We start from the raw sequence: 237309 nt of genomic DNA on the forward strand, positions 1-237309 counted from the left end.
ACATGCACGCAAGCACTTTAACGTGATGGCATGTTCACAAAATGGTTAAACGATCATGGGGAAAAACAGTAACAGACAGTAACACATGTGCACACATATTTATCACACTTCACTCTTCATCTGTCCCACACTTCATTTATCCCTTGTTTTCTTCTCTCTCGCTCTTCCTTCTCTCTCTTAATGGAACCATGAGCACGGCATAATCAAACCCCTGGGCCTCACTGCATTGACAGAAGGGTGCACACGACCCCATTTTCAGTAGTGGAAGCATTATTAGCATGAAGTGACAAGACACAGCCAGTCGCCAATCGCAAGACAAAAAACCTGCAGTCTCATCACCACTGGATCACTGGGATTTATTTCAGTGATGGCAGGGGTGTGCCAGCGCAACTTGACAATAAATCAACACATCATAAACTCTGAGTGACATGTCAAGATAATACACTCAAAAAAAAACCAAACAAGGAGGACAGTGAGGGGAAAACAGGAGGGGGTTATTGAGTGAAAGTGAAAAAATAATACAGTGGATAAAAATTGAAGAAGAACCAAAAAAAAAAAAAGGCAAGAAAAAACACAGATAGGACATCTCTGCTTCTTCATGACTTCTCCTCCTGCTTTCTTCGGGTCTCTCAGCCGTGATTCGTCAGTGAGCTCTGAAAAAAAAAAAAGGAGGCAGAAAGGAAATGGGGAGGGGAAAAAGAGAAGACAGAGCGTCAAATTACATTGCTCACAAGTAGCTAAGGGAAATTCACAAAGGCAGAATGCATCATGAGATATCGGTCATTCTCAGGGCATGATTACACTTAAGCACGCTTCATCCCTAAAGTCCAGTTTGTTTGACCAGTGGGTACACGACACTGACAGTATACATTATGGACAAATCCACAGTTTTATAGCTGTATCTGACTAAACATGACTCAATATAAGTCACAGAGTAGCTGTCATGTTCTCTGTGATGTTCTCTGATGTGCGTCTCTTTTACTGTTTTAATTCATTTACGGCTGTATCTGATTAAAAAAGACTCAAAATAAGCCTCAAAGTCAGTAAAGTAGCTGTCCTGTTCTCTTTGCTGTTCTCTGGTGTGCAGACGCAGACTTATGTAAATGTCACCCAGGGAGGCTGATCGAGCCCCCTACACCTCTGACACCTGTCATTGTGCATGTTGAAGGGGCACTGGTGGCGCAGTGGGTAGTGCGTGCACCACATGTATGGAAGCTGTGGTCCTCTTAGCAGGCGGCCTGAGCTTAAATCTGACCTGTGGCCCCTTTCCTGCACGTCATTCCAGGAGCTGGGGATCGAACCCCCTGAGAGGCTTCTTTGACTATGGGAGATGTTCTACACAAATAGAACTCATTTAATATTTTTTTTAATGGACCGAAGTATTGAGGAATGTTAGTGGAACGGCTGATAAATGAACTCCCTTGAGTGTATATTTTCCATCAGTCAGTGTAAAGGAATGAAACAGACTGAGGAACAGGCACAGACACATTTATTCAATCTGTAGCGCAGTGAATCATAGCACAGGAGCTGCAGGGAACGTCTGTATTGAAACACAATAAAAACAAAAATAAACCTTGGAGCAGGGCACTTCACTGCAGGAGCAGCAGCGAGTACTTCCAAAAACTACCAGATCCTTTTTTTCCCTTTTCGATTTCAGTTCTTCATTGAATGTTAAAATCCGACAGCTTGTCACTGAATTTTGCTTGCTTCTCTAAATTCTGCCCCTGTTGCCATAGCACCAACGTTTTGTGTGGTTTGAGTACCCGAAGAGGCAGACTGCTCATGAGGAAGACTTTGAAGTAAAGAGAAAGGAGGATAGCTTGTATAGGATGAAGGAAATGTGTAGAGAGAACCTCGTGTGTCTGTGTAATCCAATCCACTCAAAACAAACGTGGGTTAAAGCGTCCTGACAAAGCAAGAAAAAATGAAACACAAACAACTGAAACAGTTTATTTCCGATAATAATAATGATAATATCAATTATCGAGCATGTTAACTTACATTATAAGAAGAAAAAATAAAAACTATGATTAGTTTCTAATGTACATAGTGACTTTTCTTTGTAAGTTCCAAATGTTGGGGAGTCCAGACCTGTAGAACTGAAAGCAGCCTCAGCAGATTTCTTGTGGGACACTTTGGAAACTTTCAAAGAAAGGCAGTGTATGACATGAGAGTGCACATTAGGACATGAAATGAAAGCTAGTCAATAATATATGAAGGTGCTAAATTATGTAAGACCTTGAAGATAAGTAGATGGAGTTTTAAATGAATTTTAATAGAGACAGGTAGCCAGTGCAGTGATGAGAGAAGATAATGACTGTGATTTTCTTTCTTTGAACAGTATTCGCTCAAATCAAGGCTGCAGCAGTCTTTTTTTTTTTTTTTGAAAGGCTGGTAAAGGAGAGGGGCAATTATCTGAGTGGCTGGTAATAAAGGCATGTATCTGTATCTTTCAGCATCACTCTGGTAAATAAAGAACAACAATAAAGCAGATTTCATTGAGTAAACAAATAGATTATATATGTGCAGGTTTCATGTTGGTGTATCAAATCGCTTGTGAAGCATTTTGGCAAAGTATTGAAAAGATGACTTAGATTTGTCTTCATGAAGTTTACAAATCTTTCATAGCTGATTAATGGTTCAGAGAGCCAGATTACCAGGGTACAACCAGGATTCGTCTTAGCCGGTATGTACCTGCTTTTTGCAGGTATCAAATGCAGTTGTTTCAGGCAGATAAATAAATGACTGGGCAAAACGTCAAGCTGGGAAATATACAGCCAATAAAAAAAGGAATGATAGCATAATAAATATTGTGTTTCTCACACATGGACAACTCTTTTTGCTCTTTAAAATCTTTATAAGATCACGAAATGTGATGGATACAATAAGCTACTATCTCCTCTTGCTCTGCAGATGGACGTGGGGAAAATGTCTGCTTGTATGTCCCTCAATTGAGTTGCAAGGTCTCACACTGAAGATGACCCTTCTTGTGACATCGTGGTAATAGTTATGTCCATGTTTCTATGCACGCTTACTTTTTGGTCATTGCCTTACACTAAGCCATAAACCTTCACGCGGCTCACCTTTAAGGTGAACAGAAAATAAAATGGAACTTTTCAAACAGTGAGAGCGGGGTTAATTGGATGCCTGTATTAAATGTGCTGCTGATGAAAAGGCTACAGGTGTGTAGGTTGTGTGTATGTGTATGTGTGTTTGTGCGTATGTGTGTTGAAGAAGAGATAAAAAATAAGATCAGATTGATTTTAGACATTAATGTTATTGAGAATTAACTGACTGAAATTGGCTTAAAGCTGGGCACAGGTACAGCATCATTCATTATAATTGAACTGTATAAGAATACAGCCTTGTGTTTCTCCACTTTTAAAACAGGCATATCAGCTGCATGTCAGTCGGGCTATACTATTTTGTTCTTTGGCTGCAGTGTGCTATTTGCCTTGTGGCGGGCATTACCCTGACTTATTTATTTCGAGGTGGGAACAAAACAAAACACTTGGCTTCTTTTATAATGACAGAAAATTGAGCTGTTGCATGTTGTGATTACTTTCTCTCTGAAGCTTGCTGTGCGTCGCGCACTGAGCTGAAGTAAACTGTGATTTTGCGAGAGTGAGTCGCAGGTTGGCCAGAGTGGTGAACACTACCAAGAGATCTTTGAAGACATTCAACTCTTGCCTGATGAGGAATTAACAATAGTGTTAGTAGTTTTCTTGAGCATTGTATTGCTTTTAAATGCAGCAGAGACCCCTTTAAAAGACATCGGGCGAGTGCTCCTAAAGCTTCAGCTTGTGGCCGTCGAGCAGGCTACAGTAGTTGGTAACTACCACTCGGTGCTCGGCTGGCAGACAGACATGCCGGTGGGCAGGTTAGATGTTCACTTGCCAAGTGCATCCGAGGGCATCGCGGCCTGTGCCATTGAATTGTAGATGAGCTGCAAATGTGACAAGGGGATTTAGCTTTACTGATCCACTCACATCTAGTGTTATGAAGGGGGGCAGTGTGTGTCAGCATATGTGCAGGAAAAGGCAGAATTCTAGGTCGAAAAAGGTTTGTGTGTGCAGGAGTTTAAGCATGCATTAAGGTGTGCTGCGGTGTGAATGTGGGAGTTTGTGGCATTGCAACATTTAGATAGAGCAGTGTGATGGGACACTGTGCCTCATGCATAGTGTATGAAACAGTTCCTGAATTTCAAACTGACCCTTAGCACCTCCCACAGTACACACAGTTCAATTTGGTGCCCCAGGTCCAATTTTGGACGACCGCCATCCACACTTAGATGATTTAGAGAAAGGAAAAGCTTTTTATGCTTGTCACCTTGGGCGGAGAGGGCAGCCAAATATTCAAGCTCAGAGTCCGCACTGAATTTCATTAGTGAACAGTATTTTAGGTACAAGATCAAGCTTATTTTGTTTAAGCAAATCCATAAATATATATCACAGAATGATATTCTGTTTTCGTGGAGGTGATAATATTCTTTTTTTTTTTTTTTTTTCATTGGAAGTGTTGTAGAAGGGCAGTTTAAACTTTATCATCATTTCCGAGGTTTTACTTTGAGCTGTTGTTTTGGATTTTTTACTGAGAGGTTTTTCTAATATTGTGCTCAGCTCATTAATGTCAGGTGGATGCTTTACTATACAGCAAAGTCAGTATACAGTATATTAGGTAGACACATTTAGTGCTCATTCATCCAGTTCAAATGTTTTTTTTTTCAAAGTAGGTTACATGAATATTACATATGAAATGTAACTTATAACAAGTGAAAATAAAACTAAATCAAAGGTTAACATTGAAAAAATAATAATACAAGCATAAACCAATAATAAAATAAGTTTGACAAACTGCTAAAGGGACAAATGAACTACTGATGACCTGCTTGCATCCGCAGGACGCCATATTGAGGGTTGAGCTTGTCGGGGTTGGGTAACAAGACCAGTGGAGTCTGACACTTAACGCTCTGAATGAATTAAACATCGCAGTCAACTAAAAGTGTCTTGATTAGCTGCTCGACATGTTCCACTACTAACTTCCACAAACAGTTTTATTTTTAATGACTGATGGACTCAACTTTTCTACAACAGACACTTAGAGAAATGACACAGATTGGACAAACTCTGAAAACATGCAGACAGATGGAGCGACGGACGATCACACAGACGCAAAGACGTGGGGGGGATTTTGTTCTGGCTTGATAGACACATACATTCAAATGTTCTTATCTGGGAGTTGAAATAGAATATCACAGATTAAATGCACAGTATGTACATTCTGCCACCAGGGGGCTTTCAATCAAAACAATAACTCAAAGATTATTAGACTTTGTGGCTGGCGGGGAATCCTGGGAGTTCTTTCTGTGACCCCTCCCCCGTGAAAAGGAACTCAAACAAAACAGTCCAATCCCGGACCCTCAGGTGGAAGGACTGCACAAAATGAGAACATACAACGTTTGTAGTTGTGGGCTTTGTATTCAAAGACCAATAAGCGGACAACGCTCTCTCTCTCTCTCTCTCTCTCTCTCTGGTCCACTACAGAGTATAAAGTCAATTGCAGGTGATTTTTTTTCCAGAGACACCCCCCAACATGTTGCTTCTGAGGTTTTCAGGGGGGCTCAAGTGTCAATCAGGGGGTCTCAGACCCCTCGCACCCTGCTTATTAACCATAAAATTATGAATTTGATTCCTGCTGTAAATATTTAAGGTAATATAAGTACTAAAAACAGTTTAGTCTATTTTTCATTCATTTATCACTTTATCTTGTTTATCTAAAGTTCTAATCTTCTGATCTACAGTACATCACTGCTGAACGTTATCTGGCAGTAATATCATGGTGATACCAAAAATAACCATATGGATTTTTTTCTCGTCATTTCACACTTTCTTCGGCTGCCCTCGTGAATTGGAGCCTAATTTTACAAAAAGTTGAACCGAAACTGTCGTTCGTTATCACTGACTCTTGCTGATATTTAGATTGAAAGCACACAAGCAGTGATTCACGGGCAAGAAAGCACAACATACAGACACACAAAGTCCTCATTTTCTTCCACCAGTTTCCATCCAATTAGTGGGCAGAAGATTGATTGTTGGTTTTGATGGCCAGGAATCAACTTCGAATGGCTGCAGCGTGGAAGCAACAGAGTGCACACGCTGAGTATGTTAAACTTTTATAGTCAGACACTACGGACAAATAGACTTTCAATACATCTGTGTTAAATATAGGGGAACGCTCACATGTATACGTACTCCCATACACTAACACACTTGCCTCGCTCACTTGCCTTTTCTCTTTGAGAAACAAATATAATAGACAAGAAGAAAATCAATAACTGTCGTCTTAGCTCAGTCCTAACAGCATTCAGTTCTCCGCCTTTCTCTGGACGGACAGAGACAGTTGCTAGGCAGGATTGTCAATCAGACGCTCGCAGAGTGGCCGAGGCTATGGCTGCTTTATAAACACAGACTTTCACTGATTACACAGGCAGTAGGAAAGCTAGACAGTTAATCAGGCAGTCAGTTGAAGGAGCCTCTTAGGACGGCAGTCGGCTCGTTGGTTACACATAAAGGAATGTCTATTTGTTCAATAAGTCACCCTGCATGTTGGTTTAACCAGATGGATCGACACAAAATGAAAAGATTCTAAAGCTAATGCAGACGTTTTTTTAATAAAAATGTGCAGACTGAACTTAAATATAAAAAGCAAGACATCTTATAGCTCTGCTTTAGAAAAGACTAAAAAATCTTCTCCAAAAATATGTTCATTTCAAACTAGTGATAAAGATTTTAATACTAAGAAGACATTACAAATAAGTATACAACTCTTGTGTCAAGCCAAGTGAAATGCGCAATAACTAAAAGAATAAAGTTAGAAAACATATAAGCTATCAGGACAACAGGGGGGCAGGTATCAAACACAAAACTGGTTGATTTGGGGTACACACTAAACATGGCTGTAGTCTCAGTAAGCCATTGATCTCTGTAGAGTCGTTATGAAGTCTTATGATAGCTGCAAACAGGTGGCGTGGAGGCGGGGCTTCAGCCTACAAGCAACCAGCTACAAACACACCCACCTGTCAGTCAACTCAACCATGCCCTCGCTTTTGCAGATTCACAGAGGAGCACCTCAGTCTTTAAATAAGTGGGTGCCTTTGTCCCAATTTAAACCAACACCTTCTGTTTACCCAAATGAAGACACGCGATGGCTTAAAGCAGGACAAATCGATCACACGTTACAGAGATGGTGGTCAGTGGAGCGTAGCATCATGGATCAGAGGTTCAGCTGGATTCTGAGAGACTGTTTTATAGATTTAAGAGTGAGAGGGAGACAGAAAGGGAGGGTGGCTGTTGGGAGAAGATGGGAGGGAGGAACACGAGAGAGAACAGCTCATCTTTATGTGGCCTGTGTGTTCAAGGGGTGGTCGCCTTGGAGATGATGGATGTGAAGGAGGGGTATGGATGGAAGGAGAGAGGCATAAAAAGACAGGAAGATGTGAGCTTGCGCGCAGGAGTGTGTTTGCGTGGGCAATAAATACGGGTATACAGCGTTCATAACAAAGGCATATGTCAATATTTCTTTTCATAATGTGTCGCTAGAGCACTTTACTGGTAAGAACAGAAAATATCTGTGTCTGGAAATAAGTCATATGAATAGTAATAGTGATTAATGGAATGAAAATGGCAGAAAAAATAAACCTTTGGTTTTACACCCTACAAAGCTGCTGGAGCATCAATGTTGAGGGAACGTAAGTTCACTGTGAAGGAGATATAAATGATCGTGAACTGTCTTGTGTTTGCGTTTATGAGTTTCAGAGAAGGTTACTGCAGAACAGAAGAGGCTCTGTTATCAGATCAGTAAGAAGAAAGGCCAAGTCTGGGGCTTACCACTTGCAACTACTCATTGCAATACACATACATTAACAAACACCAAAACAGTCATTTCTTTTATGTTCACATTTTGTATTTATTTTAGATTTCAAAAGTCTAACTTTTCTTCTCTTGTTTACCCAGCAGGAAAGGTTGACAGACCGTCCTCCATCCTTTCAGACGGATTTCTTTTCTCTCCATTCCTCCCATCAACCACTCACCCACTGTAGCTCTCTCTTACAGTTTTCTATTAACCCTTCTTCCCTGACAGGCACTCTTAAGCCTCTTTCTCCCAGACTTTTCCTCTCTTTCATCAGTCTCCATCCATTTTCCCCATTGACAGACTCCTTCTGTTCCTGTTTCATCCCATCCCCTTGTTTTTTTTTTCTCTCTCTCTTTCGCTCAAAATGGCTGAATTTCTCCTTCTCAAATTCTTCACCCAGATAAACTGAACAGGTAAGTATGAAGACATCTTGGTGTATTGTGTCTGAGATTTGCTATGGGGCCAGACGACGGGGTAATAGCGGGGTGACATGATCTTTATGGTCATTACTGAAGCCATTCAGTCCCCCCCCCCCACACCAAGTGGAATTCAGGTCTAAACATTTCGGTAGGACTGAATGCTGTCTGAAGGGGCTTAAGATTGTACTGACACCATTTTGAAAAATACATTGGTTGTTTAGTTTGTGGTTAAAAGAGACTGGAGTGGGAAATGTCAACTGAAATGTTATTTTGAAGGAAGAAGGAGAAGTGCTAGACAGATACAGAAGATTCACAGAAACATAAACAGCTGAACACGGGAGCAGAAGGACAACACCAACAGCACAGATGATGGAGGTGACATTAAGAGAGAAAAACTCCACACTGCAGATCCATCTGTAAATCCATGCACTCCAAACTACTATTTTTTTTTTCTATAACAGACTGACAAACTAACAAAAAAAAGACACAGCCTTGAGTGGCAACATTTTGAAAGTAATTTTCTATAAAGACGTCAATTTTAAATCTTTTATACACAATTGTGGTAATGTTAGGATCACAAATCAAACTTTGGGGTATGGAACAATTTAAACGATTGCTGTGAAGTTCACTGAATGGTGCCGAGTCTTTTACTGTGAGAACAACAGATGTTGGTTTCAAAAAAAGGCAAAATCATTATTCAACTATAATTTGAGTTTCATGTTTAAACTCAAATACAAGCTCAGTTTGTTGGTTGCATACAACGCTTTTGATTGACGGTTAGGTATCTGCTTTGTTTGTCTCATTTTGTGGCAAAAAAAAAGTTACATAATGTTTTATCAATGTCATATTTGGGGGCATTTTTAAATAGCTGAAATGGGGCTTCTTATAATTGTAATGTATACAATGTATAATGTATATTGCAATACTAGGTAAATATTTCAGTTGCATTAATACACTTCTACATTTAAATGTATGTCAACTAGTCAGCAAAAACTGTTTTATCTGTGGAAAGAAGATTTCATAGATTGGGTCATAGGTCCTAAGCCATGTTGATTCTTAACTCTCTGCACTCACAAGTTTTCCTACATTAGATAGTTAAATCCAACTACAGATGCAATTTCTGTTGCCATCATAAACACAACTCTTATCTTCTTGTCTTTAAGACTACATAAATATCTCCATCTATATGTTGATAACTCTACAATCCAACAATCACACGCCGCTATTATCATCTACCATGTTTACACCTGGCCAGTTTGAAGGCTGTAAGTTGACAAAATAAAAATGCAGATGAGACTTAAAAAAAACAGCTAAATGTTCGGGGAGGAAATTTCACAGTTAACTAATCCTAAACATGTTATTTTATCTTTTTATTTTTCATTAAAGGGGTGTGTCTCTATTTTTTTTTAGCATCAGCCCCCCACCAGGCTCATCAACACCTTCCATGTATACGGTTTACCTGTTGAGAATGGACATCTGTATCAAATCTTTAATGCCCTATTTAAAGGCTACAATACTGAATCAACAGATTTCTGATTACATTTAAAAATAGCTTCAAATACTTTAATACAACATACCTTTTTGGTCTCAGCAGTGCCCCATAAGCACTGAGTAATCAAGGCAGGACCTGAGTGGTACTTAACCGAGCATCTCAGTCGGCCTGCACACACTCGTGCCTCAGGGTACACAAATACTCCGTTCAGGAGACCGACAGATTTAAGTGGGCGAAGTATGTGGGATACAGTAGAAAGTGTTGCTGAGATGCCATTGGACCCTTGCTAATGGTATTAAATGGCACAGAACTAGCATTATCATTCTGCAGATGGCTGAGGCCTTGGGAGTGTTGTGGAGGAAGGGTGGGGGTGACACTTACAGTAAGTGGTGGCTGGAGAAACATTTGTTCTTGAATGTGACTTTGAGGACATCTGTGTTTCGTTAGACTCAGAAGGTGGACGGGTAAACTCTCCGAATGCTCACTCAGAGTGTCACAAACTGCCAATGAGAGTGACAATATATGAGAAGCTGTCAAGGAGTAAAAGAGCAAACGCCTACAAAATCGTCATGGTAACACAGGCCTTTGTTGGGCTGACATTTACCCTGCATCTACACACACACACACACACACACACACACACACACTCTAAGGCCCAAGATGCATGACAACGGGCCGACCACAGACTATTACAGGAGAGAGAGACGGAAGTGATAGCAAAGAGGAGGTGCAATTCCACATCCTGAGGCTACTGTCCAAATGGATGTGTGGAAAAATGTGTGGGTGTGTGTGTGTGTGTGTGTGTGCATGAATCATAAAACATAAAAGAACTTTTGAGTGACATATAGGAAGGCTGTGCCACTGTAGATAGTGGGTCGGGTGCACTTCAAGTCTGGAGAAAGAAGAAGTGAGATAGATACGTTAGTGATGTTCAGATCAAGACTCTGGCAGGGAAAAAGACCGATAAGCAGGTCGCTGGTTTCATCGGCAGATTGATTGACAAGCAGGCGGGCTGACAGAATAGGAGATATATACAGCAAAGCCTTCATTAATACACTTATGGGAAGCCAGTCTACCGTAGCTTGGACGTCTTGCCATTGACCCGAGTCCAGGCAGTAAGGCAACTTCTGCTTTGTTTTTCATACCCAAACTGAATATTTGCTTTCACTTCTTAAAGTGACAGGCAAATTTTAAAAGTACATAAAGACTGTAACAAAACCAGTTTTAGGCTGGCAGATGGTATTTGACAAACGTCAAGCGAGACAAAAGAGAGAAAGATAACTATATTTATGAAAAGCATGAACCATAAGGTATCAGCTTCCGACAAAGATTCATTTCAGCTGGAAAATACAGCATTCTTCTTTAATCACAGAGAAGAATGATTTGCTTCAGAAAATCTTTACAAGCACATACTGATAACAAAAGAACAGGGCTTTTAAGCTGTCGGGGGGGGGGGGGGGGGGGGGAGTTTCACCATGTAGGCTCGAAGCTTTGCCGTCTATTGAGCAGTGATGTTATTGTGGCGTTTATGTCCTTTCTCCCCATGAACAGCCACTTTATTTTTCCTGCAACTTTCACAAATTAAATTTCAGAGTGCATTTTCAAAATAGTTTTGGAGGCTTATGCTGTCCTTCAGTTCTGCAGAGAAGAGGCTTCTTTTATTTAACCAACATATGTCAGCTCAACATAACGAAGTTTTGTTTCTAAATGAAATATATTGGGATTTTTTTTTTAAATAGATTTGAATGTATAAGGAATTAAATAATAAATAATGTACATGATAAAACCCACTTTGTTGTCCAGTTTTGCAAAAAGCAGATACGAATTCTCACAGAGAGGAAGTAAAACCTCCAATTACAAACAGTCTCAATGATAACTCACTATTTCCCTCAGGTGTCTAGTAGTATTATATTTCATAACGTCATATGATCCAGAGCTCTCTCTTGTGACTAAATGTGCGGTGCATATTGCTCCCCGTTGACCCTTAACCACCTGCAGCAACACTGAAACTTTTCCTTGTGAAACTTTGGTCCAAGCGCTCGGCTTTGCCAAGCTGCTGGCTCTGTCAGATCCATTTATAGACAAGAACACTGGACAGCTGCCTGCGTGTCCACAGGGGTCTTGGGACTGCCCACTCATTTCTTTTCATTAAGGCTGACTGATCGGAAGCCTCCGGTGGCAGCTCTTCTTGTCTGCGCTCTATTTGACCCAGTCTCAGTCACAGGGGGATCCATTCCAAGGTAGTGTTTGAGAAGCCTTTTTAGCACCCAGCAGAACTAAATATTCCCATGAAGCACGGGACAATAACTAAATCTACAAGGCTGATGGTTTTACGGACAAACAAAAATAATACAATCTGCTCTGTTGGATGACGTTTTACTTGGGTCACTCAACTTTTGAAGTGCAATATTTTCAAGGGGTAGATTCAGGTTTTACATTAAGACTTGTACATGGTCTGATCCTTACTGAGTTATACTGTTCACTACAACTAGAGTTGGGTTTCTTTTGCCTGTTTTTAATCACTTATTGGCAAATTGACAACACAAAAAAAATGCCAAACACAAACGCCAAGCACAAACGCAGACCAAAAATGTGCTTCAGGAGGCTTCAGGATGAACAACTGTTTTGTCGGTTTTTCTACCCTGATCAGATCTGAGATGAGATTCTCTGAAAGTCACACAGAAATGCGTATATCATGTTGGTTAAAGATTAGGGATGGGAATCAACACTCGAGTTACCTCATTACCTTATGACCCATTTTTTAACCATTAAAAAAAAAAAAACCTTAGCTGTCAAAGGTTGCCCTCTGTGTTTTCTGTGGCGTGCTGCTCATCAGTACTGCTAGTCTGGAGGACGGCTGTCTTCCAAATCCCTGTCTGAATGAGATGCCAAGTGTTACCGCATTCTACCGCGTTGTCCTCATGCACCTTTATCACCCCTCACAGCTGTTGATGAAGGTTGATCTGATGTATAAGTATGGCCCATTGTGGCACTGAGGGATTAAAACTTGCTTACAGTAATTCCTTAAATGAAATCTGAATTACAGTCACTGCTGCTGCTTCGTCTTTGCTGACCATGCAGATAAGGAAGGCGAAGTACAACAATTATCTCCCTATTGTTTTCTGAACGGTGGCTTGCATCTGTCCCTTTCACCTGACACAGTATCTTACCCTCACATCTCTCCCTCGGCGCCCCCCCTCCCCACTTTCAGCTCTCCCTCGCCTCTCAGTTTGAAAGAGTCTGGACCAGATCAGAACCTCCTCTGTCTCCATCTCGTACTCCTCTGTGGCTCCTTCATTCCCCTCTACTTTCACAAACCCCTATCTGCCCACTCTTGTTGCACAACGTGTGACCCTTTTTTTTTGCATGCCGCTGGTGTATAAGATGCTCTTTGTTATATTGTCAAACTTTAGAATAAAAATGTAAATTTTGTGTTGCAGCTACAGCGAGAGGTGAAAAAAAGTGAAAAGAGGTCTCAGTTCTAAAAGGACATCATACTTATAGAGTTTGCTTGAATTTAGTATCTAGATAAGACTGTGCTGCTTTGTTACCAGTATGACGGTTTGAAACGATTATCAGGGCCTCCTGCATCGTGTGTGTGTTCAACAAAGACAGCAGAGGGTCTGAGAGCAGGCTGTGTAAATGAACATGCAAGGGATGGCAAGCTGACATGTTCGTCAAACCAACCAAGAGCTAACAAAGCCTTATAGCTAGCAGTGCAGATCAGAGCTAATGTGCTGGGTAATGTGAAGCAAGTGTGCCATGAAGGGCAGAGGAAGAGGCTTGAAGACAAGGAAGAGAGGTGCACGGAGGATGGGAACTGGAGGAGAAGAGATGAATCAACAGTGACAGCGGCATGGAAGATCCAAGGATGAGCAAATGATTCACAAAATGGACAGGTAAGAGAGAGGGGGGATAGGAAATAGGATGGATTATTGGTTTAATAGGATATTTAAAAATGAGCACTTCAATCTTAAATCCCCGAACATTTAAGAGGGGTTTTGGCTTGTGATAGAGCACTCTTCAGAAGTCTTAAAGGTCAACCTCAAAACCCCAAACCACTTCAAAAGAGCAGCGCAGGTCGCTCATGAAAAGAGAGATTTCATCTCAGTGGGATTATCCCAATAAAGAAAGGTTAGGCTCAGGAGATGTTATTTGATAAAACGTTTCAGATCAAGATTGCTTCAGTAGGTATTCTCAAATATATCAAACTTAGGAAGAGATAGTCAAAGTCGCTCACATAGTTTGGTCTGCCGTGCAGCAAAAACATCTGCCAAATATACTTTTTTTTCTTTTTCCACCGGGGGAACAAGTGAAGAACTTTTACGTTCTCCTCAGAGGTGTGAGAGTCTACACCAGGGGTGTCCAAAGTGCGGCCCGGGGGCCATTTGTGGCCCTTGAGTGGATTTTTTGTGGCCCTTGACTTCAAATCGAAGAATCAGAAGATTTTGGCCCCAGGCCTCATCAGATGGCATCTTTCGTTCTTTTTTTCATTTTCATGTTAGCGAGGGAGACCAATAAAAGCCTGACTATTCTTTCCAAAAAATTAGAACACAACAGTTTCCCACTGCAATTAGTTATTGTGTATTTACATTATTTTTCGAAGAGGTCAAATTACAAAAAGTTCCTTCCAATATTTAAAAAAACAAAACAAAAAAACCCTGTGGCCCGTGAGCGATTCTAACGCAACAATTTTGGCCCACAAGAAAAAAAGTTTGGACACCGCTGGTCTACACAGTCACAGAGCCATGGGTTTGGCGGGAATTTGCCCTTTTACTCTCTGCCTGTCTCTTCTGTGTTTTCCCTTTCTTCTTCTTCTTCTTCTTAATCGTATTCACATTTACCTTTTCAATGATATGCCTGATTGAACCTGAATTAAACACTTGCTAGTTTGCTTTTTTCTCTGCAGTTTTCTCACAGTCTCAAATTACACAACACACGCTCACAAAACAACTAACAAACCAACTCACGTATAAATATATACACTGTTTTCTCCCCAAAGAGCCCCATCCAACTGGCAAATGGATCTTTTGAACCAGTTTAAAAAGACTGATTGCTTTTATTGTGAGCCTTTGCTTTGCTGTTATCGACCATTTAAACTGCCAAATTCGCCAATTGTTGATTTGCGCCTTTTATCTGCTTTGGAACCATATCAGTGCGTTCTGTCATGATAATAATGTGCAAATTGCCCCATTCATTATTGTTTTTTTGATGGAGAAATTGGGTAAAATAAGCACTTTGTAGATAAGCTGACGGTCTGAACACTATTTGCGAAAGCATCAGCAGAACGCAGAATGCATTTCAAAGAGACGAGGACCCTAAAACTGATTTTAATACACTAATAACGGTGTAATCTTCCTATCAGAGAGTTCCAAAACACATAGCACGCCTGGTGACTTATAAATTCACTCAATATGCGTGTCTCATTGATTAAGCTATGTATTTGAAGCGTCAAAGTAACCAACATGCAGATTACAATGCTCAGAAGTGGATTGATTTTGTGCAAGGATTGAAAGGGTGTTTGTCTCTTCCCCCTTTTTTATTTCCACTGTCGCTGTTGCTGTGGAGTTTCCTGCAGGTCTCACTAATTAACTGCTATCCTGCTGTCCTCTTCAAAAACTGGAAGCAAAGTGAAAGGCGAGGGAACTTCTTCATGTGCTCTGGCAAAGAACATTATGAGCAAAGAGTCAAGAAAAGTGAACAAAATAATGGGAGTGAGATATCGATTGAGAGTAGAGAAGTGTGGAGTTACCTGTGACATACACATTCTTACACGTATTACAACTGACTAACACGCCCACACAATCAAATTTTTACTCAAAAATCCCTTCCAAAAAAAAAAGAAAGAGAAATAGCCACTTCTAGTTTGCGGCTCTCGCCTACCTTCTTGGCTTGCTGGACGCAGACCATGTACTCTTTGGCCAGGCTGGAGCAGAACAGGGTCTGCTGTGGGTTTTCTCTGTAGCACTGCAGCACCTTGACCTGCAGCTCAGTGCACACGGACGCAGTCTGCCGAGGTCTGTGCAGGAAGAGAGGGTAGAGAAGAGGGTCAGCGTGATTAAAAACATGCAGCACTGCCAACCGAGAATTTCCTGCAGTTACTCTATGTGCTGAATTCTTCTGGTAGCAATCATCAGAGTATCAAAGCCCAAAATAGATTTTTGTTTTTCTCCTTGTACAAGCCATAGTTACTGACACGCCTACTGCAGTTATTGTTCAGTAACAAGATAATTAACTAAAATAACTTATTGATAAGTATAGCTGCAGTCAGAACTTATACACCCCCCCAGACTTCATGTCTATCTTCAAACGAGCAATAAAACTTTCGACTCCCACACTGCCGACAACTTCCATCAAATTTGACCATGAGACCAAAATGGTTTATAACCATTAGTGCACATTATTTACCAGGGGGCCAGTGTATGTCAAGTCGGCCGATATCTGATAGCAAGGGTCAACTAAGGAATCCCTACGGATTAGCATCGTCGACTGCTGTCTCATTGGTTTTGTTAGATTTATTCACATTTTTGCATTAGTTTCCAGAATATACTTAAATGAGAAACGTAGGGCTGGAATTAAATATGTCTTATTGTTTTATCATTAACATTGACATATCAACTAAAAATAAAATGGTGCTGCAGGATAACTTAGAAGTTTATTTAAACAATATTTTTACTGATGTAAAACATGGGGGAATGGCCTGACATACAGTACAATTCTACGGCTCAAGGTCGTATGTGCAAATACAACAGGAATAAACAGCTATACAAAGGACTTCATCTCACTTGGTCATGAATTCACACTTACTTGAAACCACAGATATACTGTAGCACTGAACTTCTGTACCGTGTCACCACATTTCTTTGGGAGACTTTATTCTTCTTTTAAAAAATAAATAAATAAATAAATAAGATTGCTTATAAATTGTTTTAGTTTCAAATGTAAAAGGAACAAGAGTTTCAAAGGCTTTAAGATGCAGCCTGTGCAGAGAGATGAATTATGCATTGACAAAGCAGCTTAAGAGTCAAACTTTCGCTTTTCTTTTTTTATCTTACCCACACATACAGTACATGTGTGTACACAAAGGCACACAATCATATCCACAAATGCGTACACACACACACACACACACACACACACACACACACACACACACACACACACACACACACACACACACACACACACACACACACACACACACACACACACACACACACACACACACACACACACACACACACACACACACACATCTACACACAAGCACACGACTTATTATTCTGAGCAGTGCTTCATGTACGAGCTCTCGTGTGAAAACTCAGGTCAATAGAAGCACGATGGATCAAAAGGGAACAGAAAAGAGGCAGTCCCTCCATTTCAGGTGGACATGAAGAACTGGGAAGAACTTTTTTTCCTTCTCATTCCTGTAAGAACGTTGCCATGAATATCTCGAAACTCTTAAGTCGCTCTGTGAACTACACTTCGAGACTTGCAAAAAAATACGTCTCAGGCTCTAACATGACCCTCACTTCTTCATGTTTATCATCGTCTACACAAAAAAAAGTCATTCATTTCTTAAAGTTTGACTCTGCAGGAACACTTTGTGCTCTTCAGATGACTTCAGGCCGTCTTCCTATTCAGGCATTATTACAGTTTGATTTTTAAACAGTTTAACTGAGAACTGCCACTTCCTTGACGTACGTGTTTTTCTTTTCATTGACAATCATCGCATGTGTACTTCATCACATTATTGGAAATAAAGAAATCTTACAATCTCTCGCCAAAGACTTTCTCTCATGTTTATTTCCTTCACATAAACACTTGATGGTCTGTCTCAAGGGGGGAGTTTGCCTGTATACATACAAAATAAACTAAATAGAATAGAATACAACGAACAAGTCACAAAAGAAGAGAATAAAAGGTTTCTTCTACTTGTATCTTCTTCTCCCTCTGTCCGCACTGCACTCCACTCAGACCCCATAGTTGACATCACTGCATGGGCTCAGCCACACTTACAAAAACCATAATCTGTGATCACAATATGTCTTACATCCACAATTTGGAGGATCAAACATTGTCCCCAACTTTTTCCAAATACAAATACATTGTTCCCAAGACATCCCATTTCTAAGTTCCAATAAGTGGTGTGTCATCTTTGTTCCTGTTTTTAATCAAATATCTAATCCAATCCAACTTTCCACGTTAAGCCCTTTGAAACAACCACAGATGACAAAAGTGCTGCGCTGGACTAAAATAAAGAAAGAGAAAGGAGCAGAAAGAAGTAGTGTTTGATTCGATGCAGAGTCGCCAGGCTTCATTTAACATGATGAGACGTGCATATTTATTTTTTGACAAACTGACCCTTCATGCCATCCCTCAAAGAAAATTCAGAATAATAAATCCTTCACATATGAATTAGCACACACGTGAATTTGCGTGTGCACAGTGATTTGAAAAAGGCAGGGCACATGGCTGTGTGTGTGTGTGTGAGTGAGTGAGTGAGTGAGTGAGAGAGAGAGAGAGTGTGTGTACACTTAGAAGTGCAATGGAGGGGAGAGCAGCAGGATTAAATAAATCACTGGGATGGAGAATATTCATGAACAGAGAAGTGAATGCGACCTGAGAAAGAGACAAAGACTGAGTGGAAGAGAAACAGAGAGACATTGAACAGACAGTGATGTTAACATTTCTCTACGTATAGTGTGAAGCAAAACAACAGCTCCATTTTAAGATGACAATTATTTATTGTTTTCAGAAGGGTTGTTCATCTTGTAATTTTTCACAATTACATTTTTACTCCAGAGGTCATGTTTCCACTCAAGATCGATTTTGGATTCAAACTGATTCCCGATATTTCCTGGTTGTTACAAAGGGTGCTTTCTTCAGGATCCACTCCAGTCTGCTGAGTACTTCATTATTTGACAGTATCAAACTATCATTAACATTTAAATCAAACTTTTATTTTTGTAACATTTTTAATCAGCTGATTGTAAACAATACACACGAGAATGACTAAAACATGAGTTACATTATTTAAGCCTACGTATATGCTAGGCGACGTTGTAGAGGTGAAGGTCTTCTCAAACAGATGATGGGATCTTGTTATTTCTATTGCCCGTTTAGAACTGGTTACAGATCGGTAAAGTGATGCCATGTGCAGTCTATCTGTAGTTGTTGGCCATTGTTCCACTTATGTCATCGCTGGTTGGTGGCGTATGAATTGAGCTCAGACATTTTGAATCGTTCCCCAGGTATTTCACTTTCATTTTGCAGTCCCTGCATACTGAATACGTTGAGTTTAGGTTTCTCTTACACTAGGGATTATAAAATCCACAGTGCGCTCCAATGCTTGCCTTTAATGAAACAGCTCAGACTGTATGCTGCTCCGTAGACAGTACAGTAGGTATTTTAGTATGTTGGACCTCGACATACATTACAGACACACACGCCCTGCTGTTTCAGTGTAATGAGGATGGTGGAGGGCGTTCAGAGAAGAAAATGGCAGTAACTGGTCTGTGCTCAACTTGGTTGCTACTGAAACTTTACTTAGAAAAGAAGAATGTACATTGAACCATTTCATCCTTTTTATACTTACAATATTTAATTAATGCATCTTAAAAACACGTGATGAATTAAAGCTATACAAACAATGGTTGATTGATTGAAATGTAATGGTTTCGTCTTTCATTGAATCAGAACTTAACTTTTTTAATATTTGTATCAAGTGAAGATAATACAAGATGAAAGTCTATGAAAGCTTAATGTTTTATTGTGCATCAGTAAAGGACAGGTGCGAGCTTATTTGCTAAAGTTAGCAAATTAATATTAGCCAGGGTCACCACCGGGACTGCTAGGCCCCTAAACAACTTTTAATATTGGGCCCCTACGTCAGGCAAAACCAACCACTGAGAATTTCTATATCCACACCTCCATCACACAAATGACTGATTGAAACTTTAAACTATATGCTTTCCTCTACACTCTGAAAATGGGAGATAAATTAACGCTATAATATTTCCACATCGTTAAATTTAAACTTTGTCATATATTCACCTTAAAGGCATTTGAACCATTTCTAGCAGCGCTGTTTAACTTGCTTATAATTTTGTTCTAAAGGCTTTTAATGTCTAAACGTGATCTTATTGCTGAGACTTCTGAAAAACTATACTGGCATTATTGATGTAAACATGGAATAAATCTTAATTAGAGTCTGCCTCACTTGTCATCATGATTTCAAAATGAGGCTGTATTAGTTCATCTCAGTTCTGAGTTCAATTTATTTTTCCAAAACTGCATTATTATTTGTCTCACCTGAAAATAGTTTATTAGGAAGAAGTAGCAGGCTGTTTTTACAAGATTCATATGAAACCGTAGCAATGAAGTGAAATACATTTATACATAAAACGCAAAGTGATGCAAACGATATTCCCGGCTGAATCACCTGGTTTTACTTCAGCCTGTAACATCCCTCAATCTCACTCTTGACTCCACTGACGGCTGACGGATCAATACAGTGGAGGTACGGGGCGGACTAAACCATTCTGCGCTTTAAGGGGAGAGAAGGGCCTTTGAGAGAGACTCCACAAAAAAGCTTGATAAAAATAGTTTTATTTCAGACCCATTCAGGGCCCCCCTCCCCACATGGGCCCTGGTTTGTCAGTCCCACTTTTCCCTCACACTACGACGCCCCTGATGTTAGCTAATGATAATATCAGGATCACTGTCAGCTGTCACTTAAAGTCAGATTCTCAGATAGGATGCTGTAGAGGCACTAAATAACCTCGTCGATTAACTGTTTTTCGTTTACAAAACAAAACATGGAACTGGTTAACGCATGTAGGTGGCAGATGGGCGGTTTTACAAGTGTGTGTCGTCGTGTGAACAGAATCAACTATCTTATGTGTAATGTTTTGCCATCAGTCTCTTAATTTGGGCATCAGACAGCCACTGCAATTTCTTAAGGTCGATATCATTTTCCATGTTTTCAAGCTTAGAACTGCTTGGCCCGTCCAATTCTTCAAGTTGGTGATGTAGGTTAGTTTAACATTTATAGGTAGACAGGTTGCCTGGCAGTTTAAAATAGTAATGAGGCTAGCAGGGGATAGCGACAACAGTAGCCCTCAGGTATAAATCCAGGCTCAAATTGAAAAAAATAAAATAAAATAAAATAAACAAACCCCCACTTTTTTCTCAATTCAACAAGAGAAAGTTTCTGATAGCAGGAGTGTTTTAATAATGGAATCTGAAGCAGAAAATTGCCTCTGCTAATCTGCACCAACTGCCTCGTCTGAATGAAATTAGAGGTGAGCTCCTATTAGAAAAACATTAGCTGCCCCAGCTAGTCTGATTGCTAACTTTTTGCAAGGAAAAGAAACAAAACAATACTCCAACGGTTTTCAGCATGCGACACTTTGCATAAATACGTGCAGAGTTGGCGGAGAGAGATTAGGCTCAAATCGTTAGACTTTCTCATTATTTTTTGTCTCACCTGGCAGTGAATGGTTTTTATGAAGAGAGCTCAAGTTGTGCGCTGCTGCAAACCATAACATTGGGGAATAAAGCAATAAGAAGAAAAAGGGAAAGATCATGAAGGCATAGCAATTTATTATTCCATCTGTGTCAGAGTCGATGTTTGTGTTGGTGTGAGTGTGTGGTGTGTGTGTGTGTGTGTGTGTGTGAGCAGTTATTAATGTGTGACAAGGATTTGGGCTTCTTTAAGGCAGCAGCCATGGTATTATACTTTTACTTTTAATATCACGCTGTGTGGCGGTGGAGAGAAGAGAGGATCAAAGATGTCATGGCCGGGGTGAGATCAAAAGGAATGACAGAGCATGCGTCTTGCATTGTTGGAGGCTTTGTAAAGCTTTTATGATGCTGCCATAAGGATAACTGTCACAACGTTACATTTCAACTGATACGAATATTACTTTCGAGTCACAGAAAAGCAGAGCTATGGCTTTAATTCAGGTCTGTCTGAGGAGTGCTGTGATCATTTAGGTAGTTAAATTAAGAGCAACAGTGTTTCCACCTTCACTAAATGCTGCAGAACAGCTAAATCCTTCGATCACACGGGACCTTATGAAATTATTCAGAAACTTTGTTCAGTTTAATCTCAACTCCAACAAAACCCTTACAAAGTCTCAAAATAAATACAAGTCGTGGACTGCTGACAGACAGAACCCGCTCGTATCTCCACACACTGACAGCTGAAGTGCTGAACAGAGATAGGAATGCAGGAGAACAATTCGCACTCTGTTAGCCCGGCTGATTGATCCCCACCAAACTCACTTTGTGGGAATATAAGAGACAGAGATGGGTGGGGATAAGGAGAGCGTTTCATTAAAACAGGTGACATGCGGGAACAAGATAAGGGGTGCATGTGTGCGCGTGTTTGCGTGTGACATCTCATCACTGATAACTTTTCAATCAGGAGTCCTCGCGCTTGGACGACTCACTCCAGTCGAGGGTGATGTGGGGTGAGACATGCTCTCTGGACCGTTTCACTGTTATCGCCTTACATCGCTTGTCTCGTTTTTTTTTTGTTTTTTTTTCTAGTCATCAACAATTTCAATTCCAGTTTTGTGTCATTGCATTTGTAAAGTCTGTTCTCTTTAAAGAAATGACTTTTCCTTGTGAAAAAACTGTAGAGCTTTAAAAATCCAATCGCCCCCCCCCCCCCCCAAATAACAATATTAGCAGATAATCCAATCTTTACCTTTTACTTTGGCTCTCTTGTCGAACCCTCTATAGTATATACTCTGCTCCATGTTACACATGTTTTGTATTCTATGCGATGTTGCTACTCTTGTGATGTCTCTTTACTGTGGTGCTGACGTCAACATAATAACTCACTAAATAAATCTGTTAGTTATGCATGTGTCTGTTACTTGTCTTGAAAGATGTGTACACTGTAGCAAAACCTCTAAGACTGCACAACATACAGTACATCTGTAGAAGCAAAAGAACAGTTCATGATGACAAATACAGTTAAAAATGTTTGAAATGTTAAAAGCATGGAAGAATTCATGTTTTTGAGTAATTTGGTTCATGTTGATAAAAAGGTGTACTTTCCTTTTAAAGGGATACTTCACCCATTTGCATGAAGCTTTGTATCATTAGAAATATGATGCTTTTTGCATCACATGAAGAAAACTTTTAAGCAAAGAAAAACATATTTTTCTCGTCTCAGGGCAAAATGAGGGCTGGATTCACGACCATTCAACACTACTACCATGTTTCTAATGATACAAAGCTTCATGCAAATGGGTGAAGTATCCCTTTAAGATTGTATTCGCACGAGATATCCTATTGATTTTGTTTTTGATTACGTAGTAGTGCTTGTGAGCTTTGAAAGCAAACGGTTTTCTTACCTGCTTTTTATTGATTATTATTAATTAGTTACAACAAGTGTATCAGTCAGTCTCGTTCATATCAGTGGAACTTTGAACCCGAGTAATAAAACAGACATTTTTCCTTTTTTACAATATTTCTGAAGTTAACTTTTAAGTGTATAGCCATAACTGGCGACGGACACTATCAGTGGGAAGTAACTTCTTGCGAACAACAGACATCAGAGTAAGCCATTGAAAGTTCTTAAGACTATTCAAACCTCTACACAACCTGCATTGTGAACCTATCACTATAACTGTCCAAATAAAGAGGAAACAAAACAAAACAAACAAAAAAAGTACACAACTATACATTAGAAGAACATCCCTACACCAAGAGAAGGAGAGAAGTACATGAAGGTAGAGGACGACAGTCAGGGAAATCAAAACGACTTCAGGACCATGGGACTTGATCATTCAATACAGGACATCTTTTCGCCTGCATAGCGACACTCTCATAGGCTGTTTTCACATTTTCACTGCATGAAAATTTCAGGCAGGTTGAACCTGCGATCTCCATGACTTGTTCAGGCACGCACCTCACAGTGGAAGATTACCCTCGTCTGACAGGAGGTGGTGTGTCTCAGGAAGCAGTGCATGAGGTCAAAATAATGACGTAGCAACAGAGTCAGACACTATCATGAGAGATGTTGTCATTATATCCAAGTATAGTGTATCAGTGCGAGTGAAGATCAACATTATGCACTGTATCAACAACAACGAGTGGAGGAGAACAGACTGGCAAAAAAAAAAACCCCCAGCATGACACGGTTTCATTATATGGGCTCGCATCCTGTCTATTGTTGTGCGCTGGTCGCTGGATATAGTCGTCATTGACCTCTACGTCTCATTTGCAGAGAAGTTTTCTGATTTCACAAGGAACTTTTACGAAGAGGCTGGCAGTGACACCTTCAGGTCCAAATGTCCCCCCCAGATGTTTTGTGTATATGTGAAAGCACCAATAATACAAAGACTGATGATCACTATATGGACTATAAAGACAATATAACAAACATCAATAAACGTGCAATATATTTATCTGTACAGTAATTCCACACATAGCTCGTTTTATATCTATATCTGCACCTTATTTTGTAAATGCAACATGCCTTATATAAATACTTGATGCTGCTCTTTGATCTTGCACTACAATGAGCTAAAGCAACAACATTTCGTTCTTATCTGTCCTGTAAAGTTCAAATTTGAATGACAATAAAAGAGATCTAAATCTACGTCAAATTAGTATAATCGGGTCAATTTGAGAAAGATAAGCACAGACCCAAGAAAATCCAGAGAACAAACCTGGCCTGATTATTATGATTATTATAATGACTTTGTTTTTGGATGAGTCCTTGGTTTAAAAAAACAAACAAAAAAACAAACAAAAAAACAAACAAAAAAACAAACAAAAAAACGTGGACCTTTGAAAAGCACTAGCACATTCAAAAAGAAAGCCTTAAATAAGGCTTGCGTTTTCACCTACCTACTTTAACTCCACAGATCAGTCCTTTATGGTTATCTTGTGCTGGAGTGTTTGTGTGCAGGTGTGCATCTTTAAACATCCTGTAGAGGCAGTCACGGAGAGGAACGCTAACAATCTCACCCAGGCAGTGTGGGAAAGTGAGCTGTCTGTCCTAATGTCGAGTCTTTGTTGGACCACAGCGCAGACAGGTGTTGTCTCCGGTAATGACTCCTGCAGGAGTCTTCTTCTTACCCGTCTCTTACACTAATTGGACACGCTACCCACACACAGAATAAAGAAGATCTAACAAACCCTTCAACCACAAACTGTCAGCAGATACTTCACGATGAAGCCTCACACAGGCATCCACCTGAGGCTCACTTGGGTTCTGTCTTTGCAAACAACTTGAGGGTAACAAGATTTTTTAAGAGGATTAATGGATTTTCCGATCTTAAAGTAAGCTCTGCAGCAATACTGTGGGTCTCTAAGGTGAGTTATTTTGAGCAAATATGGGTTTGATACCCTAAGGCAAGGCTAATGGATGAACTTAGTTGGGAAAAGCAAGCGGAAAATGGCACTAGATAACATTTTACCACTCATTTTTACCCCACCTGGGAATATATCAGTGTGTGACCTGTCCAGTGAAAGTAAACAGACTCAATTTCCCAGAAGTCTACTGCGTTTTTGCTTTAATATCAGCAAAGAACTGTCCTCAGGTGTGAGAGAGGCACTTTGAAGCTTAAACCTGTACACTGTTAAGGCTGCATGAATCTGGAATCACAGGAATCAGCTGTCAAAGTAAAGGGCGATAACTCACTAAAAGGGATCTCTTACTGTATGATTGTACCAAACAAGAAACAAGATCACAGCACGTATTATTGTTTTGTTTTTTTTTAAACTGAGAAGAAAATAGACATTTAGAAAAGAAGATGACATAATTGAAGATGTAATGTTTTAACCAGTGGCTTGGAAATAAATGAGCTAACAGACAAAAAGAATGTACCAATTAGACATTCACAGGCAGAAGTGGAGACAGAGTCAGGTACAAGGTTGGAAGAAAAACATGAAGCGTAGCTAAACAAAGAGTTGGACAGTATTACAGTCTATCCCCTGCTCCCCTTCCCTTCAACACTGGGTAAATAGAATAATTACTGGGTGGTCAGTGTAGTGTGAAATGACAGCGTGACCACAGGACAATGAAACACTGCCCAAATGTAGACAGAACACGACGAGCACATGGCTTCCTGAATACAAAGTGTGCCTGAATGTGTGTAAGCACAGATAGAAAAAGGGAAAATGTGTGTATTCAGTGTGTGTGTGTGTGTGTGTGTGTGTGTGTGTGTGTGTGTGTGTGTGTGTGTGCGTGCGTGCGTCTATGCATGCGCTAAAAGAACAATGAAGGACAGTGTTGTGGGACAAAATGCTGTTCTTTCTGCAAACTAGTGCTGAATTGATCTTCTAACCTCTTCCATGCAGCCTGGGACAAAAGCAAATCCATGCTAATGTAATCATTTGGACCAAATTTTGGACTTGAATTGTGTGCTGTTAGATTCAGTGGGCCAGGTGCATGAAGATAGCAGTGTTGTGGCTGAAAGTGACGGCCCATCAGACAATGCAAAGCCAGCAGAAAACCAAACAGCTTTCATGTCTTCTTGCCGTTGCACAAAAGTAGCGACTATAAACCACACATCAGACCTAAAAATACCATCTATATGTGTTTATGTCTACAACAGCAATGCTTTTCTGTTTTGTTTTTTTTCTTATTTAAATAAAAGTGATGGAACCAAATCTAAATGAATTCCTTGGACATAGTTGAAGGTTGTCCACTGAAGCGTAAGCACTTTACAAGAAGCAACATCAACTTTTTGTGTGAACCGTTCTGACACTGATTGAATTTCTGAAACAACCAAACATGTGTGTAAAAGACAGAAGTCAAATATAAGAGATAGTGTAGAGACGTCAATTACCCCACAGTAGGGCTAACACTTCAACATTTAATGACTAAGGCCACAAATATAAACTAACTTCATTGCCCAGTGGGCAGTCTTACACACTGTACCTACATGTGTTAAATGCTTATATGCTGTAATTCACACTGTAATTTGATCAGATCGATCAATCTGAATCTGTTGAATTGTGCGACCTATCCAGATGAATTTTACACTGCTGCCAGCAGAAGGAAACTAGGTGACTATCACTTGTTACTTTTACGAGGTGTTTCATTATAACTGACATTAAGGCTTTAAAGGTGAACAGTAACACATACGATCAGGGGAAGAAAAGTGAAGAATGTGTGTGTTAATGAAAAAACCAAAGGGTGATGAAGGTAAATGTGAGATTAATAGTTAAAATAGAAGATCAGAATTACATTTTCTGATCTGCATACCAGAAAAGGAAAACTGAATTGCTTTGTGCTTAATAGGATTCGTGAGCTTTTTGTCTTCCCCTCTTTTCCCCCCCAAAAAAAAGTAGGGGCAGTGTGTAGATGGGCCACAAATTGGCGAGGCCAACACACCGAGGCAGCGCCATTGTGGCAGCAGCTGTGCGTCGGATCAAAGTGACACATTTTAACAATAGGTGAGATCTCAACTCTAAAATCTGAACAGCACCTCTGCTCCTTGAGAAATCCTGCTGTTTGCTTATTTCCAGAATGAGGCTGATTTAAATACTGTCTTGCCATATTTACAAAGTTGTTTCGAGGTAAAGATAAATAATATTGAGGTGTACTTCATTCAAAAGAGAGAAGCTTGTTTAGAAATGATACACATTGAACACAGTGGAAAGAGCCCCATAACGCAATGAGAATGTACGTATTTCAATACACATTTGTTGATAAAATATAATAGTACCTATTCAACTGAGATGACAAACCAGGTTATGTTAACTTTTTGTTAGTGTTTGAAAAGTCAAAGTGACACGAAGAACAAAGATATTAGGTTGTTTCCTCTTCTTCTTTGCCACGCCAAAGTAGACAGAATACACAAAGAGAAGTCAGATGAACGTCATAGCACTAAGTAAGGAGTTAATGTTCGACGTGTGCGGTTTACTTTATTTAATAAACTTCATTAGAGTTACGATTTTTTTTAGAATTATTGCAAGTTAAAGGTAAATTACAAATACAATCCACTGTAGACATTAAATACACTATTTAATAACAGCAGTGGAACATAAAGATAGCACCAAAGTCTCACTAACAGTTTTAAAATTGTCCCAACAATGTTCTGGTTTACATTTGATGATATAATGACGTGACAGCTAAAAGTGAAACACCAAAGTATCTTAACTCTAATAGGACTGGATTGTTGGATTTTATTCATCTGAGGTTGAAGGTTTATATGAATCTGAGGATGTTGTGTTATAATAATATGATTACCACTGTAGGCTATTAGAAAACATGATTCAGATCTTGTGGACTTTTTTTTTTGATAAACACTGGACTGAAAGTGTTAATGTACTGCGCAAAATGCCTGATTTTCACTTCCTGTCGATGAGCAGGATTCAAAAGAAAGAAAGTAAAAACCTCATCCACAACTAATAGATTATTAACAAGCAAACTGCCTCGGCCTATGATAGGCTTGTGAAACATATCTCATGAAAAACACATCGTACTGAGTATACTGAATGGTTCATTCCACAGAAAATGGTGCCGCAACGCTCGTTCAGAGTACTTACCGGATGTGAGCCTCGGCTTTAGTAGCTGCCTGGTTGTACTGTTCGGCTGTCTGATTGTAGTTGTCAAAGTTCTGCAGACACAGAGAGCCCAATGAGAATCACATCAGGGATATTTTACCCCATTACAGAATTTCAATTCACCATGAAGTGGATGCTCAGACAAGAAACCTGCAGCTTTTAGAAAACATGTAACCCAGCTTTTAACTTTGTTCAATTCACATATTAAGTTAATAAAAAAGATAAAGTCTGAGAGCTTGCAATAATTCAAATGTATTCATTTAAGGCTCCAGTACAAATAAGCCAATAATGATGAGCAACATGCATGAAGCCCTATTGGAAAAAGCCACATTAGTTAAATTAGCAACCTTTAAATTTTGCAGAACTGCTTACAAATTTGAATGCTAATGGCCTCTTTGTGTTCACTCATGTTGGGTTTTTTTTTCATGTGCGAAAGAGTGGCATTTAAACAGAAATGATTATCCAGATGGAGCTTTGCAAAGTTGAACACCTTCCTACTGAAGTGATCAGTGATCACAGTGTTAACTGCTCTGCATCAGGGTCAGAGCGGCTCACGAGTGGATTCAGTGACAAGGAAGATATCGTTCCAGAGAAGCTACAACGCAAAGAAAACGTTTAAAAAGATCCCAATTTTTTAGACAAAAAAACCCGAAAAAAACCCCAACAACCTCCAAAGAGGCTTTTTATCAGAACACATTCAAATCAGTTTGACTAGAATGCCCAGACACAAAGCAGATCTCTTACCACCCTCCCTCACCCATTCACTGGGCAGTAATCGCCATTTTAAACCAATAACGGCAGTGCTCACGCTTCTAATTAATTATTCCCTATATTCCCAATAGACGAGGTGATAGGAGAGGAAGATAATTGCAGTGACTGAGCGAAGAAAGGGATGGGATCAAACAACACCCCCCCCATGCTCTAGCCCTCTACTCTTACAGTGCCCCCAAGTCATTTTCATATCTCATTATTTCAAACTGATCCTCAGACATGCTTCTCCTGATCTCAATGTCTGGTGTTGGAAGAGACTCGAGTAATGTTGAGAGCATTTTTTTCCCCCTTAATCCTGCTCGTATGCACTACAAATGTGTTTTTTTTCTTCCCTGTATTCCCTGTATTTCAGAGGGAAAAAAGCATTATTTAGTTGTCAGCATGGCAACAAGAGAGAAGGTTGCTCTAACTAGTTACTGATACCAGTTAGCAATATTTGTTTTGATCACTCTGATAGTCTCTACTACAGGCATCACATAAACTGTTGCCGTTCACTAAAGAAATGTACCCGCTTTGAGAGAAGTTGTGCGAGTGCACTAACAACTTATAATGAATTTATCTCAATCAGATTCTGCTTTAAAAGTTTTGATTGGTATTGTTGCTATTTAAACTGACACCAATGATCTGTTTAGGCTGAATCTCAAAATGGGAAAGGGTTAAACTTCCTGAGGTATACTACAGGTCTTATTCCTGCCAATTGTGCTACCTAGCATTGTTATACTGGATTTCCCAGGGACAGGATTCAGGATTAGACTCCTGTTGCTGTTAAGTCTCACCATTACTAATCCATGGACTAGTTTTAAATGCCACATCCTGACAGAGCGGTAACATCCGCAGCTGCAAAGTGAGTCTAGTAGATTTTATTCTGTTCTTTTTGCATACATAAAAAGTATGTTTGATCAGTTATTTTATCAAGCCTTCATTTGAAAGGGCTCGAAACCACACCCTGAATTCATAAACATTTGCATGATAGAAGTCCCACTTCCTGATGGAGGAGAGTTAGCGAATACTTTGGCAGCCTCCCTGGGAGTATACAGTTTGAGGTTAGCTGCATGTTAGTGGATGAGTGCTTAACTAGGGTCACTTTTTTTTTTACCTGTACTCTTGTTATTGTTTTTGTTTTTAGCTGTGTGCACTTTAAGGTGAAGCCAAGTAATCTCGTTGTACTATTTGTATAATCACAATAAAAGGCATTCTATTCTATGAGCCTTTAGCCTGAAGTCAAAGGCTTCGTGGGTCAATTCAACAGAGAAAGGCTGAGAGTTAAAACTTAAAAGTCTGGGATTGCCTGGTGTGATATCCAGTGTTTTAGCCAAGATATAGGGCTCCACTGAGGTTTAAACTCATGGACGCCTCAGATTTTGCAGGACAGAGAGAGCAGGAAACAAGCAAAGGAGGGAGCGAGCAGATGACTGCTAAAGAGAACTTGATTGTCATGATTGGCGTTTTGTGCGAAGGCTGGAATTTGAAGATGGAGAGGGGGTTAGACGTTGGTTGTTTCCGTGTTTTGTTTATTATTTTCCTGGTTGTATCCTACTGAGGCAAAGAGAGTAGCCTACAGGAACATGAGGCCTGTTTTCAATTGTAATCAATTTGCACAATGTCCTCTTTAACTCAAACGTCTCCTCCTCTAAGACAAACAACAGTAAGTCTTTATCCGTGGATATTAAACAACATTTGGAGATTTCTTTGTTATTGAAGGGATGTCATAATTTTCATTTTCCCTCGGGATCAATAAAGCGTCTGTCTCATACATTTCAGAAATAAGCACCTGGCTGCACGTTCTCAAGGAATTCTTACATTAAGGGTGCAGTCACACTGACAATCCGTACCATGCCCAAGCAGGCTTCAACTATCCAGTTCCTTTGACCAGCGTGACCACTCTGAGCACGGTACACTTCCTTGGCTTTGGCACACTTAGGAGAAGTTGGCTTTAGCACGAGCGCGCGCGCACACACACAGGTACACAATGCTGACAGCCTTCATTATGGATAAACCCAGAGTTTTATGGCTGTATCTGACTAAACATGAGCCACAGAGCAGCTGTCATGTTCTCTGTGTTGTTCTCTGATGTGCAGACTCGACTGCGCGCTCCTTTTTATTTTTTCCTCGAGTCTGCCCGTTTGTAAACTGCTGCATGACAACATAAAGCATGTGTGTGCTGTATTACGACGTTATATACAAGAGGCAATCATGCTGAGGCACAGTCAGTCCTGATGTAGTTTGACCGTGAGCCTTGCCCCCAGTGGGGGATTGGTGCAACGGTGGGACAATTGTCCTCGAGTAAGGCACAGTACGGTTGGCCAGTGTGACCACGCCCTAAAAGATCCATCAAGGCATAATGAAACATACAGTCATCTAAATGTCTACTGCCAGGTACCATGAAGTGATTCTGTGTTGGCATGTGCAACAATGCCTCATTGATTTTAGAGAGGAGGAGAGAAAAGACTGAGTTCAGATGTTTAGTGGTCTGTCAAAGTGGCAGGTTAGAAAACTCTCATGTCTGTGGTCTTGGAAATAGAGAAGTGGTTGTGACAAAAAAAAAAAAAAAAGTGAAAGTGCCCAAGTAGTGTTTGGATGAAATCGCGGGTAAAGCTTATCCAGCCGTGATGCTGGGGGACTCCAAGGCTGTGTTGATTTTTGTGTGTATCAACATGTTCTTTTTGTGTCGTTTGAAAGAGCAAACCCAGAGCAGCAGCCCCAGCGCCGCTCTCGTGACACCAGAGAAGCGACAGTACTATCACTGGCACACACTCCCTGAGCTTTTCCCAGTCATTTGCACCCATGGGGACAAAAGCCCAATGTGGAGAAACAGGAAAGGGGGGATGATAACCCTCAGCGGGGTGTGGGGGGTGGGGAATAGGTTTTGGAAAACACTCGTGGAGGGGATTAGTATGGATCTGTATGTGTGTGTGTGTGTGTGTGTGTGTGTGTGTGTGTGTTGGAGCTTGCATACATGCAGGTGTGACTAAACCTGTGTTTGTACGTGACTGCTTGTGTTGGATGATCCTTACATGCACACTCGTCTGAACACCATCCAGCAGCTGAGGATTGAGATGGGCTGATGTCAGGATTTTGAGGGCTGGCGTGGGTAGGGGGTGGTGTGGCGGGGAGGGGGGAGGGGAGGGTGGGGGGGGGGGGGGGGGGGGTTCATGCTCCACACTTGGATGAAGGTGGATTAATTTTTCAAGGGGGGGGGGGGGGGATTAAAGGAGGTGAATTTAAAACTGAGACTTGTTTACAGAGTCACAGGGTATGTTGCCACAGGGAGACAGATACAGTATACACCACCTGTACACTGGGAAGAGATTAAGGCGGCATCCACAAATAAACCAGAGCGAGAGAGAGAGAGAGAGAGAGAGAGAGAGAGAGAGAGAGAGAGAGAGAGAGAGAGCGAGAGAGCGAGAGAGAGTTTGGCGGGATCTTGTGTTTTTGTTTGAAGCTGAGGGATAATGCAAAGTTGTTTGCTTTGTTTGTTACAGAAGTCCCCTCCCCCTCAATACACACACACACACACACACACACACACACACACACGCAGGTTGTTTCCTAATTTGTGTCAGTAGTGGACTCAAACGGCATCGTCAGCCTTTGGACAAATACGATAGTCTGTTATCGTCATTCATCCTTTAGGCAAACTGGACACCAGTCAGCGTGTTTGCTTTCATACAGGTAATCAACCTAACACACACACACACACACTTTTAGTAGCCTATTATAAAGGGCTGCTACTAAGCCAGAGTAAAATGTTAATTCATCACAAACCAATTACCTGTGATTTCTCCTTCTAATGTGTCTGCTTTTTCCTTTGGCTTAAATCTCTGCCTCAGATCATGAACACATGCACACAGTGTACCGAGCAGCACTACAGTAGTGAGAAAACAGAACCCTCTATTGCAATTATCATGCAAGTATAACATTGTAGACTGGTATTCACAGCCTCCTCAAAAGGCATTCATCCGCTTTAAATCTGAGCGTCATTTAACTGGATTTAAAATGAGGGCGACGCTGAAGGATGTCTTACTGAGCAATGCACAGATGTCTTCAAGCCTGGATCATTATTTATGTGAAAAGTGAGACACATTACCACTTCAAGTCGGGTTTCGCATTTATACATATGACCTATGTCAGTCACAATTCAACTTTTTAAGTGGCAATTTATTCCACCCAACTGGTATTAGTCACAGGTAGAAGAGAGCGAAAGGAAGAAAAATGGGCAGGGTAAAGGAACTGCTTAATGCACAGTCCATATAGGCTCTTTATCTCTCGCTCTCAGTCCCCCCCCCCCCCTTCTCACTTCCTCATCCGCATGCAGGTCAGCCGCAAGCAAGTGAGGGGTGAATGGGAGCGATAGAAAAGGCAAATGCTGCGGCAGGCGGGGAACGATAGAGCATCCTCCACTCTTCTGCCAATCAGTCTCTTCCGTCAAGCACTGAGGTGTGTGCTGCTTGCCACACGGTGTGCAGGAGGCTCTCCTATTTAACTTGGCTATGTAAAAGGTTTTCTCAGAGGCCTAAAGGAGGCGAGCACCTTGAGCTAGATAAGGTCCCCGTGATGGGTGCTGCCAGGCGGAGGGGGAAGTCGAGTCCTAAATTGCGTCTATTGAATAGTGAAGGGAGAGTTCTGGGTGTGGTGGGGTAGAAACGGGAGGTATTTACTCTATCCAATTACATTACTTGAATATGTTTGTGTGTTTTGAGCCATGTCAGGTGGCCTTAAATAACATAAATATTCTTTCAATCATATTTTTTCTCTCTTTCGATCAAGGATTTTCTAGTCTTTCTTCTTTACCATTTACAACACTTCTTCTTTCTTTCGTCCATCCCAAAGAGCTGAACAGAGTCCTCTGCTGCCTGAACCCAGCTCTGGCAGCACATCACCCCCACCCCCATTCACCTCCACTGTCTCCCGATCAAATCCAGCATTGGTGACAGAGGCTTCAGAGCCTCAGCCACCCACCCCTCTGGATCTGTCTCCCTGCAGAAATCTGCACTGCTGCATCTGGACAACTTTAAAAAATCTCCTCAAACACCAACTGATTACCGAAGCATTCGGCCTCAGTCAACACTCCACCTCCAGCACCCACCTCTTCTTCCTTCACTGGTTTGTTTCCGTGCTCTTTTCTCTTCTTTAGTTGTGTTTTATTTCTCTCTTGTTGTCCCCTCGGTTTTTTTTCTTTTCCCCCACGTTTGTTAAGCGTCCTTGGGTTTCTTGAAAGGCGCTATAAAAATGCAAGCTATTAAAGAGCACAGATCCTTTTTCAGAGTCTATCACACTGAGGGTACCTGCCTTGCTTGTGGCAAAGTCTTTTAGCAAACATGCTCAGGTTTACTTCATAGAGAAGGAACAGATATGCCTGTGGCTTTTACCAACTACAAAATATCAATAGCCAACTAGTGCTGAAGTCAATGGAATACAGGATATCATTTATTAAAAGAGGTACAGGAGCTGTGAAAAGCACAGCACATTTGATTAATGAACTGAAGATTTCAGAGACAGTTCTGTGAAGGCTCTTAGAGTGCTACGAACAACACATTGTGACTCTTATCTGTCGGCTGAATGTACAATTGGCACAGGGATGTGGACCTGACATTTCCAAGATAGGAGAGTCTGGTGTCCCCGAGAGATTTCAGGTTTTTTTTCTTTTTTCTTAAGAAAACAAGACATTTTTATCTGTGACGTCTCCTTACCTCTATACTGTTCAAACAAAGATGATGAATTCATGAAAAAAAAAAAAAAACCTTTTCCATGAGACAATGCTAGCACTTCTGTAGCTGCACTAATATAGTGTTAAATGTGGTTGAACTCCAAGTGGTCATCTTAATGGTAAGCATGTTTTCATGAAACAGGAAATGGTCTTTACCTTTTTCTCCAGTGTTGCTAGTTGCTCTTTATAGAAGCTGGAAATGCTGGCCAGCTCCTTCTCCTTCCTCTCCAACTGTTTAGACTGACACGGGGATAGAAAGGGAAAACTAAATGAACAGAGGACAATGCAGAAGAAGGAAAATAAATAAAAATAAAAGACACATTGCATTGGTTTCAGAGAATGTAACCCCAGCTGTTGTTCTAGTTCTTTTTACAGACAGACGAGCATGGGCTTAAATTACTGTCCCAGGCCTGTTTAAAGCTCATGTGAGGAGTTTTTTTGGCTCTTGATGAAATGAATACTCGTGCATCTTTATGACCTATAAATGCAAACAAGAACAACAGCAACACAAGTGATCATTTTTTCTAATGGGCATCTTTAATCCCTGAAACCACTGCCATGGTGTCAAATGAGGAGATTAACAGCTCACTACAGAAACAAACATCTTTTACAAGACACTAGTTGTTAATGCTTGATCCATGTGGTCAGACAAAACCAAAAGAAATAAAAAAGGTACCACTTAAAGTAAACTGCCTTGTTAATAATGAGGAGAATGTCATGAATCCAGTTAAGAATAAAACATCTAATTTGAACCTTTTTTTTTACTGAAAAGTTTCACGGTTAGGTGCTGTGACAACACATTGACTTCCAATACTTGGGTGTAAAAAAGATGGGAGATGGTGCAGAGACACAGGAAGGACGAAGGGAGGAGAAACAAGGCAACATGTTGCTGTGAGTGCAGAACAGACCCACAGATACGACAGAACAGAAGTTTCAGGGAGACAAAACTGAAAACACATCGAAACTATGATATTACATAGAATTTAAATATCAACAAACACTCATATTTCAGTGGAAAAAAAAATCACAAAGTTTCAAGAAGCACTTCAGTGGAGATGAATTTGTATTTAGAGGTTATGAGTCACATTTCAGATGACTTGAAAATTATGAGCCAAATTAGTCATTTTTCCACTGCTGTCGAAACCTGATGGCAGCAAACAAATAAAAAACTTGTGTTAGCTACATTTCAGAACAGAAACATTTTGCGTATGCATATTGTATCCTCCTGTGCTGTGTGGTTAAAGTGTCAGCACTTCGTTCAATTAGTAACTCAATTTTAATTCATTACTTTAAATGTTCTACCTTTCGATGATTTGACTGATACATACTCGTCTCTATGAAAACTTCACGAGTCTGTGATTCTTTGTTTTCAGATTTGTTTTGGGGATTTTTTATTTAAGAGACAGGTAATGGATAGAGTCAGAAATCAGGGAAAGAGAGGGAGCGCGGAATGACATGCAGGAAAAGAGCCGCAGGTCGGATTTGAACCAGAGAAAGTCTGTTTAGAGGACTTTGGCCTCCGTACATGAACCACTCGGCTAGCTGCTCCCCCAAATCTTTGATTCTTGATGTATGGGGGATTAAAAAAAAAAAAAAAGGAAAACATAAAAGACTGGCATAAAAATGACTTACAAAACTAATCAGCTGGTATGTGCAGGCACAGCAGGCGCTGACATGGCGAAGGTTGGCGTTATGTTGGCGTTAAGATGAGGTGAAGCGCTTTAATATGCCTGCTGAGCCAAGCTTTGACAGGCAGATAGATGGTAGACTGGCTGTAGGAAGAGCCATAGTTTGGGCCATGGCCATAGCAGCATGCAAGCAGAGGAAGATAGGAGGCAGACGTCAAAAAGATTCTCTGTGAAAACAAGTCGCCAGGGGTAAAAAGAAACGTTTTCTCTAATGCAGTCACTGACAAACCGCTGGCTTCACAGTGCGTCAATAGTATTATCCACATACAGGTACTTACACACAAACACAACAGACAGAAGCAGAAAAGCATAATGAATCCCACAGACGTTCAATAAAAGAAGATGTTAATGATTTAAAAAAGGGACAAACGTGTGGTCGTCCAACAAGACACCCGCACTATGATCTCTCACCATGTCGCCAGCTTCATGTTTTTATAAAACACATCTCAGAGTACGGACAATCAAAGAGTCACATGTGTTGCAACAAAGCGTGGTGCAGTTTGCTGTGTTATTTCTTGACATGAAAACACAATATACTGGGGTGTAAATACCATGTCAAGTTGTCAAAACAATCAATACTTTTCTAGAACACGTTTTTGAAACAATCTATTTGAATGATCTGGAGTATGGAAAATTACTTGACAAATTGCAAATGCTTCAATTATATTTTAACCAAAGCTGCTCAGAGAACGGTCTAAAATGCACAAATGTGTTTTGGAGGGCTGCTAACAAATTCATGCAATTTAGACCATGTGCAGGAGGTGGCCTGCAATTTTTGGTAATTAAAAAAATACATTACAACAAATGTGGGTGTCTGTTAATTCGGTTTTGTAAATTTTATTTCAGTGCCATCCAACAAGGTTACACTAATACCACATACTGGATTCAAAAACACTGATCAGTACTAATTCTAGCTGAAATGCAGTACAAAAAAACAAACAAACAAACAAACAAAAAAAAGCTTTCAGCTCAGTTTAGATCTGAGTGTGTTTACAGTGCATCTGTCAGAAGGTCGGTCATGCTGTGGAGAGTATGCAGTGGATCAAAGAAGAAGCTCAGCAGCTGTACAAACCGAATCCCATATTTTGACTAAAATGCACAAAAGGATGGGCAGCATGCACACTGTGAACAGAGGGTGGTTCAGTTCTCTCTTGCATGCACACATTTGTTCAGAGGAAGTTTACATACAGTATGGTGTGCGCCTGCATTTTTAAAGGGAATACTGAACAAAGCTTAGGCACTCACAAACACAGTTTTTCTAGCCCATAAGGTTAATGAGTGAGGCAGAGCTACAAGTGGGGGGGGGGGGGATGATATGGTGCATGAACACAACAAAGCTGGTTTACAAGAAAAGGCAGCAATAAGGCATGGGTTTAAGTCGCACTGGAAGTGTGTATCGTGGACATACGCACATAGAGCGTAATGCCATGGTGTCATTTGGAGATGTGCATTAGTGAGGCTGATACAGATCAGATGGAGTACCAGCACCATCCCTGGATGATCTTCTTTGCTCTTAGCTGATGTGGTGAACACAGGTGTGCAGATACACACACACCCACACATACATACTTACACACAGACGTTGCATTACATCTATTGTAATCCAATTTAATCTTATCCTAACTTAACAGGCACATGCGCCCCAAAAGACCACATCTGCAAATCCCTAGACTGTTCTCACTGCACTTTTCCTTTCTGTAGCGTCTGTTTGATGCTTAAGGGCTGTGTGTGTGTGTGTGTGTGTGTGTGTGTGTGTGTGTGTGTGTGTGTGTGTAGGAGTGTAGCTTTGTGTGTAAAATCACCTCTGCTAGCAGCGCAGATGATGTGTAATTTTCTAGCTGAATACCTCCCAAAGTGTTGTTGTGTGGAATGTTGGCGGCGGCACACTCACAGCCTCGCTTTAACGCACAATGAAAACATGACATTTGAATAGAGGAGAGGGAGAGTAAAATAAAAAAAATAAATAAAAAGAGAAAGCACGAGGGAGAGAGGAAGAGCAGGGGAAAAAAACGAAAAGCATTAGAAGTGTTGCTTACCCAGGCATCCAAATCTGCTGGCTAGAAGAAGAGTCGAGGAACAGAGGGTTAGTGAGATGGCAGAGGGTGTTAGGTAGGTGCATGATGTGTAGCAACTATTGTGTTAGAGATAAAGAGGAGAAGGAAGTAACAAGGAATCAAGTGGATACTAAGAGAATATTCAAAAGGCCTGTGTATTCTACATCCTTATGAACATGGTTTAGTCTGAATAGTTAGTGTCTTTATTTTTGGTATACACTGAGTTGAATGTGTTGACATGTCATCTGTTTTGGAGTATTTATGGAGGATAAGAATTATGCATATTGTAGGTGCGTGACTGACGGGCTGTCACTGTTTGTCCAGCTCTTAGGTTGACCACAACTCTTTTTGAGCCAGCATTTACAACATCGCGGCTACCTTTGACGAGCTATAAAAGCCCTCTTCAGTAACCAATAGGTGACGTCACAGAGGCTTCGTCCATGTTCATTGACAGCCTATGGTCCCATCAAATTCACAGGTTGGTGAATACCATTGTTTCTAAGTCCCAACCTGCAGAGTGTTTGTCGTGAGCTTCACAGTACTGCACGATGATTGACACACAGAAATGTCCCAAACACAGGAAGCATGATGGGAAAAAACTGATAATACAGGCAGAGAGGGTCTTTGAAGATTCAGACACCACCACAAACTTCAAACTAGATTTTGAGTGAAACCTGAGGTGGAATATTTTAAAGTAGGTTGATACCAGAAAAACACTTCATCATGCCTTTAGTTTCTTTTGATAACTTGGTATGCATTCAGACACTGTGCCAGCATTGTGAGAGGGTTAGTAATAAAACTCTGGAAATTCTGAATTAAATAGTTTTGACTCAGTAACAATTCTTTTTCCACGTTAATGATTCAGGATCACAAAGTATCTGGGTATCCTATCATGAGGTCCTTGCTAATAGCCAATAATCATCAAATCAGCATAAGACATGGACTTCTAAGGAAACAAGGTGGGTGAAACTGACCAAAGAGAAATCAACACAGATAACATGTTAGTCAATGTGTCTGTTAGACATTGACTGTGTCTGGGGACTCTTACAGTATAAAACATCCAATGTGTTTCAACATGCTGTGACAAATGTACTTCACAAGGTAATAGCACATACACAATGAGATTTAATCACCTTCCAATCGTCGGTCGTTCTGTATGGTCACATATATCTACATGCTGTGTTCAGGAAACAGAATCTAATGATCGTAAGATTGTTTTGAACAACTAGTGCCCAAGATGGAAAAAAAAAACAAAAAAAAAGTCTCAACAAGAATTACCTGGTGTATTTTTTCATTATCAGCTTTTAAGGAGCTCTCTTGGCAGGGTTTTGATTTAACAGTCCATTCTTGATGTGTCAACACATCTCACTCAAGCTTTAATAAGTCCAAAAGAAACATCACTAACCTATATTCGTGTTTCAACCTTTAGCCTTCAGAGGCAGTGCTGACAGTCTCACTCATTCATTGATCACAAAGCTGAGAAGATTATTGTATAACTGCAACAGTTCCTGGCAGGACTGACGAAGTTTAAATATCTGCTTTTAGGATTAGTTTTGGTCACTGCCTGAGTCATTAACGAGTCAAATCCTATCGTGTGCAATACGGGTAATGTGCAATATACAGCATATGTCGTTTGTGGTTTTCATTGGTATTTGTTTTTTTTCTTTATAATACTGCTGTGGAAGCAGCTTAATGTGTGCAGCACATCAGAGACAATGTTCCTTATGGTGACAATAAAGTGGATCTTACCATACCATATAATGTGACGGCACATGCTAGACCACTGCACGTAACACTTGTAATCATTATATCAAACAACATTCATGTTTCTTCAGTATTTAAATTAAAGAAAGACCAGACACCATGTCTCCGTGTGCTCTCAGCCCGTTCCAGTATGAAAGACAGGGATAGATTAGAGCACTGGGTGGCTCTAATGTGAGTATGCCTCATAAAAACACCATTCAGTTAAATGAGGTGGACTCACAGAGCCAGTTGCTGCAGAATACGTGCTTGTGTGCTGGGTAATCTGTGTAACGGATACAACCCATACCATCTGTTTAACCTCTCTGCTCCTTGGCGGCAGGCCCTAAACTGAATGTGTGTCTGAGTGCGACTCTGTGTGTACCTCTGTGTGTGTGTGTGTGTGTGTGTGTGTGTGTGTGTGTGTGTGTGTGTGTGTGTGTGTGTGTGTGTGTGTGTGTGTGTGTGTGTGTGTGTGTGTGTGTGTGTGTGTGGACCCCTACAGAGTGCTCACAGGAGTGTGGCGGTCCCATTTCCATACACAACAGACTCTAGGTGAATTGTTTGGTTGGGACAGCGATGCAGACAAACACACACACCGAAGCGGTTTTTGAGCGGCCCATGGGCCATAGCAGACAATTAAAGGTACATCCATCCATTGTTTCTGCAGCTCAGACCTCCCCTGTGGCCAGCAGCCAGGAGCCTCAGCCTGAACATTCAGAGTCTGGACCCAACGGACTATCAAAAAAAAAAAAGTCACTCTTAGTCTAGGGAACACATTTTCTATTATATTTTACCTGGACAACTCCTACGTTTAGTAAATGATTTATCAAGTCAATATGATCCATAAGAAGACACAAAAAGCACAAACTAATTGGCTTGAGGTGTATCATGTTAAAAAAAAATCAAATATCAGGACATATCAATAAAATAAAAGTGATAAAAGTCAACAACTCTCTGTGGACAAATAAAAGTGGAGGTTACCATAGCAACAGCTACTTGTCTCATTCTACACAGCAAGGAAAATGACTGCTACGACTTACCTAACCTTTAATAATGGAGCCAGCATAGAAACCTCACCAAACAATGGCAAGATAAAAACACTGAACAACCACCTCTCAATCACCATAAACGATATGCCATTATTTCACTCCCTTTATACCAAGTCATACTGTACTTAAGAAAACGCGAGTTTCCTCTTCCTTCTATTGCAGACAGCAGGGGTTTATAGAAGTGCGTGTCGTATTGACAGTTACATTCGTCTTCTTTTCTTCTGTGTTTATGCTCAATCAGTCATCTAAACTTCCCCGAGAAGCTGTTTGTCCATCAAACATCATATCAGTATACTCTTGGTCTAAAATGCATGTAGGTGAACGATTTCAAGTTACAAATGCCATACAAAATGCCACATGGCAAAGATTGATTCAGCATCAATTTGCAAAAAGTAACAATAACTGCTATGACAGATGATTGACGAATAGAGTAAAATCAATCATGGCCCCTAAAAACCCCACTGAATTAATGCATCACAACGTACTCGGCCGTATCTTCTTAGCTGAACCATGTGTGCCATGGTTTAACCACGAGTGTCACCAGATGGACCAGTTAAGCAATGCTTCATGCTTGATTTAGACTTGAAATCTAACTGAAAGCAGTGTGCATGTGTGAGAGAGAGAGAGAGAGAGAGAGAGAGAGAGAGAGAGAGAGAGAGAGAGAGAGAGAGAGAGAGAGAGAGAGAGAGAGAGAGAGAGAGAGAGAGAGAGAGAGAGAGAGAGAGTTAGAGAGAGAGAGAGAGAGAGAGAGAGAATGTGAGTAAGTGTGTGCCGATACTTGTGGGAGAGAAAAAGTGAAAGTGACAGAGATGTGACAGGATGAGACCTTTTAGTTTGACATGGTGAAATATGCTTGCTTGAAAATCAATTATGCAAATGCTGAATTATGCAAATGTTACATTTTGAATAAATCTATGTGATTTGGGAGAAAAGATTTCGTTGTCGTTTTCAGGAAGAGAGACTGTGTGTGTGTGTGTGTGTGTGTGTGTGTGTGTGTGTGTGTGTGTGTGTGTGTGTGTGTGTGTTACAACAGAGATTAGTTTGGAGAATATCAGTGGCAGCCACAGTTTGTGCAGTCAAACTCCTGATTTGGCTTTTTAGGGAGAGTGTCTGAGGGAAGAAATCAAGCTCATTCAAGGACAGCTTTCTTCCTGTCAAATTGATTCAGAAATGCACACGTTCATCAGGGGGTCCAATAATAATATTTAAAGAACGGTTCTCTGGTTATCCTTACACACTGACACTGTTCTGATGCGCATTCAGCCCTGTGTTGTCTCATCATGATGCTGCAGGAAAGCATACCTTTTACTCATGTTCTGCCTTGAATCAACAAATCTGTGCCGACATACTTCAACAACTCCACCTGGCCAATACGACATGAGAATGTGTTGAAACAAGAAGCAAGGCACAAGATCGAATCTTTTAACAGGATATGCGTGTGCTGACGTCTAATAGTTCCCAGCCATCAAACTCATTAAGCTGCCCTGCCATTAATCAAGGATGATATTACAGGGCGATTTGACCATTTTAAACCAGAAAAAAAACGATCCAATACATTTAAAGTTCTGCCAGCTTAAATCTTTAGGTAAATAAACAAACGACAAGAGTCACTGATTTTCACTACGGATAATACCGACTTTAAATTGGATTCTGTATATTGATCTATATCCTGTAGTGTTAGAAACCCTACGTAGTTATTCCATCAAATCAAATTCAATTATAAATTTGAAGAGCAGTCATTTGCTCTATTACAAGTCTAACATGTCTTTGTATACTGCAACTGGATGCTTTGAATTTCCCTCAGGATCAATAAAGTATCTATCTATCTATCGATCGATCGATCTATCTATCTATCTATCTATGTCCACACTTAAAAATGCACACTAAAAGTGTTCTAAATGACTGAATAATATAGGAATATAAAAAGCATGCACTTGTTGCTATTGCAGATCCCTGAGTTCAGCACATCGGTTCAGTCATACTAAACAATCTGAATTTGGCCTTTTGTAGCTCCGGCATGCCAGAAGGGGAAAACATTGCAAGCAGTCAGCTTTATTAAAAGGTATCTGCATTAATAGTTCGGTTACTTTTTGAAGGTTGTGAAGCTTGATAACAGTCACACAGCCAACTTGTTAAGCCTTCCACCAGCAGGCAAACAGGTATTTGTCTGGCTTCATCCTTAGAGGCTCAATAACACAGGTACACGTCATCCACAGCCTCTGCCAGGAGGACTGGGTAGAAGTTGAAATTCACATGCTAGGATTCATCGCACTAACACCTGTGGCTTGTCACAGACCTGCACAGAAACACACAAAGTTACACACAAGCATTCACATGTTACAGTAGAAATCCAGAGGCATGAATTGGTTAGTCTAGCTGTTTGCTCATTAAGTGGGTGTCACGTCGCCGGGGGGAGGTTAAATGAATTAACACTCCATCAGCAGCCTGCTTTCTCACCACAGACTGTCACACATACAGAAACAGACAGCTGACGAGAAAACAGAGAGAGAACAAACCTTTGAAAAACTAACATATACTGTGACGCTTATAATACATGAAATAGGAGTTCACAAATGAAACAAGGAGAGAGGAAAGGATCATCCAAAAACAAACTGTAAGAGATGTACATCCAATACAAAATATAAGCCCAAATAACTTAAAATGACAAGAAACCTAAATATTAATTCTAATAAGATTCCCTATGTAAAAATTTGAAGAAAAAAAAACAACCTTTGACTTATTCTACTATTTTTCTCACATTCTACATTATGAGATCAAGCATCTGGCAAACATTACTTTTCCTCCGTATAATAAGTCTCTTCCAGCTGTCTCATTACATCACGACTTTTCTCTGATGGGAGACGTGTTCCACTCCTACACATTTGTCCTTTGAACCTACAGGATTGGACCCCCCCTCCCCCCATCGTTCTGCTCCGCACCGATCAAAATCTCCTCAGCCGGTAAGCGCTCCGCTCGTCAGCAATTACCGTCGCTCGAGACGGTGGAGGAGTGCTGTGCGTGTGTGCGGAGTGTGCAGAAGTGTGAGCGTGCACAAAAGGGCTTAGCTGCTTTAACATGCAGAAAAGATGTCAAGTCTGTGATTACACTCGCTGATAACAAGTGGTTTAGCTGTCTGCGTCTGAACTGCTATTGTATTTAACATCAGCAGTGTCTATTTGAAATACATTTTTTATACCCGTGTGTGAGCGAATATGTGAACCTGTAGACTCAAAAGCCATCGCTGCTGAAGGCTAAATGTTCAACCCATTTGTCTCAATATAAACCTTTCCCCCACTGCAATATCCAAAAGTTATTTTTTTTTCCTCGTTCAATCTTTCTCTTCTCCCTCTACTACGCATTCCCTCTCCCATCCTCCGTCTTTAGAAGAGTTAGCTACAGTCCGCTGGCAGTACGGCGTTTCATCTGAATCCATCTATCTATAAGCGGTCCCTGTCCGTGCTTCTCTGTCTCTGAGCTCTCTGGTCTTATGCTTCCGTGTCTTGCCGCTCACGTATTTCAGTGTAAGTGATTCTTCAATGCGCTCTCATAGGAGGGCGATGGGAAACTAAGAAGGCAAGCGGACAAAGCGTAAAGTAAATATGTTCAATGTGTGTGAAAACGCCAACCAGATACAAAAGCTGGTGCATAGAAAAATCTTTATTGTATGGAGTTATATGCAATTCTATGTTGAGAAACACAGGCTTCATGCTTTCTTATTTTAGATATATATGCCATCATGTTGGGTCAAGGAGGACAAATAGGAGGCCATGGGGAATGGCTGAACGCAGCTGAAACAACACTTCCATCTGGTGCTGAAAAAGCAAACACTCCGAGCAGCTGAAGAGATATGAATTGACAGATCGACGTAACGGCAGGCTGCCTCAGTGAAGACGGGTGAGATGGTGGACGGTTACTATATCTTACCCAAAAATCATTCATGTCTGGCCAAGTCCTAAAACATAGCACTGATAAATGAATACATGTTAATAATGTGGCATTATTAACAGTGTAATACAAATGGAGAAAAATGCAACCCTCAATTAATAACAGCGTGTTTAAAACCAATACAAGTGAGGGGAATTAGCTGAGGCAACAGTAAATAGATCTATTGCAGAGGATTATATTCTGTGACAAATGTCTTTAAGACTTAGACAGCAGGGGGTCCTGCTGGTTAGCGAGAACATCTTGTAACTGGAGGCTGCATATTCAGTGCAAAACACATTTTCAGCCTTGTCAAGTGTCATTTTCCAGAGCTTTGAAGAAGCAGCAGCAGCAGCAGCAAGGCAACACTGTTAGCATGTGAGGCTGCACCCACTGTGGTCCGAGTGTTTGTCATTTCAGGTCTGACTTTAATGAATGTTGGTCTTTTCACTCTGGTTTTCATCATCTTTCTTTTCGACGGTGTCGAATGCTTCTCTGCGAGTCATCATTCAAACGCACACACACACACACACACACACACTGAAGACTGGGGTTGAAAAGAGGAAGATAAAAAGATGAGAAGCAGAGGAAGAAGAAAAAAATGCTGGGTGAACATGTTGCCCAGAAGCACATGTCGCTGTGCAGAGTGTGCATCCATCCTGCCTCTTATCATCCCGGCAAAACATAACATGCTTCAACAATGCCACCTAGTGTCTATTTACGAAGCTACTACAGCTTTTTCCTCATCGTGCAGTCACAAATCTACCACATCCAAATATCAGACATTTTCATGAACATGCAGCCAGAGGTAATATTATGTGGTAAAGAAAGGTCATTAAAACTGCTCAACAATTAAAAGTGAAGTATACTCCACACTTCCTGCTAAACCCAGACTGAGCGAGGCATTAAGGAGTATATACATGATCACAGAAAACTACCTGCCTCCCCCTCCTCCTACCTGCAATCTGTCTGGGTTGTTGAAAATAAAACAATCAAAACAGGGACGTCCGGACCGACCAAATGGGAAAGTGCGTGTCCCCGACCCATCACGCATTTCAGTGGAGAAATGTATCACTGATCAAATGCTCATTAAAGATACCCCCTTTTTAATCAGGAAAAAACTGAGGATCTGTCAGCAGCTGCAGGTACAGGGCTTCTTCATCATCACGTCTTCGAGACACGTCCTTGCCTTTTTGCATGTTGAATGATTTATCACGGGGCAAAGAAGAAGCCACTTCAACTTTTCACCCTGTTCGGACACGTTTAACTTCAAAATGATCACTGTGAGCTACGAGTCAAACGCAAAGGGGTTTGAGAACAATAAGAACAAGGGGCGAGGTGGATTGATGCATAACAAGGGCTTACATATTGCCACACTGAAACAGATATTAAAACTGCCTGCAGACATAAGAAACTGAAGTATAATAGAAAAATACTGTATGAGTGGAATTTACACATGACTAAAAGCAATTCAGAGGAACTCAAAATCCTAATGCAAGTCAAATCACAACAATACTGCAGAGGTGCCAGTTCACTTCCGGAGCACTGCCGGGGTGCCCTCGAGCAAAGCATGCGCTCTTTTCCATGTGATAGTTTTACGTCCTAAGTACATACGTCATGAGACTTTTGCCAAAGTTTGTGTAGCACAGAAAAATGTGTGTATTGTGTGTGTGTGTGTGTGTGTGTGTGTGTGTGTGTGTGTGTTGCAGAGCTGAATGCCTGTGCATGCATACTAATTGCATTTTTTCTTTTTTTTTTTCTTTGCTGCAGCAATGACACCTCTGAGGCGAAGAGAATATTCGGGGGAAGAAAACAAACACAGAGGGTGCTAATGAAAGAAAGGAGAGAAGAAGAGACGAGGCGTTAATAACACAATCTGTCTCTACCGTTACTTCATCAAGGTGTTACTGTTGCAGTCAAAATGTGATCGAGGATGAACAAGGGAAGATAATTTAAAAAAAAAAAACATTTCCCCCCCACTTTTTCAGAAGCACCGCGGTTAGTGCTGTGATAAGCTGGATGTCAGTATATGAAGGCACACACTTAGCTCAAACAAGGTGCAAATAACAAGGCAGCAACATTGTTTGCCACACGTCCTTGTGTTTAATAATAGTTGCGAAAACCTTAAAAAAAGGTGAGTACCATATCTGCCCGAACATAACACAAGGTTTATGCCTTGAAAAAAAAGTGTTTATGTTCATTTATGTGCACTGTCCCTATTTCTAATTAATAATGAATGCACTGTAGCTGTAAAGCTGGAGACTTGAGGCTTCCCTCAGCTCTAACTCGTTTGCCTCTTACTAGATTGATTAAATGTGATGAGGAGCATTCCCAGTGTGATGACTACCATTGTTGGGCTAAAAAACGCTGTTTTGTAAACTAATTGACGATGTCATGTATAAATCAGGGAATCACTATATAATGTATATCACTAATAAAGACATATCATTAGACAAACACCTTCGTTTTGAAACGTTCACAGGAGGGAGAAACACTATCGGATGCTGCAAAAGGCCACAGAATTTGGTACCAAACAGAAGTGTATAAAATAAAAAATAAAAAATAAGACACATTACAAGGGTGTGATCTAGTGAACTGAGGATGAACCTTGCAAACAGATTTCCATATACGACACACACACACACTTTCTCTGATAAACAAACACAGAATTAGATACACAGGTATGCACAAGCGCACGCACATACAGCATATTTATACACACACACACACAAATAGTAGTTGTGCTGGAAGTTGGCGCTGAGCCAGGCGCAAATGGCTAATATGAGTATTTGTGACAGGCAGCCTGAGGCAGTGCGGGGAGAAGCTCCGTTCGATGACAGGTGTTGCCTCCACACTTCCCTCGCCTCCGTCTCACCCCACCGCTGACACACAGCTTACCTGCTGGGGAGCCAGGAGCGCTCATGGGGAAATAGGCCGGGGGCTGCTCACTATATAATATGTTAGACTACTGTGTAAGCATCACAGAACTGTGTGTGTGTGTGTGTGTGTGTGTGTGTGTGTGTGTGTGTGTGTGTGTGTGTGTGTGTGTGTGTGTGTGTGTGTGTGTGTGTGTGTGTGTGTGTGTGTGTGTGTGTGTGTGTGTGTGTGTGTGTGTGTGTGTCTCTCCTCTGGGACATAAGGCAGCTCCCTCCCACACTACTCAACGTAGAGTGTTTTAAGTTGGAATGGGGAAAGAGCGGGTGGCTGAGAGACTTTTCTCTGTAAGCCTCCAGCTGTGCTGTTGCTGGGAGATGTAAGGGTTGACAGAAAATGCCGAGAAGCCCACCTGCTAGGCTGAGAGATTTGATACTGGCAGGGCTCTTCAATCAGATTTCCAGCTACTTTCAATCTCTTCAATGCAACAGGCAGTATGTATACGGAGCACATGCTCGACTTCTCTTCATCTTAGAAGGGAAATATTGCATTGGCTTGTTAAGTATATGTCACATTTTAGACAGCAGAGAAATAAAGCACGGCACAATGAAAAGTCAAAGTGACATTCAAAGGTGAAATCCAACAAGAAGAAGGACAGGTGAGAAAGCGTGCGAGGTGGGAAGGGAGAGCTGGTGGGGAGATCACAATCAAAGTTATATAAACTGTGTAGGCTTCTCACACACTAAAAATATATCTAGGTCAATCCTATTCACACCTGACAGCAGTAAAATAAACTCTCCTTATTTCGACTTTAGACATTGTGCCAAACACAACCTCCAACTTCTCTTCATGAACGTACAATAACTATACTTCAAATGTTCCCAAAAAAACCCCCCTTAATCTGAAAACCACACCCATCCCAAAAGACATTAGTAGTCATTATGTACAAAGTATGACCAAAGACAAACAAATAATAATAAACAAGCTACACACACACACACACACTTACTGGCAGCATCAACTTGTCATGCCAATGCCATGTAACAAAGAAGCTGTGAGGAAGTACAGACAGGGGATGTAGCTGCACAGTGCGATGATTGAGCTTCTTCAGTGTAAGATAAGACAGTCTCATTCGATATTCATCACAGTCCGAGAGAGACTGAGCCATGTGTTTCATTCTAACTAAAGGAAATGGGATAGAAATAAATAACAAGGTGGGAAATGCTAATTAAGAACATGACCTCAATATACATGTAAGTAACATTTAAAAAAATTCCAAGGAAGCACTCCAACAAAGTGCATTTACACAAAGTGAATCTCTGCTAAATAAAATGTCAATAAACACATTTCTGAGGGAGGCAGAGTGGAGTTTTCTTTGCACAACTTCACCAACTAACAAGGTGCATGAAGCGTGAAAGGCTTGAAGAGGTCCAGCGACACTTGTAGTATGAGGTCAACTTTATCAACAAATTAGTCTGACGTGTTTCCGCTTGTGGCCTGATATTTCTTTTATAACAGATGACCTTGATGAAGGCCGCGAGCCAAAACAAGTCGCTCTAATTTGTTCATAACGTTGTGGATAAAAAGTCCATATTTCCCTGAGCAGATAAAGTGTAAATATATTTTCACCCTCTCACTTATGCTGCTCTTGAACCAATCTCTAAATCTCTTCAGTGCAGATATTCGGTTGTGAAGACAAGTACTAACAACTAGTTTGTAAATAAAAGGACCTTCACAGCTTTGAAAATGGCGCTTCTCAATATACTCAATTTTTTTTCAATTTTACTTTTGTGTACTAAAATCAACAATAATATAAAAATAACAGGGTGACGTAACTTTTCCTCAATGACTGAGTACATATTTGTCTTTCTAAGACTTAACAGTAGAGGGGGCTGTAGGCCAGTTTCTCCTGTATGCATCTAACAGCAGGTGGTGCACTGCTGCTGAAATATGACCACCGCCACTGAACTTTAAAAAAAAAAAAAAAAAATTGACTTGAAATTATTATTTGTTTTGGTAAATTGATGACTCCTCTCGTCTTTTAAAATTATCCAGGAGCTGGGTTATGGCAATAGGGTGGTTTTCGGTTGATTATGTTGTCCAATAAATGTTAATAATTACTTAAATGACCAAAATGTTAGGGTTAGGTTGTTCCGCTGCCACAGCTCCAACCTGGGGGAAACACTGGGGCTGTAGGCTCACAGTAAATGTTTAAGTTATAATGTTGCCAAATTCGCTGCAATATAGAACCATGAAATGTTTATTTAAATAAAGTATAAAACCAAATTCCTCAATGACAAAATATGTTTTAATTTATCTAAATGCAAGTAATGCATAAATGATTTAGAACTTATTTTTTGGTACTAAGTTAGAAACATGTGGCCAACTGTTTTAAGAAAGTATACATGAAGAAGTCAAACTGATAGCATTGGGGAGTAATTCAGCTGGGACACCACAGTAGAAATCGCATCATCACTCACCAGTATCTTGGCCTTTCCTTGCTCTTCATGGACTTTTCCTCTCTCCATGATGAGGGCAGGGGTCAGCTCGTCCAGGCCGGTGGTTCTCACAGTCTCTCTCTCCCTCTGGGCAAGTTGGGCCAAATGTTCCTCGACCAGGGCCTGCTGATGCTCAAAGCTGGAGGGGGGACACACGACTGTTTTAATCTTTAACTTTGATTTTTCCAATGCAAGATGGCTTATCATGAATGTTCTAGTTAACACACAAAACTTCATTTGTAAGCCAACAGGAAGTAAACAACCTCTTTGATAAATAACACAGTTTAGTTTGGAGCAGAGCGACACATTTCCAAAGAGACCATTTATCCCTCAGGAAGTAAAACATAGTTATACATTACAATTCAATGATATTGTCGTATGTGATGTCTGTATGTAAGGTCCTAAAATACTGTTTATATAGTGCGGAGATATGATGGACATGCTAGCATATAACATTTTAGAGGCTAAAGATAGTATACGAGCAAGCCGGCAGCATCGCAGCATGCCTGTTATGTAGCACAGGCAGTGTTGACAGGCCACTCAGTATGTATATGCTCAACATAAACATTACACATCACATGCATCAAGTGTCTGTCACCAGCACTGGCTATTTAATGTATGTGTCAACATAAAAGTCTCAAGTGGAGTGCATGTAGATATAAGGCTCAAATATTCTGCACAACATGTGACATTTTTGAAAATGGAAGATGCAGAAATGGAGTAGCATAACATAAAGGTGTCAAATTCGAAGCATGTAATACTAATGAAGTACCATAATAAAACACATACACATGCATAACCTCTTCTTCTCAAAACATGACTGAATAACAACCTAAAGGTACAATCACCATGGCTGTATGTGGACTTACTTTTTGCGTATTTCTTCCTGGACTTCTGTACTGGAGCGTCCTGACGGCTTTGAAGCTGAAAATAAGATGGGATTAACATCAACAGATTACAATATGGATCAATTTAAAAGAGCAGAGAAGCGACAACAACAATCTGTTACCAGATTATGAAGCGTTAAAGTCTCCGCTGATATGACCTCTATGTGACCTAATAATCAGATCTACGATAATGGACTTACTTGCTGCTGGTTTCTGACTATCTAGTGGAGGTGGCTTTCCGCTGTCAGAACCCTGAGAGTCTCTCATCCGCCGAAGCACTTCATCTGAAAGCTGGACAGCGATGTGAGAATTAAGAAAACAATAAAAAGAAAAAATAAACATATTTAAGCGCTCCTTGATGTGCATGCAGGGGTCAGGACAAGAAGTGTGCAAAAGAGATGAGCATGTCACAAGTAGCTACTTGTGCACCATTTCCAGTGATGAGTTGCTTCTCTTGTCTTCCTTGGTACTAAGACGAGCAGATACACTATAATTGCCAAAAGTATTCAGTCCTCCATCTAAATGAATGAAATCAGGTGTTCCAATCACTTCCATAGTGTATAAAGGCAGGCAGACTGTTTCTACAAACATTTGTTATAGAATGGGTCGCTCTCAGGGGCTCATTGAATTCCAGTGTGGTACTGTGATTTGTTGAAAGAGTGGATGGCCCCTTCCTGCCATGCAAAGCGAGGTCCACAAAGACATGGATGAGATAGCTCAGTGTGGATGAGTCCTGACCTCAACCCGATAGAACATCTTTGGGATGTATTAGAGCAGAGAAAGAGCCAGACCTTCTTGTCCAACATCAGTGTTTGACCTCACAGATGTTCTTCTGAAAGAACAGTCAAATATTCCCATAAACGCTCTCCTAAACCCTGTGGACAGCTTTCCCAGAAAAGTTGAAGCTGTTATATCTGCACCATGGTCATATTATATTAAAAAAAAAGCCTTTGGATTAACAATGGGAGGTCACACAAATGCAAATGCATGATTTGAGTCAAGGCAGGTGAGCGAATACTTTTTGGTAATATAGTGTACATCTGCCTTGTTTACATCAACACATACACAAGTGATTCGTGTCGTTTGCCTCTGAAAAGTGTGCAGATTCACTGGCTCAAACTTCTGTGCAGATAAAACACACAGACTGTATAATCTTTGGTTTGAAACTGAAAGTGTTTTCTGACGTAGGACGTCGCATTAATACATTTCAATTGACTTATATGACAGTTAATATTATCAAAAGTCATGATTGATATTAGCAAATATAGCAAATATTTACGTTATTTTGTAGAAAACTCAATGGCATTTTGACTGAAATTGCTAAGTGAATCCAGGTTTGATTGGCATCTGACCAACAACTAGAGGTCGTGAATTATGACTTTCGAAGGACTGGAGGCTAAGCTAGCGTGCTGGTCCCATAGACTGGGACCACTAACCTTAAAGACCGGGACACTGTGGGGGTCTGAGGGGGTGGGGTATGACAGGAGTCATTTGAGGACATCGGACCTGTCAGCCTTCACACACCAGCACACATACTCCTAGCTTCCCGTTATTAGCTTTGCTGGTTATACCCGAGAATAATATTCAAACTTTTGCTCTGCATTTATTCTTTGAAGAAATGTTTAATATCTACCTTTACTCCGTCAATGACTGTGACCTTCTCGTCCTCGTCCAGTCCGAACGACACTTTCCTTGTCGTGCTCCCATTGCCCCCCATAGTGAGCAGCCGTCGGTTCCCACCTGGATAAAAAGAAAAAGCCCCGGCCTGCTGCTGCTGGCTCAGGCTGTCACACAGCTGAGACAGCGGCTTAAAACACTTCAATAAAGGTCACTGTGGCGCTGCAGTGTCCTCACTGCTCATTCGTTGGATGAAATAATTCAGACCCAATGATTCGCAGTCATGTGCGATCTGAAATGAACGAAGGGTACATGGGAAATGTAGTCACGTTGCAGTTTGACTCACGTGAAGATTGACTTTAACTCTTTCGTTGATAAACAGGATACAATAAAAAGGACAAACAGTCGTGTCATCAAGATAAGAGACAAAAACATGTGAAGGAAAAGGCAATTTTCCTGAATGTAGTTACCAAGACTGTCCACAGAGTGGAGTCCACATACTACATTTGACTGCAGCTAAAACAGTGGTCACCAGGTGGCGTCTCATCACCTTAAATATGATAACATGAAAGAGTTCATGGTTTATTTTGTCGGTCATGGAATGATCAATACATTCACAAATACGCGCTGAACATTATACAATCAATGCACTTAAATAAAAAGGCCAATTTCAAATCTTGTGAAATTATTTCAAAAATCAAATCTCTTGTGTATCAAGAGAGGATGCACCTTGCAAAGTCATGGCATGAGAAGGCAAACTGATCTCCAAATCACTATTCTAACTATGTTCACCTGCTCACAAATGTACTGTAGGTTTATGAGGAAATCATTTCTTCATACAGGTTATCTCTGTCTATGAATACTGCTAGCTTAGATACAGTAATTCATCCACACCAGGCATACTGCGTTTTATAGAAACCTTTGCACACATCACATTTCCTCTGTAGACACAAGTAGATGAGATGTGAGGTGGTTTACAAAACAATTAAGTATAACACTGTAGAATTAAGACAAAAAGACTACACCAGCTGAATCAAGTATGAAACTGATTAGAGTTAAAAATGTGATCTTTAAAAGGTCTTTAAGGTTGGTCTTAATTCCTAAGATGAAGACCCATTTTTAACACCGCCCACTTTCCTTGCATGGGGAATTTCATAATGAAACTTTGTTACAACTATCATTTGATAGTCAAATTTAGCATTATTGTTCATGGTCTTATTTCACTATTTTACCAACATTTTGTGAAAACTGAACTCAGCCTTTTAACAGCAACACTGTATCAGCAACTCTGAGAAGATCAGAGTGCATGACATAATGGAATACATTTAAAAAAAGGTTTCTGCACATAATGTTTGAATCAAACGTCCTTATTGACTATGAATATAAGTTCAGTAGCAGGAATGATAGATCTGGTATTAGAACAATAAATTAAAGAGGAAAGAAATAACATATAGCGTTTTTGATCTTCTCTAAAATGCCTCTCTAAGGGAGTTACTGACCCATCAACCTAACCCCCCCTCCACCTGCTCACAGCAGGGACAGCACCTATTTCAGAGGAAAAAGTAAACCAACAAAAATTAATTAGCACTTGTCCTGTGTAGAGAGGAATAGTGATTCAGCAAAAACGAAAAAGCAGAGTCACATTTGTAATTCAAGGCAGCAGTCCATTAGGTCAGTTGAGATGCTGTTTCTCAAAGCTTTGGTAGGAATGTTGGATTTTATAGATGTGGTGTTCTTACACCATGGTTAAACTTCACCACTGAGGATTATGCAGTCGATGCATGATGCTGGAATGAAAGATAATGTGAGGGGAGAAAATGGAAAGCTCCAACAATTAAGAGCGACAGAATTAATATGGAGTCTGTCACAGCCACATTGCGAGGACAGCACTCACAGATTGGAGTTACAGCAGCATTTGCACTTTGCAAACAATGTTACAAAAGGTTTGCTATATTCATAATCCTCCATATAACTGCCAAGCAAAGGTCTCTCCACTTAAAAGTTACCTCTTCCTGGTTTCAAAGCAAAGCCAAGAGTAACCTTTTTTTCTGGTGTCCCAAAACTTGGTTCTGCATTTTTATGGCCGCCTCCTTTGGTAGGCCAACCTACACAACCATAGCAACATGTAAGTCCAGCTGTAAGTCCCTCCCTTTCTATTCTTTCTTCCTCTTTCTTCGATGATTCACACGTTGATCGGTCTCCAGCGGTCTGCTTCAATGCTGTTAATGCTGCTAGATCCATAGGGTCCGGAGGCAACATCGTCCAGGTAAGCTCCAACCACACGAGAGCTGCCTGGACCAGAGCCGTCAATCTGGGTGGAGGAGTAGTACAGGCCCTGGTCGAGCAGCTCCTTACGTCCGAGCGTTGCAGCCACGGTCGGGGGAAGGTGGACGTCACTTTCATCCGGCTCATCCATCTGTGACTTGTAAGAGAAGAGGATCTTCGGCTCTGAGCTGTGGAAAAGGAAACATGTAAAGAAAAAAGGAACAAACACGTTTTGTGTATGCTGTATGATTCTTTTTATACATACCCAAAGAAGCCCTTGAGGAATGTGACATAAATGAGCGGGGCAAAGGCGGAGAAGTAAAGAAAGGTGGTGACATCAACACAGCTGGTGAGGAAGAAACAGAGCACAACAACATTAACAGAGCTGTAAAACAGAGTTCTGCTCAACAGACAGTTTAATCCAAAAGTGAAACATCTGTTATATGTTGTCATCCTCTTGCCTAACTCAAAAGAAGTGAACACAGTGGGTCATGCCCCTTGTTGCTAATGAGTGAAATATTTAATAAGAAGGTTCATGAGCATCCACAAAGCTCCATTTACCAGGATATAAATACAAAATACAAATGATTTAAATTGCTCTGAAGCCAAAAAATAAGTTCAACCATTTTCCTCCGAGAACATTTATTCAGCATCATATTCAGTAGTGTTAGACTAACCAGAGTCCCTCTATGATTCCAGCACACAGCAGGGAGCTGCCAAGGCCCTGGACCAGGTTCAATGTAGACAGGATGGCAGCGTACACATAGAAACTCCTCTTGGCTAGATGAGGATTGCAAAACACATAACAACAGAGGACAAATGATTTGGTATGCAGTGGTAACAAGCACATTTCTCTTAAAAAAAAGTGCAGCAAAGAATTTTCCATAAATATAATAGAATTCCTACGAATAATATTTTACCCTCTAGAAATCTTATTTCTGAATTTTGCTGCAATCAAATCCATAACTTACATGGAAGAGATATCCTCTCCCTCACTGGAGTTTTAGGCAAGATGACAATCAAAGAATAAACCTACAGAAAATTAACATCAGTTTGTCATCAGTCAATTACACATCAGTCGTCAAGCATGTTAATCCACACATGATCCTGCACTGATGCATGTCACTGACCAGGAAGAAGAAGCAAGAGCTGGCCAACCAGAAGTGTCGTCCTCCGTGACCGTAGATGTTGAAGTCTTCAGCAGACAGGTGACTGTCTGGGTACAAGATCTCAAGTGTGCCCTGGAATTATTAACCATTTGAAACTCCCTAATTATCTTGCTTTGAGATGTTCAGTGAAGTATTTCACATTATTTGTTGTTACCTGTGTGATGGAGTAGCCCAGAGCCAGAACAGCAGTAATGGCCAACACACGCTTTATACTGGATTTGCTCTCCAGGTGGCCTGATGAATTCATTTAGAAAGAAGCTTAACACTAATGGACACCAGCATTATACAACTGTTCAGTTACATTCTTTGGATTCAGGCAAGAAGAGAAAATAAATGAAGGGAAGATTTGCAACAGATGTGTCAGTGGACAGAGAGACCTCCCACATGAAGTAAATGAAAACTGAAACAGGATGAAAAAAAACAAAAAACTAACCGAAAGCCAGACCCAAGATGATAACACTGAGCTCAATAGCCAGCAAGAAGAAGCGGGTAATTTCCCACAGCACCTAAAGAGACAAAAAAAACAGTATCATGAGAATCCACAGTGGCAGACTGGACGAGCTGTTTCATAACTGAAGATTGATCCAGAACATGTGCAGAGTCAGGTCACAAACTCAAAGCATTACATCATGTTTTGATGTTTTTCTTTACAGCAGTGCAGTGTGCTATGGGAGCAGTGGGTTCATCAGTGGTAACTCCACAGGGATCTGTCTGGTATGTGAGGAATGTCAGCCGTTCCTTTCCTTTTGGACAACTAAGTCATGCTGACGTTCATACGTGACTGCGACTGGATGTTGGTTGTTTCTGGATGTATTTATTTATGCTAGAAAGCTCTGACCCATCACACATCTACCTGTGGTTAACAATGCTAATTTACATGGTTACTCCAAGAAACAGCTACTGTTATGAACCACAAGTTTCTTCCAGTTAGGACATTATTCTTTGTAGTTAAAATTATTCAGTACGTTTAAGGTACAAGTACAGCTCACAATACATTTCAAGTTCAGAACAGTGAAGTTTCAATCATCCAAATAATTGTTCCGTTCATGAAAATAAGATCAAATACATTAATATGCAGTTCCATTATATATTATTCTTAATGCATGTTAATGTATTTTTATTTAATTGTCATGACAGTTTTAAGAGCAATGTTATGAAGTTTAAAAATACCAATTATTATGAATAATGACCAGTCTGTAAAACTAAATCTCAAATTGATATTAACAGGTTTTACTTTCATCTCAAAAAAAAAAAACATGCACTTTTGGGGTTGTTTGCTGAAGGTTCAACAAGTACCTTTAATGACTAGCTTAGTTCACATTTATGATGTATTTATCATTGTTTATGATCATATTTTTTACAAAGTATTTCTTTAAGACATTACACAACATCTTCATTATTTGATGTTGAGCAGCTGGTATGAACATCTATTTCGGTAGTTGTGGGACAGTTAGTGACATTTGCACTACACATGGGGACCGGAGGACCATGTGTAGGCAGACCCCTCACTTTGTCAACTCACCATGAGTGCAAAGCCAAAGGCCCTTTGAATTTCCTTACTTTGTCTATGATGGTGGCAGCACTGGAAGCACTGACGGTCATCGACACTACAGCCCGAGTGATTCCCACTGCTGCTACAACAAAAACCTAAGGAAAAAAATAGATCACAGCTTGTAAAATAAGTCTTCTCGACATAGTTGGATGAGGGGGAATTTATCACCAAAAGCAACGATCTCAGGCCAAACAATGTATAGACCTCCTGTGTAGCCCTCTCAGGTATTTCTGAGCCAACATATAAATATAAGTGGATGATATATTTTTTCAATAACATTTATTTGCAGTAGCAGAATATAAACAGCATAACTTCAGATACTGTATGTTGGTGGTTCTGTAGATTGCATCCTACCAGCAAGTAAAAGGTGACAAAGATGGGGCTGGAGGTGAGTCGTATCTTCGCCCTGGCTGAGGGCAGTTTCCACATCAAGAATACAAAGAAGGCCACATTTGGCACAAGAAGGAAAATGTCCCAGAAACGCACCCTAAGATAGAGAGACACGTGTGAAGAGGACAATTCAGAGTTTTCCAAAAGTTGTTTGCTATTGACTTTAAACAGTAAGTAATTAGTTTCATTATATATTTCACACATGTTTACAAACCAGTAGTTTTTTTTACAGTTATTTAAACTTTATCAAGCAGTCAATATTTGTATGGCACCAATGTCTAACAAATGTCCTCCGAAAACACTTAAAAAAAACAGCAGGTGTAGACAGAGGGAGAGAGACGGACAGAGACAAACAAACAGTGCAACAATGATAAAAACAAACATCACCCAATTTTTAACTACAATGTCTCTAATAATGATAAAGTATGTATGGCATGAGGAACAACAAAACAAAACAAAAACAAATATTTAACTGATCAGTCTGATAAACATTAACAACTGTAATGATGGTAATGGTTCAATGTGGAGGACCTATATTATTAATTATAACAGCTGAAGTCAAGACGCTCTTACCGAGACAAACTCAACTGAACTGCTGTGTGGAAACGGGGCTTTAGACTCACATAAACAATCATAACATTGATGATAGAGTTAAGCCTTTCTGATTGTTCGTGTGTTTCAAAACATTACCTGGAGTTCCCAGCGTCTTCGTACAAAACTTGAAGACATTTATGAGGTTTGCTGATGTTGCTTGTGTTATCGGGTTGCCAGGTTGGGAACGCTGATATGTTCTCCAGGGGTGTGGGTGTAACACTGCCATTGTATTGAGCAAACCTAACCACAGCAGTCACTGTGGCTAGCATGGTGTCAGAGCCTGTTGGGGAAGGGAAAAAAAGCAGATTATGTCAGAAATTAACTGTAATATTATTCACATAAACTGAGGCAAAACATCTTTTCTCATCAAACAGCTTCCTCTTGTTCAGTATGGGAATCTTCTTTATAGAGGTTTAAGACTTCAGGACTTCTGTATAAATCAGCCACACAGCTTCCTGTGTTAAATATTATGTAATGAGCTTAGCTAGTATATGAGCTTTGAGTGTTGGTTAAAGTGCTACAGCTTTAAACAGTGAAACTAAAATAATCCTGTAAGACACAACAAGCCACCTTTCTTTACAGGATACGAGTAATAGAGCTTCTCACTGAAGATATGTTGATCACGTAAAGCTAATATTCAAGTAGCAAAACCTGAAAGTCCTTCTTATGGTTTACTAAAATACTATTACCTCCAGGCAGTAAGTGTAAGGGGAACTACATACGCTAAGCTAACGATGCTAACGTCAGTGAACCGTAAATCTAGCAAGCTTTGTACAATTAAGAATAATATCCACTGAGTCCCCGTTATAGAGTAAATACAGACAGAAGTAAATCAATGATTGTCATTAGTCCTACAGGATTTAGATGAAGTATCATTGTTTAAAGCCGACTGGCTCACCTTAGCATCATAACAAACGTGATACTAGTACAAGTGTAATAATGCCAACCCAACGTGACATAACGAGAAAAACAACAACTTACCGATTCAGAAAGACAAGAATTCAAGAGAACAAAGGCTGTACAATGTTTTAGAAAAGATATGACTTCGGCTTTTTTGCTCTTAACGCAGTAAACGATCAATAAATTGATCTCTGAAACGGGACATAGCTGTACCCAATAGTTTCGTTAACAAGCTGTGTGGTCAGCTGACACTCTCGCCACCACACATCATCCACACATGCGAAGAAAGTCTCGCGAGAAGACAATGTGACGTGTGTTCTTCGCCAAGCTCAGTACGGCTGAATGCTCGAGACCCCGCTGACGAAAGGCGGTAAGGACGAGCATGGAGGCGGAAGAACGGAGGGTCCGGGTGGGTGTGTAGTTGTGAAGGAGATAGGCACGGAGGTGCGAGATCATGGAGAGTCTTGAAGGTGAGAAGGAGAATTTTAAAATCAAGCCAGTGGAGTACATAACTCTGACACCTAGTGTTTACAATGGGTACTGCAGTCCAAATGTTAAACATTTGGTTGATTTTAATGTGAATTTATGACATAAGTTCATATACCAACTTATCGTAACTACAGGTAAGACTTTTAGGTTTATTAAAAACCAAGCAGAAACAAACAAATACTGTCCAAATTCTTTATTAATTTATTTTTATAATTAACCTAATTTGCATTTTATTTGAGTTTGGGAGGAAACCGGATCACTCGGAGTAAATCCAGCTAACATGGAGAGAAAAGCGACCTCTGTGCCGGTGAATCTGGGAACAAGTCAAACTAATTACCTGCAGCGCAAAAATACCAACAAATGGTGGATGACTTACGCTGAAGTGAAGACAGCCACATATCTGCTCTTAAATATAGGTAACATTGAAGTCCACATCATATGTCCTGTCTATTGTTATATTTTCATAGCTGCAAATTGTTCCACACAATTTCAATTTAAATTAAGAAATGTTTCCAGTATGATTCACCTTCACAGACACCTTGACCCCTCTGGTCTTCATTCTGCCATCTTCCCATGGACTTTGAAGCTCTACAGACAGGAGTAATCAGGATTTCCCCAGTTGTTCTCCACCTGCAGCTTCACGTATTTGAAGATTCTACTTCCGTGACGAGGGATGTTGAAGGTCTGTAGCTGATCTCCATCTTCATCATAAAGAAACCTTCCCAGTTTGGTTCCTGGATCTTCATCGGTTTCCATACCATAGACAGTAAACTCCTTTGGGGCGCTGGGGATAGTACGAGTTGGGGAGAAGGTCTTTGAGATATGGCCCAGTGAAACATGACTAATGGCAGTGGGGTGGGACAGGGCGATCACTAGATGACCCATTGAACCTTTGAACGACCAGCAGTTTCCTGGAACTAGTTCTGAGGACCCCTGAATCCCTGGCTTTACCGAGTGTGCAATAAGTGGTATTCCAAAGACTCTTAAATAATTTTCTGGGTGATGATATGTTTCAGAAGTCAAGTCGTGTACGATACTGGCTCCTTGAGGCCCCAGAGCGAATTCTGGTACAGTGTTGCCTTTTGGACGTAGAATCTTCATGTCTGTCTTTAGACTATGCAGCTTGTCATGTAGATGGCTCCGCCATGACTTCATATGCTGCTCCTTAGTATTCGGGGTTGATGAGACAGGAAACTGTAAGTGTCGTGACTCAGTCAACCTAACGACAGGCTAAGAGCTGGAGCTGAGGTGTGTTTTGCTCCTCTCCGTCAGGTGAAGGATTCTTCTTCTTCTTCTCCTTTGGGGTTTTACAGCTGTTGGCATCGTTCTGTTGCATTACAGCCTCCTTCTGGATTTAAACAGTCATTTCTTCTCCTCCTCTTGAATTATTGGAGACTTTTGATGAGTCCAGTCTCTGTCAAAAATCTAAAGATCACGCTCCTTCCTTCATCTTCATTTCGACACAGTAACATGTCTTTAATATTGATTTCTATTGGCCATTTCCTTTTAAGTGCATTCATCATTGCTCTTCTTTCTATTTCATACTTCCTGCACTCAGCAGGTAAAGTCTTTAGATATCCCTCTTCTTGATGGCAGTGCTTGTTTACTTGTTTTTTTTGTACAAGTATTTCAATCAAGAACACTAAAATAACCATGATCATTCACTGACATATTTTAAATCATAAATTTTAAATCAATTAACAGAGACACTACTTGTGGCCTACTTGGCCTGAATAATAGTTTGTCCTTGAAATAACACAGAGTTAGCTAATGTACTGCATATATTTGTGAAAACTTATACTTATTTGCAATTGTTTCATCAGTTGCCAAACTTTTGACCCCTACCGGCTATTGTAATACAATGAGCCTCTGGAGTCAATAAATTCATTAGATCCCTTCCATTTCAGGTCAGTCTCCCCCTTTTAATAGAAACACAAATTATATATTCTGTTACACATCAGGATTTAGGAACAGGTATTGGTAAATGAACTGACTTTGGAACTAAAAGATTAATTAATTTAACACAATCTCTATAGTCCAGGAAAATGTTTTATAGAATTTAAACTTATATTTTAACAGGTTATAACTGATATAAGTCAACAACAAATAATTGAATACACTGTAGGCTAGTGGTAATTCAAAAAACATTCCACATATTGGAACAGCATGTTACGTTTTATTAAGCTTTTAGGAAACTTCATGAATCTGATCAGCTCAACTAAAAGCTCCTGTTCTTTTGCCAGAATGGAAAATGGCTGTTTTATTTGCAGTAGTGACTGAGATAAACGTTAATCCTCTGTTGGATGATTGCCTTTTTTTTTTTTTTTTTTTCCTTTGAGAAAAATCATGGAAAGATTGAGGAAGTGTTTGTAAAACCTTTGTGATTGTAGTAATGTGTTTTAAGTACTAATGTGGTGATTGTGAAAGTTTGATTTGTATATAATCCATTCTTATGTCTTTTTTTTAAAAAACGAGTCATGTGTACAACTTTGAACAGTTCAAAGAGAAACTCTGCATTGTGCGGTTGATAAGACATGAGATTTTATTAATTTATTGTGACTTTTTCCTGAGCACTCGTACTACACATTAAAGCACATAACCAGCAAAATAAAAAAGTTAAAAATTATTTTAAAATTTCCCTTAAACAACATTCAATTTTAATTTAACAACCACAACACAAATACATTCTTACATTTATTTTATTTTCATCACAGTTTTTTTTTTTGTGCCTGGCATTTATTTTTTTATATACATTTCTTCTCTTAATGTAAATATTATGAGTGAATAGTGACACGTGCTTTGGGATTCCCAGACATCATCCTGTAGGCCAGGAACACTGGTTCAGTCAGGTTGGCCTTAAATGTGTATATATGAGTTATCCCGCTGATGGGGCTGACATTATAGAAGCTCAGTCGGTGCGTCTTAAAACTCAGTCTGATCTCCAACCTGCACGACACTGTGGTCCTCTTCAGCGGCACATTGTGACCCTGCTCAAAGGCTGTGAGCAGATTATTGAACCACATCAGACACCAGGAACTCCGGCTGCTCTCAAGAGCCGAGGGCAGACCGGTACGCTCTAACTTTCTGCTGTAGCACAGGCCGATGATCCATGGAGAGCCTTCCAGCTCCACTTCCCAGCAGTGTTCCCCTTCATGGAAGCTCTGGGTGCTGAGGACCTGGAAAAAGTTGGTAAACCTCTGGGGAGAAGGTGGGTAGGGCTGCTTTGTAGCACTGAAAGTGACCGTCTTCAAGTCTTCTGAGAGGACTAGGTTTGGATGGGCTGTTTCTGCATCAAAGGTAACCTCTGAAGGGTTGAGGGTGTTTCGAATGGAGCGCTGAATCTCTCCGATTCTTTCCCTAAGTTCAGTGTTCATGCTTTCCAGTTTGGGACAGACTCGTGCCATATTGACTTTTGTGTCGACGTGGTCCACTTCTTCCGCCACAGGCTTAGCCATTAGCTCTGCAATGCACGGTTGTAGAGTCTGAAGATCGCCACTGAATGCAGCCTCATCCTCTTCAGTCAAGAGGGACTCTGCCGTGAGCACAGCTTGTCTGAGTTGTTTTGTTAGCTCTGAAGCCTGATCGACTCTGCCACCTGTAACTTCCTCACCTGGAGCCAGCTCTTTTTCTATCAGCTGCATCACCTCTGCGCTGTAACTCTGCGTCAAGTCTTTTATCTGTTCTAAAAGTTTGGATGCTTTCTCTCTCAGCTTATTATTAGCAGCTGACTCCACAGATTCCCGTGCCTTCTCTTTCCTCAGCAAACTCTCTGCCATTTCCAACTTCAGGCCCAAATCTGTGATTTGAGATGCAAGTCGGAATTTGGGTTCTTCCATTTCTATCTTGCCTTTGCCAGTGTCTTGTTCTTGGCCTGAAGTAAAGGGGAGCTCTGAGGATCCAGACCCGACTAGAAAGTCATCCTTTTTCTTTGATTCTGAGCTATTCTGCTGGCTACCTAGAGCAGACACTTTAGAGTGTGATTCTTCTGTACCGGATCTAGCATCGCTCTTCACCTCTTCAACATCAGAAGGGTCTGCATCTGGTTTGACTCCCCCAGCTGTGGCTTTGTAAGTTTCAACGAGGCAGCACATTTTGGAGCTTTTTGCAAGAGTGCTGGTTCCCTGGTACTGTAACTGGCAGTCAGGGCAGCTATGCTGATCAAGGCCTTCTTCCATGGTCTGAAGACAAGCTAAGCAATAGGTGTGACCACAGGGAAGTGAAACAGGATCAGAAAAGAGCTCCAAGCAGATTGGGCACGTGAGCTCCAGAGCCATATCTTCTGGACACTTCTTGGAAGGCTGTTCCTCAGTCTCACTCACAGACATGGTGAAGACACTGAAAAAATAGATTACAGGGTTACACATGTGTTTTTATTTTTATTTGTTTACATTAACTTAGTTCACTTTTTTCTTGCCCTGCTTTTGTATGGAAAATAACTTTAACATAGTCGTTAAGGTTATTAGTGTAGGCTATGGGATTTTGGCCACTAAATGAGCACCAGACATCACATAGTCTTATATTCACTTTAAAATTGCAATGGTTAATTTTTGGTAATCTTACTCACTTGTATGAACGTATAAATTAATGTTTATTTTATTTTTATTAAGTTAAGCAATAATTTTCACAAACAAATGGGCAATTGGCGTCATAACTAATGGGTACTTAGTGGGGGCTTGATATAGCCATGACATCGTAAAATAGCTCGTTGAGGTTACTGGCCACTAACCAACATGACTGAGCACAGGAACAAGGAAACTATGAAGTTAAACTCGCAGTATAATTAGTAAAAACGTTAAATAAGTTAGGTGTTTTGTGTCGTTATATCCAGTATAAATCTGAAGCTTTGTATGGCCGCCAAAGTGCAGAGCAAAGTCTAACAATTTTGCTTCCAACTGTTTTTCTCTCCGTCGTCATTGTGCTGTCTGTTTGGTGGACTTGCTTAAGTTTCGATTTCCTGTTAACAGAATCTCCACCCTATATTTTGATCTCCACGCGGCGAAAGACTGACAGGTTTGAGTCGTTCATCTTCAATTGACTATTATGTCGTTAGATTATTCAGATCCAGTGAATAGTTTAATTTATTAATATGGCCTCTATTCCTTTTTAAATTAATAAGGGATTTGTTACCAAAGCCATTTTACGCATCACTACGCATGGTGGAAGGCGAAGTATATTTTCATCGCAAATGTTGATGGGTCGTTCTTTTGTTAATAAAGAAGGAAACAAACTTACCAGTGACACCACAGCTGCCTTCTGTATAGTCTTCCTGTTCAGGTGAGAGTCAATAAAACGCACTGACGCAAAGCTCAGCGGAGCCACGCATTCTGTAAATAAAACGCCTCTACATGCCCCGCACGAGCTCCATGCTGAGCAGGTAGCAGCTGTAATAATGACAGACGTCCGCCTCACATTAACGTGGCGAATCTTCGAAAATGGGGGGACAATAAAACATGAACAAATTAATTCTTGCCAGAACAATTAATGTTTTCGAAATATAGCTGGAACACACAATAACAAGGACGTTGTATATTTTTTTAATTGATTTATATTTCTATACATTTGATTTAAAATCAAAGAGGCAAATTCTCAGCTCAAATCCATTACATCACAGTAGGATAATGAAAGATAGGCAAAAAATAATAAATATATAGGCCTAACAGTCATTATTGTACAAAGGCACAGTGGCATGGTGACCTGCTCAGTTTACAGTCTTTGGAGTGAAGTCAGAGTCACTCTGACCTGCATCTGTTTTTATGCAACAATTTTAAACTTGGTAGTGAGGTACCTGAGAAGAAAGGCATGTGAAATATGTATGTTTCAAATTTAGAGTTATGGTCAGATAAATTACATATGCCAGTCCCCTTTTAATCCCTTTACACTATCCACATGCAGTACCATATTCCTCCTGGCTAAAACAGAATCTTAAATTAAACATTTTACATCATATTTGCTTACTTGGTACAGTACATGAAGCTAATGTAATCCTAATTCAAGTCCATATACAATCCCTATCGTCTACGTTAAGAAATGAATTGTACTTCTCCAAACCAAATAAAATGATATCAGGTTTGTCTTGAAACTGTGATTGTGGTTGAGCTTTAAGCACTGAACCAAAGATATCAAGATAAAGATTTAAAAAACAGGCAGTTTTTGAAAACTTTTGCTCATGTGCAGGAATAAAATTTCTTTTCAAATATGGCAGTTTTTACATCTGAAACATGTGACAGGATTAAGAGTATATACCAGTACACAGTTTAAATTTATATTTGGAATGTCTAGGAAACTTGTGCTCACAATCAGAAGCTAGTACTAATGCATAGTTATCACATTTTTATCATGTTCATATTTGCACTTAAAAAAATGTTGCATAGTGTATTTGGTCTTAGTCAATGTAACAGTGCTCATTATGGTTACATGCGTATCATTCCCTAATTTGGCTTTGTCCTTGAAAGACGGGACAGCTGCCTTCTGTTTCAGTTTGCTCAGTTTCTCATAAACACATGACAGATGGCAGGCAACATTCAGACATACTCAAGAAAATCTTTTGGAAAATTAGCCTATTAAGAGTGTTTGTTTTTGGTAGAAATGTGTGTTTGTTCACATGATTATGTGTCTACAGTAGTGCATCCAGGTCCAGCTCTGGCAGAGGCTCCTTCCAATAAGAGAAGCTGCTGTATTCAGGCCAGTCGAGAGTAAAGGACTTGCTGCCCTCCACAAACAGCATGGGGAAGAAATGTTCCACAAGCTCACTTAACTGACTGTACCTGCAAAACAAACACACACACACATATTTGCATCAGAACTTAACACACATGTAAACAATTGTAGGTTTGTAAAAATGGGTTGTCAGTCAGTCTTATGCGACAGTCTAGTATGTTTTGTTTTTTGGGTTTTTTTTTTTCGTTTTAAACAGATTTGTACAGAAAACTGTATAAACTTCAGCACATGGGGTTTTGTTTGTTGCAAATCTACCAATCTCAGTGAAATTGAATTAAAGTTTTTTATTGTGGCAAGTCCATAATCCGGCCAAAGCACTTGTATCAGTCAAAGGCTCTTTTTTGATATGACGTCGACGAAGTCTTTCTATAAAAATATGTACACATCTGTTTTGTTCCATACTTACGAGGACTTGTTGCCTTTCGTTCTCTCCTGGATTAGCTCTCCTTTCGGGTTGACTGTAAATAGTCTGGTGTCAGGCACCCCGACCTGCTTATAGGCATAAGCATCCTAAAACAGTAAACAGAAAGTTAAAGAGAGAGTAGCTCATTGCCTCTTTGAAGTTTGTTTTATCTTTGTAAATTCAAAAGATTGTTTGTCTGTTACAGCAGTAATCCCTGATCAATCATTAGCCAGTGTTTACTTACAAACCCCAGACGTTACTGCAACATCTCCTACACTTATTTTAACTACTGGAGTATATTCATGGATGAATATTTATATATAATAGGAGAAGGTAAAACCCATTGGTGTGTTTTTGTTTCTTATCTTAACAGTCCTTAGTGATCATGTATAAACCCTGAGGCTAAAATTAATGCCACATCTGACAAATGTCACATATCACACTTGGACACATCTCTATTCAGAACCAGTTTTTCAGCATTGCATTGCTTACATTCGTCCTGTTGCCAAAGGCCGCGTAGAAGGGCCGTCTCTGTGGGCTGAACAGGTCCCTGATGTCACCGAGACAGGCGATCTTAAAGACCTCGGGTTTCTTCTCAATAACTTCTCTGCAAAGATTAGGACAGACGGTTCACAGTCAAAATGGAGAGTCAGTATAAATGCTTGGCCCCTGTGATACATTTACAGTTGTATTTACAAAGCAAATTAGATGATTTTTTTTTGTGTGTAAGAGAAGTTTCTATTAGAGGTCACAATAACATTACATTGATTTTCAAACTTCAAAGACATTTTCCCACAAACGTTTGGAAATGGTGTAACACTTTTTCTTTCACACGGTTTGCTGAATTCTATTTATTTAATTGATTAATTTGGATAGAAGTATACACAGTGAATTCATCTTAATCAGTAGTTCAATGGTAATGTTCCTTACCTGTGTAGAGCTGAGAAGAGGCTGCTGGGAGCTAACAGCACAGGGCCTTTGGGGAGAACAATGCCTTCATCATTAACCCACTGAAGGTAGTCTTTAGTGATGGCAGCCATGCCTATGGCCCTGGCTGAACAATACAGGAACTTATAACCGTTTCTGCAAGGAAAGGGGCAACAACATATGAGGTCAACATAGAAAGAAAAAAATATATAGATTTCCTCTGAAAAGACATTTGAGCCGAGACCTGTTTTTTTTTTTTTTTTTAGGATTTGTGACAAAAGATTAGCCCTTCAAATAAATGTAATCGTTTTATAATAAACAGCTGAACTCGTTATAAAAGCCCAACTCAAGATAAATTAGAAAAATAGGGGGAAACAGACAAACATCTGGCATAGCAGATTAGACAGACATCTGCAAAATTAGAATTACATCATCTGTGGGAGATAAATTGAGTCTGTTTTTTGCCTGTGAAATGTTAGCACATGTGAAAGATCAGTACAGGGGGGAAAAAAAGAAAAACTAACAAACTAAAAAAAAACAAACACATTTTATGATGACTGTTGTTTAAAGCTGATAATAGTATTCTACACATACTGGTGTATTTTGTGGTAGAGTTTGGCGATGCCCTTGTGAGTCCAGTCTTTTCCAAACTGAGGTAGAATATGACCCAGAGCGTCAGACCTGCAGGAGACAAGACCTCATGATACGGAACAAATCAACTGAACACATGGCTTTCAAAGATGCAGTAGGGAGCAATCAGGCACTCTGCTTTACATCAGATTGTCTAATGTACATTAAGTAGACCACGGCATGCAAGAAAACAGTCTCTCTTACTTTGTGATGGTGCCGTCTATGTCTGATATGATGATGCGATCGTTCCAGTTCCACAGGTAGATGGCAGCCTCACAGCGACAGGTGCCTTGGTATTGCGTGGTCACACTGAAAACCACTTTGTTGGCTCCTTCACGCAGGTTCAAGTGTTCCTGGTTGTGAGAAAATGACATGATTAGCTTAGCTCAGAGAAAACAAAGGCACAAGAGCATCAGCTACATACATTTCATAGCACTAGAAAAGTCTTAATATAGATTTAGGAATATGTGAGCATGTGTTGCTCTTACTATCTGTTCAGAGGTCAGACGCAGTGATTTGCGGTACAGCTGGCTGATGCACTGAGTGGTGCTGAGGGTTTCTGTTGATAGGCTGGCTGGAATGGTTGCTTTTCTGCCAAGTCCAGCTGCCTCATCGCTGTCCATGTCATCCAATGTGGCTCTGGAGGAAAAGTGCAAATTTAATAACCACACTATTATTCTTTTGGTACTGTGCGTCTATTTAAAAGATTAAATAATAACTTACAAACACTCACTGAAAATTAAGAAAACTGTCCATATGGCTCTATGTAACCTCATTTACTGTAATATGGACAAAGCTTTAGCACCCTCTGGTGGCACTTGGGTAAACTACATGCTGAGACTTTGAATTTATTCATAAGAATACCATGCTGCACTTACTGAAAAATGAAAGGAACGCTATTCAGTCTAAGATATTCAAAGACAGTTCAAACACATGGATATGTTTCTTGGACTGCATTGCGTGTTTCCATAATGTTTCACTCCAATATTGGAGATCTTAAGAATGTAAAGAAATTGTTAATTAAATTTAGGTGCTCCCAAAATACAATGGACATTTGGATAGAGCCAGTGGAAGTAGAGGAGATCTTACATACAATACAGACATATTGTATGCAAATACTGAATGACTTAATCTTTCCAGCGATGCTTCTAAATGTCCTTAAGAACACTCAAACATTAAATGCAGAAGAACAGCTGTCGAGCAGGAAGACCAGATGTCAGCTGAAACAAAGCATGTGAGCTTTTTTAAGGCTGAGTTTTTCTGCTTCGTGAGATGACTTACTTTACTGAGGAAGATGCACTTGCCAGTGGCTCGTCTTGCTCCTCTTTTGAGATCGTTTGCTGAAAAACAAGGTTATATTGTCAGGTATATTCTCACAAGCAAAAGCAGCAATGACTTTAAAAAAAAACAAAAAACTCATTCATAAGTCAAATTTGGATTTCACAAAACTGCACAGAAAATACAGAATTTACTTTTTTTCCTTTTTTTTTATTACAGGTGTAAACAGGAAGCTGCTCAATATAACTCATTTGACTGGTACAGACAAGCTCTCTGGAAGGTACCTGGTTATTGTCCATGTTTCTTCTCCTCCAGGACAACCACCAGCGTCCACTCTTTTTAGGCATCTTGTCTTTCATCAGCCGGTCAACTGTACTCTATAATAATAATAATAATAATAATAATCATAGACCCAAAACAAGTATGATATAAGTGTTTCAACATTCATAAATTTAAAATACTATTATTTAAATAAAGTAAAAAAAATAATGGAGATAAAATACTGTCTCTACTGTTTATTTATTGATTCACTAAACTATTATTTCTAAGGCCTAAGGTAAAAAAAAAAAAGAAAAAAACATGAAATACCTTGGGTAGATTTTTCTGGAAGGTTGTCATTGACAAGACCATTGGAGCGGCAGCTGCCCAGTTATAATAGCTGTGAAAGATGAACAACCACTGACATAAACACCACAGTACTGACCATTTTTAATTCAACTAGACATATGTGCAATCAAACACCAACATGTGTGAAATCATTTACAGTTGCAGTAGTAAATCTTACTTGGAGTTGATGCAGATCACGAGGCTCGGATCTTCAATGATTCCCGGGTTGTTGGCAAAGTCCTGGTATGTCACGATGTGCTCCATGAACTTTTCTGCATTAACAGGAAACTCACAGTTAGCGGTGTGACCTCACTGTGGCTCCTTCAAATGTTGCAACGTTAAAAAAAACCCTCTCCACAACAGCAGAGTGGAGTCTCCCCTCCCTTACCTTTAGTGATCTGGCTGGTGTCGCCCACTTGTCCACAGAGGGACATGCTGACATCCATGTTGTAGGAGGTGGAATCGGACAGATACTCCGTCCCACTGTCCATGGCCCCGCTGCCCACAGACTGAGGGGACTGGCTCCCTGAGTAGGAGCCCTGCTCGGCCCCAAGCTGAGAACCTCCCTCTGTTTCACTGCAGGGAAGACGGACACTCAAATTCCATCACTGTGGACATTACTCCCATCATTGCCTTTTAATGTTTGTTTTGAAAATAGCTTTTCCAGAAGGATTTTTTATTTAAAATCGATTAAAAGTGTGCCACTTATTCAGTATTTTATTCATATAATTTAACATACATTATTTTTCAATTTACCTCTTGGGGAAATAAATAGCAGCCTCCTCTGGGTCCAATGTCCTCAGATCATCCAGGTAAATATCTGTTGGTCCTAAATGATGATTTCGTTTACCTAAAAAAAAATATATATTAAAAAAAACACAGTGACATAAATGCATTACTTAGTTAACAGACTCTACTCTGAGAAATTACTGTAAGCACATCTGAAGTTTGAGGGAAAGAATATCAAAGAGAAGGCCTTCACCCTTTTTCTTTTCCTCTTGCTCCACTTTAGAGGACGCTGCAGAAGCGTTTGCTGAAGCCTCCACAGTAGTCCAGCTGGCCCCAGCGTCTCCTACATTCACTTTTGCTCCACAGTCCTCCTCCCCTCCCTCTGCCCAGGGATCTATCCCACTGTCCCCCTCACTCAAAGGGCCGCTGCTGGTGGATCCCTGTTCCCTTTGCTCTGATGAGGCACCCTGCAGCTGAAGACCTGGACCCGTCACAGAGGAGCAGTCCTCACTCTCGTTGTTTAAACTGGTCTCACTATGTTGTTCTTTTGTGCTTGTAACATCAGTCTCAGTGTTATTATGCTCAACGCTGGTTGCGCTTGCTTTGCATGCAGGAGTATCGATTTCATCTACTAAATTCGCTATAGAAGAACACTGCTCCTGTTTTTCTAATTCTAAGTCCACGTAAGTCTTAGCGGCTGGTGCACAAGACATGTTGAGCTCAGTGGGAGTGGAATGAGCAACGTGAGAGTTTTTCTCTTTGGGTAAAGGGGGGGCCTGCAAAGTGAGGCTACCTAGATCCAAAGATTGAGTCCGTGGTTGAGGCCTAACCACGGTTACGCTGCCCATTCTGCCACAGCTGATCACAGGCTGATAATCCATGTCGAAGGAGTCCTGTCTCTCAATGGTGCAGAAATGAGAGCGGTCAGAAGGGGAGATGCGCTGCAACTCCACTGGTGTCCTCTCTGATTGACACAGCTGCAAGGGGGAGGTCACATCGAGCGTCAGTGTGGCTAATCACATCTATAGCCGTTTACGTTGTTCGTGTACAGGACATTTACGTACCATAGGAAAGCCGCCCCAGTTCCACTCTATCTGAGGCCCAGAGGAGCCCTTGGGTTTGACCACGAGCTCAGAGTCGCTCTTGGGAGAGGAGGGCCGACTTAAGAACACACTGCTGTGACGGAGAAAAAAAAAAAAGATCAAATGTGAGACAGAGAGGAACAAAAATCAACTCGTGTGAGGACAGGACACTGAAAGGACTCAGTATGACTTTATCTCTAACTGCTCCTCAAACTGCCTCAGTGAGACCCACGCTCAACACAAACAAAACAATCAGTCAATCAATACAGAGTAAATGTTGACATTCCTCACCTTTCCGCGGGTGACTGCTCTACGTCTGAGTGTGCATGAGTGTCTTGGGTCAGCATGGCAGCGAGCTCGCTCGGCTCCTCGGACAGCGAGTAGTATATTGACTTACTGTTACACACGTAAGAAGACATTTGTAAACCAGTGAACACTCAAATCAAGCTGAAAGAACACAAAATGTGGCAATCTCACGACAACAGCACAGCATGCAGCTAAAGTAGGCCATGAAAAACAACATGTAACATCAATAAAAGCTTATTGCTTCCGGTTCCGGGTCGCTGTTCGTGTGGTCGACTGGTCGGAGCTACTTTTAGCGTTATTTAGCATTTATTACGTTTTTCTTTGTTGATAGGTTAAATGTTTTTGTATAGTTGCACTGTCGTTATTTGCTGCTCTGTGTGCCCTGAATTGAATTGAATTGAATTGAATTGAGTTTGCTGCTTCAATGCATCACAGCAGGACAATAGGGTCTCTTATTACTACAGACCATTTCAACCAAAATGAGTAGATCACAAGATGTGCAAAAGTTTTTATTATGAGACGGCGGTAAGACCAAATGATACTCGCGCTGGCCTCAGATCTTGTATCATTCATAGTTGAAGTCTGAATCACAGACCTGACGTGCAGCGGTGTGATGGGCCCCTCTTTAGCGGGACTCTCCTGTCCAGCCTGATCGCTCTCTCTCTCCAACTCCCTCTCTCGCTCCCTCTCGTCCGATGAGGAGCCGGCCTCGTCTCTCAGGTGAGGGTCCGAACGGAATCGCTTGCGGCGCCGTTTCTTCTTGCGAGCGCCAGACCCGGCCGTGACGGATCCCTCGCCCGTCTCCTCGACGTCCTCCGGGGTCTCGACGGTGATTGGGGAGGTACACAAATGGGCCGGGACCTGCGACTGAGGAAGGAGGAGAAAGTTTGCAAGGAAGATTTAATGAGTTAATGGAACACAAATTGATACATTCTGACCGAACATTGATGAAAACGGATAATATGAAGGAGGGCTTAATCCATCTCACCTCCATGTTTTCGTTCTCCTCCACAAAGAAAGCTTCTCCATTGTCCCCCAGCTTCATGTGAAGGTCAACCGATTCACCATTTATCTCGATGTCCACCTGCAATAGTGACGCATTCGTTTGTCACATGATGAAAGCAGGAGAAAAAAAACCTATCGTAGAACTTTAGTTAAAGTGATCATAAAGGGAAACACTGACGATTTTCTCCTTGGAGCGCAGCACGCCCAGCTTGCCGAAGCGAACGTGAAAGGGGGAACACTGGAACGATCCATCAGGCTGACGCACCACGATCACGTCGATGCCTCCGGTCAGAGTGGCTGGGTTAAGGCCGCGGTACAACTCCTTCACCGTCACAAACACAGTCTCCGCAAACTGGCCCACAATGTTCATGGTTTGGGACTGAAAAAAAAAACAAACAAACAAAGAAGTGAGAACATCAGGAGCAAAAAGTGTCTGTTTAGTTTTCTCTTTCCATGTCTTCCAACTGTGATACATAACATCTATGAAAGAATTCTCATGACTCGATCATTGAACTAATCAAGATACAATACGAGCTGCAACAAAGCACATGAAGCATGGACTTTGTATAGGAATGAATGCAGTAAGCCCTGAACAGAAGGTAGGGGTTTCTTTTGAATAATGCAACGTCAGTGTTTCCACTGTTTAGAGTCAACCGTAATGACCTTTGGATCACATCTTATTCATGACTAATGGGCTGAAGATCAACAACTGTGAAAGAAGGTGAGGTTGTGTTACAGCAGACATACTCAGAGGCTTGTCACTACAAAACCTGAAAGAGCTACAACAGCCATTACTGTGGCAGAACAGGAAGAATATATGAGTTCCTGACACACACACACACGTTAATTTTTTTTTTCTTTTTTCATATCATCTTTTTTTTCCCCTCTTCAGCAAGCCAGAACATGTGGAACCAGAAGCAGCGTTAGGAAGTCAAGCACTCTAAACTTTTCCAAGGCTCCCGAAAGCTCCACATGTGGGCCAGTCAGAAGAACCTGCATCATTCAACGTTAGAGACTGTGAGAGTCACTTCAGTTCAGTGTGATGTAGAAACCGGGTTGTCACCTCATTTGACCTTACGAGCCCCTGACATGATTGAACTGTATCTACCAATACAGAACTATTGTGGAATTTGATTTAAGAGAAAAATGTTTTTTGAAGTCTCAAACAAGAAGCCAGTGACGTTAGCATAGGAATAACCAATTTAATCCTTTAAAAAAAACCTGATTTAAAAACACATTCAGTCAAAAGAAATCACAAAACGTTCATTTGTTCCACTTTTATGAAGCTCAAAGAGTGCAACTGCTGCTGACACAGCTTGTTCACATTGCTCACAAGGCACAGTGTGTGTGTGTGTCAGCTCTGTAAGACTGAACTGAGATCCACATAATCAAAGATTGTCTTCACAACCCAGTCAAACAGATCATATGTTTGTTTGTCATTCACCTCTCTTACATTCTTTTGAAAAACATCAAAAACAGCCATGTTAAACTCGAGTTGGTTCTGAGACGTGAATGCATAAAACAGAGACTGGCACAGTAAACTTATCGGACGCGTCCCCTCTACATTTACAGTTCAAAGTCTTACCCACAGCGAGGGATGTAGACGTCCCGTCCCAAGCAGACTCTGTTCACTGGACCTCTCTTCTGCCATACGACCACACTATAAAAGGCTCTTCCCATCCCACTTTGGCCAAACATTGGCTTCATCTCCACCCGAGGAACTGGTCGTTCCCAGGATGCTCAGTTCACTCTAAAGGCTAGACGTAACCCCCCCACCCGAGTCTGTCAGTAGATGTTAGGCAACATTTTGTTACCTTTAACAACTGACACCTAGTGACAAATATCGTACAGTTGATAGTAACAACTGAATAGTAACACAGGAAATTCCTCCTGATCAATTATCGTTGAAATGATAGCGCTCTATTCCACTGTGTCGCTGTGGCTGGATGCAAAATATAGCAATCTAGGAGAGAGTCCTGGTAAATTCAGTCACACGCTGATGCTTCCTCTGTCGAACACACACACACACACACACACACACACACACACACACACACACACACACACACACACACACACACACACACACACACACACACACACACACACACACACACACACACACACACACACACACACACACACACACACACACACTTTCCCCCCCTTGCACTGCACATGACAGCCAGACCAGCAGTTTCTGAAAGGCTTCGGACAGACTATTCAAACACGCTCCACATGAAAACACACAACTGAGCAATCACACAGTTTCTGGGTTTGACCACCACTCTCTGGGCCATCAAAGATGAGGAGGGCTCTCCTGCAGTCATGCTCTGCCAATACTGGAAAACCCGACAGGGACTGCCTGCCGGGTCAACTCAGGAGGAACTCAAGCAAAGACAGTGCAGAGATGGACGGACATCACTCCATGGGTTGGTGTATTTTTAACGGTACTCAACAGTAAGGTAGGCATACGTTTTTTTTTTTTTGTTTGTTTTTTTTTAAAAGGCTCAGACAAAAAGTTGTCATTGAAGTGAATATTTCATGGAGGACCTCTTGACGCTTTTCACACATTTAGAGTGAAAGTGCCAGATCAGCTGTACATTAGCAAACAGGAAGAACAAAAGCCAGCGGTAAACAATGGTAATGAGATATAACCAAATGTGGATCTGTAGAGAGTTTACAGAGGGGGAAGATAAGGGGTTAATCACTGATTCGTTCATGTATATACTCTTAGAAGTCCAGCATGGGAGAATTTGATGATATTACACATTAATTTGTCATTTATGCTAGTTCTTGATTTATTGGTTGTCAAAAATAATGAGTAACATTTGAACTGAAACTGAAAATTCTTCATGATGTTCTGAGTGGAGAAATTAAAAAAGTGTCTGTCAAATAATATGTCTTAAATCAACCAACTCTGTAATTAGTTATCTGCTTATTTGACTTCTCTGACTGATTCAGCACTTGATAAAATAGTCACACACACTTGAGCAGTAAAGAATCTTAAAATTTAAGATTACTCAATCAAGTGTCTAGACTGTCCAGACTGAGGCGACCTCAATGCACGTGCCCCCTCTCTGACCAATCAGAATTGCGCATTAAATTCTTGTGTCGGTTAAATAATATTTTAATAACATATGAACACAGATGACCATGGCTGACTAAATCTGAATAATTCAGTCCCTCGGGGTGCAGAGAAACTCATTTCATAAAGGCTTGTCTAAAAACTGGTGGAGGACGGTCAGAGTTTTTTCATTTTACAAAACATTAAAAATTAAAAGCAGGTTGTTCAATACTATAATGACAGAGAGGCCTAGACTACACCACGACCTCTATTAACTTTCAACACAGTTTGATAATGTGTATAAGCCTGTGTTCGTAACTTTAACACTTGACATTAGAGAAATATTAAAGAGGAAGGTCTTTCAATACAAACGTTCAGAGATATACGCTACAAGTCCTTCATGTGAAACACATTTATATTTCCTCCTGACACATCTTCATGTGTTTTACACGGAGTCAAATGTGCAAACATCTCCCGGACTTGTCCCAACAACATGTAAAAACAACATCACAAAGGACACACCTCTGTTTGTCCTGACTGTTTTTTTTAACGACGGAAGAATAAGTTAATGGCGTTTGTTCTCTGCAGAAATAAATAGAAAATGTAGATAGCAGCTTACCTTCCGTTGTGTTTTTTCAGGATTAACCAAACAACGACAGACATTCAGGATGCTTCCTAGTACGTATACTAGTGGCAAGTTTTCTGCGCATGCGTAAAACACATCACACGAAGAGCCAATGACGAGACTTAAAATGAAAAATGTCCCGCCTCTAACGTTCAATTGTAAACAAAGAAATATATAGTGCGCGAATTCCTGTCATTGTAATAAGAAATCATTAAAACAAAACAGGGAAGTATGTTGTTAAATTGGACAATTCAAATATATTAAGATTTTAACTAAATGTGGCACTAAAAAAAGCAAAAAAGTGATTCCGGCTGCTGAAAAGTACTGTCTCTAATATAAGAACAGAGCCCTGTACCTCAACTATAATGAACCCATTTAAAACATTTTGAAACGGATGTGTACACTTTAACTCATAGTCGCTTATATAAAAAAAAATACTGACAAAAGACCATGACACAAATCAGGGTTTAAACAGAACAAACTGAAATACATTATTATTTACCTTATGTAAGTACATGTTGTTGTTATTATCCTACACTCAAGCAAATGCAACACAAATGTGTTCATTTTTGTACTGTAAAGTTCAAGTTTGAATGACAATAAAGAAAGTCTAAGTCTAATATCTTTAGGCATTTGAGTTATTGAGTTATCACCATTTGATGTTTTATTCTTTTTAATTTAACATATCTTGAGTTTGGCCTCTTGTATGTTTAGTAAAGATAACTCAATTTATTTAGCCTTCCTGATAGGTTACCTATCTGTCCACATGATTCTTAGTAGCTTCAGGAACCCTAACAGCATTGCCACCTTCAACAAGCAGGCCTAGGTTAGTTTCTATCCAGGTAGTGATACTATCCACCCTGCCCAATACCACATGGCCCCTATTGGCCTCCCAAATCTCAACTGTTTAGTCCAGTGAACAACAAAAGTCAGGATATCACTGGTGTATCACTCAAACAAGTTTAAGTGATACTGCTTCTGCCATATTGGCACTTTACAACAGTCTACAGATTGACTTGTAGATTCTAGACCTTTTCTGGACTGAAAAGATGTGCCTGAGATTATATATATATATATATATATATATATATATATATATATATATATATATATATATATATATTGTAATGTATTTTTGACTACTGCTTTGATTACTAAAGTCTATTTTGCCTTGAAAAGGCCTGGCTTTGTATTAGAAGATATGCCCAATTTTAGACAAGTTCTTTTGAAAATATTTTCCTGGGCCGAGACAGTATCTTCAAAAGAATTTTATTACGCTGTGCATCTAACAATTTCATGCACTTACAGCCAGGCAACACTTTTTCTCATTTTGTCCCAGCACTCAATCCTCATCATTATTCATTGAGGAGTTTTTGTCACCTCTTGAAAATGGTAACTCAGGTAGTAGAGACCAGTAGAGGGCATCACTGCACCTGTATAGAGCCTTTCCTTAACCAAATGCTTCCATTCATGCTGGGAACTATTAAAACGTACATATTCTAATGAAAAATATATATATATATGTATATATATATATATATATATATATATATATATATTCCTCTGTGTTTGAAAATTTAAATATGCTCTGTTCCTTAAACAAATTAAAAATATGACAATCTGCTTTCAGGTTATATCTATGTGTATATAGTATAAAGATAACATTTCACAGAAAGAATAACATGTTTGGAAGCATTAAGACATATTTTTAGTCAAATTTTGAATATGCAGAAATGTCCTCGTGTCCCAAGATGTCATTTGTTTATATTGATGGTCAGATACTTTTTAACACAACACATTATTTATTGCCCTGTTAAGGAGATGATTTTGTTACACATTTTGGCGAAGGCAGGGTTTATTGGCAAAACATGAAATATATTCACACAAAGTCACTGTCATGATGTCATACCAATAACATCATAAAACAGATGTTAGCATCAAGGTTTTTTGGATTAAAAAGAAGAAAAAAAACAGATGTTAGCACCATGACATAATTCAAGGTGTTCCCTGCCCATTCAGGCCTCAGTGATGGCCTTCTAGACTGCCTATTTAAGGACACCAATAGCCTTACAACAGAAACACTGGCTTTCAAAACTGCTCTGCAATTGCTCACAGCTCTCTTCCCCATGTTTCCAACCCTCCACCAGACAGAGCCTCCTCTAAATGTTTAGGCTCTTTTCTCTAAATAAGGCAGCCTTATCGTAGTTCCTGTCATTTCTGCCTCTTTCCCAAACAACCCGAGCGGCGTCTGTGGCAGTAGCAAGCTGGAGCCTGTGCATTCTTTTGCCTTGTATGGAGAAATGGCCCTGCCTGAGATGTCTTTGCACGGGTCAGGCTGGCCTATCCATTGGACGGGGTGGAAAGGGGAGGGACCCACCGGGAGTCTGATTCTTTAAACAAACTTTCCAGTAGGACTGACTGTTTCCCTTTCACACTGCTGTGTTGGAGCCAGACACCAGGAGTTTGAGGGACTTCCAAATATTTTCTACCTGAAATCAAGGTGAGAAAGAAAGCTGTTAGAGAATTTCAATGAAATCATGTTTTCATGTATTCTAAAGGGCTGGAAGTGTGAATTCTCTTGTGCGCAGAGGTACAATGTTCCACTGTCAGCGCTGCGGGAAAAGAGGAGGACACAGATACCACTTCTGAAGTGGACATTTAAATTAAAAAAAAACTTTGCAAAAAAAAAAAAAAGATCACAGTGATAGATGTAGAGGATGCTCAACTTTAACCTGTTTATCTTTGTTGAAAGAGTATAAATGTACTGCATGCATGTGTGTTTACCACTGTGTCATCACTACAGCACAATAGACAGAGGAATTTCTGAATGTAGCTGACCCATTTTGATCACACACAACACACACACACACCTTTAATGTTGCCCCTTTCTTGTGATGAGAGCTTAACTTCCACTTCACTCTGTGTTTGTTTTTGGAATTTCTGGCTGTTGGCGTCCCCTCCTAAGTAGTGGTGACCTCCATGACCTGGAGTTAGGGAGAGGGATGACAGCCTTACTGTTTGGTGATAAGCAATGTGTGTGTGTGTGTGTGTGTGTGCTGGGGGGGGGGGGGGGGTTGGACTGAGGGACAGAGGAGCTTTGTCATCTGAGAGGATAAAAGGGTCTATAGAGAAGCTGCAGAGGTGGACAGAGAACAAATACATTTGTCAGAGCAAGTCAGGCTGAGGCACGTCAGACGACAAATGTTAATATTGCCAAAGTCGTCTGATCCTTTGTGAATTATTTTTGTAATCATTGTTTAAGCTGTTTTATTCTGTTGACTTCAGGTTCAGAGGGGCTCGAGAGTAGACGTATGTGTCCTTCACCTTGAAAATGTAACATCACACTTTTCAAAGTGTCCCAATTATTGATCGTTTGGAAGAGAGATAGAGCTTGACACCAATCAGCCTGTCTCAGGAGAGAGTGCACAGCTGTATTATTGCAGCCGAAAAACCAGGCACAACTTAAACAATCACATTAACCTTCTGTTTACACTAGAGCAATTTAATTTTTGCCCCAACAAATTCTATAAGCGCCTCACAATAGCAGTGTAATGACACTGTGGATTGTTGTGGGACAACTGCAGCATCTATGCGAGAAAAAGAGCCGTTCTAATTTAAGAATTCCTCTGTTCATAGAGTCTTAAATTGGAGCTAGATGCTGTTTTGTTTACAGCTTCCTCGCTGACTGCTAAATGGAGAATGTTAGGACTTAGAGCCAACAACATACATGTTTCATGATTCTCCATGTATCTGACTACAGGGACTGATTCTGACTCCTTGTCAGAGAGTAGTTGAAGAAAAAGGAAGAGTGATCCAGCATGTGTCTGCAGCGAGAGAAAGGAAGAGGGAATGTGGCTGACAAAATTGTGTGAGTGTGTGTGTGTGTGTGTGTGGTGTGTGTGTGTGTGATCTTAACCTCCAGCTTTGTTTTACATCAACTACATGAAGTGACACCTTTGTACTGAGAAATTAAACATACAGAACCATTTTTGGACTGTTGATCTTTATGTAAATTCTGCAGGGGATAATAAAGCCTTTATAATTTGCATTGACCATAAAATTTATACATCAGCTCTCATATTTAAGCAGCACTCATTTGTATATAGATCAACAAGGGAAGACACTTCTGTACTTGAGATGAAAAGATATTTAAAGCTGCAGCCCACAAAGATACAAATATTTTAGGCTCACCCATTAATGAAGCTTACTAGACCTGATGACAGACAGTGTCACACAGACAGTGCAAGTGGAGACAGAGATTTGTTGAAAACAGGACAGCAAAGATCTATTTTTAAATAGATGTGTTAAGTGTTAGAGTACACCATGCATAGCTGTTACTGCTATGTGCTGTTCCTGTTACTTGTTGCTATAGCAATGAATTTATAATTAATTGTAGATTCCAGGTTGAAAATCTTTGAATGTACCCTGATGCAAATGTATATGTAAATCTTCATATTTGACTACCCAAGCAAATGGTGATCAAAACTCAATCTTAAAATTCATTTGTATTTAAAGGAAATTCTTTATTAGAATTATATTTCCAATAGATACATTTTTGTAATTGTAAACATTGGCAGGATTTAATTATCAATTGTCAAAATGTAAAAACTTTAATCTTAATTATTATTGTAATGCTGTAAACAACACAAAAGAAATCTAAGTCTGTTTACCTAGAAAGTCTACTGTGGTTTTTAAGTGTGATTTAAAGACATATATTTAAGTAAGAAGAACATAAGCAATGTCTTAAAGTTCACCAGATAAAATTCTCTTCGTGTGTTAGTTACATTTAGTCACATACAATATGCACATGACCTCAGTGTCTCTCAGGGCATGATGTCATGTCACCTCATCTATGACTCATCAAGCACATTCACCTGCTGCTTCCTGCCGCTCCTCTGTCTGCTATCACCCGCTGTGTATCACACAATCCCATGACACACACACACATACACACACAACCACATACACACACATACACACAACACACACACATAAACACACACAAACACACACACATACACACAAACACACACAAACACACACACATACACACAAACACACACACACACACATAAACACACACAAACACACACACATACACACAAACACACACACACAAACACACTCAACACACACACACACACACACACACACACACACACACACACACACACACACACACACACACATACGCATGACAAATCCTTGCAGGCCTGAATACGAGTGACAGGTCTAATTCTAGAAGGACCTGAAGCTAGCTGCAGAGTGCTCTGAACACTGTGTGAAATGATCACGGCCATCTTTTTTCACAACATCCAGGGGAAAGATATGATCCTCACTCAACAAGAAGTGAGGAGAAAATGTTCTATTTTATAGAGAAGAAACAAAGAGCTTTATGACTGCAGAATAATATATATAATAGAATCAGTTTATTATTTACAGTGATGCTGAAATGTATATTTATTGCTAAGTTATGTGAACAAACGATACACCCAAGCCAAGCTTTCAATAATGATATCACAATTTTTACATTCTAGTTGACAAATTATTTTTCAATGAATTTGCTCAGGCCCAGATCCAGCCGCCACCATGTCGAGCAAGCGCGCCAAGGGAAAGACCACCAAGAAGCGCCCCCAGAGGGCCACCTCCAACGTCTTTGCCATGTTTGACCAGTCTCAGATCCAGGAGTTCAAAGAGGCGTTCAACATGATCGACCAAAACAGAGATGGTTTCATCGACAAGGAGGATCTGCATGACATGCTGGCCTCTCTAGGTGCAAAGTAGTGCTCCTCTTGTCTTTACACATATATCTCAAGTTTAAATGCAGAAAAAAAGACACTGCTTTTAAAAGATTGCATACTTTATCTGGGAACTCAAGTGCCCTGTAAAGTCTGAAAAAACAAACAAACAAGGATCTCAAGCTTAAATCAGTTTGGAGTCAGAAACTACACATTCATAACAGATATCTTGTTTCGAGTGAGGAAGAGGTTATTTTGCAAGATATTTATAAACATTTATCTCTTGTGGTGGGTCAAAAGTATAAAGGCATGGTTTTATCTGAACCAAAAGTCGAAAATATCTTGGACTCTGCTGCTTCAGTTATGAAGATTTTTTTTTCCCATTTTCTTTCCGTTCCCTTTTCTTTTGCAATATATTGCTCTGAAATGCCTGCTTTTGAACACCCATGTTGTGAATGAAATATAATTAAAATAGTTTTCAGTGTCAAGGTTGTTCTACTGTCAATAGACTTAGAAATAAATGGGAGTATTGTGGAGTCTAAAGAAATAGCAGGTGTATGTAACTGTGCCTCTCGTCCTCAGGTAAGAACCCCTCTGATGAATACCTGGAGGGGATGATGAGTGAGGCACCAGGGCCCATTAACTTCACCATGTTCCTCACCATGTTTGGCGAGAGGCTCAACGGTACTGACCCCGAGGACGTGATCCGCAACGCCTTTGCCTGTTTCGATGAGGAAGGGTCAGGTGAGTCAGTGTAAATAAGTCGAAGCGTTCAATATAAACAGATCCCCCCCCCACTTACACAGGTTTAATCACTGACCTAATGGATTTTTCTGCATCGAAGGTGTGATCCATGAGGACCACCTGAGAGAGCTGCTGACTACCATGGGCGATCGTTTCACGGACGAGGAGGTGGACGAATTGTTCAGAGAGGCGCCAATTGACAAGAAGGGCAACTTCAACTACGCAGAGTTCACTCGCATCCTCAAACACGGTGCCAAAGACAAGGATGACGAATAAAGCAAAAAACAACTGCCTCACTCCGGCATTCAAATTGCAACACAAATAAGTCTCTAGTTCCAACCTTTGTGGGCCTCGTAGGCCTTAAAGAAATATTAAAGGAATATTTTTTACATCAAAATGTTTGATACAAACGACCCAAATGGATATTTGGTTTTGTTCACTTTCAGCTGAGCATGTTTCAGAAAGGTAGGAGCTTGTAATTTATTTGAGATCTGCATTTTGTTGAAATCCTGACAGATCATCACAGGGATCGTGGTTGGACATTCAGAAACACCAAACATGGTTTTTGGACTTACTTAGCGCTTCATCCAGTGCCAACAATGTTTACTTAGCCATCACACCTGCAAAAGAACTGCATATGTCTGTCTATCTGTGATATTTGTATCCTTGGTATGTCAGAAATGGATTAAAAAATATATATTTTTCAGATTGTTTTATTAAAAGTGAGGCATAGTTCCATTTGTTTTTAAAAAGCTCTCATCCTTCCCTCAGCTGTTGTTTGTAGCCTCTGTTGAAAGATCAGGTAAAGGCCTTTGTATGTGTAATTGAAGGAATTGTCTTGAAAACGCTTGCACGAATAAAGAAAGTTTTTTAATTCCATTGATGGCGAAAAAGTTTCTGTGCGTGCTTGGCTGATTATTTCTTAAGTCCCTGTATTCAGTCTTCACATGCTCATGTTGTGGAACTTTACTTTTAACAACTGTGAAGGAGAAAGTTTAGGACAGTGAAGATAGAGCAGTAAAAAGTTGAAGGGCAGTAACCTAAATAAACATTTATTTTAAACTAACATGTAAAAAGTTTAAACAATAGATTACTACTGAGAGGAGAGAATCAAACTAATTTGTCCATTCGAACATCTCAAAATGTTTGAAGTTAGATGAACACTGAACATTTTGTATAAGTGCAATAATATTGAAGACTATCTGATCATGGAGGTTATGTATAAGCTATTTTCATTAAGGCCATTTTTAGCTGCATCTATGTCAAGTTCCATTCAAATCCGTTTTTTTTTTTTTTTTTTTTTTTAAATATTTCACTTTATTGGATAGAACAGCTGAAGCAGGACAGGGAAATATTGCGAAGTGCAATGAGAACCGCAGCCTTTGTAAGTAGGTGATGTGACATAACCGCTGGGCTATCTACCATCTACTATTGGTCTGTTTTTGTGATATGAAATACTTTGTTGTCCATGATCTAAAAAATGCTATTCAAAGGCTGTTGTAGAAGAGTAATTGAGTTTTTGTTTACAAGGTAGGTAACATCTATTGACAGGTTCATAATTCACGAAAAAGGGCAAAGTTGAGCAATTTGCCACGAAATAATTACATTAACATTTTATGTTCGTACAGCAAACAAAGACGAAAGAAGAAGCACCTATGGAAAAACTGAACTTTTATTTCTTTGAAATTATTGTACAAAACACATTTAAAGTTTAAGGCATATATTGCACAGACTATTGAGAAGTTTTGATATAAAAAGAGACATTATCCCTTAGTCGTAGGTTTAAGGCACAGCAGCCAATCATACTGCTAACGGTCATGATTCACAACGTTGAACTTGAAAAACATTTTGAATGCATTTGGCTGTGGAAAAAAAAAAAAACTACACAGTTTGAAAGTTCATGCCTATAGAAACAAAAAACACGACTGAAAATATTTACACACGTCACATTGTCTGTTCTGATTGAAGCGGCACACTGCATCTAAAATCACATACAAACCTTACAATTTAAAAAAAAAAAAAAAGTCTCTTCTGAAGCCAGCCATTTCCAGTATTATAACCGATAAGGTGTTGTCACAGTGGCATGATGGAGAATGAACAATAAAAAATGACTTTAATACTTAGTATTCTATGTTACCCACACCTGACTGGACCTGTGGAAATTGAGGTATAAATGCACATCAGTTTAGTGTGAACCAGTAATGAGAAAAAACGGGGAAAATCCACTAACATCCACAGATCAATAATGGCAGTGATGAGCGACAAAAAAAAAAAAAAAATACAGTCTCAAGTGGAGTGTTTGGGTTTATAAATCTACCATGAAAATGTTTGTTTTTTCCTTCGACAGACTTTTCCGTCTCCTCAAACATACAAATAACCATTTAAACTCAGCACAGCTCAAAGACAGGTAAACTTACATTATTAAATCCTGCTAAAGTATTATTCACATGGGAATTAATCCACATGATGCTACTGTTAATAGAAGTCCAGATGGCATGCAGCCATATATTTCGGTTTATGCTAAGTCAGTTTCATGGAAACTACAGCTTTGTGAATGATTTTCAGATCAAAAGAAACCATTTCTAAACACAGATGGAAAGAACTGATGGGGAAACACAATGCGTTTAATGCTCTTGGACCCTCCTGGTTTAAATAAACAAAAACAAAAAAAACAAACCTGCTAATTTGCTCTATACCAGTTCATCTGCTACATTAGCTTCATCAAGACACTTTACTCAGATCTTTACACACCTAAGACATTCAGGTTTGAAAAACAATGCCCAAGTCCTAACATCCATATTAAATGGGGAAATCAAGATAATTCATATGTCATAAATATGAGGATTTAACATATAAAGTGTGCAGCACTAGTTGCCTCGACTCCAAGCAAGTGTAACGTTTCAGCTGAGGAGATGTAAGAGCTTGATGTCAGCGGGTCATCAAGCTGCCCACCTCCCCACTCAAATTGATTTCTGTAACAGATCCAATGTGACCTTCTCTCCCTCATCCTGTCTCCTCAACTAAAGTCCCTGAAATACATACACAACTGATCATGGTGGAATAAATAGGAAAGACACAACTGCATCATTTTCAGCAAAAAAACACTAAGTGTGACCAGTTTTATAGATTTAAAAAAAAAAGAAAAAGAAAAAGAAAATGACATCATTTGTTGAGAGACTTCCATGACGGCTAATTAATCTATTCCGCTTTTAACATAGAGGAAGATCAATGTGTGCGTGCGTGTGTGTGGGGGGAAGAGACATTCAGAGCCGAACAATCATTTTTCCTTCTATTGATCTCCAGGGGAAAAAAAGTGGAGATGTAGTTGTTGTGATAAAAAAAAACCAAAAAAAAAATCCCCTTTTCTCCTGGAGGGGAAAGAATAACAGGCAGCCTTGATAATAAGAATGTCTTTTGTACATTCATCAGAGTCTGGTTATGCTACTGAAGAGGCTAACTGCTGGTGATAGAAATTACCAAAACTGGAATGTGTTTTTTTTTTTTTTTTTTTTACAATTACCGGACATTTTTCTCTTCATTCATTTTTGTCATGTGGACAATAAAAATGTAAAAAAAAAAAAAAAAACATAACTTCACTCTTAACCGAGTACTGTTCATTGTAGAGTTCTTACGAGCAGGTGCCTCCTTGTAGAAAATATTTAAAACGGCAAGTTCATTGTCCGTTGAAAACATTTTTCCGAGTTCATTGGTCTACTTTCACTCCCCGTTCCTGCAGGCACACACTTGTTGACAAAAAGGGATGAAGATACATTCTCCTATATACATTGTTGTCCAGCCAAAGGGAATGACCGCCAACTCTTCTCCAATCATATACATGCATTTATTTTTAAAAAAGCGGGGGCGAAAAGGAACCTCCGGCTCCTAGTTAACCGTTTCACTCACTGTGTGCAGGCTGTGTTGTGGGCCCCAGACCGCGCTGATGGGGGTCTTCACCACTTGAAGAGAGCTTGGTTGTCTCGTTTCAGTGTGGACCATGCTCCAAACGCTGGGCACTATCGCTGAACTTCTCTGTGAGCTACTGCTAATGCTGCTCATGCTATTGATGCTGCTGCTGGAGGAACAGACCTGAAGAGGAACAGACGCGTGTTGAGAAGCCTGACCCACGAGGGGAGTTACCGTGGACGTCATCGGGGCTGAAGCGGGAAGAGAAGTTAGAGGTTGTGCAGCGGGGAGGACTGAGGTGTGAACTGGGGCTGTTGATAAAGCCGCAGTCGACACAGGTGAGGAACAAGTGGGGGATTTGTGGAATGGCAAGTAAAGTGGGACTCCACTGGGGGCCGCCTTGACAAGCGCTACGCCTTGGGTTGCGGACTGGCTTACAGCGGTGACAGAGGGGGAGCTTTGCTTGGAGGAGATGAGGACTGGTGTGGGCATAGAGGCTAGCCTCGTAGCTGGGACTGACGGACATGTCGTGAGCGGTGGGGCTGAGCTTGAGGTTGGAGTTGATGGTGAAGCCTGGGCGAGAACTGGAGCAGCAGCAAGTTTCTGGAAATTGGGTTGTACCAAGACTGAGGCAGACACTGGGAGAAGAAGAGGCTGACTCGGGCTGGAGGATCTGACAGAATCCTGGTCCAAGGGGCTCCAGATGATCTTATTTACCGGAAGAGGGGACTGCCTTGGTGAGGAAACTAAAACTGGAGTTGGGACTGGTATGGAGGCTGTTAGCGTCGGAGGCATCCAAGCCTTTACAGAAGTTACAGGTGAAGCTGGAGCAGCCATTGCCTTCTCCATCAGACTTTGCACCCTTGAAGGATCCATGACCTGCTGATTGTCCTCTGGAGGCGGCGTGGGTCCCATGTCACTGCTGTACGTCTCCACATGTTCCGTTTTTGAATCCTCTGCAGGTCTGTTCTGGCTCTCCTTGAGTCTCTTTAGGTTCTCTTGCTCCGCTGCCCGCTGCAGAGCCGCATCCACGAGGAGCCTTAAGTCACTGAAGTCCTGAGTGGGCAGCAGCTCGGGAGGAGTTGGGGGAGGTGTGTTGAAGAGTCCGCTGGTGGGGCTCGCTGCTGTTGTGCTGGTGAGAACAGCCCCCTGTTCCTCTGCCTCCCTCAGCAGACTCTGTGTATCGAGCCTCATCAGAGCCTGGACTGAGCCTTCCTTGCCAGGGTAGCCCGCGCCTGTCAGAATGGCGGTGGCCGTGTTCCCGAGAAGGCTCAGGTCCAATGTGGGAGCAGAGCGGATGACAGAGGGCCGATGTTGAAACAAGGGGGGAGAGGTGGAAGAGTTGCTGTGTGGAGAACTGGCTCCGTCTCCGTTAGACGAGGGGCCGTCGGTTTTGCCGCCAACCTTGCGGGAGATGGTGAATTTTGTGGGGTCTTTGCCATCCTTGCGAAGCAAGTCAGGGAGGAGGCGACGGCGTGCGTTGATGAACCAGTTACAGATCTGGGAAAAGAGCAGAAGTTTTCTTGGCATTAAAAAAAAGACCTGACAGGTTGCTTACATGGATGTTTTCTTATAAATAGATCAAAAGGAAGGGCTTTTTCCAAATTCATTTTATCCCCCTACAGCTTCAGACCCGATAAGTCAGAATCACAGCTCAAGCCTTGCATCACAATCAAGCTTCTGAAATGTCTTGGCTCCGTGATCTGAACAACCGCCCACGCACTTCCCTCATCTCAGCTGTACACGAGGCCTTTTCACCCCCTCTAGTGGTGTAGCCGCCCACACGGGGAAGAGAGAGAGAGAGAGAGGGAGGGTGAGGCAGACAGAGATGAGAGCCCTCAAAACAGCTGGCAATAATGAAGCTCGGAGCTGAAATATGCTGAGCCACAGAGAAACCAGCCAGAAGCATTCCAGTGAACTTACTGCAGAGACATGGACAAGAGGCTCCGCCTTATGATGATCTGTGATGTCTCCACTAACACTCCGCAGGTTTACACGCAGTTCAGTAGCTTGATGAAGCTAACTCAAGTTCACGTCATCGTCCTTTTGCACTACTATCTTATTTAGTCTTGTACATATTAGTCTTTAATTGCTCGTTTATGTTTTTAATTAATATGTAATGTTTACATTGTACAGAGGGAAGTTAAATTCCTTATGTTAAACATACCTGGCCAATAAAGCTGATTCTTCTATTTAACTGGACTACTCCCCTTGCCCAAGATACAAGCACCAGGTCAACAGTCTAGTTTGTCCAACTTTAAGAAATACAGCTAGGCACACTTTCCGTATGACTTACATGTTTACATGTATTTTAAAATCCAGTTAAATACTATACAATGTCTTTTTCTAACTGCGTGTAAACGCACAGCGATGTCAGCATCATTGATTGACAACAGAGAGGGCCGTAGCTCTGAGAAGTTAATGATACATTTCAATAATCTATTTGTCGGAGGGATGAGACTTGAGATACGGCCTCCATTCAAATCCAGTTTTTTTCTTCCACTTCTTGTCTTCGTTGACAAACAGAGGGATTATAGGCACATCGTGTAGACCTTCATTAAAAGGAAAAGATCTGTCCTGTGCTTTTATTTAAGCTCTGTTAAAACAAAACTTTGAGTCATCTTTAAGAATGACAAAGTAGTGATGAATTTGTAGAATATAAAAACTGAAATTGCCTTGGTAGATATTTTAGGCCTTCAAAGATCGACTTTGTTTGAACAACCACAAAAACATACACACACACAAGGACAGACATAAGATGGACGAACAGAAAGAAATACCCAAAAAAGTCGTTTCCTGAGAACAATTAATGTTTGAAAAAAAATTAAATAAATAAATCCTCTGCTCACCTGCAGCACAGAGAGGTTGGTCTGGCCCGACAGACTCAGTTTCTCTTGTTCTGACGGGTAGGCATTGAAGCGGTGCTCGTACAGCCAGCTCCGCAGAATCTGCACCGCCTCCTTAGGCAGGTTGCCGCGGCGACGGCGCTTCCCAAAGAGCCCTCTCCCTGACAGGTCGAGGGGAGAACCATCATCGCTGTCGGACACGGCAGAGGAGTGCTCCTGCTCCGGGCGATGATCGTCTTCCAGAGCTGAGGAAGAGGAGGCGAGAAGTCAGTCAGGCTGTTACGGACACCAACTTACGTCATGAAGGGAACGTGCTTTCATCAAATCTGTGTGTCGTCTGCTCTAAAAAGGCGTTGATCTGTGCAAATGGTCTTTTGTTGCATCTTTATTCAGTAATGCATGGTGTGAGAAAGAGAGAAGAGAGCCATTTGAAGTATTTCATTTCTTGTAAAAAAGGATTTTATTGACTTTATTTTACAAATTAAAAAGCGCAACTAAACCAGGGACAATGTGAGAACAAATCTGAACAGGTTACCAATGTATAAGTGCAAGACCTTGTCAGTCAATTTATTCTGCCTGTTTTTTTTAAAAATAAACATCTATCCTGATTTTTTTTAATCGTGAGATTTTAGTAACATTTCTTTTTAAAAAACAAACAAAACAAAGGCTCTGATTTTTAACTTTGTTGGATTTTCTTCTGTCACTCTGTGGCTGGCCACAGGAGAGAATTTCCACTCAAAATGGAGTATGCCTGCTCCCAGGGGTGGGTTGCAGAATGCAGTAAATGTCTTTCTCTGGGGCTTGGTGAAACCTGACCCCTGGGGGCAGCGCCTGTCTTCACAAAGAAGATTGTGTGCATATCAGCATCACAGTAGCCAGTGGCCCTGGAACCTATTGACCATGCAAAGGAGGTCGTTTTCATCTCATGCCACTTGGGCTCTAGACTGCTGCAGCAGTTGACAAATCTTTTGAATCCTGCATTCCTGGACAACAAGGGAAGTCCTAAACCCACTTAGAAATGAGGGGGAGTGTAACACATGAGGACAGTAGTTCATTTCCAAATATAGCATAAGATCTGATAATACCTCAAAAGTAACTTTAGGTCTGTAGTTTTATTGATAATTATCTGTATAATCTCCCACTAATTATCATTTGGGATTAAATGAGCAGATCATCAGGGTTAGAAATCAAATATGTTGTGTGTTTTTTTAAACTGGGAAACAGGAAGAAAACAACTGAGTTTGCATTAGTGGGATTGGATCAGGTTAAATCTTTTTGTGTCTGATAGTGTGGTCCTGAAAGTTGGACTCAGTCACTCGATGACAGACATCTCAGAGTCATAAAGAGGAATGGTGTAGCCCACAACAAAGCTCAATCCTCACAAGTCTGAGCACTGCATCATTGGATAGACGTTTAAAAGGTTTGCCATAAAATACATACAGCCATTAAATCCGCGACTGATTCAATTCAAGCCAAGACAAAGTTGAGACAGATGTTTTGCTATGTATAGTGTGGGAGTCAACTTTTTGGTGTTAAACTTTGTTGCTTTGCACACACAAGCAGGCCTTATAACCCTGTCCTGAAAAAAGAGAGAAGTTATTCTAATGCTTAAATGGGTTTAAAATGCTCGAATCAAACTGGTCCGACTGTTCAAAAGTTAACTTTTTCTTCTTCACAGCCTCGCAGTTTTAATGTGAACGTCAGTAGTTCAGTCAATCACACCAAACATCAAGTTTGGTGACTCGCTCTTTGTCAAAATGATTACGTCACACTTTAAATACAGATGACGGCCGCCGAAGAAAAGACCTACAAAAAGCTAAATGTAACATTACAAAGTGACTGAACGACGGGGTTTGTTTAAAACGAGCCATTTGGAGCGCACAAAGGAGGCAGGCAGAAAAAAACACACAGCCTCCCTCCCGCATGTCACTCCGCCAGATGGACACCATGCCTGCCTCCACAGATAACTAGCTGGCTAGCTGTCCCTCCAAATTTAAACACAAACACACGCTGCATTTGCTCGCAACAAAGAGCACCGCATACCAGGCTAAACCAACAGAGAAGACACACAGCTCCAGGCATGCACACACTGACTTATGGTAGAGAGATATCAAATAAAAAAAACTCACCTCGTTTGAATGCTTTCATTCTTTGTTGATGGCTTGAAAAACGCGCAGCTGTCCAAGTTGCTTGCTGTACAAAGCGTGCCCGGGAGCTTCAACGATGGTTGACACAGCGCCACTTTCTTCCAAGAAACAGGAGGTGTTGCTCTTTTTCACAGATTTACACGCGTCGCTTTTAGACTTCCGCAGCGAGATATCATTTCACCTGGCTGTCCGTTTCCATTTCTCCCCCTCGTTTTCTACCAGGAATACTGTTTTCTGTTTTGTGTCGCCTGAACCTTTTTTTTACCTGCCTGCAGCAGCGCCAGCTTTTTGCCAATCTTGACAGTCGCAGCTGAACATATCCCGCCCTCATCAACAGCTGTCAACCAATCACGCGCCTTTTGACGCCTCCGTTGCAGTCGTGAGCCAATCACAGCGCTTCGCGACACAGCAGACAGACCGTGTCTCTGTGATTGACGGGAGAACCATTTCATTCAAAGAACATCACAGTCATTCAAACATTGTTGTTTTCCCTACACGGATGAAAGTCTGCGCTGTAACACAGGTTAAAGCACGGTTAAATATGGAAACGTGGTAATCTTAGCTGCAACTGTGGCCGATTTAATTCCTAAATGCGGGACACCGCTACACAGTGTCTTGGACCTTATGTAACATTGTGCAAAATGTTCTGGTTACATAAATCATAAACGTCGAATACGTCGCTGGTGACCACATCTGTAGGCTACAGTTAGTTAAACTGTATTTATAAGTTATTTCGACTAACTGATTGATATTGTATATGCTAGACACGCTATGCAATCTACGTTTGTTTCATTCACGACTTGAAAAACAACGGAGAGTTGTTGCAGAGGTGTTGAGACGCTCCTCTCATCTCTGCGAGATTCCCTTCTCGGTGAAATGAGCGGGAGTCTACAAAGTAGGTCAAATAATGCTGCCTAATAAATACATTGAAAGGAATAATGTAGTCAACAAGCGGTATCCTCGTGTCCTTTAAAGTCTGCAAACATTAAGCATGATCACGTTTTTGAAAAAAAGTATCTTGTGCCTTGTATTTTATTATTACTTCTTTTCATTATACATTTAAACAACTTTGAACTCGTAGATCTACAGCGTTGTAAAAGATGAAGATGTTTCAGTATGTTTCTTTTATTTACAGAGGACGACTTTAAAGAAGCACATGTGGGGATAACCAAAAAAAAGCAAGAATTGGCTATTAGTTCCATCTTAATATCAAAGAATCCTTTGATGCAGTATTGCACTTTTTTTTTAATATTACCAGAGTGTAGTGACAAGAATAAAAGTAAAAATGAATTCAGGACAAAACACCCACTCATTCACAACTTCGTCTCAAACAATGCAAAACGTTTACAGCTACTAAACCCCACAAACCCTGATATAGGCCAATATAGCCTATAGAGTAAGTTATCCTATTATTTTAAATATGTACTATGTCCATAAAATATATACTTTGCTTTCTATATGAAATCAAATTTAAATAAGAGCTGCCCCTCACCACTTTTTTCAGTTATGCCCAATGCAGTAGACTAACACAGATATTGTAAGCTACAATAATGAGCTTGTTTCTGTGGGAACTGAAGTATGGAAGTGGATTCACTTTCATCCCAACTGAGAAAATATCGTACACTGAACTGCTTCTCCTTATTCATCTCCTTGGTTTGAACCTTAACTTTCAGCCCTGGAATTCAGAGAAAGTTGGAAAAAAAAAATTGAGGAAAAAAGTAAAATTTAAAAGATACATAGGCTCACAAACCATAAACATTTTTGACCATATAAGTAAAAAAGAAACATTTAAATTGCTGCTTGCTTAACAGTTACACTACAATATTTGCAAATTTCCATGATAAAACTTATTTCACCAATTTTTTTTCCGTAGGCTTTTAAAAAGTAGACGCAGTAAAGAGGGGAGCTGAATACAAGTGTTGAAAAACCAGTTCTGAAAGTGCTGTCTAAAAGAACAGAATGGTGCTGAATGTCTTGACTTTAAAAGGCCAATTCTATCAAACCATTATCACACTCAAATCAATGGCTTTACACCCAACCCCCCCACAGTGCAGCTGTTTCAAACATGGATAACCCATACTCAGGAAATAGACCTAGGTGTGTCCCAGTGATATCTGAGTGTGGATTGAATAAAAGACTTGTTTATATGTATGAGATGAGCTTTCTTTTCATTCTTTAAGTATGCTGACATCCCTTCAGACGATTTAAACACCCACTTTTTTTTTGAGCTGGAGAAGCACCTTTCAGTTTAAGTTGGGTTAGAAAGGGCTACTTTTCTGAAATTCGGACCCCCCTTTTACTTTCAAGACAGGTACACACCTACAGTTTGTTGTGTGGAAGGGTTTTTGAAAAGATGAGTGTTGAAAAAAAGATGTGATGAATTTGCTCTTCTTGCAGTGGGTACTTGGTAGATTTTTTTTGTTTTCACATTGTCACATATGTCTTCAAGTGAGAATGTTTTGATATTTCAGAATTTTCTTCCTAAGAAATTTTACTTAAGTCTAAATGTGCCAATCAATGATAAAATGTTAATTTTAATGTGTTAAAACTCCCATTTTGGACATCACACAGATTATTGCATTACAACTTTCAGACACACAACTTTCTCCCCCACAATCAGAAATCAAATCAAGCTAACGACAGTGTTGGACTCACACAAAAGCCCCTCAGGTGCTAACAATGCTCTCTACACCAGTCAAATGGAGCGGGGGCATTGACAGCCACCACGAAACAGTATACTGACACCCCTGAGCCATTTTCCTTGCAAAGAGTCTTCCCTAAACATGCAAACGCAACAGCAAAACAAAGGCCTGCCATCAAGAAAACCTCCTGCCAAGACAGAGTAAGAATGGTGGTCATCAGGCCTTTCCAATTCAAAGCCCCTGGGCTGCATTTTGGTGGTCACAGTGGGTGAGACAGAGACATTGCAAGAGATAAAGCAATGCAGTGACACTGCTTAACATAACTAATTAGGAAGTGGAGGTTAGGGTTTGTTTGCCTACCATTTGGAAGAGACCAAATGTGAGTGGAAGACAGGGAAAAGTCTTGTTATTTTGATATATGTAAGGCATGTCAGGGTGGAGTCTATGATTTGAAGTGTACTTTTGGTGTGGAACCCTACAAACTGAAGTGAGACAAAAAAGACTGTAAATGTGTCTACATGTGTTCACAAAACAGGGAAGAGCTCAGGGTTACCGCATAGAGTGAATCCATTTCCATTGTGTGCACACAGTTAACTACAATGTAGTTTATCTTGGGTCGGTAACTACACACTGTCGCCCCCCTCAGGTCAGAAAGAAAACTTAGCAACACAAGGAAGAAGTGGAGGAACTCTGAACTCTCAAAAAGACAATGAGTGTTGTTGTAATGAAGGGCAGTTCTGTTTAAGCTTCCTAGTGGCATGTGCATATCAAAATGCTAAACCTGCAATACAAACTGTGCTGTGGCTATACTCCATCTATTTTCACAGTAAGCTCTGTTACTGTTGAATTCCCTGGTTCTTACATAATGAGATGAATCTAAAAAAGTGAATTCATCTTTGGCTTATGAAGTCTTCCATGAAAAAAAAAAAAAAAAGTGCCCGCAGTGTTTAATAAATGATGAAAACACAAAGACTAATGTATGTAATGCTTTTAATTAGATTTGTTTTTCTTTTGAATAAAAAAGTGCATGTACTCTGAGTGATGTTCAATAAGGGCAAACAAGAATGGTAACAAAAAAAACGTTGATTTTTGTTGGATTTACCCAGACAGTATAAAAATGACACGTTTATGTGTATGGTACATTAACACACTACTATCCTGCATACGTAGCCTGAAGCATTGTCTTAATAAAAGCCGTAGGTTAATTTGAAATGTTCTGCATAAATTGAATCGTTTGTGAGGTTAATAAAAGCACTTAAAGAAGCATTGAAGTGACAGATGGAAACAATATCCTGATTGAAATAATCACTCTGTAGGATCTGTAGGTACAGCACAAACATAGAAAACAAAATAATGGGACAGAGAGAGCAAAGGAGACTTAATAGGAGTGAAAGGAGTCTCCCCTACAAAGAAAAAAATGTTCAGGAATATTGTGGCCACTGTTATATTTTCATGCTAGGTGATGTTTTCTATTTGATCGGCTCTCTTTCAAAACCATATACACACTTTCTTTCACAATTTCTTCAAATCTTTGACGCAACAAAAGTCTGATGGAAACACGTATATGATTTAATTGCTAAGATATATATAAATACCCTTTCAAATCTGGCTTTCCATTTTATCATACCAAAAAAATCATAATATGCAGATCTTGATTGATACAAAACAAAAGGTTAAGAGTTAACGAACTAATGCAAGGAAGACGTACATGGGATTGAGTTTATCGTGTGTGAGGGCGTTGGATGTTGTGTGTGCAGTGTGTTCAATGGCCACAAGGGGGTGTTGTGCAAAGCTACAAGATGGCCAATGATCTGGATAGAGAGGAGGACAATGGGAGACAGACGAGCATTAGTATTTGCTGTCTGTCTTCTTAATACATTTTATAGCCAAGTAGAGGAGCATTTAAAACAGTCTTATAGATTCTTTTGGATATAATCACCATAGTAATAATATTGTCATTAACAAGTGTATGATATCAAGAGTAGGAACAAGAAATGACAAAGTTCATCAGCTGAGGTTTTCAATGGCGGCCTCGAAACAGGAGTCTCTTGCTTCATGATCTGTCCAGTCCAAGAAAGTTCTAGTTTTGTTTCCTTTTTTGTCTAATAAAAGTTTGATGCCATCAGGACCAGCCTATCACTGTAAAAGTGTGACAAAAATGCCCAAATCAATCAGCTCCCACCCCCCCATATCTGTAGTAGTGTCATCTCTCCTTCCCCCACCTCCATTTATCTCAACTCACAGTACCTCATTTGCAATGCAATAGTTTTCCTCTCTTTGCTCCAAGTGTTTCAGGGATTCGTCCTCACTTTGTACTTCACTTCATTTATCTCTCTTCTGATCCTAAACTCACACCCCCGCTACCCCCCGCTGTCTCTCTCAGAGGCGGGTCTGGGCCTCAGGGACGTAGATTTCGATGCTGTCTGCGCTCTCTGTGGCAGAGTTCTGGCGAAACGAGGCAGCCTTTTTAGCAGCCAGCAGACGCTTGCGAGCCTCTTGTCTCTGCTTCTCTGCTGAGGCCGAAGAAGAGGTGGACGAGGAGTCGGCGCTCTTCTCGCGGCTCAGCAATGGTCGTCCCTTACCGGCTTTCTTTGTCGCCGGAGGGTCCGCTTTCTCTTCGTCCTGTAATGTCAGAATGAAACGTTACAGAGGAGGAGGACAGAGGGAGAGCAGCGTGTAAAAGGAAGAGAGAGAAAAAAGAAAGTGTGATTGCTATAAGAGGCTTCAAGATATCTTATTTGTTTAGGCAGGTTTTGGCAGACAGGACTTTGACAGACAAAGACACAATGCCAGTGCTGATTGTTTGTTTGTTTGTTTTTTAAAGTTTAGTTGTTCAGCGTTAACAGAAAGAACACATGTAGAAAGCGTGTAAGAATAAGCAAACATTAGGAAAAAGAGTCACTGACAAAGACAATTTCAGACATGAAATGGTTACATGAATTGATGGACACAATGGATCAAACTTAAAGCAAAAAAAATGATCACAACACAACATGAAGCAAGGGCCACTCTGCAACAGCAGTGGAAAGGATCCATAAATGTACAACAAACAGATACTTCGACTCATCACAGTACAAAAGACAAAAGGAGATAGACAAATTCACAAACAAGTAGGCAGACACAAAGACCTTGAAGCAGACAAGCTGCAACAGCAAGACTGCAATAAGTCATACAGTATACGCTAGTGCATCTTAGCCATGCTTCACTGCAACACACACAAACACACACACACACACACACAGTAAACTACACATGCATGCTCAAAGCAGGGCTTTACATTTAAAAACACACCAACGACAGCCCTCTTTGAGATGAAGTTTCCCATGCATGCCTAAAGGGATCTCTCCGGTCCCTTTGTATTGGACAGGGAGGCCCTGTTAGAGTCGATCCCACGCAGGGACAGGGGAAGTCAAAAAAAGGGGAGGTAAAAAAGAGTGGGAGAAATGGTGGTGGTGGTGGGAGGAGAGAGGCCGGTTCCGGCGGCTTTCCTACCCCAGCCAGGGCACTGGGCAGCAGGGGTGGGAAGTACCTTCCGCTCAGCGGGTGACTGGACAGCCGCAGACTGTATGGGCTGCCAGTCATTAGACTTGAGGTGGTAGAGCTCGTCAAATTTGAGGCTGATGTCCTCGATAGAGAGCTGCAGCAGGTCCCAGAAACCAGCCAGGTCCTGGTCAGTGGGCCGCGGATTGGCATTCACATTCTGATAAAAGAAAATAGATCTATGTATTCATCTAGTTGTATGTAATGAAACAAAATACAAAAACAATCATCATTCAATAAATCCATGGTCTTCAGCAACAAAGATGGATAAGGACCATCATAAAATAAGCAAAAAAAAGGAGTAGGCCTAAAGATGTATTTCTTTCAAATGTCTACTGCTTTCGTCCACATAGGACATATGTCTATAATGGAAATACAACCGAGAGGCCTGGTTGTTCTCAAACATAGTTCTGTTTTTTTTAAATGTCGTATTTGTTTTATACTATGCGTGTGATTTACGTGATGCAGTGTTGCTTACTATTTTTGGAAGCATTCAATGCCTATATAAGGAAGAGTTGAGAGTAGAGAGATGACAGTAAACGTGCGGAGGCTGATAAGGAATGACATTTCAAATTTCCTCCACCAGACTGAAGCCAGGGAAGTTACAGGTTATGGTCAGCTTACAGCTAACAGTACTCCTCTCCCCCAGAATCTTAGGGTGCCCCCACATAGCAATTTACTGTCTTATTAAACAAATAATGTTTGACCTCTGCACAACACAACTTACATTTACTGTACTTTTTTGAGTTCTGCTGATTCTATTTTTACCACTAGAGGGTGCTGTGTGACAGCTCAACTCTTCAGTCAAACTGAGACGCAGACTAAAGTGAGGATCACGACATAGCTGCCTTTATAACAGTTGTGTTCTTACTAAAAAGGTTATTTAAGCCTCGACTTAACAAGTGCAATAAATTAAGAAGTTGATGAATGCAAAGTTATTCACAGTGCAAAAAAAACAAAGACATAAAACCATTCAGGATCAAGTGTCGCTTAAAATGATTAAAAAGCTAAACCTCTCACTTGTTTACAAACAGCTACGTCTGTGTTCATTGTTTGTACCAAGCCTGTACAGGTTGTTCGACAGATATTAAGTAACTCCTGATCTGACTACTTTTACTCGAACATAACAGCTGCGTGTAATGCTCCAGGCAGACAGGCTTTTGTTTGTTCAGGCACAAATCCTTTGTTCATATTCACAGAGCTGTATTCACTGCTGTGATGTCCAGACACTTCAAAACAAGGGTGTTATGCTGCTTTCCGGCTGTCAAGCTAACAGGCAAGTCTAGGTCAGGTACCAAAAGAACAATTTCAGGTCATAGTTATTTCCCTAACTGACTCAGAGTACAATGCTGATTGGCATATCTCCCGTTTGCCTTCTGGAAAGTCATTTTTCTAGTCATTGCAAAAGCAGAAAAAGAAATAATACACTGATACTAAAAAGTAGACAGACACATTATGGTACCTTTATTTAAACGTATACTAGCTGGGTCTCGACCACTCTTTGAAAAAAAAAAAAAAATCTTTTTGAGGACAAAACCATTATAATGAATATAATGACAGCATTTACAGTTACTTAAAGGAGAAGGCTTTGACAATATTATTTGTTTCTGCTGAATACTCTTGTGGTGTGTTCTTTAGTTTCCCATTTCTAACTTCCTGACAAAATCTCAGCCTTTCTGTTGGGTTTAAGTCATTTTGTTATGAACACTCTGTGTCCTATCTTGTGCCCCGTTTCCACTAAGCGGTCCGCTATGGATCAGTTCAGTTTGGGACGGTTTGGTTCAGTAAAACCTGATCCTGTTTGCCTTTCCACAGCTAACACGTGCCTTATATGGTAGGCGGCGTCTAAGCCGGGTGCCAATAGCTGCGTCAGCTACGTAATTGTGTCACATGATAACCGGGCGACGCAGTGTACACAGCTAATAAATTCAACAAAGAAGAAGAACACAACACAGTAAGCAAAGACCAACATCCAGTAATTCATTGACTTGTTTTTCCTATATGCATTTAGTAGTGTAAAATATGACCGCCGCTGTTGATTATTATTATTTTTTAATTAAGAGGAGAAAGGAAAGTAAATGAACGTAGAGGGAGAAGAGGAAAAGAAAGGACGGAGCTTCAGCTCATCTCTTAGAAACTAACATTATCTTATTTGCGCTATGGACTCAAATGTGACCACCGTTGCTGACTTTTTTTTATGACGAAAGAGGAGAAAGAACTTCATAGTATTTTGCGCTGCAGATGCTTGATATCAGGACAATTAACACACCTCTAAATGAGAAACTGTACATTGGCATGTGAGTCTTTGTTACAAAGCTTTGTCTCACAGAAGGCTGTGTGCCGCGAGGAGAAATACAGACAAATAAACAATCGACTGTGCATTTAAACACGGCAGTGTTGTCTTTTAATGCCGCTGTCGTACGGAACCAATCAACGGACTGCAGTGTTTAGCCCCATGTTTTAGGGTCGATATTCTTGACACCCCAACAGAAGGGTCCCAAAAAGTAGGACGGTACGGGTTGTTCATTTGAAAATCTTTCCCAGTTTTAGTCTCTGGAAACGCTGCAAAATGCGTTCCGTACCGAGACAAATCAAACTGAACCGCTTGGTGGAAACGGGGCTTTGGCTACCTTTGAAGATAATCTATTCAGTAATGTTTCTCCTACCTTCTTAAACCTATACAGTAGTTTCTATCATATAACTGTACCTGTATATGTTGCAAGTACCAGCATCTGACAGTAAAAGTTTTCGGAACTTTAACATCATAAGGTCTTCTGTTCTGTTAAGCTTGGAAAAAAAATCTTCATTAAGCAGCCATGTTTATCTGGCCATGTGACGTGCTGGTAGTTTCAATATCAGTATAAAGCAATTTCCAGTAAAACAAGTCACCTGAGCAGAATGGCTTATTGGCTTATAATAAGCTCCTTGTATTTTTGTGCTGGTGGGCCACCATTCTTTACTCCTTTCAGATGCAATAAGCCACACATTGAACACTGCTCTTTTGTGTTATGGATTGGTATGTTAATATGAGGCTAGTATATCCTTGAAAAGACCCAGATACTGGCCTTGCAGAGTGGAAGTGTCACAGAAAGGCTTCATACACACCAAGTTTTGATCACACAGTCCTCGGAATTGCTTGAACTTCTTGGATATTAGGAGCTGAGCACTTCCTACTGCACTGCGAACCTTCCCCAGCACTGAAGAGAGAACAGAAGATCAAACGCATACATTTGTGACAAAAAGGATTTTAGGATCGCTTATATTAGAGGCTTGAAAAGTTAATAAAAGCAGGGCAAAAAGAGACTTACACATGACAAAGACATCTGGAACACATGACATACATCTGGAACTCTGGTTTGATACAAACCAGCAGCTTACTGCAGGTGTCTAAACATTTTCAAATGTAATGCCAAAACCAGCTCTACAGGGTGGCAGGAAGAGGATTACAGTGTATTGGACAATATTATCCTCTTTAAAGGCATTTAAGCTTATATAGATACTCTGGATGTCTGTGGGTCACTGATCACTATGCTCTGTCTTAACTGGGACAAACATCCGCCCTGACAAAATCTCGTCTCTTATCTGATCACTGGATTGCAAAATTATGGCAATGTGTTTGTTGAGACGAAGCAGATTTGCACAAGATTTCATTTCGACAACTTCCAAGTCATACACACACACAAAAACACATGGACTCAAATCGGGTGCACAGAGCTTCTGATATGAACTGAGCATCCAAAGCCGTCCCAGTGTTTGTTTGTTTGTGTGTAAATGTGTGTGTGTGTGTGTGTACACTGCTGATGTTGAAGCACTAATCTAATCTGGTGGTTTAATCAGTTGCAGAGTAGATTTGTGTAATTCTGGGGATTACAGGCCTGCTTGTGTGTCGTAACCCCAGGTATTACCGCCTCATCCCCTCCATGCTGTGTGTCTGATAGATTGATTGGAAGGGTTGAGACAACACCCTACAACAGATCTGTTATAAGGTTTGAGTCTGACGGCAAGAGACCGAGCCTCAAAAGAGGCCAAAAACGCACAAACTAATCAGAAGTGCTGCTCAGGTTTGAATTCAGAACCAAGCTTGTACATGTGTCTGTGTTTTGCTATTTTAGAGACAGCTATCTTCTTACATAATCACATTGAGTTTTCTTCGATGGAAGTTGATTATGCTCACGTGAGAGTGAACTTTCTCAATGGGTGCAGACAAAAAAATATAACAAAACCTCTCTGGAGACACTTGATTGTTTTGGCTTAACCCCAAGACTTCATCGAAGCCTTACCCTCCTCTGAGAGCTGGTTGTCTTTGGTCTCCTGTTCCATCTGCTGGCACCAGCCCTCCATTCGTCCAGCCTCGGCCTGCAGCAGCTTAAGGAACCAGTGTCCATCTCTCCGACACAGGGTCCCCCCTCCTACGCTCTGGGGAATACTGCTGTTACTACCATTTCCGCTCTCCAGCCAGGGGTCTGGAGGTGGCAGAGACGAGGGGTCGAGCGCGGGGTCCAGACTTTCTGAGAAGGAGGAAGAGCTACTTCGTGTGGTGGAGCGATTTAGGATCTGTCTTGTTGGTGGAGGTGAGGTGTTGTCACCAGTAGTGTTACCATTGTCTAAAGAGTCTTGTCCGGGAGGGGAGCTCATGGATTGGCTGCCACTGTTGACCATGATTTTCTTCTCAGGGTGTTTAGCGTTGTTGATATGGGTGATGATGGAGATGGAGTCTTGTGCGTCTGAGTCTGTTTCTTGTTTTGAGGCCATGCTACTGGAGCGACTGTTCCTGAAAATAAAACAGGTTTAGACTGTTATAGATGGGCCTTCAATACAACAGAACTTCTTACTTTTGCAGTTTTTGTAAACCACTTTTGTGTGCAGATCGTTGAACAAAGAAAACAATGAATTATTCACGGATGATGAAAGTTACTGGAACAAACAACAGATGCCAACTTTGTGATTGTGAGTGTTTCCTGTTGGTCAATAAAGATATAATTACACAGGTCGATCAGAGACTGGGCTTTGTGCACATGATAAGAGTGCACTCAGTCTAGACTCAGTCTGGACTCATCCAACTTGTATGTGTGAGACTAACTTCTTGTTTTTTAAGTGGAAAATGAACAGGCTGAATGAATGTTATCTAAGTCTAGGTTTTTGCCATTTTGTATTTTCAGGAAATGCTTTTATGTGACATCTAGGTAAGGTTATGAAATACTTTAACCCATATTAGAAGAGTGCAAAAAGAGAAAACTACTGGAGAAGCACAGGGTAAGCCATATTTGTCCAATCATCAAAATAAATCACATTGTCACAAAGCACAATTATCTGTACAGCAATTATATCAGCTTGATAAAAAGGATGTAAAACAGAGGACCTCTTGTTCTACTGGCTTTGGTTGATAAAATATCGGTCAGGAGACAGAACGGCTGGTACACACAAAAAGTAAATACAGAATTGAGAACAGAAAAATTAGTTGTACCAGAGTTTCCTGGCATTCAAAACATCACTAGCACAGAAAGCAAACTACTCTGAAAAATACTAGAACAGCTTTTCTAGCTCCTGCCAGTATCTACTGAAACAACAGTTGAACAACACACAAAGACGGTGAAAACATTCACTTTACTGTCACATTGGAAAGATCATGTAAAGGGGAAAAAAGTGAGAGCAGTATGGATGGCTATAATATAAATTCCTCACGTTGTTACAAGGACAGGAAGAGGACTTACTGCCACCCGTCCTCCACCTGTACTCCGATCGACTGAAATTTGGCCAAAGGTGGGGTTTCCTCTCGCGGAACTTCCTGAATACAGTCAACCTTTAAACAAACCAACAATGAAATGACAACAGCATTTATCAATGACAAAGTCAGAAACCTGAACTCGAAAACGTAAATATATTTCAACTGTACAGTCGAGTGACATTTCTTAGGGATACACTGGATCAAATACAGAAAAATGCAGAGAAACTTTTATTTGTACATTTGTATGAAGAAAAATGTATATGCACATTTTTCTTTGCTTGGTTTTCCAGTATGCATTATGGTTAACAGTTACCCGGAATCAGGGGTAATAATAATGTGCAGAGCCTGGAAAGTAGAGAAAATGGCTGTTATTTCAGCACCCACATGACACAGATTGATGGTTGAGTGGGGTACAGTAAAACATATTTTCTGCGTTCTATACTTCAGTATACAGCCAGCTGTAATGACAGAGCACGGTTAACCATGGTAAGACCTTTAACTTGTAAGCACATTCTTGAGCTCCAAGTGAAACACCCATACATGGGTACACACCACAGACGCTAAAAATGACGTTTTTCCACAGAATTAAGCACCAATACAGATCCTTTTCACAGAATTAAGCAGCAGGAGGAATGAGGTGCACTTTAAACACTGAAAATAGGTCTTTCTTGTCTTTGTCACTCTAAGTCAACATGAGGTGACAACACTGACTGAGCTGCATCAATCGTTTTTAGTACCACCTACCTGTATGCCAATGGAGGACAGTTTCCGCCTGGGTACTGGCGCCACGAGAGGCTCCTCTGCTACTAAATTGACTTTATTTGATCCGGATTTCAAGGATTCATGCTGGATGACCGCGTCACTCGTCTCAGTGGAAGCGTTGGAGGTGGTGGGCAAGATTGGCTCTCTTGGTATTGCGATAGGAGTAGGAATAATGTGTGGAGGGCGGGGGATACCCCGGGCCAAGCTGTTAGCACGGGTGCTGTCAAGGCTGTCAGAAGAGTTGCTGTGGGCGTGGCTCGACTGGCTGTTGACCTCTGACCTTCTGTCCTGCTGGTCCAGATAGTTGTCCTGGGCCGACTCTGTGCTGCTCTGTACGGTCACTGAAATGTAGGGCTTGGAGGTTGTGCGGGGTGGCACTGGTGGAGGAGCAGACTTCTTACAGGTGGTTATACATGTAGAGACTGTTGAAGAGAAGAGGGCAAGAAGCAATGAGGGAAATGATAAAAGCGATTGCAGGTATACAAATGTTTAGGCACGTGTGTGTGGCCTCATCAGGTTTAGAGTGAACATTCAGATAGGTAGAAGAAACTCTTTACAGCATGTCCAGAGCAGAATGCTTCAAACATCTGACTCATCGGGACATTGTTGCAGGAAAGCTAAAAGACCAACAGGCGCAGAGAAGCCTCTCTTAAAGCGTAAAATCAAATCAGAGAGGAAAGTGAACAAACATACTGTTCCACACAGGTGACTAAATTAAATCACATTTCAGTGCCTCAATCATGAGACAGGAGATGACATGATCATGAGACTGAAAAATCAGGAGACAGGAGATGACATAAGAAGGGCAATTTGCCGTCCATCTCTTGTACCAAATATGGCTGAAAAGACGAAGATGGGCATTTATCTGTTCCACTCCCTAATTCCAGACCAAACTGGCCTGGAGAGGTACATTAACCACACAGACAGAAGCTGGAAAGAGAGCACTCAGACAAATCGGTCCAGTAAGGGAGATTATCGCAACCACTTGATGATTGGTGTTCGTGTGCTTGACGTTATATATACTGATCAGAGTCTAGCAGTGATGACTAAACCACAAAACCTGCTTGAATGTAGGACTATTTGTGATACGCACCATAACATACAGGGTTAAAAATCCAAAGCTGAGTTCCTTACAGTGGGAACTTTTATGTGGGCTCAATTTCACCACATAACATTTCAGTCAAATATGTCCCTTCAGTGCTCGGTCATGTGCTGTCACTGTCAGCAGAGCCTCTTATTCACTTATCCCACCTATGAACCACATTTTCTCTAAGTCTGCCCAATAGATACAGCTAAGACTGTAAGTGTCAGTGAGAGCAGAAATAAGTAACCGACAGTGAGCGAAAACTCCCCCGAACACTGGACCAGAAGAGAAGAGCAAACGGCCTGTTGACAGCAAGTGTCATAAGCAGGACCACATCACAACTGGGTGTAGTGAAATTGCCTTTCGGAAAGTTAAATGATACCATCCACAAAGAGACCATAATGAATCCCATAAGACTAAAGGCAGAGTGTGATGCTGGACCACTAAAACCTATAACCTAAACAGGGATTTTTTTGTAACTAGAGATCCTTTGAACAGATGCTTTATTTGACACCACAGTGAAAAAAACTGTGGAAAGTTGATGGAAAAGCAACAGGACCTTAAAGAAGAGTTAGTAAAGAGAGAGGAACAGACTGTAGTTTTCACAATGATCAAGTAAAGAAAAAACACATTTTCAGTTAAAAAAAAAGTTCACCTTAAACAGATGAACAAATATTAAATATGTTTGAATGTGGTGCTCTTAAGTCTTTGGACCACTTTTGTAAGAGGCCCGTACTTTCCTGCAAAGCTCGACCATTGTGTACTGTGTGAACAATAAGTCCTTGTTCCGGAAATCAATCAGAACGCATCAATTTCTTTGCAAACACCAAAACTGACTGACTTAAGAAAAGAAGAAGCTATGTGATGGCATTTGATTAGCCTATGAATAATGTTTATGCTTCATGGTAATCCACTGAATGTTACGTTTGAAAATCTCAACAAGCCATTTTATTAAAAGCCTTACAGAAAACATGTGAGGTCCTGATAATAAAAGCTCAGACAAAAGGACTGTTGTTCCCTTGTAATCCACTACTATGAAACTCATGAGCTGACTCGTTCAGCTAAAATTCTCTTTGAACAGAGAGCTGTCAGTGGTGGGGAAATGAATTCAGGTTTGATTCACAGATCGATGAAAAATGTACAAACATGGTGTAGCCTATAATAAATACTAGCACTATATCTCTTTGCAGAGTCTCAGTGAAAAGATGGCAGAGTGTAAAAGTAGGGCCACATACACCAGCTGTACAAATAGGAAGACATTCAGTCTTTTAAAATATACAGACAAGCTGCACAAAAACACTAATTCACTTAATGAACGGTGTGTGTTAGGACATGTTCAAAAGTTATACAGATTACAGCAAAGTTGTCATTCACCACAATTATTTTATTTAGTGCTTGTAAAGTTGATGACCCTGATGGGGGTGACGCAGCACTTAATCAATTAAGTCTAATGTACTGTACTGAGACTTTAAAAAACACTTATTAAAAATAAACCTAAATAAAAATGGTGTTCAAGGTTTATCTGACAGCTTGTATCAGTATTTGGGGATCTGAATCACGTTGCAGAACTTATCCATAACACCAGTAGTGTAAGAGATCTGGTTGTAGACCAGAACTGACCCGTGTGCCCAAAAGAGGAACAACAAAGATGTCACACTAAGCACAGTCTGAAGAGAGATCATTTCATAAGAGTCTGAGCTGATGCTCTCCAACTTCCTGCAGAAGTTCCATCTTTAGCATCAAGGTCACTTTTTGTTATTTTATCTCTGGAATCACTAAGAAAAAAAAAGAGGTCCATTGCATTGTGTTTCAGTCTGCTATTGGCTCATATTTAACTGAAAGATCATCCAGTCTGCTGAAAGCTTGAGTGAGCTTAGTATAGTTTGGGGTTAGTATTCATAACTAAAAAATAACAACAATAACTGACTTAACCAAGAAAGACTCTCACGGTCTTTTGTCACCCTCTGCAAATCAAAGCTGGGCAAACTTCAGACAGCCTCTAGTATTGAACAATGTCCAATCCTCTTATCTTTTGTTATGTTTTTTTAGTTAATACCTTCAGTCTGAGCAACTACAACTGTGTTTTTTCCAGGATAAAGCCATCAACTAAGTTCTGCAAGTGCTGCTGTCGATCCCTCCCAGATGAGATAAAGAACAGAAAACTGCCCCTATTCAATTTAAGTCACATTCTGTGAGGTCAAAACAGCCACATGAACCGAGACGACACAAAACCACACCCAAATGAGATAATATCCACAACCTATTCTTTCATATCCAATTTATGTGCATCAAAAAGAGCATACTGGACCCAACCTCTTCTGGGTTTCTAGTCCTGAATAAATAATAAGGTACCAAAAAAACATTGCTCCACATGTATTGCGATGAATGCCACATTTAATATTTGTAGGCTGTAATCACACCATGCTATGGAATACATGTTTCTCAATGCTCAGTGAAATCCTGAGATATCATAAACCCAGAACATAGCATCAGTCCTACACAGAACAAGCCTTTAGTCAGGGATTATACCTCACCCTTTGACCACCATCACTGCCTTAAGAAAAACATGTTCAATAACAAAAGGCTGGAAAAAAACCCCATATTTAATAAAATGGATAAATGTGATTTAAAATGTCAAGTTTGGCAAACTCACAGAACAAGAAATATGGATGATTAGTTGAATAGACATGGACTTTAATTGAGGGAAAAATAACAACAACAGCATTAAAACTTAAGTTACAGGCTTGTCATCTCCCAAACACATAGATATAATTAATCATCTGACCAACCCTTGTATTCAAACAAATACATGAATTGGTTGATTGTTGAGGTCAATCTGAATCAACTAATTGTGAGTGTTTTCTCAAACACTCACACACACACACACACACACACACACACACACACACACACACACACACACACACACACACACACACACACACACACACACACACACACACACACACACACACACACACACACACACACGTTAAACAACCCGACATGTGAAGAACTCGTGGGGTCCTCTGTATATCTGTTGCTTAGTAGAAGAGAATCTATATACTGTATGTGTGCCGTGACATCTATCTATATATTTATTGATATACTGTACAGTATGTGTGTGTGTGTGTGTTTGGTCACCTTCCCTGCAGTACTCCTAATGTCCAATCCTCCTTCCGTCATTGTGAACAGAATCCCCCCTTGAGCCTTAATACCATAGAATCTGCTTTATCCACCAAAACAAGCCCGAAAATCATATCTGACAGCTGCTCCTGAGATTAGACATGAGATAAAGCAGTGGAGCTGGACAGAATAAATGGTTTGGCTCTAATTATCATCAGACATTTAGCTTATTACAAAATATATCGATGCTGTATATGTGGGCTAATGGAGATCATAGAACTGCATTTACCAGAAGGGGAAAGTTAGGTATCTGGTATTTCATTTGGAAACAGTCACTCTTGAACTTATACATTTTCCCTTTAAAGAGTGTTTACTGCTAATAATGAAATATGTGATTGTTAAAGTAAGTTGGGAAAATGGGTAAACCGTGAATTTACTGGCTAACAAAGGCCCACAAAGATGCAGTTCAGACAGGAGAGGGCAAGTAGCAGGTGGGGCATCAGTCAGTGGCCACCTTCAGAAGCCTGAGTTTGGGTTTCAGCGTGGTCGGCGAAGGGTTCCAGAGCAAAACCTGGCAAGACATTTGATAACTACCCTGCTAGGGTATTCCCTATCTATAAACCAATCTCTGTTGATCCCATCAGGGGCTGTGCTCATCTTGATCCAACCAAGTGGAAATTCTTTGGGTCATTGCAGGGCATTTGTCTCCCACTGTTACACAGTCTTACTGCAGATATCCAGTCCGGTTCAACCTTAAAACAGAATTCTATGTTTTTAAAAACAAGTGTAGGACACATAACATAGCAGATTTTTAAAACCTTTTATAAGTAACTAAAGCCATAGCAGGAACTTCCCACGGACAAAATATGCATGGATAGTAACATGCACCATTTCCTGTATATGCTTTTTCTTACAGAACTCGGCCACACAAACATTCGCAGCTGCACAAGCGTAAAACAAATCCTTCGATGTAATAGTCACTGACAATAGTTCTAATGCTGACAAAAGCCTTTCGTAAATATTCTCAGCGCCACAAAAAACAGCTATGAAAATAGACATGAAGCCAGGAGCTGCTCAGCATAACTCAGTGCTTGTTCTACAGAGGGGAATTTAACAACAGAAACAAGCAATCTCTTCATGCCAAAATGTTTGAGTGGAATCTGGAGTGGGTGCTGAGCACTGCTGTTTTCATGCCATCTGGACAGTGGTCCTGTTGTCCACCGAAAGCTTTGGTTCAAGATGTGATTTTCAGGGCTGGGAAACAATTTCCAACTAACCCATGACCACTTTTTATCAATCCTCTCAAAAGAGCAAGTAATTCAGCTTACTATGTTATCACTATTTTCCAGTATGCACCAGAAAGTAATGTTTTTTTAATGCCCAAATACTCTTACACTGAAAGAAAAAGCATGGACATGTTTTTGTGTCCCATAACCTTTGATTTGCTTTCATGGGCGGCTATGAATTCACCAATAAAAGTTCCCGCAATTACATCAAAGCACAGCAAGTTTTTTATACACATAAATCCTTCTAACAGTTTAAGATCTATGCGAGCAGTTGCATTATATTGACAGCAGTATTGTGAAGTGTGCAACAGATACACAATGATAAATGGCTTTTCCCCCTAGACATGAATATACAGGTAGATCAATTTCCTTATCGGGGACGTTACAAAATGCAACATTTCACTCTTTCACCAGGACCTAGTTGCTTATTTAACACTGTGTAGGTTAAGAAGATGAAATATGCTGGAAAGATTTTTAACTGTACTTTCTCAAAGCCTAATAAACTCTTTGACCATTTTAAGGTGAATTGTAGAGGTGGAACTGTTTTGATGTCACTTCTCTGAGTAAGTATGATTGCTAGCCATGTTGCCAGCAGCATACCAGTTTACCCACGTGTAATATTTAATCAGATGACAGAAACACAAGACATATACGACCCTTGCCTGCAACTTTCACCAGTCCCTTATCAACAGAGTCATTATTCCAAAGAATTATCACATTCAATGATTCCAATAACAGCACTGCTGCAATACTGCACATCCTATTATATTGGAAGTGGTGTTAAAATAGGATTTAATCTTTGCTGCAATACATATAGGAACACCCTGTGACATTAAAATGGGGAAGCCCTCAAATAATCCATGTTGAGGCCAATTTTACATCTCCGAAACCAAAAGAAGCACGTTATCACAAAGGCGTGAATGCATTTAACTACAGGCAGCTAAAGGATTACTACGCTATAACATTGTCTAGTAAAAGCATCCACCTAATTATTCTTATTATTTTAGCCTTGTTTTTTCTTTCACACCAATACACTAAGACAAATTCCTTGTATGCCTGTATGTAAATGTACTTAGCAAAAAAAAAACCTGATTCTTATCCTGATCGTGAAGCATCAGACGCATTAGCATGGAGGGAAGTTAGATGTTTTTCTGATGTCAGCAGCAGGACACTTAATACTGAACATGTTAGGTAATACTTAATTATTGATAAATGGAAAGAGTGCAACACACATTGTCACTGCAGCAGGCATGAAAGATCATTACATTTATCAATGACTAGGGCATTTAAGGAGAAAACACTGCTTTACTTTAGTCTGAGGGAATCAATATGCGCACATCTGATTGTTCATTGAGCATATAGATCTCAAATGAAAAGCTGACATTTTCCTATAAGACTACCTCTAAATTTAGGCTACCTTCAAAGGGGGTAGCAAAAGGAACCATCTATTAAAAGCTTATAATAATAATAATAATAATTTTATAATTTACACTTTATTAATCCCACGAGGGGAAAGTCCATTTAATAGACTATTCAACATAGGAGAGATAGACAGAGAAGCAGACATTTATTTATATTACAGTACTCTAGTCCTAATATTGGGACAAAATTGTATTTTTATGCTTTGACAACATTGTTATGGTTACTTTCATGTTGAATAGATCAGAAATGAATTCATAAATGGCTGACTTGTTAAGTGGTTGGAGTCACGAGATATTTTTGTGAAGCAACGCTTCAAATTGTAGCACAAGGTTGAAAGTTAGGCTACCTGTTGAAGTACATTGCACGCGCACACACACACACACACACACACACACACACACACACACACGCACGCGCACACGCACACACTGTTAGATGTTGGCTGTAATGTAATGTATTCTGGTAAATTGCGCACACAGTCGAGGGAGCAAAAGATCGAGACAAAGTAGTTGACGTTTAAATACGTTACGGATGAATTTAAGTTAACACTTATACAATAACACAATAACAATAATCTTAACTTCCATTAATTACGATAAACTCAATTAGGTAAATTGAAAAAAAAAACCCAAAAACAAAACATTATTTTTAACATTATTAAACTATAAAAACAACAGCCGTTAAAATACTCACCCTTTTATCAGGTACAGGCACAGCAATCTTTAGAATAAACACTTCACAGTAGAAAAACACTTCACAGCAGAAATCTCATCCACACATCTCGGTCATAAATTGTAATGGGAATTAAGAGCCGGTCTTGACTGAGTTTTGTTTGTGTCTCTGCACGGAGGAGGCGTGTCTACTGATGCCTTCAGGAACGCCTCGGAGACTAAAGTTCGATTATTCGACCTAATTTTAATCTAAAATGCACAACCTAATCGTGCATTTTTGTGCAGGTTTGTCTTAAAGACTGAACACCCCCCCATTAACTGTCTCATACAGTTGAATGTTTTTTGTGTACTGAAAGCTTTTGAAAAAAGGAACAATAATTCAAACGTTTTTTCTTCCATCAGCGTTTTGTGAATATTGCTTGTCTTACTTGGTTTCACAAAAAAAAAAAGAACATTTAAAAACCAACTACAATGCCATGTCATTTCAAGTTGTCAAACTGAGTGGAAAGACCGACACACCCAAATAGAGAACCGAGACAGTATCCTTAATAACAACTCCAACAAGAAAAAGCAAAACAATACAACAGAATGAAAGCAACATAAGTTTACTGGTCTGATAAGACTGTGGCAAAGAGCGCCACCAAGTGGATGCTTTATGTTACAGTTTTCGCCCAGATGTTCATGCACCCATACTTTATTTCTGATTTTGGGGTGACGTCAGTAGTCAAAACATTAAACCTTCTTAACTGTGATGAACCTTCTTTTCATCACAGTCATTTATTCCAACTGCTGTCAAGGCAGAGGTTTGAAAACTTAATCTGGAGCTCTATGTGTTTAACTGGAAAAAAGCTTTTCTTAATAATACAGTTTGTTATCATTAATTATTATTAATGATTATGATTTTTTTTATTATTGTTCACTTTAGCAGCTTTTGAGGTGTTGACTTTATTTATGTTTTTATCAGGGTTAGGATTTTAATTTATTACCTGTGTGTGCGGGTAGGATGCGTGGTCTGTCTTTCCCCAAACGCTGAAGAAAAATAGCAAGCTGTTTCTCCTTTGGGGCTTTGTCCAAGCCAGTGGCTATCAGGTAAGAGGCAAACTGCTCTTTCCATGTCTTCAAATGTGTAGAAAGGATGTCTAGCATGGGCAAAAAAGGCTGCATTTGAGCTTGTAAAAAACACTGGAGTGTGCATGCGGAAGGATGAGCACACCCAGAACCAAGGCCATAAAAATTCAGAGTAACATTGGGAAAAATTGTCTACAAATCAAAAAGGTTTGTGGGGAATGTCACTCTGGGAAGTAAAAAAAAAAGATCTAGATTTAATCTCTAAATGAATAGCCAAACACAGAGTGTGCTATTAAAAAAAACAGATCTAAATTTGGCTGCACAGAATTGAATCATGTTAGGAATTCCTCTATTTTTCCCTTTTTAAAATAAAGCATAAACAGCAAATCTATCATCTGTTTTTGAGCCAGTGACTCACCAGTGCTGGTGCTATAGGTACGAACAGTGGGGTCAGTTGGAGGTGGTGAGCAGCCAGAATCCATGGATGCTGTGTCGTCATCTTGGGAACATCCAGCCTGGATGGCTCTCAGGTAGCTGTGGCTGCGGGATCGGAAGCATGTTGGCATGGGCAGGTCTAGAGGCTCTGGGTTGTCCTGAGAGTGGGAACGGGAATCTCTGAACGTAGACTCTGAACTGCGGTCCTCATAATGATGACTCATATCTAGGTCCCTTAGCTTGAGGAAAGAGAGGATATGATTATGCAATGATGAAGCAGTAGAGTAGCAAGAGAAATAGTACAGCGTGAGTAAGTTCATCCCTAAATGTTGCTGTTAAAGCAAACATACACCTGTGAGAAACATCATGTGCTGAAATATCCTATAATGGCGCCAAACGAGTCAACAGTCTCAGATTTTGTCCCATGTCAAAGCTGTCATTTCAGTCAGACAACTCACATTTGTATTGTTTAAAATATTTATTGCAGCAGAACATGGTTTGTGTTCGGCTTCGAGGCTTCGACCTAATGACTCCTCAGAGTTTTAATTTACAGAATCACTCTGCAGAAATTTGAGGAGGGATGGGATGATATCTTAAACCCTGTAGTCGGAGTGCAGTACCGGTGCAGGTCAGAGCTGGCAATGAAAGAGAAGAAGGAGAGACCAGAAATATTGCATTTTAAATAGACCTCTAATTGGAAGGAGGTGTTGTCAGGTTATCGTAGTTAATGACACAAGCCAAATTGGAAATCAGTGCAGCTCGAGTTAACTGTAGGCGTCGCCTACTCTTAAAAAAAGAAAAAAAATGTCAAGGTAAAAAACTTGTGTTTCGGGAAAAGTTATCTCTATAGTTTAGAGACGGTTGACCTCAGGAGTGGCAACTCAAAAGAAAATGAAGAAAAGAGTATAATAGTTTTAACTTTTCTGTTTTGAGGCATGTCAAATACTGGGTTTTTATGTTTTTCACTTATTAATCATTCAAATTTGAATAGATCGCTGATTGTGCGCGCAATCTAAAAAGCAATGAATAGATATAATGCGTGCATTCATTTGAATGTGATGACCTGTCAGAACTTACATAAAACATCCACTTCTAATAGCCTGCGCTGCCTCTTTTGACAGGTTCATTGAAAAAGATCAGCGCGGATTCATATATAGTTCATCATCTCTCTAACCTTGTCAGTGGGAGGCTAATAGCCCTTATGTAAGTGTTAAATTACACTTTAAGCTACCTTTGTCACTCATTCAGCTTTTACGTTAATGACATTAATAGGAAACACATTTGGGATTCTTTGTTCAGTGGAAGCTCATTTTTCAGGCATTCAAGCTCTATCAGTAAATATGCAAATTATACTATAGAAATGAACATTAGTAGCTACAAACTGACAAACGGCTCTTTGAAATCGGATGAGGATGTAAAAGTAGAAAGCTTGCTTGAAGCTTAGGCATAAACATTTTCAGCGCACATTTATTTTTTATGAATGAGGAACAGGGGCAGGGACCCAAAAATTCTTTATTCCGACAACTCACAAACTTCACATTTCTTGCAATTCCTGTCTACACTGTCCACCAAGCACTGACCTGTCCCATGTAGCTTCGCCTGCCCAGGGTGCTGCAAGCCTGGCTAAAGTCGTCATCATCCCAGGTTGGCAAAGATGAGCCTGAACCCCCAATGCAGTCTAAATTGTCCAGGCTGCGGTTGTTGGAGAGCTCTCGGAGAGATGGAAGACAGCTATGATGGGGGGGGAGGGGGGGGAAACAACATTCAGGAGATGTGTTAAGGATATGAAAACTAAAGTCAGAAGAAGATGTGAAAATGGTTAGCATACATGTATGATTTCAGGGAAGCAGGGAAGAAGATTGATTAGGTGGGAAAATGAGCAAAAATTGAAAGCTATAGGTAAAAGGTTGGTATTCAAGTTACCCCTTTTGTTTCCATTTTTATGAGCCATTATATATCCAAACCTGGACTGTATTCCAATTTCTTCTCATTTTATTTGTAGCATCTTTGCATGCAAAGCTAATGATGTCATATGTACACCTCTCTATGCAATCATGGTGCCTGAGACAAAGAACCAAAGCTAAATCAAACAGCAGCTCTGAGGTTGTTTAATGTTCTTTGTCAGCACACAGTGATATAACATGGCAGTGATCTGCCATGCCATGGTCTATACACCCAGATGTCCATTTATTCCATTTCAGTGGTCACAAACTCAGCCACTTTTCACCTAAAAGCACTGGGCAGATGGTATTATCAAGCTTAAAGCAGGTTGGAAGTAGTTGGCAGCAGGGCATGAATTCAGCAGTTGCAGTTGCTGCTGACTTTACATACATCACAGGGGTGCGGTGCATAGTTGTGAATGATCTGAAGCGACTTGAGCAGTGTGCACCACACCCCTGAGACATGGCTTACACACCTACCACTGACCTGCTCATTGACCTGCCCAGTTGGTGTAGAGAGGACACACTGTGGAGAGGAGACCACAGGGCATCCAGCTCCCCCTGCAACAAGGAGTAATCCAGGGTTCTGCTGTTCATGCCAAGCAAGGTGGAGGGAACCGGAAAAGAGTGGGGTTGGATGGTCACGGATTATCAGGGGGAGTGAGGTTAAACATTAGTACTCTTAAGGGATGAATACATCCTTAAATTTTTCAACATAAACTCTGAAGGGTTTTGAAATGTATTATCCATGTAAAGGTTTGGATATGCCAGGTAGACCTGTGGGCAGAATACTTAAAAACACAGTTTCAGAAACAAGAACATAAACCCTGTCCCCTACAAAAAATCATTCAGCCTTCTTAGAATGCAGAAAGCAAGCAGACTCCCTGTCAGGTCCACGCCTCACAATATATGCTATATGCTAACTCCTTAAAAGCCTGGTCATTGCCTGAGATTGTCCAGCAATGCCATTCTACCAGTTAATAACACTTGACTGGTAACAAATAATGATTGATCCTTGCAGTTTGGGCCTTACAGCTTTGGAACTACCCATCTGAAGAGCCCGGGCAGGTAAATTCAGTGTGCTCTTACTCTACTGACTTTTCACGTCTGGCTTTCTCACAACCATTGGCTTGGTTGTGTACTAATTTGACAGATTTGTACTGATTAGTATGTTTAATTTATGTTCAGGTCTTATACTTATTATCTGTTTATTTGCTTTTATTTGTTTGTCTCATTATTTATTGATTGGAGTATTTGTTTGACTAGTTTGCCTTATTTTAATTGTTAAGCATTTTGCAACTTACCATAAAAATAACATGAAAATAAAATGTTCATCTATTACAAATAAGTTATTTGATGCATCTGGTTAAAAGCTTTGTCCTTGCCAGTAAGTTTAATCACTAAACATTCCGACATTTCTTAAACAATCCCTGCTGTCAACTATAAACCTGGAAGCACAGAAATTATTGATCTCAGACAGCAGATGTAACAGCTGCCGACACTTTGTCACTTCAGGGCATTGTGATAGTTCTTCTGTGAAAGAAACCAATTTCTGAAACTGAGAAGCCATTACAAAACATGACCATCATGTCTTTCTTTAAATCAGCTAAACAAGGTCCTTGGTACAAATACGCTGCTCAATAAAAGTGTTAATACGACTAAGGTAAAGGTCAGTGCCACCATATGCAATATTCACTTCACTACTTTTGTGTTTATCATGTTAGCTGTATTGTGGGTCCAACAGAAGGAAGATAATTCACAGACAAGGTTTGGTAGTAAGGCTGGCTTGTGGAAGTCAACAGGGAGTCTGACACCACTTAATTCTGTGCGTGAGTTAGCCCAGCATGGGCTGTGTGTACTTGTGTGTACATGTGTGCTGAATGCATTAGTATTTTTCTGCATTATGACTGGTTGAGGCTGGGTGTGATGAATTCCCTCCTAAATGAACAGCATAGGGTTGCCTAAACATATTTACTTTGGAATAATTATAGATTTACCAATCAGAATCTGCGTGTTACCCTTAAAAAAATCAACAATTTTACAATCACTCATTTTAAAGCCTCAAACACCTTTCTTTAGAACATTTATGCTTCATAATAAAAAAAATCAAAATAAAGTCTGTTGTCTTACTTGCGTGGGGGTAGCTGATCGCTCAGAGAGTGCTGCGTAGCCCTGAGGTAGCTCTGGCGACGAGCGGCGGTTTTTGGCGATGGTTTGGGGCTTCCCTCTGAGTCGTCACTGTCTTCCATGTCTCCCATGGCCTTCACATAGCTACCACTGCGCATCCGCCGGCATGGTATTTCATTGGCACCACCACTTCGACCTAAAGTGCTACTCCAATCACCCTGAAGACAGCATTATATAAATAAAATAAGTCTGTCCAAAATAGTCTTGATGATTGGGATACTTATAAAACTTTGACCGTAACCAATGATATAGGAATTTATGTGTCAATAATTTCATTAAGTTCACCATTATATAAAGAACTTAATACCCTTTAGGTGTACTCACCCTTCGTCCAACCTGCAGATAGTTGCAGGTTAGTTCCTGTTGGCAGGATTTGGACTTAAGCATTGACCTGTCCAGAGTTGCTGAGCCCTTCTGGATCACATGTCTTGGCTGCCCCATGGTCAGCGTTGACCAGGACCCTCCTTTCATATACTCATGATCATTTATCATCAATCTCCCTGATTCAACTAGTCCACCACCTCCTCCACCCCCTGGTGCAGGCAGTGCTGGATACTTCATGTCATTGCTGCTTTTGGAGGTGCTAATAGTGTTGTAGCCACTGTGGATGTATCTGCTTTGCCCTCCTTGGCTGTCCTGGCCAGTTTGACGTCCCAGAGTCATCATGGCCATGGTGTTATGGTAGCTGCTTAAATCACTGCTGTCCAAATCATCTGAGCTCCAATAACCTGACATGTTGGAGCGTGGTCGTCGCTTGGTAGTCCCCTCTGATTTTGTACCTCGATCTTTGCTTTTGGATCTGCGATTCTGCTTCCCCCCATCTTCTGTGCCGGATGAGCCTCCACCACTGCCAGTGGAACGTCCATTGACATTTCCTTTCATATTGTGGCTCTCCAGAGACTGGGACTTTGCAAAGAGCTTGGAAACAGAGTGCAGCATGTAACGAATACGACCTGGACTGTCTGTGCGCTGCTTGGCAGCTGCAGCAGCAGATGTTCTATGAAACTGTAAAGTGCTGAAGCCATCACGGCCTCCAGGTAGCTGCTTATCAAACTCCAGCAGACTGGGTGGTGCCTGGTTCTTGGTCATATGATGGGATATAGTTGCTGAGCCACTTGTAATCATAGGTGTTCGTGCACTCAGACCTGCCATTCCTATGCCTGTCCCCATGCCCATGGACATGGAGGTGCCCATGGTGCCAGTACTTATCCCCCCAATGCTGTCTCCAGGTGGGGAGAAGTCAGACTGGTCGTAGGAGTTGTAGTGAATCCGAGGAAAGGTGCTGCTGTTGGACAGCTGGTTGTTGAGGGGTAGCATGCACTCTGGTGGAAGGGAGCCTGGATTTGTTGATTGATAGAGATGAGGGTCCATTGTGCCATAGTGGTCCATTGTGGGGCTCAGCAGGTACGGACTGCGCGGCAGGGTGCTGGTCCTCTGATTGTACAGGGTTTCTGGATGGCCTGCTGAAGGTTCACAGGAGTCAGACAGGTGTCTGTTACGGTTGGTCCCCAACCCTTTCATGGTGGCAAGGAGGTCAAACCCTCTAGAAGACCTCCAGACCAAGAGATGACTGAGGACCTCTCAGATGATTCCTAGAAACAAATACACAAGACACATACAGAGGAATGAAGTTCACAACTGGAGAATTTAGTACAGTACAAAACACACAAAGGAATCTACGCTCACACTCTACTGCGCCATCAGTGATGCAAAATCTGCCCACACATGAGCCAAACCAGACTACAAACAAGCTGACGGGCTGTGAGGAAAATACTATGCATGTGAAAATTCCAGCTTTATTTGCATCCCACAACAAACATCTGTGTTAAAATGCTGAATGTGAATGGAAAAACAACATGTCAAACAATGATGAGCTGTAGCCAGTGGTCATACATTATGAGAAAGAGAACAAGCACCGGCATTCATCTGTCAACTTCAGACACCTCCAAAACTATGTGGAGCCACACACATCCCCTTTATTCTCTATTCTAATTATGAGAAGAAGAAAAAAAGAACCTTTATACACATCACACAGCAAATCAAACTAAATGTTGGTGTGGACACTGAATCATCTAGTCTTTTTAAAAAGGAAGACCCCAACAAAAAAACCCATAAAATTATGTTAGGCCTATAAAAGTCAGCCAACTATATAATACCCTACCTGTCAACATATTCTACAGGCAATGAGGCGGCACAGGAAGTGATTAAACCCCTCCTGGAGGCAGCTGAACCTCCCCAAGCCCCTCTCCACACAGTCATTTATTAAATTAAAAGTCTATGATCTATCTATCTCTCTATCTCTCTATCTCTCTATCTATCTATCTATCTATCTATCTATCTGTCTATCTATCTATCTATCTATCTATCTATCTATCTATCTATCTATCTATCTATCTATCTATCTATCTATCTATCTATCCAGCATTTTTTTCAGCTGTTTTCATACTATTGTAATGTTTGTTTGTTTTTTTAATCTTTGCAAGTCACACTGAATGTAGCCTGTAGCCTACACAACACATCTTAACCCACTTCACTCCAAAGTCAGGAGTAAAGAGAAGCGAATCTAATAGGTGAGATAAAAGTTCGCTGGTCAATGTGTGTAAATGTGTGTAGCGTTTGGGCGGAACTACTTTTTGTTACAACACACTGAACGGAGAAAGTGGATGACCAAAACCTGCTCAACAAGGACGCCAACTTTGAGGAGACATTTGACTGCTACTACAAGTAAAGGATAATAAACGACGAGGGGAACAGCTAAAAAGAAGACTGTCGGACCGCATTACTTATGTAAGTTTGAATGAAAGATATTTCACGTTCTATGTTTTGTTTGCCACAGCTTGCAAAAAAATGCTTTCTAGCAAATGTTGTCTTGTCATTGTTGTTCAGATCTTGGCGGTCACTATCATTTGGGCCAAGAAAACTATAGTTGTGTTTGCTTTTTATATAATGACGCGCCTTTCGGTTACATTCACCTGATAATTGAATATCATTTTTCTGTAAGCTATGAATTGAAATGTCTGTTGTGTCATAAGTCATCTGCGCCGGGGATTTGGATCATGCCCATCTTGCGCCCACAACCACAATCCCCTGACGCTGCCAAGAAGCTAGGAGAGCCCATTTCACCTTGTCATGCTTTTTCTCTCCACCATTGCTTCGTATCTCCTAAATCCACACAGAGGTTGTTTATTTTGTGAGATTATGAAAGAGGAAGTGAGCGATGTGTTTGCAGGAGCTGGCATCCAAACCTTGCTCTGCTAGTCAAACTGTACCAGTGTCCTGAGTGTCCTGAGCATACAGTATATGTGCTACCTCAAGTCCTAGACAGTGATTACAGATATAATATCTTCATTGTAAAGGAACTGCAATGTGATTTTTACTGGTAATGGGGTGTTGCTTGGTGGTCTCCCTGCTTTTATTCCGGTTTGTTTAGTTATTGCAAATAACTGTAGTGATGATCTACAAAACAACCCAAAGTTCTAGTACGTGGTTATTCAAACACTAAAGTCAAGAACTGGACTGAAAACAAGAACAGTCCTCATAAACAGACACATGTCAGCCTGGTCCCGTGTTTAGAATATAGACACGTTATTTTGCTTCATGTACCCGTGAAAGAGTTATTTAGAAGGACAAAATAGACAAAGTGTTTTTTTTGTTGATGTGTTGTAGAAAAAGCTTTTTTTGTTCACCTTTTGAGAGCTATAAATCCAGCAGAGAAGTGATATTTGCGTGGTGCAATGTCATGATGGCTGAAAGTAAGTGATGAGATGTTGTAAAGCAACCCAGATACAACGTTATACACAGCACAATGTCCACTGATTGTAATTCCCTGTTGTACAAAAGGTACCAAAAGTACTGTGTGTTAACTGCTTTTTATATACTATGAGCACACTCACATGTCCTCAGGAAGTCTTCATATAATTATAAGCCTGGCTTTCATGCCACCATCATTAGCATGCTGCAGGCACAGACTCATTTAGTGTCATTAACAGAGCCTCTCTGAGTGTCATCTCTGCTGATAGGGTCAAATCCTCTAAATCCTTTTACACCACATTAGCTAACTGCCTCATATCCTGATGTGACACGCCACTAAGCTTAGCATATATCCTCCCCGATGTATCAAAAAAAGCCCAGTCTGAAATGACGGGTTCGTAAAGCGAGGCAGGACTGTGAACTGTACACTGCCAGTCAAAAGTTTGAGACACTTTGTCACATTAATGTTGCATTTGTTTTCATACTGAAACCTATTTTGCTGTGCTTTGTACGGAGGAAACATGACAGAATTAATTGAGCAAGTATGCCTTATAATTGACACTCTACCATTTTAAGTACTGATTCATATAGAAATATAGCCATTGCACTGCTGCAATAGCTATGGCTCCTTTGTAGTGCCCAAATTATAACTTCAGCTTTACTTCAATACTGAAAAACATACTCTTTCTCTCTCTCTCTCTCTCTCTCTCTCTCTCTCTCTATATATATATATATATATATATGAAAGTGCAGTTCATTGCTTGAGCTTTAACCACATTGTGTAATTGAAATGTGTTTGTGTTAAAGGAGCAGGCATACAGTGCATTATTGCAGTGTAATGTTTCATATTCATATCCATGCTCAACCTATATACCACTCAGCTCAAACAAACAGAAACATAAAGCAGATATATGACCCAAACATCAATTAGAGACGTATATGAATAAAAACCTGGTGAAGAAGTATCCAACTGACCAACCGTTCAGAAAAAAACAAAACCAGCAGTGACATCTTCACATCAATTCTTAAACTCACAGGAAGTGAAGGGAAGGTGTAATGAGGTCACTTCTCTTGTTATGCGTAAAGAGCCTGGCAGCAGCACTTTGAATTAATCGCAGTCTCTGGATGTTATCCTAGCAAAAGCAGGAATAAATAGCATTACAATAGTCTGAAAGATTTACATGCGTTGGTGACTTCTCTATGAGTGCAGGAGACAGAAATGACCCCAGTTTGTTTAATTGTCTCAGTTGTGCAAAGCAGGACTGCACCACTTTGGTTACCTGGATATCAAAAGCTATTTATGATCACTAGGTTAGGACCTCTTTGCAAACCGTGTTTGATCGGGTGGGATAGATTATTGATACATAGTAGATGAGGTCAGGGGGAAATATTATCAGCTCATAAGAGTTGTTGAGCTGTAGAAACATTTTTGAAATCCAGTTTCATTTCTGCCAGACAGGAAATGATATGTGACATGATATGTGGACGATCAGTGCCAGGTTTTAAAGAGGCCTGGACTTGAGTGCCATCAGAGCTACAGTAAAAGTCATTGCCCTGCCTATGCAGGATTTGCCCCAGGTGTAGCATTATGTTAGCACTAACGATAGCTACGTGGTGCAGTATAACAGAAATAGTTTATGGACATTTAATAAAGTGTAACTCTCAGAAAAGAGAGGCAAACGAATTTAGGTCAAACGTCTTCCTTTATTAGCTTGTTTCTCGTCAGACAAATGTGTGTGGGCATCTTACTGTGCTCACTTCAGTACAGAATGAACACAATGTCTTGGATGTGTGTGTGTGTGTGTGTGTGTGTGTTTGTGTGTGTTTTTACACCCTGCTCCGAGCGTCTGGTGGCAGCATCTCCCCGCCTTGTGCACTGGGGAGCTGCCATCTGCTCCTCCAGTGGGAAATAGGGCGTTTGGCACCGAGTCCGACTCATGACCTTACTCATTCTCTCAGCAGCCACAGCCTCATTGCCACAGGCAGACAGTTCACACGTCTGACCAGAGGAGGGCGACAACACTCAACACAAGCTGGACCGTTTGTGCCACTTTTTGCCTCGCTGACGTTTTCATTCAGAGGTTTTCATTCAGAATTTTGGGCAGTTGTAAGGACTCACGTTTTCAAGTGAGAATTTAAAGAATTGTTTAAAAACGGCAATCGTGTGAGTCAGGGTGGATTTAAAATATAGTTTAAATTGTGATTAAAAGCAAAAAATCTGCAAAAAAATTCAAGAATTTACTACCCTGAATTTTCTCTTGATATCAAATGTATTTTTCATTTATCTTGAAAAAACAAAAGAAAATATAAGTCCGACATTCAAAATGCTCATTGTTATATAAATGGATGAAATGATTGGATTGCTAAAAGCATCAACACATAGGAGCTCGTTGTGCTAGTTTAAACTTTAGAGAGGGTAGTTTAGTCCAGTGCTTGTAATTCACAGCTGTCTTGGCTCAAGATCAAGAAATCCTTAAGTGAACATAGTTTATGTTTTTTATTTTTAAAGCAGAAGTTAAATTATGACCTGTTTTGTCATTTTCCAAATCAGACCTTGTGAAGAGTTTAAGGGGGTCAATCATGAGTGTAACTCCTCACTAAACGTTCAGAATGTGACAAAGGCCACTTCTCTACGAGCGTCTTCTTTTTAAAGTCCTTAGTCACAAGAAGTTAAAATGAAAGGTTTGATCTTGAACCGGGTTTTTTTAGTAGAACAGAGTGATGTAAAAACGTGTAACTGTGACATGTGATGTGGGAGGGAAGGAGCATAAAAGAGAAACACTCAAGTCAGGTAAACGATATAAGAGCTTGCTGATCTTCTTGAAGCTTCTTTCAACAACTGATCTTTTTTTTTTTCTTTTACAAGGACTCGAACACTGGGCCCGAGAGAAGAATTTGTTTCGATCACAATTTTTGAATTGAACGGAACATTTTTATCCAACAACTTTAAAAATGAAAAAAAATAAAAAAATAAAGTCTTGTCAGCCTGCCCTTATTTACACTTAGAACTCCTCTCTGTCAATATTTGACTATGACAAATCAACATTTTATTCCTAAAATATTTACTAAACTCACATATTTCCTGGCCAGAACAATGTGAGAAATTGTATTCCCAATATTTTCATTCACACACCTCAGCTTTTGCAATCCATTAAATATTCAAACTGATTGCTGGATTCTGTAACAGCATGTCTCTGGGTTGTCTGTGTTGTAGCCCTCAAGGTGCCAGATTTGTCCATCAGATGCCAGTTTCTAGATTGGCGAGTCCGTGGGCGGCCAGATTAAGAGGAGAGACTGTGCAAAGGACATCATCCTCTCATCTGAGCAGCACAGCACAGAGAGACGGGAGAGGGAGTCAGTCAGCGAGCCCATCTGCTCCACAAGCTCGCAGCTCTGCCCCCTGAAAACCAGGGTGCATCTCTGTGTGGAGGTGTGCGTCGTTGCAGTGTGTTGCGTTTTAACAAGGACGCCGATTGCTCGCAGGAGGAGAAGGACTGACAGAAGTCTGGGGGAAAGAAGCTGCAAAGGAGAAAGGTGTGGGTATCGAATGCAGCGGAAATTAAAGCAATCGGAAGGGAAACGAGAGAGTGTGAAAATGAGTGAATGTGTTGTAAACTGTCCACTGGGGAGACTGTCATGAACATATGAGGGGCAGAGGAGGAATGAGGGACAGAAACACAGCATAGAGGAGGATGGATGAGAGAGGCTGAGAGTCTTTGCGAGTAAAGCCTGGTTCACACGGCAGGATAATTACGCCGATTTTGGCCCCGATTCTCCCCTTCCGATAATCTTAAGGACGCCCCGATCATCATAAGATAATCTTATAAGATCATGCTGCCGTGTGTGGTGTGTTCAGACTGCTCTCGTCTGGTCGGAAGAATGTCGGGACCGCTCCGATCTCAAATCGGGGATATTCAACATGTTGGATTGTTTTCTCTCATCATGTGTGGTGTCACCTGAGGAGAAAACGAGCACGAGCCTGTTGACTGTGATGCATAGCCAATCAGAAAGCGAGGTGACGTAGTAGCGAAAACACCGGGAGCAAAACAACAACTACTCACCTCCATATCAACATGTAGCAAGTACAGTTCATGCTCCCGTTGTCTCCACTCCTTTGAACGACGACTCTTTTTAAAACGTGTTTTTCACATAAAAACAGCACAAACGATCCCTATTACATCCTCTTTGTCCGTTTGTTGACTCTGGAATCACGTTTGATCTCGAGAGGTTTTGTGAGATTTCCCGTCTGATCGAGGGACGTTCGCGAGTGAAATCGGTTCGTGTGTGGTGTGTTGATGTTGCCATGTGGCCGCACGCAATTTTAAAATCCTGCCGTGTGAACCAGCCTTTAGTTTATTTTTTGTGTCTGTCGTTGATGTTTAATGTTAAACCTTTGTACAAAGAGGGCTCAGTTTACTGAAGTTAAATGCCTTGCGTTTTTTTTTTATAGCTGTCCAATGAAGCTGATTCTGAGTCTGAGTTGAGTCTCAGAAAAGAAGCAAGTGCATCAAATGGGCATCAGCAGTGCGTTTCTTCAGGTGAGAGTAAGTGTGTTCACACGAGGTATATTACGCCAAATGTTCGACAGATGAAGTTTTTTTCTCCATCGTGAACGAGGCCTGTTCAAGTGAGAAGGTGCTTGGATATTCTGAGTGGTTGTGAGAAGACGCAGAAACACTCACCGGTGTGTGTGTGTGTCACGTGATTAATCATAAATTGCTCTTACGTGTGTGCGCGCGCGTGTGCCTTGGTTAGGTGTGTGTGTGTGTGTGTGTGTGTGTGTGTGTGTGTGTGTGTGTGAGACGCTGGCTAACCTTGTCCTAATTACACTCCATTCCATCAGTGCTGTGCTCTGGCCTATTTTTCGCAGCTATAAATTTAACACTCTCCCCTCTGTTGTGATAGATGACCCACTCATTTTAGCCCATCTCTGAAGACTGAGCCGGAAAGGGAGCGGGCAAAAAGACAGCGACACCACTTCACAGTGTCTGATGACGGCCATGGAACTTTCCATGTCCTCAAAAGTATTTCTGCTTCTTCAGGTCAAACGGGTAAGAGTAGGCTCCCGTTTTGTTTCATTTTCGGGATGATAAAAAAAAAAAAAACATCATTTAAAAAAATCCATAATAAGAGTAATGAATTTGCAGTCTGGATATTTAGCAGCGCTTTCAGACATTCTTTCAACTCATTCATTCAACAGCTTTTTAACCTCACACACATTTTATTTGCTGTTCCTGACCTCTAATCTGCCGATTCTCTGATTCTCTCATCAATCGAGGAATCCATTATTCTAGCAATTATTTTAGCTATCTGATAAGAGGTATTGCAGGTTTGCCGCCGTTGAATCCCTTGCTTTATTCAAGAGCAACAGTAATGTACCAAAGAGAAAATAAGACTCTGAAATCAACTATTAACTTAGTTTTTCTTTTTGATAAACTGTTGCTGTGTTTACGGCTGTAACGATACAAATTCCCATATTGTGGTACCTTCTATATAAACACTTTAAGTTCATTAGACTGGCTAATGTAAACTATTAAGCGGACAGGGACTCAACTTTAATCAGGTAAAAGTCTGACCACTTCTCAAGGATCACAAACGTTTCTTCATGGATCTCCTCTGCGGTGACTGACACAGCTTCTGCTGAGAGTCGCTGTTGGATTTTGTCCTATTGAGACTGAAAAAAAAACAGCCAACAGAATATTGTTTAAAGAAAGGAACGTGTTGCTCTTCAAACGCCATGTGGTGCGACGTGTCAGTCAGTGTGATGGTGTCAGGAGAGCAGAATACGTTCACATGCACACCATTTTCCTATTAAGGTCCATATTCTAGTTCAGGCAATGTTCTGTTTACACGTGTTTGAGTCGATTCAGGCTGGGGTCTTATTGGGGTTTTTAAGAACTGGAGAATGAGCTTAATCGGTGTATTGTCATCATTATTCTGATGAATACAGGAATATGGTGTGCATGTAATCGTAGTCATTGTGTCGCCGAATCAGCCTTTATATTCAAGTGTTGACGAGAGAAAATATGAATGACTGAAATGCCACTTGCAGACGGGCCTTTGACGAGACAGCGAAGCCAAACATTTATGTTCTGCATGTTTTAGAGCTGTCCCAAACGATTTTTTTAAAAAGGATTAATAATATTGCAATTATTTTTTCAATTAATCAACTAATCTAATAATGATTTTTTCAGTTGACAATTATTTGACATTACTTGATCAATGTTTTGCTGCCATCCTGACACAGACCTCGCAGATGTTTTCTCTTCGAAGGTTCATTCATTGCTGTGGTATTATATTGCAGGCCGCAAACTAAAACTGATTCATGCTTGTTACGGTCGGTGCAGTCGGTCGCGGTGCGGATGGTGTGAACGGTCAAGTCGTTTCAAACACAATCTAGTTGTTTGGGACGACGCGTCGACGCAAATTATTCATGTCGACGCGTCGTCGTCGTTTGTTTGTGAAAAAACATGTTGATTTAATAGTGTTACAATCCACACTGTAAACAAAGCAGACCGGCTTTCTAAATGGTCCAAAGAAGAGTCTGACAACAAATCCCACTCAGACCTTTAATCTGTATGATGCAGAGCTGCCGGGGAGTTGAAGCTACAACTAAGAAAAGAGGAATTGTATTTTTTTCCCCGCCAAAATCGATCATCCTGTTTACTCTGTCTGCAACGAATATGAATCTTATTTCAATGAAATCTGCAGGAAAAAAAGACGAATGCAAGCGTCAACAGGGTCAAACTGTAACCCCATGTCTAACCCATCTGAACCCAATTTCAAGCTGAAAGCAGCATGGCCTTGCACTTCTCTATTTCTGAATGTATTTTTATATTTTGGGAACGAGACAGAGATTGGAGTCTCTCGCTTGGTTTTGCACACAGTTGGGGCTGAATGGGAGGAGGCAAGGGTTGTGGGCTGCAGATGGGGCCTCTATCTCTTGAATCAGGGTGTTCAATGTGTACATGCTCTGATGTGGATTCAAACACAAACTATCTCCGACGTACAGTAAGAATCAACAAAACACACTGCTAAAGGACTTTATCGATGATACTGAAGGCAGTGAACACACCCTAAACCTTCTTCTTTGATATCATACTAGAGCAGGCTCTGTATAACTCTACACTTTATCGAGATCATATAGAACGTCACTTAGAATTCATATTGGAAGTTTAGTAACAAGCTAGTCTTTCAGGTTTTTACTGCTGATGTCAACCTCCAGAGTTCAGCACTTTTATAAGATCTGAAAGCATTAATGAAAGCTCTCCAATCTTTTTCCTAAGCTTCAGCTCAGTGATGTCCTGTGGCGTCTGAGAGTTGCTTCAATGCATGTGTGTGAGCTATGAGCAGTCACCCACAGCCAGTTATGATCAACCACGGCACGACCATAAATCCCACCAGGATAAGCCCTAAACCTCACCCACTATAAAATGCCCTCGGCCAGACACACAATCGCCGTGGTTTGGCCTGACACATCTACACAGACTTGACCCCCCCACCCCAACACACACAGACACACACACACACACACAGACACAGACACACACACACACACACACACACACACAGGAAGCAGCAGCACAGCAGTGATATTTCCTGCTGTGAGATGAAAAAAAGGTGAAAAGTCACTTCCTGCTGGGGGGGGGGGGGGGGGGGGTCATGTGAGCTGAGTGGGTTCTAAATTCCTGCCGCACAATCCCCCAGATGACGTCACAATAATACCCTAATGGGCGTCTGTCAACCTTTCAACCCATCAATAGCAAAAAGGATGAGCGGTTGCCATGACAACAGTCATAAAGTCAGTGAGACTGGCGGAGACGGTGCATATGAGGGTTTATGTTCAAACTTCATTTAGGAGAAATGAGCGTTTAGTTTTAGAATATGCAGCTGTGTGTGGATGAGGATAAAAGCTCAAACTTCATTTTAGCTCCACTCACTTAAAAACATTCAGCGCTGAACCCACCTGACTATAAAGTTTTACTCCTTTGGTAACTAAAGCCAAATAATAATAATACCTTTCCAAAATCCAGCAGCACAAAGCCAAATTGAAATGGTCATGCTTCAGAAAAAATCTTGCTTCGACACACACACACACACACACACATCACTTTTATTTGGAGAAGACTTTACTGATGCAATATGGGGGTCTGTGTATTATAATTGTAGAAAATGAACTCATCTGATGTAAAGTCATTTATTTTGTGTTGAGCAGTTTTTTTTCCACTGGAGAACAAACAATTAATGTGGAAGCTGGCTTGTCTGCAGGTAAATTTAACGCAAACAAAAAAACGACAGCTTAGCATACACTGTGTATTTACACAACAGGTACACATAATATAATAGCTGTCGGCATTATCTGCCTTATAACTACGCAGCCACCACAGAAGAAGTGACTTGTAACGTAAGCTGGTAGCCTTGTGTTCTTTCTCGACTATCGATTTTAGAAAGCAGACAGATTAGACCCCTATAACTACAGCTTAATACATCAATTGTTTTTAACTAACGTCCTTATATTCTTGTCATACAAGACTGATGGACACCTCGCATAGCAGCCTCTGCCATCAGTGTGTGAATGAAAGCTTGTGACTGAAGCTGAAGTCCATTGACAGAAAATGACTCGCTGTTGTTGTCATCTGTAGTGGACATGTGAGGTACTGATGCGTCTCTCTTGTGACTACACTTGATTGAATGACTTGGCATGTCCAATGAAGCATTCTGACTTAACTACCTTACCTAGTGGAGATACAGATACTAATTTTATTTCTCTCAGCCTGCATCATGCCCTCTTAATTACTTCCACCGGAGCCTCGTTTGACCTACATAAAGTACATAATGTTGGGAAATTTATTACAGGAAGGAAAACAATGTGATGTGAGAAATGATGTGTTGATATGCTGGAGTCTGCTCGTGGACCTACGATTAGTTGACCCGGAGTCTTCGATTTGCGCCTGAACAAAGCGGCAACCTCAGTGTTGTAAAACGAAGCCAATGCGGAAGCGCAAAATCACGCAACTCATTGAGTGTCCGCTTGAGGCTGCCTGCAGAAGCACCGAAAGTCGCATCCTCACTCATTTAATTTTTTTTTTTTTACAGCATACAGCTTAAATGTTTACAGCCTAGTTAGAAGAATGGATTTGGCCTGACAAAGCACTTACAGCATGGTAACTGTCACTGATGTGACTCCATAGCTGCCTGCAGTAACAGATGGTTGACATCACTCAGGTTTTGTCCATTTATATTCAGGTTCTATGGTCTTGGCCAAGGGGCCAGTTATAATGTCAAGCCGTGCTTCTTGGTATACTATATGTAAGAAAGAAATAGGACTCCAGAGGGATGTTAAGAATGACAGCGCCCCTGTGATGAAAGGCCACGATCTCAATGAAACCGCTGTGAAAAGATCTGTTGAAAAATGTCTATACGATGTGTTAAAGAAACAAACTGTCACATATATCACTTCCTATCAGTCACGTTTTAATTAGTCAATCTTTATTTGTGTACTGCCAATTCATTCTAAATGTTATTTGAAGACACCGTTAATATATGTGTGTTTGTATCTGTGATGCTTCACTCACTATAAACCCACAGTAACCCTGAGAGTTAAACTTTCCCATCAATAAATACCAGAAACCAGCCTAATTGTCCGTAAATTAATTGCTAATGTTGATTTTGTTTTTTGTCTGGTAAACAACAAATTCATCACAGTCATTTAGCTTCTTTTTGAGCAAGTTAAGCTTTCTTAGTTTGCAGGATGTTCTTGAGGAGAACTTCTATCTATAGGAACTTAGTTACTGAGGCTCTGCAGCTAGCGTGCCATAAATGCTCACAGTTAAAGCTAATACATTGATGTTAATGTGTCTACTATGTTAGGTAAGTCTGTCAAAATGTAAATACTGTATCTGTTGTCTACCACATAATGCATAAAAATATGCTGCCTGGTGAAACTTCATTAAGTATTTAAATGTTTTATTTTGTTTATTTTTCTAAACAAAAAGCTAGCACATGCCTGTAGAAGAATTAGCTTTAATGCTTGCTTGTCAATTGTGCATTTTTCATCATTTAATGAATTAGAAAGAAATCTGTCTACAATTATGATTTTTGCAGGGTGGATCCAGTTTCAAAGTCATACTTTAAGCTCATCAAGAAACTTGTGCTATGATGTAAAAAAAAACCCAACAACAACCAGTTACTCAGAGCTGAAATTTTACCAAGCGGGAGCCTCCAGTCTGGAGAAATGAAGCCTATAAGGAAGAGTAAAATCCTACAGTTCATTGAGTGTCCGATTGAGTATGGCTACACGTGACAGGCCAAAAATGGATTTTGTTCACAGCCTGGCGGAAAAAAAACAAAATATGTCTGATCATTTATTGTCATCAGTGGCACACACTGCACATGATTGACAGGTGGGTGCGATGTAACAGCTCAAGAAACTTAAAACCCGTCTCAGCTCCAGCTCTGTGCCTGTCGTCAGGTGGTCTGAAAGTTAGCCTAAGACAACATTTCCAGTATGGCGGATGCAGCCGATGAGCCTCCTGAGCCCTCTGCCGTAACAGATGGCTGATTCCACTCAGGCTTCGTCCATTCAAAATGTACAGTCTATGGATTTAACTTTAAAAACAATATTTGGATTTACAACCAAAATCAACATCATGTGAATGTATATGAGAGTGGCACTCTGTGTTATACCGGCCTTTTGTTCTGCTGCTGTCAAATTGTAAATCAGAGGCTATTTTTCTACATTAACAGTCTGGTTAATCAACCGGCCCCCATGAGGTTTCCTTCCCACTGTGGTTTGAGTTTCACCACTGAGACTCATTACCCGGTTAAACTGCGCTGAAGCACGTACTGTGGATGGAGGATTTCTGAGTCAGGGAGTGTGTTGACCTCGTCACAGAAACATCAAATTACATTAATGAACTCCTCCCCATGTTCTTTTCACAGTGTGAGCATGCTTGCTGCAATGCAAGTATTTTTGGTCCATACTACGTAACAAACGTTTTCCCTGCTGTAACAAATGTAAAAACACACAACGGTTTGAGAGGTAGCAGCAGCACATCTCATCTCAGGGATAACCAACCATTCATCTTCCCTTTTTAAGGCATCAGAAATGAGAAAAATCAAAGAAAAGCGTGTATATTTTCAGTCTGAATAAATAATCTCGTTTAAATTCAACGTGTGGGAAAAGCACTCAAAACAGGCTTTTAATTAGAAAGGATGATCACAGAAAGGGTGAGCACTTAATAATGCATGTGCAGTATTCGAAAGAGACAAGCGAGGAGGGGAGAGACACAAGAAGTTCTGCACTGTGATTGAGGGAAATTGCCACAAGTCTCCCTCTCTTTGTGTGCAGACAGCCAGGATAGAGTAATGCATCAATCACACAGCCGTCCTTTGCAAGCTCACTCTGCTCCCTACATTCTCATTCAGTGAGTGAGCACATCTTTTAACATAGTCTTTCAATACTGTGCTTGTTGGTGTACTCTCTGTCTTTCCTCTGCAAAGTTATCGTTGATCTGATTATCCCCTTGGCAAAGGCTGCATGTCTTACTTTGACCTGAGACAGAAAGCACGAGTTAATCCGCTGCAGAGCAAGTGGTGTGATGTGATTTGTTATCAAACGCCGGCTCACCCTTTGTGCACGATTACTGTACAAAATACGGTGTCAAATGCAACCTCCAGATCCAATTCTAAAACCTTAAGCATGGTCTATGGTATGATGTCTGCTATACCCTCTTATCCTCCAACCCTAGGGAGAGTCCCATCAGGGGCCTTATGGGAAGGATGGAGAGGAGTGCTGTGATTGGAGCGTTTGCGTTATCTACCAAATACAGCAGCATGCCTGGCAGAACCCTTGTTTGTGCATAAATACTGGTGATACAATATGTGTGCAGTGCACATGTGCACATCTGCTGAGGTGTAAATGTGCCTGAGCATGTAAATGTCAGGGGCTCCATGTGTTTGCAAAAGCATCCCACAATGTGCATGGGAAAATGTGCTATAGGAAGTGCGGGCGTGAATATTTGTGAGGACTTACAAAGACACAATGTGTGTGAACGAGTAGAGAAATAGAGGACAATGGCGTAGCATTAAATCTCCCTGTATGTAAAAACAAGGTTTACTTTATGCTTATTAAATTTTCCCTACAAACCGGCTGCATAAATATTCCGGATTTATGAGATATTCTTATCTTTGCTGTGAGCAGCAGTGATTGACTTCACTGCCTTCAGAACTGCTTAAAGGCTGCAAAAGCCAGTTTCCAGATGCAGAGCTGGCCAGCCCTGCTAGCCTTTAAATGCAAGCACAGGAGGTTCTGTAAAATGTTGCTGAGAAGTCTCACATCCTCATCCATTATTGATATTGCCTTAAACCTTCCATGTACTGCGGATGACAAAACCAAAACCAGAAGTGTCAACTCTGTGGTGGAAGCTCTGGAGGAAGGCTTGTGTTTGAAATCTGAATTTCGCTGGTGTGTCCTGCAGTGAGTCATCCTTTGAACTTCCATCAGTGTGTGTTTGCAGGGAATAGCAATTAGCTGCTAATAAATGAAGTCAGAGGTGGGTCCTGTCCCCGCTGGTTAGCTAGCCAGAGGGAAGTTAAAGGTTAGGCTGTAGGTTTTTTTTTTACTCTATCAGAACTTTGTATCACTTTCAGTCATTTAAAAGCAACATTACCACTTGAGTGCTGAGGTCAGGCAAAGGGACTTACATTGGCAGCTCATTTCTCAAAATCCTGGATCCGAGTAGGGAGGGGGGGGGGGGATTACCTGAAAGAGAATTGATGGAACCAGTGTTACTATTTACGTGTTGTGACGTTCGTCATGCTTTCCTTTTTTAAAGTCGACAAGAGAAAACGGAAAATATTTAGCTCCGGAAACACGCACAAAACTGAGGATAAGGCTGTACCATGCAGCATTGCAAATGGGGTTAAAATAATCTGATTGAGAAGCAGTGCTCGAGGGCAACTGGTGTTCACACTCAGGCCAGCACAGTATCAACTCCACCTTGTTGTCTGCTTTACTCTTCTGTGCCCTACTTTCTCTCCCCCCCCCCTCTCTCTCCCACACCTCGGAGGGTAGTACAAAGGCACAGACTCGCTTTAGCACATTTCAATCACAGAAGGCTCCAACTCATCCATATTCCAGTCGCTTTTATAACTTCTGCAGCACTACAGAGGCTATGACAGTGTTGGATCAGAGCTCTTTTCACCTTAGGGCCCCTCAAAACTGTCGTGCACTCTCCATAATGTCCGGTGTGCTCGGGAAACAAGGTTGTGTATGTGTAACATTGACGTGCCTCTGGACGTCTTAATTATTTTTATGCATGTCAAGTCTGTTCAGTTTTTTTTTTTCTTCTTGATCTCTGTTTCAAGAGTGAAATTTCCATCAAGACACTACAAACGCTTCACCGCCAGAGACGGAGTTCATGCTATTCAAAGCCAACTATGAAGGCTGATAGTTTGACACCTGCCATCTAAACTCTGTGGGATGATGACTTGTCTATACTGTCATTGATCAAACAGCATCCCACTCCTATATTTGAATTTCGTATTCATCTTTTCATTGGGAAAAAAAGAGTGTCCCACAATCACTCAAATATACAGTGCAGTAGAAAGATCTATCCTTGATGTAATATTCAAACGCTGCGCTCTTCACTGTTTTATGCTGCTGTTTTATTCTCTTACAGATATTTGACTCACAGCATGTAAAGTGTTGTTAATTCTCTTTGATACTTTGGTCATCTCACTGTTTGCAGACTTTTGACGGTTTCCAACATGCAACGATAATGAAGGGAGAGGATGGCACATAAACAACAGGAGTATTTATGTACTCAGTCTACCTTTCCTTTAAATGACACTTCCAGTGTTTCCTCGAGGTTTACAGCTTCTGGGGGGGGGAGGAGGCAGGGAGGCAGACGGACACCCGACACAAACACTGACAGGGATCTTTCATGCGTTTATTTTAGTGACAGCTGTCCTGCTCCACAGAAAAGGTATCCGCTGTGTAGAAAGATGAGATGGGGAGGGGGGAATGCAGACTAAAACCAAGATTGATTCTGACTGCGAACTGAAAATTAGGAACATATTCAGTCTGAGCTGCCTTTATTAAACTGCATTTTAATGACAGTAAAATATTAAGATTTATAAATGCTGCTCACTCTTTATTTCAGGCTTGCTTGGCTTATGTTGTAGGTCCGGGTCAAACAGAAATTGGCATCTGTAAAGAGACAAAAAGGTGCCAAGTCTGCAAACAATTTTTCAATAAGTAATAAATAAATCTTTAACTCCTCCCTGAAAGAGAGGTCTGAGGCAGGGTTAGTTCTTCTAAGTAGGTCAATGAATGACCGATCACGTTTTCAGAATGAGCAGGTTCATTTGCTTATATGTAGTGTTACGGCTGCACAGTGTGTTTTTAACCATCACCATTTCATTTGTGCAAGTCAAGAGGGCTGTCAAGCAGATAACCAAAATCTTTTTTTTTTTTTTTTGACAGACATTTTCTTCTTTCAATGACTCATTTATGAGACAAATCTGCCTAACTGCCTTTAGAAGTGCAATCCTTCATCTGAGCCCACAGTGAACAGACACCATGCAGTGAATCTGTGTGTCACCTGCCTCTAATCACGCATGTAATGCCGCTTCTGTTACAAATACAGTCAGTAAAATACTTAAGGCAGGTGTTTGAACTTTGTGTACTTCTGTTGTCCAAAAAACCAACCAAAGATGAACTGTCAGCAATTTGCAATTAAAAATGCAGGAAAAAACAGCTATACAGAGTGATAGCTGGAAAACGTTAACATGTGTGGTTAGCCTTCATTACATTAATAAACCAGCTGCCATGCTGCCGTCTTTACAGATGGAGGTCCCACTTTCTTGGCTGTAGACCATTGAGAGATACTTTGACGCATCACTTTGCTTTGAAAAAGTGATTTTAACACTTTGGTGAACTTTAGTTTTTCAGGCACACAGCTCACAGCTCAAAAGTTATGGCCTTTAAACATGGCAATTATTATTGTTATAAATATGGATGACATATAAATAGTATGCAGAATTTAAATGATTGAAATGAGGTAGTGCACCCTGGATTAGTGCGTGATAGTGGACATGGCTTGTTGGGAGCTAAAAGTACAATAGGAAGACTGGAGGATTACTCACACTGTGTTGCACTAAAGAAACTCACCAAATTTTAAGCTTGTCGGAAAAAAACCCGACAAGCTTAACTAGGGGAGAAGAAAAACAGAGGGTGCTTAAGGAGTTTGGGGGATTGAATTGTGAATCGATGCCAAAACACTCTTCTCCTTCTTCATTGCCCACTGCAGAAGGACAAATGTCAAATTGCACTTCACTCCACCAGGTTTGCTGGGTCGGAGTAAGATCAATTAGAAATGAGATTGGGAAACAGATTGAAACATCAGGCCAGAGGGAGCTGCTGATTGGGCTCTTCATTTCGGGAATAGATTATAAAACCATGTTTAGTGGCTGTGGAAAACCTCTCTCACTGATGGAAATTGGCCTCAATTGAGGCAATCAATTAAATTAGACAATGTTTGAGATTTTGAAGCTAGATTAAGGGCATCAATGGGAGAGGATTACTTTTTGTGACAGCAGATGTTGGACAGCAAAATCCTGCTTTATTAATTAAACACCTTATCATTTTAGGAAAATAGGAAATTTGATAAGTTATTTTTCATAAAGATTTGGGAACATCGTGATGGGAATTTCCACTTTGATATTGCTGTTTATCATAACAATAGACAGACTGTATGAATACTTATCAAACTTTCTGTGATATTTAGAAAGACTGCTCTCAATGCTAATTCAGAAACCCTCGTTTCTGTGGAGTGTCAGGTAAGAGAGAAAGCAGGACATGGGTCTAAATGTGCGGGGAAGCTCGATTCATGTGTGATGTACATTTTGATTTGGTCCTAAAAATAAATAACATCAGTTTTATATTTGTGTTTTAAAAAACTATGTTATCTAGGAATCTGCACAATTTGACGACTAACTGGTTTATGTTGGCACCATCGCTAGTTGGCAGCGCAATATTATGTCAGATAAACCAATCATTAAAATGTTATCAAGTCAGGCTTGAAATGCTATAACTTATCTGCATTTAAAGCCACATAAAACTGTATCTCAAGTTTCTTCGATCAATATTCTGCTGAACCTCTCCATGCTACAAGATGTTGTCTGCTTTGGTCGTTTACATCCAGGTAGCAGGACATTGTGGCAGTAGCTATGAACTGCTGCTGGATGATCGTTTTTACACAACAATTGACTGGCATCACAGGCCCGAATTTCAACAAATATCTATTATTGACTTGATGGACTATTAATTCAGATTCCAACTATCGAGGTTGGCAAAGTTTAGTCCCAAGTTTTTGCCACATCAGAATAAGACAGGAGAACACAGACCTATAGTCCGTACTTGATTTCATATAAACGTTAATTTAACAGACTGTGCGTGCGCTCTGTTTGAATGTGTGATGGCGTCTAAAACCTTAAACTTAAAGTACTGTAAGTAATCAAAAAATTGAAAAAAAAAATGATATGGGGTAAAAAACCGTCAATGTAACACCACCTCTCTCTTAGGACTAATTACAGAAATGAATAGAAGTGTAAACTTGTGGAAGCAATCAGCTCTCAATCAAACAATCCCCTGTCGTCACTTCTCAACCATGAAATCCAATTTACCCCAGGACCTGAAGGTCACCACGAGCACGTGCATTATCAGGCAAACATTGATTATACAAAGGCTCTGCTACAGAAACCGAGCAGAAAGTGTATCGAGCCGGAGAGGAAAAGCTTGGTGAAAGAGTCCAACAGACATAAGAGTCCTTTAGAAATGTGTCTGGCCATTTCAAGAGGATGAGGATTAGAAGTTCTCCTACTGACACAGTTTTGTGTAGTATTCAGTGAGCAGATGGGAGACGACTTGAGTGTGACTGAAGATGAATCCCACAAGTGAGGCAGTGTGACATCGCTTTAGGACGGAGTCACACGCTCATTCCAAAAAATCTCGGCATATTACAATTATGCTAATGACCTGGTAGCTGGAAGCCAACGTGGCGACCGGATTAACGTGGTCCCAGCAACAACAGAAGTATGGAGTGTGTGCATGTGCGAGATAAACGTCAGAGTGTTTATGATAACATGCCATAAGGCTAGAGCTGCAGCTATCGAATATTTTAGTAATCGAGTATTCTATCGAATATCCCGGCGATTAATCGAGTAATCGAATAAATCATACTTTTGCTTAATTAAGGTTTAACTCATCTTGGGTCGTCCCTACAAACCTGCTTCTTTGCAGTTACCATGGTAACGCCTGCTTGTTACAACCAACCACCTCTGCTCCACAGCTGCTGACACTCACCATATTACTGACAGTCACCCAAATAAACTTTTGATTCACTGGTCAAGGCGGCAGGTAGATGAAAAATACAGGCCAAACACGTTTTAATGGCTGAAATAGCAAATAGTGTTTTGTGTAGCCTACACATCTGTTACAGTACATTTAATTGAGAAAGCATTATGTTCTGTTGAATCAATCACAGAATCAATCATTATGTCAGATAAGGAAATTGAGAAACGTTAAATATATATTTGCTAAATTATTATTCCACAAACAAGTTCTGTCTTGATTTAGCTTTGAAGACATCAGACATTTCATATTATCAGCCTGTTTATTGATAAAAGTGTATCTCTATCTGCTCCTGCAGCGCGTGCATTCAGCGCGCTCACAGACTACAGAGACCATAGACGCGTCTATGACAGAGACTGTGAGAGGACGTTGCTATCGTTACGTTAGCTGAGACTACAGAGACCAGAGACGCGTCTATGACAGAGACTGTGAGAGGACGTTGCTATCGTTATGTTAGCTACAAACACGGAGAGAGTGAACGGAGAAAAGCCGACGGTTTGACCGGATCACGTGTTCCCGACTCGGTCGTATGGATCACGGATCAACTGTGTGCTGACTAAAAGTTAAAAGGGGCACGCCGCGCTCGCGTGTGCGCGCGTTGAAGTGTCTGTGTGTAAGAGAGAGGAGCAGGTAGCTGCAGCTACATTAAACCTGTTTTATACTCATACCAAAGTTTTGATGACGCAAAAAAAACAAAAAAAAACTTAACGAAGCCTCGAGGCAGCGAAAATTCCTCGATGAATTTTTGTAATCGAGTTATTCGAGGAATCGTTTCAGCCCTACATAAGGCCACAACATGTTTGTTTATTCAAATAAAATCAAAACCCTGCATCCTTCCTTTGTTCTGTTTGAAATATAACCAGCTTTGGTGCTACCTGTCTGAAGTGAAGTGAGGAGCTTTACAGAGAAACACCTCCCTGTGTCTTTTTGTGTTGCTTTATGAAGAGCAGATGAACAGATTGTCACAATATTTAATTTAGCGTGCAGCTTATGTCTATTCACAAGATGTTGTCCTCGACTCCAGTGATCAGTAAATCTTAGTGAACAGATGCTACATTGCTAATGTTTAATTTCAAGTGGCATTGTCTGTCTCTTTCTTGATGCGTCCTTTATATTGTATTCTTTTTACGGCTTTCACACTTGCAGAAGACTCCCGAAAAAAGAAGGAGCTGTATGTGTGAACGCAAACAGCCACATTTCACTCGGACTTCGCCCGGAGTTTCTCCTGCCAGAGTATTTTTTCCGCAGCAAATCTGAGTGAGTTTACATGAGAACACAGCGGGATATTAATCAGAGAATTCACCTCCAGCCAATGGGAGGGGGAGTGACGCCTTGTTTACTGTGACCGCTGCATGGTGCATAGAGCGTATGAATGAGACCACTATGATCTCCGTGCAGGTAATTAAACGGCTGTGTTATGTTTTCTGTTCTCCAGTATGTCCGCCAAACAACAGGTAGCAGTCATAAAAAGGCAGATATTCACATTAGAGCATTGTAAAGCTTCGCTAGTGCCGCGTCTTAGATCCCCCTTCTGACAGGTATAGTCTTCCCCTGTGAGGTGCATTTGTCAAAATATGTAACGCACTTCCCTGACACAATTTAATGAGGGGAAATTCTAAGTCTTATGTAGCTGTGAAAAACTAATTCTCTGTAATTGTAATTACAAAACTGTAATTATCAATCCTTAAATCATAGGAAATGAAAGACTGCTTTACCATCTTTCCTGCTTTTGTGACAAGACATGTTGCTTTTAAACACATTTATTAGTTAATAATGAAAATGATCCCAAAGAATGAATTGGTATAGGCTATATTGTTTAGAAGCCAAAAGTATGACACTGCTTTTTCTGAATAATTGGTCTTAACGAAAGTAGACTGCAAACACTTTTTTGTCGATGTTTATTCTCCGTGAAAAGTCCAAGAACCAAATTTAAGTGAAATATTCCCCACCTCTCTTTGTGTTGCTTCATTTGAATGAACATACCACCTGTTGGAGCATTTCCTCCCTCTGGCGCACCTCCACAACTAAAATAAGGCCTCACTCTTTTGCATTGCTCATATTTCCATCTGTACATGCATTACCATATTTAATCAAGTTCTACGGGTAAACATCTTCGCATTAGTTACACTCTGACAAAACCTATTAGATTGCAGGGTTGGAAATCAGGGACATAAGCTTGGAGAAACTTTATTTTAAAACGTAGTTTATTGTTTCTCTTTTACTTCGAGAAAGTTTAATAGTTTGATTTAATAGCCCTGCAGCACAGAACCCCTCTGCTCTGCAGCAGATCAGAACGTGTCTGAGAACTACTGTCTGTTTTCATATTCCTTCTTTGAACTTCCTTCATGCTCTGAGCAAAGGGATGGAGTACAGAGAGAAGAGAAAGTGTTGGAAAAAAAACCCAGCCGGCTCAGCCCATCCTCAGAGCTAAAAAGTCACACACAAGATTAAGGAGCAAAAAAGACCATCTTCTAGTGGATGCCAAGTCGCAGCTCTCGCCCATCTTTAGAACTTTAATGAGTTACACTTTGGTTTCAGAAGTTCTAAACAAACCATGAGGTTTACAGGGATATGGTGTCAGTGCGAGACAAGGATCAATCCCATTTCTTTCCATCTTGATGCAACCTCAAAAAGGACCCAAACGAATGCAACAAAATTGGACTTTATTCATTAAACAGAATCTTCCAATAATAACCCCCAAGCTGCTAATGGCACCAGGATTAAGACATTTTCTTCATCCCTTGACTTCTTGCTTAGAAAGTAAACGCAGAAATGCCTCTGTTGAATAGAATAATTGATTTGAAGGCAAAAACAGAAAAATAAAGAAATATGTTAAACCAATAAATAAATGAGTTGCTATTACTTAAAGAGGACATATTATCCCCCTTTTCAAACAGTCCGCTGTGGTCTAAATGAAACATCTGTGCAGTGCTTTGGTCCAAATATAAATCAAGCAGCAGAGGAATTTTGTAACCCTGTAAAAAAAACCCAGCTCTCTCAAAACGCTTCGTTTTGGTGTGTGTCTCTTTAAATGCAATTAGCTCCCCCCCCCCCCCCCCCCCCCTGCATTTTCCAGATAGGCATTACTCCTCTGTAGAGACAGTAAAATGACAGAACTGGGGAGGATTTTTTTTTGTGTTGGATTTTGTTTGAGCATATTTGTACCAGAGCAATTCAGGTTTTCATGTAATCTGAGAAAAGGTTCTTCAGAACATATTTAAAGATTGTCCTCTGTCCTCTCAATATTAAGACATAGAAAAGGCACAAAATGTCAGAGAATAGGAAGTCGCCCCGATTTGTATGTCAGGTAAATGAGGTTGGACACGAACTTTCGCTTGTAGGAATAAAGTTTCCACACAAAGGCCTTGACTTAATCGCTAGACCACCAGTGCCTTATTCAGAGAACGTTTGAAAAAAATAATCTGTAGGAACATTATTTTCATTATTATCTCCTTTTTCACGAAAAATGGTACAATTAGGTGACCTGTATCCTCTACAGATTTTCATTAGACATAATTGCTTTAACCTTATGTCGCGGTTGCCCCTGATTTAATTCTCTGTTGACCCAGTTCATACGCTGCAGTTGTATCACCAACTAAAAGGCTGGATCATAATGGCAGAAAAGTGGAAAATCAAGACCTGAATTACAACATGAGCTGGCTAGTCTAATGCTCCGTGGCCTGAATGAATGAAAAAGTAACAGTTTGTACATTCAGGATGAGATATTAGTGAATTACATTATTCTTTGTTTTTTAAAAGTATATACACAAAGGTCTGACCTGTTCCACTATGAGGACAGTTGACATTAAAGCCCAGACGAAAACATATCATTAGGTTTTGTTGAAACAGATAATAAATAATTATTAACTCATCATTTCCAATAATCTTATTGCAGTGTTGAACACATTCTAAGATGATGCATCAGTTAAGGATTTTCTTTTTACTGCTTTATTTTATGACACTTCTGAATTCATTAGCTATGCTATTTTTTTTCTTTTTACAAAAATCTTTTGGGACAGCACGGCACTCTCTGAACTTGGAGTTTTGCATTCCCCACCAGCCCAACTTTTGTTTTTCTCTCATTCTGTTTTAATTAGATCAAGAGGATTTGATTTTGAGAACCCTCTTTGGGAAAATGGTTGTTGACCGAGGAGTTCTTTTCATTTCCTTCAATTAAAATGTTTTAGCCAATTAGCAATCAAAATGAGTCATGGAGACCACTCCATCAGGATCATCACTAATTAGAAACAACAGCTCCTGGTATTTTGTTCTCTAGCTTTCCTTTCCTTCGCAATCAATGTGTATTCAACTGTTCCTCTGTTGAGAAGTTCAGAAACTGGAGACAGGACATTGTTAGAGTAAAAAATAAGCTACGCTTGTTTAAATATACTATGAAAAAATTCGGTCCTACTCAACGTGTTAAACAGAAGTAACCTCATCTGCCTGTTACTGACAGGCCAACATGAGATGTACCTGCTTTAAGCCAGATAAACTGTATATGTGTCAGCTATGGACACGAGTGGCAGACGGTGTAAACGGAAACTGCTGCTTAAATGCAGGCCGACTGTGAATGCAGCATGCAAACTCTGCAGGACCTGGCTCAGGAGAGAGCTGCACAGCCTTCAGCCAATACACACACACACACACACACACACACACACACACACACACACGCACACTACATAGATTACTGTACACACGGGTTTTGTGCATGGATACCTTCACCTGACAGAATGACACAAATATACACACATACACAGGTGGACGAAAAAGCATCCTAGGGCCTGTGCTTCCACATGAACAAGCACACCTTCACACAGAGACACAAACACACTCTTCAGACAGAGAAGCAGGCTCTTAAGGTTGACAATATCTGTCTCTCTGTCAGTCTCAGTGGCTGCAGAAATTGGCAGAGGGTTCAAAAGTCAAGGAAAGAAAAAGTCATAAAAGACCTGTTTATGTATCGTCAGCCACACACACACACACACACACACACACACACACACACACACACACACTCATACTCAGGGGTCAAACATACACAAGGTATCAAAACAGATGTGTTTACACGTCAAATGTAAATACCCAAAGCGAACACTGTTGAGCAGAACGTCTTTTAGTGACATCATTACTATTTCCCATGTCTTGTCAGTATCCATGTTTCACATTTTAAAACAGAGATAGCTGGGGTTTTTTTAAGTCTTGCTTTCCGCTCATACAGCTTTCCAGTTCAAACTATGAGTGTGTACAGCCTTGCGAGTAGCTCTCTAAGGCTGAGCAACGTGCGTTTTCAAGCTCAATACTAAAATCAGCATGCTAATATCTCACAGTGGAGTACAGCTGAGGCCATTTGGACATGGGTTCTAGAATCAAAGTCAACAACACTTTTAAGTTCACTAACATGGGCGCCATGCACATCTGAACTAAATGTCATGGCAATTGCTCCAGCATTTTTTTTCTAAAATCATCTTCATGAATCATTCACCTCGGTCTGATTTTAGAGCAAAAGTCAGAGATCCATTCGTGTGATTTTTTATTTTTTATTTTTTTTATTTTCCCCTCAGGGATCAAAGTGGTGGACCAACGAATACAAAGACTGACATTGCCATTCAAAGTACAAAGCTGTATATAATCTTCCTTCACATACAGGGAAAGGCACCTCAGGTTATATATGCAATGCCCCTGCCAGTGTCTACAGCACAGCAGGTTACAGCTGCCAGCCGAGCTCTGAAACCAACAACCTCATGTGAGGGAAGCAGCCTGGAAATAAACGTGAGCAGTGCTCTGCCTCTCAGCAAGGTTGCTGAATGAAAATGTGCGAGAGCGAGCCTCGGGTCAAAAAGTGTCCTCATCAGGCCAAACACTGCGTGCGAGCAGAGAGGCTCGCTTGTAGCGCCTGATTAATACACATGTTGTGATGGGACCTCGCATTCAAAGCATCACCGCGGAGAGATGGTTTGCAATTAAGTTTTATTTGCAGCCTTATTTGCAGTTAACAAGGTGAGAATAGAATCGCATCCACGAAAACAAAGACCAATATGCCACCACCACTTTTCAATTAAACCGTGCAGGACACAGTTATTAAACTGCCATCACTGTTATTAAACTCTGCTGATTTTATTGTGTGATGAAAATCAGCGCACACCTCCCAAGCCAGTGGGAGACATAGATATATGTGTACTTGTAAGTGAATAAGTAACATTCACTTACGGCCTGTTGAGACCCACACCATTACCATTGATGCTATTACCCCTGTCTCGAATGTGGCTGACAAGATTGCCGACAACCTGGCAGTGATTCTTAATTTTCTATCATGTTTATTGGTTCAGAGCGGAGCAGACGGCAAAAGTGGAACCTTGTTTTCCTCCCTTCCTCTGAGATATTGTTAGCCGTGAACGCATCGACAACTGGCCCTTTGTGATTTGCAACCAGCCATTTGAAAAGAGAGGACAATTTTACAGGAACGAGTCGGCTGAGGGTTAAAAACCTAACCGAGATGAATGATGCGCTTGCCGCACCTTACCAGACGGCACAGATTCATGAGAAGCAAGAGACGTCTCAGCCTCAGTGGGGAGGCTCGCATGAGACAAGGGAATTGGGTTTTTACAGAAGCAAAGAAGATGGATTGATTCAGACCAACCCCCCCCCATCTCCACATCCAGAGGCTCAGCGGTCTGAAACCTCAGAGGGGTCGGGGAAGGAAGGGGCCGACATGTCACATTTAACAGACAACGAGGAGGGAGGACAGTCGTGCTGAAAAGTAGGACAAGAACAGACTGGCCTACTGTAAAAGCCCTGAGGATGTTCAAAGATAAAGAAAGAGCCCTCACACTGACAGAAGAGTATTATGTTTACTAAGTCGCAACAATAGAAAGAGAACAGCCGGTTTGACTTAAAGCTTTTACTGAAGTCTTATTTGAGCTAAAAGCTTGCAGCCCACCAGCTATATTACAGAGACAAAGTATTGTTTACCTTTTTGCCATAGTAGTGATTAAAAGTGACCTGCAACGAAAAAATCCTTGTGTCGCTGAGGCCTGAGAATGGGCTCCATGTAGGGAGGTCACAGTCCTAAGATAGATAGAATCAAAAGCTGCATTTATATTAACATCACTCTGATGTGTAACACACTGACACGCAATTAGTTTAACTGCCTCGAGGTTATTATAATTTGAAATCCCCCGAGAAAAGAGATATCAGAGTTGGAGTTTTATGCACGTTTGACCTGAATAGGATAACATAGACGCAACCGTACTCTCCCCTCACTCTGCTGGGTTAAAAAGACACTTTTTACACCACCGTGATTTAATAAACCCATTTGCACAGAGATAAGGGCGAAAAAATAAGCAGCTTGTGTAAACTACTTTAAGTGAGGCAGAAGGGTATGGAGAGGAATTGAAGCTAAATAAAAGCCTCTATATGCCTTTCCTCAGAATAATAGCCTCTAAGTGTTCCGTGCTGTCTACTCTGTGTTTTCTACAATAAAGATGAGCATGAAGAAGACATCTGGACGGTCTTCGAGCGGCCAGCTCCGACATCTGCGACAGCTCGAAACAGCAACAAGATTGTGTGTGTGTGTGTGTGTACACAACTGTGCAGGTGTTCCTCCAAGAATACACGCGCAGATGTGTTCGTGTTGGACAAGGTCATCATCAAGTCATTAGTGTCATTGTTTTGCTGGGAGGGACAAGTAAATGATTTGGAGCCACCATTGCTGAGGACAACTTGACTCTTTTGGAACATTTGCGACAAAGTTGAATGGGGTACGTACCCTTAAAAGAAAATAGATTTTTGTAACCGCCAGCAAGTACGTAAGTATGTTTGCGAGCGGTGCTGTGATGAGGATGGAATTGTTAGTAATTTATTTGAATTAAAAAAAATATATATATATTTTGGGGGATCTTTTGAAGTGAAATCGTTCTGTTGATTGGATTGCACTTTTTTTTATTATTATTATTTTTTTTTTTAGAAATCTCTTCGAGCAGAGTCCCACTGTTAATGTGGAACTGCAGCAGCAAACAGTTGTCCTTGTCCTCTATAATGAGTGATGTAACTACAGTCCAAACACATCCCTTTGCCTTCTAATTCATTCACTATGCACGCAGCATAGTCAGGCGTGTACGGTCACACATGGCTGTGCAGCCTCTTCTCTCTATGTATCACTGTTACATCATTGATACAGTGATACATCATAGATTCAGTTACTAAAACACACAGTAAGCACAAACTAAAAATGGAAGGTTTTAGTCTATATAGCAGGAAGCTGATGAGGGAAGTGGAGACAGTTGAGAAGCGAAATAAAAGGTCAGGAAACAGCAAGACTGATTAAAAGGGGAAACAGGTGTCGATTGGCAAAGAGGGGAAGTCTGAAAACAGCCGGTGGAGAAGCAGAAAGAACAGCAGGGGGAACAAAAGGACAGTCGTATTTCTAGATTAACTAAATGAAAGCTTTTTGATACTGACACACTGACTCTTGTTCCACTTGACTCATGGCTGAGCTATTGTCGAATGATACCATACGAGGTTCAATGTCCCTATAATAAAGGCAATGGGCTCTTAGATGCTATAGAGGGGAGATTGGTCGAGCACAATCAATCCCATATTTAAGTCACGGATTCAATAATTTCATCAAAGCAGGAAACTTAAAAATTCATTTGCTGGCCTTTATTTTTTTGAAATAAGTAGTTCCCACAAACATATATTTATGAAATATTGTGAAATAATTTGTGAAGTCTAGAAAAACAAACTGGAATGAGTGATTACAAATATACCTTTAAAATTGATTTTTAAATATCAGTTAATGAATTCCTCTTTACATTCCACCTGTCACACCTGCAGAGGATGCGACTCCAGGAGCTCATTACGTAGAGCACTCATGTACAGCGCTTCATTCCTGTCATCCCCTTTTATCTCTCCCCCACATTTCCTGTCGCTCTATAGCTGTCCTATCTAAGAAGGTAAAAGTACAAGGGTTTTGTCTTTTCTCAAAACTCGTGTAGTTGGCTGTTTCTCAGTTTGTTCTGTCGGCCGCCGGTCTGGACTGAGATTTACTTCCCACTCGTGATTTGCCCTTGTTAAGGCTCGTTCCATCTCACAATGTAGCCAAGCAAGTTCGGACTTCTTCTGATGACATAACCATCCTTGTTCCTCTAGATGAAAAAAGTCTAAGCGTAATCACAAAGTGTCCCAGATCTATTTCCTCATCTGTGACTCGGTCCCACGGGGGAAACCTCAAATCAGAAGCGCTGCAGTGAGGCGTCACACAAACAGAGACACTTTGTCCTGCTCCCTACACTGCACTAAAACGGAGCTCGATACAAAAACCGTGATGAGAGAAACTACTTGATGCTGCCTGGTGCTTTATTTATACATTGCTGTCAGCTGTTTATCCTGCTATCTCCAAGCTAACCGATATCCTTGCTGCCAGCAGAAACTACATTACCCTGAATGTTAGGCCAGAGAAAAGGACAGAGAGCTAAATTTGTCTGCTCTATTGCCATTACAGAGGAAGGTGATCGTGTGCAGTTCATACTTCTTATTTGCATAAAAAACAACTGACCATTTTCTCCTTCGGTAATACAGTGTCCAAAGTCTGTGCTGGAGGACACATGAGTCACCTTTCTCACAGTAATAGACGGTGAACACTCTGAATACGGCTTAAGGGAGAGAAAATAACTTTTTCTTGGCATTTAACTTGACAATACAATTCCTTTTGAAATATTGATAGAATAGAATATTTAAATCCTGCTGTATTATTGTGATTATTATGTATTATCCTGCACTACATCGAGCTAATGCAACAACATTTTGTTCTTATCTGTACTGCAAAGTTGAAATCTGAATGACAATAAAGGAAGTCTAAGTCTCTAAAATACTTCTATGATTTAAATGTAGGAATCAACTCAACAGAAACCATCACCTGAGGGGAACTGAAAACTCCATGAGCAGTTGTGACGTAACATGCCTTACTGCAACGCTGAGGCAGCACAACACTGCACAGAATCTACAGATAAAGTCGAAAAACTTCCACCGAGTTCTCCTCCTTTCGCTGAGGCTTCATCTCTTTACCGATAAGATCATTCTGCATTTAGTACTCACATCCAAATGGGGACAAAATTAGAAAAATCAGAAAGCATGAATCAACAATACTGAAGTCGTCATTAGACTCTGGAATGAAATAATCAGCTTAATTTTTTTTTTTTTCCCTCCATGTTGAAAGTTTTAAAATGGTGCTTCAGAAGATGTGTGGTCTTGGGATTTTTTATGACCATCCTTAACTGGTATAAATAATACTGCATGTCAATTGGAGCAATCTTTTGAAAGATGATATCTTAAAAAACTGAAAGTGCTTAACTATTCAAACGTGGTCATATGGTGACTAACAGTACATGCTTGACATACTCATATATGAGAATATAGCAACACGCTATGTAAATGAGACAACCAACCATTTCCGCCTGTTCCGACACCTGCAGAAAAAAGAAGAATCAGGCCAACTAATGTTGTCATCTGCATGTTGTTATTCATGGACAGAGACGCTCACTTAATGATGAGAGTCGTCTGCATCCTCGCGATTTCCTGGAGCCATTTAGAGTGTCAGCATGTCATCTGCAGGATGTGAATGTAGTCGGATGTGTCACCGGATGTTTTCTGCCACTGAAGTTATGATGTAGCTGATTCAAGGAGAAATCTAGATGGGGGGTGAGTTGCCTTATTTCTCTGACGTCATTAGATTTATAATAACCTGCTATGTACACTTTCTGGATGAGTCGATGCGACTGGAAATCAACACCGAGAAGATCACGGTTGACTGAATTTACATATTGGCCATTTTCTTTGGTTGTCATACACAAGTTGGGAAAGTGAATTGTTTTATAATGTAGACCGACTGTGTTCCATGCTTGTCTTATACAAATGTAAAGAATTTTACTTAACTATATTATTGTACTGCTTTTTGATTGATCAGGAAGATCAGGTTTATGATACGAATTTGGAAGTCTCCCCAAACACTGACTCTTGCGTAATGGTGTATTTTTGTGCAGCAATTTTGTAAAAATATTGAATCTATTTTCCGTTTATTATTGGTAAAGTAATATAATGTCATGAATAGATGTCATAATTCAAATTCTAGCAGATTTAAAGTGTTATCGTTCACATGGAGTCTGATAGTGAACATGAAAGAAACAGACTGAAGTTTTCTTGTACTTTCTGTTTTCTCACCTTAAAGAATTACACCTAGTTACTTTTTAATCTGTCTTTTAATTAATAGTGATGTTACTGCTTGTATTTTATTGATTTTTTTAAACTTTTTTTTAAATTTCATCATTGTTTTTACATCTCTTTTGTCTCATTTTATTTAAAGTCAACACAAAGAATTGACATTCTTTAATAATGATTAACTTAAGGCTGCTTCACACAGCAGGATTTTAAAATTGTCGGCCGATTTCCCAAACTTTAGAGACCACACACATGGTGATAAATAATTTTCAGGTTTCACAGTTTTGGTAGTACAGTGTGTGGTGTGCGGCCACACGGCAACATCAACACACCACACACCAACTGATTTCACTCGTGAACGTCCCCCGATCAGACGGGAAATCTCTCAAAACCTCTCGAGATCAAACGTGTTTTGATTTTTGGATTCTCCCAGCGTTTCGTCACCTCACTTTCTTTCTTTCTTTTTTTTTGAACACTTTATTTAAACAGGTTTTTTTAAATAACATTAATACATACAAAATAATACACCATCACGCAATTAAATTAAAAAAAAAAAAGTAAACTATTGCGTGTGCATTCTATCCATAAATGTTGAAAAACCACCTAAAGGGCTGCAGACTCAGGGTTCCAGGCCAGACAAAGTTTGCACATAGTTCAAGAATGGGTCCCAGGTTCTATAAAATCTATTAGCAGATCCTTTGAGGGTGCATCTTATTTTTTTCCAGCTTAATATTGTGCATCAAATCTTTAATCCATTGATCGTGTGTTGGAGGAGATGCGTCCTTCCATTTGGATAGTATTGCTAATAAAGAAGAAAAAGCAATGACCTTCTGAAAGCAAGGAGGAGAATGCAAATCTGTTGGAGTTGAAAACACACCAAAGATACCCACAGTAGAAGAGGGCACAACCATGCAGCCATAAGACTTGGAGAGAGTATCAAAAAATAAAGACCAGAACTGTGTAAGTCTTGAGCAGGACCAAAACATGTGGTAAACACTCGCCGGAGCCTGTGTACCCCTGTCACATATCGGGCTCAGGTTAGGAAACATTCTTGCAAGTCTTGCCTTAGAGAGATGCGTCGCCTCACTTTCTGATTGGCTACGCATCACAGTCAACAGGCTTGTGCTCGTTTCCCCTCAGGGGACACCACACACGATGAAAAATCGGGCCAAAACAATCCAACATGTTAAATATCCCTGATTTGAGATCGTAGCGGTCCCAACGTCCTTCCGGGCAAACGAAAGCAGTCTTAACATTACACACACGACACAATTATTTTCATACGATTATTTTTCGATGATCCACAAGATTATCAGAATGCGAGAATCAAGGGGAGAATCAAGGCTAAAATCGGCCTAATTATCCTGCGAATAGTGAGCCAGCCTTTAACTGACAAATTCTTTAACATTTCAGTGCAGTTAGAAACTTAACGAGTTCCTTCGCTGTAGACATAAGCGTCTTTAGTAGTGTAGGATACTGTCCTGTCTGTGCATGATTTTATTTCAGCCTACTTTTGTGTAGCTTATTCAATAACAGAGTATAAAGCTGAATTTTCCCCTCGCAGGATTAATAAAGCATAGCTTTTTCAACCAAGTGGTCTGCTTCAGTTAGGTTCGGTATGGTTCCCATTTTTTGGGGTTTCCAGTGTCAAAAGTTGGGAATGGTACCACCTCCTCCTTATTCTTCTTCTTAATTCGAAATTCATTAATAGCGGTCTACACAGTGTTGAGCTATTCTGATGTCACACAATTACATAGCTGACACAGCTATCTCCTTCTGCCTTACACTCCGCTTACCAAATAAGGGTAAAGCTAGCTGTGGAAAAATCTGTTTACTGTACGAAACTGGACCACTTGGTGGACTGAGGTTGAAGTAGAGGTTGTTGCTGATGTTAGCTATCGGTTGGTAGACAAAAATTAATCATACTTGTTTTTGTAATCTTACAATATCCTGTGATTTCCCTCCTGATTTTTAACCGTTAAAAGGTTTTAGTTATTGATTAATTGGGAAGTGGTGAAATTTCCGCTCGTTACTCCGAATATCATTTGAAAAGAATGGTTTCCCTGTCAGTTCGGTGATTTAACATGACTTTTAAGAATTTACAACGCATGAACCAGCTACTCTAAAATGATTTGGAAGGACATAAAATGAAAGTGGGTCTATTACAGCTGACACATCCCAAAGACTGCTATGCAAGCCCACTAGCCTTCGCTAAGGTCCAGGCTTTGTGTCAGAATGAGGCACCTTCAAGTAAACACCTACACTTAACATGCAGCCTTTCAGACTCAGGATCGCTTCCCTTCTAACTGCCCACTGAGACTTAACGCATCACATTTAAAATGCTAAGTAGAATTGAATATGTCAACCATAACTACAGAGGCTATATTAGTACTCTTAAATGTAAATCACAGAGGCACTGGGAGACTCCTTTGAAGAGTGGGAACATTTCTGTGTCACTGCCAGTGGATTTAAAAGTGTTCAGGCATTGGCCAATCCACAGAAATACAGCTTAGTCATCTGTGACTCTGAGCTGTGTGTCTGCTGGTGTGTAAGATCACTGACTTTCTCTTCCTCTTCTCTTTATTGGTCCTCATTGGATGTCACTTTAGCCTAATGAGATGTCTTTCTTCCACCTTGTTTCATCTACTCCACTCTGCGTCCTGGCCTGAAAAAGGCTTCTCCATCCTTCTCTGGTTCTTTCTATCTCTCGATCCCTCCTCTTCCTCCCCCTCCTCCTCCTCCCCGTGATGCTGCTGAAAGCTCTTTAAAGATGCCCGGGGGTTTAACCACTCTGACATTATTACATGAGCCTGTCTCACTCAAACCGATCCCGAGCCAATTGAGAAGCTTACGTCTTTGCCACAGCGGCTTTACTAGGAAAAAAAGACGCTCCTATAGTTGACATGACATGACCAATCACTGACTGACTGTTCACTTAAACATGTCTGGCTCATTCATGTTTTCCTGCTGTATATGAAGCCGGCATAAAAACTTGTGTCCACTTGTTTTTATGGCGCATTTCTGTTGAAGAGCAGATGTGGCTATGGGGCAACTTGCATAATCCCAGAGTTAAATATTCTATATGGTCTACATTATACATGCTGCTGTGATTAATTAGAATCATAATCATCTTATGCAACAAATGTAAAGCTTTGTATTGAAACAGCATGCAGCAGCACAGTTAGTACTATCCAAACTACTGCAAAAAAGACATTTAGACCAGACAAGGAGGGCTATCTACTACTGTGTGTCCACCGATATTGTAAATTTAAATTTGAATAAAAGAACTGAACACAGGTTACGCAGCACTTGTGATCACACAACACCTATGTGTGATCTGTTTAAAATGCCTTTTTCAACTTCAGATACCTCCAATGCAATCTTTTGTTTGAATCGTCTTTGCGTTTGAATGTAACGAGGGAGTCAAAAGTATTTCAGGAAAGCGCACCAAATCGACTACCTTTCGCTTTTCCTCCTAGCCACAGCCGCAGACGTTTCAGCTAAAGGCCTGCTTTAGTGGCTTCAGGCAAAACTCCAAGTCATCATATATACTGGACAATGCTGAATCACTGATTCAGTCAATGATGCATGAAGCTCGTTCTTCATGCATCATTTCCAGGTCATCATATTTTATATTCTTAAATTCTCTGGACAAATGATGATGCATAGACTGCTGACAAATGAAAGGATGGAAAATGGATGGTAAAACACGAATGGTGTGCAGACCCATCCAGACAGGTCACACAGGGTCACGAGAAAGCTCTTCACAGTTACAAGATATTAGTCTTTAGATGGACTGACCCATTTTATCTATTGATCCATATAAATTACTCTACTATTTAAATATGTTCTTAAAATGCAACCTAGTACAGCATGATCAACCGTTAGCTCGACCCTGCACACTGTGGAAATAGACACTATTACTCTGTTGCTACAATTCTTTTTTGAGGGATTTAGTTATTAAGTGAATCATACCATCCATCATTCAAAAAGTGCACAGTAGTGGTCCCTCGCTTCAAAAGTTTCAGGATGGTAGGCTTGAAAACAAACAACAAAACTCTTTTATTTTACAGGGAGCGGCCATACGTCAAAGTGGGTTTCGTCGGCCTGTCAGCTCAATTTGACTTTGCCTGTGGTTCAGCGGCTTCATGCAGAGGAACGAGCTACTTTTTGGAGGGGAAGGCAGAGACAGTAGGACATGAACGGAGGAGCAGTGGAGGAGGATCTTCAAGAACACTAGCACACATAGTGAAGATGATGACATATCTAGAAAGAGAGATCTATGTTTTGTTTTTGTAGACTAACAGCAAAGTACAGCCAAGACCAATCTGAGTTCAACATCCTTTTTTTTTTTAATATTTCAATTCTTATCTTGAAGATAGAATTGGAAAAACATTTCTGAAACCCCTGTTCAACCTTGATGTGATGACTTATGGGGAGTTTATAAAACCAAAGCCTGACTCATATTTCCCAGACTGCTGGTCCTCCTCTTACATTTAATATGACTGTGCGGCTGTGACACAGAATGTGATAGCACCACTTCCTCTGCAAAGTACACAGTGTGTCTCTGGGGGGTGTTGGGGGTGTAAGCTGCAGGAAAGTGTCTCATCTGGGCACCCACACTGATGAGATCCATGTTCATATATAATAAGTGTTGATGAATGAAATCCAAATATCAACGGCTCCTCATAAAAATATCTGCGCGAGCTCTCGTCCCTAAATAAATTTGACGGTGGAATGAAAATTGAGTAGAGTCTGTCTGAACAAGTCAGCTCTTCTCTTTGTTAACGTGGGTATATTTGGGCTTCACTGTTATTTAGGATCAGCAGGTTCTGTGCACAGTTCACTCAACGCTTAGATTTGTTTTCCAAATGTGCACCAAACTGTTTTGAAAGAATTTTTCTCATTTCCCTTTTTTGATGTCAGTTTCTTTGAAGGCAGTTTTAAGGATATGAGTCAGACTGTTTGGACAGTTTTAAACAGATATGAATCAGAGTTCCGGCAGGTTACCACACCATGTCTGCACACACAAAAACACAACTTCATGCTAGTATATAGTAATATTCTGTTTTCTGTTTCAGAGTGTTTAAAAGCACATCTCTGTCAGCAGCCTACATTCAGCCCCCCATTGATTTACTCGTGCGCTTCTAAAGCGACATTAATCTTTGCAAGACTGTTTTCTAAAAGTCTCCAACTAAAGCTGACTGTTTGCTTCGCCCCTGTCGCCTTAATTACTGCTGCCTGTCAAGCTTTTTGATTTCACAAACATGCACTTCATAGTGATAGTTGTAGAAAGTTAGCTACCTCAAATCACCTTGATAATTTAAAAACAATGGACATTTAAAAAGCAGCATTCTTTTCATTTCCCAGATGCCTGATTTGCTAAACATCGACTGTCACCTGGTGACTTTGTCAGCTAGCTAGTTAGCAAATATAAATGGAGTTAGCTCCATGGAATCATTGAAAACACTGTTTTCAATGAACATTATTGTTTTTTTTAGAAGCAGACATTATTTGAAAGACACTAAATATCTCTCGTGTACACACTAGGTGGTTATCTCCTGGAACATACCTGACTTCAAGATCCATATTGAAAACACGAGCGAGTAGAAACTGTCCCTGTATTGTAGCATCAAGCCAATTATTAACAGTGATTAGCTACTTAGCTTATATGCTCAAACAACCTAGGTTAGTTAACTCTTTATCTTTTGCATTTGTTTGTTTTACTTTTAACATAAAAGAAAAGGTTTTGGAGACTAGTCTAACGTATCTCAAGTAATGAGTTTTGTTGGCGTTGCTTACGTTATTCTGATGAACTAACATTCCCGTCCATCTCTGCAAAAACACAAACGCTGGCTCCCACATACTGTGGTGCTGAAGCAAGTGAAGCTCGCGTGTTTGTATGTCACTGCTTTTTATGCAGCTCTGTCCTCAGGGTTGGACACCTGCCTCAGGCCTATGTGATGCATTCAGCAGCATAAGATGTATCATAAGCTATGACCACTCTATGAGTGCATGCTAATCCACAGTACGAGAGGTTAATTTTAAAACACAGGGCTTTAGCATATCTGTAGTAGACATCCAAATTCTTTCATAATTTGCATCTGTGTTGATATTTATTTTACGGCTTACGCGAGAAACAGAAAGTGAGAGAGAGAGAAACAGATGTGCGCTTCTTTGCAGAAGTGTGCGACATTCCCTGTAACTGCAAGCTCCGGGCTTTAGTTCTGTCTTTTAGCCTGGCCAGATGGGATGCTCAACTTACACACAATCCACACACAAACACACACATACACCTACACACACATACACACACACACACCTCCAAACACCAGATGTCCTCCTCCCTTCCTCCATTGCAACAGACTACTGGAGGTCATGGTCAACTCTGGCTCAGAAAGATAGAAAAACAAAACAAAACAAAGCATGCCATACACACATTAACAACCCCCATCATACTTTACTTCATTAACATTTCCATCCATCTGACCATCTATCCTAGATTTGGAGCAGACAGCCGGTGGTTTAAATCCTAAGCCAGACACAGTCACACGTCACTGTTCTGGAAAGGCTCCTGCACTCCATGTTAATGGGCCCACAATGACTACTGTCGCTTACTGAGTGGATGGATACATGATGTACAACAGAGGTTAATCAAAAGTTGGATGAAAGGCTATCAGAGAAAAGGACAACTTACAAGGACAGAAGGAGAAAGAAAGCTACAAATCAGAGGGATGTTGAGATATCAGTCGGCAGAAAAGAGGAACCGGTGCGACTCTAAAATGTAAAATGACCCATTGACCCGAAGTACTGGCAGAATGGTTTCATATTTGTGTATATATTTGTGTGACAGAGAAACACAGAGAGAAGCTCCCTGGATGTTCGTCACAGTTTTATTAAAGCTTTGCACATGGTTTGATGTGTGGACATCCTGCAGTGACGTGTTGATGATGCCAAATCTCAAGTTGTGGCCAGTTGACGTGGCCTTAATCCCATTCATCCCCTCGCTGCCCCCTCCTCCGGGGTCAGTTTATCATTTGAGTGCGTTTGCCTTATTATAAACCATGGCCTCGAAGCTGAAAGAGGAGTACCTGCTGACCTCATGACAAGAGTGTATCTGCAGAAGAGTCACAGGCAATACACCGTTGATAATGTCACAGCTAGTATTTACAAAACTGATTTGACGGCTCAATGGTTTCATATACTTTATGCACCTATTTATCTGGCACGCGTCTTAATAACATTGTTTTGTTCATATAATCAGACTAGACGGGTAAGTATCAGGGTTGTTGATTCACTGAGGGGGAGTCAGGATGCAAAATAGACCGTGAGAACATGACTGTGACCCCCCCCCCCCCCCCCCCAAACATTCAATTATTGTGAATATGGGACGAGAAACCTCTGGTTAAGAATGAAAGGAAAGTTGTGTGACCTTAGGTGGGGATACAATATGGTGAGGTTATTTACATATCGTTGTATTGGCACTGTACATATTTTATTCTTATGTCGTCTGTTGTTCCTTGTATTATCATTATTACAGTTTTTCTAAAATTAGACGTACTACATTTGCATTTAAACTACAAGTCTTTATTTTTGTTCAGCGTATGTCTTGTTGGTCCTGTAGTTGATTAAGCCTGACCACCAAGGAATTCAAGTTTTTGTTCCATTAAAGGCAAGTTTTTCTTGCTACTCTTGTGGGGTGCTTGGTCGTGGTAAGATTCAAGATTCATGTTTTTGCAGATAGTGAAAATGCACACTTAGATAACCTCCCGTTTACAGTATACGCCCACTTCCCAATGACCATGTCTTACCTTCAAGCTCCTGTCTCTCTATTGGACTTTAATTCTTAATGTCTCTGTCTCCTGGGAGTGCTAATGAGCGCCACACCTGCTAACATCTGGGGGCTGTCACTTCATAGTGCTAATCACTAAGTTCCTTTAGTCTCATCTTCAGGACCAGAGCATTAATGTAGTGAGATATACTTTCCACCTCTCAATTACTGCCAGAGAACAAAGCCTATTAGCTGCCTATCTCTTCGTTAAAGAGAAGAAAAGCCTGTAAAAACCTGCACCTCCCTGAAGGGCTGAGAAGGAGAAAAGGCCTGCTGTTAGCTTTCAAAGAAACTGATATGGAGTGGAGCTGTACAGCTCTATCATTGTGTATACACATCTAAGGGAAGACAATTATATTGTGTATATTGCATAAAAGCATGCTAAATGATATGCTTCGATCCAGGTCTCGTTGAAAGAATCAAAGAATGTTTCACTTCTTTCTTGTCATCCATATCCTTGTCCAAAGGAACACTGCAATTAAATAAGCAGCACAGCCCAGTGCATCATGGTATGTCAAGCATGGTAGGTAACTGGAACTCCAGGACATTAACATATTAATGAACTGGAAATACCAAGAAAAAGCCTCCATGGCCCTCTGGCCAGAGTTGTCTTTTTCATCATACTAGCATTTGCCGGTCCAACATTGGTAATTGGGCTCATCTTCATCTTTATGAAGTGGTGGAATACACAGTATGCTCAATGCTTTCAGCAAACTATAGTTCCCCTCCTATTCTTCTATGGAACATTAGTTATTAAACACAGAGAGTTTGTTAGTCGAGTTTCTCGACAACCATTCATCCGATTGACGTCACACTTGGCTGGTGTGTTTCTGAGGACTCAAGGAAGTGCAGTGCTGATTGTGATATTAGAATGAGCTCATATTTGCACAGCGCACATGCAGAGAGTAGTGGAGGGCAAAGCAGTTCTTTTCAATGTGCTGAGTCATTACAATCAGTTCAGTCAAATATTCATACAAAAGATTCATTCACCGAGACATTTGGCCGGTGTGCTTTGCATCACTGAGTTGACTTGAAAGGACACACATGCAACGATACTTGAACTTAAGCTTTTGACTTTACGGCAACGTTAGCTAACTGTCGTCAACATAAACTATGAAATCACTTGGCCAATGTTTTGTGACTTTGTTTGCTAACATAACGCTGTAAGAGGCCCAGGTGACATTTTGTGTGATATGCTTCGCTGTTATTTACCGTTCAAGTTGGCAACACAACGTTGATGTTTTCCTTTCAGCTGTTTTCTTTTCGTGTAACTGACATGTATGGGCGCATTGACGTTAAATGTTAGCCTATGAAGATGAAATTCCATAATGTCATATCTGGAATGAAGTCCAAGACTAATGTTGTTGAGTCACTGCACCCCAGTCATATGTGTTGTCATGACACATAGGCTGGACTATTAGCTAGAACAGACGTGCTATCTCGTATGTGAAATTGTTTCGCTGAGCACAACACAACACATTGCACCTAGCCCTTCCTGTCCAGCCCCGTTCTGAACAAACACATTACCAACAAGCACATTCTGGAAGGGCACTGCACTGGTGATATTAATCAATGAAATGTCCACAGGGGAAATTATATTTGAAACACTTCCAAATGTCATATTTTAGTCAAAGTTGACCAATGTGGTGTTCATATAAAAGTCATTCACATATCCTGATTGAATATCTGTGTGCCGGATTGACAAAAAGTGTGTCTATGGTCAGTGTAATTCTTTAATGTTTATCAAATGAATGCTAATTTTCCTAATGTATCTGTTGAGGGGGGAAAAAAACACTGCGATAACTTTATGCAGTGATCATATGACAAGGCTCTGTGTCTGTCAGCTTGCTAAGGCAGGGTAGGTTTAACGTTTTTGCTGGTTGGTAATATGCAACAACTTCACTTGTCTTTAGGCTAAATGACGACAAACTACAAAAGGCTTGTTCGTCTTACACTCCTGCCCAGTCAGTGGGCACACGTGAGAGTAAAATTTCTTTAGGTGAGAATTGTTGTACACAGTGCAGGAAGGATCATCCACTTTTTTCATCTTCTAAAATATCTTTAACAACCATGTTATTGTTTGCCTACAGTAGGTTCTGGCAGAATGGCAACGTCTGTATAATAAGTGAACTCAGTGGATTTAATCAAAACTCTAAAAATCAATTCTTCAAATTCCCAGTTGCGTTTGAGCATTTGAGATGTGTATTATATTTCTGTATAATTGGCAATGGCCTTGTCTGTCACATATTGCTAGTAGTGCAGATTTGCATCTCAAAGTCATATGTCAATTTTCCTGAGAGCTATTGGTGAAATGTGGAAAGCCTACGTTGCCAATTCTCTTTCAGGAATTTCAGGTTGTTCTTCTGCTTGCATACAATATGTTGTCGATGCAACAAGGATCCTTTTCTTTTGCCAACCAACTCTTATCATAATCACTAACTTTTGTGAGAGCAGAAACAGAGCTTACCTAAGCATAATCTGCCTTCACATGAGGATAACAAGCGTTCTCTGATAGTGTGTCAGTTTGGTTTTCCATATGGTCCACTTACTCCTTTAATTGAGGCCAGCCTTCTTAATTAGCACAAACGATAAATTGGGTGTGCTGAAAGAAAAGAAAATGCAGGTGGAGGGTTAAAGCAGCTTAAGAGCTGTGTGTGAGGAAATGAACAGAGTGTGTCTGGATGTGTACTAACCATAATCGGGAAAGTAAATGCACACTAATAAGACCAAAAATAAAATTGCAGCAACAATAAGCCAAAAGGCATTTGGATAAACAAATAACTCACTCACACCATGTACATGTGCAGCAGTATGTCTAACAGTGTTTCAGCTCTTTTACTTAAATGAGAGCTATTTAAATCAACCCCGGGTCAGATTGAAATAAAAATACAGCTTTATAAATGACTCTCAAGGGCTTTATCATTAACACTGGTTATTCTTAGCAATAAAAAAAAGTGAAGTTCAGGTCAGACAGGCAGTCTTTTGTTCGAACCCTCTTATATTGAGTGATGCTTTCCTACAATTGTTTTTTTCAACAAGCTATAAGGCAACAGACGGAGTGTGATTGAAATGACTGCTTTCAAATATTTCATGTAGGACACAACTGATGTGACACAACAGTGTCTGCACATATTGACTATTAGTTGTGTCAAAGCAGTACTCAAAATATAATGAAGGATACTTGACTAAGTGATTTCCAACCCCATTTAAACAAAACGTGAATTGTATGAGTATTGACCAGTAAATTGCACTAGAATTAGTTCTCCTTGCATCAGGTCACTATACGGTGAATACAAAAGCCTAAATCAATGCTTCCATATTGTGTTTTCAGCCCGTAGCCTACGTAGTATTTGGACTGCTGTTTGAGCCAGGGTTAATTTCTTTGCTGGCCAATTGGTTATCCATACTGTTTCTGATCAGAGCTCTGTTTATTTTCCTTGAAACAATTGTAGAGAAAGCTCTTAAACCATAGTTATAATTTACCCACATGTTCTCCACTGTTCATTTCACGAACCCCAGTAGACCTCGTCCCAGTTAGCTTTCCTCTCTGGGACTCCACCTGGGACCATGTTAATCTCACTACAGTTCAGGACGGTGACGTTCATCCAGCAAGCTGGCTGTTTCCAATGTGTCTGTGACCTGATCTGATAGAAGAAGATACATAGGGATTACATTTAGAAACTCTGACGTCAAATCAGAATGATAAGGATTTTTTTTTTTTCTCTGAGTAATCATTAACTTAATGTAGGTCAAACATTATTATTATTATTGTTGTTGTTGTTTTGTTGTCTATGATCCTGCCAGTTGACCAGGTGGTTTGTCATTGTTCAACTGAAATGCCAGCTCATCTGCTCATGCCCAGCACTGAACTTACCTCCTCCCACAGATCCCTATCAAAATGAGCAGCTTATATCTGTCTGAGGTTCACTCTGTAATCTTGTCAAATGGATTCAGAGAGCAAAGATACTGCAGTCAGACACGGGGACGGGGGAGCAGATGGCCCCGCAGATTGAAAGGGGAAATACAGAGCAGTCAGTAGATATAAAGACAGGGGCCAGTATTTATCACTCTAAAGAAGGGAGGAAAGTGTTTGTAGGGAGGAGATGTCATACAGACAGGCTCAGAGAGGAAACAGTTGGTGTCTGTTTTTCTCAGTTGTTAAATCACAGTACTTTCCTCCACGACGTTATGCCAGTATGAGCCACAAAACACATACAGCTTGTTGAATTATGCATTTTGGGGTGAGTCAGGTGTCACGACAAAAGCAGGAACACATGTCTGTGAAAAACACCACCTTCATTGGGATTCAAGTGCATCTGATGTAGATTTCAATTACTGTTCTCAGGGCATCTTATAGGGCAGTTGCAACAGCTGTTTATGCATAAGAATACATTTCAATGTGTAATGTAACTTCTCTTCCATGACCATGCTGAGATATAACAGGTAGAGCCGGCATGTTGTGGGGGAACATCCATAAAAGTCACCAACTGTGGCAGATTAGGCCGAGCTTATAAATAAATTACCCAAGTGAGAAAATGACCTTCACATTAGAACTTCATCAGGGACCTTGAAATTATCTCAAGATTGTGCCCATGTCATTTGCAGAATTTCATTTAACACTTACAAGCATGCATGAAATACAGATATCTGTCCACAACAATAAATATTGGACCTGTACTTTGGATTTAATTGTTTTTGCATTATGAAAATAATGATGTACAGTACATTCCACTACAGTATGCTATATGCCCACAGTTAAACTGGATATTTTATAAAGCCCTTTTCTCAATGACCTCCGAGCTACAGTAAATGTTACAATATACTTTCTCTCTTTAAATATTATCTGTAATGAACTCATGTGTGAGAAATTAATGCATCTGTCTCTGTCACATTAATTAAGTTGCATAGTGTGATACTGGATATTGAAGACCTGCAGTAATTGGTCACAAGGTTATTAAAATAGAACCCACATGTTAATAATAGTCACGTTTAGCCCCATATTCATTTTAGTCTGAGAAACACTTTCCAAGTGAGACATTTATAATGAAAAAAGATGGAGGAATGGAACAGAATTAAATTTTTAATTTTCACTGTTCAACACAGTGGAGAGGAGCAGAAAATAGCCCTTTGCAGTGTTCAGTGTCTTACTATTCTTATCACGTCCTTCATGAAAAAACATGAACAGAACCTGTGGATTTATGGATGGGTGAATTACTAGCAACTTGTTTTTTGAAGCTTTCTTTGGGTTCGAATAAGAGGAGCGTTCTGTAGTACATTTTGAATTGGAAATGTGTAAGTGTGGGGCTTTCTTGCTAAGAAGATTAAAAAGTCACATTTCAGTGAAAGACTAAAAAAGGCCAGTCCAGTATCTTTATATCATATATTGCTTGTGTTATGGCATAATGTGAAAGATGAGGAGTAGTGATGTTAATGTCACATGTAATACCATTTTATACCAAAAGAGGGCGTCACTTTCTTCACACTCTTTCTAAAAAAAAAGTGATTGACTCGGTTGTTCATATATTATGGTGAGTAGAGTATTTTATGACAACTCACTCCTGAACGTGTCAATGTGTTAATTTGCCTACAAGGCAGAAGCATTAGTGTATTGCTAAGAGGCTCACCTGGTCTTATTTCTCCTTAATAAAGAACTTTATGTTGGGTCAGTCTTGTTGGTCTGGAAACGGCATTAGTGCCTGATTGGCGTTGTTTTGTTCGCAGCGTCGTTAAATAAGGACGGTCCTACGCTTAAAAGAGTGACAACATTGAAAAAGTTGTGCATTTTATTGCTAATAATGATTAATCGATTATTGATTGTTCAACTATCACTTAAGAAAAATCACTGAAATTGGCAACCGCAGTGAGGCGTCCAAAAGGGAGATGACGTGTAAGCAAGAAAAACACAAAATCTATGATGATCATAATAAAGTAAAGACGAGTGTGTGTTTGTCCAGGTATTATGCTATGAATCACATCCAAACTTAGAGAAGCTGAAGTCAGAGCTCAGTGCAGTATGTTCATCTGACGCTCTGTTTTACAGTGTTCATTTATAAACTACATTAACATTCCTTCCGGTTTAAATGCATTAATCAGTTTGAAATTCACATAAAGTAGGCACCATCGTCTCCAAACAAATAACACATTTATGTATAATTCATGTGGGGCAGCCTCCAAACAGAATATTAATGTCATTGTTAAACTGACATGACAGCTTGACATCTCCCAAACATGCAAATTATCATTCAGAATCCAGGAAACAAAGGATCAGAGAGCTGCTTTTGACAGGCCTTAAACATTTTGATTTCAACCAACAGCACTTTCTTTGATATTAATCAACACTTCCAAACTGCCCTTCGATTGAACTCTGAGCACAGTTGTCATAAATGTTGTTTAAGTGTGTAAGTTATTGAATCATACAGGACCTGTTCTAAGCACCAAGCCAATGATGTCTAAAGTGACTGTTTGATTTTTTTAGGCATTACACAAGACATAGTGGTATCATTCATAACTTCCATCAATCCAACCATTATCTGTACTGCTTGTCCCAATCGGGGCCACTTGGTGGTGAGGGAGGGTGACATGGTCCTCATGTCGCCCTCATTCTGATTTGACGTCAGAGTCCTCCCTCTCACTTACAGTACAGGTAATTTATCTAAATGAACCTTCTTGCTGTGTGGAGACGATGCCAACCACTGCACCGCTGTGCAGCCTAATTTACAACTTGAATCAAATAATTATAATTGGCCAAATACCATTTTGAGACTTTCCAACATGAAATGTTAAATTATGAATACAGCGAACATCGGGTGCAGTTTAAGTGTGAAGCTGTTGTACTGTCAGCACTACAAGCAGATTTGCAAATTATACAGAAGGTACAATACAGTAGCACTGTGGTTTACATCACGTACTGATGGAAAGAAAGGTTAAACACACACACATACACACACACACACACACACACACACACACACACACACACTCACACACTCAGAAAGAGACAGAAATGAAAAGGCAGGAGCTTTAAAGCTTTGGTCAGGATTTGGATCCTTTAAGCCATGCAGGGGATTAACCATGTTAATGCAATGCCTACACAAACTGGACACTGTGTACACACGCACACACACACGCACACACACACACACACACACACACACACACACACACACACACACATCTTGTCAGATATATGAAATGAATAAGCCTTTTACGGTTTTATTCAAATATGGTAATGCACATCATTGTTGTTCTTCGGCAGCTTCACATTCCTTATTCTCTTTAAGACATACTCAGCAGACTTTTTTTTTTGTTCCCAAAACCAACAAAGAAATTGGCAGATGAGCATCTAAGTATAAAGCTCCTTCAGACTGGAACAATCTACCTACAAACAATAAACTCACTTCACCTTTTTAAGATTTTGCACAATTAGCTATCTTAAAAAGAATCCTGCTCCTGCTTCTAATGGTAATGCCATCTTGCTACTTTAATAATGTGTCTTTTCTAGATTGTATGATATGCCATGTGTTTCTACCTCTGATGGTTTGGTGAGGGTGCTGTGGCGTTACGGGTGGGATGGCTGAGTGACAGCCTTTATGTGTGTGTACTGTATGCAACTGTGTCTGTATTAAACAGTACTGCTGTTTGTTTGTGTTGGACCCCCTTGAAGATGAGATGGATCATCTCCAGGGGCTATCCATCAAATAAACAGAATTTGTACAAAATTAAGCATTGCGTTCTGTAATTACCATTTTTCCAATGTGGTCAGAAATTCGTCGTTTTCCCCAGAGAAACGTTTCATCAAAGTTTCTCGTCTGAGAAGGAGTCGTGCTGCAACTTCATTAGAACCAATTCAACAAAGAAAGAGTTCGCCTGAGAGAAAAGCAATTTTCATCAACTGCAGTTTAGAATAAGAAGAGCAATTCTGTAGAAACGTTGACATCGAATTAAAAGTATTCCTGTCCCTATTAAGTCAAAATCCCAATGCACCATATCACACTGTAGAAATGATTAGGCCGATTACATTTTGATGACTTGCTCTACAAATAATAATTGTTAATTAATTAGAATTTTTTCAGAGATCAAATCACAGTGGTAGCTCTACCTCATCACTAACACTGTAAAGCAACAAACTTCTATACATTTATTTTGGATAAAACACAACACATAGACTCTCAGGACGCGGAGAAAAAAAGGAAATTGATTATTGGCTGAATGACGCCAATGGGATCAGAGCTTTGGGGACAGCCAGCCTCTATGACATTTACTGATGGATAGTTGTGAACAGATTCACCAAATCTATGATAATGACATCTTGTTAGAGACGTGAATGCCCCCGGTAGCCAGAGCAAAGTACAGGAGGTTCTCTGAAGTGGAAAAATAATAAATGTTGATATGTCACCTGGCCTCAGTTTAAAAACCCTAACATTTTAAGAGCTTAAGCAAAGAAGCTTCTCCTGTATAATTACAAACACACCTTCAGCCCTGACTGTTTGTGAGTATGTGGACCAGTCTTTACGTAAACAAGCCAAGATAAAGACACTTACTTTAAGACGGCATAATAAGCATGTTCGGTTTAAATGATCATAATCATGATTTTCTAATTCATTGTCTTATTTGTATGGAATGCTACCATTAACATTTAACAATCCACAACTCAGAATACACACCTTTTTAAATATCTTATAAACTGATTCTTGAAATTAGTTGCAATGTGAAGCTTCTCAAGGCCACTGATATGTCAAACATTTACATAAACACAATATTAACGGCAGTAAACAAGAAGTACAATGCTGGTTTAACTCCTCTGAGAGTACTTAAGGGCACTCAGGAGGCACGCCAAGTGTCCTTGTAGGTTAACAAAAGACTTGTCGCTTTGCTCAGAGGAAATGCGTTTGTTCATTTTGTCTTAGCAGATTTAACTGAGGGAGTCGAGATGTGTGTTTTTTACTCTGATAATGAAAACAAACATAACAAGCCTTTTGTACGTTAGAGTCGTTATCATTGGCACAATTTATTGACTCTAAACTGGACAACAGCTTTTTGAGTCCAGAGAGAGTGACAGCTTGGGTTGGCAACTTCTTCTGTTCCAAAACAGGGACAGAATATCTAGTTTGGTGCCACAGCATTGTGGGTATGATGTATGAATGTAGTGTAATATGCAAGATGAGTTTCTGACATAAACTTACTTTCTTCCCTTCCATAACGAACGATGCCACTCACCTCCACCTGAGAATAATTGTTGATATTTCTATGACAGAAAGTGAAACCCTGACCAATAGTGTCCCATTCTGCCATCGTGAAAACCAATTATTCCAGTCTTAACTTGGAACCCCCTTATTGACCTCTGACAGTCCCTGGACTCCTCCAATAGCTTAGACTTTAACATGAAGGAGAAGGATGAATCACAGTTTGGAGCCGATCAATGAAAATAGCAAAAAAATAAATAAAAGGTTTCCAAAAGAGAGGCATGACTCACTTTGTCGCCTTTGTCATGTCTGTTTCTTATTGCCCTTGACAGCTTCATGCAGGATTCTGCCACAGAAAATGCACCAGTAGACACACTGCACCTCCTGCTCAGCTTGCCTTCTCATACATCTCTGTAGCAGCGTGCTGTGTGAGGCTCACCTCTGTCTCCCATTGAAACGTCCAGAAGGCATAAAGAGCTCCATCCACATCGTCTTTGTTTGCTTTTGCTGCAGTGTCTTTTCGTCTTTTTGACGCTTTATCCGTGTTTTTCAATAACACGTGTGCGCCACAAGGCGACTTACGCTAACTTTCCAGGAACACAACTTATTTCAGCACTTTCGAGGCTTTAGAAGCTATCTGAGGGACTACTATTTGTCACTTGAGGGACGTGATCAGTGCATGCTGGCTGTCTGATGATCTGATCAAGATCTGATCTGATTAAGTGTCCTCTAATGATACAAGAAACGTCAACGTGGCACATGGAGCGTACTGCTCGGAACAAATCAATCTATTTAGAAATATGGGATGTACCTGCTTATGTGGGGTTGGCAACCCTACAGGATGAAAACAGAGAGGAGAGAAAGGCGTCAGGCGAAAAGCACCAGTAGCCTGTAGCTCGGTCTCCCTCGCGTACTCGGACAGAGGAGGTCTGTGTGTCTCATTCTCCATCTTACAAACGACAGACACTGCCTGAGAGCAGGAGTGTGTGATGAGTTTGTCCGCCTGTGAGAGCTCCGAGGACAGATAGAAGTGTATGGAAGGGCGGCCTCTGGCTGTGCAGTTGAAGACCCGGAGTGTGTGATGAGTTTGAAGTTTCTACTGTTGATTTCTGAATGCGAAGCGGAGTGAGGAAGATGACACCGCAAATAAAATGACACAGGCTGGAGCTTTGGCCGAATCGGACCTGATTTCTTTTTTTTTTTTATACAGGCAACACAAACAGACGGATAACATCTTTTTCTTTTTATCGGAGAGTGTAAAGGTTCAGCCTTGCTAAAAGATACTGCAGCCGGTGCCTTTTAGAAGAGAGCGCATCAGATCGTCACAACATGTTGGAGGATTGTGACGAGTGACTGATGCTAGCTGATTCCGACTGCCAATGCACGTACAACTGCTGCAACTATGTTATTCTCCTAAAAACTTCTGCCGTCCCGACGTTGATTTAGCAGTAAGAACATTTATCTGCACATATTTGTGAAAGAGATCCATTATTATTCATATATTTTATTCCACCTATAAGATATTTAAAAAAACAACAACACCTTTACACCTTAGAATACCCTCGAAAAGACGAGTCTGGTTCGTTCGTCCTTCTTCATTGTTGTTGACAAAGTAGATGTCCTGCCCCTTCTTGATTTTGATTGGTCAAAGTTAAGTGTTCCTGAAGTTGCCGTGACAAAAACCCAGCTGATACTGCACGTGTTTTTTAAGGTTAGGACGCTGAAGGCAGAAAGCATGAACTGCATTGCCTTTGAATAGAAAACGGGTCAGAACAGTGGATTGGTGGACACAGGGACCTCAAATGTGCTCAGGTACTTGTCCATGTTTGATTTATTTCTACAATCCACCTTTAGTTAGCTCGATATCGACCCAATCAATATGTCAGAATGCTAAGAAAAGGTTGACTTTAGACATTTCTCTCTTTAAGGTTTTTAGTCGACTCTGATGAATGGATTACTGTTTTGTAAGAGCTCCGAGCTGCTCAGTGGAGCAAAAAATCACTAATGTCACAGCTGCAGAAAAGGTATTGATCTATTTCTTTGACCACAAAATCAAGGAGGTACTTTGGGTGTCACCTACATGTTTAGCAGCAAGGTACAAAGTCTCAGCTCCTCCTATCTCTTGTTCCCCTGTTTCATTTGGGGAAAAAAAGCAAAACTAATTGTTAAAAATAGACATAATTTAAGATATTTTTTTTTGCTTGCATCTGTAAAGCTTGCTCTTTTGCAAGGTTTTTCTAATCCTCAACATAAGCAGCAGTTAGCTTCTATGGATTGTATCAGGGGAGGTTTAGCTCAGAGTGAAATTAATCCAGTGTGAAATCAAAGAGCCCACTGTTGTACCTCAGGGAAGCCCGTGGAGGACACTCACAATGCAGAGCATGGCAACCATGTTCCATCAGTGCTCTGCGGGCAACACTGTGTGTGTGCATCTGCGTGACAAAATGTGCCCTTTTATCCATGAAATGACACAACAATGGCAGACTCACTGCTCCTACATTCAAACTATTAAACATCAGAAACAATGATATTTCTATCCCGATCAGTTTTTGGCCTCAGCAAAGAAGATTTATCATCCGCACAAAGGACAAGTTCTTCCTCCCACAGCTTCAGACTTTTTCACTTTGACAGCCACGCTCGGACTATCTGCCTTGAGGATCTGCCAGACAAGGTCAAGGCATGCTGTCTTTCTGCAGCCCATTAGCTGATCCTCCTGGAGGTTCAGTCGCTTCTATATATCCAGCAAGACATCAAGCCGGCCACTGTCTCATTAGCTTGGCATTTTCAGCCCCCTTTCACAACCGAGTGGAAAAAAATTTAACGAAGGCATTAAAAAATATATCAGTCCTGAGGGTGGGAGGAAAACACAAGTCCACATGCACTGTACCTTATTGGACGTCTGAGGAGTTTCTTCCTCAGGTCAGAAAACAGCCGGTGCAGAGAGGGAGAAATCCTGTAACACAAAACACCAAAGTCTGCTTCAACCGACACAGCAAACTGTACACATCTCACAACGAGCATGTTATGTCTTCCATAAAGCTGTGACTGATTTGTAAAAACTGAACATAATTATAGCACTTTTATAGTATGCGTCATTCTCTTCGAAACTGCTTATTGTCCTCAAAACTTTTTCTAAGATTATGAAATCAATTAGCTTTTGTGAGATAGGCAAACGGGCACATCTTGTGAGATAAAGTGTTTTAATTACAAGCTAAAGATTAGATTAGAAAAATGTTTCCAGAGGCTGTAAAACTCCACAATACAATACAATTAATCAGCAGGAAGACTTTCCCACTTCAACCATGTGATTTTCAGATATAACTCAGTTTTTTGTTTTTTTTGCAACAACCGGTAGCCCTCTTTTTGTTCGTCGATTTAAACACATTTATACCCAGAGGACAAACAGAAAGCAGGGATTAGAGTGCTGCGAGAAAAAAAAACTTAACTAAGAAAAGCTGGTGTCTCCAAAAACACAATTTCTATCATAGAAACCTTTCATGGTGATACATGGGAGCATTCTAACAGCAAATATCCACAAAAGACAACACACAACAGAGCCTGCTTTTCTGATGCTGCTGTCGTTAAATATCATAGGACACATGCACTGCAGCCTGGTGAGACCATTTCTAGTGACAAATGTCAGGGTGACACAAACACACATATCCAACCAGTCATTTCCTGAGGAAGACTATTGTACATTCTGCACTGTCATATAAGGTTTTACATGCTTACAGCTGCTGCAGATGATGGATTTTCTTCTTTTGTTTTTTCAGAGCACATGAGTTATTAATTTCTGTCAGGACCTAAAGAAAATTTCAAAAAGTGTATCTGCCTTGAAGTTGTTATGTCAGTTGTCATGAGACAAAAATAAAGAAAAACCGTAACATTGGGTTCTACTGAGTCAAGCTTTTAGGAGTGTCCCACCCAGTTGGCCTTTTGGATTGTTTTAAGTTCTACTCGAAGAGGTCTAGTTTTCTTATCTCCACATGGTGAACTGTCGTGACCATAACTGGATGCTTATTGGTCAATCCCTGACTGATCGGTGACCTTCAGTGACCACAGCTTGAACTCAGCTGGTTTCGAGAATACGTGACTCCTGTGGTGGAGGCTAAATATCTGACCTCATATACAGCCCATAGCATCACTGTGAAGTCTGAGTACACGTTTCATTTGCCTGTTGTTATCCATGTTTGTGTTTTCATGCTGATGTGTGCGAATTGGTTTAAGTGCACCAATTACTCCTCAATGTCTTTTTAAGGATCTGAATATGTGGTTGTGGTTCAGCTCTCTTTAAGCATTGATATTAAAGCTCTGTCTTTACTTAAGTGCGAAGTTCTCATTAAAATCAAATACAACAATGTATCTGTTGGGACACAAAGTGTCGCCTGAAGCATCATTTGCACTGAGCCTGCAGCCATCACTGAATGTGTCTGTGGAGCAGTAATGAGGCTTATTTTTATTACAAACAGCAGAAAATAAACAAAAGATCAACATCTTATAAAAATCTAACGAAGTAGACTCTCACTGACACAGTGATTTACACTGGTGTCCCATTTGGGATGTGATTTCATGATTATGATTTAATTCAGTAAATATCTTACACCTAGGTCTTAAAGCATTTAAATGCACTGTTGTGCCAGATGTATCAACAGAGCCCCTATGTCTGTTTTACATGGAGCGAATAAGTGTTTATGCGAGCTAGTAGACCTCTCTTATGTGTTGTGTTCATTGTTCCATTTGTCTTGTCATCGATGTGTTTTGATGGATGTCGGTACAAATAAGCTAAGCTGAACCTGAAGCTAGTATTGGCTTTTTGCAGTTAGCTACATTGCGATACAATGTGATACTGTGTCAACTGGAAGAAACATTTCTGGTAAATTCTGTTGCACTTGAATTGTTATAAAATCCTATAGTATGAAGTAGTTTAGTTTTTTGTTGTTTTTTGGGGGGTAAGTTTGAAATCAGAAAAGTTTGACTGATGAAGGCTTTGCTCGTGTTTTATGAGCTATAGCACTCACCATGATGATGTTTAGATGAAAAAAGGCTTTTTAATGTGTTTTGATGGGGATCTGTTTATTTGGTAGCTTTACGTTCAGGGCATTATGCTGTGAAAGGATTCTTCTTAAGTAACAGTGAATCAATAACTCCCTCTGCCAATACTGTATTGATTCTAGAAAGTGCTATATCTTGTTTTTGTTGTATCTGAATTTGGGCCCTTTTCAAACTCTGCTGCTTTTAGGGTGGTCTGAGGACAAGCCCCCTCTCTTCTGACTGAGCAGCATTTAGTGATTAGAGACCCTTACAGCACAGTTTGACTGCAGGCCTGTTTTTCCAGTGTAATAGCTAAACCCTTCATTCTGGCTCATAAAACATTAGCTTTGTGCATTAGCTCTCCTGTGACACACTTTCCACTGTCTGAAGCAGCCACTCTGACTGTCTTACTACAGGCCCCACAGCCTCTCCGCTGCCCCTCTGCCACTCGACCCCGTCATCTCCCATTCATCTCTCCTTTCTCCTTCTGTTAACCCGCCGACATCTTTGTTTTGACACTCTGTCTCGTGGTTTTTCTTTTAAACCCTCTGCAACCCTCTCTTTTCATCTGTCTGATTTTCTCTCCGGCTAACACTCAAAGTTGATCATTCAGAATCCTGCTTTTGATCTGACTGACCAGGCAGCTAACAGAATATTCAACTCTGTTACTTAGTCATGCTTTTTTCTTTTTCTTTTTCACACTCATCCTACAAAAAGCACAAAGAAGCAACCTTTGACTAAAACACCAAGAAATTGAGGTCTATTTTCAGAGAAATAAATATCAAGTGTATTCAGCCAATATCTCTTTCCTTCAATATTAGTGAGGGAAAGCTAAAAAGCCGTCAAGAGCAAAATGGAGGAAATGTTTAATAAGACCACGCATGTATCGGAGGGAAAATGAAAAGTCCGTCATTTTTAAAAGATGTTTCGAAGAGCAGTGTAGAAACTTCAGGCTGAAGCCTTTGTGTTAGAGGGTGGTACATTATTAGATGTCAACATCTCACACACACACGCACGCACACACACTCTGTGCTACATTATTATAACAACTGTTTGACATCAGCAAAACATATTCCCTCAAAACAACAGAACGAATTTTGCCTGACATGAAGTCCAGCTCAAAAGTTAGCCAGTAATTATTTTTCTTATAACAGTGTTTCGTTACCCCTGTTGTTGTGACCCGTGATTGTAACAGTAAAAAGTGTAGCTGATTCCAGGGGGAAAAGACTCACTTTGGTTAGTTTAGCTTTCCTCTGTGAGTGCTACTTTCCTGCTCTACTTCATGCTCCACTTCTTGTCCTCTATAAGTCGACTGTGGCATACTTTCCTTCTTAAACTAGTCCAGCTTTGCCGACATACGGTGACACTGTGGAGTGAGAGTGGTATGCAAAAAGTTTTGCGTAGTCATCCGAACAAAATGTCCCTTAACCAGATTTTTCATAATTTATTGGAGAAGGGTACAGCAGAGGAAGCGACATTTGTTCAGATTTTTATGAAGCAGGGTTGTGTGACGTGTTTGTCAGTAGTAAGTGTATTACAACACCTTGACCACATATTTAGCTAATCTTAAGAAAGACAGACCTAAAAATCTATGATTTAAGTGTATAAATATTTACAGTAAGTGAAGATGCTTTTATGGAGTACACAGAGGAAAAACTGCTGATGGCGACTGAACAGGTGAGTGAAAAGGGGGCAGTAACTTGTATGGGAGCTGGAGGACAGAAGTTACCTTCTGATGCAAGTTAGTAAACTGTGAGCCCATGCCAAGGAACACAGAGTGCAACAGGTGGGACTAAAAAACCCCCAAAATGAAACAGTACTGCAGGAGGTTTGTGGATCAGAGGATACCAGTAGCTTACATATGCCTGCAGCCTGCCTCACTCTCCCGACGGAGTTCCCTGCCATACTGAATAACAATCTTTGTAAATGGTAAACTGACTTATATTCTATTCTGAATTGAATTGATTTTGTAAGAAATTTAGCTCAGGCGTTTTTGTTTTATTGCCTTAAGTGACACTGCAGGGTCACCTTTTCATCTCGTGCCAAAAAAAAGACATATCTTACTTTGTCAACAATGGATTTCCAAACATTTTTATACACTCGTTCAGCATTTATTGTATTTTTTTTTTCATCCTAATCGTTTTATTTTTTTACTCAATACTTGTGTAATTTAATCTGTTCTTTATGTTAATTGCAAGTCAGCACACATTAGCATGCTGATGTTAGCAGTTTCTCCTGCTGTGCCTTAAGTACATCCTGACATGAGCTGCTGGTATGGCTAAGCATGCTTGTCATATTTTGACCTGATCTGCAAGTTCTCACTATATTTTTGTGTTTGTTGAAAAACACGTGTGAAAGTTATCCGACTTTTAATTTGCAGAGTTCAGCTGAGGGTCGACAGGCTTCCATGAAGTTTATTGCCTGAAGGTCTCAGTCTGTGGTTTAACTGTAAACCTGGAAGAAAGGACCGTCTCTGTGACTACATGTTCACATTTTATGAGCTCATAGGTCAGTAAAGATCACTTTTAATCTCTAATCAATGCAAACATCTTATTGGATAATGACGTATAACTCAACCACTGTGCCTTCTCTGATATTACACCCATTAACAACCCCAACGTATCGACCGCCGCTGTGGGTGCGATGTCTTCCCTCTTGATTGCCCCCCCGGGAAAATCCTCGCTATGGAAACGACCCCTAATAACCAGCATTGTGGCAACAGCTGCAGTCGTAGCAACAGTTGGCTAGTGTCGCTCTTTCACACTGAGACAAAAGGACAAGGGGGTGAGGAGGGAAGCGGGAGGGCAGGGGGAGTCTCTGTCATGTGCAGACAGAGACATGCATCTGTGTCTGTTGAAACTCCTCTTCATCCATCCATCCATCCATCCATCCAGACGTGCACTTTTTTTTCTCCATCTGTCTCTGGCCCTTTTTCCCTTCTGTATTGTCATCTGTGAATTGTATGCTGTTGCCTCGTTTTCAATAGATAATTAACTGCTAAATGTCCTCCTCAAGCAAATGGATTTTCTGAGTCATAAATACACAGATCGTTACCATCATCACCGTTTTTTCCCTCTTTCTCTCTCTGATTAACTCTCAAGTTTATGATGCAATACAGCCATAGTAATAAACCTGAGAAGTCCTGCAACATCCATCAACACACACAACGGGGAAATGTATATCTCCACCAATTTTCAAGAGCTTTTTTTTTTCTCAATGGAGCTTTTTTTTTTTGTTCTCATCCTTTCCTCTTTCTTGCATTCGTACATTATTCAAACTATCATTTTCTCCTCTCCATGTTCCTACCTCTCCATAAATCACAACATAACTCAATCCGTCCAGGATGTCATACCTGCCCCTCCTCACATCAGTCTCCAGCTCTAACCTTTTTCCTTTTTCCCGTCCTGCTCTGTCTCTCCATCAGCAACCCGTGTACCCCCATGAGCGAGAGCGCTGAGAGAGTCTGAAATATTGATGACCCCGAGGGAAGACCGCCTCCAGCAACACTCTGCAGGGGGTCCAGACCAGGGCTGCCGTTAGGGAGAAAGTCAGAGTGGGTGGACTTTGGCAAGGAGGGACCAGTATGATACAGCAGATGGAGGTGAGCTGGGGTGAAGCGAATCAGGAGGAATGGTGGAGTGTATGAGTGTTTGAAAAGCATGCTGTCCCCACAGCCAGCTGGCTTCTTCACATGCATCCAGGTGAAGTGGAGCTTCATCCAAAGCAAGCGAGTGCATTTGACTATTTTTTTTACTTTAACCTCCATTTAAACAGACGAACCTCAATGGGATATAAATCTCCTTTTCATGAATGTCCTGGCCAAGACAGGCAGCCGTGTGCTTCACAAAGTTCCTGACAAACTATGAACAGCAGTACATAGAGCAAATGTAATACAAGATGCATGACTGCCATACATCGACATGTCGAATGAAACCAGCAAATGTTAATCCAGAGCAACCGCAATCAAAACTATATCAGGCAGAACATCGACAGCCAGATGTACTTTATTCACAACCACCTTTAAAGAGTCCAGTGAAACCAGCTCCTTGACTTGCAGGTTTGTACCTTGTTCCAAGTGAAGGGACAAGCAAAGTTTCATGCCTTTGTCTCCCCAGTTCAGTTCTGACCTTTGGAACAAACAGTAAGAAAAAGTCCTGGGAGCTTTGATTGTATGTTCCTACCCTCTTCTCTTCTGTTTGATGTATGTTAGAACATACAGCGTAGATCTCAAATAGACTCTATCCATCCCACGTGGGCATACTGCAAAAATGAAGAGACACTTTGAGAGAGTAGAGCTGTGTGTCTTTGCATGCTGCGTTAACTAAACATCTTTATTCTCGACACAAGAGGGAGGTTCACATTGAGCAGTTTCCTGTTTATGTACCCCTCCCCCCACTCTGCCCTCTTTTTTCCCTCTTTTTCCCCTCTCTCATGACAAATCTCTCTCTTTCTCTCTCTCTCGCTTTCCCTCAAAAACCCAACCCATCGTTTTTCTTCCCTCTCATCCCTCACACTCAAGATCTTTGTCTTAAACTTTGACATTTCCTCTCTTTGTTCCCTTCTCATTCTTCTCTGGGTTGTGTCTCTCTTATTCTGGTGAAGGTGACCTTGTCAAGAAGACTCAGAAGAATCGCCATGGAGACAGCATCCAGCTAGGTGATAGCTTATGGAGAGAAGGGGGGGGGGGGGGGGGGGGGGTGTAGAGTGGGGGAGGGGCACACACACACACACACAAAAAAAAAAAGGAGAGCAGGAATGAGAAAGCAATGGGGTGAAGGCGGCTTCACTACAGTTGAGCTTATTTTCTTCAGCGCTTGATTCATGGTCCCATCACTCTGGTGTAGATTACTGTAATAATGCCTTCCTCTATTTTTCACTCTCTCTCACTTTGTGTGGGTTTTTTATTGAACCTTAGACCCACATGAAAAGCTGCCATGTTTTTGAGGAATTAATTTGGAAAAAATAACAATAATATCACTTTTGAAACCACTTTTAATATTTAAACCACATTTAAATATACACATTTATATAAGATCTTTTGCATGCTAATGTGTAGGGTTTCTCCGACTCCATTAAAAGAGCTGAGTTAGTTAAAGTAGGAACCTGCTCCACCTGCGTTGAATGAAGAATGAAGCTTGCAGCATACAGTATGCGTTTAATCTAATTAGGTGCACCCAGTTTCAGTCCATTTATCTGCATATGCTTAAAACAGAATCTCAGGGTAAAATGTGTCATTTCCATTATAATCAAATTAAACTTTCTTTACAACAACTGAATGCACTCTCTTGTGTTTTCTAATGGAGCCTATTCAGTCAGATCTCCTTTTAAATCCGTTTTTAGTGTAAGGAAAAGTCGTATTTTAACCTCTTTAAACACATGAGGCACTTTTGCAGACCTGATCAAAAATTGATGAAGTAAGAAAAGCTGAAAGTGCAGATGCAGCTACAGCATCTTTTGAGAGGTTTTTTTTTTTTTTTTGCAAGTCACACATTAAGGTACATTAAGTACAGTACAGTACAGTACAGTACAGTACAGTAAGTGCTACCAATAATTCTTCAGCCCATTATATGAGCAGTCAGGTCACAAAAGGTCCTAGCACAACATTATTTTTATTGAATAAGTTGTTAGGTCCAAACAGTGATAAGTGAAATTAGATCATTAGGTCGTGAACTTCTTCAGTTAAGTCTTACACTGTACACATACTGTATTAGAGTTCAATTTAGATATGCTTTCCATAAAGTGTTTTTTATTAAAATAACATTTTAAGAGACATTTTAACTCAACCCAAATATTTATTTTGAAACTGTGGAAATGTTCTTTTCTTTTCTCTCAGAAGAGATTGAAGGATTTCTCAATGTAATGCTAAAATGGTATCTAGTTTTGAGCAGGCAGAAGAAGATGGTGATTTCATCGACATGGTGACCATGGTACCATTAAGCCTGAAGCTGTAAACGGGGTCTGCAGAGTTTTTGACATGTGACAGTTATCCCAGTCTGCAGATATGTGGATCTAAATGTCAGTGTGGAGAGTGGTGTTAGAGTCACCATGACTATATATAACAATCAAGTTAAAGGAAAGTGATTTCACGGTGAACAAATTAACGTCATTCATGCTTACATACATTGTGCATCAATGGGAAAGTTAGCCTGCCTTTATTTTGCCCTTCAAACGATGCATTCCCATTGACTTAGTTGGTTGATTATTACATGGTTGAGCTGCTGGTTACATTACATGCAACATTGCATTTTCAGCAGGTGGCTCGATAGTCTTGTTTGACCAAATGTAATGGTTAAACTTAAAAAAAAAAAGAACAAGAGCTGGGAGATTAAAGTCAAACTTTGCCCTCAGTGCTTCAGGCTATCTCCTTATGTTTCATTCCCTCTGAATAAATATCACCCTGTATTATTCTGTATTGTAACTTGATGTTGGCACCAGGTATACATTGTACAATTGATCAAGGTGGAACACTTTTGAAAACAACCTCATATTATAGATACGTAATTGAGCTGTATTAAAAAAAAAAAAAAAAACGTCAAATGAACCTTAAAACAAAAGATTGTAGTTGTGTTACATTCTCAACAGCTCCGCAGCTCCATCGAAGGCAGTACACATCGAGATACCTGATACATCCAGGAACAGGGTGCTATTTGTATTAGCAGAAAACAATAAAAACCTGGTGTCTTCACATTCAGATTCTCTCCGTTCTTCTTCTTCTCTGGCCCTCAGTTGTTGTGTGGAGGAGATGCAATCAGGCCTGCAATGCGTCACACTCACAGCCGTAGGCAGAGACATTCACAGCTGTCTGTCAAAATTAGGGCACTGACTCTAAATGTAAATATAGATGTGTCACGTATCAGCTTCAAAACTTCACTTGTTATTTGTAGTGTTTTTAAACTAAATGTAAGGAGACCACAGGCATGGTTTGATCTGTTCCACTACTCTCAGAGGTTGTGCTGGCTGGATCACATGCTCAAGTGCATACATCTGGATCTTGTGAGAATCACTGCAGTGTATAATTTACCATGCATGGGACCACACTGTCTGACACTACACTGGGAGAAAAACCTACACGGAAAGTTTCAGTGTTTTATTCACAGCAGTGGTAACACAGAAAAACAACTTTATGTTTCTGAGGTTACAAAAGCCTGAACACAGGATTATAAAATACAGACTGGTTATAGACAAAGAAAAAAGAAGGAGAACACGTGTAAATGATTTATACAGGATCAGGAAGCATAGTTTCCCGTTGTAGCAGTCCGCTGTCAGAAATAGTAATGAGTTCTCTTTGTTGTACATTACGTCGTATGCCAAATTTGTTTGTCAAACTGAAAGGGGCAGAACAAGCTGTTTAAACGGCATCCATTTGAAATTTCCTTTCAAAATTCACTCCCTTTGTGGCTCAGTTTTGGTCTCCACCAACTCCAGAGGCAATCATTGGGCAACTCAGCTGCTACTACTCTTTTTTTTTTTTTTGTTAGTCACTAAGGCCTCGACTCAGACCAAAGACATTGAGCTGTGGCCTGGCTGACAGATGAAGTGCTTTGATTGAGCCAAAGGAAAAATGTACAGTAGAGGGAGGATACTCTCGGGGTCTGTTTCACACACGTTTTTATACTTTTATCTCATTTTGCACTGTGTGATTTTTCTTCTATCTTGCTTTGCTGCTGTAACATTATTATTCATGCAAAGTTGATACATAATTTTCATTAGAGCAGCTTTAAATAATAATCAGCTAGGTTTATCATTGTTGTTACAGTAAAATAAATTGTTGTATTTACCGAATGAAAATTAAAAAGTGATCGTATCATGTGCAGCTTCGGAGACAGTAGCTCGGATTGTCTGCATGCAGGTTTGTACACGGTGAAAGCTACATCTACTGGATTCTCCTGAATGGTTATCATGTACTAAGGCTGAGTAAGAGCTGTGTGGACGACAAAAGTGGGTTTTCTAAGGGCTTACTATGGAGGTCGAGTTGAAGCTATGTGTCTGTGCCCCATCAGTGATGAAGGGTACTCAATGGGCAGGAAGGTCAGGACAAGGGATAGAGAGTGGAAAAGGAAGTGGGGCCAAGGTAATAGGGGAAGGTGTGCAAGAGGCGGTGAGAGCAGTATTACTTGAGACAGTTTGACAAAGAAAGAGGGAGCAAGAGGTAAAGTTTGACTCAAGGTCAGCTTTCTGCTTCTTTTCCGAGAAGAACCATCTCCCCGACTTATTTTTATTTATTTTTTTAATCTTGAAACCGTCAAAAAAGAGCACACAAAGTCAGCACATAATACACCGTTTAGAGCTCACAATCTACTCACACAGACACACTGGTACCCTACGGAGATCTATACAATCCTCCTCACAAGCCAATTATTACATTCAAATCTTGAGTACATTGCATTCATTCTACAGTGAGTCTAATTAAAATTCTCAAGGCAAGGTATGATTAGTGCAATTATATTCATTTGTTGACCCCAAAACACTGTGTGCGCTGAAAGGATTTGTTTACCATGAACGGTTTGAAAGACGGAAAATAAGACCAAAACAAACAACAGTCATTCTTAATTAATTTAAGATAAGTACAACTCATTTAAGGAGTTGAATTAGAATCATAATATATGTCATGTAAATGTAAACAATCAGTATGTATGTATGTGTGTGTGTGTGTGTGTGTGTGTGTGTGTGTGTGTGTGTGTGTGTGTGTGTGTGTGTGTGTGTGTTGAAAGGTTCAGACAGAAAAATGCCCCTTTAAATAAACAACTTACTCTTAATTAATAAGAACTACAGGCAGATACAAATACAGAAATAATTCATACACAGTGTAGTTGTCCTACATTGTTTTAAATAGTTTTGACTTCAGGCAAATCAATATTTTGCCAAGTTTTTTTTGTGGAGGTGTAAACTATGCAAACACAAAGCAAACTCAATTAAATTAGCGTGACGGCTGTGAAACTTGGCCTGAAGCGCACACAGTTAAGATTACATGGAGTCATTTCCACAGACTTTCCCTTTCAGAAGACGCTAACCCTCTGGATATGAAGTGTTCCATGTGTACCTGCAAAATGCCTCGGCACGCAAAGCCTCATCTCAACATCCTTTAAATCTGTTGGAGTGGAAGTGACAAGAAAATAATTGATAATGCCACAAAGACCCACATGTGTTTGTTTCTACCCTCCAGTATGACTCACTGGACAGTTTAAAGAGAGCGGAACAACCAACAGCCAGTTGGTCAAGTTTCATATTGATGTTGGTTGCATTACATAATATGACTTGTAACTTTCTTAGCAGGATGTGAAACAGACTGAAATCCTCTACATTAGCCTTAGAAGCAAACGAGACCATCAGCAAGAAGCTTTCTAAAGAGAGGGATATTTGCGATGGCTTTCACAGGTCGCTCTCAGATGAAGCAACTTATTAGCTGCATCCCAGCAGCGAATCACAGTTCAGCCAGACCACTCATGATTCTAAAGGTTCAAAATGTTTATTGCAGGAGCAGCAGAAGTTTTTTTCTCTTCACATAGAGGCTCTGACCTTATCACTCTATGTAGATTTGTTTTACCTGCAGAAATTAGAGGAATGATTATATTGTGATTTTACATCCGTAGTCAGCTTTAACGAGGAGGATGTTTTCAAGAAAAACATACTGAAGAGTTTTGGTTTCGTATGGGACTTGACCTCTGAGTGGAAGTCCTGCGTATGTTTGAATCTTTTATTACCCCCAACCCATACTATTTCACTGTTTATGATGCATCACACTGTTTCCTCCATTGTTCTTGTAATCATTGCCATGCCTCTAGATATGACCAATTTACTGTGAGCTTAAATAAGGGTCATTATAGGCAGGGGCCTGTAATGACTGAAACCATCCTGGTTTCGCTGAGGTCAGTCTTTCAAAGCACTGCACACTATTAGTCCTTAGTGAGACCTTTGTGTGACTCACATAATTTACACACAGCGCACATCGGGGTGAAAGGCCACAGGTAACACTGCCCTCTTGCCTCCAGGAATTTCTTCAGCCACATTTTAACCACAACAATTTTCCATAAATACACATAAGTCATCAAATGAGCTCATAGATTGATCAACTAGGTGAAGTTCATCAAGCTATGGCCTCCTTTTTTCGCTGTTTCGCTGCAGCCACAGCATTTTCTAATGAGCTGAATGAGCCTCGGCGTGACCTCTCCGTGACCTCTCGGCTCAGATGAGGTTCTGCTCAGCTTGAACGCTTTGTTGGCTGGCGCGGGCCACAGCTGTATTATCACACAGATGAGTAGACAAAAAGAGGGTGAATGAGGTCAGGCTCATCCGACAAATGCATTTTGGGAATTTGTGGAGTATACTAAAAGCATCTAAATAAAACCTCATCTGCTATTTTTAGCAGCTTCAAACGGTGAAATGTGAATGTTTGTTATTTCCAATGTTCAGTCTGTTTAAGAGATCATAGAAGCTTCTGCAAAATAAGCTGATGTTCACGCCGTGAAAGAAAGAGCTCTTCAGAATACAATAACCACAAAGCAATGACACACTTAAATCCGTCATACTCAGACCTGCAGCAAAGCACTTTGCACATTCATGCTTACTGAAGCTGAGATGCTTTTGTCACTGAGACAAACAGCCAACACTTGAGTCTCAGGGGCTTTTTTTTGTTGTTGAGAGGCAAGCAGATTCAGAGATCTGGTTCAGGGTATGCTGCACATGGATTGGATTATAGAGAATGAAACCCCTATCTTCTTCTGAACTAGTCCAAAGAGCCCCCTGTGGTGTAAACTAAAGAAAATACCTAACCAAAGCTAATGCAACTTTAATGTCAATAGTTTATATTTCTATTGAGTCTGGGCACAACATGATGACCTGGTCTTTAATCTTTCCACCACAGATCTTCAGTAAATTTTCTACCTCATGTCTGAGCTCCCAGTTTGAACAACCGCTTCAGGATTAACGACCAATACTCCTTAAATCTGCCCTCATGGTAAAAAAGCATGACACAAGCTCTTGCAGGTATGTGTTGGTGCAGCAAAAACATTTATAACAACACTAACAGGCACTGTCAAGACCCCCCTCACTTTTAACTATCAACGTGCCTAACTGTGCCAGCAAGCGATACCCCCGGGTTCAAATGTCATGCTGTTACAGTAATTATCTAATCCTGATGCAGATGTCACACTGAGGAGTTTAGTGCTTCCTTTTCTGTTGTGATGCCGAGTTTGTTTAAGTGTGTCACTTTTCCCCACGAGAAATATTTTTTCCTTTTATCATTTCTAAAATTAGAGCCAACTTATCTAAAGATCAACCATAAAGGAGTAAAAATGATTCAAAGTAGGTAGGTTTGTAGTTAACGGAAATGTACTCTGGTGTTTTCCAATTGAGCCTTTTCTCTGGTCATCATGGAAACTAGTGCATGATTGGAAAAAAAAAAAGTTTAGTGGCATCTATTGCATCAATCTCTACAGGAACCACACTCTATCAAGAAAATGCAACTGTCGTAGTAATCCCACTTTTGGTACATCTGCACATCTGTAGTCATATAAATGGCGATGTGTTAATAAAGTTTATAGGGAAAAAAACATGAACATGACTGCATCAGTGGTCCAATAACATTAAAGGAAAACAAATGGAAAAACACTTATTTGCCGCCACTGAAAGTGGGAGGGTCTGCGGTGCAGTTGGATATTTGAGACTAAGCAGTTAGAGAAGCATCAGGCCTGTCATGTTGACAAGTGCTGAAAGCCTTTCAGGCTCAATTTACACTTTAATTAATTCATGTTTAACAAGTAGACTTTCTTCTCTCCACGTCTGCAAGGGTTGATGCCCCATATTAACAAACTACAATTGGCTGGGCCGGCTTGAAGACGTAAACTGATGCTGCCTCTCCTTGTTAGAACATAGTCTAGGTCATTATATAGGTCATAAACAAGGGCAGTGGCGGCTGCAGGAGGAAAGGGAGAAAATAGAGGAGAGCGGTGAAGATGGGGAAAAGAAGGGAGAGAGAGAGAGAGAGCGTGAAGAGAGAACAAAGGAGTACTGAAGTGATGGCATTAAAAGAGTCGGCAGCTGAACTCAGTACACCCTCTGTATTAGCTCGCTGAGAATAGAGGATGGATTTAAACAAATCAAAGCTTTCCACTTCAAAATAATCCTCATTTGATAGGTTCTTATCAGCCACACTGGGACAGAACAGCCAAAGGAACCAAGAAACTCAGACATGCACATGCCCAATTCATCAATGCAATACGAATATACCAATATACAATATTTTCCTCTATTGTATTTTTCCCACGCACGGTTGACTCGACGCAGCCTGTGGATCATCAGAGTTCATGCTCTCACTCTGTCTTTTTGTTCTCTTGTTCTGCTGGGGCTTCTTAACTGAAGAGCATTTTCTTCTTTGAGTCAATTTTTACCAAGCTGGCGTCTAAAAAGCCTGGCTATTTTCAGTTGTGTGTGTGTGTGTGTGTGTGTGTGTGTGTGTGTGTGTGTGTGTGTGTGTGTGTGTGTGTGTGTGTGTGTATAGTGTCTGTAGGTGGGAATTCAGTGGCAATTTCAGTGTTTGAGACAGCTGTCCACAGCATTAAACACCTCTATCTCTACTTCCCATCCCATTGTAAAAGACCTTATGGCTTGTCCTTAACCAATACTCACACCATTTATACCTCCTCCTCTCCTTTCCTCTCCTCTCCTCTCCTCATCCAAGAACCAGTTCTATTTCCACTGACAGCAGTACTAGCATTTAGGTCAGCAGTTGGCCTATTTAAAGCATGAAGGCCTAGATTTACTCTGTCACCTAAGAACATCAAAGGCGGCAATAAATCTCACAAGAGATGACTCGAGACTCAAAGCATCAAAATCTGCCTAATTTGAGAAGCAGAATCACAATCGTACTTAATGTTACGCTCTCCGACAGGTCAATGTGAGGTTTTACATCAAATATGCATGCTCTCCTGAGGCCGGCTAACAGCCTGGAACAAGAGCATAGTGTGCAGCAGGCGTTTTGAAGGTCACCTTTCATTTAAAGAATCTTTCACACAGCGGGTGTCCAGAGGGATCAGCACACTAAGTCCAATGTATTAACTCCCAATGTCACTGAGGTTGAATGTGACCTTGGTTCAATAACACCATCCTTGAGATCTTAAATGAGTGAGTGGATTGACACTTAGCACTTAGCTTAGCAGCTACAATAACTGATTACCACTTCGGTTACTAATCTAAAACAGTGGTTTGACCCATTAGCCCTTCAAGTCCTGCAAGAGTAAGAGTGGATCTACAAACAGCTTCTGTGTGTTGACAAAGCGAGGATGCACTGATTCACATCAATCATCGTAACAGGTTTAACTTAACGATTCATTTTTTGGAACTCATTTGGAACTGTGGCAGAGCTGTGATTTATCAGGACCACAAAACCTCCGACTGACTGCTGATGATAAATGCAGTGCTGGTGTTTCAGAGTTTCAGCTGTGCCTACAGTGTGATATTACTTTTATGCTAAAGTTGTACAAGTGACATATCGGCATTGAGTAATAAGCAATAACAGATTTCTATTATCGTTTATTAAATCCTTATTTTTGTTCTGCTAGTGCAGCAGATCCACAGAGTGCTGGAACTGTATGGCAACATACACATATTTTCAAGCATTCGAGCAAATAAGTTTTTCCAAAGCAGTTCATAAAATCCAAATTATGGATGTCACATGAAGTAAGAGAGGAGGCGATCCACACAGGAGAAAGCTGGCAATCTTCGACAAAAGCCCAAGGATCACGAGTTCTACGATCGGCTAAATCCTACACTGACCGGCTGATTGAGCTGAACTTTAAAACACCGCTGAGAGAAATCCAAGTGGGCTAACAAGACAAGAGAATATAGAAACATGGAGTGAAACAATGAGGGTAAATAACCAAGACACAGTGAAGGGCTGTGCGTGAGGATCTTCTAGATGAGAATATGTCACTGGACTTTAGCTAACTGTGATCTCAGCGTATCCATCTTACAGACTCTTAATTACAATATAGTTTCCTAAAGTGAGACTCATCTTCAAGCTGAAAATGACTTGAAACTGGAGGGTATGTTTTGTTTGGTCTAAATGAGCAAATTCATGTGAAAGCTTGTGAGCATCAGGCGATGTTGGGCTGTTATTAAAGTCAGTATTATTCCAGACTATAGCGTTGAAATTCCAAAAAAGCTAAGCTCATTTTAGGCCTCTCATTTCAACTTAAGAAATCTGGATTTGTTTTGTTATACTTTCCTGCTACATCTCACTTATAAAATCTCCCTGGGCAGAGATCAGAGATCGCTGCCAACAAACAAATCGTTCATATTTGGATTTTTATGTTTTAGTGGAGAGCCATGACAGTGGATAATCAAAAACAAGGGAAGGTGAGAGTGTGGAATGACAGCAAAAAGGAGCCTCGTGCCGAACCTGGGCTGCCCACCTTCTAGGAATCCAGAACTCCACACATGCAGCGCTTGTACCAACCACTAGGTCACCGTCGCTCCCCCCAGATCGTTTATTGATAATGACGAGGCACGTGTTGGTTATCAAAGGCCTCAGGTGAAAGAAATATTTAGCACAATAAAACAGATTAAAAAGGGAGCAAATGAAGTGTGCCAGATATATACTATATAAACTCTGATTTTAAACGTACAGATATGCTGAAACTTTATTGTGACATTAGCAACATTTACCAAAACTTAAGAGGAGCTGAATGATAAAGTTGATGAGTCTTAATTATGAAAATCAAATCAACCTCATTGGAATAAGGACTTTTATATGTTGGTCATCTTTTTTTATGTAAAGATTTTGATGAAAAAAAAGCTTGTTCAACAAAAACAGAAACCAACACCACGTGCTGTTGCTCTTTTGAACGCTTCTTGTCCCGTCACTGTTGTATGATGGTCCTTGTTCTGCTCATCGGTGCTCACAGTAACTCACTGCTTGTGGCAGCCAGGCCACAAAGTTGCATTTGGTCCTAATTAAATTCTTTTAGGGTTTCATTACCATTCAAAAAAAAAAAAAAAAACTGGAGGCAGTGCAGCCACTGTAGCCAAAACTGTAGTTCACGATGACGTGAGAGTCAGAGGGAACTTGTCAGAATGGAAGAAGTAAAATATGTGTTCGTCTTTCTGTTTGTCCAGCAGAGCCTCAGGGTGACAGTGACCATCAATACTCTCTTGACTGAACAGTACTTCACTGAACAAGCACAGGTGCAACAAGTGCATCTCAGGTACCAAATGTTTCTCTTGGCCTTTTTATCATAAAACATCACATGAAATATTTGATATTCTCGTTATTATTCAATTCCATACGGTTATTTGTGTCTGTATTAAGAATGACAATACAAAGAATAACATTCCCACCAGTCTGAACGGTAGCTCTAGCTGCTTTTCATTTTCCGCTACTAAGACATCATTAGTATGCTAACATGCGAAACTAAGATGCCGATGTAGTTAACTGTATTCATCAGTTTAAAATGCTAGAATGCACACATTAGCATTTAGCTTTCAGCACCGTTGTACATAAAGGCAGCCTCACAGAGCTGCTTGGATGGCAGATTCTAAACTGGTTTTGAGAGAAAACCAATACAAAGGAGACACTGGAGAAGCATAAAACCGACACAAAAACACAAATCATTCTATACACACCCACCACACATATGCACAAAAGACCCCCTGAGGCAAGTCGCTCAGTCAATTCAAGCTGTTATTCACACTAAGTGCTGTAGTGGATTCAGAGCTGCTCTCCATCTGAAATCAATCAATTCACTTTGCTCCTGATTTAGCGTCGTTCCCCTACCCTATCTCTCCCTCTTTTCTTTGTTCGCCTGTCCCAGTGAGCCAAGGATGTTAGTCTCCATTGATGAGGCATGGGGCATGACCGGTGACGAGACAGGGAGAGGGAGACCACCAGTCTTGCAGCAGTACACAAACACATATCCCTACTTTATTGCAGTTTTTCTGCCCCACTTTTAATGTATTTATAGGATGGGAGTTCCGCACGGTGGAAGTGATTCAGCATAAGCACAGGGATTTATAAAGATTACCATCCTTTAAACTGAAAGCCATTTGTCTCTTTATTTCATTTTATAAACAAATGCTCATGTTCAGGCATGGTTTTATTATAATCTGCTCTGTAATGGCATTACTGTAGATAGGCTGGATTCTCGATGGAACGCCTCAAAGCAAACACACACAATGAACATGAGGAAAAAATCAGGTCATGGACTCACAATATGGAGGTTACAGATTCATATGAGATAGCTACAAAGAAGGCAGTGACTCGACAATAATAATAATATAAATGTCTTGCAGTTTTATGCATAAAAAGAGTAAAAACATACTATCAGGTTGATTCATTCACTTTAAATAAGACACTATCAGCATGATCAATGGAGCCTGTTTCAATTACAGCTATCAGGGAGCATCATTATCCCTGACACAAACCAAATAGCTTGGATCATGCAGCACTTTAAAGCATAATGATATGCTCAGTAGTGATAGTCACTTCAGCTGCACATTGAATGTGATATTCAGTTTGCATGGAATTAAGCTGCATGTTTCTCAAAAGCAAAGACAGCCAGTCCAAAGCTTTTTATAGCACTGTATTATAGTGGATTATATTATTATATTTGTTGCCGAACTTTTGCATTTCGCTGAATTTTAGCCTGTTCAAGCCTTTATGTGTTGGAATAAATAGTTTCTATGGATTCTGTGATTATTATTTTTTTTTTTTAATTCTGTGACTCCTAGAGTTTTAGCGTCTAAAAGTTTATATTCACATTTATGGTGACAAACGATTGATGCTACTCCTAACCTGTATGGTTTGATTAGATTTTAAATAGTTGAATTTCATTGTCAAACTGTGGTCACTTCAAATGTTCAGTGAGATTTGTTTGGCTCGAATCTTTTTGCAAGTGGCATGAAATACTGTATGTTTTTATTAACAGTGGCACCTGGTTTCATTATCTCCCCATGATGTGGAATTTATGTGACGCTGTATTACACGTTTATTATTTAATCACTCATGGCTGAAAGCCTTCAGAAGGTGATGCATTCTGCTTATGTGTTTCGAGGCCATTATAAATTCTAACTTATTTGTAATTTCACCCATCGATTGCTGGCTTTAGTCGTGAAAAGAGAAAAGAAAAAGGGGTTGAAGGTCCAGACTTTCTAAGTAAACGTCAGTTCCACTTTTTAGCGCTGTGGTCAAGTGCTCATTACCCTGGATAATGATATATGAATCATTTCCTCTGTTCACACAGTACAGAATTCTGCACACTGAACCCCCAAATGGCTTTCACTCTGACATGAGTTTCTCGTTATTCATATCAAGATTTCTCTGACTGATCTCAGTGACAACATTTATCCTTCAGCTAAATATCTGCCCTGTTACACTGAAATTACCCCTGAGTCAACTCCAATCAAGGTCATTTAACTGCTGTAAACAGAAAGTTTATGGAAATACCATCAACATGACTTTCTAGTGTACATTCATAATGTTGTCTTTTCTGCTCTGCTTGAGGCCTTATTATCATGGTCTAGTTACAATGTTAAATCAAAACATCAATTACAGCATTTATACTTTAACCTTTCTGCCCCCACAGAACAAACCACATAGTTGTTTCATTCAGCCATTATAACAACCAGCAGCAGTCAGGCTATTAATATAATAGCAAATGGCTGGCAGGAGCACGACATGTACCAAGACAAAGATTGTTCATGATAGAGGAATAGTCCTTCTACACAGAAATATAAAAATATTGTATTGAGATATGATATCCACACTTCTAACATCTGTCATTGGATCTGTAAAAAGCTGGTGTAACATACGTGCTCCAGTCCTGAGAGAGCTTATTCCTCCCTTCACAACTTCTCAAATGCACTGACAGTTTGTCAATGAGTCAGCCTGAAGAGAGAGAGCGCATAAGGTTAGCATGAATTAGCTCTCTGGTTCTGAGCTCCTGTGACTCTGCAGAAAAAAAAAACAGGATGATATAATTAGCTGCTCGTTCCTCAGATAATCCAAGGTCATTTCAGGCCATTCAATCAAGACTGCTTATGATTTGACTGGCATTGATAACGTTGTTAATCGTGTGTGACCAGATAAACACATGTGATGTAAGGCTATAGTTTCAAACTAAGAGTGACCTTTATTGTTGGTTGTTCGGTTAGTGAGAGGTACCATGAAGTCTTCATTTAGGCTTTTAATAAAATACAAGTTATTTAGTTCCCTTTCCTATATTTTTATTTTATGTATTACAACTACATCAGGCCATAAAGCATCACAATGAAATCTTTGTAGAGTATAATAGTGTTGACTATTATGTGGTAGTTAGAAGATGCAGGAGAAGCATTTTTTTGTCTACTTGCACTGTTCTGTGGGCCTTTGAATTTCTCCCAGGAATTTAAATTGCACATAATTTCCTTTTAAATAAATCTGTGTTTTTTGATGAAATTATTACAGTTTTTCCAAAAGAAAATAATCAGGAAGCACAGTAGTGCAGACATACTTTGCGCTACATTTTGGGTTTTCCTCTTGTAGTGCTCATTGGTTGTTTGGTCCCTGACAATAAGGCACAAAACTCCAAGTCCAACATTTAAAAACTGCACGTTTTCTCAACTGAACTCAAGTTAATTTATTTAACACTTTACACACAACACACTTTATCCATAGTGCTGAACAAAAACAAAGTATAAGAAATTAAAAGACAAAAATAAAAATGAGCTGATAACAACCATGTACAGTGTAACACAAAAATTAAAGAGCATGGATCCCTGAGCTTGATGGATTATTGAACATTTTAAGCAATTGAGTATTAATACATTTTAAGGTGACTCTAAAAAACACAAATAGATTGATAGACTGATTTAGTGATGCCAATACCAATATGCATTAAGCTTAATTTCACAACTGGATTTATTAGTGTGTTGAATTATAGTTCTGCATCACACATAATACAAAGATTTTTTACCTGAAATTTAATAGATTGAGACATCGTGCCGTGATGAGGGGAAATTGAGTCTGCCAAGTGCTGTGGACCAACCGAAAACATTGGTTTTTATTGATGTTGAGCTGTGGGACGTTTGTGCCTATCTAAGCGTTGACAGCTTGAAGACGACTTTTGAGTTTGTGTTATTTGTTTGGCTCAAGGGGAAGGATGATCTGCGTTCCATCACATATTGTAACAATGGTAAGATATGTTGTATTTCTGAAAAAGGTGGGAGTAAGTAAATAGAGAAGAGGGCTGGATCAAGTGTGGAACCTCAGGGAACACCACAGGGGATGGGGCAGAAGGAGACAAGTTACCAATGGAGACACTAAAAGATTTGTTGGATAAGTAGGACAAGAACAGTTTGAGGCAGTATCAGAGACCCCAGCCCATTTGTTTAAGCTGGGGTTGAGAATTTAATGGTCAACTGTGTTGAAAGCTGCAGTTACATCTAACAGCATGAGAACAGAACACTTAGCAGAGTCCACAGATAAAAGCAAGACATTGGTATTTCTGAGAAATACCAATAGATAGTAAAAATAGATTAGAATTGATCAAAAATGCAATTTTCAGATACAGCAGTTGGTTTAAGACTACTTTTCAATGGTTTTTTTTTTTTTTTGGCCTTTGTGCCTTTATTGATAGTGAGAGGAAAGTGGATAGAGTCGGAAACAGGGAGAGAGCAGGGAGAGACATGCGGGAAATGGGCCACAGGCTGGACGCGAACCCGGGACGCCCGCGCGAGGAGCAAAGCCTCGCTATATGGGACGCGCACGCTGCCGCTGCGCCACCGGCGCCCCTCAATGGGTTTTTTGGAGATCAGTCTGAAATTATTGAGGACAAGGAGAGGGTTAACGTGCTTTGAGCACTGATTTATACGTTAACATGGCAAATTATTCACATTCTTCACCAGTTAATAAGTAAATATTAGCCTGTTAGCAGCTACAAGCCAACTCGATCAACCTACAGACACTGACAGCCTCCAAACTAACAGTTAAGGGGACCGAAACATGAAAATAATTGTACAATGTGTTCAAATAATTTGAATTACTTCTCCCTGCTGTTTGTTATTAGGACACATTTTAATTACCACTCATTATATCGTTACTTCAGGCTTGACTACTAGTCAGTCGGACAAACCCATAGCAGGCCTAGCTAAATTGCAACGCATTAGTTAGGATTTGGTTACAGTTAGGGTTTGCGCCAGCCAGCGAATCAGACAAACCTACCCTCAGGGCAAAATGCTGATAGATTTAGCCAATTCACTTGCCAAACCATGAAAAAAAAGTTGAATGCTACGAACAGCCGATGCAAAACACTGAAAACCCAAAGTCTGCTGGATTCTCCTTACATGACTTTGCTTAGATTGTTTGTTTAGTGGTAATTTTAGACGGTGAAATCCGTCGTGTAGACACTGAGGTGTGTACAGAGGAATGAACACTTAATAAAACACAAATACAAACAATATGAATATACATTATGTCTATTTTATACAACTATATTCATAATAAACGTTGCTAGAAAAACATTGAGGCACCCTGCTAATTTAAAGGGTTTAGATTTTATGGTAATGGTACTCAGGTGGGTGAGTACAGAAAAGTATTTACAAAGAAATTGAAAAAACCTGTGATTGACACTGACATAAAGACATGCAGACATAAATTCCTGACATCATCTGTGAGGGGAAACAAGATCCGTTGGAGTTAAGTAGTTACAGGCATGAAGACATGACTTAGTGCATTTATTAACACACCACATGAGGTTTATGTTTATGTCTCCTGAGCTCTTGCACTAATCACTGCTCGTTTGTTTGTCAGGAGCTGGCATCTGAACTGGCAGTTTCTCTATCTGTATTTATCTCCACCATTCTCACTTTCCTCCTTCCATTTCTCTGTGTGATATCTTTTATGAGTCACCCACAGGTCTGTGCTGCAGAGGATCCAATAATTACTCCAAAACATTTCATATCAAAAAGCCAGAGCAGGTTTATTTATAATTTAAAAAGGAGGGCACATCAAATAATCAAAACAATCAAAATAGACTAAAAGAACACAGAATAAAGAATAAAATCACGAGGCGACATTTTGAAAATCAAAGCTGTCAAAGTAAAAGCAGATTTTTGAGTGTAAACAGGCTGAGACTACCAAAACACTAAATACATTGAACACTTAATTAGATTTATCTTGCTAGTTCTGAGTTGAACCTCTTTTGCCTTTAGAACTGCCACACTATAATTGTAAAGATTCAACAAGGTGCTGGAAACATTCCTCAGAGATTTGGGTCCATATTGATGTGATAGCGTCACACAGTTGCTGCAGATTTGTTGGCTGCATATCAATGAGACAAATCTCCCGTTCCACCACATCCCAAAGGTGCTCTATTGGATTGAGATCTGGTTACTGTGGAGGCCATTTGAGAACAGAGAACTCATTTTCATTTTCAAGCCACCAGTTTCAGATGATGAGAGCTTTGTGACAAGGCCCCTCATCCTGCTGGAATTAGCCACAAAAGGTGAATACACTGTGGTCATCAACGGATGGACATGGTTGGCAACAATTCTCGATAGGCTGTGGCGTTTAAACAATGCCTAAATGGTACAGAGGGGCCAAAAGTGTGCCAAGAAAATATCCCCCAAACCATTCCACCAGCCTGAACCACTGATAATAGGCAGGATGGGTCCATGCGTACATGTTGTTTATGCCAAATTCTGACCCCACAATCTGAATGCGGCAGCAGAAAAGGAGACTTACTAGACCAGGCAATGTTTGTCCAATCTTTTATTGTTTAATAAAGGGGCGCCTGTGTAAATTGTAGCCTCAGTGTCCTGTTCCTAGCTGACAGGAATGGCACCCGGTGTGGTCTTCTGCTACTGTTCAGTTTCAAGGTTCGACGTCTTGTGTGTTCAGAGAGGCTGGTCTGCATAACACAGTTCTAACGAGTAGTAATTTGAGTTACTGTTGCCTTTCCATCTGCGTGAATCAGTCTGGCCATTCTCCTCTGACATCTACAAGACATTTTCAGCCAGAGAACTGCCGCTCACTGGATATTTTCTATTTTTCAGACTATTCTGTGTAAATCCTTGAGATGGTTGTGCGTAAAATCCTAGTAGATTACCAATTGTCACTTTCAAAGTATCTATCACCTTTCTTCCCTAATCTGTTGCTCGGTTTGAACTTCAGCTGATCGTCTTGACTATGTCTACATGCCTAAGTGCATTGAGGTGCTGCCATGTGATTTGCTGGTAAGATATTTGCATGACGCTGCAGTTGAACAGATGTACCTACTGAAGTGGCCGGCGAGTGTCTAGAACGTCTCAAGTACTAAAAAGAAAACAGCATCATGATTCTGACCATCTTCTAATTTCAAAGGAAATGTATTGGTATCAATCAGACATGACACAAAAAAAACATAACCAACAGTCATGCATCTCCAGGTTGTGTCTTAGTGCAACAGCAGAGTCGGTCTAAAGTCAGCATCATATATTATTGGGTAAAATCAAACAGTCTCTTTTTGGAATTTAGGATATGAAAACTAAACGTGTTTAATATGATGTTTTGTTTGATTTGACGAGTGCTTAATGGAGTTCACAGCTCTCCATGTGTATCTTTTAGCAGGAGATGTGTGGCAATTCCAACTACACAGTTATTACATTGTGATTTAACATGGTGGAAAAACCTTACAATAAAGGTTATACCTAACACAAGTATTTGAAAGTATGTTACAGATCACTGTGGATGTTAAGGTCAAGCTACAATTAATTATAATGCAAGATTGTTTTAAACTGTAAAGCTTACAGGGTTTGTTTGATTCAGTGTGAGTGTTGAAACGTTTGAGTGACACATTACAATCAGAATTATTGCCAAGTACATTTACATAGACAAGGAATTTATCTTGGTGTATTGGTGCGAAAGAAAAAAAAACAAGGCTTAAGTGAAGTACTTAAATAAAATAAAATATGAGAAGCAAATACCAGTATATAGAATAGAATTTAAAAAATTCAATTGTAAAGAATAAAAGAATTGCAAAGAATTATAGTGATGTTTTCAAAATGTGACATAATCCTACATAAACAATGAGTAAGAAGAAAAGTGAGAGTTTTTTTACAGGTGAACTAAAATGGTTTTGCTAGTTTTATCGAGTACACGTCATAGTTACCTTGCACTTTTGAAAAATCACACTGTGATAAATCATACGTTTGACAGTCTATTACAGCCTGTCATTGCATCGTGTCACTATTTTGTGATAAAAAAGAGAAAAAAGTTTTGGAGCTTGTGGCGTGGCCAACTTCTACTTAAATAAGCACCTCGCGGTCCCTGATGGTGTTTTCCATGTTTGACATTCCCACAAGTTTCTTGAAAAGGGAACACTGAGTTGTCCATAAGAGATATCTACCCAATTGTAATGTTGTCTGGTGTGTTTAACTATTTGTTTTTTTCTTGTTTTTCAAAAGCTGTAGCATTTTGAATTGTACCTGATTAGTATGAAAGGTAAATAAAAAATGCTTTATTTGTTTATTGACTGACTGACTGACTGATTGATAGGTGAATGCTGTTGGGTGACAGGATGAAGCTACAACTAAAGTGTTCCACCTTTTTTTGTTATACAGACAGTCCCAGATCAAACACAAGTGAATACTTGGACTGCAAATGGAAACTAAACAACTGGTACCAAAAACCTTGCCCCTGTCAGTAAAGATGAACATTTTGTAAACCATGTCTTGGATAGTCTTCTCTAAAAATAGTCGTATTGAAATCCCAGGGCCTTAGTGTGTCTTTTTAGGTAAAGATGTAGAGCCTCTGATGTGTCACTGTGATGGAGGAGTCCTAAAAATACACTCTCACTAACCCACCCAATAAACTCTTAAGAAGTGAAACAGAACAATGGAAGTCAACTTCGGGATTTATCAATCAGACAAGTTACCCACCTCCATTGCACAGGCGACACAGACAATGTTATCCTGCAGGATTCAGTATAAAGTGAATCTATTCATCTCTCAACCAAGTATGTGTGCATGTGTGCAAGAGGGGCATGATTATCAGTGAGGCCATAAGTATAGATTTAACAAGTAAATTGAACACAGAGGTGAGCTTGCTCTCCTTTAATTTGCTTTTTTTTCACTCCATTCTTTAGTGGAGGGTTGGGCTATGCATCCCAATGAGGCTCTGTCTATCTGGGAAGTGCTCTTACTCTTACTGTATAAAGGAACAATTCCATTACTCTGGAGGAAGGAAGCAGTGGCAGTGTGTGTGCTGTGGTTCCCTGAAGGAGGATGCAGCGAATTCTCAAACAAGTTCTGATACCAGTGAGAAACACAGGAAAACAGTCCCTCAAAGGCATCACAGGCTTCTTTTGGTTTGTTGATGCCTAAAAAGCCCGATGTTGAGGCATCTTTTCAAGAAAAGTTTCAATGCAAGTTGCAATATTTTGAGGCATTGAGATTGCTGTAGACTATGATTGGTGTAAAAACGGTTGAAACTTTGGTATACCTTTAAAAAAAAAAAAAAAAAAAGTTGTTCTAGAAACGCACCTTATTCTTGGATAAACAAGACCTGGTAGTATTCTTCAAAGTACCAAAACCTTTTCATAAATCGCAAGAACAAAAAAAAAGAAATAGAAAAGAAGACAAAATATCCTGTACGAGAACAAACCATGTGCTTTAAGGACTGTGTGGGTGTTGTTATTTTAACTGCTACACAAGTGTAGAGTGATTGATAAGAGAACAATGGAAGATCTATCACATGCATAATGCCTGTCTGGGATTAGCGTAGACAAACGCATCAGTAAGGTAACCTCTGATTGGTCGACGCTCAAGACTGGAAGCGTCATGGGATGGCTCAGGTTTTCATACACAGGATGTGGAAGAGGAAGTGGCTGAATTTGTGTTACATTTTTGTGATAGCAACATGAGGGCGTACTTGAGGGACAGGATAAAGTGCCAAAACATAATTACAAAGACTTTCTTCAATGCACTGCAAATCAAAAATGATTGTGTTTTTCTTCTGACCATCCACATCATAGCGGTTTTTGTGTTAAGAAAGGTGTGAAGCTCAATAAAATGAACTTTTGTTTCCTATCATGCTACAAGATATCTGCAGGTATAGTTTGTATGTCTGTCTGAGTTGTTCATATGGAGGCAAACTAAATGTCCCCTCATCATTTACAAATGGCAGGAGTGCAATAACAGAAAGACACACAGCCCACACTGTTACTGTTGAAGCTGACATTACCAGACCCAGCTGACAACAATACTTTACTTTACAAATACTAAAGATGTTCACACCAGATTTTAAACTGAGAACAGATCTGGATTAATCATTGCAAAGAGGACTGATTGAACAGAGTGATTTTGGAAATCAGCCATCACCCATGCCACCATTTATAACGTATAATTTTTAAAAAAATTTTTTACGTTTCTTAGTTTTCGTTTTCCACTTTTCAGTCTTGGGCCTGTCAGGGAATCTTTTCTTTTCTAGCTCATGATTGAGCAGCTGACAGTTGGACATCTCTTCACTGAGATGCACCTTTTGACTGCCGCCATTTACTCTCCGTTATGTTTACCAATGGGCCTGTGCCTGCCAGAGGCTGGGGGCTAGCTGCTGAGGCTATCATTCATAGCACTAAAGAGGCAAGGATTAAGGCCAGTGAGAGAGAACGGCAGAGAGAGGGGTCTGCATCTTAATGCAGGCCCCAGTGTGGAACAGCCTTGTTAAGAGGAGGCTCTTTGGAGAAGGAGGCAGAGCAAGAAGTGGGTTGAGGGATCATAGGGAGCTGCATGTGGAAGCATATTAGGAATAAGGAAAAGGGCAGATGCAGAAAAATAGTTGAGAACATGTTTGAATAAGACAGGGAAAAAACCCCAAAACAAAACATTGTATTCCCAGCCCTGCCAACCTTTTGTTATTTTGATTATGTTATAACTGATTTATGAACAGGACTGACACTTTATTCAATATTATCTTTTGTAATCACATCTCAATTTACTCCCAAAGTAAAGAAACGAAGCATTCGAAGCATTGACAGTCAGGGTTAACATTTCTAGTGAATGTCTCCATGACTGAGCAATTTGCATACTCAAATCGAAATATTTGACAGTATCTTTCCTGTTCCCTCTACTTTGTATCCGGGTTCTTAGTGTTGTCTGTTAATATTTTAAACACGACTTGGTTGAACACTTTCTCAATTTCAAATCAAAAGCCCAGTCTGCACTGCTTCCTCACCGAGCGAGACGTTACATCTCTTTTTTTAAAGCACATTTCAGCACAATTGCAATTGACAGTGATATTTGAAAAGAGGGCAGAGGAAGATGGGTTTGTGACAACACATGCAGAAAAATGAAACACCGGAATAATCATAAAGGAAGAAGGGTGATTTTAACAATTCTGCTATCTTCGGAATCTTGTTTTCTTTTTGACTGATTGCCCCAAAAATATTCCGCCAAACCTCAGCAGCTGAGGCCAAAAGCTGATGTATTTTCCAGCCGGTGAAAGCTGAGGTCGTAAAAACGGAACACTGGTCGTTATTTCAATCTGACGTAGAAAAGTCTTTCTTTCTAAGTCTGAAGTTTATCTCTAAAAGAGAATAAGACATTTTCTAAGATTTCAAACTCAATCCACAGCTCAGACAGACTGACATAAACCTTTACTTTGAGCCTCACACACACTTTTATAGACACACAAACATAAACCGAACATGGATCCATCATAACAGCATTTCACACTCCATTGACTTCCTTCAGTCACGGCTGTTTGCTCTCACTCTCTGTTAGGTTCTACCGCTCTTAGATGATGCAGCTGAAAAAAAGTCTAAAATGAAGATCATTTTACTGATGTTGGACGTTTGATTGTGTTGCATCCAAGTTCTTCTGGGTCTGTTGTCGCTTTAAAGTATTGGACCTGATGAATGACACTTGTTTACACAAATTGTGTAACCAACAGATACATTATCTCTTCACTATTCATCAATATCTTCATTATTTTTTCCATTTGCTGAGTCTTAATTCAGGAGACAGGGACTTTATGTGTGCTGGACCAATCAGTAAACGACCTCAAGTGACAATATTTCCTTAGACAATCCAAACTACCGTACGTCTTAATTCATGAAACACACTGAATCCTGACTTTGGTTTTATTTACTCCTACGTTTACCTTTGTTGACCTCAGGTGGGTGGTGCTTTTGCATAACTTTATTCGGTTGTGAGCAGAGCTGTAGAGAATTGCATAATTATCCTTGGCGTTCAGAGTTGAAGTCGAGAACGGCGAACGTGCAAAGCCACTCTGTAAAGAATCTCCTTCGTGGGTGCTTATATGAAGCCCGGCCCTGCATGCATTCCAAACAGGAAGTGGAGAACGCTGGAAGATTCATTATGCATTCTTTTTACCTGCATACATCTTCTCCCACGTGCAACCAAAAGCCTCATTTAGTTTTGCATTACCTGGCTTCAATAAGTCGACTGATTAGCGTTAGCATAATGTGCTTGAATGCAAATGTTTCCAAGATGCTCGCCAATTTCTGGAGCTGAATGAAATGATTATTTCTTGTGCATAAAGGTAGAGTCAAAATGGACATTACATTTTAAGCCTGTATGTACACGGTGCTATCCAAAATGTACATTTCTTTACCTGCATTTAATTGCTCATATCATACATGTATAAGCCACAATAAGAAATCAATGCACAGACACACCACTCACAAATAGCATTATTATATCATCTTTGAGCGGGATCATTCTGTTTGACAGCTGGATTGTAATCCTCCTTTAATCCTGGACCTTAAAGTGCACAAAGAGTCCCTTTTTTTGCTGTGTTAATGAGCGTTTCCTAGCATCACACCAGCCACAGAGGCATGTCATGTTGTGTTCAGAATTGCAACAGCCTCAGCAGTAAAGCTCCCCATTTGCCAATCTGAGCCCGTGCCAGCCCTAGTGTCCCAGCGCAGCATGGCTAGCAAGGCTATTAGCTGCAAGGCAGGTGAAAAGAGGGTTTGGCACCCATTCCTGTAATCCTGCTGCCTCGTCTGGGGAACGGAGACTTGAGGTTTAATTAGAGAAGATAGTTTGGGGTTTTTGGACAACTCGTGGAGGCTTTAATTGATATCGAAAGTGTCTTTGATCCACCCAAACGGCACTGCTTTGATTAAAAGTTGGATCTCAAAGTGGGAGGTTGTGTCAGGGTTGCATCCTCTCTCCTACGACTTGTTTAGTGTAAAGATGGAATCAGCTAGTTTGCGCTTAAGACATCAAACGTGAAAGTCTGACAGGTAGGTGAGAGACAGTAAGCAAAACAAGGAGATAATGCTGCAGCAAAATTCAGCATTTCCAGAGGGCTTTGGAGCTGTGAGAGTTGCATTAAATAATCAGCAGATGGATGTCAATTTTGCCACGATTTCCTTGGGATGACAAATACTGTTGACATTTTGTTTCATTATCCTTTATGGCAATCACGCCAGAATCCAAACTAATTTCAACTTGTTTTGCATAATCCAGCTTTCTGACTACACTCTTGTAGATCTGCATCTCAACACGATTCGGACAACTAAAAAAGGACTGCTTTTCTCTCCAAAGCTCCATGCAATGTTGGTTACTAAAGGGCAAACATGAAAGGTTTCAGTGACATTTCACTGAGTTAATTATTCCGTTTTCACATTGAGGCTTGTATCTGAAGACTTCAACAGAGGGAACAAGAATTGTGTCTGTTTTTTTTTTTTTGTTCTCGTATCCGTCGCTCCGTCTCTCTTCCAAAACAACCTGTAACAGTGTTGTAACGAGACGCAAAGCTGTGATGTAGTTCTGTACAGCTTTATCGAGAGCGAGTTGAAAAGGACACTGACATATGAAAGATTTGGTTTCTTCCTTTTTGGGAGAATGACGACACCTTGTCTCTCCGGTGTGAGGCAGTTTAAATATAGACTTCTGCTACTTTATCTGTTCCTGCCGCTTCACAGTCTGTTATACTTGATCGTAGACTTCCTGTTATGTTTCATCCCAGAAATTCAGCATCAGTGAAATCAACATCGTGTCATAAAACATTTTTTCTATAATCTGCCAATGTTATAACTCCACTTCACTGAAGTAAAGTGAAAGTATCTAACTACATTTTACCGATAAACCAAAAGGGGTACAATAACTCGGCAAAACCCATTCCATATGCACACATATTATTTCCCATTCCCTCTGCATTGCTTTCATCCCTTTATTGATGCAATATGGTGTAATGTGCCCCCTTGACTGATCAGTGCAATACACACCTCCGACTCTGCAGATATTTAATACAGGGCAACGCTATACATTATAAATGGCCCTCTGCAATATACCATTCCCCTGAAATGAAGCCACTGCGCAAGTAGAGGAAATAGAAATGACCTGCCCTTGGAGTACCTCCAGGGATTTGGAAGTTTTATTCCAGTGCCTCTTCTTTCTTTCACGTAAAATTGCATTCATCATTGACTTAAATGAACAGACAGCCCTGTCATAAGGTCAAAGAGATCACGACGTACAGCGTCACCCACATGAGAAGGATAGAAAAAAAAGGAGAAGGGGGACGGGGGGGGGGAGTAAACAATCAAATTGTGACACAAGCTAATGCATGAGTGGTACGTGCCAAAATCCCAGATTTTACCAACATGGCCGTGGGCTGTTTTGCTTCTTTTTGTATGTGTGCGCGTGTGTGACGGAGACTAGCAGAGAGGGCAGAGTGCCGCTGAGAGTGACGAGATGCGATGAGACACAGTTTGAGTGAGTGCACACTAGCAGGAGGGAGAGGGAGAGAGAGAGGCAGAGTGTGTGAAAGTGGATGAGGGAGCGAGAGAACAAGAGAAGGAAGATGGACGTAAATGGCTATGAGTTAGCATACCCTTCCATTTTTTATTTTTTTTTTTGCAAGAGAAGCAAATTGAGGCCACTAACGCAGCAGTTAGGCTGCTTTTCAGGTCAGGGAAAATGCTTTACTAAAAGAGTCGCCAGACCTAAATCCATTGTTAATTTAATGGTATGAAAGAAACTGCGTCCCACTAAAGGGTCCATGAGCATGTTGTCCATACGGGAGGGACCCATGGGAGCAAATGCGATTAAACTGTTTGGAAAAATACTATTGATTTCTGTTGATTATATCCCAGGCTGAGCACAGCTGGATCTGCACCAGCTGTTTCCTTTATTTTTTTTTGTTATTTATTCATTTGTTTTATTTAGCAACATTTCGGATTCTATTTTTTCCAGCAAGATCCTGTCAATTCATAAAAGTGCAGAGCTGTGCTGTGGGAAAGTGACTGCTGAGTGGACAGAGCAGCATGTGTGATTCATGTGTGCACTTGGAGTGTATCTGACCTTGTTCATATGGGATTGGGAGTCTGGGCTAAATCATCATGTCTGGAAGGAAGCACGCTGAATGGAATGATGCGCCTGATGAGTTCACACGACAGCTCATTTAAGTCATTTATATCAGTCAATCAATCCTGCAATTTAAGATTATTCACACAAAAAAAACCTCACACACTTATCTTATCGTCTTCCATCCTATAAGAAAAACCTCCTTAAAACAGTGCAACAAAATCAATCCCTAAAGCTTTATCTCCCTTAAGAGTGTTCGCACAGGAGTGCTTCTTGGTGTTCAATATGGAAGAGAGAATGACATATTAAGTTCCCCACGGATTTTGTGACATTTCAGTTCAGAGCTATAGCTTCAAATTTGTAAAACCTTGCGCACATTATTTCTTTGCTGAGAGAATTAGCAAACAGTAATATTAAAGAACACCTCTGTTAGAAAAGTCATCGAATAAAAGAAGTCTTGGCAGACCACAGAGCGATATAAAGAATGCTTTCTTATCTCAAGACCAACCTCAGAATGTCCTCAGTCTCTATTGTACTTTCTTCCTTCCATTAACAACAAACTATCCCTGTAGTCTGTGACTAACATGTTCTAAACCTTACCTGACAAGCCACTGCGCCTGGCACAACACCAACCAATCCACCTAAACCTCTATCACGCATGTCTTTACCTGTCAAAAAATGATGTTGTTGATGAAACTGTGGAGGAGGAGCTGCATCACAACATCACAGGGACACATCGCCCACTGTTGTTTTGTTTTAATACCCACACAGACAGCAGAGAGCCCCTTGTCCTTTGAGAGCTCCAGAGAAATGTTCAAGAAACAACCTATAGTATGATTGTGTGTGTGTGTGTGTGTGTGTGTGTGTGTGTGTATTTAAACACCGCATAGACGCAGTGTAAATACTGAGTCCAAAAACAGCGTTTGAATCAGCATGAGTCACCATCCCACCCACTTTGCACGAAATGTTCACTCCTGTCTGACATATTTGACTTAATATCTAAAACACACACACACTCAGTGGGCGATATGTAGGCTGTTAGACACTAACACGAAGCAGGAATTCAACAGTTTTAGTCACTATGGAGTCGTTTTACCTTTTAGTGAAAGATGACTTGGAGGTTTTATCCGTGTTTTGTCCGTAACTTCTCTGATTTCGAAGACGAGCCGTTAAAAAAAAAACAGGAGACGTAAAAGAGGAAGAAAACACCGACAAGCGTCTCTGTGGCAAACAGCGGCGGTGGCGGCGTTTCCCTTTGAAGACTGCTTATCTGTCGGCTTGTTTGTCCGGGGAGTTTGTGTGTCTCCGGCGGGAAACACAACACGAGCTCCGGTCCTCAGCGGTCTCCATAACAGACATTTGTATTCACATATACATGCGGAGACTACAGACAGATACACAAAGACACATAAGAGGGAGAAATTGAGAAGAGGACTGCCTCTGTCCTCTGTCAGGCGAGCCGGCTAGATGCTGAGATCCTGCTGAAACCAACCAACAAACTCCAGAGAGAGATAGAGGGAGGGAGAGGGGAGAGAGAGAGAGAGAGAGAGAAAGAGAGAGAGAGAGAGAGAGAGGAGAGTTGGCACATCAAGTGAAAAGCTTGTATTTTAGCTATTGTACCTGTTTTTTTATGTATAGTTCTGGTTTCTTTTCTTTCTTGCTTCTAACACCAATATACTACCTGATTTCTTAAGTCTAATGTTTCAGGCTGCCGCTGGGATTTATTAATTTTCCTATGGAAAAGAACATTTGGAAATGAACACATGATTTGCGGATATTTTGCGGTAATAACTTGCCTATGTGTTGTGCCACTTATTACACGGCCACTACTTTGGAAATCAATCATTTGAAACAAAATGTTTATTTCAATATTGATTTAATGATTGAAAAGTGACATCTGCTAAACAAAATAGTCTGTTGGAATCCATGATTAGAGCTGTGGCCATAGCAACTGTTAACTCTCATAAATGAGCAAAACTAGCTTTCCTTACTCATACTAAAGTGAACATTTTCACGAACGGTGAAGTGAGACAATGCGAACAGATCCCTATGAATCAGGGCAGCACTTGATTGAGTTTTTCTGCCTCGTTATTGTCAGAGTCTGTTGATATTTTCTTTGCCATCCAACAGACTTTAAACATCCTCATTTCCATGGCATGTTCCATGTGTTTACTTCATGAGACATGTTCAGTGTTGTAGAGCCCTGTCCCTATGGGAGCCAAGTGCTTAGTTCATTCTTCTTAACATTGGTGATTTAGAGATAGCAGGCTGATGAACCGGATTGGCCAATAACAATCAAATAGTTATTACAGCTGTTTAATAAATACAAAATAGGACAGCATTAATCTTAAAAATTAGGTGTCCAAAAGTGAGTAGTAGTACTCAGATTTATTAAATACCACGTACAAGAACAAACCCTGAGAAGATTCTCCCTCCAGCTTTTGTAAAAGTGCATACAATCCCTGAGGGGAATCAAGCATGACAGCTGCAGCTCCGTCTGTAGGGTATACCAAATTTGGGGGACAGTATAGGAAACAGCCTTTTCACAGAAATCTCTCCTCATGATGATATAGACACTGAGTCTTAAGTGTAAATCTAGTGTAGTGTGAGTCGTAGTTTCAAGCTGCTCTTAATAATGTACTTTCCAGAGATAAACAGATCCATTGGCTGCCTGGAAGTGAAGCTAAAGGACATGAAAATACTTTACACTGTACAACATCCATTCCAAAAAATGTAATCGAAAAAGCACATTTCATTTATTGTCAGGGATGTAAATTAACCAAGGGTATTGACCTGGATTTTCTTTAATTAACCAGAGTTAATTAATCTGTAAATATTATTTTTAAAATTTCAGCTTGCATTCATTTTACTCGCCATCCTAAAGCTTATTTCCTGTAAAACAAGACCTATATGAAGCAAGGTCAGCCAAGCGAGAGACGGACAAATCGAAAGTATGTTCAGTCCAATTTTATTTCTGCAAGATGTGTTGATTGTTGTCTTATATTAAGGTTAACAGGCAACCATGCTGCATACAAATCAACATGGTGGATCTGCCCATCGGTTCTTATCAGACTGCTGTTTCTGTGCATGGAATGTAATTCACTTTGTCCCCCTCTGCTTTAGCTCTGTATGCAGTCTGTATGTCATGCCTGCGAAGCAGAGACCAGGCTGCACTGAAAGAGAGTAAAGGAAAGAGAGATATGAAATGGATTCAGGACCATGGACAGCTCACCGTGATGCCTAACTAGGCCAAACACTCTGCTCTTGTTCTCGCTGCCACTTCTTTTCACCATGTCAGTCATTCTAAATTCAGCATAGAACAGACTTAAGATATGCTGAGGTTCATGTCCTTGTACTGTTACTAATTGATTATAACCATTAAAGAACACTCAGGGAACATGCAGCATTGTCTATTGACAGAAAAAGACAAGAACGTGTACGATGTGTGGTGAGACATCAAACACAGTTTAGTCAAGCTAAAGCAGCCCCAGGAGGACCACAGGGTTATTGCTTTATCATAGGGGCGGCCTCCACCTGTCACATTTGATCGCTCTCATCCCCGGGAGTTGAATGCTGCAGGAGGATGTGCAAGTATTTCGACTAAGATCGACATTTAACTTCATGTACTTTGAAGCGGGGATTACACTCTTTGTCTCACATGCCACAAGTGAGAAGATCCCATTCATAATACTGGAGCAAAATACTTTGTGATGAGGCAAAGATGGCGATTTGCAGTTACCCTGAAGTTTGAGTAAAAAAAAGAAGAAGTTCATACTGAGCAGTTTTTAAATATGTCAGACTGTATAACTCAAAGTCTGCAGTAAAATAATCCCCAGGTGGTTTCAAGGCTTGGTGTGCAATTGAATTATGTGGAACTGTTGCAAAGTCTCTCTCTCTCTCTCTCTCTCTCTCTCTCTCTCTCTCTCTCTCTCTCTCTCTCTCTCTCTCTCTCTCTCTATCAATAAATGTCTGCTATCTACAGTATCCACTTTTCTCCAGAGCAGAGCAAGTTGCTGCTCATTGATCACTCTCCATCAGATCTCTCTCCAGGTACATTGAGGCAATATCTGTGAAACTTCACTGGTAATGAAGTGGCTTCTCAGATGCTGTCCACTTGTACTCTCTCCAAGTGAGAGAAGAAGAACTACACACAATCTAAGGCTTTGTGACTAAGCAACCCACATTTGACATAGTAAATCTGATTTGAAATAAACCTTCACGGAAACAAAAACTCTGAGATGTTTACTGTATGAAAAAATCTAACAGTGAAACTTCAGACAGACACTTGGAAAAATGGGACTCATCATAATATATCCAGCACAGTAAGTCTGTACACATTTAGTTTGATAAGGTGGGTTACACAATGAGAGATCTTCTCTTCTCCCTCCTTTATTTTTCTGTACTTCTAATTGGTTTACTGTATTTTTCTTCTTTTTTTTTAACTTGCCTGTACAATATCTGTCAATCCCATGCTGTGTGAGACTCCATGTTAAGGAGCATGTTGTAATACATTTGGGGGGGAAACACACTTTTCTGTTACATGTTGGTAAAGGTAATCACAGTTTGATTGAGAATTCACTAGCTCCACCCACAGCAGTGATGCATGCATGTTCACATTAATTCACATCACCTTAATTGAGCAAATTAACAAAAGCTGTGAGGAGCAGCCTCTCTCTGTTTCTCTCTCCATGTCTGCCATAATGGTGAAATAGGGTCTTCTCTCATGGCTTCGGAGAACACTGGGTATAGGTGCTCCCAATCCACCATGACCATGCCACACCTACTGGACCCTGAAACACTTAAGCAGAAAAACAAGCAACAAGCAAGGTCATCCCAATGTCACAATGAGAATTTTAAAGTCATTCACAATAGTGTTGTCCCAATGCCAACAGAACCATACCAAATTTAGTGTAACGGTACTCAGTACTGATACGATCCTTGAAAAATGTCTAGTCTCTGGTCATACTAATTAACTAAGGGTGTATTCACACCAGGAAAGTCCTTTAGTCCGGTTTCTTTGGTTTGGACCAAATATACAATGTTTCTTTTTTGGTTTGGTGTGGTTTGTTTTCACATTGCACTTTTGGCAAGAGGCTCAGAATTCATAAACAAAACCACATGTGTGCAAAGATTGTTCAACCATTGGATAAAAAGGTTTAGGGCGGGTCGCAAGATGAAAGCAAACGATCATGGAGCACTTGCGTGCTGCACTCGCTGTCCTGGTATTTAACATTTTAGCAACAATTTCATCCATTTAGTACAGGTACGGAAATATGTAATTTTGTAAAAAATGTAGATCTATGTGTGAGCAATCAACCGGTGTTATGATGAATGTGGCTGGGATTATCAATGAAGTATGTGGCAAAGGGGAAAGGAGGAGGATCAGACTGCCGCTGGGGAAAAGCACCAGGAAAACTCTGCTGCAGCTTCAGTTCTGTTCATAGTCTGTGTGATTGAAAAGTATTGGATAATAAAAGAACAGAGCAATGAAACACCAGTGAAAATGTCTGAAAGATAGACTGAAGATTGCGCCTTATATCAAAGTAGGCAATAGAAACAAACAAGATCACTGTGCTACTAACTAAACATTTATTTCCCTTAATGCGTGAGGCAACGGGAGCCTGTTATTTCCAAAAACTGTATGATTTTTAGAACTGGGTTGGACTGAGGTCTGGTTGCTTTCACACCTCTAGCAAACCGTACCGGGGTCCGTTTGGAAGCGAACCGAGACCACCTCTTCAGATGGGTCCCGGTCCAGCTGTTTGGTGCGCACCTGAGTTCGATGGTTTGTATTCACACCTACCCAAAAGGTCCGCACCAGGGTCTTAGTTTTAAAGCGAACCAAACAAGTTAGGTGTGAATACACCCTAAGTAACTAATAGGCACCGCAGGAGACTGCTCAGGTAGTTAAAGTATCATCACAGTATCAAATCTTGAATTGCAGACCACTTCGACATGTATTCTGATCATGTTTGCTACATGAACCTTGCAGATAAGCTCGGCACGTGTGCTTGAATCAAAGCGGCTCCCTGCTGCTCTCTCCCTCTCTAAGCGTGTCTTTCAGCAGCATCTGCACAGTGTGAGAGAGGAATATGACTGAGGATTACCTGCTTAATTAGAAGGGGAGGTGAAGTTATTGTGTGAGGTGTGTGTGTGTGGGTTTATGTGAACAGCAAACACATGGGACATTGAGTATAATCACAAGTAATCAAACACCTTAATAGACCTATATTTGATTTTGAATTGTTGCATTAATTACACCATATAACCAGATATCTTAAAACATTAAAAACTAGATGTGTTTATATTCCAAATCAGTGCGAGAGCTAAATATGTTTGATTTACATTAAAGATGGATAAAGATTATAACAGAGCAGTAAGTCATGTGATGGTGTAGATGACAAACAAATGGTCCCTCTCTGGTTCTCTGAAATACACACAAACACACACAATCATAGATGTGTATCGCCCTTGCTCCTCATCCTCCTCTTAGTGAGAGAAGATCAAATAAAAAAGAAAGAAAAACATATCAGGAGGGAAAGACTGCATGTCAGATATGCAAAAATGCAGCATTTCAGAGAGCAGTAAGGACCTTTCAGTCCTTCCGTGAACATTAGTGTGACTGTAGTCCAGACTAATTAAAGAAAAAGTCCTGTGTATGTGTAATGTCTGCACCTGCTTGTCACAGTTCCTGACAACACTGATTAAATACATGCTGTTTAAGAGTGAGCCTGGCAGCTCATTAACAGTAGGAACAACAGTTGAAGGGCAGAGCTGTGTGACACTATATAATGAGCTCTGACCACAACAAGAGAAACAAAAAGGATCCCATATTTACACACCACACCTCTTCTAAACAAAGTTAAACCATTTTGGATATTTTGTCAGAAGACAGAGACGAAGCAATAAGAAAAGATGAATCACTGGAAGGGTGGCGAGTTACGCTTAACAATGTCTTCATCACTTAACTGAACCGACATGTGAATAGTCTGTACTCAGGGTCTGGATTTTGGAATGGCACTTGTTTCTGTTTCTGTTGATGTCTGTTGTCTTAGGAATGCATTGACTTAAAAAAAGTGTGATTATTGAGAAGCTCATGGGATTGTGATTGCCTCCAATTCTGAATTAGCCCAACCTGCCTGCACTCAGATTATGTTATGACACACCGCAGTTGAGCAGCTGTCCCTGCCAAACACCTGCCCTTGCTGTCAGATCACACATAGATGCTAGTCGATGCTATTTAAAAGTCAAGTGAATGAGAGTGATGCCAGTTTACAACTCAAACACAAACATGCACTGATGTCCATCTCTGCTAAATGTTTCCATCTGAACAGGCTGTTACAAAGCTGTTTTACTCCATCCTCTAATTGGATTTCATATTTGCTTCCTGCACTGTAGAAAGGACATGGTCAAGTGATCGACACACTCAGGCCAACGTAACTGGAATGTCAATAGTAATTTATTTAGAACTATGGATACGAAACTATTAATTAAATCGGAGCCCATTATCCACATCATCTCCACTTGTCTCTGTTGCACTGTTCTGTCGTTTATTTTATTTTCCGACTGTAAGAAATGCTAATCAATTGCACCATCTTTATTGGACAATGACTTTGAATGGAATGCAGCATTCAATGGAAAACACACAAGAGACGTCAATCCATTATGTTAAAGAGTATTTCTCAATGCGTATAATGGGAGTTTACCAGCTTTAATGAGCACATACAAGTTCAGTGTTTGTGTTTGGTAAGACTCACATCTTTTACTGTATGTGGGATTTTTATACTGTGGAAAAAGCAGTGCCATTGCCCTATCAACACCTCTAAAACGTGATACACATGGGATCTAAAAATATCTCTCTGCTCATTTCATTCATTATCACCTGAGAGGCTGCACTTTCAAATAGGTTGTATATAAGTATATTCTAAGTGTAGGGTTGTGAAAATGTGTTTTTGGAGTATCTTGAGTTATTTTTATTGAAACCAGCTCAAGCAGCGCTTAAAAAAATCTCTTTGCCCTCATTTAGGTGTCTGGTACAGTGTCTTTGTAGCTATTTAACCTTTTGTGCAAACACTCAGAGCAGCTCAAATTCAGCCAGTTGTATGTGGGGCAATACCAACACAACAAATGCACAGATTTGATGAATTCAACATTAATTATATCAATAGTTATAGGCCACAGAGATGATTCTATTTCTAAGCTTTTTAGGGTTTGACAGGAGGTCACAGCAGGACTCTGTAAACTTGCTTCTGGTCTTATTCAGGCTTCGTTCCATGACTGTGGTCCGTGGAGAGAACACAGACAAATGAGAGCTGAAGCCCGGGGACAGAAACACAGGGGAGTTTATCAGCCAGTGAGAGAAGGCGATGGCTAATGATGCCCAGTGGACGTTACTGTCTCTAACAAAACCTCCACTCAGCTTTTAACAATCATGACTGCATTCTCATGCAGTCATTGTGCAATCATGCTTAAATGCTCCTGGATTTATTGTGTCTCAATATAATGATATGATATGAGATATATACATTTAAAAAAAGGTTTGCAATTTGTTATAGTTTCCCTGAGTGCATTATATGAATTAATCTCTCTGCCTGTATAGAACAACCAGTGTAAGCTGTTTTCCTCTTTGGTCCTTCAAAACAGTTTATGAATAAATACTTTTCTTTACATCATACACTAAAAGCCTTGTTTTAATACAAAACTCAGAAATATATGTAACATTGAACCTTGTCCTAAACCTCTTTCTGCCCTACTGAGGTCACATCCTGCCCTTTTTTCAGGATTTGCCGATTTCCATCATGCTTTACCCCTGTTGTCTTCTTATGGGATACTTTTTCCTCAACTGCAATATTTACAACTACTTGGGCTTGGAAGGTTGTTTTATTTCAATCAGGATTTTAGGCGGCTGTGGCTCAGTTGGTAGAGTTGTCATCTCTCAATCGAAGGAAGGTTGAGGGTTTGACCCCCAGCTCCTGCGAGCAACATGTCCGATGTGTCCTTGGGCAAGACACTTAACCCCGAATTGGTCCCCCTGCTGCGTCAATGGAATTAGTTGCTTTATTGGCCATATAACCAGCCATCAGTGTGAATGGGTTTGAATGGGTAAGTGTGGTGTAAAAACACTTTGAGTCGTCAGAAAACTAGAAAAGTGCTATACAAGCTCAAGTCCATTTACCATTTAAAGAGGAAAATACCCTGTTGAATTGTGTCACTGGGAATAATGACCAGCCTCACTGGTTAACTCAAGTCTTGAATCTAAAAAATCTCCTCAAGAATCTGAATATTCTTGCCCAATAATGTTTTAATTATTTAAACATAGCCTGAAAATATGAGTTGTTGTCATTTATTTCCCACCCCTTTAACTAATTTTACCACCCAAACTTCCTCCAACGCCTCAAGCCAGTGGACATCTGTTGTGTACACTAAATCTTTTTTTTGTTTTTGCCTGCATGTAAAGTGAAGGATCCTCTCCACACAGAATATAGCCATTATTACTTTTGCTGAGATGTCAATACTTTTTTTTTTTTTTTTAAAGATGTATTTTTGGGCGTTTTATAGCCCTTATTATGGTGGAGGACAGTGGATGGAGTGGGGGGGAGACGTGCGGGAGGGACCGCCACAGGCTGGTCGCAAACCTGGGTCGCCCACACGAGGACTGAGCCTCAATGCATGGGGACGCACGAAGTGCCACTGCACCACTGGCGTCCCCACTCAATGTATCTATCTAAAAAAAAAAAGTCTTAACACATTTGAAGCTCTGGAACACATCATTATATCCCTCAAATATATTTTAACTCAGTTACAGAAGATCTTACCGTTAAATAATAATTATTGAAGATGTTTAGTCTTTTTCCTTTTGCCATAACACTGCCAACCAACCCTTTGTTGCAAAGGGGGAGTGGGCCTTTGCAACAATGAGTGGGCTCCACCTACACCTTCAGCTGCCTCTCTGACCTTTGTTTCAGTCAGGCTGTAACAAGACAACTCTGACACCAAAACCCTCGTAATTGATCCATACTAGACTCCCAGAGGTCACACCAATTATTTCCCTTTTGAAGGCAGAGCAAAATAAGAACAAGTACCCAAGTGGACCATGAGACGAGGAGCCAGACGGTTTCTTTGTTTTGTTATTGTATTCTCTTTTCTTCTCTTGTTCCAATTTAAAATGTCACAAGAAAACATGTCAGAAAAATGTGCCCAGACAAAACTGCATTATTTATCTATTTCTGATTTTCTAGCCCAGGCAGATAAACATCGGACACAAAAGTATTGTAGACTATAAGCATATAACTGTACAGGCAAATACGATCAGAATCTCTGGACACACATGCACCCATATCCCTGCATTATAATGGCTGCATTGACTCTGGTGCTGAAAGTGGTGAAATATCATGTAATCTGGGGAGTCAAGCATTTAAAGCTTTTTCACAATGCCAAAAAATTCTGATGTACAGATTTGTTATGTCTGGAAAGTTATCATGACAGCGAGCAAATAAAACCATTGAAGGAGAAAAAAGTGTCAGATTACAATTATTAATGCTGAATGCAGGGGATCGTCCTCAACGCTGGCACCCTGGGTTCAGATCCTATCTGTGGCTCCTTTACCACATGCCGTCCTGCAATCTCTCTCCCTCTCCCGGTGACTATGTGTATCTACTGACCTGTCTATAAAATGCCCAAACAGACATAAACAAATAAATAGTGAATGTATTTGATTGTCCAAAGCAGGATTTTATCAGACAAGATTTTTGAGGTGTAGTTGTTCATGATGTAGACTTCTGTTTTTCATTAGTAGCAGTAAAGATAGTAAAAGATTGTTTTATTTTTGCATCACATCCTAAAACATGCACATATTCATGCTTAAGCACATTCATATAAATATTTCCAGAGCCTGATCATGCCCCATTTGAGGATAACTCTTACATTGCTTCTATTTAAAAACCAAAGTCTGGAGCCAGTGGCCACTGAAACATAGCCACAGATGGTTCCTTAATGCTAGCATGGACATTTAGAGATGGGGGAAAACAGAATGAAATCAGCCAAATGGGAGCAGAAGCAGCTTTGCATAGAAGGTAGAGACTAATGGATTAGCAGGACTGCTAAAGTGCAAAGCTAACAAAGCTGGAATGCTGTTTGACCCCTATAAAGAACAGCAACAAGAAATGTATCTTCTTCACTATTTTAGGAAAAGCTGCTGCACTTAAAGGATTTTTTAAACCACCAAATGTAGCTATGACATAAATAGAACGAAACATCACTTAAGAGCATAAGACTCCAGTGTCAGAGTGATCATTTCTCTGGATTCTCAGATAGAAATACTGCAGTGACTAATCTTTTCTGAATATCTGGCAAATGCACTGGATATGTTTTACAGTTTCACTTTTCATCTAGAGAAAACCTAGCGAGAAACTTTCATGTTTGAGTTGACCACACAAGAAGGTTCAGAATAACCAATACCACTGTCCTTGGGCACAAAGTGGAGAAAATCCACATGAACACAGATTGCCAATCATGAATCTACTGGGAAAACCATCACCAGCTGCCACTTTATCCTCTGAACAGTCTGTTAGTGTTATAAATATGTAGGCTACTATGCGTCTGTCGACACTAGTTCATCTATCCATTATTCGGATCTACAAGTCATTCGAAACATTTGATGTGTACGTGCAAAATGATGACATTCCTTTGTGGAAATGATACATTAATCTCCTTTGAAGCAGCAATATGTGAAACGCCATATACAAAGAAAAGCTAGAGTAGATACAGTATAAGAAAAAAACAGTACATTTCGGAACAATATGATAATATACAGTAACATATGGTATTAGTACAGTACAGTGCGATACAATAAAAGACTATACCTTGATTGTACTTGGAGGAAGAGTTTACGTCAGACTTTTTTGACAGAAAAAGAGCAGCTACTAGATATATGCTATGAATAAGCATACATGCCTGATCACCTCATTTTAACAGCAATTCATTGCATAAAAACCCACAAATGTTCTATTCATTCATTATCAAGAAAGAACGAATAGTATTATCTCTTCTCAGCACTGTGTAGCACCACTCTGCCACAAGAGCTACACATTCTCACAAATCACATTTTTATTCAGATCCCTGCTTGGAGGGAAGTAGTGCACTTTGTTTGGTTGTTTTTTTTTATTACTTTTATCCTTTTTTTATCCATGATCAGTGAATGACACGCAAATACCTTATCGCTATAAACCATTATCAAGGAGTTATAAATCATTAGGCCACTACTACTGCTTGCTTACTGATTGAGAGGAATCATTTATTCTCTTGACATCTTAGAACTGTTAACAAGACGAGAATGTGTCTACAGTATACCCTACATGTGTCTCAAAAGGAGAGAAAAACAATCCCTCAAATATTTATAATACTATATGAAAGTATACTATATTATAATATATACAAATACTTATAATTACAATTAACCAAGGTCACCAGAGCTCAGTTCATACTAAGCTGCTATGACAGATAACAAATCAGGCTGTTTTATGTCTTGCAGATTGAAACTGTAAATATTATGTCAGAAGTTCATGGTGTAAGCTTGAAAGGGTTGGTCTCTTGGAGCCTGTGTGTAAAGCCACACATACGTTTTGTTAATTAATAAAAATCCTTTGAGCCTTTCATGTTTGTAAAAATGTGTTTACAGTGTCTGAGTCTTTGATGATTGCTTGTCTGCTTCTGTCTATGAATACTTTTATTTCTACTTCATAGCTCCCTTGACTTTATCTTTCTGTCTCTCCTTGGGTATCGTTTTCACTTTATAGTGAAACTGCTCTATCCCAGAGGAATTCCCAACTGTGCATCGAATGCAAATGAGCCAAACACTGTACTGTACTAACTACTCCTGCTGTGTCCTCTAACAGCAGTTACAATTCAAGCCTTAATGCTCACAACTTTTGCAATTTCAACACAACATTCAAAGTGAGATCACTAAAAGTGTGTGTGTGTGTGTGTGTGTGTGTGTGTGTGTGTGTGTGTGTGTGTGTGTGTGTGTGTGTGTGTGTGTGTTTGAGCTTTATATGTAATACATGATAGTATGCCTTAGTATTGTTAATGTGTCTTCTGTTTAAAAAGCTGTACGCTGATTACAGGGAATTGTCTATTTATTTGCCAAGCTAATGTGAATGTTTACTCTTCTTACCTCATATTTCTGTCATTTGGAAGATGCTTGCTTTATTATTCATGTAAATTCTTTTGCCATATTTATCTTCCCACAAACAACCTGCAATCGAGATGTCCTTCACTTTATGTTAACAGTGAGGGATATTCATAGATAACCTGCTCAAAATGATGACTCTCCCTTAACAAAGTGATTCTCCTGACCTTGTTGATCAGTCTGATCACTGACTGTCGGCCTGTGTTAGTGCTTTAAAAGTATTCCCAGAGATATTTGGGAAGATGAAGTGTTAAAAGGCAATTTGAAAAACCTATTTGCATATTTGGCACAAACAGAGCGTTCAGGTAGGTATAAGGAGATATGAAGATCATTTTCTGACAATTAACTCCTGATCATCTCTGGAAGCATCATTAAAGAGTCTCTTGACTTGGTGTTTGAACTGAGCCTTCTGCTCCCCAGAGACTCAATTATTCATATCATTCTGTTTGTCTCCTATCATTACAGTATGTCATCTTCATTTCCAAATTAGATATGGTAAATGTATCTCCAAATGAGAGCAAGCTTGAAGCTGTGAAACCTTTTTAAAATGTATTCAGACAAAAGACGCTAAACAAACAAGGCACGTTTTACCGGGTTTATGATGTAAATCATTCACCACTCTGTATTTACACCTGAAGCTAAGTGTACATACACCTGAACGTCTCGGTTTACTTTGACCCCATTGAAATAAAGCTCTATAGTGGTGATCCAGATTACAGTTCCTTGATTTGACCAACGTTTAAGTCTGAAATAATAACACATTCGTATGGAAAAGTAGTTGTGAACCGAGGGTCGACAACTATGTCTACGTTTGATTGTAATCCATTTTTCCTGCTCAGGCTCATAATGAGTCACTGTCTGTTTGTGGGGTACATGTTTTCGTTACTCCATGAATTTGAATGGTAAGACAATTAAGTTATGTCTTTAGTTGGACTCTTCCCTTCAACTGTCTGTAAGATAAAAGATGAAGACAAAAAAAAAACGAGTGCAGACATCTGATGGATGGAAAATCTCAGTGTCAGTTAAACATCATAGTGCATGACAGCTGGCAGCCTCTAGAGGGGAGATCATCTAATGCTCTGCTGCATAGATATAATGATCCAACACACACACACACACACACACACACGTATGTATGACAAAGTCTATTAGCATATTCACACATAACTGAAAGTTGTCTCCTCATAAAACTTCTGACATAAACGTAGATGCCAAGGACAGCTGTTAACGCTGCATCTGCTCCTGCTCCCACATGTAAAAACTCTGCAGTCGTGTTCGAAGGTGTCGACCGTTCTACATTTCTGTGATACAGTGAAGCTAAGTTCACACTCCTACCAGCAGACAGTGGCTTCCTCTTTCTGATGACTGTAAATGGAAATCAGATAAATCAGACATTCATCTGATGCGGGCGGAATACCCTTACCTCGTCTCCATGCACACAATCACACACACACACACACACATCCAAACAAACTATTTTTTTACCTTGTTTTAAAATTTTATAAACTAGTCTGCAGGCACACACCCACACTTCATATACAATATTTGACTATTCACTATAAAAATGATGTCTGAACACCCCCATACACTCTCTCCGCCTCTCTCTCTGTCTTTCTCTCACTTACTCACCCAACACTCACGCAGACGCAGAATCTTCAATAATCTTACCATGACAGTGTTTCCACCCACCCATCCACACCTCGTGATCCACTAGAGGCTGCTATTGCTCATATAATGTGCTCATTTGTAGTGTCCCAGATTTCACTTTGCAGCCTCCACTCTGTCATTTACTCAGCACCTGCACAGTTTGCCCTCCTCTTGCAGTTACATGAGATAAGGGGAAGCAGCATTTTCTTGAGCAGTAGGAAGACTGATAGACAGTGCCTGGAAGTAAAAGCAGTTTTAAATTAAAACTGCAAGCAATGGTGAAGGGCCCAAAGCACCCCATGCATGTAGGGGTGTGTTGCGACCGCAGGAGTACAACCACGAGACATGGCCAAGCAGCAGGCCTTACAGTTTGTTTTGTGTAAAAGTAAAAGTTTGACACTACACCAAGGCCACGCCCTTTTGTGGAGAATTTTGCGGAGCACAACGGGAGATTTTACGTATGTCTAGAACACACTGGCACGAGTTGGTAATGATCGCATGAACAGAGTCTCAAGGAAGTATGTTCAAATGGGAAGTCTGAAAATGTGAAATTAGGTCATTATTTATACACTCAAAAAATTGATGACAGAGTTCCTGTTGGGTTCTGACGATGGATGCCAGAGGGGGTCATCGAGTCTGGTGAAAAATTCAATGTTTTTGCATTTTCGTAAAAAAAAAAAAAGTACATGAAATGGCTCTTGGGCGACTCCTTTTGATGACACACAATTGTATTGTTTTTTTTGACACACACATTTTTTTTTAGATTTTTTTTTAATCATGCCAAGACCTAAAAAAAAGTCAGTGATTGCTTGGCTGTAATGTCAACAGGAAGTCCACTGGGATTTTTTGAAAGTAAAGAGTTTACAGAGTACCTATTTGAAGAAACGTGTCCGTAAGCATTCATGCGTTTGATGCAAACTTTGTGTTACTGTTATCTCGACATGTTAGACATATCACGTTGGAAAGCGTCATCAAACGATGTCAGACGCGTCGTTCACTGCAAACAGGAAGTAGTTTATTGAGGGGCTTAATATTTTTGTAGACTCACTTAACATCACACAAATGATCTCAGTAGGAAAGTGGGTCGGCTTGGCTAAATGACTCAGTGGCGCTCCCTTTGAAATGTCAAAAAGACCTCCCCATAGATGTTTTGTTGTCCTACATGCATGACAATTTTTATGCACATGTTTAAACATGTTGTTTAAACTCAAAGTTACTATTTAGATACTCATGTACTTCAGTTCACTCAAAGTGTTATCGTAAGAGCGTGGCCACAGCATGCCTTCAAACTTTGATGTCTTCACTTCACTTTTCCTAAATGCCTCCCCATAGAGAGTTTTTTTTTGCTTCATGCATGATCATTTTAGCTATGTAAACCATGTCAGGACCTACAAAAAATCCTCTGGCACCCATAGTTAAAACGCAACCGGAAGTCAGTCTTAATTTTTTGAATGTATAAATACTGACCAATTTTTGCATTGTCAGGCTTCCTCTTTGAACATACTTTATTGAGACCCTGTTCATGCGATCATTAGTAACTTAGTGTCTTTGTGTTCCAGACCATTGTGCTCCTCACGATTCTACAGAAAAGGGCGTGGCCTCTGAGTACTTTCAAACTTTGACTTTTACGCAAATCAAACTGTAATGCCTTGGCCACGACTCGTGGTTGGAGTCCTGCGGTCACAACACACACCAACATGCATGGGGTGCTTCAGGCCCTTTTTCACCGCTTGTTTTAATTTGGGAATAGTTTTGAAGTGCTAGAAATAGAGATAGCCAGGGTCATTCAGAGTAGCACCAGAGTGTGTGAACATAGTTGCCTGTTTTGATGTGTAAGACTGTCAGTGTTTGTGTTTGAATTCACTCTCATTTCAGAAGCTTAGAATTTATTGTTTATTTGCGTTGAGGTAATTTAGCTGCAGCAGAGTGTGGAGCTTTGCTTAATTTTCACAGCGAAAATAACCTAACATAACAGAAATATTTTCATGAATATTTCCTTACATAACCAGATATTGCAGACTCTCAGATCTCTCATACATGTAGCAACCAATCAGGAGTTTTACTTGTGTTGAATGAATAATAAAGCTCCCAAAGCAAAGCAAATCTGTATTTTTTAAATGTTTTGGTCAACTTAATATATTTGACATGTAAAGAGATCCTCCTTGTCTGAATGCACCTAATACAGGTCATCTTGGAGTGAAACAGCGCAATAAATGTCTGAGTTTGTCATTTGGGTGATCACATTTGCTTTGCAGGATGGGGGGAGCTACTCTGATGTTTTCTATGTGACCTCAATAATCTCTAGTTGTCTGAAACATGTAGCCTACTGTAAGTGAAGATATTTGGGTTTGGCTGATTGGCTGCTCGTAACATTTTTTTTGCCACACAAGGGGAAAATTAGTTTCTCAGCAGGAGCACACAGGACAACATTAAAACACAGTAAGCAAAGAAATTTGAGTAGTTAGTAGTAAAATATAGTTACAAAAATTGGACCACCCAACACAACATGAAAGAATATACACATCCAAGTAAACCCAGACAGGAGCTCATAACAAAAATTACATTATTAGTAAGTTAGTAAAGTCCAATATGGAGGTGTAAAACTGTGCAAAAAGATGTCGCAGTTTTATCAAGTGCAAAGCTGAAATAAACACTGATTTCAGTGATTTGTTAAGATGATTCATTTAATACATTTATGCACAATCAAATACATCTGAATTTGCTGCTTTTTTCAGATTGGTTTAATGTGAACTTTTTCTATTGTTGAAGACGTTTTAATTGATTATAAGTAAAAAGTATCAAAGTAATCATGCTTTTACTGATATGCTTGTTTTCACTGAAATAATTTGTGTTTGTATGTGTTTGGCATCAAAACATCAGTGAGTTGACTGCACTGATTGATTATATGGCTTTCCATTATGCAGCAGATATTAACCTCAGTGGCACGCTGCACAGCAGGACTGTCTCAATTGATTGGGCCTGTGGTGAGGCTTTTAATAACATCGGAGACGGAGGTGAGCCTGAATTCCATGCATACGCGAATACCTCTCAGGAGATGCTTTTAAAAGTTAAAGGTTCAGGGTTTTCAGACAGATGGGAACATATTTAGGAGAGTTAACACTGAATAGTGTTCTGTTTATTTGTGGATGCAGAGAAACAGGCCACAATTGTAGAAACATTGCAAATTATTATTTTTTGATTATTGTGTTTCAATATGCAGGCCATTTCTACAATGAAAATCTATTGAACATTTGCAGCACATGTGAACATATAAGCTGGTTCTTTTCCTGTATTGCAGTGCCATGTACTATCATGTAAAGACATACAAATGGTTTTGCTGGCCAGGACCATTAAGGGGTTCCAGGATTTTTCTTTCATATAGAAGATACAAGTATTACTGCAGCACACAATATGCCAGTTTGAGTGCATGCCCCCGTGTTGACAGGAGGAAATGAGTCATATTTCCAAAAATACACATCTTTGAAGTCAGCGTTAGCCTCAGGACGAGTAGTATTCTTACTGAGGCGCGCAGACATGGGCGTGTTAGCGCACACACATATCTCATCAATAAGGTCTGAAGGGCAACATGATCAAATGCTGAATTCATACATTCACTTAATATTTGGCTTTGGTCTCAGACACTCTCTTTTTATAATGTCTTTATAATGTCTATATAATTTATAATGTCTCAAACCTGCAGCTCCTATTGAGATCAAAACGCCACTCATTAGGGTTTCTGTTTGCATAACACACAGCTTTGAATCAGCGAGCTTACTTTCAGTGCTGCATATCAAGTGCATATTAGTAGTTCTGCTAGAAATATCCGAATGCCTGCAGCAAGTTCCTCAATATCTGAGAAAAAAGGTAACAAGAGTAAATTTAGACATGAAAGCTGAAAAGTCAGATTAACTGAGAAAACAACCACCTGTTGTTGCTGCTGCATTTTACACTGTGATAGCTGAAATCATTAAAAAGAAAGCAGAGCTGTTGTGAAACAAAATATTATAATTAAAAAGACAAATGTATAATTTATAATGACAGTTTGTGTATAATGCCGCTAAATGTATTTCTATATACAAACACAGTTGTGTTTGTATATTAAAAGTTGAAGTAGTTTTTTTCTAAGTATGTCGTTACTCTAAAAACCATCATCTTCTTTTATCATCTGACACTCGTCTTGGTCTAAAGACTACCCATCATGTAAGGTTTTTTAAACGAAAGGAGTATTTCTTCAATTCACATCATAGTTCTAGTTTACGATGAAGAACAATTGAAGTGAGGAATCTGACTCTTGAGGCACATACCCTGTTATGAGTAATAATTCTTTTGTAGCAGCTCTGTGTTCTTCTCACTGGCCTCACCAAAGTCAAAGCACAGCCTGCTGGGGACATCAGGTTTGTGGCCCGTCTGTGAATCACCGTCAATATTTAAAGACTTTGAAAGTGAAGGGTAGTGCTCAGACTGACACTGGCCCACATCTCTGCATGAACAACACAGCAGGGAGCTGGTGGACATGTAGTCATCCTAACACAGTCTCAGAAATACAGTTTATCACTTCTGCTGACTGGAGTGTGATTTAAAGTTCAGTGCACAAAAATCCTGTGTACAAATCAACAATCCTTATTTCATTCAATAGTTATTTACAAGAAATATCATCATACTCCTCATTACTGTTATTTTAGCTTGTTTTGAATAACCAACCTTTATTTAATTAACAGTCTTACATATTTCATATTTTTCGTCACTTATTTCAAAAGGTTTGAATGCTCTATGAACTGTAATTAAATTTAATGATGGTCATTTATCCACATTCTCCCCTGATATAAATTTAATAGTGTTTTAATTAGTAAATTTGATTTCTTGCCTGTTTTTAACTTTTCCTTGTATTTATTGCATTCTTGTCATTGACTCAATATCATTGCAAATGACCCCAGCAAAAATCTTTCATGCATAAATGATGGTTGATTGATGTTTAACAATGTAATATTGCTGTTTTAATCTAACATAGGTTTAACAATTTTAAACATTTTCAAATTACCATATTAAGCAAATCCCAGATAAAACACCTCAACAGCAATGCTACATGCTGCAAGTGCGGCAGTGTTGCGAAATGAGGCATATATATGCAGAAAACTGCAGTTAACAAGTTTATAATTTTTCCCCATCAGTGAGGTTGCTGTTAACTAAATCTTCACATACATGCATCTCTCCATTAATACATGTCCACAGTACCTGCTTGTGTGTGTGTGTGTGTGTGTGTGTGTGTGTGTGTGTGTGTGTGTGTGTGTGTGTGTGTGTGTGTGTGTGTGTGTGTGTGTGTGTGTGTGTGTGTGAGATTCAGGCCTGTGTTAGCATGTCTCTAAAAATAACAGAGGGCAAACCACAATTTCCCCTCAGGGATTGATAAATAAAAGAAAATAAAATAATATGGAATTCATAGATCCAGATTAGTCTATGGAAAGCCAGGGTCTTTTTTAGAAGGTTTTTGCTTCAGCGTGTTCGAGAACAAAATACTACTATAACTATGGAGTACCTTGGTTTGTTGTGCTTTAATTGATTCATTGTCATCTAACAGTGACAGGAGGTCATGCTTGTATTTACATTTCTGTACCTGCTACTTAGAGATAAACGAGTGGAGAGGAAGCCTGTGATTATCCTAAATGTTTGAGAACACATACTATAATCTATGCAATGATAGCTCTGCTGCCTGGTAACTCCTGGGGCTGCTTGACCCACATTCAGAGCTCCATTTTATGTGATGGGTGGAAGGCAGGCACAGCAGGCACAGTGAGATCGGGGTCGGCCTGTGCATGAGATAGTACACAGCTATATATATTCTAAAGAGGTTACCTCCAGCACCCCAGCAACCTCTAGCAACAGCAAATTTATCTTATGAAGGCCAGTGTGTTCCGAGTGGAGTCCTAAATCAGAGCAGAGTTACTTTGTTTTGTATTTTACATACAGTACATACAGCCTGGAAATACAGATGGACCCATGGACATTAATGGAGAGATGTTAGATGGAAGGGGCTGCACAAAGGGCCCCCTTAAGCTGTAGGGGGTTCTGTGCCCTAATCAAGGGTAACTCAGCCTTACTCTCAACAACCTCACCAATTTTCATACTTCTAAATCGGGACTTGCACAGGCAACAATCCAAGTCATAACCCAAGTCCCAATGTACTGAACTACTGCTGGGTTGCCCCACACACAATTAAAGTATTGTTCAATATTTTTCTTAAAGCAACAACATATAGGACTTCTTCTTGGTATGCTTTGGCACTGAAGGTCTCTGACTGTCACTGCAGAGCCTTAAAACACAGGGATGTGGCCTCCCGCTCCGAGACAATGTGCATCTGTTGACAAACAGAGGGCAAAGGTGTTGTGAGAGGCCATAGAACCATGTCGTCTGGCCACTTGTTTACAACCTGTTTGCATGTGGAGTATGTGCGTATTCAGCTGTTCTCTGATGTCCTAAGTCCATGGCTGAATGGTGACATTGGGAGAGTCATCCATTATTCCAGCAACATTCTGTTTATGCACTACTAATGGCTATTTAGTGAAACTCTCACAAACATGTAAAATCTTTACCAATATATCATCTGGTCCAGATTCATGCTCAGTCACTCTTTCTTTTTGTTTTCTTAGCTTCATCCCTCAGCGTCCTGTCGTCTCTTATCCTCAGCCATTGCATCAAAGGGAAGGAGATGGCTGAAGGATTCTGTGTGAACTCGTGACATAAAGACATATGCACCTCTGACTACCAAACTTAAATACTGCAAAAAGCAGGCAACTGGGCCCTCCGGTGGACATGAGAGAGACACTATTGTACCATGAGATCGACTGTAAAACTAGTTTGCTATGACGGATGAGTTGCATATTTCTTCCTAAATATCTTTATTCCAGACTAGTTGTCATAATGATGTTGGTAGAGGAGAAAACAGGCCTTAAAATGTGTTAGTTGTCAGAGCAAAATACATTTTCAATAACTTTGATTTTTGTTCTTTGACAATTACAAACACGTTTTTTATATACAAAAGGGGAAGAGGGATAAAAAGTAGCAAATAAAAAAAAAAAATACAATATAACAATATAGTTCTTTGACAAGAAATGCCTTCAAAAGAAAGAAGAAAGAAAGCACTATACAGACAGATTATTAGAGGACACTGCATGCAAACAATACAAAGATAAACCGAAGCAAAAAATTGAACAAATTAAATGTTTCCCAACAATCTGCATATAACACACTTATAGATGCTTCTACTCTCAACAGTGTGTTCTCTTTACATGTAGTCACTCTATTAAAAGTGATATGCCAAGTAAACCAAGTAAAAAGAACAAGGCTTGCTGCAGCATGACCACAGGTTCTCGCTGAAACAGGCCCATGTGTTGCCCCCGCCCCTTCTTTTTTTGTCCCCCACCCTTCCTCCAAGGCTACACCTGTCGTAAGCAGTATTGCATGTTGTTCCAGCCTGCTCTGCAGTGCTTGGCCTGAAGATGAGCAGATTGAAGATTCCGGTTTGTTAGCCTTGAAGTTGTGAAAATCACATCACAAGGTATGTTAACTTTTTTTTTTTTTTTTTGTCAGTCTCTTTTTTTTGTTTGTTTGCTCTTTGTTTCCTTTTTATTTGTGTGGCACAGATGTATCATATCATTATGATGGGGCTACGAGTATGTCCTTGAATGATAAGATGAAGTGGGTGAAGTGTTTGTAGCCTGCGGGCATGCACAGAAACATCGGGAGTGAGTATAAACACTCTCTGCCGCTAGGCCTGTCTGAACTGATGATTCCTGCTCTTCACTGTGCTTTAGGTTTTGAGGGGGGCTTAAATAATTGATAAACGTCTCAGTAGAAAGGTGATGTTCAGGTCACAATACATCTCTCACTCTTATCAGAAAACAGAAAGTTTAACCTTTTATAAGGACAGCTATGAACTGCAACATTTTGACCAGAAATGGATTGCTATTTGTTCTTAAATAAAAGGTGTGTATATATATATATATATATATATATATATATAAATACTTATTGTTTACAGCTTATAAAGTGCCACTGAAAACATGTTACTTATTCAGCTCATTCAGTGCAACTGTTACAGCACTTCATCGTGTCTCTTCAGTCGACTTATTAAAGTTTCACATGTTAGATTTTCTATCACTGGGTTTTATTCTATTCACGCCAGTGAGGACTGGCTGGGGAAAAGCTGCCACAGACACAAAACAAAAGGGCATCTATTAACATTTTGAAGGCCAATTACCACATGTTTTCTGGTACCAGTTGACGCATATTCTGTACAAGAAAGGCTCTTCCCTGTGCTTCGCTTTGAAGCTCGTCTCTGCTCAGCCGTCTGCATGCTGGTTTCAGATCTTTTCAGTATCCCATGGAGGAAATACAGCAAGTCAGGGTTTGCTTTTTATCTCCCCCAGATCTTTGAAAGATGACAGAAAGTTTCACATCCTCTGATAAAGAACAGATGCGTGACAATGTTTTTTAGAGCTTCAAGATAAAGTATCAGAATTAAAGGTATAAAAAGATGATGTGAAAAGCTGTTGGTTTGTAAACAGGCCAGAATTTATGTTGGAGAGAGCTGTTGGTGTTTCAGGTACTGGTTTTGTTTTTGGTGCTTAGACAAAAGACAGTTGAAAAAAAGAAGGTCAACATGTTTGTCGAGGTGGTAAAAGCCATTCATTTGATCCCCAGGGTCATATTTCCTACCTGTAGGCCTGTCAGTCTATAAGACAAGAGGTTCACTGAGTTTCCTCTTTAGGGGTCTGTCTTCTATCAGGGAGTCACACTTTTAATCCACAGGCATTGAGGTGTGTGAGATTAGGCCATTTTGCTGTTGTTTTTCTTTCTTCACTTGTGGGATATGTTGAGTCATGGAGGCTTGAGGTCATGACCTCTTAATGGTGTCCTGCAGCCTGTCTCTGGGTCAGCTGCCACTGAAGCACATGAAGATGCCTGCATCTTTATTTTAGTACCTCTGAGCTGTCAAATGGAGTTTACAACTCCAGCATTGTGATCAAGCTATTCACTTCTCACAGGACTATGAGTTGTGTTGCTTTTGCCATCACGCTATCATTTATTAATGTCTCTGAATCCTTATTAAGATCTAAAAATCAACAATCTAAAATTATATATACACAGAATATTGACGTACAATTTCGATTTCCAAAATACCATAAAACATTACGGAGCCCAAAATTCAGGTCTTTGCTTGCCTCCCGGGTGAATGTAATCCACAGCGGTATGTATCTTTACCTTTTGTTTCTAGAGCTTCTGTTGTATTGGTTTTCTCCCTTCTTTTTGTCAGTGATGCATCGTCTCATTTCACCAATAAAAAGCTTTCAGTGTTTCCTAGAACGGAAAGCTTACCATCCTGAGCAAACATGAGCACAGACAGGTGTGTCATCACAAAGCAAGCGTGCGTGCACACACACACACACACACACACACACACACACACACACACACACACACACACACACACACACACACACACACACACACACACACACACACACATGTTTTAAGTTCCACTTTTATGTTATCCTTTGTTATTTTAAATTTTAAAAAAACGCAGCAAAATGGTAGAGTATGGTAGAGATAACTTATCTTTGACTTATCTTTCAGCAGTTACCTGAAAGTGAGAATTAACCCTTTCATCGCACAGGCGTGATTGTTGCAGACTTCTTGACATTTTGAGGCCTTTCAGTCATTTGTTTAAAGGTTAGGTCCATGTAGCACAATATGATGGTGACTGAATAATCTTTGAGCTATTTTATGTGTAGTTCATACACTGTGAGCCCTGTTAAACACACAACCTCTGTGTGCGTGCGTGCGTGCGTGCGTGCGTGTGTGTGTGTGTGTGTGTGTGTGTGTGTGTGTGTGTGTGTGTGTGTGTGTGTGTGTGTGATGTTGATTGCTTAAACAGCTGCACACTTCACAATCAGCACAAACATACTCTCCCTCACAGTCACACAGGCGGTTGTTTTTGGTGCACAATGAGGATCAAATCTTCTGTTGGAAACATGTAAATGTAAACCCCTTTCTTATGCATTTCACTTGTCTTCTTTGTCTTCAATCACTGAGTGACACAGTGCCTTCCATTTTTACACAGTACCAGAAACATTTGTTGGTTCCAGATTTACATCTGTTACCATTTTATAAAGCAGGGTTTTTTTTATTTTTCAATCAGATCTGTGAAAACTTCAAAATATGTTTTGTATGTACAGTACTTGCTTACCTACAGTAACAGTGCACTTTATGGTTGTTGTTACACATTCAACAACTGAACTAACCACTGAACTCACCGGGGTCGTGTCATGGTTTGTCTCATTCTATGAATCTGTCCAAAATACATTGTAAACTTTTGCCAATATGGGAATGTGGGACCTGCAGGTGTGTGAGGGCTTTTGAGAGTTAACCCTGCATTACACAACTCTGCCAGCCACATGTTTTCTAGTGTTGTGATAAAAAAAAAGTACCTTTCAAAGAGGAAGGTGAAGAGAGGGTCATAATGCTCATGATTCTCGGTCCACATACCATCTGGATCAATTTATCCTGCCAGGGGAAATGACTGGCTTCACCTGACAGCAGGGAGGAAACACTTATCATTAGTCCTTGTGGGGTTCAGGCTCATTTCAATGGCTCATCATGTGTTTGTGAGAGGCTGCCTCTTGTTGAACTTCATATTCAAGCCTGTTTTCATTTCAGATACTTTGAAGTCAAGAGATGATATGTGGCTGCAAAAACAGAGAGTATTGAACATGTACATGTGGAGTCTCTTTCCGTGGTCTTGTTTAGAGGCAAGCTGCTCTGCTTCTCAAATTACAGTCACAGCACAAAAGTGACAGTTGATGAAATATGACACCTAGTGGACAGATATATTGACTGCACGTTCAAATGATGAAAGCCCATACAGGCTAAAACTCTGAGGCCCCATGGGTACATTTAGTGTATGTGTGCATGTACTGTATGTAGTTTTATATTTTTTGATAATTATGATTTAAAAAAAATAATAGGATGACGTGATAAATAATTTCTTTCTGCTCTGCTTTGCTTTTAGAACATTGCAAAGATGAATTAAGTTTGGAGGAGGAAATGTAACAACTACCCAAAATGTAATAACTGGTCGATAATGTAACAAAATGCTGAGGCCAAACCGTAGCAACTTTTTGCCTAAAATGTAACAAGTTGTTACATTATTAGGAGACATGTAATGAATGACCCAAAATTTAACAACTTGTAACATTTTGGGCAAAAAGTTGCTACGTTTAGGGCTCTGCAATTTGTTACACTATCGACCATTGATTACATTTTGGGTTTTGTTAAAAAAAAAAAAAATCATGTTATATATATATATATATATATATATATATATATATATATACATTTTTGAGTCTCGAACAGGGCTATTTACCTTTTTTTCATTCGATAAGGCAGCCTAAGAGAGACCTAGAAATCTTGGGTGGTAAAGAGTGGAGGTAGACATGCAGCAAAGTGCTGAGTTTGGATTCGAACCCACGGCCGCTACAATGGGGACTATTAGCCTGCGTCATTGGGCACCAGCATAACTGCCAGGCTATCCAGCACCCCTAAAGTATTTTTTAAAGATCTGTTATATGCACAATGCATTATTGACACAAGGGATGAAACTTGATAAAGAGGCAGCAGAAAAGTAATCGGCATAAGGTACACAGTAAATGTATTATAGTAAGATATATGGGGCGCCGGTGGCGCAGCGGCAGCGTGCGCGTCCCATGTGGCGAGGCCTTGTTCCTCGCGCGGGCGGCCTGGGTTCGCGTCTGGCCTGTGGCCCATTTCCTGCAGCTCTCTCCCTGTTTCTGGCTCTATCCACTTTCCTCTCACTATCAATAAAGGCCAAAAATAAAATCTTACAAAAAAGATATACAAAGGGAAAACACTTCCTTGTTCTTGTAAAAAAAATGTATTCTTCATTCTGCCATATTTTAATGTTCATATTGTTTCTCCCTACATGATGTTTTTTTACAGTCCCTTATTATTGGCTTCAATTCCCTGATCTCTGTCACAGGATCTGTTATTATGTTGGGTTTTGGGTTGGTCCTATAGTCTCTCAACCCACTTCTGTTTGGTGTGGTGGTATGATTGGCCAAAAACTTCTTGTGCACCAACAACCTCAGCCCAAACAAAGCTAGTCAAGCTGGCACAGTAACAACTATTAAAAACTAAGGAAAATACATCGTAAACCGTTTTCGTCAAGCAGACACGCCTTTAAAAAATGGGCTTCATATCAAACAGGACAGGAGGAAATATAAAAATGAAAGAATGGGATGGCCTAACCCATTAAACATTACAATAATGGGACAAGAAATGAAGTAGGAATTGGAGGGTTGGAGTACAACAAAAAAAAAGACATGATAAAACTTTGATACACAAGTTTCTTCTGCGTTGTGTCTCTGAAAATGATGATCAATGTTTGGCCCATTCAATTTCAAGCTCAAGTTATGTGATAAATCACACCCACACACAGCCACCTCCCAACAGCTGCTCCTGGCCTGCTCACTGCAAAAAAAAAAAAGTGGTGAAAGGGGATAAGAGGGTGAGAAGAGCAGCCAAAAACAGTGAGCTGAGAAAAGAAAAAAAAAACCCTAGTGTGAGAAATCAAAAAAATGGGGGCCAGTCAGAGTTTAGGGAGGAATTACAAGAAGACAGAGATGTTTAGGAGAGAAAGAAGAAGAAAGGGAAATAGTTGGCAAAAAGGAACACTGAGAAATCAGCGTCAGAGATGGGAAAGCAGTCAGAGGCGGTCAGAGATAAATGATCCCAGGAGGAGATTCGGGGCAGACAGATGATAAGGCAGATAGAGGAGAAAGAGGGGAGGGGACAGCTGACATATCAGATTTATTCAGACTTGTGGTGACTCAGTGGTATTTTAATAAGGCTCTAACATTATTGTCTTATTGTCCTGGGCATTTCCAGCAAATTTAACACCCCTGTTTACTGACTTGTCTGGCTATGTGAATAATATAATAAATGACTTGTTTATATTGGCCACAACCCATTTAACTTCATCAGAAAAACAAAAACGTTTAAATCATCTTTTGCCAAGTTTCTAATTAGTAACTAAACATAACAAGCTCAGCACATTGCTAACTCTCTGCTATTGACCAGTCATGTGTAGAAACAGGTTAAGTGGAGCCTGAAGACATCTCCTCGAGGCTGCTCTTTTCCCACACACACACACCTGTTGTCCTCCATTTCACCTGAAACAACATTGTCTGTGTGCAGCAGTCTATCTCTGACTCAGCGGCATGTTTAGGTCTCCCTGTTTCCCATGGCCCGGCAGCAGGCGTTGTTTTCATATACAGCTTTCCCAAAACACCATTGTGTCGACAGCTTTGCTTAAAAAAGCAAACAGAGGGGAGAATTATAACCATTATATGTATTGTTGCAGTCTGACTATACTTCAGTGCACTGACTTCCATAAAAGGGTTCCCTGTGTCCTGGTGAGAAGGACTTCAAAGATTATGAGATTATTACAGAAGGATGACCTGTTGCTGAGCAGCAGAAGTCCAATTTTGTCTTTGCATTAGTGTACTTCAGACTGACTTAATATTGAGCACTGAAACTCGTTCTCTTCATGCTTTGAACAATTGTTTTATTGGCAAGTTTGGTCGCTTAGACAGAAATTTGGAATAGGCATTTGTGCCTTGAAGATTCATCTTGATAACTTTGATACTTCTTCAACATCATATAGTACCACCAATAAGACTTATCACCCTTTGATCTATAAAAGCAGTATAATACTATCTCTAAAAGACAGGCCTGCCTCTTAACCATAAGCTACATAAAATACAGGTTAAAGTGTCAAATGTTAAATAGTTCACATTGTGAAAAAAAGTAAACATAATCAAACATATATTTAGTTCCTATTAATTCAAACTATTCAAAACAAACACAAACATATAAACATAATAACATTTCACAACATTTTTACACAAAAAATAAACTCTTTGGCTTCAACATATTACGTACTTACCTTGATATGGTCAAAAGATGTTTTTTTTGTAATCATAGCACCATGCAGATTATAGTTATAAGAACACACTGGACAGCTAATGTGAATGTTTGAAGCTAACAAAAGGCATGTCAGCAGGGAATCATGGATTCAGATTGAGCTATGGCTAATAAACAGCTGTGGCTGACAAAAGACAACATGTTCTTGTCATGTTATTCAGACTATAGTTGTGCACAGCTGAGCCGGAAAAAGAGTCCCCACTAGCCTTCTTAGAATTACACTTTTGAGAAACCAGGAATTTTGTGTCTTGTCACACTTTTTGACAAGCCACTCAAAAACTCTCCATAGCATAAGTGCAGTAGCTCGCTCAGGCTTTTAAATGGAAGAAAACCAAGCCAGTATTCGGGGAGTCATCTGTTTTTTCCTTTCTGTAAAGACTATGTGAAACCACTAAAACATATGACATGATATGCTTAAGATGAGTATGACTGTTAAAAGTAGGTTTTTAGAAGCACATGTTTGTGATATGTCCTAAAATGTTGAATTTTGTTTTTTTTAAATAAGTATCTCCCTTTGTGACATTTGCTCTAACTAATGGTGATAATCCATTAGTTTAATTTCCTTCTCAGCTTTACAAACACTGCGTTTAGATTTTGAACATTTCCTTCTCAAAGGGCTTTTTAGCATGACTCAAGACTTCATCTTATATTCAAAAACACTAGTTGAAAAAGTGTGGTTAAAAAAAAAAGTCTCAACTTCCCACATTCTTGGGCCTCTGTTAGCAGCATGTTTTCCTCTTTGGCTTGTCTGCTGTTGAGAATTTAACACCTGCTTCCTACACAGGACAAGCACCCAGCAGCCAGCCAGTGAGGTTAAAGAGTCTCAGCACTGTGGTTTTCTTCAAAAAACATGAAGATATACAGGGACCAACCAAAACACGTGGAACCACTCAGTGGGTCTGCTGTTGCACGTCACGAGACCTTCACATATGATGGGGATCAAACTTCTTTATCCTTTATTCTGTCAACAAATGACATGTAATCGTGAGTTGGAGAGGGTCTATATAGAAAAAACTCAACTCTTTAGAAGTCAAGTAACGATAATTTGATGTGACGTCACTTAACCACAAACACTTCCATACAAAGAATATGAACAAACGTTCTTTGTTCTTTTCAGCAATTGCAAAGATGTTCCCAGTTTGGGAAGTCTTTAATGTCTCATTCCTCTTCTGCAGATTAAGCAGGGTCCATTATTCTCAACATTTGATCTACTAAGCTCACCACACAGATAGACTCAGGCTCTTGCCTGATTGAAGCTGAGTGGGAATCACCAGCAAAGCGCATTGTTTCCAAAAGGGATTAAAGTTCATTTTGTGGATATACTCTAAAGTGATTCTGTGATGAAACCAAACCAGGACAGAGAATATCAGATCTCCTGCACAGCTGCCATCAGCAAAGGATTATTATCATTAGTATTATTATCCATCATATTATAGTCCATTGGCAAGTTGCTTTGCTCATTATTTTTAATTAATTGTAAACTTTCCACTGGCCCTTACTTTTGTTTTAAGTGGATGTTTATGTACTAAAACTTGTTTTTGAACACTGAAGTCTTTTAAGAAATGTTTCTTTTTTCAGTAAGTTGCGAGAAAAAGAAGATCTAGCTTTATTGTCAAAAAATCTTTAATCCCATTGAGACCTTCTGTTCAATGTGATGTCTCATTTTGAAATCTCAGCGGGAGCAAAGCTCTTAAAGTGGGACAGATGGAAAGAAATTGGAAATGCTGGAGGTACCCATGTTCTGTCTTTTATTAGCCATTAAAAATGGAGCGTGATCTGTTGGACTGAATAGACTGATGGATTTAAAATTACAAGAGAAAGAGAACATTTGGGAACACTTAAAGTCAAGATGCATTGCTTGACGCCTCCTGAATGAATAATGAAAGACATACATGCACACACATGTCCTGCTGACCCTGCAGGAATGTCCTTGAATGTAGACCCTCATTTTCTCTTTAGTACAACACAAACTGACACACTACTCAAAACATACCTTAAATCCTCTCTTAAAAGACTAAGAAATGCCACACACACACTGAGAAAAACATCTGTGGTGTAGACAGATGTGAACAGGGAAGATGCCTGGACTTATTATATCCTTTCTGTTTGTTGAAAGTCAAAATTACAAGCCTGGGCGCCCCTAATCTTGACATGCCAGGGTCAAGCAGGAAATGATGTCACCATCACAGCAGCAGATCGCCAGACGTGATAAGGTCACTCTGGGAAAGTAGAACAAGGGAGGGACAGCCAACCTCTATGTCTTTTTTCTTCTTCTTTCATCTAGTACCATCAAGACAAGAGCGATTATAGCCGAAAGCTACACAGACATCCTTCAGTGAGACAGTACAATTCATAATAATGTCAAAGTGACATACTACAAGAGTTTGGGTCTGATCCAGGAGCAGGATACCTTTGATGAATTATCAGTAGTGATATTGCTCTTCACCTCCTTTGTTAAATGAAATGGCACATGAAGTTAATGGATAAAGGCCCTGAGAACAAATGGAGTCTGGTAATTGATCCAAGAAGTGATGCAGGGGGTCGACTGCTAAGAGCAAAGCTGGCATTCTCCCATGCTTTTAATGACAATACGAGTGTGTACACTCACTGTGAGTCATGCTTTATAAACTGTGAAGACTGCAGTCCGCTGTGTCTGAGAGTACATGGGATATAATATAGGCGAGTGATGGTTGGAAGTTAATCTCTGAAGGGGTCTGGCTTGCTTGCTTCAGGGATCTCAGCCTTACTGGAAAGGAATTAGATGTTGAGGGAGGGAGAATATAGAGACAGAGTGTTCAGGTTCTCATCCTGATGTTTGTGTGTGTGTGTGTGTGTGTGTGTGTGTGTGCGTGTGTGTGTGTGTGTGTGCGTGCGTGTGTGTGTGTGTGTGTGTGTGTGTGTGCGTGTGTGTGTGTGTGTGCGTGTGTGTGTGTGTGTGTGTGTGTGTGTGTGTGTGTGTGTGTGTGTGCGTGTGTGTGTGTGCGTGTGCGTGTGCGTGTGTGTGTGTGTGTGTGTGTGTGTGTGTGTGTGTGTGTGTATGTCTTAAGTGAAGAAGTAGAGTGCGTGTGCATGTTTATACGGTTGCTTAATGAACCCTTGTGGGTGTGTCCTGCAAACTTCCCGACTCTATGCCATATCTCCGGAACTCTCTGTCTTTATCTCTGTGTACATTTCTCTGTCTGGTTGTGTCTGGTTCTGGCTGTGTATACCTACAGTATGACTGTTTATGTCTGCTTTTTCTACCCTATCAAGTCTCCACAGTCACTGACTCACAGCAGCCCCTTCCATCCTCTCCACTTCACTCTTTGTTGATCTAGATGGACAGCCCATCTGGTTTTCATGAAGCCCAGATCAGATCTGAGTGTTAGCCTGCTGTGTCCCGCTTTCATCCTCCCTGCCCTCGGTTTCACTGTCATATTTCTGCTGACTTGTCTAGACTTTGACAATGAGTGAAAAAGAAATAAAAGTGGACTGCTTGCTTTCTCGTAAATCAGCTGGAGTCACAGCAGTAGCCTGACTGATAAATGCACATAACCAAATTGAGGTCACCCAGAAACGATGACACCCTTACATAGTTTGTGCTTTACTGTAAAATGTCTCAATGACAGCCAATTGATTGCATTATGGTTGTAAAGACAAACAAGGGGACAATCATTCGAGGACAACAAATAGAAACCAGAACACTTCAGATAACAAAAACCTGTTGTATGTGTATAAGTTCAACCTCACTGTTTATAGTGAGTTCCCTCAAAACACTTTGCAACCTTTCAGGTATTTTGGGAAGGAGCTAAGACACAGCCTATGTAAGCTACAATGTCTGCACAATATAACTACAAACAAAAAATTAGCAGCTCCCCAGCAGGACTTGGAGCCAGGATTCTAGTTTAGTATGGGCACACTTCATTGTGGTTGGACCTGTTAAAACTGTTCCCCTTCTTATAAACTATATTCTGAACTTTTAAAGAACCTGCTTTTGACGTTTCTCTGAAACATTTATGACACAGTGACAGCCTTTTGTTCACCTGCAGCTATTAATCATGTAGCATTTTCATCAACACATGATAATTGTAATCCTGTTTATTTTATGCAATAGCTGGTGACAACCAATAAATACTTTTGTAGATAACTGTTGTGTTTCTACTTTGACAAAATCCTCCTTGATGACCTTAATGGATTAATATGTCTGTATTGATCGTAGGTAAGGAGGGAGAGCTACAATACATTGACTTTTGATTAAAGAAAAGTTTCTTATGTTCACAGAAATAGTCTACAGTTTGTGTACACTGGCACCTACTGTGACACTGAGCCAGACGCAGCGACATGAAGATATACAGAATGTGAATCAATGCGGGATATTGAGGCAAACATTTATCCTCTTTATTTAACGAGGTCTTTTTTATGTGTGCCTTATTTAACCAGGAACGTTATTCGTTTTTTATTTGCTGCATATAGCTTATGTCATATTTCCAATCAGTCTCTGTGATTCCAGCACAGCTTTAGTGAGGACGTGACCTGACAGGCTGCTTTGGAGATGCTGG

At 40.2% G+C, this 237309-nt stretch overlaps 7 protein-coding genes and 2 long non-coding RNA genes across 14 annotated transcripts; 3 read left to right on the forward strand and 6 right to left on the reverse strand.

The window, feature by feature from the left end:
* Window positions 1-337: 337 nt before the first annotated feature.
* On the reverse strand, window positions 338-53493 carry chchd6b (coiled-coil-helix-coiled-coil-helix domain containing 6b). 2 transcript variants are annotated; one of them, XM_079342285.1, is made up of 9 exons: window positions 53191-53493; window positions 51758-51848; window positions 51540-51594; window positions 50653-50809; window positions 38568-38588; window positions 35000-35083; window positions 28348-28418; window positions 15706-15841; window positions 338-653 (listed from the first exon to the last, which is right to left on the reverse strand). In XM_079342285.1, exons 1-9 carry the CDS (start codon window positions 53272-53274, stop codon window positions 630-632), a joined length of 723 nt encoding a protein of 240 aa, XP_079198411.1. In that variant the 5' UTR covers window positions 53275-53493; the 3' UTR covers window positions 338-629. The 2 variants fall into 2 exon arrangements, with proteins under 2 accessions (XP_079198411.1, XP_079198412.1); XM_079342286.1 differs by lacking the exon at window positions 38568-38588 and having other exon boundaries at window positions 53191-53486.
* Window positions 53494-53738: 245 nt separating this feature from the next.
* Window positions 53739-60298, reverse strand: tpra1 (transmembrane protein, adipocyte asscociated 1). The gene is made up of 11 exons (XM_079342284.1): window positions 60126-60298; window positions 59241-59424; window positions 58515-58647; window positions 58169-58255; window positions 57042-57114; window positions 56763-56842; window positions 56570-56680; window positions 56411-56471; window positions 56117-56219; window positions 55705-55785; window positions 53739-55627 (listed from the first exon to the last, which is right to left on the reverse strand). The coding sequence occupies exons 2-11, from the start codon at window positions 59411-59413 to the stop codon at window positions 55357-55359; spliced, it is 1173 nt and encodes a 390-aa protein (XP_079198410.1). The 5' UTR covers window positions 59414-59424; window positions 60126-60298; the 3' UTR covers window positions 53739-55356.
* A 143-nt stretch (window positions 60299-60441) lies between these two features.
* Window positions 60442-67231, forward strand: LOC306822964. The gene is made up of 3 exons (XR_013778974.1): window positions 60442-60514; window positions 65498-65543; window positions 67153-67231. It is a non-coding gene; the product is annotated as an uncharacterized lncRNA (long non-coding RNA).
* Window positions 63022-65963, reverse strand: trim107 (tripartite motif containing 107). The gene is made up of 2 exons (XM_079342283.1): window positions 65766-65963; window positions 63022-64868 (listed from the first exon to the last, which is right to left on the reverse strand). The coding sequence occupies exon 2, from the start codon at window positions 64856-64858 to the stop codon at window positions 63308-63310; it is 1551 nt and encodes a 516-aa protein (XP_079198409.1). The 5' UTR covers window positions 64859-64868; window positions 65766-65963; the 3' UTR covers window positions 63022-63307.
* On the reverse strand, window positions 65984-78017 carry LOC306822960 (phosphatidate phosphatase LPIN2). Of its 3 annotated transcripts, none has more exons than XM_079342282.1 (20): window positions 77903-78017; window positions 74395-74595; window positions 74200-74295; window positions 73807-74072; window positions 73197-73301; window positions 72888-72999; window positions 72077-72800; window positions 71851-71944; window positions 71483-71670; window positions 71273-71366; window positions 71077-71146; window positions 70773-70865; window positions 70492-70550; window positions 69699-69849; window positions 69415-69563; window positions 69175-69261; window positions 68584-68736; window positions 68146-68260; window positions 67657-67760; window positions 65984-67297 (listed from the first exon to the last, which is right to left on the reverse strand). In XM_079342282.1, exons 2-20 carry the CDS (start codon window positions 74584-74586, stop codon window positions 67147-67149), a joined length of 3003 nt encoding a protein of 1000 aa, XP_079198408.1. In that variant the 5' UTR covers window positions 74587-74595; window positions 77903-78017; the 3' UTR covers window positions 65984-67146. The 3 variants fall into 3 exon arrangements, with proteins under 3 accessions (XP_079198408.1, XP_079198406.1, XP_079198407.1); XM_079342280.1 differs by having other exon boundaries at window positions 72888-72996; window positions 77903-77988; XM_079342281.1 differs by having other exon boundaries at window positions 70492-70547; window positions 77903-77988.
* On the forward strand, window positions 74610-76320 carry LOC306822965. The gene is made up of 2 exons (XR_013778975.1): window positions 74610-74937; window positions 75109-76320. It is a non-coding gene; the product is annotated as an uncharacterized lncRNA (long non-coding RNA).
* Window positions 78018-80269: 2252 nt separating the features above from the next.
* Window positions 80270-84818, forward strand: myl9b (myosin, light chain 9b, regulatory). Its single transcript, XM_079340629.1, has 4 exons — window positions 80270-80408; window positions 83478-83681; window positions 84229-84390; window positions 84491-84818. Exons 2-4 carry the CDS (start codon window positions 83498-83500, stop codon window positions 84664-84666), a joined length of 522 nt encoding a protein of 173 aa, XP_079196755.1. The 5' UTR covers window positions 80270-80408; window positions 83478-83497; the 3' UTR covers window positions 84667-84818.
* A 1226-nt stretch (window positions 84819-86044) lies between these two features.
* On the reverse strand, window positions 86045-93640 carry tgif2 (TGFB-induced factor homeobox 2). The gene is made up of 3 exons (XM_079341460.1): window positions 93269-93640; window positions 91143-91384; window positions 86045-89793 (listed from the first exon to the last, which is right to left on the reverse strand). The coding sequence occupies exons 1-3, from the start codon at window positions 93285-93287 to the stop codon at window positions 88273-88275; spliced, it is 1782 nt and encodes a 593-aa protein (XP_079197586.1). The 5' UTR covers window positions 93288-93640; the 3' UTR covers window positions 86045-88272.
* A 3261-nt stretch (window positions 93641-96901) lies between these two features.
* Window positions 96902-205374, reverse strand: dlgap4b (discs, large homolog-associated protein 4b). Of its 3 annotated transcripts, XM_079342278.1 has the most exons (14): window positions 204977-205374; window positions 171455-171520; window positions 119499-120766; window positions 119118-119332; window positions 117475-117576; window positions 116628-116778; window positions 115031-115286; window positions 105938-106377; window positions 105180-105268; window positions 104067-104239; window positions 103749-103976; window positions 102574-102665; window positions 99458-99628; window positions 96902-98550 (listed from the first exon to the last, which is right to left on the reverse strand). In XM_079342278.1, the coding sequence occupies exons 3-14, from the start codon at window positions 120693-120695 to the stop codon at window positions 98308-98310; spliced, it is 3357 nt and encodes a 1118-aa protein (XP_079198404.1). In that variant the 5' UTR covers window positions 120696-120766; window positions 171455-171520; window positions 204977-205374; the 3' UTR covers window positions 96902-98307. The 3 variants fall into 3 exon arrangements, with proteins under 3 accessions (XP_079198404.1, XP_079198403.1, XP_079198405.1); XM_079342277.1 differs by having other exon boundaries at window positions 103749-104239; XM_079342279.1 differs by lacking the exon at window positions 117475-117576 and having other exon boundaries at window positions 103749-104239.
* Window positions 205375-237309: the final 31935 nt, after the last annotated feature.

The sequence above is a fragment of the Symphodus melops genome (assembly GCF_947650265.1).
Source record: "Symphodus melops genome assembly, chromosome: 4".
Taxonomy (NCBI): domain Eukaryota; kingdom Metazoa; phylum Chordata; class Actinopteri; order Labriformes; family Labridae; genus Symphodus; species Symphodus melops.

Coding starts and splice junctions, on each gene's coding strand:
- trim107 (XM_079342283.1), bottom strand. CDS start 64,858: ATGTCTGTGAGTGAGACTGAGGAACAGCCTTCCAAGAAGTGTCCAGAA.
- dlgap4b (XM_079342277.1), bottom strand. CDS start 120,695: ATGAAAGGGTTGGGGACCAACCGTAACAGACACCTGTCTGACTCCTGT. Junction 105,269..105,937: donor TGTCCTCCATTGGCATACAG/GTAGGTGGTACT, acceptor GTTTGTTTAAAG/GTTGACTGTATTCAGGAAGT. Junction 98,551..99,457: donor AGTCACCCGCTGAGCGGAAG/GTACTTCCCACC, acceptor CTGACATTACAG/GACGAAGAGAAAGCGGACCC.
- myl9b (XM_079340629.1), top strand. CDS start 83,498: ATGTCGAGCAAGCGCGCCAAGGGAAAGACCACCAAGAAGCGCCCCCAG. Junction 83,682..84,228: donor TGACATGCTGGCCTCTCTAG/GTGCAAAGTAGT, acceptor TCTCGTCCTCAG/GTAAGAACCCCTCTGATGAA. Junction 84,391..84,490: donor TTTCGATGAGGAAGGGTCAG/GTGAGTCAGTGT, acceptor TCTGCATCGAAG/GTGTGATCCATGAGGACCAC.
- chchd6b (XM_079342285.1), bottom strand. CDS start 53,274: ATGGGGGGCAATGGGAGCACGACAAGGAAAGTGTCGTTCGGACTGGAC. Junction 51,595..51,757: donor TAGTCAGAAACCAGCAGCAA/GTAAGTCCATTA, acceptor TCTTATTTTCAG/CTTCAAAGCCGTCAGGACGC. Junction 38,589..50,652: donor AAGGAAAGGCCAAGATACTG/GTGAGTGATGAT, acceptor CTCTTCTTCTAG/CCAGCAGATTTGGATGCCTG.
- tgif2 (XM_079341460.1), bottom strand. Junction 89,794..91,142: donor CCAACCTCTCTGTGCTGCAG/GTGAGCAGAGGA, acceptor CTCTTTTCCCAG/ATCTGTAACTGGTTCATCAA.
- LOC306822960 (XM_079342282.1), bottom strand. CDS start 74,586: ATGAACATTGTGGGCCAGTTTGCGGAGACTGTGTTTGTGACGGTGAAG. Junction 70,866..71,076: donor TCCAGAAAAATCTACCCAAG/GTATTTCATGTT, acceptor TTATTATTATAG/AGTACAGTTGACCGGCTGAT. Junction 70,551..70,772: donor GAAACATGGACAATAACCAG/GTACCTTCCAGA, acceptor CTTGTTTTTCAG/CAAACGATCTCAAAAGAGGA.
- tpra1 (XM_079342284.1), bottom strand. CDS start 59,413: ATGCTAGCCACAGTGACTGCTGTGGTTAGGTTTGCTCAATACAATGGC. Junction 55,786..56,116: donor GGAATCATAGAGGGACTCTG/GTTAGTCTAACA, acceptor CTTCCTCACCAG/CTGTGTTGATGTCACCACCT. Junction 55,628..55,704: donor TTCCTCAAGGGCTTCTTTGG/GTATGTATAAAA, acceptor CCTTTTCCACAG/CTCAGAGCCGAAGATCCTCT.